We start from the raw sequence: 288358 nt of genomic DNA, 5'->3' as shown, positions 1-288358 counted from the left end.
CAGAATACAGATCTTTTACCTCTTTAGTTAGGTTTATTTCTAAATATCTTATTGTTTTAGTGCAATTGCAAATGGGGTCGATTCCTTGATTTCTTTTTTCCTGCTGCTTTATTATTGGTGCATAGAAATGCAATAGATTTCTGCACATTTTTATATCCTGCAACTTTGCTAAATTTATGTGTTATTTCCGGCAATTTTTGGGTGGAGTCTTTCAGGTTTTCTACATAGAGTATCATGTCATCTGCAAATAGTGAAAGCTTAAAAAAAAAAAAAAACAAAAAACAAATAGTGAAAGCTTAACTTCTTCCTTGCTGATTTGGATGCTTTTTATTTCTTTTTGTTATCTGATTGCTGAGGCTAAGACTTCCAGTACCATGTACTTTCAGAAATAGTAATGGTGAGAGTGGACATCCCTACCTTATTCCTGATCATAGGGAAAAGGCTCTCAGTTTTTCCCCCATTGAGGATAATATTAGCTGTGGGTATTTCACATATGGCTTTTATGATGTTGAGTTATGTCTATCTATCCCTACTTTGTTTAAGGTTTGTATCAAGAAAGGATCCTGTATTTTGCCAAATGCTTTTTCTGCATCTATTGACAGGATCATAGATTCTTATCCTTTCTTTTATTAATGTGATGTATCACATTGATTGATTTGCGAATACTGAACCACCTCTGCAGTGCAGGAATAAATCTCACTTGATTGTGGTGAATAATTCTTTTAATGTATTGTTGAATTCAATTTGCTAGTATCTTTTTTTAAATATTTTTATTTATTAATCATGGGAGACAGAGAGAAAGAGAGAGAGAGAAGGGGGGGGGCACAGAGACAGGAAGAGGGAGAAGCAGACTCCATTCAGGGAGCCTGATGTGGGATTCGACCCCAGGACTCCAGGATCATGCCCTGGGCCAAAGACAGACACTCAACCGCTGAGCCACCAAGATGTCCCAATTTGTTAGTATCTTATTGAGAATTTTTGCATTCATGTTCATCAGGGATATTGGTATGTAATTCTCCTTTTTAGGGTCTTTGATTTTGGAATCAAGGTAATGCTGGCTTCATAGAATAAGTTTGGAATTTTCCTTCCATTTCAACTTTTTGGAACAGTTTGAGAAGAATAGGTATTAACTCTTCTTTAATTGTCTGGTAGAATTCCCCTGGGAAGACATCTGGCCCAGGACTTTTATTTTTTGGGAGATTTTTGATTACTGATTCAATTTCTTTGTTCAGATCTTCTATTTCTTCCTGTTTCAGGTTAAGTAGTTTGTAAGTTTCTAGGAATTTGTCCATTTTTTCCAGATTGCCCAGTTTGTTGGCATATAATTTATCATAGTTTTCTCATAATTGTTTTACATATCTGTGGTGTTGGTTATGATCTCTCCTCTTTCATTCACAATCTTATCTACTTGGATCCTTTCTCTCTTCCTTTTGATAAGTCTGTCTTGGGGGTTTATCAATTTTATTAATTCTTTTGAAGAACTAGTTCTTAGTTTTGTTGATCTGTTCTACTGAGGGTTTTTTGTTATTTATTTCTACTATAATCTGTATCATTTCCCTTCTCCTGCTGGCTTTAGATTTTATTTTCTGTTGTTTTTTTAACTCTTTTAGATGTAAGGTTAGTTTATGTATCTGACACTTTTCTTGCTTCTTGAGTAAGGCCTATATTGCTATATACTTCCCTCTTAGGACTGCCTTTGCTGCATTCCAAAGGTTTTGAACTGTCGTTTTCATTTTCATTTGTTTCCATATATTTTTTACTTTTTCTTTCATTTCCTCCATAACCCATTCATTCTTTAGTAGGATGTTCTTTAACCTCCATGTATTTGAGGTCTTTCCAATTTTTTGTTGTGGTTGACTTCAAGTTTCACAGTGTTGTAATTTGAAAATATGCATGGTCTGATCTCATCCTTTGGTACTTCTTGAGGTCTGACTTGTGACCCTGTATGTGATCTATTTTGGAGAATGTTCCATGTGCACTTGAGAAGAATGTGCAGTCTGCTGCTTTAGAATGAGATGCTCTAAATATATCTGTTAAGTCTATCTAGTCTACTGTGTCATTCAAAGCCATTGTTTCCTTATTGATTTTCTGCCTAAATGATCTGTCCATCGCTGTAAGTGGGGGTGTTAAAGTCCCCTACTATTATTGAATTAGTATCCATGAATTTCTTTCAGTTTATTTTTGACTGATTTATATATTTGGGTGCCCCCAAGTTTGAAGCATGAATATTTACAATTGTTAGATCTTGGTAGATAGACTCTTTTATTATGCTATAAGTCCCTTCTTCATCTCTTATTACAGTCTGTGTTTTAAAAATCCAGTTTAAAAAAAAAGGGGGGGCATCCTGGGTGGCTCAGCGGTTTAGCGCTGTCTTCAGGCATGATCCTGGGGACTCGGGATCGAGTTCCACATCAGGCTCCCTGTGTGGAGCCTGCTTCTCCTTCTGCCTGTGTCTCTGCCTCTGTGTGTGTGTGTGTCTCTCATGAATAAATAAAAAAATATTTTATTTATTTATTCATGAAAGACAGAGAGAGAAAGTAAATAAAGTCTTTTTAAAAATCCAGTTTGTCTAAGTATAGCTACTCTGGCTTTCTTTTAATGTCCATTAGCATGATAAATCATTCTCTATCCCCTCACTTTCAATCTGCAGGTGTCTTTAGGCCTAAAATGAGTCTCCTGTAGGCAGCATATAGATGGATCTTGGTTTCTTTTTATCCATTCTGATACCCTATGTCTTTTGATTGGAGCATTTAGTCCATTTACATGCAAAGTGATTATTATTGAAAGATTTGAACTTAGTGCCATTGTTACTTGTAGAGTTGGTATTTCTGGTGATGTTCTCTGGTCTCTTCTAGTCTTTGTTACTTTTAGTCTTCTTTTCTCCCCTCATAGAGTCTCCCTTAACATTGCTTGCAAAGCTGGTTAGAGGTCATCAACTCCTTTAGTTTTTGTTTGTCTGGGAAACTCTTTATCTCTCTTTCTCTTTGCTATTCTTGTCTGCATATTTTTTGCATTCAGCATGTTGAATATATTAGGCCACTGTCTTCTGGCCTGCTACGTTTCTCTGGACAGATGTGCTGCAAACCTGATCTTTCTCCCCTTGTATGTTAAGGACTTTTTCTCCCTTGTTGCTTTCAGGAATCTTTCCTTGTCTGTATATTTTGTGAATTTTACTATGATATGCTTTGGCAATGGTTGGCTTTTGTTGAATTTAATGGGAGTTCTCTGTGCTCCTTGGATTTTATTCCTATATCCTCTCCCAGATTAAGGAAGTTTTCAGTTATAATTTTCTTGAATAAATCCTCTGCCCATTTTTCTCTCCTTTCATCTTCTGGGACTTTCATGATGTGAATATGATTCCATTTTATTAAGTTGCTAAATTCCCTAGGTCTACCTTTATGATCCATTATCTTTCTTTCCCTCTTCTTTTCAGCTTCATTATTCTCCACAATTTTATCTTCCATATCACTAATTTTTTCCTCTGCTTCATCTATCCTCATTTTTATGACCTCCACTTGGGTTTACATTTTGGTTATAGCATTTTTAATTTTGGCCTGACTAGATTTTAGTTCTTTTATCTCTAAGGGATTCTCTAGTGTCTTTAATGTTTTTTTCAAGGCCAGCTAGTATCTTATAATTGTTTTGAATTCTAGTTCAGACATCTTATTTATATTTGCATTGATTAAATCTCTGGCTATCATTTCCTCCTATCTTTTGGAGTGAATTCAAGGGAAAAGATAAAAAATTAAAGAAATGAAATAAAAATATAAGTAAATAAATAATAAAAATTGAAAAAATTAAAAATAAAATACATAAAGGAACCTAGACACTTGCTGTGTTTTGGTCTTATTGTTATGAGATGCTTGTTAGAAAAAAGGTAGAAAGAAAGAAAAGAAGAGAGGAAAAGTAAACATTAAAAAATAAAACATGATTTCACTCATATGTGGAATTTAAGAAACAAAGCAGGTGAACATAGGAGAAGGGAAGGAAAATAAAATAAGATAAAAACAGAGATGGAGGCAAAACATAAGAGACTTTAACTCTGGGAAACAAACTGAAGTTGCTGGAGGGGAGGTGGGTAGGGGTGGGGTAATTGGATAAGGGGACTTACGGAGAGCACTTGATGTAATGTTACACGCAACTGATGAATCACTGAATTCTACCTCTGAAACTAATAATACACTATATGTTAACTAAATTGAATTTTTAAAAAAATTTTAAGGCTATTCATGAAAAATATGTATATATAAATAAAAAAATTTTAAATGCTATTTCTGTATCCAAACCACAAAACAAAACTGACAAAAACAAAACAAAACAAAAATAAATAAATAACAAACAGAAAACCTTCAAAGGGCTTGGATCCTGTTTCCTCTAGACCTAAAGTTTTCCAGCACTCTATAATCAGCAGTCTTGGTGTGGGTGAGGGGTTTGTGGTATGGTCTTCTGGGGAAGGGATTGGCTGTTGTGGTTCTCAGATGAAATTGCTTTAGTGGAAATGTGCTTGTAGGGGATGGGAGTGAGAAGTGGGTAGCAGCTCCATTCTCCACTTGATGGCACTATTTAGCTCACTGAGGTGGATCAAGCTGGTGGGTACTGGGGAGAAAATGACTTTGCTTCATTCCCTGGACTGCAGAGCAGGAAATGAGCACTACTCTTTAGTGAGCTCTGACAGACACACAATGACCCCTCCTATGTCCCTGGTTTCCCTCAGATCGCAGCTTTCACTCTGTGTCAGAGCTGCCTGCATGCCCAGTGGTGCAGCACTCCTGTTTTATCCCAGGTGCAGCTGTGTTTCAAACCCTACACTTCAGAGACCCCTGAGGCACTGACCCACACTATTCCTCTGGGGGAAGGTGGCCATACAGCCATTAGAAGCTTATGGTAAATTGCAACACACAGCCAGCAATGGAGTTTGTAGCCCTTCACTGGCACCTTTGTTGCTATACTGCTGGGTGGGGCAGCTCAATAGTGCCCACAGAGTCTTTTGCCTGTGAAGAGGCTGTGCTACCCATCTCAAATGCACTCCAAGCAGCAAAATCATTTCTCCCTATGTGACCCTGGGGATCCTCAAGCTATCTATCACTGGGTCTCAGCTCTATTCCCACACCAGAGCAGCACTCAGTTCCCCAGAGGGCAAACCCTGGCTATGTCACAAACCTCTGAAACCTCAGAATCAGCATTCTGCTGTTTATAGAAAACTGGCAGTATTGTAGCCTTTTCCTTTTCCCCCTCAACAGTTTTGAACAATAGTTTCCTTGTACAATCCCTTGAATGTGCTTTTGCTCTTTTTTTTTCTCCATTCTTTTTCTCTCTTCCTTCTCTCAGGCTACACAATCTTCCATCAAAAACCCCTCCCTGGAAAGCACTCACCACTCTTTTCTCCCACTGATCAACTTTGCACAGTCTCTACCTTCCACCAGTTATTTTTCTGGTTTGTGGATGTGCAGCTTTGTTCTCTAATACTTCCAATTGATTTATTGGGTGTTCAGAATGATTTGATATTTATCTAGCTGTGTTTGAGTGAGGAGGCAGGCTTAGGGTCACCCTAATTGTCCACCGTCTTACCTCCCTCCTTCTGTGAGCATGACTTTTCATCTGTGGTCAGGGACCACGGGACCACCAACCAGGTTCACTTCTCCAAATGAATTATTGTGAAGCAAGTTATATTTGTATATGCCTGAATGGTCAAGATTTTAGGCAGGGGAACAATTTGAAGGGAGTTACAATAGTCTAGGTAAAGGTGATATGGTACTGAACTGTAATTGTGGTAGAGAGAAAATAGAAAGATAGAAAATGGGAAAAAATATTTAGGAGGTCTTAGTGATTGATGGATGTGGGTCTGACCATATTGAAATGAAAATTGTAAATAAAATACCTCCTGCTTTTATCTCTTCCTTATTTTATTTTTAAAAAGTTAATATTTCACATGGTCCTGAGTGACTCAGTCAATCAAGTGTCTGACTCTTGATCTCAGCTCAGTCCTTGATCTCAGAGTCATAAGTCAAACCCTATGTTGGGCTCCACACTGGGCATGGAGCCTATGTGGGTAGGTAGGTAGGTAGGTAGGTAGCTAGATAGATAGAAAGGTGAATATTTCACATATGGTAAAATGCAGGTAAAGTGTACAGGTTGATGAATTTTTACATATATATATGTACCCATGCAATCACTACCCAAATCAAAATATACATTTCCCTCACTTTAAAAAATTATTGGGATACCTGGGTAGTTCAGTGGTTTGGCACCGGCCTTCAGCCCAGGGCATGATCCTGGAGTCCTGGGATCGAGTCCCACATCAGGCTTCCTACATGAAGCCTGCTTCTCTCTCTGCCTGTATCTCTGCCTCTTTCTGTGTGTGTTTCTCATGAATAAATGGATAGAATCTTAAAAAAAAAAAAGTCCTTAATGCTTCTCTCCCATCAATGTCATCCAGAGCTAATTACTATGCTCACTTTATCACAAGAGATTAGTTTTGCCTATTTTTGAAATTTTTTTAAATGGAAAATACAGTACAAATTCTTTTATATCCATCTTCCTTCATTAAAAAAAAGTATTTTAGATTCATCGGTGTTTATATATGTATCAGTATTTTAAATAACTGTATAATATTCTGTTGCATAAATATACCACACATTCATACCCATTCCCCTGTTGATAGGCATACTATTTATTTCCAATTTGTACTATGTGTACAAATTAGTAATGTTTGGAACAGTATTGTGCAAATCACTTTGTCATCATATACACCCACTTTTCTTGGATGTATACTTAGGAGTGGAATTTCTGGGTCATAGAGTAACTGTATTTTTTACTTTATTAAAAACTTTCAAATCTTTTTAAAAGGTGGTTGTATAGACTTCCAGTTTCAACTTAGAGATTTAGAAAGCTAGAAAAAGTTTTGCTTCCAGTATTACAACAATAACCATAAAGCTGGACATAATGCAAATAAATGACTTTTCTTGATCCCATTAGGAAATTGAGATTTCAGGGAAAACACTAAATAGAAAACTGGGGAGATATAGCCTCTTACAAGAGGAAATAAGATACAAGCATTTTTTATTTAACCTGGAGCAGAAACCATCGTTACCATATAAACTGATAAGATTCAGCTTCTTTGGGAATTTAATGAATTGTTAAACACTAAATGTGGGCTAGTATGAGAAAGTTAAATCCCTGGGGGCCATAGACAAGAAGGGTTTCACCATCTTTCTTTTCCTCCAATAACTCCACCACATAATCATAGTGAAGACCAGGAAATATTCAAATGTAAAGGAACTGTCTGGGAGAAGACAGTGGGAAGAGCAGCAATTGTTGCCAAAACTTCTTTCAAACTCATTTACTACATTTTTCTTACAGAAGTAAAACTGTAATCTGCAGGGCAAAAACAACAACAAAAAATGTCACCTTAGGGCACTGTAGAGGAACATTGCAGCTGGAGGAGGGGCAGAGACAAAACATTACCCCTTCAGGGTAGGACAGGAATATATGTTAGGCCCAACACCTACAGTTCAGGGAGAGGCAAGGCCACACTCCCAAGACACAGATTCACATTCCCTAAGACTAAGGCTTAACCAGAACATTTGAGAATAGCTCTCTCCTGTTCTCCACCAGCCCACTATCAAATAATAAATAAAACTAATTGTTGATTACCGTTGGATAATCTTCATGAAAACAGATTATCTCTCAGATTTAGTAATGTAAAAGAAAAATCCAAAACCAAGCAAGGATACTAGAGAAATTTGAAACCTGTGGTGCACTGAAGATAACTATAGCAATAACAAACCAAATTCAGCCCAGCTCCTCACTAAATTAATTCAAACTCCTACACTAAAGGCCTAGACGAAGGGAAGACATACTCATCTCCAAGCCCCATCCCCCCCCCACATTTAATTCAATCCCTACTGTTCTATCCAACATTTCCTGTTTCAATAAAAAAGTTACGAAGTATACAAAAAGGTAAGAAAAAGCAATCTAAAAAGACAAAGCAAACCTCAGAATCAGACTCAGATATGACAGAGACATAGAAACTATTGCACAAGGAATTTAAAATTACTGTCATTAGTAGGTTAAGAGATTCAATGGATTAGGTAGACAATGGGCAAGATCAGAGAGGTAATTTCAGCAGAGAGATAAGATCAATAAGAAAAGATCAAATGGAAATGCAGCAGAGAGGGGCACCTGAATGGCTCAGTGGGTTGGGTGTCTATCTTCCACTTGGTGGTGGTCCCAGAATCCTGGGATTGAGCCCACATCTTCCTCCCTATTCAGCAGGGAGCCTGCTTCTCCCTCTCTGTCCACCACTTGTACTCTCTATTGATTAAATAAATAAAATCTAAAAAAAAAAAAAAAAGCCAAAACAAGTGGGGAAAAAAAACAAACAGTGACAGAGTTAAAGGATGGTTCCTCTGGGCTCATCAGGGAACTTGAGAATGCATTAAAGAAATTACTCAAGCCAAAACACAAAGAAAAGTGAGTTAAAAAAACAAAACAACAACAACAAAAAAACCTCCAGAATATCTGAGATCCATTGTACAATACCAAGGATATACATTATTGGAATTCCAGAAGTAGGATTATAAGAAAATGCATTTCAATAAATGTAGAAAAATCATTTGAGAAAATTTAACATCCATTCATGATAAAACTTTCATTAAAGAAGAATGGCTCACAACTTCCTTAACCATTAAAGACAGCTTTTAAAAAACTCTATGCCCAACATCATATTTAATGGTAAAATACTCAATGCCTTCCCCCCTTAAAATCAGGAATAGGCTAGAATATCCACTCTAGGCTATTTCATATTGTTTTAATTCACATTTACCTAATGTTGTTGTATCTTTTCCTAAGTTATTGGCTATTTAGATGTAGTGTTTTGGGAAGTGTTTGTTCATGTCTCCCATTTTTCAGTTGGGTTGTTCATTTGCCTTTGGTGTTTCTGTTATTAACTTATAATTATTTAAAATACATTATGGATATGATGCCTTTATGGGATAAATATGAATATTTTCCCAGTCTTTAGGCTGCTATTTATCTTTAATAGTGTTTTTTGAATAGCAAAAGTTATTAATTTTGATGAACTAGGATTATCATTTTCTCCTTTAAGGTGGGAGTCAAGATTCTTTATTTTTCATGTATGTATTCAATTCAGATATATATGTGTGTGTATATATAAATATAGAGTTGCAATATATAGTTCCTTTTTAAAAAAAAAAAATTTCATTGGGACACCTGGGTGGCTCAGCGGTTCAGTTGAGTGTCTGCCTTCAGCTCAGGGAGTGATCCTGGGATCTGGGATTGAGTCCCACATAGGGCTCCTCCTGGGGAGCCTGCTTCTCCCTCTGCCTATGTCCCTGCCTCTCTCCCTCTGGGTCTGTCATGAATGAATGAATGAATAAATAAATAAATAAACAAACAAACAAACTTAAATAAAATAGAATAAAAAATATTTCTTTACCGTATTGAATAGCTTTGGTAGTTTTATTGAAAATCAATTAACCATATATGATGTGGGTCTATTTCTGGACTCTGTTCTGTCCCATTGATACATTTGTCTTTTCTTGCAATAGTGCCATGCTATTTTAATTACTTAAAATTATACTAACTCTTGAAATATGGAAGTGTAAATTCTCCAGCTTTATTTTTGTTCTTCAAGATTATCTTGGTTAGGGCAGCTCAGATGGCTCAGCGGTTTAGCGCCACCTTCGGCCCAGGGCGTGACCCTGGAGACCTGGGATGGAGTCCTGCATCGGGCTCCCCGTGAGGAGCCTGCTTCTCCCTCTGCCTGTGTCTCTGCCTCTCTTTCTATGTCTCTCATGAATAAATAAATAAAATCTTAAAAAAAAGATTATCTTGATTATTCTTGATCCTTTGAATTTCTATAAAAATTTTAGAATCAGCTTTGAATTTTCTCAAAAAGAATTACTGAAATTTTTATTTGGATTGTATTAATCTATACGATAATTTTTGTTTATAATTCCTCTCAGCAATGTTTTGTGCTTTGCAATGGAAGGATCTTGTAAATCTTCTGTTAAATTTATTCCTATATACTCATTGATAATTTAAGCTATTGCAAATGGTATTATTTTAAATTAAATTTCCAGTGTTTATTGATTACAGAAATGCAATTGATGTTTATATATTGACCTTGCTTCCTGTGATTTTTAAAATATGATTTTGGGGATCCCTGGGTGGCGCAGCGGTTTGGCGCCTGCCTTTGGCCCAGGGCGCGATCCTGGAGACCCGGGATCGAATCCCACATCAGGCTCCCGGTGCATGGAGCCTGCTTCTCCCTCTGCTTATGTCTCTGCCTCTCTCTCTCTCTCTGGGACTATCATAAATAAATAAAAATTAAAAAAATTAATAAAATATGATTTTGTTAATTCCTTTTGATTTTATACAAAGTTATGATATTTGTAAATAAAGGCAGGTGGACATCTTTCTTTCAAATAGTTATATCTTTTACTGTTCTTCTCTTATTGCACTGGTTAGAACCTGTAGTATAATTTCAAGTAGAAATGTAGGAGTAGACATCCTTGTTTTGTTTAATATATTATGCAAAATATGTCACAATTAAAAATGATACTTTGTGTAGGATTTTTGCAGATGCACTTTATCAGATTGAAGAAGTCCTCATTTATTTTGCTTGTTGGATTGTTTTTATTGCAAATGGGTAATGAATTTTGTCAAATATGTTTTGCCTCCTTTATTCTATTAATATGAGGATGGCAATGATTTTTAAATGGAAAATAGGCTATATTCCTGGAATAAACCATATTTGTTCATGGCATATTATCCTTTTTAAGTTCTACTGGATATGATTTAATACTATTTTGTTCAGAATTTTTGTGTCTATATTCATGAAAGATACTAGTTTGCAATTTTCTTTTATTGTAAGAACCATATCATGTTTTGGTGTCAGGATTATGCTGTTATTGTAAATCAAGTTGGAAAGTATTCCTTCTATTCTCTGAAGGGTTTTTGTAATATTGTACTTTTTCTTTCTAAAATGTTTGGTAGAATTCACCATGAAACCATCTGGACTAGAGTCTTCTTTTTGGAGGAATTTTAAATTATGATTAAATTTATTTTAATAGAAATAGTACTATTTAAACTTTGTTTCTTTTTTTAAAGATTTATTTATTTATTCATGAGAGACACAGGTAGAGAGAGAGGCAGAGACATAGGCAGAGGGAGAAGTAGACTTCCAGGAGGAGCCCTATGTGGGAATCGATCCAGATTCCAGGATCATGCCCTGAGCCAAAGGCAGACACTCAACCGCTGAGCCACCCAGGCCTCCCTAAACTTTGTTTCTTCTTATATCAACTTACTTCACACATTTTGAAAAGTTATGCTTTTCAAGAAATTTGTCTAAGGTGTCAAATTCAATGGAATAATGTTGTTACTAATATTTTATTATTTCATTAATGTTTGTAAGATCTATAGTAGTATCCATTTTTTCATTCCTGATTTTTATAATTTGTATTTTCTCTTTTATTTCTTGATCAATCTTACTTGAGATGTATCCATTTCCTTAGCCTTTTCAAAAAACCAAACTTGGCATTATTGATTTCCAGTTAGAGTCTGTTTTCTATTTTATTAACTTCAGGTCTCTATCTTTTAAATATTTTATTTGGGCTTAATTCTATCTTCTATTTTTAACCAACAAGTTAGGAAAACTTCTATTCAATAAGGGTGAAAGTCTAGATATTTTATTTTATTTTTTTTTCTTTTTAAAAAAAGACTTATTTATTTGAGAGAGAGAGTGAGAGTGGGGTGGGGAGGAGCAGAGAGAAAATCTCAAGCTGACTCCCTACTGAGTATGGAGCCTGACATGGGGTTTGATCTCATAATCCTGAGATCATGACCTGAGCTGAAATCAAGAGTTGCACACTTAATCAACTGAGCCGCCCAGGCATCCCTGATTATTTATTTTAAACATTTTTAAATACAGGCATTATTTGCAATGATGTGAATGGAGCTACAAAGTATTATGTTAAGTGAAATAAGTCAGTCAAAGAAAGACAAATACCATATGATCAAACTCATGGAATTTAAGAAAGAATTTAAGAAAGAAAACAGGATGAACATATGGGAAGGGGAAATGAAAGAAGGGAGAGAGGGAAACAAAGCATAAGAGATTTTTAAAGATAGAAAACAAACTGAGAGTTGATGGAGAGAAGTGGGTTGGGGATGGGCTGGATGGCAGATTGATATTAAACAGGGCACTTATTATGAGCACTGGGTGTTGAATATAAGTGACGAATCACTGAATTTTACTCCAGAAGCTAATATTGCACTGTATGTTAACTCCCTAAAATTTAAACTTTAAAAAAGGCATTAAAAGCTATAACTTTCCCCCAAACACTGCATTAGCTGCACGGCCAATTTTTTGATTTGCTGCATTTTCATTGCCATTACATTAAAAATATTTTCTATTTTTCTTTTGGGTTCTTTGACCTATAGTTTGTAGAAGTGTTTGCTCAATTTCAAAATATTTGGGGATTTTCAGATTTCTATTTGTGGTTAATTTCTAATTCAATTCCATCATGGTCAAGAAACATACTCTATATCATTTCAATCTTTTTAAATGTATTGAAACTTGCTTTCTAGCCCAGTATATGGGATACTTTAGTGAATGTTCCTTGTGTATTCAACTAGAATATTTATTCTGAAATTATTGGATATAATGTGCTATAAATGTCAGTTATGTCAAGATGATTAATTGTGCTGTCTAAATATTCTGGATTACTGAATTTTCTGTATATTTATTCTATAATTTTTAATGAAAGAGTAATATTAAAGTCTTCAATTATGACTGTGAACTTGTCTCTTTTGTCAATATTTTGAAGTTCTGTTATTAGATACTTTTATAATTGTTATGTCTTCTTGATGAATGGATCCTTTTATTACTATAAAGGATTCCGGTTTACTTTTGGCAATCTATCTTAAAGCCTACACATCAACTTTTTTTAATGTTTGCTTTTAAATGATATATTTTTTCCCATCCTTTTACTTGGAACATATTCAAGATCTTTTTTTTTTAAATTTTTATTTTTATTTATGATAGTCACAGAGAGAGAGAGAGAGAGAGGCGCAGAGACACAGGCAGAGGGAGAAGCAGGCTCCATGCACCGGGAGCCCGATGTGGGATTCGATCCCGGGTCTCCAGGATCGTGCCCTGGGCCAAAGGCAGGCGCCAAACCGCTGCGCCACACAGGGATCCCCATATTCAAGATCTTATATGTAAAGTATAATTCTTGAAAAGAAGATACAGTTATTTTAAAATCCAGTCTAACAATCTCTGTATTTTTATTGGAATGTTTAGTTCATTTATATTTTCTGGTATTACTAACATGATTAAGTCTAGTATTTTACTATTTGTTTTCCATTTGTCCCATCTGACCCTTTGTGCCTGCTTTTGAATTGAATTTTTATTTGTCCTCTGTCAGTTTTTGGATATGCTTTGTATTATTTTTTAGTGCTTAATCTATGTATTTTATTATACTTTATTTACTTAATATAGTCACCTTGAATTAATATTTTATGATAATGTATAGTGCAAGAACACTACAAAATATTTTACCATTTTCTCACCCAACCTTTTTGTTGCTATTGTTACATATTTCATTTCTATGTTACAAATTCTCCAATGCAATTATTATTTTCTCTTTAAATGGTTAGTCTTTTAAAATTATTTTTTAAATGTTATATTTTCCCAGTAATTTTTAAATTATTTTTTATTATTCCATTTCAGACATGAGCCCTTTTATTTCAATCCTTATTTTAGACATGAAAATATTAAGCAAAGAGAATAAATAACTTACCTAAAGTCTCATAACCAAAGGATTACAGAAGTGAGTTTTGATCCCAAGAAGTCTCACAATTTGACCACTGTAGTAGGGTTATCCATCATTAATGCATTTGGAATAAACTGCAAGGCTATAGTTTGCAAAGGCCTTTCTATAGCCTTGGATGGTGCCCTAGAAATCTTACTAAAGTAAATTTTACTAAAGTAAAATATTTTCTCATAAAAAAAGAAAGCTCCCAAGCAGTGTATTTTAAGATTTGGCAAATATAGATTTCTTCTCAAAGCCATGTAAAATAATATGAACTTCATTTGATAGAGAATGTAGGCCAGTGAAGGACTTTAAGGTAGAGAGAGGCTAGATATATTTTAGGGTTTAGAGAGATCACTGCTTTCAACAGGACAGCATCTGAGAATTTGATTTCCAGTTTAAGTTGATTGAACAGATTTGTAGGGATGCTGTCCTTCAGGTTAACAGAGCAAGGTTGATGATTAAATAATTTGATATTTAATCCAAAGTTTGGAGAGACAAATTTGGGGCATATTTCAAAGCCAATCAAGCAACATATGTCAGTTGGGGTTCTAACAAGATAGCTTTTGCTATAATTGATAACTTATATGAGATAAATAAAAATAAGCTAGGTTTTATCTTTACTTTGGTACTAATGAGGATTACTTATCATATAAAAAGCCAATGTAGGTGCAAGATGTTAAAATTCCCAAAGTGTAAAATTTTCTACTCTAATGATTAAAATAGACTGGCACGATGGACTGATATTCACAGGTCGAGAGAGATATATGGAAGAATAATTAAGATTAAGTAGGCAAAAAAAAAAAAAAAAAAAAAAAGATTAAGTAGGCAAAATGGAAGAGAATTAGGCTAGATTTTCTCACAGAAAGCATAATGAATTCCATAATCACCTTAAAATATAGATTTAATTACTCATTCAACAAATATTTATTGAGTGAGAGCTGTATGCCAGGTTTTCTCTTAGGTTAGGGATAGAAGATGACCAAAACTGAGCCCCTGGCCTCACAGAGCTTATGCTACAAACAGAAGTGAGTAGATCAATAATTTCATGCCAAGGGTAGCATAAGTGCCACAAAAAGAAGTGAAGCAGAGTAAGGGGATAAAAAGTGATGCGACTGCTATTTTATATAGAACTGTCAGAGAAAGTATCCCTGAGGGGGTAACAGTTCAGGAAAAACCTCAATGAAAAAAGGAAATGGAACATGTAAATATCTGGGGGAAAGTTTTCTGGTGAGGAAATAGCAAGTACAAGCCCTTGAGATGGGAAGGTGTTTGGTGTAGTTAAAAACAGAAAGCAGCTCTGTGTAGCTCAAGCTAAGTGGACAAAAGGGAAGAAGAGTGGGAAGTAATATCAGAGAGGCAGTCAGACCTCTCTGATATCAGGCAGGCAGTCACATAGGTTTCTTTAGGCCAAGGTGTGATCTTTAGATTTCATTCTATGACATGGAAAGACATTGGAGGGTTTTGAGTTTAGGAGTAGCATAATTTAGCTTACATTGTAAAAACTCACTCTGGCTGCTGCTATGTGGAGACAGATTAAGTGGGAATGGGGATGGGAAGAAAGCAGAAGTCTGTTGCAGTTGTTGATGCAAGAAAAAGTGGTGGCTGGGACTGGGGTATCAGTAGTGACTATAGTGAAAAGTGATCATATTTATACAATTTGGAAGGCAAAGTCAAAGAAAATATTTTATCTTGAAATATTTTTGTATGTATTAAAAATAATAGCAAACACCTTTCCATACAAGGCATATTACTTATATTACTTCATGCTACTTGTTTTCCCACTTGTATCCTTTATTTTAAATATTTTGTCTTAAAAGTAATTTAAAAACCTGTTTTAAAAATTACACATATTAAACAAATAATACAAATTTATGATGTAAAAAATTTAAAAAGTACAAAAGATTACACAGAAAGACTCAGAGTTCTTCCAATCTTTTCTGGAAGCAACTGCTTTTATCAGTCTCCTGGATAGCTTTCTATGCAATACTTCAGGTTACTTCTTCCAACAACCCTGGTGTAGGCACTATTAACATGAGAATGCAGTCAGCGAACTGGGAAAAAGAGGAATCAGTTGACCTAGCCACCATTTACATCTAGTCAGCAGAAGTGAGATTTGAATCCACCTCTATCTGGCTCAAGATATCTCACCTCCAAGATTGAAAAAGGTACAGAAATCATAGTTCAATGGCTGTGAACCTATCAGAATGGATAACAGAAAGCTAGTTATTGTACCAATTATTTTTTTAGGAAACATGCAGTGTGTAAGCATAAATCTTGGTGTAGTAAAGTTTACTTTAATAAGGTAATAAGATGTCTTTAATGGTAACATACCTAAGTAAATATGATTACCTAATTTCATATTAATCATATCATATCATATCAAAATTTTCATATCTTTTAAACCCTAAAAAGATAAATGATCCAATTGATTAAAGAATCAGTATATTTTAGGGGCACCTGGGTGGCTCAGTGGTTAAGCGTCTGCCTTTGGCTCAGGGAGTGATCCTGGAATCCCCAGGATTGAGTCCCAGGGTCAAGTCCCACATCTGGCTCCCTGCATGAAACCTGCTTCTCCCTCTGCCTGTGTCTCTGCCTCTCTCTCTCTCTCTCTCTCTGTCTATCAGGAATAAATAAATAAAATCTTTAAAAAAAAAAAAGCATCTAACTCTTGATTTCAGTTCAGGTTGTGATCTCACAGTCATGAGATGGAGCCCTGCGATCTCTCTCCCTCTTCCTCTGCCCTTTCTTTCTCTCTAAAATAAATAAGTAAATGTTTAAAAATTAAAAATAAAATTGTGGTAAAATATACACAATATTCATTGTTTTAACCATTTGGGAGTGTACAAATCAGTGACATTAAGTATATTCACAATGTATGTAACCATCCCTTCCATCTATACCCAAAACTTTTCATCATCTTCAACAGAAACTTGAACTTGGAACCCATTAAACAATAACTCCTCCCAATTCCATCCTCTTTTCAGCCTCTGGTAACCTTTACTCTACTTTCTGTCTCTATGAATTTGCCTGTTCTAGGCACATGATATAAAATAAATCACACATTATTTTTCCTTCTGTGTCTGGTTTAGTATAATGTTAGCATAATGTTTTCAAGATCCATTCATGTAGTATACATTAAACTTTTTTCCTTTTTATGGCTGAATAATAGCTCATCATGTGCATATACCACAGTTTTGTTTATCCTATCGTTGGTTGATGAACACTTAGGTTGTTTTTGGCTATGTGAATAATGATGCTATGAACACCAGTATACAAGTATCTGTTCAAGTACTTGCTTTCAATTCTTTTGGATAGGTACCAAGGAATAGAATTGCTGGGTCATATGATAGTCCTGTTTAATTTTTTGAGGAACTGGCAAACTATTTCCCACAGTAGATGCACCATTTTACATTCTTATCAGCAATGCATGAGAGTTCCAAATTTTTCATACCCTCACTAACATATTTTATTTTCCATTTTCTTCAGTATAACCATCCTGATAGGTGAAAAGTGGTACCTCATGCTTTTGATTTGCATTTCCCCAAAACTAATGATATCAAACATTTTTTCATGTTCTTATTGGCCATTTGTATATTGTCTTTGGAGAAATGTCTATTCAAGTCCTTTGCTTATTTTTTAATTGAGGTCTTTTTTTATTACGGTTAAATCGTAGGAGTTCTTTATATATTCTGGATATAAGTCCCTTATCAGATATATGGTTTGTAAATATTTTATTTTATAGGCTGCTTTTTTGCTTTCTCAATAGTGTATTTTGATAACACTTTCTTAATTTTGATGAAGTACATATTATCTATTTTTTTCTTTTGTTACCTGTACTTTTGGTGTCATATCCATAAAATAGTTGCCAAATCCAATAGCATAAAGATTATCTCCAATGTTTTCTCCTAAGAGTTTTATAGTTCTAGCTCTTAAGTTTAGATCTTTGATCCATCTTGAGTTAATTTGTGCCTAGTGTAAGTTAATTTTGTGCACTTCATTCTTTTACATGAAGATACGGTTTTCCTAGAACCATTTGTTGAAAATACTATCCTTTTCCTTATTAAATGTTAATTTTCAACTTTTGTTGAAAATCAATTAACCATATATGTGAGAATTTATTTCTGAGCTCTCCATTCTATTTCATTAATTTATATGTCCATCCTTATGCCAGTACCATACTGTTTTAATTACTATAGTATTGAGTAAGTTTTGGAGTTAGAAAGTATGAGTCCTCCAACTTTATTCTTTTTCATAATTGTTTTGGCTATTCAGGGCCCCTTGCAATCCAATATGAATTTGAAAATTAACTTTTCCATTTTTATGGAAAAAAAGATACTGAAATTTTGATAGACAAGGCATTGAACCTGTACATTACTTTGGATAGTATTAACATCTTAACAATTTAAGTCTTTTTATCCATGAAGTTAGGTACATTTTATTTAGTTATATCTTCTTCAATTTCTTTCAGCAATGCTTTGTAGTTTTTAGTGTACAGAACTTTCATTTCCTCAGTAAAATTTATTGTAAGCATTTATTACATTAGATATTATTGTAAATGGAATTGATTTCTTAACTTCCTTTTTGGATTGTTCATTGCTAATGTATAGAGACATAACTGATTTTTGTCTGTGCAACGTTGCTCACTATGAGCTCTAACAATATTTTTGTGGATTCTTTGACATTTTCTATATATATAGGATCATATCTGTGAATAGAAATAGTTAACTATTTCTTTTCTAATTTTGGAAATTTGCTCCTAATATTTTATCTTAATTCCAGTAGTGTTAATATACAGTGTTATTAGTTTCAGGTGTATAATATAGTAATTCAGCAATTCCATACATCATCCAGGGCTTATCCTGACAAGTGCTCTTAATATTTTAAAGCTATAAATAGAGATCAAGATTTACATAACTGCAACAGCAAAAAAAAAAAAAATCACTACAATTGTATACACTGAAACATAGTACTTGCTCTGATTCAGAGGTGATTGAATTCTTATTTATATCTTTTTACATTAAAAATTGTTTGCAATGAAACTATTTCTTAGAAAAGGTGAAAGGAAAAAATGAGACAAAAAGGACAATGATAGGAAGTAAATATTACTAAGATGGTGGGCTCCCTCTAATGTAGAATTTAGTAGTTTATTGTTGTGATTAGCCAACATTAAAATGTACCTTAAACATTAAACCAACATTTATTTTCACCCACCAGCAGTTATGTAAATCCAAATCCATGGGAGATCCCTGTGCCTGAGCTGGCTGGATTTGCTGAGCAAAAAGTTGTGGTCTCTCTGAAGACTCCTGCACACCTCCATCCACAGCCCAGACCATTCTATATCCAATATTATTTGATATTAGCTTTCAAGTTAACATGCCAATTTGAGGTCCTCTTTGTACATTATCATTATGGCTTTTGTTTTTCTCATTGTTTTGTAGCTATGATACCATTTGAAATGAACAATCAAACAGATGCCACTGAATTCATCTTCTTGGGATTTTCCAACCACCCCAAACTACAGGGCTTGTTTTTCCTGGTTTTCTTGATCATTTACCTGACAACACTCCTGGGAAACATGCTCATAATAACAGCCACTAAAATCAGCCTTGCTCTTCATACTCCAATGTATTATTTCCTCAGCAACCTGAGTTTCTTGGACATCTGCTATACATCCACCACCATCCCAGTCATGCTGATGAACTTCTTCCGCAAAAAGAAAACCATCTCATATGAAGGCTGCTTTTCTCAGACTTTTTTCCTCGTGACATGCACTGGCACTGGATGTGTTTTATTGGTTGCTATGGCTTATGACCATTATGTAGTCATTTGCCACCCCCTTCAATATCCGGTCCTCATGAGTGTGAAGGTCTGTGTTGTGTTTTTTTTTTTTGTGATTGAAATCCATAGCTGTGTGGGCTGGTGAATTCTGTGATACACACCATGCTAGCAGCCACACTCATTCTCTGTGGGCCCAACCAAATCAGCCACTTTCTCTGTGACATCCCATTGCTTCTGGAGCTCTCTTGCTCAGACACCTCTCTCAATGAGTCTGTGCTCCATGTGGTCAAGGCCATCATTGACCTGAGCCCCTGCCTGTTTACTGGAGTGTCCTATGTACTCATCATCTCTGCCATTCTTAGGATTCCCTCTGCTCAGGGCAGGAACAAGGCCTTCTCTACCTGTGTATCCCACCTTACTGTTGTTGTGATCTTTTATGGAACAGCCAATTTCAACTATGACAGAACCAACATGGGGTATAACCTGGACATTGTTATCCTGGTTTTTGTACTTTTCTGTGTTGTGACCTTCATGTTGAACCCCATCATATACAGTCTGGGAAACAAGGAGGCCAAGGGTCCCCTGAGGAAGCTAGCTAGGAAAGGTGGGTCCTCTAATAAGATCGGCAATTAAATAAAGTTTTCCTTCTGGAAAATTTCTTGCTCAATCAAAACATGACCCTTCTAGCTGCAATTATAACAGTGTTCTCTATATAGGATCTTTTGACAACCATAATGCCCCATTTCATAAGGACAAACAGCTACACCTATGCCAAGCATTTCACATACCGTAATCTCAAATGTCCTGTGTTCTCCAATCCACTGACAACTGAGAATATTTTCATAATCCATTATCCCTGAAAAAACCCCACCTGGTACCCACATATTTAAAAAAATCATTCCCCATATTCTCCCAGTTTAGCAGCACTAGACAACCACTAATCTGCTCTCTGTGTCTATGGATATCCCTATGCTGGATGTTTCATATAAATAAAATCATATAGTATGTGCCTTGTATGTTTGGTTTCTTCACTTGGGATGTTTTCAAGGCCCATCCATATTGTACCATGTATTGGTATTTTATTCCTTCTTATTACTAAATGATTTCTATTTTATAGATATGCCACATTTTATTTATCCATTCATCACTTGATAGACATTTTTGTTGTTTTCACATTTTGGCTGTTATGAACATTTATGTACCAGTTTTTAGTGAACATATATTTTTATTTATATAGAGTTTATACCTAGGAATGAAATTGCTGGATCATATGATAATTCTATATTTACCATTTTGAAGAACTGTCAAGTTGTTTTCAAAACAGTGGCACCATTTTACGTACTAAGAGCAGTATATGAAGATTCTAATTTCTTTGCCTCCTCACCAACATGTTATTATATGTTATTTTTATTATACCCATCCTAGTATGTGTGAAATACTATATCAATGTGATTTTGGTTTGCACTTGCCTGATGGATAATGATTCTAAGGTCTCTAATCAGCACCACTTCTGTACTTCTCCTTCATATATGAAAAAACTCATGTTGCTAATGGAGTGTTTGAGCTTTAGACACTTAACTCTTTTTTTAAAAGATTTTATTTATTCATGAGAGACACAAAAAAAGAGAAGCAGAAACAGGCAGAAGGAGAAGCAGTCTCCCTCTGGGGCCCCAGGATCATGACCTGAGCCAAAGGCAGATGCTCAACCATTGAGCCACCCAGGCGTCCCTAGACACTTAACTCTTGACAGGATCCAATGTTTTTATCCTAAATTTTGGTGAAGTAAAATACTACAAGATTTTCAAACTTACAAGTGACCTACAGAGCTGTTTGATGGCTCTGCTTTTTTCTTCTTTAGAACTCCATATCAATAATGTCATGAGCACTGGTAGGACCAGAAATCTGGAGACACAAAGACAAGATGTTGGTGGGGAAGAAAGGAAGCACCATGTCTATGTGAGCAGCCCTAAGAGAGGGTTAGAGCCAACAGAGTAAGTTGTTAATACTGTAGCTCCAATACACATGCACTGGCAGAGCATACAGTATGGAGACATTCAAATCTGAGGAGGAAACTCCCCATGCTGCATGGAATCCAACCCAATAAGCTCACACCCACACTTACCTCTCTTCTTCTTGATGATAATGAGGAGAAGCCAAGTTCCTAGGCTTCTTGCCACTGCTAGCAAGAAATAGAATAGAAATCTAGTACTGAACTTTGCTCATCAATGTCCCCAAAGAGAAAAGAAGCTGCTCATTGCATGCTGGGAAAGATGATTGCCACAATTTTAATGAATCCAAGAGAGAATTAATTGTTCATCACTTCTATACTTTCTTTTCAGGCTGTTGCCCTTGAATTGTGTTTGCACTCTGAGGAATCACAGAACAGCTGCTTAGAGATTACATGAGTATTCTCAAAAGATTAGCCCACAAGCATTTATAAAAGTCCATCCTATAAAAATGAATTCATTGAGAGATCAAATAATTTTCAAATCTTGCATTCCACAATGAGTATACTCAAGGAATCTCCTGGAATGGCATATCCTTCTCATGAGGCATATTAGTTGACAGTCTGTTTGTACCAGAGAGTATCCTTTCCATTCCAGGAACTAGAGTAGAGAGCATCAAGCTCTACTAACAAAGCCAGAAAGCCTGGCTGGCTTTCTTTCTTTAAGTTTTATTTATTTATATGAGAGAGAGAGTGTGTGTGTGTGTGTGCAAGTGAGGGGAAGAGCAGAAGGAGAGGGAGAGGGGAAGTAGACTCCATGCTGAGCACAGAGTCCCTCCCAGGGCTCAATCCCACAACCCTGAGATCATGACCCAGCCAAGACCAAGAACAGGGGGCTCAACTGATTGAGCCACCCAGGCACCACCAGAAAGGCTTTCTGTGAGAGTCAATGGTAAGTAGTTTATTTAGCATCACAAATGAGAAAACTGCCCCGTGTCAGGATACATTTATGTGTTAAGAGCATATTACAAAATGTTGTGCATATATTCATTACCGTTTTGATGGCATTTATGTAATGACATATTTTTAATATTTTTTCCATGCGTATCTCAATTTCTACAATAGTACTTATACAAAGAACCAGAGTAGAATTACTTTAGCAATTACTTACTCCAAAACCTGAGGGGTGCCTAAATTCCTGCATGAAATAAAAAGATTGAAAATTTTGTTCATAGTAAATAATATGGAATGGAATGCAATGTGATAGGCCTCCATTTTTCACAAACAGGACATAAAGGAAAAATTTTCAGGGAGAAAGCATAGAGACATTTTTTACACGACACATTATAATGTGCTAATAGGCACACACAAAATATTTTTTAAATTAATATAATTAAATTTGTATAATACTTCTATTTGGAAACATTCACTAGCTGGACATTCTTTTATTTTTTTAAGATTTTTATTTATTTATTAGAGAGAGAGAGAGAGAGAGAAAGAGTGAGGAGAAGGGGCAAAGGGGGATGGAGAGGGAGAATCTGAGAATCTGAGCTTAGAGCCTGGTGCAAAGCTCAATCCCATGACCCTTAGATCATGACCTGAGCCGAAACTAAGAGTCAGTCACTTAACCAACTGAGCCACCCAGGTGCTGCCACTAGCTGGACATTCTTATCTTTATATTGCAACTAATTGATGTTTGGGAGGTGTACTACAAGCAATTTATTAACTGTAACCTAGCCCTAAAGTTTGTGAATGATTTCCTTTCCCCACAGTCCCTGTGTTAGGAATCTCAAAGATTCAGGGTTATTCCTATAGAATTTCATTCTCACTCATTTGCCTTTGAGAGGATTTATTGACTGGGAAATAAGAGAATTGCTGCTATTTGGTTGGAAACAGCCAACACCACCACAAAGTCTCCACTGAAACTACTTCTTTATGGGAAAGGAGAATGTTAAGATAGGTACAGGCCAAGGGGCCATGGTGCCACATTTAATGTCCCCACAGGCTGTTATTTTTCTCAGATCAGGAAGATGTTTGCATCAAAACTGCTGGACCTAAACGTTCTCCTAAGTTCAGCAGAATTGTCCCTTCTCAATTTCTTTTTTCTCTGTGGACCTGACTAAAGTGCTAGATTTTGTACTTTTCCTGTTCTAATGATTTCAGTCTGGTTTATTAGTGAGTAGATTTTATGTCTCAAGGTTTGGTTCCCCATTTAGCTTTACTAGGCAGGGGGATCAGATGCCACTGGGGGTATCAGGCTTCACGACGGCAAGGTCAAGGACCTCACGTGCACCTGCTGAAAAGGTGATTGGTGAAGCCTAGCCCTTTCCCATTCTGACAATCACATGCATAAAACGAAACTCAAATTTTAACAATGGCTTTATACTGTCCAGAGGATAGGCTAAGGGAAGGATGTGATTTCCTATGAGACCCCTACAGAGCCACCGTCTTCTCAAATCAAAGATTAAATACGTTGGTTAAGAGATGCTGATCTATATCATGTTTAAGGCAGAACTGATGTTGAGAAATCCTAGCCTGGTGAACACCACATGCTCTCATGCTGGGGCCACCCAGGGAGAGGGACAATTGGTGGAAAAGTAGTCAAGAATTTGACTCTTTTTTTTAAGATTTTACTTATTTATTCATGAGAGACAGAGAGAGAGAGGCAGAAACATAGGCAGGAGGGAGAAGCAGGTTCTATGCAGGAAGCCTGATGTGGGGCTGGATCCCCTGACTCCAGGACCATGCCCTGAGCCAAAGGCAGACACTCAACCACTGAGCCACCCAGGTGTCCCAATTCGACTCTTGTTATATGCAGAATTCCAAGAAATTGGTTTGACTGGTGTTGACTTTTGTTTTTTTAGTTTCTTTAATGCTGGTTTGGCTGAATTCTCAGGAAATCCAAAACATATAGATATTTTCCCCTGTTTGGTTTTCTTTCTCTCATTCCATGGAACATCCTCTGCAAAACCGTTAGTTGAAAAGATTATGGCCTTCAAAGTCAGATAGACCTGGGTTAAATTCCATGCTTACTTAAGTAGCTGTGCAAACTTAAGTATCAGTTTCCTCACCTGCAAATCCTAATAAATACTTTCTGGTACACTCATATACAGGAGCTACTATTATATTTGGGATTGTTGTTACCATTATAGGGCTTCCAGGCAACACCATGCAGGGATGGAAAGGAAGCCAGGATTGTTAAGCTGGCTTCTTTATTTGGTCATGATGCATGCAATTTTTTTTTTTTTGATGCATGCCATTTAACAAAGGACTGGAAGGACAAACATCAAAGTGTTAACAGTGGTGCTAAGCAGAGTGTTTTATGAAGGTGAAGATATTTCATTTACTTTTTGTGTACTTTTGACTTATATGAAAGTTTTCAGAGAACATGTACTACTTTTGACAGTAAAAATCCCCTATATTTTGCATTAAAAATGTAATGACATACTCTTTACATTTCCTTGCAATTTCTTACATATCTATAGTTGTTTCAAAGTAAAATTTTTGAAATCTTTAAATAGGATAAATAACATAAAATAAAGGAACTTATATATTATGTGTATATGTAACACAATACTAGAGCCAACTAGTATTGGCTTTCAGTCATGTGAAATGTTTATCATCCTAGAAGATGTCCCTAAATGGTAGAAAGGGATATCCTTAGGGTAGGTTAATATTAAGGAGTACATTGTTATATTGAGTCTGATCCAGCCACACCAAATATGAAATTTTCATGGTTTTTCTCATACTATATTTTCAGATGTACAATGACATTGGTCGAACAATAAAATCTCAGGGCTGAAAGGAACTATTGAAACAATTTGAAAGATCTTCACTTAAGACCTCCTCTCTGCAGGAGATATAGCAACATAACCTTCATTTGAACATCCCCAATGATGAAATCTCCTTACTATCCATTATAAAATGCTTGCTTATCTAGTCTAAGTTCAGTTTGTGAAACAAGAAGTTGGAAGGTTAAAAAACAAAGAAATAATCCATGTAAGACTTTTATATGTACATTTACACATCTCAATTAAGCAGAAATGTGAAGAGATTTCAATTCAAAATGCCAAGTAGAGTACAAAAAAAAAAATGCTTGGAATGAATCAAGTAAGCAGAGTTGTGAGCAGCTACCTGCATCATACGTTAGTGTGGGGAGAGAAGGTTATTCAGTGGTCACAGCTGAGACTTTGGGATAATATTTTGAAGCCTCCGTTCTCTTGTCTGCAAAATGGAGTTAAAAATATTTATAGTTTAAAGTTGCTTTGAGAATTTTGGGGGGTGATCCACAAAGAGTGCCTGACACATAGCATGTGCTCAACAAGAATTAAATAAGAGGCATAGTAATGGGATTTATAAGATGTAAATGGATGTGTGGTTTCAGACAAACATGAGAGGAAGAAAACCTGGAGTAATTCAGGAGAAAGAACCAACTCTGGGCATCTAACCTCCATGCCTTTGGTTCTCTGCTCTCTCTACCTCAAATGCCTATTCTGCTAGAGTCCACAGCAATACCGTGTCTTTATTTTGTTTTCCTTTGAAATTTAGACTTTTCTTGACATCAGTTTTATACTTTGGGCATATAAAATCAATAAATTGGATAGATTTTTAATATTAAAATATATAGTTGCCAAAGAAGGGTTTTTTTTTAGATTTTTAAGTTTTTATTTTAATTCCAGTTAATATACAGTATTATATTAGTTTCAGTCTTTAAAAAAACTTTTTATCTCTACTCCCATTGACATTCTTTTATGTCTACTCCTATAGATGTTCTTTATGGCCCTTCCTAATTTATCAACTACTTATTGAGTATACACTCTATACCAGCCCCAGACTAGTTTTTAGCACAGACCTGAAAAGTACTGATCATGACCCCAGGAGCTCATATTCAAAATGGAATGAAGGGATTGGATCAAGTAATGAGTCTCCTATTCCTAGAGCTGTTCAACCAGAGGTTGTATAACCAAAGATGAGTTTTTAAGAAAATAATTATTTTAAAAGTAAACAAAATATTACAAAGCTTTCTGCCTCATACTACAGTTTATCTTCCCATTAGATTGTAAGTTTGGAGAGGACAAGAATTTTATCTCCTTTGGATTTCTTCATAATACCTAGTCTAGAGCTATATTAAGCCTTATGAAGGAACTAAATTGGTTTGAATTTAAAACTACCCACTACCAAGATAAGACTGTTGGAATACTGAAAGGAATTGAGAATTTCACAGTTTGAAGAATTTTGTAGCTGGAAGGTTCTTGCATATCGAAAAAGGTAGTAATTTGTCTTCCCAACTCCTTTTCCATTAGGAGAGGTAAAGTATAAAGGGCTAAAATGCTAATGCTGGAATGAATTTTTGAGACAGAATGTAGGCTTTTTCTTGGTAAATTTGTTACAAAAGGACTTTTAACCTATTGTTTAGAGGTTAGGGCAGCTCTGACTGTTAGGTGGGAATAGCCTAGACTCTCGGCACTGAAGCTTGGTCCTTGGACCAGTAGCCTGGGCATTATCTAGGACCATGTTGGAAATGCAGGTTATTTACAAGCACATTAAAGTTGGGGAAACCCTGGCCTACACAATGACCTCTGATTATTTCAACTGTTCCCAGGCACCTGTATTACAGGGAATTGTATAATAGAAATCTGGACCAGGTGAAAATAGCTCATATAATCCATAGCAGTGAATTAACTTTGCCACAAGCATGTGAAATAACTTGGATTTTCTTTCAGATACATTTTCCTGTGTATTGATATTATGTATGTGTGTTTGCATGTGTTATTTTAAGTAGATCAGTGATTTACATGAACATTAGATTTAAAAATTTTCATCATGGTTTTGTTTTATTGAAATAAAATATGAATAGATGTTTCCTTTATGTGCTGTAAGGGTTTTCACAACTATACAAGTTGCCCTGATTTAGTTTTTCCCCACTTTGTTTCCTTTGAGCAAATAAATTCCTTAAGGTTAGTCAACAAAACATTTCATTTATTGCCAAAGAAAATTTTTTTTTCTCTTTTAAGACCTCTAGGCTTATTTTTCACAGTTTATATTTATATTTTTAAAAATTATATTTAACTTCAGTACCAACTTTCCATTGAAATTTAAATACTTTAGTTCCTCAAGGGCCTAAGATTTGGAATTTTTAATGAATGTTGTGTTTGCCTTTTACTCATGTGCCTTGAATTATTAGAATAAAAGATAAAATTGCATGAGCTTTGAAGACTATAAAGCACTTTACAAATATATCATTATCAGGTGACAAAGTATCATTTTTAAAAGGAATTATGATTAGAATAAGGAGTTAAGATGGTGTAGGAGTAAGGGATCCTAAGTTCATCTGATCCCTGAATTTAGCTACTTATCATAGTGTTCTGAACACCTGCAAAATCAGTTAGTGATCTGAGAAAGAAATGCTGCAATTCTACAAATAGATGTGAATCAGGTAATATATCGGTGGATACAGGGAGGGGAGGGAGTGAGCTTAAGGAGGCTACTGCAAAATAGTACAAGCAATAGAACATGAAATCAGAACTTTCAGAAGTCTGCTATGGTGGAGAACATCCCTGGCTAGGTGCTCAGATGGCAAAGTGGGGCAGAATCCCAGATGGGACAGCATGGTCTCAGGATTCCTGGGATCACAAAAAAGAACAGGGGTGCCTGAGTGTAGCAGAGCTCCCTGGCATCCCAGCAGTGAAACTAGCTGATAACAGTGAGTCTAAGTGCCTGCTTTCTGCTCTGAGTTGCCATAAATTGCAAACTGCTACACAGACTGGTGACTTCTCTCCAGGCAATGGCCCAGCAAAAAGTAGAAGTGCAGAAAGACCCCACCCTCCATCCCCTAGGAGGAACAGCACTAGTCTGCACTGCAGGAGTCCATAAAGTTTGGAGACTCAAAACTGGGTCACATGCTTGAGATAAAAACCCTTGGTCACAGGCTGGGTGAACACAGAGTTCAGTCAGAAACCAGGGAGACAAAGTTAATTGACTACTTTTCTGTAAGCCCTCACAGAAGGGCTTACTGAAGAGTGGGAAGTGCAAACTTTTAACTGGGGCTAGAGATCGGGGTGCTGCCATTTTCATCCCTTCCATCAGTACTGAAAGCATGTTGAGAGCAAAACAGCACCACATAGTGCAATCTGGAGCTTCTTACACTGAGCCCGGCTGCCTGGCAAGTGAAGCACAATTCCACCAGGGCAAGTACACTTGAAAATCAGTTCAGCAGACCCTTTCCCCAGAGCAGCAGAACCAATTTGGTTAGCACCAAGTTTACCAATCATAGAGAACTGCAAAACTTCAGCTCTTGGGGAAACAGTATGTAGCATTTGTGGGTTTTTACATTATTCTTTAGTATTTCAGTTTTACTTTTTTCAGCTTTTTATTCTTTTTTAATGTTTCCTTTTATATATGTTATATATATATTATTTTTTATTTCCTTTCATTGTATTTTGTGGTATTTTTGTGTATATGTGTGTGTGTGTGTGTGTGTATAACCATATATATATGGTTTTTTTTCTTTCCTATTTTGAGATCTAGTTCTTTTAAGAAACAGACCAAAATACCCTCAGGATCTAGTTTATTGTTTTGTTCTGTTTTACTTCTTATATGATCTTTTCTTATTTTGTTTTGTTTCTGGTTTCTTCTGGTTTGTTTTGCCTGTTCTTTTCTGGTGTTGTTATTTTTGTCTTTTCTTTCTCTTTCTTTTGTTATTTTCTGGATGTAATGATGAGATGGAGAAACTCACTTCAAAAGAAAGAATAGGAGGCAATGCTCACTTCTGGAGATTTAGTCAATAGGAGATAAGTAAGATGTGAGAACTAGAATTCAAAACAATGACTATAAATACTAGCTAGGCTTTAAAAAGCATGGAACACACTAGAAAATCCATCACTGCAGAAATTAAAGAACTAAAGTCTAATCAGGCAAAAATTAAAAGTGCTATTACTGGCATAAAAAAAGGACACTCTAACAGCAAGGATAAATGAGGAAGAGAGAGACCCAGTGATATAGAAGATAAAGTGATGGAAAATAAAGAAGCTGAGAAAAAGAGAGAAAAACAATGACTAGGTTAGATTACAAAGGGAGACTTCAAAAATCAGTGATACCATAAAGTGAAATAATATCCAGATAATAGAGTCCCAGAAGATGAAGAGAGAGACAGAGGGGGAAGAAGGCTTATTTGAACAAATTATAGCTTATAATTATAGCTTATAATTTGTTCTAGAATTAAAATTATAGAACTTCCCTAATGTGGGGAAGGAAACAGGCATTCAAGTCCAGAAGGTACAAAATAGTGAAGCTTGCAACTTTCAGAGATAAAGAGAAAATCCTGAAAGCAGTTCAAGACAGAGATGCTTAACCTATGAAGGTAGAAACATAAGTCTGGCAGCAAACCCATCCACAGAGCCCTGGCAGGCTAGGAAAGACTGGCATAATATTTTCAATGTGCTAAATGGGAAAATATGCAGCCAAGAATACTTTATCCAGCAAGACAGTCATTCAGAACAGAAGGAGAGATAAAGAGTTTCCAAGACAAACAAAAACTAAAGAAATTTGTGATCACTAAGCCAGCTCTGCAAGAAATATTAAAGGGGATCCTTTGAGTAAAAGAGAACCCAAAAGCAGTAAAGATTAGAAAGAAACAGAGACAATATGCAGAAACAGAGACTTTACAGGTAATATAATGGTTCTAAATTCCTATCTTTCGATAATCACCCTGAATGTAAATACATTAAATGCTCCAATCAAAAGATACACAGTATCAGGGCAGCCCCGGTGGCGCAGCCCCGGTGGCGCAGCAGTTTAGTGTGGCCTGCAGCCCGGGGTATGATCCTGGAGACCTGGGATGGAGTCCCACATCGGGTTCCCTGCAGGGAGCCTGCTTCTCCCTCTGCCTGTGTCTCTGTCTCTGTCTCTGTCTCTCTCTCTCTCTCTCTGTGTCTCTCATGAATAAATAAATAAAATCTTAAAAAAAATAAAAAAATAAAATGTGTATGGAGCCAGAAAAAAACCCAAATAGCCAAAGAAATGTTGAAAAAGAAAACTAAACCTGGAGGCATCACAATTCCAAATTCAAGCTATATTACAAAGCTGTAATCATCAAGATAGCATAGTATTGGCACAAAAATTGACACATAGATCAGTGGAACAAAATAAAGATCCCAGAGCTTGACCCTCAACTCTATGGTTAACTAATCTTTGACAAAGTAGGAAAGAATACCCAATTGAAAAAGTTTCTTTAACAGATGGTATTGGGAAAATTAGACAGCCACATGCAGAGGAATGAAACTGAATCACTTTGTTATACCATACATAAAAACAAATTCAAAATGGAAGAAAGACCTACATGTGAAACAGGAAACCATCAAAATCCTAGAGAACACAGGCACCAACCTTTTTGACCTCAGCCATATTACTCAGGCATCAAAAAGAATGAAATTTTGCCACTCGCAATGATATAGATGGAACAAGAGGGTATTATGCTCAGCAAATTAAGTCAATCAGAGAAAGACAAATACCATAGGATTTCACTTATATGTGGATTTTCAAAAACAAAACAGATGAACATAAGGGAGGGGAAAGAAAAATAAAATAAGATGAAAGCAGAGAGGGAGACAAACCATGAAACCTCTTAACTATAGGAAACAAACTGAGGATTGCTGGTGGGGAGGTAGGTTGAGGGATGGGGTAACTGGGTGATTGGCATTAGGGAAGGCACATAATGTAATGAGCACTGGGTGTTATATGCAACAATGAATCACTAAATTCTACCTCTAAAACTAATAATACAGTATATGTTAATTATATTGATTTTAAATAAAGAAGAGTTTTTAAAAATAAAATAAGATAAATAATAATTATGATTATATGAATTAAACTTTTGGTGCCTCTGTTTCTTGATCTACAAAAATGGGTATATTAGGTTGTCTTATTAGTTGTGAGAACCAACTGAGTTAATATTTATTAAAAAAAAACTTAGATAGAATACATATAAAAGGCTAGCCCAAATAGGGATTTAATAAGTAACAAGTTAATTATTATCTAATGTGTGTTTCTAAATCCTGGTTCAAGAAGGTAAAAATGTTGCACCTTTTCAAAGTAACTTGTGTTTTGTTTCATTTTTTTATTGGATAGTTATACTAAACTCAATTTAATCTTAAAAAAAAAACCCACCTTTTAAAAACCTCATTAAGCAAGATTTTTAAAAAGCCAGACAATTTTGGTTTTTAGAACCAGGGTAAGAAAACTTACTCTTAAATGATTTTTCCTATGAAATCTTTCCCACATGCTTGTGGAAAATGAGGTCATTAGTATACAGCAGAGGGTTTGAGATGGAATATTGCTTATTCCTATGTAATAGCATGTAAGCTCTATAGAGGCAAGTGTCTGTATTAAAGTGTAATGCATAAATGGTGCTTATTAATGATGGATTTTTATCATCATGATTATGATATTGATGAGGATAATTGTGTTGATAATTGTTCTAGACTGACAGAATAAGCATCAAGGATTTTTTGTAAAAATGGATTGGATACTACTTCACACCCCACTCTATTTTCCTGGCTTGTAAGAAAATAGTCTAGCCAGTCAGACCAAGGGAAACATTTTACTGTGGTTCTGTTTCCACATAAATACTGTGTATTTATAGTATATCCCATGAATATGTTCCTCAGGGAATGACTTCAAGTAATTAAAAGTCAAATTTTAAGGCCTTTATAGAAAAGCAGCAAGTAATAACTTTAGAAACCATATTATTTAAAATCTCTAAACATTGAAAAATCAGTTATAATTTGGATACCCAGAGACCATACATCAGTTTCTCAGAGTAAACTCTTAGGGAACCATCTTCATAAAGAATTTTATGTCTTTCTATAAATACATCTAGATATCAATTTTTTTAATGCATCAACACTTAAGTTTATTTTTTTCTTTTCACGTTTTTATTTAAATTCCAGTTAGCTAACATACAGTGTAATATTAGTTTCAGGAGTAGAACTTAGTGATTCAACACTTACACACAATACCTGGTGTTCATCACAAGTTCACTCCTTAATCCCCATCACCTATTTAATCTTTCTGCCCACCTCCTCTCCAGTAACCATCTGCTTGTTCTCTATAGTTAAGAGTCTGTTTCTTTGTTTTCCTCTCTTCCTCGCCATGTTCATTTGTTTTGTTTCTTAAATTCCACATATGACTTAGGTCATAAGGTATTTGTCTTTCTCTGACTGACTTATTTCACTTAGCATAATATGCTCTAGCTCCACCCATATCATTGCAAATAAGTCATTCATTTTTATGGCTGAGTAATATTCCAATGTGTGTGTCTCATTTATATATATATATATATATATATATATATATATATATATATATATATATATAGTGGGGGGGTCTCTCTACATATAGACACACATACATAACAGTATCTTCCTTATCCATTCATCAGTCAATGGACATTTGGCATTTGGGCTCTTTCCATAATTTGGCTGCTGTTGATAATGCTGCTATAAATATCAGGGTGCATGTATCCCTTTGAATCAACATTTTTGTATCCTTTGTAAATACCTGGTAGTGCAATTGCTGGGTCATAGGGTAGTTCTATTTTGAACTTTTTGAGGAACCTCCATATTGTTTTCCAGAGTGGCTGCACCAGTTTGCATTCCCATCAAAAGTGTCAGAGCTTTCCCCTTTCTCTGCATCCTCACCAACATCTGTTGTTCCCTTTGTTAATTTTAACCATTCTGACTGGTGTGAGGTGATACCTCATTGTAGTTTTGATCTGTATTTCCCTGAAGATGAATGATGTTGAGTATCTTTTCATGTAGACATCAATCTTTAATAAAAAGATTTCATATCTACCTTTTTGATATCAGGAGTTCAAAAATATGTCACTTTAATGACTTCATCTGTGTAGTTGATAGCAAAAACAGAAAATAAAATACACATAATAACAGAATAAGAACTTTCCAAGAGTACTCATAGATTCCCAACTCAATTCCAATATTGAATTAATGTAAATCAATGCTAATAAGACTTAGGCCAAGGGCACCTGGATGGCTCAGTTGATTAAACCTCCAACTCTTAGTTTCAGCTCAGATCATGATCTCAGAGTCATGAGACTGAGTCCTGCAGAAGGCTCTGTGCTGAGCATGGAGTCCACTTAAAATTTTCTCTCGCCTTCTGCCCCTCCCCCAGCTCATGCTCTCTCTGTCTCTAAAAAAAAAAAAAAAAAAAAGACTCAGGTGGAAGCAATGCCTACAACTAACCTAGACAAAGTAGCAAGTATTTTTTACTCTTTCCTGGATATTTTACAGTCTTCTATTACATTTCTTGTAAGCATCCAGTATCACAAGAGTCCTACTTTGTGCTTTTTTTCTCAATATATCCTCTTTGGTTGATTTTGTGTACACCAGTAGCTTCAAAAACCACCTTCAAGGCAGTGACTTCCAAACCTAAACCTACAGTTCTAGCCTGTTTCTTCTTCTTTTTTTTTTTTTTGTAATAGTTTGGACAATTTTTTTTAATAAATTTATTTTTATTGGTGTTCAATTTACCAACATAGTTCTAGCCTGTTTCTTGAAGACAAATCCTTTATCAACAGCCTGTTGGGATTTCTACATGGATATCCCACAGGTACCTGTCATTCAACATTACTCAAATCTAATCCACTGTCTCCTCTCCTCATACCTGCTATACTTCATTTTTTTCCTGTTTTATTTAATGATCCCTGCCTGCCCAAACTGATTCAGTGTCCTCATCATCCATCAACCTCAAAATGCTTCAGACACGGCTCCTTCTCTATGAACTGTTGCTTCAGGCATTTTCCCCCAAACTCTAAAACTCTGCATCTTTAGTTACACAATATGTCATTTTGCTCTGGTTTTAGTTCTCAGAATACTTTCCTGAACTAAACAAAGGTGTTTTAATCTAAGGCACATGACACCTTAGGGACCATGAGAGTGGGTTTCTCAATTTGCAATTACATAAAGATTCTGTGCATGTGAATATATGCATTTTCTGGAACCACAGATTTTTATCAGTTCCCTAAAGCTGATGCTTCTCTAAAGTGCAGGCTATTACCCTATTTCCAGTCTGTCCTAATATAGAAAGTGGTCTATGGGCCATTACTGATATTCTACCATCATAACTGCACATTCTCACACCAAAGCCTGGCTTCCAGGCAGGCATCTGAGCTCTCTGCTGGCCCATGGCAGGAGAGAGGATATATTCTGAGTTCTCTGTTGTAGGAGCACTAAGTTATTTTTGTTCCCAAGGACCTTGTCCAGAAAGACAGACCTGACACAGCTTTATACAGCCTACACTGTGCCTCAGATGCAGCTGATGCCCTGCTACCTCTTCTGGAATAGCTAATAATATTGAGCTTGAAGTAAAAATCACCAATCTACACAGTGCTTGGCTGGTTCAGCCAGTGGAGCATGAAACTCTTGATCTCAGGATTGTGAGTTTTGGCCCCTCATCAGGGGCAGAGTTTACTTTTAAAAAAAATTACCATGCTACATAGGATTAATCTGTTAGAACTAGGCATCACCCAACTAGATTTGTCCCCATCCACCCCTTGCAACATAGCAAGAATCACTAGAGACAGGAGATACAGCTATAGGTGAGAAGGCTTCTAGAAAACTCTGAATCCAACAGTTTTCCTAACACTAGTAGCAGTGCAGCTCTCAAAGTTCACTACTATCCCAGAGATTTCTGGGTCCTTTATTATGTAGCCACTAGGACAACTCAAATACTCTGAGTTTGTTCTCCTTTGGCTGGGCAGACCAAATGTTGTCTACTTTGCTTGAGATTTCTGCCAATAGTATTGGCCTGGGATGCCAACTTGGATACCCCATTATCCATGGTACAGTATCCTCAGATTAAGTTCCCTCCCCTAGTAAAATATATGTATATGTGCATGCTGATCACATTCATTCTTCAAAGAAAAATATTGCAAATGATATGATTTGTAAAAAGCAATGTGTCCTGAACTGTTATTGTGGTAGAGGAAATGTAGAGAGACAAAAAAATGGAAAAAGTCTTAAGTCTTAGTAACCTAAAAAATATTTAGGTCTGGTTCTGACTAATACTGAGATGAAAATTTTATTGAAAAATTGCTTTTCTCTTTTCCTATCTTATTTTTAAAATTGAATTATAATTCACATTTAGTAAAATGCACAAATCTTAAATCTGTACAGATTGATAAATTTAAATATGTATATAATACATATATACATGTAATACATATATATATTATATATAATATATATATATATCATATGGAACATTTACATCAACCCCAGATAATTCTTTCATGCTACATTTCAGATAATACCACTCCCAATCCACAGAAGTAATCAGAAGTAATTCTCTTTCAATAACATAGTCTGATTTTTCCTATTTTTGAACTTTATTTAAAAGAAACACATATATATTCTTTTGTGTCTGGCTTTGTTCATTCAAAACAATGTTTTTTAGATTCATCAATGTTATTATATGTAATCAGTAATTTGTATATTTTTTTAAATAACTATGTAGCATTCCACTACATGACATATCACAATTTGTTATCCACTTTTCTGTTGATGGGCATACTATTTGAGCTATTATGAAAAAAATATTTTTTGAATAACCTCATAAAAGTCTTTTTGTGAACTATGCATCCATTTTCTTAAGACTATGCCTAGAAGTAGAATTGTTGGGTCACAGAGAAACCACATGTTTAAATTTATTAGAAACTGCCAAATAGTTTTCAAAAGTGGTTATATGGACTTTGAATTTCAGCTTGTAGATTTAATGAGCTGCAAAGCATGTTGCTCCCATCATTATACCAACAACAAAAAACAGGACTTTTCTTGAACCCATTAGGGAACTGAGGTTGCAAGGCAAACAACTAAAACAAAAATCTGGAAAGAGAGGCAACCACAGGAATGCGTGTGTGTGTGTGTGTGTGTGTGTGTGTGTGTTTTAACCTAAGGCGGAAACCACCAAATACCTTGTAAACTGATAAGAAGACTCAGTTTAAAATATTTAATAAATTATTAGAAGCCAAGAATTAGCCTCTACTAAAGACTAGCATAAAAGTGTGAAGTCCCTAAGGGCCATAGAAAGAAGGGTTGCAACCTCTTGCTTTCCCTTCATGAACTCAACCAGGTGCTCACAAGGAAGCATTCTTAGAAAGCTTCCCTAATGATGCTATTTGAGGCCAAGCAGGGGTGAAGGACAAATAATGGGGAAAAGGAATAACAGCAACTGTCAAAACTCCTCCAAGATCTATTTCCTGAATTTTTACTATTGAACAAAAGCTACAGTCTGGATGGGCAAAAGCTATAAAAACTGCCACCTTAGGGTACTGTGGAATCCCATTACAGCTCAGGAAGGGGACAGTGGCAAAAAAAAAAAAATTCTGCTCCTTAGGGGTAGGGAGCAGGAATATATGCTAGATCCAGCTGTACAGCTGGAGGAGGACTTGATCACTTGTGAAGGCCACATCATCAATATCCATGTTCACAGTATCTAAAATTAAGGGTTAACCAGAACCTCAGAGAATAGTTCCTTCTGTTCCCTACCAGCTTACTAACAAGCGTTAAGTAAAAATAACAGTGGAATATAGCTGGGAAATCTTGAAGAAATAGATTATCTCTATAGAATAGGGAAAATGGAAAATACAAAGTTAAGGGAGAAGAACTGTGGGTTCACTAGTCCCTACCCTAAAGACAAAGTATCGTTAGAGTAATTTGAAGCCTGTAGTGCACTCAGGATGGCCATTGGAAAAACAGATTAAAACTCAGTCCAATTAGTTATTAGATTAACCCTCACACTAAAGGTTTAGTATAAGGAAAGGTATGTTTATTTCCAAGCAAATAAATTTATACTTCAGTATTTACTATCCTGTATGTGTCCAGCTTCCAACAAAGTTATAATGCATACAAAAAAATAAGAAAAAATGAATTCTGAAGAGACAATATAAACATCAGAACCAGATCCAGATATGAGAGAGATATTAAAACTGTCAAAGAATTTAAGATAATGATTAATAGGCTAGACTTTTTTTAAAGATTTTATTTATTCACGAGAGACACAGAGAGAGAGAGAGAGGCAGAGACACACACAGGAAGAGGGAGAAGCAGGCTCCATGCAGGGAGCCCAACATGGGACTCGATCCCAGGTCTCCAGGATCATGCCTTGGGCTGAAGGCGGCGCTAAACCATTGGGCCACTAGGGCTGCTCCATAGGCTAGACATTTTAATAGAAAAAGTAAACAAAATACAAGATCAGACAGTTAATTTCAGCAAATAGATGGAAACTATAAGAAAAGATCAAATGGAAATGTGAGAAATAAAAAACATGATAATGAAGATGAAAAATGCCTTTAACAGTTTCATCAGTAGACTTGACACAGCTGAAGAAAAATTGGTGAACTTAAAGATAGGTCAATAGAAATTACCCAAGTCAAAACACAAGGACAAAAAAAAAAGAGAGAGGTTAAAAAAAGGGAAGAAGAATGAAGCATCCAAGAACTATGGCATAATATCAAACTGTTTAACATACACATTATTAGAATCCTAGAAGGAAGAGACAGAACAGAGCAAATATATACATATTTGAGGAAACAATGGCTGAGAATTTTCCAAAATTTATGACAGATTGAGAAGTTCAGAGAACACTAAACAAGATTCATACAAAACAAAACCCTAGGTATATTATATTCAAACTGCTGGAAGTAAAGGCAGAAAGAAAATCTTGAAGGCAGCTAGAAGGGAAAAAAATCCAACTTGACAGAGACCCATGAGTAAAAATTACAGCAGACTTCTCATCAGAAAGTATGCAAGCAAGAAGACAGTAGTGTGGCATTTTTAAGGTGCTTTTAAAAAAATCTATCAATTCAAAAGATATCCTTCAAATATTAAAAGAAATAAACATTTTTTTCAGACAAGCAAAAACTGAGGGGGTGCTTTACCAGCAGACATACTCCAATTGAAATGTTAATGAATGCTCTTCAGGAAAAAGTATTATGGTATAGGTCAGAAACCTGGATCTTCGTTTAAACAAAAAATGATAAGCATTAGAAGTGCATTAAATAAATGTTAATGTATTGGGTTGAGTATTATCTCTCCAAAATTCATGTCTACTGAGAACATCAGAATTTGACCTTATTTGGAAATAGTCTTTGAAGATGAAATTATTTAAATTAATATAAGGTAATACTGGATTGGGTGGGCCATAAATCCCAAGACTGGTGTCCTTACAATAAAAGGAAAGGACACACAAGGATACATATGAAAAAAGTCCATGTAACGAGAAGCAAAGATTAAAGTGAATGCAGGTACAAGTTGAGGAACAGCAAGGATTTCCAGGAGATACAAGAAACTATGAAAGGGCAAAAAAAGATTCTCTCTTAGAGCCTTCAGAGGGATCATAACCCTGCTGATGCCTTGACTTCAAACTTGTAAGCCTCCAGAACTGTGAGTGGATATTTTTGTTTGTTTCAAGTCCCCAGGTTTGTGGTAATTTGTTATGACAGCCATAGAAAACTGATACGGTAAACTAAAATTCACTTTTATTTTAAATTCTCAAAATTGACAGTTTAAACCAAAAATTGCAACAATGTAGTACATGTTCATAGCATATGTAAAAGTAAAATATGTGATGGTAGCAAATAGGAAGAAAGGGAAAAATTAGAAATATAAGGTCTTACAACAACACTGAAGTGGTATATAAAGGTAGACTCATATGCTATATATTTTGTAATTCCTAGGACAACACCTGGAAAAGTTTACTAGAAGGTAAAATAATAAGTATATAAGTGAGATTTAAAAATGAATCATAGGGACGCCTGGGTGGCTCAGCGCTTTGGCGCCTGTTTTCAGTCCAGGGCCTGATCCTGGAGTTCTGGGATTGAGTCCCACGTTGGGCTCCCTGCGTGGAGCCTGCTTCTCCCTCTGCCTGTGTCTCTGCCTCTCTCTCTTTCTGTGTCTCTCATGAATAAATAAATAAAATCTTTTAAAAAATAATAATAAAATAAAATAAAAATGAATCATAAAAAATACTCACTGAATCATACAGAGACAGAAAAAGAAGCAGCAAGTAACAAAGAGTAAATGGAACAAATAGACAACAGCTAGTAAGATGGTAGGTTTCTTTTTTTTTTATAGTTTTTTTTTTTAAGATTTCTATTTATTTATTCATGAGAGACACAGAGAGACAGAGACAGAGACACGGGCAGAGGGAGAAGCAGGCTCCATGCAGGGAGCTGGACATGGGACTCGATCCTGGGTCTCCAGGATCACGACCTGGGCTGAAGGCGGTGCTAAACCGCTGAGCCACCCGGGCTGCCCAAGATGATAGGTTTCAACCAAACATCTCAACAATCACTTCAAATGCGAATGATCTAAACAACAGTTAAAAGGCAGAGATCGTCAGATTGGATTATTTAAAAAGCACTATCCAATTATATATTACCTAAAAGAGATTCATTTTAAATATAAAGAGATAAAAAGTGTTAAAAGTAAAAGGAGAGAAAAAGATATACTATGTAAACACTAATCAAAATAAAATGAGGTGGCTTAAGTAATTTCAGACAAAATGGACTTCAGAAGAAGAAATATTATCAAGTATAAAAGAAATATTACATAATGATAAAGAAATAAAATCTTTGTGTCTGCCTTCAGCTCAGGTCATGACTTGATCCCAAGGGTCCTGGGATTGAGCCCCACACTGGGCTCCTTGCTCAGGGGGGGATGTCTGCTTCTCCCTCTTTGCACTACTCCCTCTGCCCCAAACCCGTGCTTGTGTGCACACTTTCTCTCTCAAAAAAATAATAAAATCTTTGAAAAAAGAAATCAAATCTCCAAGAAGACAACATCTTTAATGTGTATATGCCTGAAGAAGAGCTTCAATTGACAGATATGAAAGGAAAAATAGATGAAAGTACAATTATACTGGGACACTTCATAGCTCCTTTCTCATTAATTGAGAGAACAAGTAGGCAGAATATTAGTAAAGATATAGATGATCTGAACAACTATCAACTAGTTTGAATAATATTTATAAAATACCCACCTCACAAGGCCAGAGTATACAACATACTCTACTCAAGTGTACATGGAACATTTACTAAGAAAGATCATATTCTGAACTATGAAAATTTTTAATTTAAAATAATAAATGTCATATGAGACATATGCTTTGACCATAATGGAATAACACTAACAGAAAGATATTTGGAAAAATCCCTAAATGTTTGTATATTAATCTGTATACTTTGCTTTTTAATATATATTTTTTTATTGGAGTTCGATTTGCCAACATATAGTATAACACCCAGTGCTCATCCCGTCAAGTGCCCCTCTCAGTGCCCGTCACCCAGTCACCGTCACCCAGTCACCCATCCCCCCGCCCACCTCCCCTTCCACCACCCCTAGTTCGTTTCCCAGAGTTAGGAGTCTCTCATGTTCTGTTACCCTCACTGATATTTCCCACTTATTTTCTCTCCTTTCCCCTTTATTCCCTTTCACCATTTTTTTTATATTCTCCAAATGAATGAGACCATATGTTTGTCCTTCTCCCTCGGTGTCCATCGAAAGATGAGTGGATAAAGAAGATGTGGTCTATATATATATATACAATGGAATATTACTCAGCCATTAGAATCCGTATAATTTCAAATAACTCATGGGACAAAAAGAAGGTCTTTTAAAAAAATTATTTATTTATTTATTTATTTATTTATTTATTTATTTATTTATTCAGATAGAGAGAGAGAGAGGCAGAGACACAGGCAGAGGGAGAAGCAGGCTCCACGCAGGGAGCCCGTCGCGGGACTCAATCCCGGGTCCCCAGGACCACACTCCGGACTGCAGGTGGCACCAAACCGCTGCGCCACCGGGGCTGCCCCAAGAAGGTCTTAAAGTAAGTGAAAAAAAATGTTTGAACTAAACAAAAATTAAAACACAGTATATCAAAATTTGTGGGATACAACAGAACTAGGTTTTAGAGGGAAATTTATACCATTTAATACTGACATTAGGAAAGCTTATCTCTAAAAATCTTAACCTAAGCTTCCACCTTGAGAAAGTAGAAAAAAAGAGAGAGTATGTTAAACCCAAAGCAAACAAAAAGAAAGAACAATTAGAGAATAAATCAATGAAATTAGAAGTAAAAAAAAATCAATGGAACTAATAACTATTTTTAAAGAAAGTAATCAAATTGATAAACCAAGACTGACCAAGTAAAAAAAAAAAAAAATAGAAGACATAAATTTCAGTGTCAAGAATAAAAGAGGAGACATCAATACTGGATAATTACAGAATACTATGAGTGACTCTGCTCAGTTCATAAATTCAATAGTATGAAATGCACCACTTTCCTGAAAGAATTCAAAAAATACCAAAACTCACTTGAGATAACCCGAATACTCCTATGTAAGTTAAAGAAATTAAATTTGTAGTTTAAAACCTTTCAGAAAAATGAAATCCAGGCCCACATGATTTCTGTGTTAAATTTGACCAGGACTTTAAGGAAGAAATCATATCAATCCTACATGGTCTGTCCTAGAATATTAAAGAGGAAAGAAACTCCCAAAATACATTTTATAAGACCAGCATTACTTTGATGATTGATAACAAAACTAAAGACATTAGAAAAAAACTATAGACAAAAAAGAAAAAAAAAAAAGACTCCAACCAACCAAAAAACAAAAGGAAAAGAAAAAGAAAATCTATAGATCAGTATCATCCCCAATGAACATAGATGTAAAAATCCCCCCCAAAATATTAGCAAACTGAATCCAGCAATATATGTAAGGATAATATATAAAAATCAACTGAGGTTCATCCCAATGCAAAGGGAAAAAGACTCTCAAGCAGGCTCCTTGCTGAGTGCAGAGGAGTCTGACCCGGCGCTCCATCCCACATCCCTGAGATCATGACATCAGCCAAATCAGGAGTCAGATGCTCAACCACCTGAGCCACCCAGGGGCCCCTGCAATTTCCATTTCTTTTTCAGTCTAGGAGGCAAGAAAGAACAAGCTCTTGGGACAGATAGATGTATGTTGTAATCTTATGTCTGCTGCTTTACTAGATGGAGACAGTGGTTAAATTAGCTGATCTCAGTTCCTTAGTTTCCTCATTGTTTTCTGATATTAATAGAGCCCTTGTGGTTGTTGGAAAAAGTAATATGAGATAATACAAATCATGTGCCAGGCATATAATTAATATGTGCTCAATGCCCTTTACCAGTTTAGAAATTTTATGTCTATTCCTACTTTACTGATAGTTTCTATCATGAATGGAAATTGAATTTTGTCAAATGATTTTTCTGCCTTTATGGAGATTATAATGTATTTCCTTATTTAATCTGTTAATGTGGTAAATGACATTGATTGACCTTTTGAATTTTGAACTAGACTTGCAGTAGAATGGACAATTTGATATAAAATTGGTACTCATATTAATATATTTTCAGAAAATATGTGAAGTTTGAGAGTAAATTTTGGATTACTGAAATTTACCTTACTGAGGTAAACTAAAATTACCTAAGTATATATGATTGGTTAAAATTTCTCATATCTTACAAAACCTAAAATACAAATGTTCTTATTGAGAAAAATGAGATCAATTTATATAAAACAAATAAAATTTTATCCTGAAGAAATCAGAGATGTTCACAGATAATTCTGTATGAAAATTTTCATTCTAGAGTTTATAATAGCAAATGGAATAAAAGAAAACTAATATTCAATCAAAAGGGGGATATTAAATTTATTTTGTATGATAGAGTAAAATATATATGTGGGAATCGGTGCTCCTGATATTTTAAGCCTGTAAGTAGAAATCCTATATATCTTTTCATATATAGGAAAAGAAACTGGAATGGAATGCACCAATTGGTGCATTGGCTATGTATGGTTCTATTCTCTACTTCTTTCTGCATTTTCTTAATTTTTCACAGCTAAATTTTATTACTTAATAAAATGTTTTTTAAAAAAAAGAATTTAATACTGTGAAGCATATAATGTTGGGAGGAAGATTTTGCAGAACCAGATAGAAATGAGCTTACTTTAACACAAGGACTATCAGTTTATTGTAGGTTTTGACCAAAGCTCCATTTATTTTCACACACTAAAAGCCACACAAGTATTTGTGGGAGGTCCCTGGACCTGAACTGGCTGGATTTATTTGTTGAGTAAAAAGTTATGGTCTCTCTGAAGACTTTCCTACACACCTCACTCGACAGCCAGACCATTCTATATCCAATATTATTTGATATTATCTTTCAAGTTAACATGCCAGTATGGGGTCCTCTTTGTACATTATCATTATGGCTTTTGTTTTTCTCATTGTTTTGTAGCTATGACACCATTTGAAATGAACAATCAAACAGATGTCACTGAATTCATCTTCTTGGGGTTTTCCAACCACCCCAAACTACAGGGCTTGTTTTTCCTGGTTTTCTTGATCATTTACCTGACAACACTCCTGGGAAACATGCTCATAATAACAGCCACTAAAATCAGCCTTGCTCTTCATACTCCAATGTATTATTTCCTCAGCAACCTGAGTTTCTTGGACGTCTGCTACACATCCACCACCATCCCAGTCATGCTGGTGAACTTCTTCCACAGAAAGAAAACCATCTCATATGAAGGCTGCCTTTCCCAGATTTTCTTCCTCGTGACATGCACTGGCACTGAATGTGTCTTATTGGCTGCTATGGCTTATGACCGCTATGTAGCAATTTGCCACCCCCTTCAATATCCGGTCCTCATGAGTGTGAAGGTCTGTGTTTTTTTGGTGACTGGGTCCTGGCTATGTGGGCTGGTGAATTCTGTGATACACACAGTGCTGGCAGCCACACTCACTCTCTGTGGGCCCAACCAAATCAGCCACTTTCTCTGTGACATCCCATTGCTCCTGGAGCTCTCTTGCTCAGACACCTCTCTCAATGAGTCTGTGCTCCATGTGGCCAGTGCCACCATTGGCCTGAGCCCCTGTCTGTTTACTGGAGTGTCCTATATACTCATAATTTCTGCCATTCTTAGGATTCCCTCTGCTCAGGGCAGGAACAAGGCCTTCTCTACCTGTGCATCCCACCTTACTGTTGTTGTGATCTTTTATGGAATGGCCAATTTCAACTATGATAAACCCAGAGAGGGTTACTCCTTAGACATAGATATTCTGGTCTCTGTGCTCTTCTGTGTTGTGACCCCCATGTTGAACCCCATCATATACAGTCTGAGAAACAAGGAGGTCAAGGGTGCCCTGAGGAAGTTGACTGGAGGGTATGTGATCCCTGGCAATATTAGTGTCTAGATCAGTGGTCTTCAAACAGATATGAAAAATTTCTAAGATATTTGTAACATACAGAGTTTTAGAGTCTGTATCCAGATGCTCATTTCCTACATACCATTTCCCAAAATTCATCTTTTTCTCCTCTCTTTCCACGAGTACTCTTTTTCTACTTTGCAAAGTCATGATGCATCAGATATTTTGTGTTAGTACTCAGTACCATCTTAATCCTTCTAAGTCCTCTCCACATCCTAAGGCTGAAATCCTGGAAAGATTATTTCTCAGGTTCCCTTGCCAACAGGGTTCCATTTTAAATTCTGCCAATATAAGAGCCATACACAAGAGATTAGGAAGGGAATATAGAAGAAATTGTCTTCTTCTGGATCTGGTAGTAGTGACACACTAGCACTGCAGTGGCAGAAACAGACTTCTAGGGGTCATTAGGTGATGTTTACAATCTCCTGAAACAGCTGTTCCTGAAACATGAGATCACACAAGTATGAAATGACTGTCTCTCTATAGGGAGACTAGAGGCTTCCATGAAGAGGGTAGTATAACCTGCCTTCCCCCTTTTCTGTTTGTCCAGCTTTTCCAACGCTTTTATCACTTATTTCCTGTGTTAAATTCTTCTGGGTTGAAATATCTAGATTAGTTTTTAATTTCCTCCTTGAACACTAGCTGCTACAGCATTTTATATCAGGAGTTATTCTAAGAATGTGACCCTCAAAGTTTAGAAGTCTAGGGGGCACCCAGGTGGCTCAGTTGGTTAAGCATCTGACTCTTGATTTTGGCTCAAGTCATGATCTCGAGGTTGCGGGATCCAGCCCTGCACCAGGCTCTGTACTTGGCATGGAGCCTGCTTTAAGATTGTGTCTGGACGTCCCACTGCCCTCTCTTTAAAAAAAAAAAAAAGATGTAAGTCTGGATTGTATATCTGATCTGATTGAGTTTAAATATTTTGATGACATCATAGCAAGTGGAAAATGGGAATCTAATCATTCATAGTGTGCAATAACAAAATGGCTGCTTAAAATTATAACAGACACTGTCTGAAATAAAATGTCTATTGGAAATCATACTTTGAAATACCAGTTACTACTATAATACTACAATTGACTTTTATGATGGGAATGAAAGCTACAAAATCATTTACTAACTGCTATTACTGATTGCAATGGGAGGTTTATAGGAAGAAGATGACAGGCTCAGGCATTTAAATTTCTCACTCAAGGTAAGGTCAAACAACCAAAAAATCTTTTATCTCTCAAGCCTGGTGAAGCTTAATTCAAAAAAAGAATCTGATTTTCTGGGTTGCATAGTTACAAAGTAAATCGTAAATCCATAATTTCTCCAGGTCTTTTATGTGGCACTTAGGACATTGACTTGGGAATGAGTGGTACTCTGATCATTAGAATGGGGAAAATATAGTGGATTTAGGTAAATCTTAAAACTTTAAACCCCTAAATCTTTGTTAAATTTCCCTGACATCAGAAGTAGCCCCTCCTTCTCTATGGAGAAAATTAACTTTCCCTTAGTTGAAACTCTATAATGACCTCACCTGAGGCAATTGTCTTACAAGTAATGCCAATTCTCTTTAAGATTATCACCTACCATCTTTCATTATCTCTAGACTAGACTCTTAAGGCCCAATTCCTGAAGACCTCAGGCTGATAGCACAGGGTATAACCCAGGAGATTATAATGCTCACACCAAAATAAAATGTCAACATTTTACCATTTTTTATTGGTAAAAGCCTTGAGGATATGTATGACAATGAATTATTAGGGTGCCATTCCAGAGGACAGAACATATTGCTGGATCATTTTGAATATATTCACATGGGTTCATTTCCTAGAAATTTTTGGTTCAGGGTGTTATCTTGAGCAGCTAGAAGGGGCTCTAATAGGTTCTTTGGTTGGTTAACTGAAACCTACACTCAATGATGGACTACATTCAATAAAATTAAGATGCCAGGATATTCCTGACATAATGTAAATCATGGGATCCAAATCTTCAGGGAAATAAAAATGTTCAATTGATTTATTTTACATCACCCTCTTACCCTAGACCCACAAGTACTCAAGGAGGGAAAAGAATACTTTCCCATTACCGAAAACTTCTGCAAAATGCATTGATAAAGGGAGCACCAACATCCTTATAAAGTTTGTAGGGGCTGTCCTCTGCAGCCTGGGAATGACACTAGGAGATGGCATCATTGAAATGGGCTCCCTTATTTCAGTGGGGATAGTGGGATCCTGAAGTGATAGAAGTCATGTGGTTTCACAGAAATCAGAATATTTTAATCTGTAGAGATCTTTGGCAATGGCTAAATGATTACATTATCTCTAGATACAAAATGAATGAGTATCTTACTAAAATATTATCTGTTCAGTATAATAAGAAAAACCCAAGTCCAGTAACTAAAATCATTAATTGAATCATTATAATGGAAAGCTACCCTCACTCAGTTCTCAGACCTTCTGAACCAACAGATTTAATGAGGTTTGAAGGATCTGTGGAATTTGCGCTGCCATATAAAGCCCTTGATGCCCCAGTAGGAGAATTACAGTATCAATCCCCTAGAATATAGAACAAAGCCATGCTCTCTTCTGAAAATAACTCTTATCCCTTTGAAAAATAGCTGCTGGCTGCTATTGGGTAAAAGAGACTGATCATTAGAATGGGATACAATGTAACAATGTGATCTAAACTATTATCTTAGCTATATGTTCTCTGATCCACCAAGTTACAAATGTGGATGAGATAGCCTCATCATCAAGTGGAAGTGATATATATAATATCAGGTTCCAAATACTCCTGAAGGTCCAAATTAATGACATAAGCAAGTGGTTTAGACTTTCAAACGCCTTACCTTACAGTGGCGCCTCCCTCAACACATGGATTTGGGATACTAATCCTTTATCAGATATGTCATTTGCAAATGTCTTTTCCCATTCCATAGATTGCCTTTTAGTTTTGTTGATTGTTTCCTTAGCTGTGCATAAGCTTTTTATCTTGATGAAGTCTGAATAGTTCATTTTTACTTGTTTTCCCCCTTGCCTCCAGAGACATGTCTTGTAAGAAGTTGCTGTGGTCAAGGTCAAAGAAGTTGTTGCTTGTGTTTTCCTCTAGGATTTTGATGGTTTCCTGTCTCATATTTAGATCTTTCATCCATTTTGAATTTATTTTGTGTATGGTATAAGAAAGTAGTTCACTTTTATTCTGCTTCATATTGCCGTCCAGTTTTCCCAACACCGTTTGTCATAGTACTGAAAGTCCTAGCTTCAGCAATCAGACAGCAGAGAGACATTAAAGTCATCCAAATCAGCAAGGAAGAAGTCAAACTTACACTATTTGCAGATGGCATGATACTCTATGTAAAAAACCTGAAAGACTCCACCCAAAAATTTGCTAGAATTTAGTAAAGTTGCAGGATATAAAATCAACATACATAAATCTGTTGTATTCCTATACCTCGATAATGAAGAAGCAAGAAGAGAAATCAAGAAATCAATCCTATTTACAATTATACGAAGAACCACAAGATACCTAGGAATAAATCTAACCAAAGAGGTAAGAGATCTATACTCTGAAAACTATAGAACACTCATGAAAGAAATTGAAGAGGACGCAATGAAATGGAAAAACATTCCATGCTCATGAATTGGAAGAAAAAATATTGTTAAAATGTCTATACTACCCAAAGCAATATACACATTTAATACAATCCCTACCAAATACTCACTAGCATTTTTCACAGAGCTAGAACAAACAATCCTAAAATTTGTATGGAACCACAAAAGATCCAGAATAGCCAAAGCAATCCTGAGACTCATGTGGACATGTGCTACATTCTAAAAGAACTACTTGAGCTTTCTACCTTCTACAGACAGAAACTTGAGGAATATGTGTAGGACCAGAATCTAAGTGTGTGGGATAATGGTGGAAGGAATATAAAATCAGATCAGTCCAAATTTATTGATATGGTCTCAATAAGCAAAGATTCTGCATTTAATGTTGCAGCTTCAGAAATTAGAAAGGGCTCTGTTTGGCCACTTGCTGAAAACATAAACCTTTAAAGGTGACCTACAGTACATGAGTTAGAAATATAAGACCTACCTTGGTTTAATCCCTTTCTTCACAGAAAGGGATTTGAGGGTTTTTAGAGTTTGAAATGTTAAAGTATGTTTGTCATTTAAAACCAGCTTATCCATCCTAGAAGGGTCCAGAAGATATACCTTTCACCATAACTGTAAGAAATAAATTTGTGAGAGAAGCCTCAGCCTCCTTTAAAAGCTCTGTGATTACTCTTCTTTGTAGGCCAGAATGTACAGGAGGAACTGTGGTTATTGAATTGGGAAACCTAAATGCAATGGGAATAATTGGTTCGATCCCGGGGCACTTTACCACCAAAGACAAAGGGCACATGGTTATCATAATGGAGAGAAGAGACAAAGCAGCAATAAGAATAGTTTGATTTGCACAGGGCTAGTTGATCATGGTGGCCCTAGAAGTGAAATAGATAAGCTACTAAATTGTTACTTGGTCTACATAAGGAGAAAATTTCTAGGTCAGGTGGACATAAGCCTAACTTCATAAAAATCAGAGTCATAGCCCCTCAATCAATTCCCAGACCTGAGGCACTATATAGAATCAGAACCTCTTGAAAAAGGGGAGTCCAGTTCTCCTTGAGGAAAAAGACTGGTAATTTATACTATTAATATTTCTCCCAGTTCCCCCCGCCCCAAAGGAACAATGGCATTTTACTAAAGTAGCTATACATTGGGGAAAAGGAAATAATCAGACCTTTCAGGGCCTCTGGCTCTGAACTGATGTTAATTCCAGGAGACCCAACACATTGCTGTGGTCCATCAGAGTATGGAAATCAGGTGATCATTGTGGTTTTAGCTCAGGTTTGTCTTATAGTGGGTCCCCAAGCCCATCCTGTTGTTATTTACCCAGTTCTGAAATTCACAGTTGGAATAGACATATATAGCAACTGTCAGAATTCTCACACTAGTTCCCTGACCTGTGAAGTGAGGGCTATTATGATGGAAAAGACCAAGTGGAAGCCACTAGAACTGTCTATTTACAGAAAAAAATAGTGAAGTAAAAGCAATACTACATTCCTGAAGGGATAGCAGATTAGAGCTCTTGTCAAGGACTCAATGAAGGAGTGGTGATTCCCACCACTCCCCCCATTTAACTTTCCTACTTGGCTTGTGTAGAAGACAGATGGATCTTGGAGAATGACAATGGATTATCATAAGCTTTACCAGGTGGTGATTCTAATTGCAGCTGTTGTACCAGCTGTGGTTTCCTTGCTTGAACAAATTAACACATCCCCTGATACCTGGTATGCTGCTATTGATCTGGCAATGCTTTTTAAAAAAAAAAATCTATTAATAAAGACCACCAGAAGCAGTTTTCGTTCAGCAGGCAAGGCCAGCAATATGCCTTCACTGTCCTACCTCAGAGGTACATCAACTATCTAGCATTGTACCACAACTTAGTGTACAAGGATCTTGATTGCCTTTGCCTTCCACAAAATATCCTGGTCCATTACATTGATGACATTATGCAGATTGGACCTAATGAGCAAGAAGAAACCACTCAAGACTTATTGGTAAGACATTTGTGTGTCAGAGATAAGGAAATAAATCTAACAGAAGCAGAGGCCTTCCACCTCAGTAAAATTTCTAGGAGTCCAATGGTGTGAGACATCTCATAAGATGAAGGATAAATTGTTGTGTCTTGCCCCACCTCTAACAACAACAACAACAACAACAACAAAAAGGCACAAAGTCTGGTAGACCTTTCTGGATTTCAGAGGCAACATATTTCTCATTTGGACATGTTACTCTGGCCCATTAAACCAATTGATCTTAAAAGCTTCTACTTTTGAGTGGGGCCCAAAATAAGAGAAAGCTCTACAACATGTCCAGGCTGTCACTGAAAGCTGCTCTGCCACTTGAGCTATGTAATACAGCAGGTCCAATGGCACTTTAAGTGGCAGCGGCAGATAGGGATGCTGCTCTCTGAAGCCTTTGACAGAACATAACATATATGAGAACTATAGCAACCATGCTTAATTTCTTTCTATTTTGCTCCCTATATGAGCATATATAAGTAGGTATTTTCTCCCTTCCTTTTCTTGCTATTTTTTATAAAGAATGTCAGTGGGCAGCTAATTCAATTATTTAGCCTTTAGTTATAGAATATCTAGAATGAATTGTGACTAAATTAGAAACAAAACTTACCTAGAAAAAAATATGACAGGTGAGACTTTGACACTGAAATCTGAAAAGGAGGGTGAGAGTATCCTTGTGTGGGGGACAATCATTTCATGTTACTCTGAGTCATTAAATTATTGCTTAGAAGTTTAAGTTGGAGTTCAAAGGTGTATGTGAATTATTTACCAAAGGGATAAACTATGCCAGATATGTGACTTGGCACTCAGAATCATCCTCATCATTCTATGCTCTCTTCTGAATTACTGGAGCTAAAAATCTGAAGACTGAACTTCTAAGACTCCCTTGCTACTGGAGTTCTGTTTTAGGTTCAGCCAATGAAAACAGATGACAAACCATAAAGCATAGGGAAGGTAAAAACCTTTTCTTCTGACTCTGGCAGTCAAACGAGATTACAGACTAGCACAGGATCTTGCAGTAGTGATATCAACTATAGACAAACATAGGATCAAATGAGCTCCAGCATGGATGGTAGCAGTTTATTACATTTCCTAACCTCTGGGAGATATTGTTTTCCTTCCTCATGTGCTCCTTCAATGTTTCCAAAATTCATTGAAATGAGTTCTCCATATTAAATGGCTTTCTATTTGATATATCTTCTCTTTCTCTGACTGATATAAAAGAACTACTCTCACCCTTTCTCAATCTTACTATGGTGCATAATCCCCAGGGTGTGGTAACCTCTTTTTTTTAAGATTATATTTTTTAAGTAATCTGTATACTCAACATGGAGTTCAAATTTACAACCCCAAGGTCAAAAGCCGTGGCTCTACTGACTAAATCAGCCTGGTACTCCTGTGATAATCTCTTTAGATCCTAAAAAAATGTAATATTAGACTCAGTGGTAACAATAATTTAAAAATTAAATAATTTAATAAAAATTAAATTAACTTTTTAGGAAGTTAATTATTGAGAGAGACATCTTCATGCATGTAGTGTTTTATTCTCATTCAGTCACATAAGAATGGGTCTTGGGCCTGAAACACCTCCTTATCAAGATATAAAGAGCCCATAGAGCCTAAGCTGGGCTTACCACCTTGTGTGTGAATATTTTTCCCTTCTTCAAACTCAGTGTGTGCTCTTTTGTTAAGCTTAAATGAGTATCTTAATGGCCCTCAGACACACTCCCAGCTTTCAGTGTTATGGACTTCATGGGGAGAGAAAGAGGTCCTACCTCAAGCACTGAGAGAGGTACATGCAGGTAAATTGCCCTGTGTCAGTTATGGAGAAAGTTCCACTGACTATGAGGGATTAATGCTTCCTACTGCTATTGATCTCACTCTGTCTCTTCTCCTAGCACATGTTGCTCCTTCCAGTTTTTTTCCAACACTTTAAAAATGTAGTTCTAGGAGGTGATCCAAGATGGCAGCATAGGAAGACCCTGAACTCACTTCTTCCCACAGACACACAGAATCTACACCTAAATATAGATCAATTCCACATGAAGAAGAACTGAATGCTAATTGAACTGTACCTGCACACCAAAGGATGCAGGAACGACACATAGAAGAGTTGGAGGGACAGGGACATGGTAGCTACAGGAACCCTATTCCTATATGATGACCTGCAGTAGGGAGGGATATCACTGAGAAGGCCTCATAGACTCACTCGCCCTGGGGACAGCAAAAACAAAGAAACACACACATACACAACCAGATATCCACCCTCCCCTCCAAAACAACAACAACAACCCAGCAATTTAAAGACTATAAGTGAAGGAAATCCATTTACCAACCTCAGAGCATTCACCAAACTGTGGCAGAACTGCTGGAACTCTATCAGATTGGAGGTTCTGGCAAATGCCATTCTTTACATTCTTTTTCCACCTTGACAGTATAAACGGGAGCAGGATCCAGGCACTCTAGCCAGCATGCTAGAGCTGCCCCAGCAAGATCCAGGCCCCTAGGCTGCATCAGCTGCAGCCATCAAACCAATGTGGCTCCCCACTCATGCCCACCCCAGTTCCAGCCATCACACCTTGGTGGCTCTGGTACAGTCTGGTCCTCTCTAGGACCCCCAGCCCAAGACCACTTCCAGCTCCAGTGATCTCACCAAGGCAGCTCCAATACAGAATGCCCCAAGATACCCTGGCTCACATCCATTTCCACACCACCTCCAGCCATCCTGCTATGGTGGGTGGCCACAGCATAAAATGCCCCAGTACCCCCACAGCCCACCCCCACTCCAGCTCCAGCCCTTCTGCCAGCCAAACAAACCCACAACTAACATTATACTCTGTGATAAAAAAGCTGAAAACCTTTCCTCAAGATCAGGAACAGGACAAGGATGCCCACTCTCACCACTTTTATTCAACATGGTATTGGATGTTCTAGCCACAGCAACTAGGCAAGAAAAATAAATAAACATTCAAATTGGAAATAAACTGGTAAAACTGTCATATATTCAAATAATATGATGCTATATATAGAAAACCCTAAGATTCCACCAAAAAACTATCAGAACTAATAAATAAATTCAGTAAAGTTGCAGGATACAAAATTAAAATACAGAAATTATTTGCATTTCTATACAGAGTAATAAGCTATTGGAAAGAGAAAGTAAGAAAACTATCCCCTTCACAAATATATCAAAGAAAAAAATATCTAGGAGTAAATTTAACCAAGGAGGTTAAATACCTCAGCCTTGAAAACTAAAAGGCATTGATGAAATAAATTGAGGAAGACACAAATAAATGGAAACATATTTCATAATCATGGATTTGAAGAATTAATTTTGTTAAGATGTACAGATGGCCTAAAGCAATTCTACAGATTCAATGCAATCCCTGTCAAAATACAATGGCACTTTTCATAGAAATAGAACAATAATACTAAAATTTGTATAGAATCACAAAAGATCCCAAATGAAAAAAAAAAGACCCCAAATGGCCAAAACAATTTTGAGAAAGAACAAAGATGGAAGTATCACAATGCCAAATTCCAAACTATCTACAAAGCTATAGTAATCAAAGCAGTATGGTATTGGCACAAAAATAGACACATGGATCAATGGAATAGAAAAAAGAATCCAGGAAAAGCCCATGCACATATGGCCAACTAATCTATGACAAAAAAGGTAAGAATATACAATGAGAAAAAAACAGTCTCTTTAATAAATGGTATTGGGAAAACTGGACAGTTACATGCAAAAAAAGAAGGAAATTGGACCACTATCTTACACGAGATACAAAAATAAATTCAAAATGGATTAAAGACTTGAATGTTAGACCTGTTGCTATCAAACTCCTAGAAAAAAATGTAGGCACAAGCTTTTTTTTTAAATTTTTATTTATTTATGATAGTCACACACACAGAGAGAGAGAGAGAGGCAGAGACACAGGCAGAGGAGAAGCAGGCTCCATGCACCAGGAGCCTGACGTGGGATTCAATCCCAGGTCTCCAGAATCGCACCCTGGGCTAAAGGCAGGCGCTAAACCACTGCGCCACCCAGGGATCCCCAGGCACAAGCTTTTTGACATTGGTCTTAGCAATAGTTTTTTGGACCAGTCTACTCAGGAAACAGTAATAAAAGCTAAAATAAACAAATGGGATTACATAAAACTAAAAAACTTTTACACAGTGAAAGAAATCATCAACAAAACAAAAGGCAACCTATTAAAAGGGAGAAGATACCTGCAAATAATATATTCAATAAGGAGTTAAAATCCAAAATATATGAAGAACTTATACAACATAACATAAAAAATAGTCTGATTAAATATGGGCAGGGGTGTTTGGGTGGCTCGGTTGATTAAATGTCTGACTCTTGATCTCAGGTCAGATCTTGACCTCAGAGTTATGAGTCCATACCCCACATTGGGCTCCATGCTGCACATACAGCCTGCTTAAAAAAATAGGCAGAGACCTTAAATAGATATTTTTCCAAAAAAGACCAATGACTAATAAGTATGTGAAGAGATGCTAATCATCGGGAAGTGCAGATCAAAACCACAATGACATATCATCTCACACCTGTTAGATTGGTTATTATCAGAAAGACAAAAATAACAAGTGTTGGTAAGGATATAGAGGAAAAGGCACCCTTTTACACTGCTGGTGGGAATGTAGATTGGTGCAGCCACTATAGAAAACAATATAGAAGTTCCTAAAAGAAAAAAAATAGAGCTACCATGCAATATAGCAATTTCATTTCTGGGTATTTATCCAAAGAAAACAAAGATACCAATCTGAAGAGATATATACACTCTTGGGTTAGTTGCATCATTTTTTACAATAGCCAAAGATATGGAAGCAACCTAAATGCCCATCAATAGATGAGTGGAACAAGATATGATATACACACATGCACGCGCATACACACATACACTGGAATATTACCTAGCCATGAAAAGAACAAAATCTTACTGTCTGCAAGAACACGGATAGAATTAGGGGGTATATGTCAAGTGAAACAAGTCATACAGAGAAAACAAATCCCTTATAATTTCATTTATAGGTGGAATATAAAGTACAAAACATAATGAATCAGGAGCATGGACATGGGGCAAAATATAGGAGAGGAGGAAGGATTGCTCGAACAAAACACAACAGAAACAGACTTATAGATACAGAAATGTTTTTTAATTTCCTAATATTTTGTGATTTTCCATTTACTTTTTTTGTTATTGATTTCTAGTTTCCTTTCATTGTGATCAGGTATATTTTATGTAATTCCAATAACAACGAGAGAGAGAAACAAATCATAAGAGACTCTTAATGTTAGAGAACATACTGAGGGTTGATGGAAGGAATGGGTCAGAAATGGGCTAAATGAGTGACAGTATTAAGGAGGGCACTTATTATGATGAGCCCTGGGTGTTATATATAAGTGATGAATCACAAAATTCTACTCCTGAAACCAGTATTACGCTATATGTTAACTAACTAGAATTTAAATATAAACTTGAAAAAAATTATTAACACTTATTTTAAGTCCCACTTACATGGTTTATTTTGGCAGAAATCAATGAAATAGAAACCAGACCAATTAAGCCAGGAGTTTGTTCTTTGAAAATATTTTTGTACTCAATGTTTTTTGTGATTTTCTTAGAATTTTTTAGACCCAATAGTAGTACCCTAGGATTTTATGTGCACTCAAAACGAATGTTTATTCTGCAGTTATTGGGTAAAGTGCTTTATAAATATCAATGACATGAAGTTGTTCAAATCTTTAAATAAAATTATTAACTTGTCTATTCTCCTTTCATTCTGTTAATTTTGTTTCCAAAGTAGATATTTTTAAATAAAATTTGTTTTGTTGTATTTTTTAATTGAAGTAAAATTAATATGTAACATTATATTAGTTTCAGGTGTACAACATATTAGTTTGGTATTTGGGATGCCTGAATGTCTCAGTAGGTTGAGTGTCAGACTCTTAATTTGGTTCAGATCACCATCTCAGGGTTGTGAGATTGAGCCATGTGTAGGGCTCCATGCTGGGCATGGAGCCTGCTTAAGATTCTCTCTCACCCTCTCTGTCTGCCCCTCCTCACATCTACCCCCTACACATGTTTCTCTCTCTAAAATAATAATAATTATTAATAATAATAATAATTTGAGGGACGCCTGGGTGGCTCAGCAGTTGAGCATCCGCCTTCGGCTCAGGGCGTGATCCTGGAGTCCCAGGATCAAGTCCCACATCGGGCTCCCTGCATGGAGCCTGCTTCTCCCTCTGCCTGTGTCTCTGCCTCTCTCTTTCTGTGTCTCTCATGAATAAATAAATAAAATCTTTAAAATAATAATAATAAATTGATATTTGTATACATTACAAAGTGATCAACACAGTAAGTCTAGTTGTTATTTGTCACCCTACAATTGACCCCTTTCACCTTCTCCACTCATTCCCATAGTTCTGTTAATTTTGCTTCATGAAGTCTGAAGCTGTAATTAGGTGCATAAACATTTTTTAAGATAATCATCACCAAAATCTCATTTTACCAACATTTTAATCATTCCTAAATGATCCCTAATTTCATTTGTAGTCAGTTCCCATTCCCATCTCCAGCCCCAGGCAACTATTAATTCATTTTCTGTATATATGGATTTGTCTATTCTGGATATTTCACATAAACAAGATCACATAATATGTGGCCTTTTGTATCTGGCTTCTTTCATTTAGCATAATGTTTGTAAGGTTCATATATGCTGTAGCATATGTCAGTAGTTCATTCCTTTTAATAGTAAATAATATTCCATTGTAAAGATAGGCCACATTTTATTTATCCATTAAGCATTTGATGGACATTTGGATTGCTTTCACTTGGAGAATAGTGTGAATAATATTGCTATTAACATTCATGTACAAGTTTTTTCTTGGACATATATTTTCATTTTGGGGGGGGCACATCTCTAGACATGAAATTTCTGGGTCCTTTTGAAGCATTCCCAGGCTGTTGTCCAAAGCAGTTATATCATGGGGCACCTCAGTGGCTCAGTCAGTTAAGTGTCTGACTTCTGCTCAGTTCATGATCTCAGGGTCCTGGGATGGAACTCCGCATCTGACTCCCTGTTCAGTGGAGAGTCTGCTTGACCCTCTGCCACTCCTCTTGCTTATACTCTCTCTCAAAAAAATAAATAAAATCTTTTTTAAAAAAAAAAAGGTAATGAAGCAGCTATTGCATTTTACATTCCCACCAGCAATGCAAGAGGTTCAAATTTCTCCCTATCATCATTAACAGTTATCACTCTTTTTGATTATAGCTATTCTAGTGAGTAAAAAGTGGTTTTGTTTTGCATTTCTCTGATGACTAAAGATGTGCAACATCGTTACTTGTGCTTATTGGTCTTTTGTATATCTTCTTTTGAAGGGTCTACTCAGAAACTTTGCTCATCTTTTAATAAAGTTATTTGACTTTTTATCAATGAGTTGTAAGAGTTCTTTGATACATTCTAAGTACAATTCCTTATTAGATATTTGTTTGCAAATATTTTTCCCATTGTCTTTCACATTCTTTTTTTTTTAAGATTTTGTTTATTTATTTATGAGAGACACAGAGAGAGGCAGAGACATAGACAGAGGGAGAGGTAGGCTCCCTGCAGAGAGCCCAGTGTGGGACTCCATCCCTGGACCGGAATCACTCTATGAACCAAAGACAGATGCTCGACCGCTGAGCCACCCAGGAGCCCCTGTCTTTCACATTCTTGATGATACCTTTGAATCACAAAATGTTTTAATTTAATAAGTCCAATGTCTCAATGTATCTATTTGTGTTTTTTTGCATTGACTTTTGATGTCAAATCCATAAAACTAAAAGGGTCATAAAAATTTATTCCTTTGTTTTTTTTTCTAAGAGTTGTATAGTGTTAGCTCTTACATTTAGGAATATGACCCAAGGGCAGCCCCGGTGGCTCAGCGGTTTGGCGCCGCCTTCAGCCCTGGGCGTGATCCTTGAGACCTGGGATAGAGTCCCACATGGGCTCTGCCCAGGGAGCCTGCTTCTCCCTCTGCCTCTCTCTGTCTGTGTCTCTCATGAATAAGTAAAAATAAAATCTTTTTTTAAAAAAAGGAATATCGGGATCCCTGGGTGGCGCAGCGGTTTAGCACCTGCCTTTGGCCCAGGGCGCGATCCTGGAGACCCGGGATCGAATCCTATGTCGGGCTCCCGGTGCATGGAGCCTGCTTCTCCCTCTGCCTCTCTCTCTCTCTCTCTCTCTCTCTCTCTCTGTGTGACTATCATAAATAAATAAAAATTAAAAAAAAATAAAACTATAAAAAAACAAAAATAAAAAAAGGAATATGACCCAATTTGAGTTAATTTTTGTGTACCTTACTTACAAATCTTAAAAATGATTTTTTTTTATTTCAAGTTTTTATTTAAAGTCAAGTTAGTTAACATATATAGTAAAGTTGATTTCTGGTGTAGAATTTAGTGATTCTTCATTTACATATAACCCCTACTATTCATCACAATAAGTGCCTTTCTTAACACTTATCACCCATTTAGGCCATCCCCTCATCCACCACCTCTCCAGCAACCCTCAGTTTGTTCTCTATAGTTAAGAGTCTGTTTTATGATTTGTCTCCCTCTCTTTTTTTCCTTTCCTCTATGTTCATCTGTTTTGTTCTTTTTTTAAGATTTATTTATTTATTTGAAAGAGAGCGAGCAGGGGAAGGGGCAGAGGGAGAGAATCCTCAAGCAGATTCCCCACCAAGCACAGAGCCCAACATAGGGCTTGATCTCACAACCCATGGGATAATGACCTGGGCTGAAAAGCAAGAGTCAGATGCTCAACCGAATGGGCCAGTCAGGTGCTCCTCAACTCTTTGGTTTCTTAAATTCCACACATGAGTGATATTATATGGAATTTGTCTTTCTCTGACTGACTTATTTCACTTAGCAGAATACACGCTACCTCCATCCACATCATTGCAAATGGCAAGATTTCATACTTTTTGATGGTTTCATATACATACCACATCTTCTTTATCCATGGACTATTGTTGATAATGCAGCTATAAACATTGGGGGGCATGTGACCCTTTGAATTTGTATTTTGGTATCCTTTGGGCAAATACCTAATAGTATAATAGTATAATTGCTCAGTCATAGGGTACTTCTATTTTTAACTTCTTGAGGAACCTCTATACTGTTTTCCAGAGTGGCTGCACTAGTTTCCACTCACCAACAACGCAAGAAGTTTCCCCTTTCTCTGCATCCTTGCCAACATCTATGGTTTCCTGTGTTGTTAACTTTAGCCATTCTGGCAGGTGTGAGCTGGTATCTCATTGTAGTTTTGATCTGTAATTCCCTGATGATGAGTGTTGGTAAGCATCTTTTCATGTGCCTGTTAGCCATCTGTATGTTTTCTTTGGAAAAATGTCTATTTGTCTTCTGACCATTTCTTAACTGGATTATTTGTTTTTTGAGTGTTGAGTTTGATAAGTTCTTTATAGATTTGGGATACTAATCCTTTATCTCATATGTCATTTGCAGATGTCTTCTCCCATTCTGCAGGTTGCCTTTTAGTTTTGTTGTTTCCTTTGCTGTGCATAGCTTTTTATATTGATGAAGTCCTAATAGTTCATTTTTGCTTTCATTTCCCTTGCCTCCAGAGACAGGTCTAGTAAGAAGTTGCTGTGGCCAAGGTCAAAAAGGTTGTTGCTTGTGTTTTCCTCTAGGATTTTGATGGTTTCCTATCTCACATTTAGGTCTTCATCTATTTTGAATTTATTTTGTGTGTGGTGTAAGAAACTGATCCAGTTTCATTCTTCTGCTGTCCAATATTCCCAACACCATTTGTTGAAAAGACTGTCTTTTTTCCATTGGATATTCTTTCTTCTTTGTTGAAGATTAGTTTACCATCTGGTTTTTGGGTCCATTTCTGGGTTTTCTATTTAGTTCCATTGATCTATGTGTCTATCTTTGTGACAGTACACTACTGTCTTGATGACTAGAGCTTTATAATATAGCTTAAGGTCTGGAATCATGACGTCTCCAGCTTTGCGTTTCTTTTTCAAAATCGCTTTGGGATTTGGAGTTTTTTGTGGTTTTATACAACTTTTAGGATTGTTTGTTTTAGCTCTGTGAAAAATGCTGGTTGTATTTGATAGTATTGCATTAAATGTATAAATTGCTTTGGGTAGTATAATATTTTAACAATATTTGTTCTTCCAATCCATGAGCGGGGAATGGTTTTCCATTTCTTTGTGTCATTTTCAATTTCTTTCATAAGTTTTCTAGAGCTTTCAGAGTATAGATCTTTTACCTCTTTGGTTAGGTTTTTGTGGGGAAGGAGCAGAGGAGAAGGGAGAGAGAATCTTAAGCAGGATCCATGACCAATGAGGAGCCTGACCCAGGGCTGATCTCACAACCCTGAGATCATGACCTGAACTGAAATCAAGAGTCAAATGCCCAACCAACTGGTTAGGTTTATTGCTAGGTATCTTATGGTTTTTGGTGCAACTGTAAATAGGATTGATTCCTTGATTTTTCTTTCCACTGCTTCATTATTGGTGTATAGAAATGTAACACATTTCTGTATGTTGATTTAATATCCTGCAACTTTGCTGAACTTGTGTATCAGTTCTAACAATTTTTTGGTAGAGTCTTTCAGGTTTTCTACATAGAATATCATGCTGTCTGCAAAGAGTGAAAATTTGACTTCTTTCTGGCTGATTGGGATGCCTTTTATTTCTTTTTGTGTCTGATTGCTGAGGCTAGGACTTCCAGTCCACTATGTTAAATAACAATAGTGAGATTGGACATCTCTGTCTTGTTCCTGACCTTAGGAGAAAAGCTCTTTCTCCCCATTTCGGGTAATACTAGATGTAGGTCTTTCATATATGGCTTTAATGATGTTGAAGTATATTCCCTCCATCCCTACCTTGTTGAGGGTTTTTATTAAAAAATGGATGCTGTATTTTGTCAAATGCTTTTCCTGCATCTATTGAGAGGAACATATGGTTCTTCTCCCTTCTTTTATTCATGTGGTATATCATGTTGCTTGGTTTAAGAATATTGAACCACCTCTATAGCCCAGGATAAAAATGGTATTCTATAAACAAAACCTATTTGTGAGCTGGAAACTGCCTTACATGTGATCTTTTGAACAACACAAGATTCACTTTGACATTAACTGTGATGCATGGGAATATGTCAAACTATCTTGACACTTTTGTTTTGGGGGCCAAGCAGGTGAGTGGTTCTTAACAAAATCTAGTGGTAGTTGTATGAGTTTTTTTAAAAAAGAGAGAGAGAGACTTTTTCTTCAGGTTCAAACATTAAAAGAACAACAACAAAATCCAGGTGAGCTGCAAAAGTTGAATCCCAAAACAATATTTCTATTTTGGATGGCTGTTGGTTATGCCTAGATTTTATACAATTTGCACACCTCCATTATGACATTTCTGAGGTCTCCTGATACATATCATTCCTCCTCAGTAAGCAGAAATAGCATAAATTATTATTGGTGTCTGCATTTTGACATCTAAATTTGACACTATCAGATGTTTTTGCCTTAGTTTTGTTGCAGTAAAGTATTGTGAGATTATCTAAGCCTACTGCCTTTCTTTTGACCTGGGGGCATAAGTTTGCCCTGAAGAGCTCCTGGGTTTTTTTTTTTTTTCTCATATTCTAGAGGCAGTTGATGTTAGTAGCAACTCACTGGCAATGTCAAGCAGAAGACTGGGGGAGCTATGAACTACAGGGAGCTATAGGGAAGACAGAAGGTGTAGCATTTGGGAAAGCAGTTTCAATCAGAGCATAGGTTGGTACTGAGAAACTGGTGTATTGTTGGAGTCATAGCTTTGAAGGACAAGACACAGGTCAGTCTAGGTTGGTGAGTCAAAAGAAAAGGAAAGGCATGATATGGAGTTTAAGAACAAGGTCTCTGTGCAAGGACTCCAGCTCAAGTGAAGGAAAAAGCGCATCTGTAGAATCTAAGTAAGTGGTTATGATTCTAAAATGCAGACAGAAGAGCAAAACCAGCTACTTACTCAATAAATACAAAAGAGAGTCTTGTTTGCATATATGGCCATAGGAAAAACACGGAAAGTGTTCAGACTGGCCATTAGGGAATCAGTAAGGAAGGGAGTCCAGAAAAGCAGGAAATAGTAACTTGAGATTTAGAACCAAACTGCCAAAGATAGTATAACAAAGATTTGTCTGAGGTTTCTGAGGGGGGCAACTGTGTTTTCTAATTTCTAGTACTCCAGTGCCAAAATTGACCTGATATAAAACAGGTACTCAGTGCATATTGTGGAATGAGTAAATATTCATAATAGGATTAAGTTCCCTGCTCATAAGCTTAGCTTAAACTCTTTAGTGTGGATGTCTAAGGGTTTTAATTTATTTTTAATGTTTTTAAAAATAAACTCTATGCCCAATGCAGGGCTTAAACTCATGACTCTGAGACCAAGAGTTGCGTGCTCTACAACTGAACCAGCCAGGCCCAGGGTGTCTAATGAGTGTTAGATATACACAGTTCTTCAGAAAGAGGGAGGACTCTGCAAATGACTAAAGTTGGAAAACTTGGCCTAGAGGGTGGAATCACTTTGGCCCACTGAAGAGTATTCACTGTCAGTGCCCAGTCAGACACATGGTGGTTAAAATGAAGAAGCAATGCAATAAAGGTTGGAAAGTTAAGGAGTGGCCTACCATGCCAATCTCTCTTCTTGGGGCACAGAAGGAAAACTGCAGGTGTGCTGAAATGGAGAGCTATATCTGCTCACTGGGTACTTAAGATGGCAAAAGAAAAAAAAAGGACTTCTGATCCCGAAAATAACAAATCAGAGGATAATTTGAAACCAGTATTAGGGACACCTGACCCCAGGGGTCGTCTTCTACTCTTCAGGAGTAATTGATTTGAACCACTCAGAAGAACCAGTAAATTCTCAAACTTTTCATGATATCATATTTACATTGTATAAACATCTAGAATGATAATAAAAAGTCATGATTAGTAGAAACCATAAGAGTCATCTCAACAGATCTGACAGTCCAGCCTCTGGAGCCATCTCCAATGATGAGGAGCTCACTACTCCCTAAAAGTTATTAAATATTTGCTCAGATTAAATTAGTGAAATAAGGACTTGAAAAGCAAAAAAGTAATACAACAGCAACAACAAAAACAAACATAAAAATTAAACCTTGGGGTGCCTGATTGGCTCATTTGGTTAAACATCTGACTTTTGATTTCCTCTGGGGTCATGGCCTCAGGGTTGTGAGATGGTACCCTGTGTTGGGCTCTGTGCGCTGGACACAGTCAGCTTGGGATTCTCTCTCTCTCAAATAAATAAGTAAATCTTTAAAAAAATAATAAAATAAAATAAAACAAAAATCAAACCTCTATGCCAACAAATACTTGATTCAATTAAACATGAGGATGATATTATTACAATTCAATAAAAATTTCTCAACTTCTCAATGGTGCTAATCATGCAAAAGATTCATTGGGGAAACTTTTGGATTTACAAGTAAACCAAATAAGTTATGAATGAAAACCTAAGCTACTGACACTAATATGGAAAATTTAACCCCCTTAGATTACTCAACAGAGATTTCATATTTTGACAAAGCAAATTTTTATTTCTTATTTATGGTCTCCAGACGTTTTGGGTTTCACCACTTACATTCAGCGTTAAGAGTTGTTTAATTTTAACTTCAGTATCAAGTTTCCATTGAATTGTAAATATGGGGATCCCTGGGTGGCTCAGCGGTTTAGCACCTGCCTTTGGCCCAGGGGACCTACATCACATCGAGTCCCAAGTCAGGGTCCCTGCATGGAGCCTGCATCTCCCTCTGGCTGTGTCTCTGCCTCTCTCTCTCTGTCTCTCTCTGTCTCTCATGCATAAATAAATAAAATCCTTTTTTTTTAATGAATTGTAAATATGTTAAGATAAAAATAAATAAATAAATAAGTTAAGATCATTAAGGCTTTGAGATTGGAATTTTAATGAAAGCTTTGTCTCTTAATCATGTCTTAAATTCTTATAATAAAGAATAAGAAGTGTACCTTATTTTGCATATATGCTTTGGATACCTCAAAGTACTTTAAAAACATCATTTTATAATCAGTTAATATAAAGTATTATGGCATAATTATAACAACTTAATCCCTTTCTGTCTTGAATTTCACATTTATACAATGAGTACAATAATAGCACTATCTCATAACTTGTGTAAAGATTAAATAACTAATACATGTAAAGCAATTAGAACAAATCCTGGCATCTAGGAAGTGCTCAAAAAGTGTTAAATATTTTTTATAGAATCATATGTATCTACACTCGTAATACAATTTGGAATATCTGGCTTGAATTCAGTCATATGAAAATGTATATTTTCAAATTAATAGCATGGGTTTTACTTGTGGATTTGTTGGTTTATTGAACTCAATCCAAAGATGGCAAGTCATGACAGAGGATAAATACATAGCATTGACCCTGGAATCTGACAGCCTAGGTTTGTTTCCAAACCATGACACCTATTAACTGAGTGAACTTGGGCACCTGATTTATTTATTTGGCATCTCTCTGTGTCTCATTTTTCTCATTTGCGAGAGGGGGTCATTAAAGTATTTATATCATAAGGTTGTTGTGAACCGAATTAATAACTGAATTAATATATGAGGAGTATTTAGAACAATAAGGTGTGTGTGTTTACTACTGCTACTAGGTCTACTGTTCTTTTCCAGGGCCTGTCTACAAGTAAATGAAGTTACATTTCAAGGCATTTAAAATAAGTAGTGTGAACAATTCCAAAAGACAACCAACTTTCACCTTTGAAAATTTATGTTCTTTTTGTTAAACTTGGTTATTCAAGAATTAAGTAGTGTTTCTTGGAGTGCTTTTTTTTCTACAAATATACCCAAAAGAAGTTAGGATATTTAGTTGGGATATCCTATATCATGAGATAAATTAATATACCAGTTCCAAGGTAGGAAGAATTTGAGATTCACCTACAGAGAAGATGAAGACCACAGAAAGCTATGCCCTCATTACAAAGAGATTTGTTGCAAGTACGCACAGATTCCTAACCCATTTTAGATGTGGATTTACTGAAAAAGCAATGCCTGAAACTTGAGGATTTTAGTGCTGGCAGCCACTCTGGAGATTGATGTGAGCATCTTGGAGTCCATTGCAGATCCTTCCTCAACAAATTTTTCTCCCTTTTAAATATGTGAAGACTCCACCCTTAACTTCCTTTTTCTCATTCTAACTACCCTTCCTGGCACATTTCACACATAGCAATGCCTTTAGCTTCCACCTTTATGCCAATGATTCATACTGTTATCTTCAGCCTTTCTCTTGAGTACTAATCCTATGCTTTTAATTGCTGATTGAGAACATTCTCATGGATAACCTAAAGCACCTTAAATTTCCAAAATGATTCCATTATCTTCATTCTATCCATGCATCAGTTAGTGGCATCCCCTTACTGCTGAACTATCCAAATTGATTCAACAAATCCATCCCCACTCATAGGCTCCAGGATACTCAAAAATCACTCCCTCACTGTGAACTATTACTGTGAAGACCTTCTACAGTCTCCAAAACCTCTGTCTTCATAGATAGACCATTTCTTTCAAATATATTTGGATATCTGTCCACCCTCCAGATCTAAGTGAGAAATTTCAAATGCCAGGATCTACTGACCACTAGGAAAAAAATCAATGGATTTTGTGATTTTGAAATTATGTGTAAAATTCCATGAATGTAGGTAACTTCATTTTTCTTAGTCCTTGGATGTCATCTGGTCATTAGAGCACATCATGATCCAGTTAAGGCTGACAACCTCAGGATATTTCCTTCCAAATGTCCTCCACTTCCCAGTCTTCCTTCCTCCCCTTAAAGATGCCTCACTCCTATACCTAAGTCTGGTTTCCATGCAGATCCCTGGATTCTCTGCTGGTCCAGAAAGGGTAGAAAGATATTCTCTGAGGCTCCTGTTGCAGAAGTATTTGGTTTCTTGTTCCCAAAAACCTTGTCCAGAAGGGCCTGACACAATTCCCACAGCCAAGTTTTGTACCACAGAGGCAACTGATTTCCTGTCACCTCACCTAATACCCCCAGAAACAAGCTGGGAGCCTGACAGCAGCCTCCTGGAGTTGCCCCCAGTTACAGGTTGTCCTTGCAACCTGTCAGGAACCTCCAAATATAGAGATGCAGCTGCTAGTCAGTTATTACCCTCAGAGCTCAGAATATAAGTACCCTTTGTTTTTTAGGATTTTATTTATTTATTAATGAGAGACACACAGAAAGAGACAGAGACATAGGCAGAGGGAGAAGCAGGCTCCCTATGGGGAGCCTCATGCGGGACTTGATCCCAGGACTCCAGGATCATGCCCTGAGCTGAAAGCAGACACTCAACCACTGAATCACCCAGGTGTCTCTCTAAGTGCCCTTCTTCCTTCAGTACCTATGCAGCCCTTGGAAATGTTCACCAGTGTTCCAGAAACATTAGGAACCTTATACTGCAGCCATTCTTATATTGGATCCTTCTGAGCCTGTTTATCTTTTACTTCTGCTGTTTATGATTCATGATCTGACCATAAACTAGAGTATCCTTATCCATCATTTAAGTTTATATCTTATCCCTTTGCTTATGGAGAGAAGTGTTCTCCATAGGTTATAGAACAGCCCATGTACACACATCACCATCACATTTACTCACATACTCACACATATGCTCATATATACCACTGTGGTTTTGCAATCTATCTGTGGCCCATGGACCAAGCAAATAGACTCACTGCTCCAAACAAATCATTGACTCTTACTTTTGAAAAAGTCTTCAGTTCTTACGTACATACACATGGACATCCTACTGATCTTTATAAGAAAAATAATGAAGATCAAAGATCTGTTAGGAATCCTTGGTCACCATACAATCATCATCTGGGACCATTACCAGTTCCCATGAGCATAAGCCTCCAAGGCTTTTCTACAGACCGTACCATTCTTTGTGAAATTAGATGCCCAGGATACCTTTTACTTCATCTTCATCTAGGCAATAGACAACCTTTCAGATATGTCTTTATTGGTGTGAGTTTATCATGATGTCCTCTGGGTTCTGCAATAGTCCAACCAATGTTCTTATATGATTAACAATATTTTGAATGACCTTGTGGTAGGGTGTGCTTATAAAACATGCTAATATACCTACATTGACATCCCATGACCTTCAAGCAGCAGTTAATCACCTATTTTGTAACTGCGTCCAATTCAATTGGAAAATAATTAAGAAATTCAAGGTAGAGATTCTGGATACACTGTAATTAGCCATGCAGTATGTGTTTATTCATTTACTATTGCTGCTGTAACAAATTTAGTGCTTTAAAACAACACAATTTATTATCTTCTGGTTCTGAAAGTTAGACATTCTAAAGTCAAGATGTCAACAGAGCCACATTCCTTATAGAGGCTCTAGGGAAGAAATTGTTTCCTTGTCATTTCAGCTTCTATAGACCACATATATCCTTCAACTCACGGATTCTTCCTTCATCTTCAAAGAACAAATGACCCGCAAACAACATGGAGGTTAGGGACAGTGATTCTCCATTTAGTCAAAAATTCACATGTAACTTTTGACTCCTCCAAAATTTAACTAATAGCCTATTGTTGACCAGAAGCTTTACTGATAACATAAAGTCAATTAATACATATTTGGTGTTATATGTATTATATCCTGTGTTCTTACAATAAAGTTAGCTACGGAAAGGAAAATCTTATTAAGAAAATCATAAGGACGAGAACATTAGAGTACCATATTGTAAAAAGTTCTCACATAAGTGGACCATGCAGTTCAAACCTGTGTTGATCAATGGTCAACTGTGAATCATTCTAACCTCTGCTTCCATCATTCCATCTCTTTTCCCTAACTTTGATCCACTTATCTCCCTCTTATAATTTCATGATTACATTGCATGTACCCAAATAATTCAGGATAATCTCTTCATCTCAAAATTCTTAATTTAATCACATCTGCTAGACCCTTTTGTCATATTAGATAACATATCCACAGATTCTGGGGATATGGGACAAAGATGTCTTCTGGGGGCCATTATTCTGTCTGCCATAGTGAACAAAGTGACAGTTTTATTAGGATTTGTTTCCCTTCTTCCTGTTAATAAGTGTGCTAAGTATTCCCTGGGTTCACTAGTTACTACCAGCAGCTCATTCTCTAGTTTACCACACTGAAATCTGCAATACTGACCCCTCTCAGAAGAGATTAAGAGTTTTCTTATAGATAGAGAATGATGTAGTGTTTCAGCATATTTCTCTCTCCCTTGATTAAAGCTTGCTGTCACTATGCATGGCCTCGTTGGTAGCACCACATGTCTTCTGCAGGTGAATGTCAGTCTCCCCTCTGTTTATTTTTTTCAGATTTTAAATGCTAACCCAGTTAAAAGTTCATTATCTTTTATATGTGGGTTCAGTGTGCTGGACATACTGTTTGAGAGCAATAAGTGGGTTGGTCTGGCTGCAGCAAAGTGAGAGAGAGGGACACATATTTATTTATACATTTTATTTTCTACATCTTATTTATACATTTTATTTATGTGTTAAGCAGTTGATAGACATATTTTTCTACTTGTTGATTATTATGCTTCTCTGAACATTTATGTAAAAATTTTTGTGTGGACATAATGTTTTCATTTCTCTAGATATATACATGGAGGAGGATTGCTAGGTCATGTGGTAACTAACTCTGTTTACTCTTTCAAATATTTTTGAAGACTGCCAAAATGTTTTAGAAAACAGCTGTACCAATTTATATTCCCACTAGCAAAGCATGAGGGTTCCAATTTCTTCACATCCTTACCTTATTATCTTTTTGATGGTAACTATTCTAGCAGGTGTGAAGTAGTAGCTCATTGTGGTTTTGTTTTACATTTCTTTGATAGCTAATGATGTTGAGCATCTGTTCATGTACTTATTGGTCATTTGTATATCTTCTTTGGAGAAATGTCAATTCAGATCCTTTTTAAATAGTGTTATCTTTTTATTACAGAGTTGTAAGAGTTCTTCATGTTTTCCAAATATAATTTCCCTAGTCAGATCCATGTTTGCAAATATTTTCCCACATTCTATAGATTGCCTTTAAATTTTTTTTCATTAGTTTCATGTGTATAGGATTGCCTTTTCACTTTCCTGTTGGTTTCCTTTGAAACACAAGTTTTTCTTTTTTTCGTTTTCTTTTTTTAAAATGTACTCATTTTATAGAGAAAAAGATCATGTAAGAATGGGGCAGAGAGGAGCAGAGGAAGATGGAGAGAATTCCAAGCAGATTCCACGCTGAGCAGAACCTGACATGAGGCTGGATCCCATAACTCCAGGATTACCATCCGAGCTGTGACCAAGAGTTGGTCACCCAACCAACTGAGTCACTCAGGTGCCCCAAAACGTTTTCAGTTTTATGAAATCCAAGTAATATCATTTTGTCTTCTATCATATGCTTTTGGTATCATATCTAAGAAAATTTTACCAAACTCAAAGCCACAAAGATTTATTCCTATATTTCATCTAAGTTCTTTACAATTTTTGCTCTTACACATAGATCTATGGTCCATTTTGAGTCAGATTTTTGCATGGTATAAGGTAGGAGTTTAGCTTCATTCTTTTGCATATGGATATTCAATTGTTCCATCAGAATTTGTTGAAAACACTATTCATTCCCTATTAAATTGTCTTTCACTCTTATTGAAAATCAACTGACTGTAAGTAAAAAAGTTTGTTTATAGATTCTTAGTTCTATTTCGTTGATCTATGTATCTCTCCTTACACCAGTATTATACTGCTTTTATTGTATCTTTACAGTAAGTTTTGAAATCAGAAACCATGAGTCCTCCAACTTTGTACTTATTTTTCAACATAATGTTAGCTACTGAGTCCCTCACACTTGCTCACTAAAGATTTTTTTATAAGGGGTGACTGGGTGGCTCAATCACTTAAGCATCAGACTGTTGGTTTTTGGCTTAGGTTATGATCTCATGGTCTTGAAACTGAGCCCCACATCAGGCTCTGCACTCAGTGGGAAGTCCGTTTGAGATTCTTTCTCCCTTTTCTTTTGCTCTATCCCCCATATGTGCTCTCTCTAAATAAATAAATAAATAAATAAATAAATAAATAAATAAATCTTTTTAAAAATATTAGATTATCAATTTCTGCAAAAAAAAATCAGATGCGACTTTAAAAGGAATTACATTGACTCTATAGATCAATTTAGGTTATAATACCATCTTAATAATTTAAATCTTCTGATACATGAATGTGGGATATATTTCCATTGATTTAACCTTCTTTAATATATCTTTCCATGTTTGCAGTTTTCCAAGTGTATATTTGATACTATTTTGTTCTTAGTATAAGCATTTTACATCAATAAATATCCCTCGGTTATTGCTTTTGCCAGATCCTATATATTTCAGTATTTTGTATCTTCCTTTTTATTCATCTCAAGGTATTTTCTAATTGCCCTTGTGATTTCTTCTTTGATTCATTTGTTACTTAGGAGTATGTTGTTTAATTTCCATATATTTGTGAATTTCTCAAGTGTCTTACTGTTATTGATTTCTAATTTTATTATATAGTGATTGGAGAACATATTTTGTATAATTTCAATCCTTTCAAATTTACTGAGATGTGTTCTATGGCCTGGAATATGATCTATCTTGGAGACTGTTCCATGTGTACATGAGAAAAATGTGTATTTTGCTCTTATTGGGTGATATTATGGACTGAACTGTGTGCCCCTAAAGTCCATGCATGAAAGCTATAACCCCCAATTTGAATGTGTTTGAGATAAGGCCTTTAAGAAGATAAAGTTAGATAAGGTCATAAGAATGGGATGCTAACCTGACTGGTGTTCTTATAACAAGAGGAAAAGACATCGGAGTTCTTTTTCTCCATGTGTACACAGAAGAAAAGCCATAAGAGGACATGACAGGAAGGTGGGTTTATACAAGCCAGAAAGAGAGATGCCACCAGAAACCCAGTTCTCTGGCACCTTGATCTTGGACTTCTAGCCTCCAGAACTGTGAGAAAATAGATGTATGTTATTTAAGCCATCCAATCTGTGGTATCTTGTTATGGCAATCCAAGCAGACTAATACAGGTGGAATGTTTTATATATATTTGTTAGATCTTGTTAGTTTACAGTGTTGTTCAAGTCTTTTACTCCCTGGTTGATCTTCTACTTAGTTGTTCTAATTATTATGGAAAGTGGGGTGGTGAAGTTTCCAATGACTACTGTTGAATTATTTATTTCTCTCTTCCATTATCTAACTTCTGTTTTATGTATTTGGGGTTCTGTTATTAGATACATATATGTTGGAACCTCTATTTTAACAATTACTTGGGTCAAAAATCTTAGAGCCAACTTTGACTTTGTTCTTTATATCACATTTGATAGCAAATCCATCAGCAAAGCTTGTCTTCTTTAACATAAATATATATATATTCAGAATCCAACTACATTTTACCACCTCTACTACTACAGTCTAATTCAAGGGATTTTGATATATGAGTATGGAGTTCAGCAAAAGAGGAAAGGAATGAAGATATAGATTTGGAAGTCATCAGTACACCAATGTAAAGGCATAGAAATGAATGAGAAAACATAGGGTGTGAGAGTCCCTAAGAAAATAAAAAGATTTTGATAACTGAGCTCTGTGCAGTCCAATATTTAGGGTTCAAGAAGATGAGAAGTGTCTTAGTCCATTAGGCTGTTATAACAAAATACCACATATTGGGTAGCTTATAAACAACAGAAATTTTTTCATCACAGCTCTGGAGGCTGCAAGTTTCAGATCAGGGTGACAACATGATCAAGTAAGGGCTCTCTCCCAGGTCACAGACTACTCCATATAGACTTACATGGAGGATCTTGTACTAGAGCACTAATCCCATTCATGAGAGTTTCACCTCCCAAAAGCTCCCATAATATTGGGTGTTTAGATTCTGACATGTGAATTTTGGGAGGAACGCATTTAGACCATAGCAAGAAGCTATCAAAAAGACAGAGAAGGATCATTTAAGAGGAGAATCCAGAGTATTGCCTTATAGCCAAAAGAAACTAAACAATTGCTTATGTCAAATAAATCAAGAAAGATAAGTTCTTGGAAATGATGATTGGATTTGGTTACATGGAAGTTATTGGAGACTTGTACAAGGTGGCTGTTTGATGAACTGATAGAAAGAAAAGCTTAATTGACATAGTTTGAAAGATAGTATATGGAAAGAATGTGGAATTAGTGAGTCAGTTTGGATAGTTTTTATCACTCTTTTTAGGGTTTTTGTAAATGGAAGCATAGAGATGTCCTCCCTCTGAGCTCCCTTAATGCTCTAGGAATTTCTCTTTCTCATTGGGCTCATTTCTTACTATATATAACTGTTAATGTGTCTGTCTGATAGTCAACAGAGCAAAGTAGAAAATTCACCTTCATTGCCATGGGACCATTATCACAAATATACATCACAAATACAAGGCAGAGAGGAAACTGTCCATATGGAGGAACACCTAGCCCCATCTAAGAAGCTCAGAAAATGCTTTCAGATGGATGCATTGTCAGAATTCAGTATTAAAAGAAGAGTAACATTTGCCAGTCAAAGTAAAATGGAAGCAAAGGCATTCCAGACAGTGAAAAGCCATGAGCCAAAGAACAAAAGGGTGAAAAGAATTGGTGTTTGAAAGATCCCCATTTGTACTTTGAAGTTGAAAGCATTTTTGGATGGATTATTCTACATGGCCTACTGCTAAGTGCTTTCTAGGTATTATCTGATTTAACTTCACAACAAATTTATGAGGAAACCACTACTATTAAAATTGTCTTTGGGGTACCTGGGTGGCTCAGTGGTTGAGCATCTGCCTTTGGTTCAGGTCATGATCCTGGGGTCCTGGGATCAAGTCCTGCATCAGGCTCCTAACAGGGAGCCTGCTTCTCCCTCTGCCTATGTCTCTGCCTCTTTCTGTATGTCTCTTGTGAATAAATAAATAAAATCTTTTTTAAAAAATAAAATAAAATTGTCCTTATTTTACAGATGAAGAAACTAAGGCAAAAGAAAAGAATCTTTCTAAGGTCACAAAGCTAAAGGATGGAAGAACTGGATTGGCCTGAGTCTTTTCTACCTTAACCACTATGATATCTTGACTTGCATACTGCGTGAAGGTGTTTGAATTCTACAGAGCTATTGTTCTCAAAATTTGGACCCCAGACCAGCAGCAACAACTTCACCAGGTAATTGTTGGTAGTTCACATTCTCAGTCCCTACCCAGATCTACTGGATCAGAAACTAGACAAGAGGCCAGCAATCTGTCTTTAAGAAGTCCTCCAAGTGATTCTGATATGCACTGAAGTTCAAGAACCACTGTTACAGAGAATGAGGAGCCCCTGAAGTACTTCAAGCTGAAAGAAGACAGAATCCATTTTGAGTTGTAGAAAGATCATGGTAGCAAGGCAATAGCATTGTCAGAATGGTTTCCATTTTTTTTATGTTGATAAGACAGAGTTTATAAGTGTTACTCTTCAGTTGCCAAGCAAGGTTACATTAAGAAACTTAATATATTCATTTGTTTCTCCTGTTACTCAGAGAAAGAAGTTTTAGGTATTTTTAACTAACACACATAATGTTCACATGGGGTCAAAACTGAGTAGAATGAACTATGTCAGCTCAGTAGGAGGAAAACAAGGTCCAGTTCAAAGAAGAACAAATAGAATGGTAATGGTGAAACAACTGATATGGAAGGTAATACTTAAAATCCGAACATATGTCACACTTCCTAGTTTAAAGATCAAAATATACATGATGATTGATAATAGCTTTCTTAAAATAAAGGAGGGATACATCAGAAGACTAGACAAGATAGGATTAGATAAAATAGAAAGGAATTAAGCTAGACTTTGCCCAAAAAGATGCACTGGATTCTAGAATCACTTGAAAAAATGTATATTGATTTACTTGTTCATTCTAGCATTTATTCAAGAAAATGTATTGAGCACCTTTCAGTATGCCAGATATCATAGTAGGCATTAAGACTGGAGAGGTGAACAAAATTGGGGAAATCGCCAGGCCTCACAGAATTTATATTCTGGTTGGGAAGATAGAAATTATATATACATCTTATTAAATGTCAGACAATGGTTAGTGTTACAAAGAGAAATAAAAGAGACTAAAGAGACAGCAAGGGGTTCTTTTATAGTTGGAGAGGTTAGAGGACCCCTCCCCAAGGAGATGACATGGAAGGAAGGAAGAAAACAAGACAAAATTGTGCAAATATCTAGGGAAGAAAATTCTAGGCAGAGGCAACAGCAAGTGAGAACATGCTTAGTAGCTTTCTTACAAACCAATGTTATATATGTGTCTTTATTTCATTTTATTTATAATAATCATATGCATCCTTTCATTATTACCATTTTATAAGAGCATCTGAAATATCCTCTTTGCAAAATTTTACTATTTGATACAGTTTTATTATCCATAGTAATCAAGTTGTACTTTAGATTTCTAGATTTATTCATTGTATATAGCCATAACTTTCTAACCTATTGACCAGTGTCTCCATTATTTCCCCTACCTCCCCGACATTCATACCACTGTTCTACCCTCTGCTTCCAGTATTCAACTTTTTAAGATGCCACATATAAGTGATATCATGAAGTTTGTTTGTTTGATGTTTTATTTTCTGTGCCTGGGTTATTTTACTTAACATATTGTCCCCAAAGTTCATCCACATTGTTGCAAAAGACAGTATGGCTTTCTTTTTAAAGACTGAATAAATTTGCATCGTATATAGGAAAAAAGTGGCAACATGTTTGGTGTAGTTGCAAACAACAAGTCTAGTGTGCATGAAGCCAAGAGAGAATAGGAAGAGTGATAAGAATTAATCCCTGAGTACTTAGGGACCAGATCATATGGGCTTCAGAGACCAGGATGTTGGAGGCTTTTTCCTGTGTGTGATGAGAAAGCCCTGGTAGATCGAGCAAAGGACTGAGACAACAGGATCTGTATCTGACTTACAATGGGGTTACACCTCAGTAAGCCCATTGTAAATTGAAAATATCATAAGTCAAAATACATGCAATACACTCAAACTACTGAACATCATAGCTTAGTCTAGCCTACCTCAAGTGTGCTCAAAACATGTGAGCCCACAGTTAGGCAAAGTCATCTAACAAAAAGCCTATTTTATAATAAAGTATTGAAGATCTCCTGTAATTTATTGAATGCTGTACTGAAAGTGAAAAAAAAGAGAATGATTGAATGTGTACAGAATGGTTATAATTGCATTGGTTTCTCACCCTTGTGATCTCTCGTGGACTGGGAGCTATGACTCCCCTGCCCAGCATCATGAGAAAGAATGACACTGCATATCACAGGCCCAGAAAAGATGAAAATTCACAACCTGAAGTACGGTTTCTACTGAATGCCTATTGCTTTCACATTACTGTAAAAGTTGAAAAATCTTAAGTTTAATCATTGTAAGTTGGGGACCATCTGTATAAAGTGTCATTCTGGCTGCTGTAAGGAAAATGGACTAATAGAGGCAAGAGTGGAGACTAGGAGGTTAGTAAGGAGGCTGTTGCACAGTTGAGGGGGCAGGTAATGATAGCCTGGACTAGGGAGTTAGCAGTCTATCTGATGAGAACACATGTGGGAAGCATTTGGAAGATAGTTCTGAAGAGTATATGTATCTTAAGAGATTTTTACATGGACTAATAGACAATCAGATTTGATCCTTCAAAAAAAACCATATGAGGTAGATACTATAATCTTTATCATTTAGACAAATAAACTAGAAAAAGATTACAGAGATTACTTGTCCAGGATCAGAATGGCAAAGCCGGGATTCAAATCTACCTGGTACCAAAGCCTGCTCTTTCCACTGCAGTTCACTAACTCTGAATCTAGAATAGTTACATTGGGAAAGAACCCAATGTTGGCTCTAATTTTTTTTTTTTGGCTCTAAGTTTAAATGAATAAACTAATAGAAAGTTGGTGATCATTTTGATTCCTCCCTTAAGAAATACAAAATATCAGGCTCCCTGCATGGAGCCTGCTTCTCCCTCTACCTGTGTCTCTGCCTCTCTCTCTGTGTGTCTCTCATGAATAAATAAATAAAATCTTAAAAAAAAAAGAAATACAAAATATTTGACAGAGGGGAAATCTTAGTTGAAGAACAGCTTTATCAGTGAGGAAATATATAAAATAAATTATCCTAAAAGTAACATGTTGAATAAAATTTCTGAATACTTATAAACTCTAAAAAGAGAATCAATCTTAGAAAGATAAACTCCATACAAAACAAAAATTCCTCCCCTCCAAAAAATTTCAAGAAATTTGTTATAAAGCACAGAACCAAACATTTATCTTGAAGAAATTAGCAAAGAATCATATACAATTATATAAAAGATGCTTATCATAGTGCTTCTATAATGACAAAATCATGAAAACAACCTAAATGTTCAATAATATGAGATTAATTAAGTACATTTTAATGTATACTTCCACACAATATAATGTTTTGTAGGCATTGGAAATTGTACATTAAAATATATTGAAAGCTATAGAAAATGTTTGTGCTATGACATTAGTAAAAAAAAAAGATACAAAATAGGGTATAAACTAAGAACTCTATTTTGTTAATCTATAGATATATATACAGCCATAAATAGACACAGAAAGAGAATGGATGAGGGGAGAGGGGAAGAGGAAAAGATAATAAAAATAGAAAGAGGGCAGGTGACATGAGGGCACTGGATGTTACACGCAACTGATTGATTATTGAAAACTATATCTGACGGACACCTGGGTGGCTCAGTCATTGAGCATCTGCCTTTGGCTCAGGGCATGATCCCAGGGTCCTGGGTTTGAGTCCCACATCAGGCTCCTTGCAGGGAGCCTGCTTCTCCCTCTGCCTATGTCTCTGCCTCTCTCTCTGTATGTCTCATAAGTAAATTAATAAAATCTTAAAAAAAAACTACATCTGAAACTAATGATATACTATATATTGGCAGATTGGATTTAAATCCAATTCAGTTTAAACTGAAAAGAAAGAGAAAGAAAGAAGGAAGGAAGGAAAGAAAGAAAGAAGAAAGAAAGAAAGAAAGAAAGAAAGAAAGAAAGAAAGAAAGAAAGAAAGAAAAAGAAAGAAAGAGAAGAAAGAAAAAGAAAGAAGGAAAGAAAGGAAGGAAGGAAGGAAGGAAGGAAGGAAAGAAAGAAAGAAAGAAAGAAAGAAAGAAAGAAAGAAAGAAAGAAGAAAGAAAACGAAAAAAGGAGCCTCTGAGTGGCACAGTTGGTGCCATTTGACTATTAGTTTCAGCCCAGGTCATGATCTTGGGGTCTTGAGTTTGAACGCCACATCAGGCTCCAAGCTTAGTGAAGAATCTGCTAAAGTTTCTGTCTCCCTCTCTCTCTGCACCTCCCTACGCTCTCAAATAAGTGAATAAATCTTAAAAAAAAAAGAAAAGAAAAGAAAAGAAAAAATACATTGAAATAAAACTGATTCCATGGGTGGTAAGCATCTTTTTGGTATTATTTTTATCTATAAATACTTATTATTATTCATAATAATAAAAAGACATTTATCTAAATAAATTTAATATAGTGAAGGCAATGGAAGGAGGGAGGTTTTTGCATAGCTAGTGAGAAATGAGCTCACTCTAATGTGGAAATTCATACAGGTTTGAATGAAGTCTGTATTCGTGCTTACCCTCTGGCAGACACAGAGGCTCACACAGGAGGTGCCTGGGCTCCAGCTGGCAAAGTCTGTCTAGTAAGGAGTGGTAACTGTCTCCCTGAAGACAGCCCTGCACGCTTCCTCCACAGTCCAGGATGATTTGCAACCAAAATCATTTGACACAATCCACAAGTTTACAAACCCATTTGGGGGTATTTTATTACAGTTTATTTTTCTCATCGTTTTGTAGCTGTGAAACCACTGGAAATGAATGATCAAATAGATGTTACTTGAATTCATTTTCTTAGGATTTTTCCAACCATTCAAACTACAACGCTTCTTCTTCCTGGTCTTCTTGGTTATTTACCCAGCAACTCTCCTAGGGAACACACTTATAGTTAACAACCACCAGGGTCAGTCCCAACTTCCACACTATAATGAATTTTTCCCTCAGGAACCTGAATTTCTTGAACATGCTACATGTCCACTACCACGTCAATCTGCATTGAACATTCCACATACTTAAGGCCAATATCTGCTTGATCTTCTCTCATTTTCCAGAGATGGATATTTACAAATAAACTAAGAAATCTACCACATGCCCTGCCTGAGAGGCTGTTGAGTGTAAGTACTTTAACCACCCACCTCCTTAGGATTGCTTTATCCATTACCATAACTTTAAAACTTATATGTCTGCAACTCTCAAATTTATATATCTGGTCTCTTGAGCTTGTAACTTACAGACGTGATCGCCTACTGACAGTTCCTTTTAGATGTCTAATAGGCATCATAAACATACTATGTTCAAAATAAAGGTGTTAATTCCCCCTTCCCTTTATATTTCCCTATATTTGTTTTCTACCATCATTCAATTCCCAAATCACACAGAGCAGTCAACATATGACTGAGTCCTGTGTTTCTGAAAACAATCTCATTGACCTTCCCACAAACCAGGGCCTCACTATTACCAGCTCTTACTCACATTCCAGCACTATTCTTTCAGTCATCTTTCTGATTCCACTCTTATTTTGCTGCAATTTGTTTTCTACAAGGTAACTAAAATGATATTTTGAAAATATAAACTAATAATCACATACTCCTCTGTCTTCCCTCAGGAAAAAAAGAACCACTTTCTATGTGTATTTCTCTTAGAATGAAATAAAATATATACTCCTGAGGTTCCTCATCTAATCATGTATGGGTAAGAGGATATGTCATCAGAAATTTTTTAATGTAAAAATATCAGAAATAACCATGTCAGACATTGGACAAAATGTAGTACAGGGATCCCCAAGAAAAAGAAAACAAAGTAGGCCCTACTATTTCAAATCCTCCTGCCAGAAGGTAATTTCCCAACTGCAGTGCAGGAAGGAGAATTCAAACAAAGCCCAGTCTCATGAGTCCATCTCATTCTTTTGAGGAGAAAGAGGAGGGAGGTCAAGAACTCTGGAATTTGTGGAGCAAGATAGTCAAAAGGAGGCAGTTATACAGAGAAAGAATTTCAGAAATTTACATTAGCATCCCCTTGAGTCTTTGAACATCAATTCATGCATGCATAGGGAGAAACTTCATGAAGCTAGGCAAGAATCACCTCTAGGGAAGACTAATTACCAGGCAGATATAAAAAACAGTAAGCCAAATTATTCCCAGGTCTAGATATCATTCTAATTTCCACAATGTGAAGTGTAGAGACATCACTGACACACAAAGCAGTCAGTAGAGATACCAAAAGAGCCATACCTTAGAAGTGTAACTCAATTTGGGGCTCTGGCTAGCCTAGTCAGTAGAGCATGGGACTCTTGATCTCAGGGCTGTGAGTTCAAGCCCCACATTGGGCATGGAGCCTATTTTAAAAAAGAATAAGAAGAAAGAAATGTTAAATTAGCCCTGAAGGCTCCTCTAGACCTGTCTTAAAGACTTTCATGACCTTGAAAGAATCAAATTGATGTGCAACTAAGCTGATAGAAAAAAAATCATTCTTTAAAGAAATGTAACAAAATATAGAACTCAAGAATATAAAATTCATTACTTCTAGCATCCAATTAAAAATTTACCAAATGTAAGATGAAGGAGAAAATACAATTTCAGGACAAAAACAGTATAAACAGATCCAAAAATGACAGAGATGATATACTTAGCAAATAAAGACATTATAGTGGCTACTATAAATATGTTCCATATGTTCAATAATGTAAAAGAAAACATGAACATAATGAAAAGAGCAATGGAAGACACAAAAAAGAACCAGATAAAACTTCTTCTAAAGATAAAAAATACCACCTCTGAAAGAAGATCACTGTGAGACTAATATGAAACTAAAAACTACAGAAGAAAAGATCAGTAAACTTAAAGACATAGCAACAAAAATAATGCAAAATGAAATACAGAAGGGAAAAGGCTGGGAGAAAACCCAAAGCTTTAGTAATTTGTGAGACAATATCAAGTGATCTAATTCACAGGTAACTGGAATCTTTGGAGAAGAGAGAGAAGGGGAACAGAAAAGGTATTTGGAAAAACAATGGCCAGAAATCTCTAAATTTTATTAAATTATCGACCCACACATCAGGGAAACTCAGTGAACTACAGGACACACACATATCACCACTTAAATACATCATGATCAAATTGCTAAAAGAAAACAATTTTGATAGAAAGTTTTGAAAGTGGGCAGCCCAGATGGCTCAGCGATTTAGCCCCTGCCTTTGGCCCAGGGTGTGATCCTGGAGACCGGGGATCGAGTCCCACATCAGGCTCCCTGCATGGAGCCTGCTTCTCCTTCTGCCTGTGTCTCTCCCTCTCTCTCTCTATCTCTCATGGATAAATAAGTAAAATCTTAAAAAAAAGAAAGTTTAAAAAAGGTTTTGAAAGTAACAATAAGAAAAGACACATTACATACAGAGACACAAAGATAGAAATTATCATGGATGCCTTGTCAGAAACTGTGCAAGCCAGAAGACAATAGAATAACATCTTTAAAGTTCTAAAAAAATTGTCCATCAGCAAACCTATATCCACTGAAAGATATTTTTCAAGAATAAAACTGAACATATTTTCACTGAAATTACCACTAGGTTTTCCCAAGAGGGTTACAAGCTCCTGAAAGACAGATCTTCTGTATGCACATAATAAGCCCTCAAAAAATGTTTATTCTTGAACCAAATTACATTTAATTGTTCAATTGATTTTTATGCTTACTATATGCATTATATTCATATATTCATATACATGTATTTCTATTACAGAAGTGTAGATAAAAATAAGTATGATAAATGAAAATTATAATTGCATTTTTATTTATTTTTTTAAAGATTTATTTATTTATTTTGAGAGAGAGAACACACGTGTACAGAGCGAGGGGTAGAAGGGCAGAGGGAGAGGGAGAAGCAGACTCCCCACTGAGCACAGAGCGCCCACAGGACTCAATCTCACGACCCTGAGATCATGACCCCGAGATTATGACCTAAGCTGAAATCAAGGGTCAGATCCAAACCAACTGAGCCACTCATGTGCCCCTTAATTTCACTTTTAAAGAAAAAGCCTCTCTTCACTGTGAGACTAGTTTAAGGAAAAAACTCCTGGGAGAAGCCAAGATGGCGGAAGAGTAGGGCTCCTCAACTCGTCTGGTCCCACAAACTTACCTAGGTAACTTTCAAAACATCCTGAACACCTACAAATTCTAAATGAGATTTAAGAGAGAAAACCCAGAATGCTACAGAGAGAAAAGTGTTTGCTTCTGACAAGGTAGTAAAGTGGAAAAAAAAAAAAAAAGATGGGGAGTGGAGCTGTGGCAAACTGAGCCAAAAGGGGAGCCCCAAGGAGCCAGGTGAAAGCGGAGCCATGGCAAGCTAGACCAAAAGCCCAGACACAGAAAGCCTGGGCACAAAAGCCAAGCCCTGGATAAGCAAGAACTTTATAAATCTGCACCTGAGTCTTCCCTGACTGAAAAGTGCTCAGCAGGGAAATAGGGCAGAATTGCAGGAGGGCAGTGAAGCCTCAATATTCCCAGAGACACAATAAGAGTAGGGTGCCCAGGGGAAAGTTCACAGCAAACCACAGTCGGATCTCCATAAAGAGTTGGAGTATTGCAATCCTCAGAGCATTTGGGAGAAGCCCAATGGTTAAGCCTGCCAGTACTGGAGCTCCCTTTACCCTAGAGCCTGTCAACGGACAGAGGCAGGTGCCCTCTGTTCCCTTAGGGAGAGGCAGACCCTGGGTGGGACAGGACAGGAATAACTTTACTTCCACTGGGCACCCTTCAAATTGTGCAGATCAAGGCAACTGTGCTTGCCCCCAGGAGCATCTAGGCCAGTGTGCACTGAGAGACTGCGGTTTGGTACTTGCAGGAGCTCTTGGTTCCGGAGCTGGAGATCTGGCCACTGCCATTTTTAAAAATTTTCTCTTCTTTTTGCCTTTCACCTGGGATAGGTGTGGCCTGCCAGGGAACAAAGACCTCTCAGCATGAACAGCTCATACTGAGCCTGCACCTGGCAAGGGGCGGGGTATCTCTCTAAAGGCACAGACACCTGAGAATCAGCGCAGCAGACCCCTCCCCCAGAAGAACTGCTGGAAGAACATGGGAAGAGCAAGTTTACTGAGCAAGTGCACTGGAAAGCTCCAGGACTGAGGGACAATAGTATATAGAACTAGAGGTTTTGTTTCTTTTTTTTCATTAGAATTCATTTTTATTTCAGGTTAAAAATTTCCAATATTTTTTCTCTTTTCCTGCCTTACTACAATATTTTACCAACTCTTCATTTTTAAGCTTTTTCCTTTTTGACTTTCATATTTCTACAATGACATGTCTTAGATATATTCTTCACTTTTGGCTTCCCTTCAATGTATTCAATTTAATTTTGCTAGATATATGAATTATGGGTATTTGGTTTTTGTTTTTTCTGTTTTGTTTTGTTTTATAATGTGGAAGTTAGTACCTTCTAACACATGGACCAAAATACACCCAGAACCAAGTGGAACACCGTATTGGTTCATTCTGTGAGATTATATTCTTTCTTCCTTCCCATTCTGCCCCCCTCTTATATCTTGTCTATGTATTTGTGGTCAATGTTGGGTTTTTTATATAAGTGTTGCTAGTTTATATAAATTTGGAATTGAGCATCTTCTAACACAGAGAACAAAATACACTCAGATGGGGATCCCTGGGTGGCGCAGCGGTTTGGCGCCTGCCTTTGGCCCAGGGCGCGATCCTGGAGACCCGGGATCGAATCCCACGTCGGGCTCCCAGTGCATGGAGCCTGCTTCTCCCTCTGCCTGTGTCTCTGCCTCTCTCTCTCTCTCTCTGTGACTATCATAAATAAATAAAGAAAAAATATTAAAAAAAATACACTCAGAAGCAAGAGGATCACCCTCTAGGTCCCCAAAAGGAGACTATATTCTCTCTCCACCACCACTTCCTAATTATCCCCCCTCTTTTTTCTTCTTCTTTGTTTTTTTATTTTTGTTTTTTATTCTTATTATTTTGTTTTAAAATTTGTTTTTCACTTTAGTGGTCCTTTTATTTTGTTCTATTCTTTTTTTTTTCTGGTCTCTGACCTCTTAAGAATCATCTAGGGTGTATTTTACTTAGGTTGTGGTTGATATTTTTTACTCTGCTCACTCACACAGCCACTCTGCACTGGAAAAAATGACTAGAAGGAAGTATTCACCACAAAAGAAATAACCAGAAGCAATACTCTGCCACAGAATTGCTGGATGTGAGCTTAAATACAATGTCAGAAATACAATTCAAAAGTACAATTATAAAGTTACTGGGGGCTATGGAAGAAAAGCATAAAGGACTCTAGAGACTTACTGCAGAATTAAGATCTAATTAGGCTGAAATTTAAAATACTTTAACTGAGATGCAGTCTAAACGGGATGCTCTAACTGCTAGGGTTCTTTAGGTGGAAGAGGGAGTTAGTGACATAGAAGACAAGTTAATGGAAAGGAAGGAAGCTGAGGAAAAAAGAGAAAAAAAAACAATTAAGAGCCCACGAGGAAAGACTTAGGGAAATAAATGATGGCTTGAGAAGGAAGAATATTCATCTTATTGGGATTCCAGAAGAGACTGAGAGGGAAAGAGGATCACAAAGTATATTTGAACAAATCATAGCTGAGAACTTCCCTAATCTCGGGAAGGAAACAGGCATTCAGATCTAAGAGATAAAGAAAAAAAAACCCAAATCAATAAAAACCATTCAACACCTTGACATTTAATAGTGAAACTTGCAAATTTCAAATATAAAGAGAAAATTCGTAAAGCAGCTTGAAACAAGAGATTCTTAATTTATATAGGGAGAAATATCAGATTAACAGCAGACCTCTCCACAGAGACCTGTCAGGCCAGAAAAAGCTAGCATGATAGATATTGGGCACTAAATGAGAAAAAAAATGCAGCCAAAAATACTTTATCCAGCAAGGCTGTCATTCAGAATAGAAGGAGAGATAAAGAGCTTCCAGGGTAGACAGAAACTGAAAGAATATGTGACCCCCAAACCGGCTCTACAAGAAATATTAAGGAGGACCCTGTAAAAAAAAGAGGAAGCCCAAAGAAACAATCCACAAAAACAGGGGCTGTATAGGTAATATTGTGACACTAAATTCATATCTTTCAATAGTAACTCTGAACATGAATGGGCTAAATGATTCCATCAAAAGACGCAGGGTTTTGGACTGAATAAAAAAGCAAGACCCATCTATATGCTGTCTCCAAGAGACTCATTTTAGACCTAAGGACACCTCCAGACTGAAAATGAAGGAGTGGAGAACAATTTACCATTCAAATTGTCCTAAAAATAAAGCTGTAGTAGCAATCCTCATATCAGATAAATTAGGTTTTAAACCAAAGACTGTACTCTGTACTAAGAGATGAAGAGGAACACTATATCATACTTAAAGTGCCTATTCAACAAGAAGACCTAACAATTATAAATATTTATACCCCTAATGTGGGAGCTGCCAAGTAAATAAATCATTTAATAACCAAGGTAAAGAAATAAATAGATAATAACACATTAATAGTAGGAGACTTCAACACAGCACTCTCCACAAAAGACATCTTCTAAACAGAATATCACCAAAGAAACAAGGGCCTTGAATGATACACTGGACAAAATAGATTTCACAGATATATAAAGAACATTCCATCCTAATGCAACTGAATACATTCTTCTCAAGTGCACATGGAACTTTCTCTAGAATAGACCACATGCTGGGTCAAAAATCAGGTCTCAACTGATACCAAAAGATTGGGATTGTCCCTTGCATATTTTCAGGCCACAATGCTTTGAAACTAGAACTCAATCAAAGAAGAAATTTGGAAGAAACTCAAACACATGGAGGTTAACGAGCATCCTACTAAAAGATGAATGGGTCAACCAGGAAATTAGAGAAGAATTAAAAAGATTCATGGACATTAATGAAAATGAAATGCAACCATTCAAAATCTTTGGGATACAGCAAAAGCAGTCCTAAGAGGAAAATACATCGCAATACAAGCCTCCCTCAAAAAAATTGGAAAAAACTCAAATACACAAGCTAACCTCAGACCTAAAGGAATTGGAGAAAGAACAGCAAATAAAGCCTAAACCAAGCAGAAGAGAGATAATAAAGATTAGATCAGAACTCAATGAAATAGAGACACCATGACCAAGTGGGTTTTATCCCTGGGATACAAGGGTAGTTCAACATTCTTAAAACAATCAACATGATAGAGGATATCAATAAGAGAAAAAACAAGAACCATATGATTCTCTTAATAGATGCAGAGAAAGCATTTGACAAAATACAGTATCCATTCCTGATTAAAATTCTTCAAAGTGTAGGGATAGAGGGAAAATTCCTCAATATTATAAAAGCCATTTATGAAAAGCCCACAGTGAATATCATTCTCAATGGAGAAAAACTGAGAGCCTTTCCCCTAACATCAGGAACACAACAGGGATGTCCACTCTCACCACTGTTATTCAACATAGTACTAGAAGTCCTAGCCTCAGCAATCAGACAACAAAAATAAATAAAAGACATTCAAATTGACAAAGAAGTCAAACTCTCCCTCTTCACAGGTGACATGATATTATATATAGAAAACCCAAAAGACTTCACCCCAAGATTGCTAGAACTCATACAGCAATTCAGCAATGTGGCAGGATATAAAATCAATGCACAGAAATCAGTGGCATTTCTGTACACTAATAATGAGACTGCAGAAAGAAAAATTAAGGAATCAAGTCCAATTACAATTGTACCCCAAACCATAAGATACCTAGGAATAAATCTAACCAAAGAGGTAAAGGATCTGTACTCTTAAAAACTACAGAATACTCAGGAAAGAAATTGAAGAAGCTGTAAAGAGATGGAAAAACATTCCATGCTCATGGATTGGAAGAATAAATATTGTGAAAATGTCTATGCTACCCAGAGCAATTTACACGTTCAATGCAATCGCTATCAAAATACAATGGAATGGACTTTCATCACAGAGTTGGAACAAATAATATTGAGATTTGTATGGAGTCAGAAAAGACCTCAAATAGCCAGAGGAATATTGAAAAAGAAAACTGATGCTGGGGGCTTCACAATGCCTGATTTCAAGTTGTACTGCAAAGCTGTGATCATCAAGACAGTACTGGCACAAGAACAGACACATAGATCAATGGAACAGAATAGGGAACCCGGAAATAGACCCTCAACTCTATGGTCAACTCCCCTTCAACAAAGCAGGAAAGACTATCCACTGGGAAAAGAACAGTCTCTTCAATAAATGGTGTTGGGAAAATTGGATAGCCACATGCAGAAGAATGAAACCGGACCTTTCTTTTAGATCATACACAAAGATAAACTCAAAATGACTGAAAGATCTAAGTGTGAGAGAAAACTCCATCAAAATCCTAGAGAACAACACAGGCAACACCCTTTTTGAACTTGTCCACAGTAACTTCTTGCAAGACACATCTATGAAGGCAGGGGAAACAAGAGCAAAAATGAACTATTGGGACAAAAAGGATAAAAAGCTTCTGCACAGCAAAAGAAACAGTCAACAAAACTAAAAGACAACCTACAGAATGAGAGAAGATATTTACAAATGATATATCAGATAAAGGGCTAGTATCCAAGATCTATAATGAACTTATTAGACTTAACACCCAAAAAACAAAAAATCCAATCATGAAATGAGCAGAAGACATGAACAGATATTTCTCCAAAAAAGTCATACACATGGCCAACAAACACATGAAAAAATGGTCCATATCACTTGCCATCAGGGAAATACAAATCAAAACCACAGTGAGATACCACCTCACACCAGTGAGAATGGGGAAAATTAACAAGACGGGAAACAACAAATGTTGGAAAGGATGTGGAGAAAGGGGACCCCTCTTGCACTGTTGGTGGGAATGTGAACTGGTACAGCCACTCTGGAAAACAGTGTGGAGGTTCCTCAGGAAGTTAAAAATAGAGCTACTGGGGATCCTTGGGTGGCTCAGCGATTTCGCACCTGCCTTTGGCCCAGGGCGTGATCCTGGAGTCCCAGGATCGAGTCCCGCATCGGGCTCCCAGCATGGAGCCTGCTTCTCTCTCTCCCTCTGCCTGTCTCTCTCTCTCTCTCATAAATAAAAATAAAAAAATAAATTTAAAATAAAATAGAGCTACCCTATGACCCAGCAATTGTACTACTGGGGATTTACCCCAAAGATACTGATGTAGTGAAATGCTGGGACACCTGCACCCCAATGTTCACAACAGCAATGTCCACAATAGCCAAACTGTGGAAGGAGCCTCGATGTCTATCAACAGATGAATGGTTTAAAGAAGATGTGGTCTATATTACTCAGCTATCAGAAAGGATGAATACCCACCATTTGCTTTGACATGGATAGAACTGGAGGGTATTATGCTGAGTGAAATAAGTCAATCAGAGAAGGACAATAATCATATGGTTTCACTCACACGTGGAATATAAGAAATAGTGGAGGGAAAATGAGTGGGAAAAATTAGAGAGAAAGACAAACCATGAGAGACTCCTAACTCTGGGAAATGAACAAAGGGTTGCAGAAGAGGAGATGGGTGGGGGGATGGGATAACTGTGTGACAGGCACAAAGGAAGGCACTTGATGTGATGAGCATTGGGTGTTATACTATATGTTGATAAACTGAATTCAAATAAAGACAAAACAAAAAAGGAAAAAAAGAAAGAAAAGACCAAGAAAAAGATAACACACATTATATTTGTAAAAATGTGCTCTGTGCTGTAAAATGCTTTAAAAATGATAATGGTATGTTTTCAAATTAATATTTGAAAAAAAAAGAAAAAATACTCCTGAGTATTAATGTGGAAAGCCCTCTGACACAGTTTTTGGAGAACTAGAGAGTCTAAGTTTCTCAGTTTAAATAATAACTTTTACCTGATTTTCTTAGCATTTCTGTGTGTCTAAATTGGTTGATAAACATCTATATCTGTCTGGCAACACATTACAGCTGTACCCTTTTCATTTGAGAACAAAATCTGCACACTTTTAAAGAATGGATTATTTTCTCTAGGATTTACAATAGAATTAGTTTCACTTATCAGCCTATCAGTCTGGTGATCAATAAGCTCACCACCCAATATGTTAGTAAAATAATAAAAAATCTCTATTTTTCTTCCCCACCAAAATTCTTCTCAAGATGGCATCCCCTAGTTACTTACTAAATTAATAATAATCAGAGAGATGCCTAGGTGGCTCAGTTGGTTAAGCATTTGACTCTTGATTTTGGCTCAAGTCATAATCTCAGAGTTGTAGGATCGAGCCCCATGCTGGGCTCCACAGTGGGCATGGAGCCTGCTTGGGATTATTTCTTCCTACTTCTCTCTCCACCCCTCCCCACCAATAATCAGAAATAATTAGTATCTTAAAATAAGATTCTACTTGGCAATAATTATGAAAACTATTTGCTTTTTCTGACTAATGAATGATTATTAAAAGCCCAATTAATATATATGTGAGAATCAAATACCATTTTTAAGACTACTCTCTATATAGCATTATATTAAGTCACATAAATAAGTTATTGGTAATTGAAAAAATAAAAGTGAACAGACAAAAAACGACTAGAAGGATTGATCATCAGCCAGTCTGAACAAGAAATGTTCAAGAAAAATTTTCAAATATAAGGAAACGGATACAAGGCAAAGATTGGATTTCTACATGCAATGGAAATACTGGAAATGGTATCTATAGGAGTAAATATTAAAACAGGGGATCCCTGGGTGGCTCAGCGGTTTGACACCTGCCTTCGGCCCAGGGCATGATCCTGTAGTCCCGGGATCGACTTTTGCATCGGGCTCCTTGCATGGAGCCTGCTTCTCCCTCTGCCTGTGTCTCTGCCTCTCTCTCTCTCTGTGTGTGTTTCTCATGAATGAATAAATAAAATCTTTAAAAAACAATAACAAAAACTTTCTTTGTCATCTTTTTATTTCCTTCAAAGATAATGAACCATTTAGGGCAAAACTATTAACATATTATGGAGTCTATAGCAAACATAGAGATAAAAATCTGTGATGCCAGCAGCCCAAAGGATGGGAAGAGACTACAGAAAGCATCCTGTAAGGCTCAGACATTATTTGTGAAGTAGGATAATAGCATCCTAAGGTAGATTATAAAAAAAAAAGTGTGTTATAAACTCTAGAGCAACTCCTGACAACAACAAAAAACATAGCTAATAAATAGTAGTAATGAAATGGAATTAAAATCTGGGCATATGGTAAGTATATCTTTTTAAGAAACCACCAAACTGTTTTCCAGAGTTAGTTGCTGTAGTCTGCACAACCACTAGCAAAATATGGGCATCCCAGTTGCTCCACATTCTTGCCCATACTTGTTACTGTCAGTATTTTTAACTTTAGCCATTCTATTGGGTATATATTGATATTTCATTATGACTTTAATTTTTGGCTTTCTCAGAGTTCAAGAGATAGAGAATCTTCTCCTGTGCCTGCTGGCATTCATATATCTTCTTTTGTGGAGGGTCTATTTAAATTTTCTGCCCATTTTTATTAGATTTTCATCTTATTAGAGTCACAAGTTTTCTTTTTCTTTAAGATTATTTATTTTATCTTTTTTTAATATTTTATTTATTTATTCATGAGAGACACGGGCAGACGGAGAAGCACACCGCAAGCCAAAGGCAGATACTTAACTGCTGAGCCACCCAGGCATCCCAAGATTTTAGGAAGAGAGAGTGAGGGGAGAGGGGCAGAGGGAGACAGAGAGTCTTCAGTAGACTCCCCACTTAGTGAGGAGCCCAACGTGGGGCTTGATCCCATAACCCTGAGATCATGACCTAAGCTGAAATCAAGTTGCTTAACTCTCTGAGCCACCAAGCACCCTAAGATGTCTTTATACAGGTCACACACATTTTGTCAGATCTATATACTGTGAATATTTTCTCCCAGTGTGTGGCTTGATTTTTCATTTAATTAAGTATTTTATGAAGAGGAGACATTTTAGAGGTTTGGAATTTTGATGAAGTCAATTTTATCATTTTAAATGTTTTTGTCTTATTTAGTGTCTGAACTAGGAAATCTTTGCCTACAACTGATTTACACAGATTATCTATGTATTCCTCTGGAAGTTTTACAACTTTACCATGCTTAGGTCTACAGATAAATTTGAATTAACTCTTGAGTATAGTGTGAGGTAAGAGCTGAGGTTGATTTTTCTCCATATGGATATGGAGAAGCTCAGACACAAAAGAGTGCATTCTGTATGATTGCCTTTATATGAAATTCTAGAAGAGGGAAAGCCAATCACTAATAATAGAAACAAGAAAATGGTTGCCCAGGACTAAGGATGGAGAATATTGGCAAGAATGAGAAAGAAGGGAAGACTTTGGGTACTACAAATTCTTTGTTTGGATCCTAATTGTGGTTACTTGAGGTAACCATATTTGACATTGTTTAGCTCAGTAAATTGTATATTTCAAATGAGTGTATTTTATTATATATATAGTAAATATATATAATATCCTAAGGGCACCTGGCTGGCTCAGTTGGTAGAGCATGAGACTCTTGATCTTGGGGTCATGAGTTCAAGCCCCATATTGGGCCTAGAGCTTACTTAAAATATACATGTATATATTATATCTCCTATATAATACATATTATATACCTCAATATAATAATATATAAACTATATATAACAAACATATCCCTATATATAATATATACTTTACACCAATATATAATGTAATAATATATAAGTAAATTATATATAAGCAAAATATAATAATATATGAGTAAATTATATAATATAATAATATAACCCTGCCTCTCTCTAGCCTTATCTCATACCAACTCTCCACCTAGCTCCATCTTCTCTTTGATCTGCTACTTCAGCCACAAGGGGTCTCCCTTCTTCAACAAAGCATGACCTTTCCTGCCTCCAGGCTTCTGTACTTGCTGTTCCTTTAGCTAGAGTAATAATCCCTAGCTCTTTTGATGTCTGGCTCCTTGTCATTCTTAAGATCTTACCTCAACGGTTCCTTCCCATGCCATTTTAATATAGCCACACCTCACCCTAACACTCCCTTTTTGACTTGGCTTGGCTTTCACAACCTAGTGAAGGCGTGATCTTCCAAATATGACTGAATGTTTTTGAGATTCTGTGTAACAATAATTTTACTTTTTAATTTCAATTAGTATTCCATTGTATAAATATCCCACAATATTTTTATCCATTCACTTTGCTGATAAAAATTTGGGTCATTTCCAGTTGAGTCTATTAGGAACAAAACTGCTATAAACATTTGTGTATAAATACTTTGTGGCCATGTTTTTCATTTCTCTTGCAATACTCCCACTCAGAAGAGAAGGCTATTTGCAAAGTCTTATGTACAGCACACTCTTAATTATTTTATTCTGAACTAAAGCGCTTTAGGTGGGGAAAGATTAATTAGCTTTAAATGATAAACAAATAGTAATATTTAGATATGCAAGAGCTATCCCTCTTGCATAGTGGAGGGGATGGGGAGAAATTTATATATTTAGTCATTTTTCTTAAAAGTATGGTCTCACAATTTTATCTGTTGTATGACAGGATAAACAAGCATTTTAAATGTCACTCTGAAAAGCAGTAGAGTTCCATATGAATATTTACTGAAAAATGAATAAATTATGGTATATTCATACAATGCAATATTAAACAGGATGTGAATAAGCTAGAGTTACATGCAATAACATTGAAAAATATTTCTTTTTAAGAGTTTTTTTTTTATTGAACAGGTTATAGAAGAGATTTAGTCAAAAAGACCAAAGCACATGTCATTATCAGTCTCCTCTGATTCTTCTTTCTTTGCTTCCACTTTCTTCTCCTAGGTGGAAGCAGCCCTGGTGGAGGAAGCAGGACCTCCTGCTGGTGCAGGGCTAGCTGCTGGGGTGGGTCCCCCAACCCCTATGTTGCAGATGGGGCTCCCAATCTTGACATTGGCCAGGGCCATTGCAAACAAGCTGGGCCAGAAAGGTTCAACATTTACACCTGCTGCTTTAAGAAGGGCATTGATCTTATCCTCTGTGACCATCATCTCATCATCATGCCGGATTAGTGTTAAGCAAATGCAGGTAAGCTCCAAGAGGGAGGCCATGGTGTGGGCAAGTGGTGAGCAGGTACTGCTGGGCGTGGTGCTAGTCACTAGATCAAGTGAGGGCCTCACCCCAGTGTGGCTTGAGCTTCCTTGGAAGGACTGAGCACCTTAGCAGCAGCCGAGGAAAAAGAAACATGGATAAATCTTAAATCTTATGAGGAAAATCATCTTATATTTTAGGTTCATCTTATATTTAGTCATCAATGGTATATATGTTTTCTACTTTTCATTAAGGGAGTAGCACATCCATAGGCCCTAACTAAAGAGTAGTCCTGTACAGTGATGACATAGCATGTCAACCCTCCCACCCCCCACATTACACACACATAGTTTGGACAACAGATATATGTCTGCCCTAAAAGCAACCAATCCATAATGAAAATTAAGACATGCAATCCATGCTCAATAAAATTAAAACAAACACATGCAATCTGTGCTCAATGGAGTCCATGCTCATTATGAATGCCAGAGGTAATAACAAATTCTGTCTTCAGGATCTTCTCAGCAAAGGTATATCTAAATGAGGCCCTGAACAAAAACATATGCAAATATGGCTGAGACTAAAAATGAAATTTACTGACTCACATCACTAAACTAGACAAAGGGAAACAAAGTATACTTTAGAATAAGATATATAACCAGGATTAAGTATAACAAGCCTAAATGTGCATGCATTTAATAACAGAACATCAAAAACTGACAAAACTGAATGGAGAAATCAATAGATCCATAACTGTAGTAGAGATGTCAACACCCCTCGCAATCGCTGATAGAACAATTGATGATGGTAGTCTTAAAAACCACTATGCCAAGGACTACACTGACCACCATTTATGAGGCTTTCATGCCCAGTGAATAGACTGGTGATCTAATTCCAAAATTCTTTTTTGGAGTCTGTTTCCTAGGAACATTCTCAATGTTTACTATCTTAGCCATATTCCTCAGTAAACAGATCTGAGACAGGGACCAATGTTGCAGGACCCCACCTGTATTGAGAGTGAGAGAAGTAAGGTGGAGCAGACAAAGAAATGATCCAGTTTTGAGAGAGGACTCAGTTGATCCCATGTGAAGCAGAATAACTCTTAAGAGTAGTCTCAAATTGAGGCAAGGGGCCTTTGTAGCTCCCACATCAAGCAGGCAATGGAAGGGAGATGCCTCCAAGGAGAATGTTACCTTACGCCAGACAGCTTCTTTCAACTGAGAGCAATTCTTAGGTAGGGGCTTTGCTATGAGCCAGTGAGACAGGAGACTCAGTCCTAAAAGGGGATGTGGGCAGTGCAGCATCCCATTTGCTACAAAAGATCTGAAGCTTAGTAATGTTACCTTTGAGATACCTATCAGACATCTGACTGGAGATGTCAAGTAGCCAGTGGAGTATAAGATCTTGGAGCTCAAGAGAAAGGTGTGGGCTAGAGACAAATTTGGAGTCAACAGCATTTAGATGACACTCTAAAACTGTAAAACTAGATGAGATGACCAGGGAAATAAGAAAAGAAGTAGTTCTTGGGGGATGCCTGAGTGGCTCAACAGTTGAGTGTCTGCCTTTGGCTCAGAGCACAATCCTGGAGTCCCGGGATCGAGTCCCACATCAGGCTTCCTACATGGAGGCTGCTTCTCCCTCTGCCTATGTCTCTGCCTCTCTGTGTGTCTCTCGTGAATAAATAAATAAAATTTTTTTAAAAGTCCTTGGTGGGGGGCTCCAGGTGCGCGGGTGCACCTGGCCCTCCAAAAAAAAAAAAAAAAAGTCCTTGGTGCACTTCCAAATGAAGAGGTCTGGAGGAAGTTGAGGAACCAGTCAGTGAGGGAGTAAGAAAGCTAAAAGTCTGTTACCAGGAAGCCAACCACAAGTGTTTCCAGGAGGAAGAAATGACCAATGATGTCAAGTGCTGTAGATATTTCAAGGGAGAGGACTAAGATGTGTCCATTGGATCTAACCATGTGGCAGCCACTGGTGATCTTGACAAGAGCAGTTTGAGTGGCGTAGTGGAGATGAAAGCCTGATTGGTGTCACTTTATGAGAGTATGGGAAGAGAGGAATTGGATGCATTAACAATGAGGCATTTGCTATAAAAGGAAAAAAAGAAATGCAGTGCAACTGAAAGGGGAATAGGGCTAATAAAGGCAAGGGAGAAAGAAATGAAGTTTTTCAAAGATAAGAGAAATGACCGAATGCATATAATGAAAATGACTGGTCACACAGGATAACTGATAATGTGGGAGGAAGAAGGAATAATGCTGAGTGATGGCCTTGAGTGGGATCTGGTGTACAAGTGAGAAAGTTGGTCTAGTTAGGAGTGTAGGTCCTTTAACTGGAGGCAGCATATGTGGGAGTTGGTAAGAGTATTGTGGAATACTTTGATTATTCCAATTTTCTCTGTGACATAGAAAGTACTAGGATTGGCAGAAAGTGCAGACTGAAGAGATGCTAGACATTTGAGGAGAGAAGAGTAAATGGAAGAAAGATGTAGTTTGATAGCTGGGCAGCATTAATGCCCACTTGAGGTCTGTGGTCATTAATTTAAAGGGACAGGGATGAGCATGACTATTTCCTCATTGCAGCTATTCATCCATAAAATGGGAATAAAATCATCGCCTCCCTCCTTGGGTTGTTTGGAGGATTTAAGGAGTCAACATTTTCATACACAGCGTCACTTAAGTGTTCTTATTATCCTATAGGGTACATTGTTATGTACATATCTCAATTTTTATCACAAATGAGTTGACTCATAGAAACTCAAGGTTAAAGATCATTGAGCCCAACCACTCAATTAATACTTGAATTATATCCACATTGCTATTTAACCTTTGCCTGAGCTGCTCAGGGACAGCACATGTGCTATGCAGTCATTTCATCTCTGAACAACTGGGGAAATAAGGAAATCTGCTCTGTAGTAACTTTCACCAATGTCTACTCATTTAGGCCACACAGAAGAAAGTATTCCTGTATATGTGCCTCTCTCTTCTATAAGTGGTCCTGATCAGGTTTGGCCATAGATTGGACAGCAGTCCACATAGCCACCCTGGACACTCAATATGCTCCCAACCTTGCCTTCTTTATTAGCATTCACAGAAAAAAACATTTCTCCTTTTTAATTCTTCTCACCTCCTGGAGCCACATTCCTGTCAAAATTTCTTACTTGGTTATCTTGTTCATCTCCTCAGTGAAAAGTATGTGTGTGATTTGCTTTTCCCTAATCTAGAACAATTCTTCATTACTGTGTTCTGGAGAACTTCATAAGATCTCAGTGGTTATTCCATGAAAAATAGTTTTATGTAGTCAAATAATTTTGGAAAACTGCAGACATAATTAAACACTTTTCTCATGTAGAAGTATGCTAACACATACTATAAATTCCCCGAAGGCAGCTGTAATGCATTTCCTAAACGTATTGGTTAACAAATGCATTTTGTTGTGGTTGCTTCTTTTCTGGGACTAGCACTCCATAGAGCAACCTTTGGGAAGTCTCATCCAGGGAATTTATTTCAAACCTAACTAAAATACCACATATAAAATATTGACTTAGATTACTTTATTGTAAAATTACATAAATATGCACAATCATAAAAATAGGTGTAAACTCCACTGCTTATGCATACAGCTCTCATATAAGCAACTATAAAACCAAATCAATTTACAAATTAAATATAAGCAAACCCAATAAAATTCAAATTGACCACATTAAGTTAATGTAACATGTAGTACTGTTTTGTTTAAGCAAAATCACCAATGCAGAGCTTATTGATAAAAACATAACATCTTATTATTAACTCGGTTTTTCTGACTTTGTGCACGATGGACTTGCATTTGAATCATCATATCATTACTGATGAATTTATTTTTTAGAAGTGGAGCTTATTTAACTCCAGATTTATTCTTGGATGGGTCAATCAATGTAAGGGTGCATCCCTCCCAAATAAAAAACTATAATTTTAAAAAATTCTTTTAAGCAAATTAGTTGTTGCATATTGACTTATTTTCTGCTGTTGAACTGTAATAAGTTAGTTTGAACAAAGCATACAAGGAAAACATTTAAAATATGAGTACCATACAAATGCTGTACTCACTGACATGCACAGATTCTTTCAAGTTTGACGTTTCTATTTTTCTCTGTCACATGGTAGTGATGAAAATTCTCCCAGTCCTTTTACTCTCCTGAACTAGCAGAAAATCTCCGTCTATAGATGATTTGGAGGCATTATCTGGCCTTCACTTGGCAGGAATGTGATCACAAAAAGAAACAAACCCATGCAGAAAAACTAGGGGGCCATGTTCAATTTTTAAGAGAATCATCATAACTCAGAAAATGCTTATATTCATTTTTAAAGATTATTATAAAAGTGGAACAGATCAAGGGAAAATAGAGATTAGGTGCTGCTGAAATGCCTACATTGCTCTTTGCAGAGAAAGTCAGTCCACAGCCTTTCTTCTCAGCAGAAGGATGAAGAAAAACCACTCAGCCAGAGTCTCCAGTTCCAGCTGTTCTCCTCTATGGTTCCTTCTCCTTCCCCACAAACGACAGGAAAGGAGCGATCAGGTATGTTTTGACATTCGTTCACACCAATGTGCTACCTCTCTTGGCAGTTTTAAGACTTTTAATCCATTATTGTGGAAGGAAAGACTTTCCCCTCTCACTAAAGGAAATTCAAATTCAGACTCCCTGGACTGGAGGAGGACACTGGATATGGGGATGGAGAGGACACTTAAGAGTGACTCTTTCCTTACAATATAAGCTATACTTAGGAATGAAATTGAACAGAATACAAACCTAATCTGAAATCTAACTTGCACTCACAGGTTAAGCAGGTGACCTGGAGAAAGCTGCTACTACATTAATCTCCCTCAAGACACCCTCAAGTCCCTTCTTCCCAATGTCCTCCTCTGGACCACAGCTGTCTCTGGCGTGAGGCTCTCTTTGTGTCTGCCTTTCCTCTTTCTGAAGCCTGTCAGTCAAGTCTGTCCCATCCCACCACCTCTTCACCCAGGAAGGGAAAACATGCTCTAGGACCCCATCTGCTGTGAGGATGGGAGGCCCTGGGTTGACATGGAAAAGACATGAATGTAACCTCGCCTCAAGAGAATTCCAAAAGCTGAGAAGTAAGATGCATGCCCTTTGTCTTTTGTGTGTGGCAATAATAAAGATACTAAGATGCTAAAGATTAAAAATACAGAATATGGTCTCCAGGTACACACTGATGTTTTTTTAGCTATAAGAATGGTGAGCAGTGCTGATCAGCTAAATGAAAATATGTCTTGAGGATTTTCCCTGGCTAGTAACGCCACTCATTCAACTGGATTTTCTGATCTGAAGAGCTCTAAATGGCCAATATTCCAACGAAGTCAGACATGGCAGTATTTTTTTCTTTTCTTGAAGAGAAGAAAAAGAAAGAACAACATTACCATAAACTGGGATTAAGAACATACAACTTAAATATTTCATGCAAGACATGTTCCTAACTTCTTTCTGTGTAATGTTCATTGTTTTTCCTTCTCATTTTTACTTTTTTTTTAACTTTTCTTCCTCATGCTTTCAAGAAATATTTATTAAACCCCTTTGACATGATAGGCTCTTTGCTAAGTGTCTCAGAGTTCAAAGATGAAAGACTGGTCTCTCCTCTTAAGGGACTTTCAGTCTAGAGGAGGAAACAAGCAATAAGCTAAATAGCAAGACAGCAAATAATTGCAATATGGGACCATTCCTTTACTTGCTCCAGGCATCTACTTTCCTATTACCTCCATAGAACAAGGCCCACCCTGTCTGCTAAGATTCTATAGTCCTTTCTGCTTAATATTTTGCAGAGAAGGGCATTTAGTGTATATGTTTGTGATAACGAAGATATAGACCTTTATATAAGGGCAACCAATCCACCTATCGATTGCAAGCTCTTTGTACAGGGCTTGTATCTAACTGTCCACTTCATACACCAGGCACTTCACTGGGAAGGACGTGTAGTAATACTCCCCTGCTGCCACCTGGTGCTTTATTTACACTAAGTTGGGCTCACAATAGTGGATAATGCAACTGAAAATCATTTACCACACTCAACTCTAAAATGAAATCCCAGCTCCCCCCCCACACACACACACGGACACACATGAATACACACTCCCCATGCACACATATACACTTGCCCTCATTGCTTCCATCTCTGTTAGCCCAAAGCAGGTTTCTGGGAAAGCGTATTCGACTAAGACTAGAGAATGGCGCTAAGGTGCCATGACTGGAAAATGTTTTTCCTCTGGATGACAAAAATGCCTGCTGTGATGATGAACCCAACTGTAGAGTCAAGAGTTAGTGAAACAAACTTTGGCCATCAGCTTGTCTGTTAACTCTTTGCCAAATATTTTTTAACACTGACTTCACGACAGCCATAAATGAAGTCTCTGGGGGAATCATTGGTGGACAAGATGAGTATATTCTCTGATCTAAAGGGGTAGAAAGTCCTGTTAACTCTTAACAAATAAATAAAATACTATCAGGCATGCATAAAGGCTAGCAAGAACATCAAATATGGGGATGTGACTAAGGTGCTGCTTCAGTGAAGTGGCCAGGGATGGCTGCTCAGAGGTCACATTTGAGATAAAGAGGTAATATTGATGGGGAGAATGGAGTGGCCATACCAAGATCTAGGAGAAGAGAATCGGAGACAAAGAAGCCCACACAGTTCTTTAGAAGAGAAAGACTGTGGTATCTTCGGAACAGGAGAAGGCCAGGGTGGTCAGAGTAACATGAGGCGAGTGATGGGCAAGTGGAGAAAGGCGAGACTGGTGAGAGTGGCAAGGTTAGATTGTGAGATGCTTGCGGGACAGCAAAATAAGGCCTTTAGATTCAATCCTACATGCAAAGGCAGAACTGCTAGATGGGTTTAAGCAAGGGGGTGCTCTGCTCTGCTTTTATGAATGACCATGGAGGATGGATTATAGGGAAAGTGTGGAAGTCTGAGACCAATTAAGAGGCTGTGGCTGTAACCTAGATATAGAGAGGATGATGTGTGTTCCAGCAGACAGTAGAGATGGGAGAAGTGTCAGCTATGAGATATATTTTATAGGTAGAGCCTAAGGGTTTATTGAAATTCTAGATGCAGGGATATGAGTATAAGAAAGGAATCAAAGAGGGCTTTCAGAGTACCTAGGTAGTTGGTGGTACCATTTGCTAAGGTGAAGAAAGCTAAGATGTGGGAATATATTTGTGAGTAGGGAATCGATGGTTCTGTTTGGCCATGTTATGTTTGAAATATCTGTTAGACTTCCAAATGGAGTAGACAGGCAGCTGCTAAATCTGGATCTCAGGGAAAACATCCAGTGCAGATGTGGACATCATCAGCATGCAGGTAGTACATGAGGCCATGTTTGCTCCCCTTATTCTGCTTTAGAGCTTCAAATAATACCCTTACCTAATATCCTCTATCCCAGCTCTCAGAAAATCATGTTTCTATTGGCAAGAATAGCAAAGTGAAAGATTGAATGGGGTGGTAAAATCTGCCATCCTAAAAAAGAAGCAACTCCAGGCACATACATAAGATGTCAGGCTTTGCAAGGGCTCTACTATCGAACCCCTTGTGTTGTTGGTGAGGAGTTCTGTGTGCAGAGAGGTGAAATGACTAGTGATGTCTCATAGCTGGTGTACACAGCAGACCCAGACCTTGAAGATACTTGTGCTTGCTGGCTACCACAGTCCTCTCAGCACTCCCTCTGGCTGCCAAGATGGCCTGATGGTATAGAGTTGGTGGGATGCACACAAGGTCAGGTATATGTACATCCCACAAATGAATGTAAAATGAACATTTTATTTTTTAAAAGATTTTATTTATTCATGAGAGACACAGAGAGAGAGAGAGAGGTACAGACACAGGCAGAGGGAGAAGCAGGCTCCATTCCATGCAGGGAGCCTGACATGGGACTTGATCCCGGGTCTCCAGGACCATACCCTGGGATGAAGGCGGTGCTAAACCGCTGAGCCACCCGGGTTGCCCTAAAATGAACATTTTAATCCATATTTGGGATTTTCATTCTTTATCCTTCAAGAGTGAGAGTTCCAGATATAGCATAGAACAAATAGGACCAAATGTTTTTAAAAATAGCAGTACTCTGGAAACCAGTCTGTTCATCTCTGTCTCTAGGGCTCCTCCAGAGCCCCATCATCTGTCTTGGTCATCAGTGAAGGCCTTAGGGCACCTAGCTGCCAGATGCCCTGGGAGTTCACATCTGCCCTTTGTGAATATGGCAACAGGAAGGTAAGGCGCCACTCTGTGTCCTGCAAAGCACCGCTAGAGGGCTGCAGAGACTAGCAGTGACAGGTACCGCTGGCTGGCCAGTGAGACCCAAACAGGAGAACCAGTCATCATCACCTTGTGGCCCCACACTCCCCCCTTTTAGGTGATGGAAGAAATTGGAATCTCAGAAAGATGAAGGCCACCGACTGGTGAGTGACAATCACAAGTCTATCACAGGTCCTCTGGTTCACAATTCAGTGTGATACAGCAGCAAGTGCATGGGGTTTAGAGCCAAGAATCCCTGGTTTTGCTGTGTTTCATTTTGTGTAGTTGGTCAAATTGCCCAACTTGCCTGAACATCAGTGTCCAGGTCGTATTATGGGTAATAGTGTTCCTGCCATGCCATGTATCATGTTAGGTCAGTAAGGCAGCAGAGTTGAGAGGCCTGCCGCTTACTGAATGTTTGCCAAAACCCCAGGACTTCCCCTCTTCCTGCTGAGGCCCTGGTTCCTCTCTGAGCTAGCTAGCTAGCTCCTATCCTCACGAAGCAACTTTCAGTAATCAACCCAAATGGTCTCGCCTGTTTATAATTCGTTGCTTCATAGTGAAGTATGTAAGCAGCACTACCGAGCACTTAACAAAACATAACAAAACCATAGGATATATATATATGTGTATGTGTGTGTATTTATATATATAAATATAAACATATATACACATATATATATATATACATATACATATACACACACACACACACACACACACACACACACACACACATAATTAGGAGGCTGGAAAAGAGCCTGTCTTCCTTGTCAGTGTCCTAGGATTTGGATCCCAGGATCTTTTCACCCACCCCCAATCAGTGGATGTTTGTTGAATTTGTTCAATGTACCAAGGAGTATGCTGGGGATTGAGAACACTGGGGAGGCCTGTCCTCAACACTAACCACCATTCTTTTTTTTTTTTTTAATATTTTATTTATTTATTCCTGAGAAACACAGAGAGAGAGGCAGAGACACAGGCAGAGGGAGTAGCAGGCTCCATGCAGGGAGCCCAATGCGGGACTCGATTCTGGGACTGTGGGATCACGACCTGGGCTGAAGGCAGAGGCTCAATCGTTGAGGCACCCAGGAGTCCCACTAACCACCATTCTGCTCCAAGCATTGCCTATATCACCTTATTTATCTTAGCTCCTTTCTTCTCAAGACAGTCCTCCAGGTCAGGCCTCCTTGGCTTGATTTTAGAGATGAGGACCAGAGAGGTTAATTAACTTGTCCAAGTCCTACCAGCAAGTAAATGGCAATGCTGGAGTTTAAGCTCAGCTCTGCCTGTGCTTTTGCTGCGCCCCTTTTTATTGAGGTGCTTGCCAAAAATGAGAATGTGGGAAGTGCCATAAAAAGAAGGCCATGCGGAGTCTTGAAGGGAGTGGCTGCTCTGGAGGAAAGCTCAAAGTAGACAGGCCTGGAGGCAGGAAAAAGGAAAGAATTCCTACATACCTATTTGCAGTAAATGTGATGTACTGAAACATGATGTAGTTGGTATATGAGAGAAAGACACACACACACACATGCACGCCCACGTGCACGCACACAAGCATGCCTAGGCTGATTGAATTCTCTAAAAGAATTCTTGCTGGAAGGAAGTAGGAGTCAAAAGCTGAAGTGAAGAAATCCAAAGTTGGAGTCATAACGCCGATGCACTTCACAACCAGCTCACCCAGGAAATTAATTTCACGTTGAGTTGTTCTATTACAAACCCTGACTGAAGTGTGTCCACAAGGTAAACAACGGGAAAGCCTCCAGGAGCTTCCCTAAAGCATGTAACATAGCCAGAGGCTGACCTGACCTAATTGGCAGAAGTAGATCAGAGGCCAGGGAAACCCAGTTCTTTTCCACCGACCACAAGCTTGGCCAGCTGCCACTTAAGGATGCCATCCCAGTGGCCACACACAGCAGCTGCAAGTCTACCCCTACCCTAACCCTCAGAGGTGCTGCTCACGGGCACATCAGTCATTGTGAGCACCTTCTGAACATGAGAGTCCAGATGCTCTTGCAAAGCAGTTCTGGAAATAGCCAGGCACCTGAGTGTAACCTGATACAGGAAACATTCCATCGGATACAAAGCATACTCCTCCAAAAGGCAGGGAGAGGAAGTCATAATTAGAATCATTCATTCATCCAGCAGAACTGAGTCTCCAGCTATGAGCCAAATGTAGTTCTCAACCCTGGCTGGACAGAAGAATCACCTGGGGTCTTTTAAAAATACCAACGACAGGGTTCCACCCAAAACCAATTAAATAAGACTATCTGGGAATGAAGCCCAGGCCTTTGTATTCTTTAAAAGCCCTCTGGATGATTCTTATGTGGTAGAGAACCACTGCATTACATATTATATACAACAAACAACAAAATCACTGATCAGGCCTCAAGGAACTCACAGTTCCACAGAGCCCTACAGTTCGCAATGGGTTTTTTCCTGCAGGTGACCTTGATTGATCTTTACAACCAGCCTGTGTTAAAGTGAAAACCACAGGCCCAAAATGGCATCACTTGGGCCAAGCCAAGTCACCAAACCCCAGATTTAATACCTAACCTAACTGCAGTTCCAACCTTCCCAGAAATGTTAAGCCTTAGCCTGTCAAACAGGAATTTTCTGATAAACACCAGTGAAGTCATCTGTCACAGGGGCCTTCTCCATCTCCTAAAGGAACATGAAGTAATCCACCTAATAAGACCCCTGCCTTTCGCCCTGGGGGAATGTGCCCTTGCCTGGAACAATCTTTTTTTTTTTTTTTTTTGCTTATAACTTTCTTCACTGTCCTTCCTATAAAAAATCTTCCATGTTCTACATCTTGAAGCATCTCTATTTGCTACACAGGATGCTGCCCACTTAATGAATTGTTTAATGAAACCAATTAGATCTTCAAATTTACTCAGTTGGGTTTTGTTTTTTAACGCCTGGGAGGGTGTTGTTATTGCCCATTTTGCAGATGGTGTAGCTGAGGCTAAGAGGGAGCATACATGCCCAATGTCACGCAGCAGGTAAGCACCAGAGTGGGCACAGAAACTGGCTTTTCTGATTCTAAGACTCTTGCTCCATGTCACTGAGCAATGCACAGAGGAATTGGACTTGAGGAGAGGCTCAGTCCATGTTGTAACTACACCATGGCAGGGGTCAAGAACCAAAGGAACACATAGAGGCAAGTATTAGATGGACCTACTTGTCCCAGCAAATGTCCACTAACCAGTTAATGTCCATCAGTGTTCCTATAACTGTGTCTATGTTGATCAACTGCTTGTTTATTTAACCACTTTCATTAAGGACTTTTCTCGGCAACAGAGCCTGTGGCCAGAATAGTAAGTAGATACTTAAAAGATCACCTTGCCAGTCTCAGCGTTGGTCTTAGGATATACTAATGACCCCTAAGAAGAATACAATTTATTGCACAAATTCTTAGGTTGTGAATGGTAGTACCAGCAGTTTTGCTGATTTGCTGGCCATGCATTAATGGTCAGTAGGTGTTTGAGGCGCAGCCTGTGTTAATAGAAAGAGGGAGACAGGTGCAGCATGTGGCTAATCTCAGAGGCTTTGAAATCTAATTCCCTCTCTGGGTGGCGGTTTAGCCTTATAAAACCTTTGCCTCTTTGGGTTACATACACGCAGTTTTGCCTACTCCAGAGTGGGCTATAACATTTCCAAGGTGGCCTCAGAAATACTGAGTCTGGTTTTCTAACGTTCTTTGGGAAGCAGGAATTGCTACTCTTCATGAGCAGATTGACTAGCCCTGTGCAATTTGGCTTGAACTCATCTCTGACCTGCTCTTCCAGCCACTCTTCTTCACTCCTACTGTCCATCACTAATAAAATGCAACCCTCTCATTTTGCAAACAAGAAGACTGCGATCTTGAAAGAGACCTGGTCGGAGCCAAGTGAAGAGTGGTAAAGCTAGGACCAGCCGAGTGTCCAGGCTCCACCCTCATGCTCGGTCAGCACAGAAGCAACCAGGACTGACCAGCATTTGCACGTGTAGATCCCATTCCAAAGTCTAACTAGAGAAACTCCGTTTTCAGCCTCATTTAGACATAATACAGTACTCAACTAGGCTCATTTTATTTATTTCTAATTTTCCTTAAATGCATTTTAAAAAATAATCTCCACACCCAATGCGGGGCACAAACTCACAACCCTGAGATCAAGAGTTGCATGCTCCAAGTGGGCCAGTCAGGCTCCCACTCTACCAGGCTCATTTTAGTGGCCCTTATGCATGGGTTCAACCTTAGGCAACATCACAATGTAAGCAAAGCTTGTCTCACAATCCCTCACCTGTTTCAGGTCAAGAATAAAAAACTTCAATATGCTAATATGTATTACTAATACCTTAATATAGGCAAAACCCATGTTTTTAAAAAAGGATTTCACCTTCTAAGTCAGCTATACTTCAGTGATGATGAAGGAAGGAAGGAAGGGAGGAAGGAAGGAGGGAAGGGAGGGAGGAGGGAGGGAGGGAGGGAGGAAGGAAGGAAAGAAAGAAAGAAAGAAAGAAAGAAAGAAAGAAAGAAAGAAAGAAAGAAAGAAAGAAAGAAAGAAAGAAAGAAGAAAGAAAGAAAAGAAAGAAAGGAAAGAAAGAAAAGATAAGAAAGACCCATTGGGAGAAGAATCCAAAAAAATAAAAGTCTAACAGCCATAGTCTTGGTCTGTGATACCTGTATTCAGACCTTCTTGGCTCCTTCAATAAGCATAAAAGTAACAATAATCAACATACCAGTATGTTCCAGGTGGTATAAAATATGCTTTTATATATATTTAATGTTTTACCCCATGTATAGCAGATCTTACTTTTTCTATAAGCAGATGAGGAAATTCAAATGCAGAGTGGGTAATAGCTTGCACAAGTTCACACAGTGAATAAGTACCTGAGCCAGAGTCAAGTGTGCCTGCTCAAAGACAGGATCTTTGTACCACATACATAAACCACATATATTCCTCCTCTTGAACTGAGGTCTTATATGAACAAGTGTCCAGAAACTGTGGATGTGGCAAGGCCTGCACACAGATTCAAGGATGCACAAGGGAGAAAAGCACCAGCCTCTAAGGGCTGAACATCTTGTAGTTCTCTTCTAATTCCCACCGCCCACCCCCAGCCCCCAACACTCCCATCCTAACCATTCATCTCCTTGTTAGTCATAGACCCTGGAGGGTGTGAGGGAAACACGCAGTTTGAGCACAGCCTGGCCCAACCCGGGAATGGAGCCTGATGCCTGTGACATTCATCAACTGGTTAATTTCAGAAAGGCATCCATTTGCACCAGCTGCTTAAAAAGCTCTCTGCCCTCAGGAGATGCTCAGCCAATCACAGCAAAGGCAGGGAGTTTTTCTGGTAACCATGTTCAACCTGGTGTCTGCTGCTTGTTTGGTTGTATAATTTCACTGGAGCTCAGGAGAGTGGAGAGTACAGTTAAAATGAATGATCTTATTTCCTTTAAATTATTATTCTTATATTTATGGCTTACATCCATCCTTAATGCACATGTGCCCTATTAACCTATGATCATGATGATGATGGTGATGGTAGTGATGAAAATGACTGCTATTGCTCTTTATATGGTGAGAGATGCCTGGCTGTTTCTGACAGATTCTCTCCAGGTGGCTTTATCTCATGTGTGTGTGTTTGGAGGGAGGGAGGAGGCAAAGTCCCCACAGGTCTGGAATCTGCTCCTGAACTCTTGTCAGTTCAGTTTCCAGCCTCAAGTGAGAAATTCCTTTTAGAAGTGATTGATTAACCAGAATGCAAAAACACTCACATAGAGAAGGACAGATTCTTCACCAATCCCCAGAATTAATTCTTAGGTCCCAAAAAGAGATCAAATGCTTTGTGATCACAGATTTGGAATAAAAGGCATGGGATGTCCTCAAGCGTGCAGGTGGGGACTGTGGAGGGCCAGCCCTTCCTCTACAGCTAATATTTATCAAGGTCTCTCATTGTGTCAGGCACTGGACAGGAATGATCTCAAACTCTGCAAGAGACCTAAGAGAAGGGTGCCAGTTATCAACCCCATTTTGCAGGTGGTAAAGCAGAAGTTTGAGAGGTCAGCTTACTCATTCAAGTCCAGGTGCCTCTATCCACAAAGCTAATGCTCAACCACCTGCACAGTCCTCTCTGTAGGGTTAGGACTTCTTAAAGAGCTGACATTTGTTCATCATAGGATCACCTTCTCCCTTGCATAGTACTGGAAACTTCTGATTGATTTTTGCTTACATGTTCCTTTTTACGGTCTCTATGTAAGCCAACTGTCTGGCTGCATTAGATAGTTTATATTTTTGTTTTAAACTCAATGGTAGAGGGGCACCTGGGCAGCTCAGTTGGCTAAGTTGCCTATTCTTGATTTCGGCTCAGGTTATGATCTCAGGGTTGTGGGACTGAGCCCCAGTGGGCTTCGTGCTCAACAGGGAGTCTGTTTGAGATTCTCTCCCTCTACCTCCCTCTGCCCTTTCCCCTGCTCATGTTCTCTCTGTCTCTCACTCTCTAAAATAAACAAATACATCTTTAAAATAAATAAACTCAATGGTAGATTGGAAAATGAATTAAAAATCAGGCAAAAAATATGTATAATATTTTGTAATATTATGTAAAATATGTATAATATACCATCAAAAAGTTGATGGTAGAAGAGTGGAGTTGGGGGATAACATAATATGCAGATGCTGCATTCATTCATTTATTCAACAATAAATCTGTGCTGAATACCTACTGTGTGCCACCAACTGAGTCCTAAGAGCTGACAATAAAAGATGAACAGGACTAGTCTATGCCCTCAAGCTTCCCACAGTATAGCAGAAGCAGGAATGGGAAACATTAATGATTCAATGTTCAGGGTGTTTGGAAACAAAGGAAAATGTATGTCTTGACCTTGCCAAAGTCTCTGGGTAGGGAAAGAGGTCTGGGAAGACTTCATCTATCTTCTATTAACACATTAATAACAGCATAAGATCAGTTGAAGAAGTTCATATTTTAAGTCCATGCTTAGGACAAAGATGTCTTACTATGGCAAGTTTAGCTGATCCTTGAACAGTGCAAGTGTTAAGGATGCTAACCCACTGCACAGTCAAAAACCCACATATAACTCTTGATTCCCTCAAAACTTTACTACTAATAGCCTACTATTGGCCAGATATCTTAAAGGTAACAGTCAATTGACACAAATTTGCATATTACATGTATTATATACTGTATTCCTACAATCAAGTAAGCTAGAAAAACGAAAATGTTATTGAGAAATTAAGGAAGAGGCTTTGTGCAGTGGCAGTATCATAGCCAATGAGGTTTATCCAAGACGCGATTATTGCTAATAGAAATTAAGGAAGAGAAAATACATTTATAGTACTGTACTGCAAAAAGCCTGCATGTAGCTTAACTGACTGGGTGGTTCAGTCAGTTAAGCCTCTGACTCTTGATTTTGGCTCAGGGCATGATTGCAGGGTTGTGAGATACAGTCCCATGTCAGGCTTAGTGCTAGGCATAGACCCTGCTTAACATTCTCTCTGTTCCTCTCTCTGCCCCTCCCCCTTTCTAAAATAATAAATAATAATAATAAATAAAATTAGAAAAAAAGCCCTCATGTAAGTGGATCTGCACAGTTCAAACCCATGCTATTCAAGGACCAACTATATTTAGAAATATTAGCTTAGAATTAAATAATAAGATATGCTGAAGAGGAGTTAAAAATGATAATAAACTGAGGCACCCGGGTGGTATAGTCGATTGAGAGTCCTGCTCTTGGTTTCAGCTCAGGTCATAATCTCTGGGTCCTGGGATCAAGCCCTGCATCGGCTCCACACTCAGCATGGAATCTGCTTGGGATTCTCTCTCTCTCTCTCTCCTCCTCTCCCACTCTCCCCCTCCTTCCAGTGCTGTCTCCTCTCTCAAATGAATAAAGTCTTTATTAAATAATAATAACAAGCTAACAAGTATGAAATCAAGCACTAACCTAAGCTTTTTTTTAAAAAAGAATTTTATTATTTACTTATTCATGACAGACACACGGGGGAGGTGGGGAGCAAAGACACAGGCAGAGGGAGAAGCAGGCTCCATGCAGGGAACCTGATGTGGGACTCACTCCCAAATCTCCAGGATCACTCCCTGGGCTGAAGGCAGAGCTAAACCGCTGAGCCACCCAGGCTGCCCACTAACCTTAGCTCTTTACATGTATTAACTCATTTAGTCCACACTAGAACCCTAAATTCTAGTAAGTATGAATACTATTCCCATATTACAGACTAAAAAACTGAGTCACAGATTGATACAGAAGGCCAGGTGATACTCATTAACTATGATGTATCTGGGTACTAAGATTAGAGCAAGGGGTCAAGAGGAGACATCAAATTTGAATTAGAACAACACTGCCACATATTAGTTCTATAGACTTGGGTCTTCACAGGTAAAGTAAACGGGCAGGTAGATAATTTCTGATTTGTTTTCAGTGTCAAACCCTAAAAATCCTTAACTTTGTTTCTAATGGAATAAAATAAGGAAGGGCAAGAGATGAGAAACAGAGGAAAGCAGACTAAGACCATCAAGGCTTTGGGAGATGCCTCTGGATCTTCTTAAAACCTGTACCCAGAAGGTAACCTAGAACAAAATGAATGTATGAAGGAAAGAACTTGTAGAGGATAAATGAAAAGCTCACTCAGAGATAGAAAAAAAATTACTGTATACAGTATAGCAGAAAAGAAAGTAGAAGCATAGTTCATGACAAATCATCAGTGGGAGGGCAGCCCCGGTGGTGTAGCGGTTTAGTGCCGCCTGCAGCCCAGGTCGTGATCCTGGAGACCCTGGATCGAGCCTCACGTCAGGCTCTCTGCATGGAGCCTCCTTCTCCCTCTGCCTGTGTCTCTGCCTCTCATTCTCTCTCTCTGTCTCTATGAATAAATAAATAAATAATCTTTTTTAAAAAATCGTCAGTGGGAGAGCCAGGGGAACATGACAAGCAGACATGGATGGCCACCCATCACGGTAGGGTTGCAAGATCATCAGTTCTGGCATCAGACTACCTCAAGTTTGAATTCAGGCTCTGCTACTCTGTAGTGTGACCTTGGGCCAGTCCCCCACCCTCCTCTGGGCCTCAGTTTTCCTCATCTATAATATGGGGATAATATTAGTACCTTCCTCACAGAGTTGCTGACCAATAAGCTGAAATAATACACGTGTGGCCCTAGAATGTGGCAACGTGCTCTATGAGTTTAGCCATTGTTATTAATCCCAAACCAGTGGGAGACAGACAAGTAGCATTCCAGTCTTTTCATCATATCTGGCCTGATTATTCCTTGACAGAAGTTGTAGCAGTGGCAAGAGGCCAATGTGAACAGTCGATGAAGAAGATCCCTGACGAATGCTAAAGAACTGAGACTAGCTTTATGGAGAAGCAAACATCAAGGCGTGAGTCATTATATGTATATGTAGGTGCATGAAGGCGCTCCCTCAAAAATGCCAGCAAATTGTACCTCTTCATCTCATTTCAGGGCAGATGAGCTTGCTTCACGTAGGAGGGAAGAATTTCCTGATAAGGGATTAGGTATAGAGTTCTAAGCAAGAAAGGGTACCTATTTCCTACTTTGGGGGGCTTAAAATATAAATACATACATTCTTACCTTGCTGAAGAGGGGGCTTAGCCAAGGCCCAGGGGTGACTGGTAGATGATTCCCTCCAGTTTTTAGACCTAAGAACCTAGCATTGAACCCATTCTAGTGGTTGCTTTGATTCTATTTTTCTCACACTCAATCACCCCTGGAGCTGAGCACTTACTGTGTGCCAAGCATCCTTCAAGGTCCCACATTTCAGTTATATTCCAGACCCCTTCTCCTTGCTGGGCCTTTCTGAAATACAGTTGTGCACATGTGCATTCAGTTCCCATCCAATCTCCATTCTTGTCCATCCTCCAGGAGCTCATTTCTGACACACAAGCACATACTCAAGTCAGCCATAATGTGATGCACTTCCCTCGTGTCGTGTCTGTGCCTAAGGATGGGCTGGTGGAGACAGTGTGATGCAGGTTCAGACACTGAGAGCCTCCCCAGAGTCTGGGTCTCCACATTCACTCCTAGCAAGGAGGGCCCCAGAAATCGTTAGTGCAGTGCACGGACTTCCCTCAATTTCTCAGGTGCTGAGTAATGGGGGTAAATTAAAGAGAAGAATCATATAAATAGACCACTTGAACAAATGATCATATTCACACATAGGAAACACAAGAGCAAATGAGAACAACAGGGGAACCCGGCACTAATGAGACCGGAAGGCTGTTTCAGTTTCTGGGCTCTGCTCTGTGGTGTTTTGAAAGGGCAAAGCGACTCAGTTGCAGGAATGTCCTGGGGGAGAGAATCCCACCAGGACCAGCTATTATTAAGCTGTCATGGAGGAGGTGGGGAAAGGCTGATGTGTGGACTGTTCTGAGAACAACCCAATGCTGGGTCTGATCAGAGATCATCCTCTTAATGCTGCCTGGTTTTTTTTGTTTGTTTTGTTTTGTTTTGTTTTGTTTTGTTTTGTTTTGTTTTGTTGGGTTTTTTTGAGAAATAAATGCCCAGGGTTACCCTGCGTCTTTGCAAACTCCCCAGCAAGCCAGCCCCAGTCTGGGCTTGTGCTTGGGCAGGGGCGAGAAGTGTAATCTGACGCCACCACCTGCTGGCTGGCTGGAGGGCTGGCTGGAGGGCAGTAGGGAAGGAAGGCGGTTGTTTGAGAATCTTTGTAAAGGCTTTGCTTCCTTCCCGTCCCTTCCCTCTCCTCCCACATAATTGCTTATTCCTCTGGCAAAACCCTGATCCTCAGGGCGAAAGTTCTCCACGTATAAAAGAGGGGTGATAACATTTGTTACCCACTTTTTCGATGTCTTGCCAGGTTTCATGTTCTAATAGTTATAAAGCATCTTGAAGTTCAGCAAAAGGTGACCATTTGTAAACACCTTGAACGGTCATTGACAACTGATATTTAGTGAGCAGAGACTCAGGACCAGAACGTGTGCTTGATATTATATGTCATCCCCTTCAGGCTTCACGATGCCTTGGTAAGGAAGGTATTGCTATCTCTACCTTCCTGGCAAAGAAAGAAAAAAAAGCTTAGAAAAATGAAGTAACTTGTATACATTTATAGAAGTAAAAAGAGTCTGGCCCTAAAGTTTTCCCAATATATGGTTCAGCCTTTCCATGTACTTTGGATTGTGTCTCCTTGGACTTTCTGTTCATTTATCCAATGACTATCCACTGTGTGCCAGGTATTCTTCATGTTATGTTTTTGTCTCCTCTATATCTGTGTGTATGTCTGTGTCTGCTTTTCTGTATCTTCCTCTGTCTCTTGGTCACACACACACACACACACACACACACACACACACACCCTGAGCCAGGTGGAAGGCAGCCGGTTATGGGTGGCCAGTAGTTCTGGGCCCTACCCCACAGAGCTCTTCTCCCTGTCCTCCTTCCCCCAATCCTATTCTCATCACACAATTCCCAGAGATGTCAGTACCTGTCCCCTGCTAACAGGGCCCGTTTATGACATGAAGCCAGCAGTTTGGAATCCTGCATCCCTGGGGTGAGCCTTCCTTGGCAAGATATGAAGAAGTTTGTCCATTCATTGTATGCTACAATTCATTTGACAATAAATCGTATATTGCTTTGTGACAGCTCTCCTGTTGTTGCTTTAACAACTGTTTGGGCCTTAGAATCTTCCACATCCTTGTGTCCTGTTCCTAGAAGCAGGAATCATGTCCTGTGTCTATTTCATCAACATCGCTACATATGTTTGACACATGACAGGCATTCAATAAATATTTGTTCGCTTTCTATCCAATTTCCTCCCCTCCTTGGGTCTGCCCGATTACCTCTCTTCCCACTCTCTGTGCTTTCCTGGAGGCTCCTCATCCCCTTCCTTTCTAGGCTTTTCATTCCTTCCCCTCCTCAGGTAACTTGGCATGGAGTCTCATTTACTTGCTAAATCACCTTCTTTGGGTCCCATAGGTGGAAAACAAACCAAATTTGGAATCTCCTGATCTCTAAGTTTTGGTTACTCTAGGATAACAGAGTTTGCTGGCTACACAACCTTGACTAAGCCACCACATAGACTCTTATGGGCATCTATGTCTCCCCATAGTCATTGTCTCTTGTCCTTTCCCCCACTTGGACCATGTAAAGGGACATCCCTTGCAAAAGTCATTAAGGTCCTACCAAAGCTTAATGCAACAGACCATTTTCAGCCTTTTATTTTTACTTCTCAGCGCATTTGTCCTTACTGACCAGTTTTTCATAAACACTTCCCTCAGCTTTGATGACATCACTTTTGTCATACCTTCTGGCTTCTCTGGCTGCTGCTTCCTCTCATTATTATCATTCCTACTCTTATTACACATAATTAACATAATAGCTAGCATTAATTGATGCTTCTATGCACCAGGAGTTTACTAAACTTTCTAGCTACTGTTCTGTAAGGTAAGTACTATTGTTGCCCCAATACAGAGAGAGACAAAGGCTCACAGGGGTGACACACTTGCCCAGAGACAGATGGCCAAAGGTGTCTGATTCCAAAGCTTATTCTCACAAAAGAAACGAGACACTGCTCCATCTCATTTGTAGTTTCTCTTCCCTTCACTTTTAGAGCTCCTTGGAGCTCTGGCATGGGCCTGTCTCTCCTCTCTCTGTCTACCCTCCCTGGACAATCTCACTCACTTGACTTGGTAACCATCCATATAGAAATACTACTACATGCCTACCTTCAGCCCATGCTCTTTCCTGACCTTCAGACCTTTTTCTCCAACTGCCCATGCACAGGACAGTGACATATGAGGTCTCAAACATGACATGTTACCTTTCCCTCAAAACCTATTCTTCTCCCTGAGAGCAAACTCCTTCTCTCAATAAAATCACATGATTATCCATCAATTGCCCAAGTCAGAAAACTTAGTGTCCTCTGTTTTAAATCTTACTCATCTTCCTTATTCACCTTTCTTTCTTTCCAAGGGCCTTTAAGACTTGGTTCCTGCCTCTCTTTCCAGCTGTATTTCTCCTTTAAAAAATTTTTTTATTATTTTTGGGGGTGCCTGGGTGGCTCAATCAGTTGAGCAACCGACTCTCGATTTCAGCTTAGCTCATGATCTTAGAGCCCTGTGTAGGGCTCTATGCTCAGCAGTCTGTTGAAGATGAACTCCCTCTCCCACTCTCTCTGCAACTCCCCTGCTCACACTCTCTCTAAAAAATAAATAAATAAAATCTTTTTAAAAATTAAAAATAAATAAAAATCTTATTATTTTAAGTAATCTCTACACCTAATGTGGGGCTTGAACCCACAACCCTGAGATCAAGAGTTGTACACTCTACCAACTGAACCAGCCAGGCACCCCCAACCATACTTTCTCTGATTCATCCCCATTCTTCACCTAGCTGTGATCACCCTATTGCAGTTTCAAGTTGAGCCAATTACTTCATCACAATTACTTTCCAACTGTTGATGTAGTTCCGTCTGTTGAAGTATCTCGAGGATCCAGCATAGTGCCTTATACATCAAAGGCTCTAAAAATAATATTGAATGAATGAATGAACTGCAAAATAGAGTTAATTATAACTACTTCTCTGTTATATTGGGTAATTGTGAAAATTACATGGAATAGTATTTGCAATTGTACTTTGTAAGCTATGAAATTGTAGAATCCTTGCAACAATAAAAAATTATGCATGGTTGATCTTTTTCAGAATCCCCACCTTCTTTCTGGACCCACCATCTTCTCAATAGTCAAGAAATCATCAAAGTCCTTCTGGGGACTCCAGCTGAGATTAGCCCCAAGCCCTTTACCCATGGAAGTTCCCTTGGATCCAGAGCTGCTGATTTTGCATTCTGCACCATCTCTGTCAGTTCCATCCCGAACATGGTGCAATTGGCAGCTGCTGCCAAAGCCTTATTATACTCACCCCTCCACACCCACAGCTTTACTCCAGCCCAATTCAATTTGGTTCTTTAGGTCGATTCTCCCCACCCTAAGGAGTATTAGTGACTGTCTTGCTAGCATCTCCATTCCCAAACACCCTGGAAGTCCCTCTTGCTTTCATTCTTTCCAGAAACTTTGGGAGGAGGGATATCTTGACCATAGATTCTCCTGGCCATGGAGAAGATGATTTGGAGAGGAATAAAATGCTAATATAGTTTTAAAGCACACCCTTAATGGCTGGATTCAGGGTAGAGAGGTTGGAAGGAATGTGAGAAAAGGGAGAAAGGTAGAAACGAGGGGTAGATGTGAGGGTGAGGAGCTGCTGGGTGGGCAGGAGAGGGACTTAGTCCTTCTTGGGCATCCTCAGGAGGCAACAGTCCATTTCAGCAAAGCAGGTGTCCTCTCTGGCCAGCTGCAGAGGTGGGTGTCCCACTGTCATTTAGTGTTATCCTACTCAGGGCCTATGTTTGATATCTTATGATTTGATTTACAAAGAGATTTATTCAGAATCATTCCTGACCTTAGAGGCCAAAATCAAGGGTAATCTCAGGTGATTTTGTTTTAATCATCACCAGGGGTACATTTTGGGAAGAGTAATCCCTGTATCGTCTGGTGGTTTCAAATGATGAACAACCACAACAGCAACAACCCCACTGGCTCATTCACATAAGATGGTTGTGTAAATGTGCCCTCTTCTCCTGGCACCTTAACACCTGCTCCTTACACATCCTTTGTGACTACTTGAAAACCACCCTGGATGTTCCCTAACCTGAGGTTATATGTATAAACATATGAGGAAAAAGCAGTTAATGTGATCTGCCCTGGACCATCCATGCCAGGAATGGACAAGCTCTTAATTCCATAGGAGACTGTTTTTTTTTTTTTTAAGATTTTATTTATTTATTCATGAAACAGAGAGAGAGAGAGAGAGAGAGAGAGAGAGAGGCAGAGACACAGGCAGAGAGAGAAGCAGGCTCCATGCAGGGAGCCCAATGAGGGACTGGATCCCCCGTCTTCAGGATCACGCCCAGGGCTGAAGGCGGCGCTAAACCCCAGCCACCGGGGCTGCCCTAGAAGACTGTTTATTTGGAAATCTGGAAGCATCTAAATGCTGTGCGTATGTTAAATTTCTTTCTCTTTTGGAGGGGAATTAATCTCTCTAAACTCCAAACAAAGTGCTGATTGGGGTCTCCAAGTGAACAGTCTTCCCCTGTGGCCACCTGCATGCAGGTGCCTTCCCCTCAGCCCCTTATGCCTCTCTTTTGGCATCGCTGTGCAGAACCTCTTTCTGCAACTCAGCCTCATCCTGGCCCAGAAGCAGCACTGCTTGTATGACACTCAGGGTGCTAAGCTTACCTGTGCTTTTCCCTGTTTTTATTGGGCAATTTGGGAAAGTGACAGAACTGTCATAATGTGTATGTTGAAGTCTCTGGGTTTTAAATTCAACAGAGAGAAAAGGAGGGGGCTCATGAGGGTAACAGACACATTTTATCACTTTTCAAGATATTAGTTCTGGAGCCTCAATTTTTTTTCACCCTCCAAAAAAAAATCCCTGCATAACAACTAGATAGAATGATGAGCGGTGACACCTTGGAAGGCAGCCAGTCTCACACTAACAGTATTAGAGAGATAATATAATTTTAGAACTGGAGGGGCCTCAGACCTGATTTAGACCAACGCTCTCATGTTAAGATAAGGACAGTGAGGCCCAGGGAGGTGTTCTGACTTACTCAAGGTCACATGGGGAATTTGATCTAGAAATGGTTCTCTGGCCAGGCGAGACCACTCTATCCAGACTCAGGCAGGGTGAGTTGCAAAGGCAGGGTCCATGCAGAGGGCTGGAGGGAGGTAGTGGGAAAGGAAGGGAGCGAGCAGGGCACTGGAAGAAAAGAAGCCAGGAAGGGTCACAGAGAAAGATATTTTAGAAGCATGATTTCACTTTTTTAAAAGATTTTTTATTTATTTATTCATGAGAGACACAGAGAGAGAGAGAGAGAGAGAGAGGCAGAGGGAGAAGCAGGCTTCATGCAGGGAGCCTGACGTGGGACTTGATCCCAGGACTCTAAGATCACGCCCTGAGCTGAATGTGGCACTAAACCACTGAGCCACCCAGGCTGCCCAGAAGCACAATTCAAATGCAATGGTCAAGCCTGAGACATCTGGGCCTCAGAGGTACCAGAGGGGCCTGGAATGGGCAGAAATCAGACACGGGGAAATTCACTGGGAGTCAAAGCAACCGGAAAAGCAGAGTCAAAGCGGCTGATTTACAAACAGCACAGGGCTCTGCATACAGAAGATGCAGCTGCAAACCCAAGGACAGCATTTAGATTTATGGAGTGTGGATAGGACTTTTGGTCAGCATCAGTCACCTCAGCCCTGTGAATCACAGCCAAATCTAGATGAGTTGTATTATTGACCATGATAATAAGAGGATGAATGGTGGCTATGATTGCCTATACTGCAATCAACCTTTTAAGATGGCTAGAAATTTTAATCTGGCCAACCCTTGGCCCAGATAATGATGTCCCAGAGACACAGCAATAGTCTGAGTAGGAGCAGCTTTAGAGACAAAGGCCACCATGTACAGCCCTATGATGGAGGGGCCCACTTGGTCATGAGTCAGAACCCAGGTTAACACAGACCTTGGTTGGAGAGGTGTGTGTGTGTGTGTGTGTGTGTGTGTGTGTGTGGTGGGGGGAAATGGGGGGAAAGACAGCAAAAGCTGGAGAATGGAGAAAACCGAATTGTCTATTTTCATCTCATGGATTCAGAAGCCGCCAATGATGCAGAACCCAAACGCTAGTGCTACTGATGCTCAAATGACAAACCTCTAAACAATTTCATTGCCAATATATTCAGATTTTTGTCACAAGTCTTGACTAAGTCACTTAACTTTGCTATGTGTCAGGCTAAATCAACACAATCCCAAAAAAACATCTGGATGAAAATGAAATGCCTCTGTCAGTTGTCTGGGTGTTTTGTCTACCTGACATCAAACAGCTGGATTCTTGTAAACATTTGGATGATGCACTGAATTCTTCATTTTTCATTCAGATCACAAAATCATAAACTCTCCAGCTTGGCAGGAACTTAAAGGTCATCTAATCCCTGATATTTGGCGTAGCCTCAAATGACCTGTTTTGTATTATTGTGCAAATCAAACACTGAGATAGGGGTATGTGTTGTGTCTAATTATACATATTGTATCTTATTTAAACACATGTTTATTTTAACATTTGTTCTCCTTGGCTGTTTAATTGAATTGTAAATGAATCACTTACAGAGTAAACTGGATTATTATATGTATGAAAATACAATGAAATCCTGTAATTAGCCCAGACTTGATTTAAGAAAAAAAGCTGCAGGTGCATAAATGTGCATGAACCTTGATGCCACACTCAGCATGAAGCCAAGAGACTGCATGAGTTACCTTCACTCCTGAAGCTACCTGCTTAGCTTGAGAGAGACAGCAGTTTGCAAAGAAGTTTGCTTTATCTCTTTTTTACTTCCTTTCTTACGGCTGCCATTTAATGAGCTTGAACCAGGTGTCTGTCCCTAGACGGAGACTGAAACAGAGTTAGGGCAAAGGACTGTGAAATTCATTAACTCCACAGATCTGTTTTAGCATCTGAATTTTTCTCATCCAGCTGGCCAAGGCTGCAAGCCACCCCACCCTCTCTGCATTCAGAGAATTCCTTTAAAGACATTCACCCGGCGTCTGAGTGGCTCAGTTGGTTAAGCGTCCAACTCTTGGTTTCAGCTCAGGTCATTGTCTCAGGGTCCTGGGGTTCTGGGGTTCTGGGATAGAGCCTGGCATTGGGCTCTGTGCTCAGGGGGGTGCCTGCTTGAGATTCTCTCTCTCTGCCTCTGCCCCTCCACCTTCCTCACAAACACATGCTCTCTCTCTCTCTCAAATCAATAAATAAATCTTTAAAAACTAAAAAAAAAAAAAAAAAAAAAAAAAAAAAAAAAAACAGTTGCCCAAATGCAGCTTCACAGAGAAGATGAGTTAAGGAAGCTTTCTCTCCCATAGATTTGGCTTCTGGTCTCAAGTCTGTATTTCATTTCTCTGACAGTCTGCATGGAGCTTTTCATTTTTCACAAGTGGTTCTTTGAGCCATTGACTCCTTTGTCCTGCTAGGCTCCATAGAAATGGGTACAACCAAATTAAGATATAGGAGCAAATGGGGAACACATTCCAAAACTAAATAATGTGTACACTGAGTTAAAATGATGGTCTGTGGAGAAAACCAAGCCAGAAGGTTCAGCAAAAGGAAGAAAGGATGAAATGAGATCATGAGTCAATGAGGCAGGGAGATAGAAGAAGACTGTTCTGGATGGCAGGAGATGTAGATAAGGTGGTTCTTATATTTGCAGTGATGAAAGCTTCTAATAGGGTGGAGGGAAGGTGAGAGCAAATTAGTCAGGCAGCCAGCTGTGTTTGTGGGTACCCACTGGGCACAGAGCATTCTTAGTGGGGAGGTGGCCAGGCTGTAAGAGACCTTCCTGAGTGAGCTTAAAAACTAGTAGAGGAAACCCCCATAGCAAACAACACTTCTGTGAACTTAAGAGAAACCAGAACCATATTAAATAATAAAGAGAACTACAATCTAAGCAGGCAGTCATACAGCCACATGTTCAAAAAATAACTCAAGCAATCTAGATAGGATAGGTTTAATACATATGTATGTCAGAGTTAACATTTATCGAGTACTTACTATGCAGTAGATATTGTATTAAGCACTTTATATACATCTTATATATGGGAAATGTGGACTAGCCTGGGAAATATAAACATCAAGTAATATGCCTGTTCATTTTGGTATGAAATGAAAGAAATGAAAGGATATAGGGAGGAGGTGTAGGAACAGATTTTGGCATTCCAGGATTTGACATAACTAGCAGTAACTATCAATGAGCAGCCCTTAAAGTGCAAGAAATGGATTAATGTATAATGTGCTCAGATCAGAAAGACTTACATTGGGCAATGATTCTCTCTTAGCTTTGGGGAGAAAATTTCACTGCCCACTGTTTGCATCTCAATACAACTTCACTGTGCTATGTATTTCATTGAATTTAGTCATTCTTCTGAAAGGGTGTTCTACTGCATTTTATGGGGGAGAGTATAAACTATTGTTTTAACTATGAAGACTTGCAAAGACCTTATGACATACACTTCATAAAGGCAAAGGATCTCCTGATTTTACAGAGACGTTGAAGTCCCCTGTTGGCTATGGATAAATTCTCCTATGTCTCTCTGGGGGCTGGCTCTAGGTCTGTACGTGCAGTTCTATTAGAGTTACTGCTGTGACAGCTTTGTCCTTCTTAAGTCTCCTGGGGAGCAACATCTCAGGATCATTCAGGGCTTGGAAATGGGGAACTGTAAAATGTATTTTGGATTGGCCAATCTTTTCTTCAAAAGATACCTGGCCTGGACCTCTGGTTCTCTCTGTGCTGAAAGGACAAGACCTTGAGCTGTTCTGTTCCTTGAATGAGGGTGGCCATGTTCTCTACAAGAGCCTGCTTTCTGCTCTGTAATCTAATGCATGGTCAACTCCTGATAGAATGGCAGCCAATCTGAACGTTGTCAAATAAACTCAACAGAAGTGATGGTTAAATAGGGCAATAATGTTCTTGTAGAGATTTGAACTGATAGACTCCAAAAAAGAATCAGTCAGTACAATGAGAAGCATTGAGAAGATGAATGCAGAAAAGCAGCTGGAAAGAAGGCCTGGTCATGCTTGTGATGAATAGTACAAAGATGAAGGGACCACCTCTGGGATGGGATCCTCCCAGGACCCTATCAGATGTTTCACTCACTGAAAGGTCACTGTTGCCAGATGGTCCTGTGACATGTCTCTCTCCTATTGCCCAGTAAGCTCCCGTAGACTGAGGCAGGCTGAAGGGGTGTCTGTTCCTGGAAAAAAAAAAAAATGCCAAGACTGTCTACTAATTAAAGATCATCCCAACAGTGCTCCTCAAAGTGCAGTCCAAGGACCAGTGGAATCCCCCCACTGTTCCAATGTGCAGGAACCAAGAACAGAAAGTGAGAATAAGCATTTGAAACTTTACTAGGAATTTGACTTTGCTCCAACATCCAGTTTTATGGCTGTTGAATAATAATGATAATAAATTTGAGCTTGCGTTTTATAAGACTAGGGTACATGTCTGGGGCCTCAAAGATGTTTCCCTAGGTCACTTCTAGAGTGAGTAGATTTCACTGCATTTTTCTAGTAATTTATTTTTACTGTATTTTACAAAATTATCACTAGATGAAGGGCTGTAAATTATAAACAAAACAAAACTTAAAAACAAGTCCATAAGTATGGTTTTGTGAAACTCTGATTTTTTTGAATGTCAGTACATGTACACACACACACGTGGTTTTGTAGAAATATACAGCAGTGCAAGGAACCTGGGATCCCCATGTTTGTTTGTAAAATTTGTCTCTGTTTTTTTTCATAAGTATAGGAAAAAACATGCACATCACTGGAAAACTATGTAGTATCTGTAGAAGACCCTTTGCATTATCTGATTTTGATTCTCTGGGATCCGTTTTATAGCTCTCTAAACTAGTAGATAACAGATAGCTTTGCAAAATAATTCCTGTCTATAGATATGCAAATTTTGCCGCTTCAGGTAGAGGTTCAGATGACTCCCATATCCCCGTGGAAGAAGTTTTGCCTCTTTTTGCACATTCATTTCAGTATTCTTGATCTAGAAACAGGTCTGCTCTCTTTGGATTCTCTTTGAACCACTTGTAACATCTGCCTACTTCCCTCATTGACTGAGTTAAATAAAATCTCTAGGAAGGTGCCTGGCTGGCTGAGTGGGTGGAACATGCAACTCATGATCTGAGGGTCGTGATTTCAAGCCCCATATTGGGTGGAGAGACTACTTTAAAACAAAAAGCAATAAGGGATGCCTGGGTCGCAGTTAGTTGAGCGTTTGACCCTTGGTTTTGGCTCAAGTAGTGATCTCAGGGTCGTGATCTCAGAATTGTGAGATGGAGTCCCTTGGGTTCCACACCCAGCTCGGTCTCTGCCCTTCTCACCCGAGCTCTCTCTTAAATAAATAAATAAATCTTTAAAAAATTTTAAAACAAAAAGCAGTAAAGAAAAAATATGCAAAGAAGGCATGAGCATTCTAAATCTGTATGAAAGTCATGAGTCTACCTTTTCTTGAGAATGATCTTTTAACAGAAGTCATGGTAAAACTTTCATGCCACCATCAGACTGTGGTGTTCATTGAGACAGACTGGTGTTCACTCTGGTGAAATGGGACCCCTTGATAGAAAGCAAAGCCTGGGTACCCAACAAGGCTGAGGGGCTTCTGCCTGGGTTCACTTTCTGCAGCTGCCATTATAGGAACTGAAAGGGATTTTGATTGTGAAAGACCTTTGTGAAAGACCAGGAACTGTCAATGAGTTTGATTGCTGCCTCATAATATCCTTCCCATGCCTTATTCCTGTGATATTTTAAAATACACATCCCTTTTATTATATAGTTCAGAAAATGTCAAGATGCAATTGAAGGTAGACTAGGTAAATTAGAAGTATAAGGCTTCAGAGACAGCAAGAATGAACACCAGCCTGAGAATCAAACATCTAGATGTTAACCCAGCATGATCCCTAATTAGCTATATGATCTTAAGCAAGTTACTAACCTCTCTGGGCCTCAGATTCCTTGTCTGTACTTTGACCTAAGGTAATAGCTTGGGGTTTGTGTGTGTGTGTGGGGGGGGGGGGGGGGGGGGGCAGTGTTACTGGAGTAACAACAGTTTTTTTCAAAAGAAAGCTTGTGAACAGTCCCAATTTGCAAAACAATGATGGGCACTCTCTCCAGTTGGGTGTCTGCTTGGTTTCAGCTCCCCACACTATGGCCTGCTCTAATTACAGAGGCACCTCAGACCCCAAGGATTCTGTAATAGCACAGCCTCAGAGACAGGGAACTCAATTGCACTAAAGTTCTTCCTAATGCTATGATGTTACAGTCAATTATTTTGTCTCTGAGTTAAACATATTTTAAAAATCCTTTGCAAAGTGTCCCACCCTTTCCTTCCTTGCCCCACCCCCACCCCCTTGCCGATTTCCAATTTTAGTTCTGACCTTTAGAGTGGTCTCCCATCCTCAGTTCCTGCAACCCTTAGGATCCACCCCATAGCTCTAGTTCAAAACATATCCATTGTATTCTAATAATCTGTTTAATTATATGCTTCCCCCACCAGCCTGTGAGTTCCCTGAGAATACAAGCCATGTCACCTTCATTCTGGGCTACCCCTCTGTTCTCAGTATACACCCCCTGGGTTCTCTCCTCCACCCCAACAGTGACCTCCTGCTCAGAACTCACCCCTAAACCTTAGGCTCACGTGTGCAGCTACCTGCCACACAATTCCACTCATAGGCTATGTTCAAAAGCAACATATCCAGGGGTGCCTGTGTGGCTTAGCCCACTAAGCATCTGCCTCCGGCTCAGGTCATTATCTCAGGGTCCTGGGATGAAGCACTGCATTAGGCTCCCTGCTCAGCGGGGAGTCTGCTTCTCCCTCTCTCTCTCTGCCCTGCTAATGCTTTCTCTGTCTCTTTCTCATGCATGCTGTCTCTCAAAATAAATAAATAATATCTTTAGAAAAAAATAAAAGCAACACACATCCAGAACTGGACAGAGCTTCCATTCAGAATCCTCACCCCATCCTATAGTCCCATCTTGACGAATGGTGCTGCAATCAACCTGCTGCCTAACACAGAAATCCTGGATATCTCTCTTTACTTCCTTGCTACATCCAACCCGTCACATGTCCCTCCGATGCCACCTCCTCTGATTCCTGGCTCCATCTGCCTCTCTCCATTCCCACTGATGCTGCCTTAGTATCCATGACCACAGGGATAATAACAGATAATTTTTTTAAAAGATTTTATTTATTTATTCATGAGTGACACAGAGATAGAGAGGCAGAAACACAGGGAGAGGGAGAAGCACGCTCCATGCAGGGAGCCCGATGTGGGACTCAATCCCGGAACTCCAGGATCACAACCTGGGCCAAAGGCAGGTGCTAAACCACTGAGCCACCCAGGGATCCCAATAACAGATAATTTTGATAGTGCTTTTGGGGTGCCAAGTGTTGAATGTATGTATGCATTTAAAAAGTGAATTAATTAATTAAGTAAACCCTCTTCATTCATTTAGCTCCTTCAATGTTCATGTCTACTTGGTAGGTTAGTGCTGTTAGTAGTTTCATTGGATGGTTAGCAAATTGAAGCCCAGAGAGAATAAATAACTCTCCAGAGCCCAAAAGTATTGGAGCTGGAACTTGAATCCCATTTTCTCAAATGCTAATACTCTAGCCCTTGACCATTTCATGAAAATTGAAATATGGCCTGGTGTTGTGTCTCTACCACCAGTCTTGTCCTTTTAAGTCCTTTCTCCATTCTTCTAGCTCAGGGCATTTTTAAAAATAGAAGTCTTATCATGTATCTTCCACTTAAAACTCTTCATTGTTTTTCCTTTGCCTTGATGTAGTACAAACCTGTTACCAGCTCACCGAGCCCTCCCCAGTTTGGACCACATTAACCTCTCTGGTCTCTTTTCTTGTCACTGTCACCCCTGGTTTCAGTCACATTGAATCATTTGCAGTTTTGAGCACAAATCTCACAGTGTCTTCCATCTGTACCCTCTATACCTCCTTTGGTCTTGTGCCTGGCAAATCCTCTGCCCCACCTCTTTACCCAGCCTGCCCCTAGTCGCACTCCAGTGCTCAGAAGTGTTCACCACTAAGAAGCGCTGTGTGAAGCTCTGTGTGACCCACTCCCATTCCCAGAGCCCCATGGATTTCCGGACACTTGTGCTGTTACTCTACATTGGAAGTGCCTGTTTATTTGTCAGTGTCCTCCACCAAAACAATCTCTCAGAGGGTGAAGACTGCTTCTGATTTATACAGTGTCATACTTCGCTGTAAGTTGGGTTCCTCAGAAGCAGGGGAGGATTCCTGGCAGATGATTTATTGAGGGAGTGCTTTCAGGTGAAACCCATAGGAATGAGGGAAACCGAATAGGGCAAGGGGAAATGTCTAGCCTCAAGTTGGTCCCAGAGGGAGTTCTGGGTCTTGCTGACAGCACAGATTGTCCCACTTGCAGTGAGCAAGAGGGTTAAGCTTTTATCCCTAGCTTTTATCCGCTTGGCTATTGGTTGCTGGCAGCCCCCAGAGAGAGAGTGTGTTTGTGTCAAGGACATAACCTGGGGACAGTGCTTCTCCCCTACAGGTCTCTAGAAAAGGGTGCAGCTGTGAGTCCTTCGTGGCTAGCAGGTGGGTACACCCTCCACATAAGAGGATGTACTTACACACCCCAGCAGCTGGAATGTAGCTGGCCATCTCACACTCAATAAATAACAGAGGAATAAATGACATAACTTTTTCATTCATCTTTTTATTTCTTATTTGTTCCTGGCTTAATGATTTTTCTAGTGAATTAAATCCCCTAATCTTTCCAACCTTGCTTTTATTTAAAGCTCTCCAGTGTTTTTCAACCTTCCCTGAACTCTAACCATTTTACAGGGTTCCCAAACTTGAGTAACTTTAGTTTCTCACTTAATGTGTTTCCTTAAGTACTAGCCAAATACGTGCATGACTATTAATATTTCTACAATTTAATTAGTTGTTAAAGTCCGACTGGTCCCCAGTCAGATTGTACACATTTCTTCAAATCCAGTAGGATTTGTGGGGGGAAGTTTTCTGTCATACTGGCAATTGTGGGAAAATCTAATTTTTTAAAATTTGATTTTTTCAGATGTATCTATTTGAAAAAAAGAGCAAGTGTAGGGGGAAAGGAGCAGAGGGAAAGTGAGAGAGAAACTCAAGCAGACTCCACATTAAGGGCAGAGCCCAATGTAGGGCTCAATCCACAACCTGAGATGAAATCAAGAGTTAGACAACCAACTGTGACACCCAGGTGCCCTGACAAATTTGATTTTTAGACCATTTGTCTAAATGATTTGCTCCAGAATATCTACATATATCTTGCTTGGAGGTCCACCCAAATATATCTGTCAGTTCTCCATAATGTATATATGTGTTATTATGAGTAGGGGCCTTTACCTAGCAGTTAGCTGCTGCCTATTTAAATGGCCTAACATCAACAGCTGCCTCCCTAACTGGGAAGATAGAGAGGCCCTCTGTGGAGGGAAGAAGCTATTCCAACAAGAAGGTTCCCTTCTGCTCAAGAGAGCCAGGGCCCTAACTTTGTTCCTCAAAGACATTTTCTCTCTGGGGGAATTCAGCCCCATCAGACTCAGCCAAAAGTTAAGAACCTTCAAAGTAGAGACTGGCTCTTGTTCATCTTCACATAAAACTAGTAATACTTCACACTGCTTAAATGTACTTTCACATATAGTATCTCATTTGATCCTCACAGAAAGCACTGTGCACAAAGAATTATTGGTCCCATTCTACCCATGAGGAAACTAAGACATCTAGAGGTCAAATGACTCACCTAAGGTCACATAGCTATTAAGTGGTAGGGCCATGACTCAAACCCAGGATTTCTGATGCAAAATGTGATGGTCTTTTCAGGGCACCCGCCCTGCATAATGTGAGGCTGGCATGCCATATGCCCGCATTAGCTGTTTGTTGGGTTGAATTACCTATGGCTTCTATTATTCATGTTTGGGGCTCCCCTTCTTTAGCCTAGATAGCAAGGAGTACATGATGGGCTAGTCTGTGTCGGTTGAAGCATTGGGCCAATGAGGTCAAGGTCATTGGTTCCATTCTCAAAAGACCAGTTACTTCTGTCTCAAGATAGTAGCAAACTTAGTTCTAGGATACAGACCACTCCCCTAATTAGCCATTTGGCAAAATAGTTTGAATAGACAGGGCAAATCCATCTGTACCCTCTATACCCTCATTCTAGGGAGCATGGAAAGGAAATCTTAATATTTTTCTTTTTTCCCAGGAGAATCAGTGGAGTTACCCATAGGAGCCGCTGGGTCAGTATTCAATGACTCGAGTGGATCTAGACCCAAAATGTTTCTGAAGGAGGGGGTAAGCCAGGCTAAAATGAGAACAGGGGAAAAGGAAGAAATGACCAGCTGGGACATCCAGTCCAGCATATGTCAGGCCTTTAATTAGGAGGTCACAGGGTACATTTTCTGCTAGAGATAACTTGAAGATTTTGAGAAGTAGGAAAGTACCATGGATCCACTGGCTAAATTTTAAATCCAGAATCCCAAATAAAACCTTCACCCAAGTTCACATCTTCCATTCCTACAACTTAGCCTATAGTGACAAGAAAGAGCAAACGCTTTCTAACAAATGCTTGAAAACTGCAGAACCGGGATCCCTGGGTGGTGCAGCGGTTTGGTGCCTGCCTTTGGCCCAGGGCGCGATCCTGGAGACCCGGGATCGAATCCCACATTGGGCTCCCGGTGCATGGAACCTGCTTCTCCCTCTGCCTATGTCTCTGCCTCTCTCTCTCTGTGTGTGTGACTATCATAAATAAAAATTAAAAAAAAAAGAAAACTGCAGAACCTTATTGCTAATAACATATATAACCATACGATTTAATGAACACGATTGACAGGCCTGTTGTACATCCACCACTCTACAACGCCCTGGGAGTGGAATGCATGAAGCCTCTGCCCTTAAGTTCTCATCCAAGGAGTAAATTCATGGTAGGGTGTATTGTAGAGCACAGATCAAACAAAAAATAAGTGCTGATTGGTGAACGTGCTCTAGGAGATTAAGGAGAAAATCTGGCTGTGACCAGATTCCTTTGGGAAATCTTCATGGAAGAGGACTGAACAGAACTGAACTTTAAACTTTGTTGGGACCTGATTCTGAAAGCAGAGGGGAGTGGAAAGAGAACTCCTCTTGGGAATCCAGTGCCCCACCTACATTCTTGGGGCCGCTTTGCTATTTCAGCCACTGCTGCGGCAACAGGCCACAGGCAAGCAAAATCTGGCAGCAGTGCAACTTTCAATACACTGGACAGCACTCAGTTTCCCTTCCTGGCATCTCTGCCCTTGCTGCCTGCAGGAACCTGCTCAGCAGATCTGCTACACATGCAAACCTGGAAGTGTGTGGAAGTTAATACCCCACAAACAGCACTTGATCAACAGGGAACAGAAGGAGTGGACTCAATGGGGAACAGCACTGATCAACAGGAAACAGAAGGAAAGGACAGATACTTCCCTTCCACCCTGCAGGCTGCCAAGTCTGAGATGCATTAGACAAGGTTCCTCAGAGGTTCCTAACTAAGATTGAGTTCTGGCTGCCCACAGTGATGATCAGATACATCAAGTCTGCATGGACTGGCTTCTCTTTCTTTGCTGTTTCAATCTTTACAGACCCCCTAAGCACCCAATCCTATTTCTTAGAATCACTTCCCCAAATTAACCACCTGCACACAAACTCTTGTTTTAGAAATAATCTGGACTAAGGTTAAGATTGAGCTTGTTGCTTTTTCTCCACATCCCTGAAAAGTAGCTGTTCCAGAGACAGGAGAAAGTCATGCAACATGACATAGGGATGGAAGTGCCAAATCCCTCTACCAAACCTCCCAGATCCCTGATCTACCCTGTCTTTTGGCTTAGTCCTGCATGATTTCACTTCATTGAGCTCCCTGAGGCTTGAATGATGGAGAACCCCACATCTGTGTGGTACAGGACATTTTACTGAGGTGAAGCGGCCAAACCCTGTGCCCTCCCCACCCCCACCATTGTCCTTGAAAGCTGAACAGGGTTCTTGTATTCCTAGGCCCAGGATCTTGGAAAGAGAGAGAGAGAGCTGAACATCAGCTTAACTTTAGCACCCTCTATGGGACTCTTGTACTTACCTCCCTAAGTCCCCAGGTCTCCACACTTCCCAGGACCCCAGCCCATCCAGGGATTGGCACTTGATCAGGCTTCAGACAGCCAGGCTCCCCAGACCACTCAGCCCCACAGTGCCCTCACCAGAAAGCATGCTCAGAAGGGCCATTAAACTGGCTCACTCTGATCTTGGTTGGCAATAGGCCTGATCCTCTCTGAACATAGACCATGTTAAGTTTTGTGCCTCACAAGCGAAATGTGATAATAAGAACTTGGGGAGGATCTCACAGGAATATGAGTTTGAGAAAATGATCTAGACTGAATGCTGAGAGGAACAGGGTGATTCAACTCAGTGAGGAGGAAGGATGTGCACGGTGCCAGTGGTCCCAGTGACTCAGGCCGACTGACCCAGACCAGAGGAGTGGACCACGAAGGTTTGAATTAGGTGGAGAGGTGGGGGAGGGAAGATTGTCAGGGAGGCAAAAGAGGAGAGGATGACTAAGTAGGGTTTCTGGTAAGATTAACAAGACTAACAAGAGTTAAGATCACTTAAGGATGAATAGAGCAATGTCCAGTGAATAATGGTGGAGGGCTTGTTCTCCTCAACAATATCTCCAGCCCTGAGTGATGCCATCAAGCTAAATTTTATCCATGTGTCTGGAAGGTGCAGGAGAATGATATGGAAAGGAGGGAAGAGAGGACAGCAGGAAAGGCAGAGAAGAAGGAAGAATGGCATCCGGAATTGCTGGTGGTACTCTTCCAGTGTTACCAGTCATCCCTACGAGGGCCTTTGATGTGGAACCTATTCAAGAAAGCAGTATGGGGATCCCTGGGTGGCGCAGCAGTTTGGCTCCTGCCTTTGGCCCAGGGTGCGATCCTGGAGACCCGGGATCGAGTCCCACGTCGGGCTCCCGGTGCATGGAGCCTGCTTCTCCCTCTGCCTGTGACTCTGCCTCTCTCTCTCTCTCTCTCTCTGTGACTATCATAAATAAATAAAAAAAATTAAAAAAAAAAAGGAAGCAGTATGGCCTACGGTTAAGATTACTGGCCTCAGAGTCAAACCTGAGAGTCCCAGCACTGCTTTATATAGGCCAAACAACCCTCAGGCCACATGTACTACCCAGCCACAGTGTCCTCATCTAGAATGGAAAGTCAGTGAGGACCAGGACTTTGCCTTATTCACAGTGATATTCCTGCAAACTCATAGGGCACCTGGCAATACCTAGTTGCCGAATGAGTGAAGAAACCTATGAAGTGGGAATAATGTGAGCACTACTCTGTAGGCAATTAAACATCACAATAACAACATGCTCACTAGAACCAGGCTCCTTTCATCTGAATCCAGACTCAGCCACTTCCCCAATGTAACAGGTCAGTGAAGGTTACTGAATCTCTCTACACCTCTCTGTGCCTCAGTTTCCTTATCTGTAAAATGTAGTAAAAGATAATAACTACATCTACCTCAACTGGTTGTGGTGCAGCTTAAAACAAGTTAATACACATGAAATGTATAAAATAGTGCCTGCTTATGTATTTGTTAGTTATTATCATTGTTACAAGGCTTAATGGATAAAATGTTTGGCATTTTGTGTTTTTATTCTATACCCTCCTGGATGATTCACCTCTCTGATGACAAAATATAATCAGATGTTGCTATTAATATGAAATATTTTAATATGAAAACATTTTAAAGCAGATAGCTCATTATCTGCCACATTGCAAGATCTCCCTACATATTAGGTGTTATGGTTGTTGCTCTTTGCTTTTGTTGTAAGAAAATCATTTTGACCCTACTGGATCTGTAGGCCGATAATAAGGCCAGAGGTTCATCCTCAGGATCAGCTTGGAATGGGAGCAGGCAGTGGCACGCATTAACGGAGGAAAGATCCCCAGGAAAACTGCTGTTGCCATTGAATAGGATGGAGTAGTGGAAACTGAGCTGGTTGTAATGTGTCGCCGCAGGCTAGAGAAACAGCCTGAACAAGAGCAGAACAGGAGAAAAACAGTGATGTGAAGAAGTACAGACACTGAGTAGAACTTGTTGTAATTCACCAGACCAATTTCTTCTTCTGTCCAGTTTGTTACTTCCATTACTAGTCAGAGAGGCTGGTTCAATTCCTCAAGAAGTATTTACGAAATTTGTACTATTTTTTTTTTCCAGCATTGTGATCAGGGTTGTGAGAAATAGAAAAAATAGAAAAGCAGTTATAAGGCAGCCTTGGCTCTTGGGCTTACAATCTCCTGCAGAGACAATACAGTAGACAAAAAAACTAAGATCATTGGGATCCCTGGGTAGCTCAGCAGTTGAGCGTTTGCCTTTGACTCAGGTCCTGATCCCAGGGTTCCAGGATCGAGTCCCGCATCAGACTCCCCATCGGGAGCCTGCTTCTCCCTCTACCTGTCTCTGCCTCTCTCTCTGTCTCTCATGAATAAGTAAATAAAATCTTAAAAACAAAATAAAACAACAACTAAGATCATCTATGAATACATCCCTAAATGGACAAAACAGGTAACTGCTATAATACCTTAAGACAAGGGAGACGTTGATTTATTTTTGTTCATCCTTGCAAACGCTCATTTGCTGACTCGTTTAATAGACATTTACTAAGCAGCCACTGGGCTGAAGGTCATAAAGGATAGGAAGCTACTACATGCCTGCTTTCAAGGAACCTGTACTTTAAAACTGGTAGTGATCTGTTTGAGAGCAGTTCTAATACCACGCAGAACACCGTCATGTTTTAGAGGCTTGCTCAGTGTTAGCATTATCAGATGTGTCTGAGTAGTCCTGTGTGGCTTTCTGAGGATGGTGGAATTTGATTTGATTTGAAGGCTCTGTATAATGCACACATATGGGGGTAGGGGATGGGATGCCAAGAAGGAAACTCGAAGAAGTGGAGATGAACATGGTTTATATTTTGTTGATTCATCGATTCATTGAACAGACTTTATTTTCGGAAATATCCATTATGTGCCTTAAAGAGGAAAAAGAAATTGTTCCTTCCCTCTCAATGTGTAGTCTAATGGGGGAGGCAGACAGCATTTTTTAAAAAGTATATGACTGTATGAGAAGTGTAACAATAGAGGTATGAATAAAGTAGCAGGCAGAAGGCTGTGATGAGGTGAGGTCTCAGTGGGTGACAAGGGAGCCAGGACACTACAGGCACAAGGGACAGGAAATGGAAAGCCTCCTTAGGAAGCACATTGCAGGGCAACCCGGGTGGCTCAGTGGTTTAGTGCCACCGTCAGCCCAGGGCATGATCCTGGAGACCCAGGATTGAGTCCCCATGTCAGTCTCCCTGCATGGAGCCTGCTTCTCCCTCTGCCTGTGTCTCTCCCTCCTTCTCTCTCTCTACCTCTTTCTCTCTCTCTGTGTGTGTGTCTTATGAATAAATAAATAAAATCTTAAAAAAAAAAAAAAGGAAGCACATTGCAGAAGCCAGTGTATAAGGGTAGATGAAGAGTCATGGGAAATCAGGTAGATTGGTAGAGATCATATCATAAGGGCACTTAGAGGACGTGCTATGGAATTTAGGTTTTATTCAGAGGACAGGGCAATTAGTAAAAGTTTTCAGGGGAAATCACCTACCACATTTACATTTTGGAGAGATAATGATAACAGTGTCTTGTACTATTTGGGTGGGGCCAACTGGGGTTTATAAACCTCAGCCTCACAATAACCTTTATCATCTCCAGAGAGATATACAAAGTTGGTCAAGTTCACCCAAGGAGTAAGGAACAGAGGAGGCTTTTCTGTCTTACCCCAATATGCTGCTACCTCTCTGGCTGCAGTGTGGACAGGATGGGAAGGGAAGAGGCAGAGCTGTGGTCAGAATAAAAGATAGTAAGACCAGAGCGAAAGCAGCAGGGTAGACATGTAGAGAAAGAGACAGAGTTCAAAATTATTTAAGAAGTAGGCTTTCCTGGGCACTGAGTGATTAGACTAGACATGGGAAGAAAAGTGGGGAGAGGCTAGGATGACACCCCAGGCTTCTACTACTACAACTGTGTTTCTTGTGGGGTCATCCATGGGGGAGGAGCTATAGGAAGTAAGGGAGGTGGGTATGGAGGTAATGGGTGAGGCAGTTGTGGGACACCCAGTGACGGCCCCAGTGAGTGAGGGATAGACCCAGCAGGAGTCAGGAGCCAGGCAGGGCTGGAGGAAGAGACAAGCAATCTGTCAGACCAGCCAAACGGGCAGGGCCGATTAGACTGTAGAGAGCCCCGATGACAGAATAACATATGGATTCGAGTTTGAAGGCAATAAGGAGTCACTGAGTCCCTTTGATGAGGGAAGCAACATGGTCAGTAACAGCTTTTTAAATGTCAAGCCTCGAACGAAAATATCCAAGAACTAAAATGGAACTTATTTCTATCCTCCATTCTACTCTGTGGTGAAGGTAACGCATCAGGAAGGAACGGTCAGCACCTCCACACTCAGGGTAGTGCATGGGGCTTAGCAAGCACAGGAGAAGGAGCTGGCACTTGGCTGGTGTCCCCCTCCACGTGGTGCCCTTGAGACATTATCCATCATCGTTCCTGAGGTCTGCAGGCCTGCTCTGTGAGGCTCCCAGCCATGTGCACCTCATAAGGACGGTGAGGGCTCTCCTGGTGAAAGGCCAGAGGAGTCCCAGGTCCTCTCTTTGTTTTTCTTATTCCTGGTACCACCTGGTCACTGAAAGGTAAGAGAGGAAAGAAAATGTTGGGCAACGAAATGGAGTAGCGAGTATTGATATCTTGAGATACTATCCTGCCACATAATAAAAATAATATTTTGGGAAAACCAGTTCACAACATTGGACAGGGTATAGTGGAGTGAGGAGAGCCTAGAGGAAACAGGGAGACCGCTTGAGAGGCCACCAAGGCCATGTGGTATTGTATGGACCATATGCAGTTACTCTGGAACAAGATAGGTGAACCATGTGGGTCCACTTATATGCACTGAGGACAGTACAGAGAACTATAAATGGATTTTCTCTTCCTTATGGTGTTTTAAATAACATTGTCTTTTCTCTGGCTTGCTTAACATAAGGGAACTGTGTATAATACATATAACATCCAAAATATGTATTAATCAACTGTCTATGATATCAGCAAGGCTTCTGGCCAACAGTTGGCTTTTTGGGGGAATCAAAAGTTATACTTGGATTTTTGACTATGCAGAGGCTTGGCACCCCTAACCCCCACGTTGTTCCAGGCTCAACTGTAATTTATAATGGACTTTCCCCTCCATTTGATCCTCACAGGGACTCTGTCAGTTGGTCTTATGATCTGTATTTTACAGATAAAACAACAAAGAGAAGTTAAACAGATTAGACAAAACCTCTTGTTAGCTTAAAACCTTGGTCTTGTGTTGAAAACCTTTGAGAGAAAGAACATCCCTTGTGCATTCCCCACCCATGCATATCCCACATCAACTCGCCTCTCTGGGACCATGATGTCTAAACATCAGAGCCTAAAGGCGCATGTGGAGGCTCTATCTTGAGAGAAGATCCCACTGGGAAACAAGGCTGCAAGCCTTAAAGCATTCCTCGGGGCTTTGGAAGGGACTTCCCACAGAGAGCTGCTTCCAGCCTCACACACAGCCTTCTGCGGGGCCCCTATGTAAATTCTCTGTAAGATTCAGTGTACTCTGGGCTCTGACAACCATCCTCTGATCCGTACTGGATGAATCTCGGGTACACACGGTCAGAATCGAAGCAGCAGGTGTGGCTGCCCTGGCGCTTTGAATAGGAACTTGTTCAAATCACGGAGCCTCAATAGGAATAGTTTTTCAAAGGAGTGGTTTATAATTTCTCATCTGCAGCAGGAGTGAGGGGGTGGATTGGGAGGAGGAAGGAGGAAGTGCTGTTGGGGGAGGCAGGCAAAGAGACACCTTCCGGGATCAGAACATCAAAGATCAAAGGAGGCGGGGGGATCCTCACTTCTGGAGATGAGAGGCCTGGGAGAGAATGCCTGAGTAGGTAAAGGAGAGAAATGAGATGTGGCAGGTGGAGCCCTCTAGAGAGAACCAGAAGAGGTTTCTATTTCCCCACAGGAGTCTGGTATTTGGGGCTCCCTGGCCCTGCCCTCAACCTTTGCAGCCACCTCCACTTCTTCCAAGCTACCTACCGCTCCTAATCCCCACCTTTCTGGGCCTTCCTCCCCCACAGCACCCTCTCTTCCTTTCCTTCTATGGTTTATGCATTCCTACCCCATATGTGCACTCACCTGGGTTGCCCTTCCTGGATGACCCCCTACCTTCACTCTCTGTCATTGATCAGAATCAAATTTAAATGCAGAATGCCTTGTAAGTTGGACTTGAATCCAGCCCTGATTCCCCATTACCTACACCATGCTTCTCAGACTCCAGCTTGCATCAGAATCGCCTGGGGTGCAGGGGGAAGCTTTTTAAAACAGAGTGATGGGACCTCCAGTTCCAGATTCAGCAGGTCTAGGATGGGGCCTGAGAATTTACATTGCCAACAAATTCCCAAGTGATGCTGATGCTGTGGTTGAGGACCATTAACCTGTATCATTCATGTGGCCTTAATCATGCACTGCCCTGTATTGATACCTTAATTGAGTGTGTATATCATGCCCCCCAGATGAAACTGAACCATTCAAAGGTAGTGGTAAGTACTTGACTGTGTATCCTACTCCTCACCTTACCCGCCTCGTTGCAGTACCTAGCTGGAGTTTTCTGAGCAGGTACTCAGACCCAATGTAATTTATTAATTGGTATGAAGGGTTAGTCTTGATTTTTAGATAAAATTATGAAATAGTTTGTCCACAGGAGCCTCCCATGTTCCCCTCCTTTCCTTGACCAATTTGTTTCACTCACCCTTCCTCCTCCAGGTTGAACCAGAGCCCCCAAACCATATGACTATCTTACAAACCCCAAAGTTCTATCACCCGTCCCTTGGAGCCTATCAGCAATTTTTAAAAATATTTTATTTATTTATTCATCAGAGAGAGAGAGAGAGAGGTAGAGACACAGGCAGAGGGAGAAGAAGGCTCCCCATAGGGAGCCCGATGTGGGACTCAATCCTGGGATCCCAGGATCACGCCCTGAGCTGAAGGCAGACACTCAACCACTGAGTCACCCAGGCATTCCGGAAATAATAGTTCTTATGCCATGGGGTTCTTGGGAAGTTTTTAAAAAATTTATTTGAGGGCAGCCCGGGTGGCTCAGCGGTTTAGTGCTGCCTTCAGCCCAGGGCCTGATCCTGGAGACCCGGAATTGAGTCCCATGTCAGGCTCCCTGCATGGAGCCTGCTTCTCCCTCTGCCTGTGTCTCTGCCGCTCGCTCTCTCTCTCTGTGTCTCTCATTAATAAATAAATAAAATCTTTTAAAAATACAAAATAAAAAATTTATTTGAGGGACGCCTGAGTGTCTCTCATGAATAAATAAAAGAAATCTTAAAAAAAAAATTATTTGAGAGAGAGAGGGCACATGAAAGTGGTGGGAGGGGCAAAGGGAGAGAGAATCCTCAAGCAGACTCCCTGTGGAGCATGGAAACTGATGTAGGGCTTGATCCCATGACCCTGAGATCAGGCCCTGAGCCAAAATCAAGAGTTAGATGCTTAACCAGATAAGCCACCCAAGCACTCCAGGAAATGTTTTTGAGATTTTATCTATCTATTATCTATCTATCTATCTATCTATCTATCTATCTATCTATCTATCTATCTATCATCTAAGAGAGAATGCATGCACAAGTGTGTGCATGCCTGTGAGCAGGGGAAGGGGCAAAGGGGGAGGCAGGTGGAGAGAGAATCTCCAGCAGACTCCATGCTGAGCAGGGAGCCCCACACAGGGCTCAGTCCCACGACCCTGAGATCATGACCTGAACCAACACCAAAAGTCAGATGCTCAACTGACAGAGCCATCCAGGTGCCCCAGGAATTAAGTAAGATGATATATACCTAAAGCACTGAGCACTATGCTTGGCACATAGTAAGCAGTCAATATAAGGTGGTTCTTTTGATGTTACTATTGTTACTGTTCTGTAAATAAAGTTTGCCATAATTCACATCTCAGAAGTGACCAATATTGATAGCTCTTTACATATTTTTTCGGGTTTCGTTTCTATATCTCTATCTCTATGTCCTTGCCTCTCCCTATATATGATATGGTGCCCAAAATATGTATACTATTTCACATATTTGTTCACATAACAAATATTCTAGATGATTCTCAAAACAGTCCTACAAAGTACATATTAATAATACAATTATAAAATGGGTATTTGATATACCCTCTCTGAAAGTGACATCTTCACATCCCAAATGTTCAAAGGAAATCTCTGGAGGCTGGAATATAGGATATAGGTCAGCAACCTTTTTCTGCAAAGGGCCAGATAGAAATAGTCTAGACTTTGCAGATCATAAGGTTTCTGTTGCAACCACCTAATTCCATGGTTATAGTATGAAAGCAACTATAGATCATATGTGAAAGAAAAAGGGTGACTGTGTTCCTATACAACTTTATTTGTGGAGATCAAAATTTGAATTTCATATAATTTTCATATGCCATGAAATATTCTTCTTCTTTTGATTTTTTCCAACCATTATTTTATTTTATTTTATTTTATTTTATTTTATTTTATTTTATTTTATTTTATTTTATTTTATTTATTTTATGTTAAAGATTTACTTATTTATTTTAGAGAGAGAGAGAGAACATAAGCCAGGAGTGGGGTCAGGCAGAGGGAGAAGAGAGAATCTCAAGCAGACTCTGTGCTGAGTAGGGAGCCTGATGTGGGACTTGATCTCAAGACCCTGAGATCATGACCTGAGTGAAACCAAAAGTCAGATGCTTAACTGACTGAGCCACCCAGGTGCCTCCAACCATTATTTTAAAATGTAAAAACCATTCTTAGATTGTAGACTGTACCACACAAAAATGAGGCAGGTTGAATATGGCCCGTGGGTCATAGGCAGCACACTAGCTTGCCATTCTGGAGTGTAGTGAAAAATCAGAGAATGTAGCGTGGAAGTAATACCTTCACATGCCCTTCCTACCTTCTCAGTAGGAAGTATCTTTTTTTCTGACCAAAATGCATTATCCTACCAAATCTGTTAAATCCTACTCAAGGTTTAGATCACACACTACATCTTCTGTGAAACCTTCCCAAAATTCCTCTGAAGAAAGAAATGCTTGTTTCCTCCCCAGATTCTCTTAACACTTCTTTTATAGTACTACATATATACTTTTCACCTACCAGAATCCCTACTAGGCCTCAAACTCCTTGTGAGTTCGATTTATTTGATGTGCATCCAGAACAAGTACACTGCTTGGCATCTAAGAAGGGTTGAACTGAGTTCCTGAGCTTCAGTCTCTCTTTTGGGGGCAAGAAAGAGAAACCCATTAGCACTAGTCTAGAGGGGAGACATGCAGGGGGTTACTTAGAATCAGGAACTTTTTAAGGAACAAAATTCAGGAAGCCTCCACCAGAGCTAGAACCGTGGTTTAGAAGGCAGACAGCCAAAGACTCTCTCTCTCTCTCTCTCTCTCAGGCCATGTGGACTCTCCTCTCTATCTCTCCAAGTAGGTTGATTTCATTATTATTATTATTATTTTTTTTAACTCAGGATTTCTCTCAGTTCAAGAGCTAAGAGAGATCAACTAGCTTCTGTTAAGTCCTAATTAAATTTCTCAGATAGAGAATGTTACTGGCCAGGGGAACTGGTTGCATAGTATAAACACAAGTGCTAGAGCTTCTCTGAGCAGGTAGCCTGGGGATTATTCTCCATGAATGGAGGGAATGTGTTGGGCAGGTACCTCAAAATGCATGTAGTACCTGGGTGCCTGGCTGGCTTAGTCAGTAGAGCATGTGACTCTTTTTTTTTTTTTTTTTTAAGATTTCATATATTTATTCATGAGAGACACAGAGAGAGGGAGGAGAGAGGCCGAGGGAGAAGCAGGCTCCATGCCGGGAGCCTGACATGGGACTCGATCCCGTGACTCCAGGATCAGGCCCTGGGCTGAAGGCAGCTCTAAACTGCTGAGCCACCAGGGCTGCCTAGAGCATGTGACTCTTGATCTTCAGGGTCATGAGTTCAAGCCCCATGTTGGGCCTACTTAAAAAAAAAAATGCCTATGATCCCTGCTGGCTTTCTTTATCCCAGGATGGCTGGCATTGTGGTTACTGGTAAGCATCTCTCTCTTTTCCTCTATCCAGACAGCACTCTCCTTTAGAACACAGACAGTTGTACTCTGTTTTGGTGGCACCAGTCCAAGCACAGTGTTTTGCACACAACAGGTAATAGCAAATGCTTATTGAATTGAACTGAAAATACCACCTTCTATTTGGTCTTTATTGCATCTTTCAACTTTATGAAAGGTACACATTCCATTGCTAGGCATAGGACGTGGCATAAAAGATAAATTTCCTTTTCCTGGCTTCAGTATTTTTTTTATTGAATTGTCTTTAGCTCAGGTAATTGCATTATTTCCATTCCAGGTTTTCAGAGGTCAAACAACCTCAGGTCCAGATGTACTATGAATGCAACTATAATAGTTTCAGAGCAATTATCTCCTTCCAGCTCTGCAGGGCGGAACAACTCAAACTCAGAAGCCAGGCTAGTAAGAAATCCTTTTATATGTACCCCTCTCAGAGTCAGCCCAAAGTGAACTCACAGCCACTTAGAGCAGAGAATTACGTAGATGTGGCCGGTGGCCCAGGTAGCTGCTGCCCGTGCTGGCTTCTAAGTCGGCCTGGGAGCAGCAGAGTGTTTCAGATCATACCTGAATCCCTCTGCCATGAACCAAGGCCAGGGAAACCCAGTTTCCGAGGTCGATCGGGGAGGCAGCCCTTTCCTAGCTGTCTCCAGAACTGCTGGAGAGTTTCTCTCCAGCGTTATTACAGCTCCTCTGATCTGCTCCCTTGGGGGAGAAGTTGGCTCATTGTTTACCAAAACCCGTTGCTCCCACCGGTAGCTCTGCTGCCTCTTTCAGTTCTCATGAGCTGCAAGCTTCATACAGAAGCAGCTCTCAGGGAAGGCGCATTACAGATTAAGCCCTCGACTTTATGTGCCTTCCTCGCCTGGGCTAACATCAATTCCTCAATCGTTTCTCAGGGCTTTCTAAGCTCCCTTCCACATCCTGCTTAGAGGAGATGGAGATGGGACAAAGTGGCCTTTCTGTCCCACTGATATGCCAGTTGTACTATTATACATATACTTTGTTCCCAAAAGACCCTCTACAACCTGCACAGTTGGGGTGCTTAATAATGCAGATCCAGGCCCATCTTTCCCCCACACGACTGTATTTGGGGGCACATACGTAGGTGCCGTGTCTCCTCGTGACATGCACACGATTTCAAGTTATCATCAGTTAACACACTTATGTGACAATTATAAATATGAATCAAATACATATGAACTTGAGCAAATCTCTATCCTTCACCGCTTAATTAGGATCTACTAAAAGCATTCATAGGTCTTTTGCAACAACCAAAGAGCTTTTTCAGAAAGTTGCCTGGAAAAAAATAAGATGAAAGAACTGCTTAAAAAATGGTGTGTTAAAAAAAAAAATGGTGTTTTAGGATCATGGGGCATTGAATCTGGTGGCTGCTTCCAGAATGGTTATCCTCTCAACCACCCTACATGGAGCCCATTCTTCTGATTTATTGTAGTTTAGTTAGAAGGAAGAAGCTATATTCATTCATTCCATAGGAGAGAGGATTTCTGTTCCTCACTACATGATGATCTGTTTCCACCTGCCATCTCTCCCTGGAGCTCAGTAATGTGAATCTCTTGTTAATATATATTTTCAAACTTAAGTTGTGCTTCCTGATATATTTTGCCTATAAAATTGGAAGTTCTTCACTTTCTGCACCTCTCTTAAAGTTTGTAGGGAAGCATATTACAGTCTGTGGATTACCTATATGCTTTGTTCTTTCTCCTATACTGTACCTGTTGGCCACTTAATGCTCTTCTTTGACCTGAAGCTCAGCTGAGAAGAGAAGATGAAATTTAGACGAATAATTTTTAACTTCTAAAACACAAGTCTAGCGGTATCTGGGTGGTTTAGTCGGTTAAGCATCTGCCTTCGGCTCAGGTCATGATCCCAGGGGCTCCCCGCTCAACAGGGAGTCTGTTTCTCCCTCTGCTCCTCCCTTGTTCATGCATGCTCTCTCTCTCTTTCTCTCTCTCTCTCTCTCTCAAATAAATAAATAAAATCTTAAAAAAAAATACAAACACGAGTCTGCCATAATGCTTTTCTGTGATGCTTGTACTCTACTCTGGATTACTTTGAGGGATCTTTTCAAGTAGTATTTTAAAATAATAACATCATTTCTCTAAGATGTTCTGTATAGAAGATATTTTCCTTGAGTGCTTATGTTTACAGACTAACAGTTCACGTGGGAAGCTAATAAAGGTAAAGCAAATGATGATGCAATTAGTATGTCCTTTCAATTACCTGTGGTTCAGAAAAATCAATGGCAAGATAGACAAATAAAGAAGCAGTAAAGAGCAGGAGTTGTGGGCCAAACAGAACCACACTTGGGCACTTTATATTTATGAGCTGTGTGACCACGGGCAAAGCACTTAATCTCACCTAGTCTGTGAAATGAGAACAAACATAACATCTAACATTTGTTGGTTGCTTTTCATGTGCTGGGCACGGTGCTAATTATGTCACATGCATTCATTATCTCATTTCATCCTCGAAATAATCCCATGAGGAAGGTACTATTAATATCCTCATTTTGCAAATGAAGAAACTGAGACTCAGAAAGGTGAAGTAATTTGTCCAAAATCATAGAGTGATTGTAACTCACTGTAACTCACACCATGCCTATCTGGCTCTAGAGATCAAGTACGTAAGTACTGTGTTGCTGTGGTGGGAACTCTTCTTCTAGGGTAAGTTGTGACAATTAAATGAGATACTGCACATAAAGAACATGCCTGACACAGAGTAGTGCTCTTATTGTTACAGATTTTTTACCCATTACTGGCTAAAATTTGTAGAGTGCTTTACTCTTAATAAAGCCTATTGACACAGTAACTCATTACTTCATGATACCTTGCGAAGTATAAACCATGTGGCTCAGAAAGGTTAAAAGGCTTGGCCAAGGTCATTTAGTTTATAAATACATCACACTGGGACTCATATCTTTTAATTCCAGAATCCAGTAACTTCACTCTGCCTTTTAATCATGGCGGGGTGGGGAGGTGGCAGGGGGCGGGGAGGTAGCTATATTTTTACGTGGTGCAATTTATTTAATTTATTATTGGGAGAAGTGGCTATTTTTAGATCATGTGTTATTTAAAAACCATGTTTTAAATGGAACTTAAGCCCCATAGTGACCCCATAGAAACCTATTGTGAGCATGTGCCAGATGCAGGCAAAGGGAAATGTGGAGGAAGATGAAGCCAGGATCCTTCTTCCTTTATTTTTTTTATTTTTATTATATTTTAAGATTTTATGTTTAAGTAATTGCCACACCCAATGTGGGACTCTGACTTAGAACCTTGAGATCAAGAGTTGCATGCTCTACTGACCAAACCAGCCAGGCGTCCTCATCCTTCATCCTTTAATTCCAGACTTGCCCCCATACAATATTTTTTTAAAGATTTTAAAAATTTATTTATTCATGAGAGACACAGAAAGAGAGGCAGAGACACAGGCAGAGGAAGAAGCAGGTTCCTTGAGGGGAGCCCAATGCAGGACTCGATCCCAGGATCCAGGGATCACACGACCTGAGCTGAAGGCAGATGCTCAACTGCTGAGCCACCCAGGTGTTCCGCCCCAGTACAGTTTTGAAGCTATTTCCCTTTATTATGTCCCTACCTTTTCATAGTTTATGCCATCTCCATAGTTTATGCCATAAGGGGTGCTCCCTTATCTTCTCTTCAGTCCCCACATCAGGCCTGCCTTACATCAAGACTCCTCTCAATTCTAAAACTATCTACTGGCTTCCCCTTTTCACTTCACTCTGTAACCTAAATGATTTTTTTTTTTTGATATGAATTAGGTATTCAGAGGAAAGTAGCTTGATGAAATAATTCACACTAATGTATGAGTGGCTGATTTTCCTTATCCCCTCTAGAGGCGTTTGCTTTTTTAAAAGATTGTTAATATTGCAAGTGTATTTGTCATTGTTGGGAATTCCAGCAGCGAAACAAAATAAAGTGAAAAATAGCTATGACGTGAAAGGTATTTTTGAAGAGATGTGCTATAATTTGAGTAGACCACCCAGGGAGGGTCTTTCTTGCTCTATCCCTTTACGCCATGACCCTCTCCAGCACACATACACACGCACACATCCAAACACACATCTCATCAGCTACCTTGGCTTTTAATCTTTACTCCATCAACTGGACACTTACCAGAATGATAGCATTTTCGTTCTGGTGAGGGTGCTAGGTCTAATGGCATCAGCTCATTTTATAATTAAGGAAACAAAGCTCGGCCAGAAGAGCCTGGTTCACATCCCCATGAGTGGTAGACTGCCACCAGAATCCAGGTCTACCCAAGGATTCAGGGCATCTTCTTCCACTCCACACTTAGCATTCAGAAGTCTCATAAAGTACACCGAGAAACACTCCTGCAGTAACCTCGATCACTTATCTACTTGAATTTTCTTTTCTTCCCTCTTTGGACTTGGCAGGTAGAAGCCCTCAGTGCTGGAGGCGAGAGTCTGACTTGGTGTTCCTCCCAACATGTTCTGACCTGGAGGCTGGGGAAGCGCCTTCCTCTGCCAGGTGGGACTAAGGAGGAATTAGAGACTTGGGGCTATTTGGGGGCCTGGCACAGGCTTCTTCAGTAGCCCCTTGTGGAGATGCCATGTGAAGACACTAGGATTGTTATTGCCCCTCTCTTCTTTCTCTCACTGAACATTTAGATTTTCTCTCTCATGATTGGAAGGGCTCCCTGCTCCCTCCCACCACCACAGAGCTGCAGCAGATGGGTAGGTGGGGGGAGAGCCTGGTCTCTGGAGAGGCAGGCTGCCGGAGGCCCATCTCAGCCAGCGCTTCCTGCCTGAGTGAACTTGGCACTTTAACAGACCTCTGTGTCTCAGCTTCTTCATCCAGAAAATGGGAGCAGTAACAGTTTATACCTTATGGGGTTGTTTACTAGATGGAGGAGCTTAATAAATGTCACCAGCTGTTATCATCATCATTATCATCAACACCTTGTGGGTGTTTTTAGTCCGCTTTTATTTTTTTAATGAAGTGAAGCCTTCCTGGCCTCAGCTGCCTTTCTCCATTGCCCAGCAATCTCTAAATCGTGTGGTTACTAAAGGTTAAGTTGACCCTTCATGCAAGAAGGCCTCATTGTGTATAGTGAATCACCGTCACTTAGAAGTGGTCGGTGAGTCAGCAGTTATTAGGGGGAGGTCAGAAGGTTCCCTGGCTCAAAGTGAGAGGACCCAAACAGCAGCCTTGAGGTATAGAAGGAAAACATCCATTTGTATGGCGAGTGGGGTATTATGGAGAACCGAGCTATGCAGGTCAGAGGACATAAGGCGATGGGTAAATGCTGGGGCTTTGGAATCACACAGATCTGAGTCTGATTTCAGCTCTACCCTCACCTTGCTGTGTGACTTCAGGAAATTTATTTAACCTCTCTGTGCCTCACTTTTTATCATCTGTAAACGGAGATGGTCTTAATAGAAATGACTTCATGGTATAAATGCTTGGGAAAGCGCTAAAAATTAAGTAAATACTCAATCAAAAGTAGTTACTATTCTCACAATCAGCAAGAATTAGAGTCAGGATAGACAGTTTTAGGGATCAGCATAATGGATAAGCAAACCAAGGTGTAAAGGCAGCAGGAACAAAGATGTATCTTTGATGTGGCGACTGTTAGGTCCGACAAGACATTTAGCTAGTATTAAGGGTAAAAAGTCATAATTTATTCCCTGTTGCACCCCTATGAGGGAGTGTTGTGTGTTCACATAATTTGCATTTTGTAGAAGATTCTGAGAAATAGACTCTAAGCTACCTTTCTGCAAGAATACAGGTCTGGTTTAGCTCCAGTGAGGAGTTAAGCTTCCCTTCAGGTCCTGCAGGTGAAGGGGCAACTTCCTGGCCTGGGCAGGGGAGACCTTGTCAGGCTGTGACCCCACAACGTACTAAAAATATGAATGTCACATTATCATCCTGTCCTTCTTGATCTCAGTTGGCCCTCCTGATTTCATGCCATCTGCAAATTTGCACATCCTTTGTGTTCCTTTTTGCTCACATTTTATGCTTTCCTTTGCCATCTCATTCTCCCCCTGCATGTTTCAATCTCTGGGCTTCCATTTTTCTTCTTCTTTTAAAAATGTGGTGGTTTTTTTTCTCTCTCTCTCTCTCTGTCTCTCTTCCCTCCTTTATACCCCCACCTTCCTCCTCTCTCCACACCAATCAAATTCCTGCTTGCTTCATGCCATATTCATTATCCTACCTCATTCCCCCTCATTCCTAGAAAACAGCTCGGTGGAGACTCATTCACCCTCCCCCTGCAACTCGCAGTGCCCACCCTCCATAAATTCCAGCCGCCTGGCAATCAGTAACTTCAGCATCACACTTCACAGCTCTCAGAGTTTACACTACTTGTTACTACTCTCCTTGCTACTGCTCTCTAGGGTTTCTGAAAAAAAAAAAAAAATCCGCTTTAAAAATATCCTGGGTACAAGTTGAACCCACAGTTAAAGTTTACTCGCACATTCACACATTTCATGGATTTATTTTAACTAGTAGCTCAGGTCTCTGCTCAATTATGCAGTGAAGAAAGCCTGGAGCCTGGGGAAACCAGTTTTTCTCTACTCTGGAGAAGAAAGGCACCTAAAGATGCAACAGAAACCCCAGAGCTGGATTCACCTTCTCTCTTATCTCCCAGCTCCCCCCACCTCAAGCTGATGGGATCTTGCAGTTGCGTTTGGGGTCATTTATTTAGCTCTCCCTGGAGCTCAGGCTGCCTCCCCGGGTGCGTATGTGTGCACACGTGTGTGGCCACTGCTGTTTCTCCAAAGGGCTCACCTCTCTTCTGCCATTTTACCAGGACACGGGAGGCTCTCCCGCTCTCCCGCTCGCTCCCTCTCCCTTTCTCTCCCTGCCCCCAGCTCAGCCTAGGCTTTTTCCTGCCTCTTAACTCCACCAGTGCAGCAACTAGCTGAGCTGCTTGGGCGCGCGCGCGCGCGCGTGTGTGTGTGTGTGTGTGTGTGAGAGAGGGAGAGAGAGAGAGAGAGTGTGTGTGTGTGTGTGTGTGTGTGTGTGTGTGTGCGTGTGTCTGCGTGCGCAGCTAGGCCAAGCCTGTGAGCCTGCCTGTCACCGGAGAGTTTTAGTTTGCATTCAGAAGAAAGGAGGAGGGGAGACAAGGGGGGGGGGGAGGGGGAGGGGGAGGAGTGGGGGGGGCGCCGCCGAGAAGGGAGGGAGAATGTCTTGTTTGTGGCTTGTCAGCAATTGCTTGAGACAAGCTTCCATGTGTGAAAGCTACTTGGCATGAATGCCTGGGCCGTACCAAGTGTCACCGCAGCAAGAGGGGGAGGCAGAAGAAAAACAGATCAGACCAGAGCAGACAATAGGCCCCTAAAGTCTTCCCCCTAAGTTGCTTTGATGTTGTCCTAGTGTCTTGATACCAGGAGGCCAGGGATTGCAGGAAAAGGGTCTTTTTTGTCTTCATTCACTTTCCCCCCTCAGTTTGTGACATGATTCTCCAGAATTTCTCCTCATAAAAAAGGTAAGAGCCCTAACAATCCCCTCCTCGGTGGCAGGCTCGCTCGCCCGTGCCTGCAAGTGGGGGTCTCCTGCCTGCGCTGCTCAGGGGGAGCGCCGGGGTCCTGCCGCGGGAGCCGTGGCCCGGCCCCTGGAAGTCCTGCGAGGCGCGCGGGGCTGGGGACGGCCCCTCTTTCCAGGGAACCCCGGGAACACGATCCGTGCCTCCGGGTTGGGGGGGAGAAGGGGTGGATGGAGAGGGGTGGGAGGAGGGTGCGAGGGTGGAGGTGCGAGGGGGAGAAAGAGGGAGCGGGAGAGAAGCCTGGAGGAGAGGGGAGCGGGGCCGAGCCCGGGGCCGAGCACCCGCAGCCTGGAGCCCTCGGAGGCCTCGCCCGCCCGGAGCTGCGGTTCGGAGGCTGAGCCAGGGCTGGCCGGGCTCCGCCGGGCGCCTGCACGGATTGCAGCGAGCTTTGTGTGTGTGAAGGGCTGTGCGCGCGCGCGCGCGCGTGTGTACTTCCCCCGCACTGCCCTGGCGCGCCTCGTGAAGGGGAGGTACCCCAATCCTCATCCCCCCGAGCCCAGACTCCCAGGCAGAGCGGAGAGGCAGGCGAGACGCGAGAGCAAGAGAACTCTGCCGCAACGCAATCCAGAAACTTTTCCAGTCTCGGGGATTTCTCTGCTGATAGATACTGTGAAGGAGTTGTGCGGTGGGGGGCGGACGGGGTGGAAGGGGGTGGAAGGGGGCGAGGGGGGGCGGTGCCTCAGTTTCCCCGTCTGTACAATCCAGAGAGCCGAGTGGGGATGCTGCATGTCTGCCTGGGATTTGGCGAAACAGAACAGATCCTTATGTCTAAAAGGCGTGGAGAAATCTTCAAGCTAGAGATACTGTGGAATCACCAAGTACAAGTGTTATCATTATTCTTGGTCATCATCATCATCATCAAACCATCATTAAAGACACCCCGAGACAAAAAAAAAAACGGGGAACACAGATCAAGTGTCTGAGCATTTCTAAGGAAACAAAAAGCCTTTTTCCACCTGTTGGCTTCTGTCCTTTTCTCTTGTGTCTTTTCGTTAGATTTATTGGCCGATTTGTACAGAGAATGGGGTGGGAGGGGTTGGGTTTTCCCCTTTCCTCCTCCCTTGTACATATTTTTTTTTTTTTAAAGAAGGTCAGTGTAAGATGCTTGAAAGAGAAAATGTGCCTCCTGTTATAGTAGTTTATTCAAGTCCTTGTGTTTTCTGCCGCTGGCAGGGCTTGCAAACACATCTGTAAACTCTACCTTGGAGGTTAAAGATTTTTATTGTGGCTTTTAGAGATTAAATGAGATTTATTTACAATTGCTGTTTATCAGAGAGTAAATATCTTACTGTGTGTGTGAGGGTAAGAATGTGAAGGCTCTTTACTCACTGGTGGTTTTGTGGATAAAACCTTTTGCTTTTTAAAGTGACATCTTGAGAGATGGGAATAGAAGGCTAAAATCAGTGCCTAATACTCTAAATTTTTTTTAAAGAAAAAAATGTCTGCTGATTTTCTTAAACTGTGGATTTCCCCTCTTCTCTTCTTACACGGTGATTGCTTCAAGGCTCTTAGTTGTAGCTCTCTGAATTCTCTGGGGGAATTTCGCTTTCTTACCTAATTCCAGGTTTGCTGTGACTCTGCTAGTTGTCCAAAAAAAATCTGCAAAAGTCTGGGAGGCTGTGCCTCCTTCCATTCTAACTGCAAATGTTCATCAGACTGACTCCCTGTTATAGCTAGAGATTGAAGCAATGGGCCAGCCCTGGTTGAGAATATTTATGTTCTTCCGTTGGAAGCCTGGAGAACCTGACTTCTGGGTATGAGAAAGGATGAAGGCAAGATATTAATTGGCCAGGATCTGGCAAGAAGCACCCTCCACACACACACATAATGTTTTGTTGGAATAGAACTGAACTTCATATTTTAAAACTTAATTTTTTTCCCCCACTTTGTAAGCAGAAGATCTTACCATGGTTTGTCTCTGACAAGGTTTCAGGTTCTGGATGTCTTCCTAAAATGTTAGAATTTCAGAAGTGCAAGGAAAAGAAAGGTTATTCATCAAGTTTTAAATGAGGACACCAAAGCCCCAGAAAGACCAGCAGTGATCTGAGGGGCTCAGTGCAGCTGTGGTAACATCCAGACCACACCCTGGGGTGTGAGTACTCCGAGGGTTGTCATGCCAGCACCCTTACCTGGCTTCCACACTACATCTTGTACAGCCTAGCACTTGGGCCTGCCAAAAAGACAGGCACCTTTTGAAATCTGCTTGTTGTGCTGGACTATGTAGCTGTACATTCAGCCCTGCTTGTGACACATGGAGCAAACATGGCAGCCACGTGTCACAGCATGAGTTCGTGTGAACTCATGTATTCACTTGCTTATTCAAGTGATGTTTTAGGGGCTATTAACTATGCACCCACCACCTTGCTGGGCACTGAGGACATAGGAAAGAACAAGGCAGACGTGCCCTTGCTCTCAGGGAGTGTAGCATCTTGGTGGTGTAATCAACATTAACCACATAGTTAAATTAGTAATAATAGTAACGATAATTTACACTGAACAGCATGCGGATACTATAATAGGACAGAGGGGCAGCCCCGGTGGCGGTGGCGCGGCGGTTTAGCGCCGCCTGCAGCCCACCGCGAGATCCTGGAGACCCTGGATCTAGTCCCACGTCGGGCTCCCTGCATGGAGCCTGCTTCTCCCTCTGCCTGTGTCTCTGCCTCTCTCTCTCTCGCTCTGTATCTCTCATGAGTAAATAAAACAAAATCTTTAAAAAATATATATATAATAGGACAGAACATAAAGTTGTATAAGTGATTGTCCTAAATTTGTAACTAGGTGTAAGCTCACTGTCCTTTCCTCTTAGCACATTGCTGTCCCAGCCAACACCCATTCCCCTAGAGGCATTCCTACTCACCTAGAGGCCCAGTGTTTCTAAAGACAGTAAACAGCCTCCCCCCCCCCCCCACCTTCTTCACACAAGGCAACGGAGACACAAATAGTAACTATTAACCCTTTACACTTGTACTATTAAATAATTCCACATACCTTGTAAGGTGGCTTCTGGAGCAGTCATCTGGGTGATTCACATTAGCTCTAGCCTTGGCACATTGTGAAACTCTAATGGGTATTGGAAGAGAGTGGTTCGTGAGGCTCTTGTCTCATTTCACTTACTCCTTAGTTTCTCCAGTTGTTACTAAACACTTAGCTGCAGGAAACTCCACCATTATCACTGTCATCTTGAAATTCCAAAGACAATAGTGTAGTAAAGGGCTTTTCCCATTTCTCCTAACAAGGACACATTATCTATAAAGGGGGAAAAAAAATTACAGCCTCTTAATCTTACCACAGTCCCATTTTGTTTGGGTTGTTAAAATCTTACTGGTTTGATCTACCAAAGTAGGAGCATCCTCCATCCCCATTTTGGTCTTGGATGGAGAGAAGGTATGGTGGAAATGCTGGGAGTTTCCATGCTGGTTGATTTGTGTTCATGCTTGTATCATCATTTTCTACATTGTGTGTTTCCCTAGTACTCAAAGGAGAATTGTCTTCAGTGGTGTCAAGCTATCTTTTTTTTTTTTTTTTCTAGACTAATTTAGTAGTTTAAAGGGAAGACAGACATGCCCACCTACACAGAAATCATAGGTTTGGTGCCTATACTTTGGGAACCTACACAGGTCATGTGGTTAAATCGTGTGATGAGCAAAATAAGAGTCATTTCTATGTACCCAACGTTGTTACTCAGTGCAGTAGCGGCCCACATTGTAGCAACAGCCCTACCCAGAGCTTGCCATAGTCATCTGCATTTGGCACCTGTGGCCACTGCCTTCTCCTGTGAGCTGTATGACTTCATTTGCAAGTATTTGATCATTTCCGACACACTCTGCCCAACCCCCAATGTGTTACTCACTGGGGCGCTGCCTCTGGGGGAGGCAATCTGAGTCGGCTTCTTCTTCAGAAGAGCAATCCGAAGAGAGGAGTGATCCAGGAGTGATCCGAGTGGGGGAAGCTAAGATGTGGATAAAACAAGGATCTGGTGGAGGGAGAAATTGAACCAGCTGGGGAGCCAGACAGCAGCAATCAGGTCATCTTTAACTCTGGGGGAATAAAAATGAAGACTGATCACCTTTTAAAAGGTGCATTGTGTGGATTCTGTGTGTAAATAAAAGTGGAAGAGCCCCTAGTCCTGTTGAAGGTAAAACCAACACAACATGTAGAACATCCCCCAAACTTCTTGGTTACAAATACGACTTTTGCATGTAGGTCTAGTGAAAGGAATTGTGTGTGTGTATGTGAATGTGTGTGTTTCCCCCCAAGAGACATAAATATAAGATGTAAAATGGAAATTTTCTCCATTTCTTTTAAGCCTTGACATTTTAATGCACTTTAAAATATCTGCTCAGTCCTCTCTTATAATAGCCCTGTGAATTAAGTAATATCGTTATCCTTCTGTTATATTTGAGTAAGATTATGTGACTCACCCAAGGACTCACGAGAAAATAAGGGGCAGGATGGCTTGATATTCTAGCCAAATTTATTCTTTTCTTTAAACACTTAGGATTTAGAGTGTCAATCAAAAAAAGAAGGGTCCCCAATTCTAGTTTAATCATTACATGTTTTTTACAAGTGCATTGGACAGCTTCTGGTTTTGGTTTTGCCCTTCTATGACCTAGGTCTCCCTATTCTGCACCTCTGGACCTCTTTCAGAATGAGGGGCTGAGCTACATCATTTCTGTTTCCTTCCTGTAATTCCGCATTTCTCTAACTCTATGAATAGAATGTTCCATGGATCTGGTCTTTTGGTCACCTTATACAAAGCCCAGTTCAAGAAACTGTGGTTCCCAGAGGGGAGATGTTGTAAGTTTATGTATGTAGGGGATTCATTCTTATATATCTGAACTATGTTGGCATTTTGAAGTGAAAAGCACAATAGGCAAAAGTGGGATTTTAATTTATGGATTGGAAAGAATTGGCCAGTCAGCACATAGGCACATGTGCAAGGAGACTAAAGAACCATTTTCAAAAGAATAGGCTGTTTTGAATGCACATCTTCCTGTATAATAAGTATGAATTGGAAATGGATGGGCCCTGGGTACATCTCTTAGCTTCACTGTTCTTACTGCTTTCTCACAGAAACTGAGTTCCTTTTTGTACTGTGCTTACAGATTGTTTTGAGGGTGCAAGGGACCAGTTTAAGCAACTGTAGTGCTGATGATACATGCTATGTGTTAAGCACTATGCTTTGGGGAATGACAGGGCTACTGATCATCTTTATGATATGCAACTCCTGAAGGATGTTGCTGAAGACTTGCTGATATGATGTGATATATATATATATATATATATATATATATATATATATATATATATATATAATGTATATATACCTTTAGATGTGAATGATAAACTGCTTCTGAAATGTGGCCAAAAGTGAGACAGGCAGGGTAGAGAGTGAATGATGTTTTTATTAATCATGTTTGTATGAGTAGTTCCAGACGCTATTCACTTAAAACTGGTTAAGTCTTTGGAAAGATATAATTTAAAAATTTGGTAGCTCTTTATGTAATTTTCTGAATTCAGAGTAAGATCTTCTACCATGTTTTACGAATATCATCTTGCTTGTAGCAAGGAAGACTGGTTCAAGGCTGCTTTGGGGATTAGTAAACCACTGTCATTCTGAATTGGTCTTATTTCTGTCTGCAAAAAAAAATGTAACATATAGTTAGTTTATAACTGGTGGAGGGAATTTGGAAGACTATAAATAATAATTTTTTGACTTATACTCTTCCTATATTCCTGGTTGCTTAAAATTCCTAACATTGGATATCTTGCTTAACTTCATAAAATCCTAAGAAGTAACTACATAAGAGAACTATATTACTGACTTTATAGATGGGAATATATGAACAGGCTTGTGAAATGATATACCAGCAAGCATTTTTTGAACATAAGAACATACTCTATAGAAATATGTGAAATGTGGTTATTAATTAACATCAAACTTATAGGAAAAGAAAAGCATATTCTATGTATTATTGTTGCTAATCTAACTTTTAATGATCTCAGTAATTATCAAAAATATTTTTATGTTGTGTGTTAACTACACTGGAATTAAATCAAAAACTTTTTTTTTAAGTATTTTTATGTTAGTCACTTAAAGGTTCAAAATGCGATTAATCAAAAGCTTTGAGGAGCTCTCAGTAATTTCCATGAAAATCATAATTGTTCTTTTCCTTAAAAAATGAATACGCACACTCAAAATTAATAGTAATGGCAGTTGAAAGAAGCCAAGCCATCATTTGCTCAGAAAAGAAACTTGGGAAGCCTGAGGTCACTTTATTTTGTCTAATACTGGATACATTGTACCTTCTGTTACCTTGGGGCTTGTGTGGTTAGTGTATGATTGAAGAGAAAAATTTTGCTTAAGGTATATGAATAAGGGACTTTTTGAATGTGGGTCAAGGGCATACCTGCCTTTTCTAAAGATGCCTGGATGGGTGGTTTAATGTACATTTGTACATGTACATTAAAAGTCCATGATATACTGGGATATTTAAGTCAACCATAGTCTAAAGAATGCAGGGTTTTAATAACTGTGCTAGTGCCCGGGCTTCTACCTTTGCCTGGACATCCCTCTGCCTCATTTGTTCCAAGCCAAATCCTACCGCTCCTTCGAGACTTATCCTGGGTATTTCTTCTGGGAAGCTTCCTAGACCCCATCTCTGTTTCACCACCTCTTGGGCTGGGTGAATGCTAATGTGGCCCTTACCACACTGCACTGGAATCAGCCACCTCGTGCTGTGGGCTGTAGCTCCTTCTGAGTTTGGGACTGTCTTTAGTTTTCGTACCCCTACTGCCTAGCAGAGGATGAAATAAGAGCAGGTGGTCACTAATTGCTGTCAAGTGAATACATGGTACACATTGAAATGTAGCTTATTAAGAAATTTAGCTAAATACAAAAAGAAAGACATGTAAAAATCTTAAACTACACAACCTTATGTCCCTTCTTATAAAAGGAAATTTTTTTTTTCTCAAAGATTTTATTTATTTATTCATGAAAGACACACAGAGGGAGGCAGAGGCACAGGCAGAGGGAGAAGCAGGCTCCCTGTGGGGAGGCCCAGGTGGGACTCAATCCCAGGACCCCAGGATCACACCCTGAGCCAAACAAAGGCAGACACTCAACTGCTGAGCCACCCAGGTGCCCCCAAAAAGGAAATTTTTAAAGATATTCACCCTTCTCCCCCTTTGCAAAGACTAAATTCATAATAAAGTACTTTGAATATCCCTGAATCTTTCCTTTTCTTATGCTCAGCTTTTCTCCCCTAAAACTTGTTAGTTTCTCATTCTTGGGCCTTGTGGTTCCCATAAGCTAAGAGTTTACTTTTTAGGTCAAAGGATCATAGGTGATAAATGAGTGGTGAAGTTTGCATTGATATTTAGGTAGGAGCTGGATGGAAGTTTTTTCTATCTCAGAAATGAAAAATAAAGAGATCTTTGAAGAAGTCTGGATAATCAGAGGATAGTAAGGTGAATGCCTGACTTCCAGGAGTCCGCAGCTGTGACCCACCAGAAACAAAGAAGGGGACAGTACAATTAACCTTTATTTTCTAAAGAAGGTTTTAAGTGCTGAACCCTCTGGAAAAGGCCTTCTGGTCACAGAGAACTGACTCACTGTAGTTTCCTCGAGGAAAGGGGGGATTCACTGTGAGTGTGCTTACAAATGGGACCTGAAGTTAGAACTGGAAGTTTTCAGGTCTGGAGGTAGCTCTAGGGGCAACCTCTTCTATATCAAACCTTTCCTCTCACAATGTGTTGCTTTACTTGGGCTCCTTTTGCTACGTGCTGGTTTGGTCTTCTAGCTGGACTTTGAGTAACCTCTCTCAATCTCATAACTTTTGCTTACACCTGCCATTACTTCCTTGACTTGCCAAGACTGCCACATCCAGAACCCTATCTTCTCCACCCTCTTTCCCTTGTTTCTTCTTCATGTCTTCTTTCCTTACATTCTTTCAATTGTACTTTTTCCTGATAATTGCTTCATTCTCTCAGATTTTTCTAATCCAGATACCTGAGAAAGAATCCAGTAACCCAACTCATTTTTTCATTGCCTTCTTCTAGGTCCCTAACCAGCTTTGCCCAAGGGTCAGACATGCACCTCTAGCCCAGAGGGCTGTGGGTGGGGCAAGGGGTTGTTACTTGGTATAAAACTTTCTTTTAGTAAGAACTATGGAAGGGCCATCTTCCCCTTCGTGTAGGCGGTGACAATATATTTGATATATCTAATATATCTATTACGGAAATATAAGAAATTAAGGATAATCAGATTATTAAAAATTAAACTGTTTCATAGTTGACAGTTAGTAGAACAGAGATAAGAAGACTGTGGGAACAAATAGCAAATTTATAACCAGGAAAGAAATTGGGAGAGGGAAATGTGTTAGAGTTAGTTATTAGATGAGTGACATAATTTCATGCATTTATTAGAAAGCAGGAGTGTGTGAATATTGAAAGTGAGACTATATTGACTCAGGTTCCAGAGGCTGTTTTAAAAAGCAAGCATAATCCCGAAACTGGAGGCCAGGATGGGGATAAACAGGAATACTAAGCTTCTTAGGGAGCCTCTGCCCATTCTTTTTTTTTTTTTTTTTAAAGAGTTATTTATTCATGAGAGACCCAGAGAGAAAGGCAGAGACGTAGGCAGAGGGAGAAGCAGGCTCCCTGCGGGGAGCCCGATGTGGGACTCGATCCTGGATCCTGGATCCTGGGATCAGGCCCTGAGCCCGAAGGCAGATGCTCAACCGCTGAGCCACCCAGGTGTCCCTCTGCCCATTCTTCTTGCCTGTGTTTTCTTTCTCTGCTTCCTATTCTGCTCTTGATCCCTCTTATGTTAGCTTCTGGAGCAATCTGTCATGAACTAGTGATATGACCTTGGGCTGGTTATTTATTCTCTCTGAAACTCAATTTACTCATCTGTAAAATAGGGATAATGATTATTATTTCAATAGCTTAGTATAAGAATTAAATTAGATGGCATAATATATTTAAAGTGACTGGTACACATTACCTAGGATGTAATAGGTGCTCAGTCAATTGTAGCAATTATTCTAGCACACAGGAAGGAAGGAAACATTGCCTGAACAATGTGTTAGGTAATATTTTGCTTGTTATATCATTTATTTCATGTGAGAATCCTGAAGGACTTGTACTGTTATTTCTACTTTAGGAACAAGGCTACAATTTTAGTACTTAATTGAATCTTTGCTATGTGCAAAGCACTGAGTTGAACCCTTTCATGTGTTGTCTTATTTAAGCCAAGTTAGAGGCTATTTATGTTTTTCATCTCCTGGTTGAGGAAATTGAGGTCTAGAGAATTTAACTTGCCCAAAGCCGTATAACTAGGAAGAGACAATGAGAACTTGCATATAACTCCACCTGAACTGAGGTCCAGCTCACTCCAGAGTTTTCCAAAGTCACGTAATGGATGAATGTGAATATGACTGAATCAAGATTCAGGTCTTGGGTGGGGCAGTGCTTTTGCAGTTCACTGACTGACAGACAGATGAGTAGTAGGAAGACATACACACTTCTGCTGCATCTGAATCTGAATGCTGTGATTAGACAGACAAGGGCAAATTTTGGAAGGAGGACAAAGGAAAAAAATTTTAATAATTAAAATATGTCAAAATAGGGTCTCTCAGACCTGATGAAATGATTTAACCAGCATGTGTTGAATGTCTACTGTGTGTCAGGCAATAAAAAATGACCTTGGCATGGTGGGATGCAAGGCAAGTAAGGCTGAATTCCTACCTGTAAGGTGGTTTCATTCTGGTGGAAAGAGATAGGAGACTTGCACAACTAATAAAGCATATAGCAATGGATCAGAGAACTGTGGTAGTCAAGAGAGAGAACAGTTACTTTTTAAGGGACTGGTGATTGAAGGAACTGAGGAAGGGGCACCTGTGGCTAAGTAGTTGAGTGTCTGCCTTTGGGTCCCAGATCAAGTCCTGCATTGGGCTCCCTGCTCAGCACAGAGCCTACTTCTCCCTTTGTCTGTGTCTCTGCCTCTCTCATGAATAAATAAATAACATCTTAAAAAAAAAAAAGATGGAACCGGGGAAGGCTTCATTCAGGAGACAATATTTGCAATGGTCTTCGAGGTGACAAATACAGAAGTACCAGAAACCTTCTACAGTTTCTACAGTTTCCTTCTTCTTTGTATGAAGTAGCTGATTATTGTGGTAACATATAGACAGTAGTGTTTTCCAAGGTTCTTTGACCAAATGTGGAGAAATATCTATTCTTATTAATGATAAGCATATATTTCCATTTTCTGGTCTGCGGTTACCTGTGTCTCTATTGAAGGAGCCAGAAAATGGAATCCTGTTTTCTATACATTCTAGGTTGAAGATCTATAATCATCCAGCAGTCCAACAAGAAGCTAACAAATCCCTCAAGTGGCCAAATGCCCCAGTATCAGCTTTTGGGTGTATTGTGTGGTGTTAAGTAGTACTAAGGTACTGGCAAGTGGGTCATTCCATCCATTTAAAATTTGGATTGGAGACTTTAGTCTGTGGTTGGGAGTTCCCAATTTTTCTTGCATGCAATACCAGGTTTTCTGGAAAAAAATTTTTTTTTTTTTTTTTGGATACAGTCTCAATTTAAAACATTCTGCCTTGTCTTCATAAGTATATTCCTGATTGGTAACCTATGTGTTCTGTTATTTAAGGTTGATAATTAAATTGAGTTTCCATGGCCTGAGCCTGTTTAAAGACTCCTGTAGACATCTTCTGCTTGCAGGTTTTGTCCACTTGAATGAGAATGTATGTACTCATCTTTGCAGTGTAAGGTAGAAACCTAGCCAAGAGCCTTTGTTTTGGTTTGGTTCTTTGCGTGATGTCTCCTTTTTTCTAAACTCTGTTGATGGACATTATATTCATCCTTCCTTCAAGGCCTGGCTCAAATGTCACTTTTCTTACAGTCTTTCTCAATTCCTAGAGCCTAAGGACTGCCTCCATCCCCAAAGAGTCCATATTATCTTGTTCTTTTTTTGATGTGATCATAATAGCTACACATGTTTAATAGCACAAATCCCTTAATAAGTGATAAACAAGAGGGCAGAGATGTAGGCTCCATTTACCTATAGATCCCTCTAAACACCCAACATAGCCCTTGCCCTACAAGTGGTTGGTGCTCAAAGATGTTTACTAAAATGAACTGAATTGAAGTTTGGGTTTTGTTGGACTGGCTTTGGGTATGGTAACATTGAAGTTTGAGCTCCAGTTCCTTTTTGGAAAAGGATGCTTAAAAAAAGGCTTTTAACTGATTTTAGAATGAAAGAAACTGTGTAGTATAAACAGTAATTGTAACTATTATTAATAAACATCATTAAAATAGCATGAACTGATAGAAGTACTTCCATGCTTGCTTTTGCTGGCAGTGTGGGCAGGCCTGACAAACTAACTGGTCTTTTCCATCTGTAATATCTATGATTCTTTGAAATTTTATGTAGACAAGTGCAAGCTAATGTACACTGGAAGGAACAATTGAAACAGCTCATACTCACTGATGGGCTCTGAATTACTCTACTTGTAAGTGCTCAGGAAAAAGATCTCAGATTCATTGTGGATTGCTCAATGGAGACATCTGCTTGCTGTGCAGAGGCAGCCAGAAGAATGAATGAGATATAATAGGCTGTATTAACTTTGAGAATGGGATAAAGAATGATGCAGAAAATAATATAGTGCACATAATTTGGCATTGACTATTTCTGTAATTACAATAAAACATTTTAATGATATACATTGATGTTATGACTTCACCTTAGAATCAGAATTCGGCATTGGGTCCTTTCAAAGAAAACAAAGCAGAAATACAAAGGATCCAGAGAAAAACAACAGACTGTCTCCAAGACATGCAAAGGATTTGCCTATAATGAGAAACTGAAAAGACAAGGAGGTTTTAATTTGGATAAGGGGGGGACGACGACATTGTATAAATTTATTTAAAATTAATGGAAGTTTCAGAAAATTGCTAGAGCTAGCTTCAGATTATCCTCGGTAATGGAGGTCAGAGATGGGCAGGATAATTGAAATCCCTGATAATCTCCAACCCTCATTTTAGCTATTAGTGGCAGCATCCTGTCCTATGAAAAGTTTTAATAAATGAACAAATACAAGACATTGCAACACAGGATTTGTGAACTAAATGACCCAGGAGAAAGGCTGCCAGTTGTGTTGAGAAGCTCACAATTTGGAATTAGGTGACCATGGGTCTAGTCCCTATTCTTTGTCCAATCTTGAGTGATACACTTGACTTCTATGAGACCCAGTTCCCTCATCTGTAAGATAGAGATAACAGTAATATTTATTTTATGGTTTTATTGAGAGAACCAAATGAGCTCATTGGAAGTGGTAGGTGAGTTGTGATATTTGATACTGAGGGCTGGTTGTTAAGAGTACCTACTTTCCCATTTGGTTTGCTGGTCTCAAGGGCAGACATGGCTCCTGGCACCTGGAAGATTACATCACACCTTCCCTTCTCTTGAACTTTCTACGGTTTATGTTCATGGTAGGAGATTTTTAAAAGATCCTTCATCTCCAGGATCTTCCACAGACTGTCCTACTTCCTTGCTCCCAGAAAGCCTTAAGATAATTTTGCCATGTTTTTATTAACACATGATCATTTAAAAGTCATCTCCTGTAATTTTCACAGCAGCCCTTTGAGATGTAGACTACAGTTGTCTTCATCTTCTAGAAGCGGACACTGAGGCACAGACAACTTGCTTAAGGACATATAGTGATGGCTGATAGAGTTAGACCTGCATTTTCTTGCCTCTGGATGGATTGACGTATTCTAGAAAACTGACTTATGTGACTATACTGATCCCTTCCCTGGGGAGTGACTGGCCTTTCTTAATTCCCAAGGAACTTGTACTCTACCCTTTGCACACAATTCAGGACTCATGTCCTCCATAGAGCCTGTCCTAAGCCCTCTGTTACCCTGGAAGAAGTCATCTTGTCTGCCTCAGCACCCTGTATTGTAACTTTTAACATACTTTATGTTAACAGTAGAAATCCTTGTACCTTATGCAATTAATAGTTGCTAATTAAAAAAAAAACTAGTTGGAGATTTAGTTGAACAAGGAGTTAAAGCAGGAATCATATAAACTATGGAATCATTCTTTAAGCTTTTATTTCAACTTAAAACATCCCTCAAGTTTTTGATGTAAGGCCAAGGCCTCCCTTGTCTTTTGAGTTTCAAGTCTCCCATTAGAGCCCTGCATCCTATTTCTCATATAAGCCACTCCTCCAAGGCTTTTGCAATCATTTTGTCTTGGTTTCTTTTAAAGTGGAGCAAGATCTTAAAGACATTCTGTGAGGCATTCAGATTTTTCCAGGTTTTTTATGATGTTACAGGTGGCTCTCCCACACACAAATCGACAGCATGTGTTTTTAGTAACTCACCTTAATGTGCCTTTCCCAGACATTCACTTTAGATCTTGTAGAAACAACTTCTCTCTTTTTTATTCACATTCCTTCCTTTAAGTAAGTTTAATTAAATTGTGTAATACCAATGATTATGGTTTTGGGGAACAAACAATGAGTTTAGGGAAAAAAAACATGCTGACTTCTGGTGAACAGACAGCTCTGCTGTGGCAATAGCAGAGTGCAGGCATTCTAGAGGAGCCTACTACTGGCTATGATCATCCCACATTGTGGGCCTTATGTCTTTACATTTGCAGAGGGAATGGAGGCCATAGATTAATTAGTTTAGTGTCCATCACTTAAGAGAGCTTCTGCTCAGGATGGCTTCTGTTCCATGTCTAGCCTAGAAGATGAATTTCTTGAAGGCCTAGCATTCATCTTTCTAGCTAGTCTTAGAATCTAGCACAGGGGTGGCTATATAGTGAGCCCTCAATAAATGTCAGCTAATTGGCCAACTAGCCATACCAACAGAACAAAACTCAACTTTGCCACTGAACATCTGCTGCTATGAGTACTAAGCAGCAATCAACTGTCCAGAAGTTGGGAGAAAGAGGGAAGTAGGGAGAAAGGAAGAGCCAGCAAGTGAATTTCTAATATTAATATAAGGTAAGACAATGTGTACCATTAAATAGTTAACCTAAGGCGGCTATAAAGAATTGGATTTTTGTGTCATATGTAATTAACCTGGGTAACTCAATAACACAAAATAACATTGAGACAAGCATGCTTAATAACATTTTATAAAAGACAAGATATGTTCTTACGTGAGGAAAAATCCACAGTTAACATCACAGTATCTGACTACAAAAAGCCTCTCTGGTGATTATGTTCAGGGCCAGCCAGGTCATAAAAAAAATTTCCTCTACTGACATACAGTTGGAGTGTGGAGTTTATTATATGCTTCTTGTGACAAAGTAAAGCATCTTGAATTGAGCACCAGAAAAGGAAAGAAGGCAGGTCTGAAGAGTATTGAAGTTGACAGAGACATTCTGTGGTAGGTGATTGGTTTGGAAAATGGTGGAGACTGCTGGTGATGACAGGGATGTCCTCTTTCCTAAGATAAAGTAGGCAAAACATTTAGCCTTGTGCTTAATAAATGTTGGAACCAAAATAGACTTAGGAAGCAAAGTCGGAAAATCATAGCAAGTTTGTATGACCATAGAAAATAGTATGATAAAGAAAAATATATGTGTGTGTGTGAATACATATATGAAACTATTTGTAAAAGCATATAGAATGTATGTCTGTGTAGAACAGAGATAATGCTTCATTTGAGCATTATTTTCACAATGAGTATGAACCTTCTCATTAATTTTCCATTGTGAGAATCTGTAGACCAGTTCCGATTATTAATTCTTAAGGACCTCCCTGTTTCTCAAGAGGTTGTGAAGCCATTGTCTAGCAAAGGAAGAAGGGAATTAACATGGCATTGAGCGCTCATTGTGTGCCAGGCATTATGCTAAGTGTTTAATGTATGTTATCATATGCCTTTGAATATAAGTTGTCATTGATTTGTGTAAGGTCCACATTACTTTATGTGCAACTATGAAAGAAAAAAAACACTCTCAATTAAACTATGGCACACCACCACCGTTAAAATGGATCTTGATTTCCTAGCTATTAAAATGTGAAGAATATCCATCTTAGAATCAACGTGATATGGTATCTCATTTAATCCTCCCAACAACCCTTGAAGTAAGTATTAATACTGCCAGATGAAGAAAGTGAGACTCAGAGAAGTCAAGCAGTTTGCGTCAAGGCAAACTGAGGCAAGTGTCAGAGCTGGAATTTGACCCAAATTAGTGTCTGAGCTGGAATTTGACCCAAATTAGTGTCTCCAAATTCAATCCCTTTCTTTTTTTTTTTTTTTTTAAGATTTTATGTATTTATTCTTGAGACACACACACACACACACAGAGGCAGAGACACCAGCAGAGGGAGAAGCAGGCTCCATGCAGGGAGCCCGACGTGGGACTTCATCCCAGGTCTCTAGGATCAGGCCCTGGGCTGAAGGCGGCGCTAAACCGCTGAGCCACCTGGGCTGCCCCCAGTCCCTTTCTCATAGTCTTGTGCTGCTGATTGAAATCAGTGCTTGCCCCCAAACTCAGAGATTTTTTAAAATAAAAAATAGAAACATTGTATTCTAAAAACATTTACCTTTGGACTTATCTCCCAAAGATGTTTCCCCGGGGGAAGACTGTGAGTGACACTGGGATCCATGATGGCCATGGATTTCTAAGGGTAGAAGGAAAATTTGAGTTCCCCTGGCTAGTCTCCCATCTGATGTTTGAACCCCCGATGATAACACTGCCCCAAGGGGCCACATGGCCTCTGAGAATCAACAGCAGGACAATCACTGGATTACTTGGACAGCTCAGTGCACCTGTTGTGAGCGCTGCTTTCATCTGCTTCCTAGTACTGGTTCTATCCTGGAAATATATAGAGTTGGCCTCACTGTCTTAACCCCTTGTGGCCCTTCCCATATTTGAAACAGCTATAAGGGACCCTGTAAGTCTTCTTTACTCCAAGTTGAACATTCCGAGTTCTTTACAGGACACAGTCTAGAAATTTTTCTCTCTGGCCATCATACTGAATGCATCCCAGTTTCTCTATGTTCCTTTTACAGAGATGCATTCAGAATTGATCATTTTGCTCCACAGGAATGAGAATGATCATCTCCCTTGCTTTTCGTACCTCTCTTGGTATGACCTGCAAGTACATCTGACTTTTCCAGCACCTCATCAGAGAAATGTAAGCTCTCTCTTCCCTGCTCTTTCTCCTTCCTTACTTTCCTCTCCTCCTCTTCCTTTTTTTTCCTTCCTTTTTTTTTTAAACACATGCTGTTATGTAGGCAACCTGGAGTTTGTAATTTATATGTTGGACTTAAGTTGTTCTGCTTTCATCACTTTGAAAGTTCATTTTGTTAGAATTGACATTTTGAGGATTTTTTTTTTTTTTACTTTGGCTTTTTGTTTGTTTTCATTTCATGGTCATGACTCCCACTTTTATAACATCCATAAACAAAAACATTTAAAAATGTTTTCTATAGTTTTAACTAAATCACTGCTGTACGAATTGAGCATGACAGGGCCAAAGACAGAGTCCTTTGGGAAGTCATAGGAAATCTTTTTTTTTTTTTTTAAGATTTTATTTATTTATTCATAGACACAGAGAGAGAGAGGCAGAGACACAGGCAGAGGGAGAAGCAGGCTCCACGCAGGAAGCCCGATGTGGGACTCCATCCCAGGTCTCCAGGATCACACCCCAGGCTGCAGGCGGCGCCAAACCACTGCGCCACCGGGGCTGCCCAGTCATAGGAAATCTTAAGATTTTTTATTTTATTTTATTCATGATAGACATAGAGAGAGAGAGGGAGGCAGAGACACAGGCAGAGGGATAAGCAGGCTCCATGCTGGGAGCCCGACGCGAGACTCGATCCCGGGACTCCAGGATTGCGCCCTGGGCCAAAGGCAGGCGCTAAACCGCTGAGCCACCCAGGGATTCCCTATAGGAAATCTTTTAGTTGTTGAGTTACCAAGCCACAAGCCATGACCTTTTATCATTGTGCCCCCCATATGTCTCTATCTAGTCTGGAAGAATATCAGGTGTTTCACATGCACCATCACACATAACCCGGGTGGTTACATGCTCCTCTTTTATAGCTGGGCAAACTGAGGCTCACTGGTGAGGGAGCTTGCCTGGGATTGCCTGTTTGCTAGGAGTAGACTGGGATTTGCACACAGGATTTCCTATCCCATCTGCTCTGTGTGGCTGTACCCATTGTGAATTACTTTGCTGAGATCCAGAGATGCAAATATTACCTCATTTTCCTTAGTTACAGGAGAGCATTTCTGACCTCAAAGAGCAAAATATTATAGTAGAAATGCATTCTCTTCCTCCTTTTCCTGGAGAACCGCAGGCAAGAGTGTGGATACTTCACTCCTCCCTAGGGATAGGACTTAAGACCATCGCCTTCCCTTTGACCTCTCTTAGAGTAGATGTAAAAATAATGTTTGAAAAGGACTTCTTGGATCTTCTGGGCAATTTGAGTAGTTGAGTTCTGAAGGTGAGGAACTAGGCACAAAGAAAACAGATTTTTAAGATGCTGGTAAAAAGTTGTTTACTTAAACTCTTGGTAATAAAGTCACACACACACACACACACACACACACACACACACACACACACAAAACCAGAGTTAGAGAGCCTTGCTTTTTAGGACATGCTACAAAGAGTTCATATTTTATAATAAATTACTATGAAGTTTAGGGACGCCTGGGTGGCTCAGTGGTTGAGCATCTGCCTTCTGCTCAGAGGGTGATCCCCGGGTCCTGGGATTGAGTCCCATGTCAGGCTCCCCACAGGGAGCCTGCTTCTCCCTCTGCCGGTGTCTCTGCCTTTCTCTCTGTCTCTCATGAATAAATAAATAAAAATAAAATATTTAAAAAATTACTATGAAGTTTAGAAAGGACAGAAAAACAACATAAATGATACAGGGAACTACTGCTGCTCAAACCACAACTGGTATCTAGCTTGTTGGTAGGCAAGAAAGTGTGTTTGGCATAGTTAGGATCCATGAGGGGCAGAAGCCCAGGGGGAAGTAAGCCATCCTGAGGAAGTATCAGCTTGCCACATTTCTCTCTCATTGAGGGACTGATCTTTGGTGTATCCCTGAATCTTCTAGGAGGAGTCCTGTTAAATATTAAGTAATGAAAACAGGTACCATTGCTTCATGAGAGCTTCATGATTCTCAGCTATAATTAATAACAGATGGTTTGCAATGAAACAATGCACTAACAGTATGTATAGCTTAAAAAACAAGGACCAGGCACCTGGGGGGGCTCAATCGGTTAAGTGTCTTCCTTCAGCTAAGGTCATGATCCCAGGGGCCTGGGATCAAGTCCCTGCATGGGGCTCCTTGCTCAGTGGGGAGTCTGCTTCTCCATTTCTCTTTCCCTCTGCCTTTCCCCCTGCTCGTGCTCACTCTCTCAAATAAATAAAATCTTAAAAAAAAATCAGGGATGCTTGGCTGGCTCAATAAGTTAGGCACCTGCATTCAGCCAAGATCATGATCCCAGAGTCCCAGGATGGAGCCCTACACAGGCTGCCTGCTAGGCCCTCTGCCCCTCATTCTCATTCTCATGGTCATTCTGTCTCTCACACTCTCCCAAATAAATAAATAAAGTCCAAAAAAGAAAAAAAAAGAAAATATTTTTAAAAACAAAACAAAATAAAAAGGACAGCTAGTTATCCCCTTTCATAAAGAGAGTCAAGGTCAGTGCATGAAACAAAAGATAGTAGTGAGGAAATGTTGCCTATTTGCTTCCCCAGCAAATGTACCCATTTCCTACATTAATAGAGGCCTTTTCTCTGTGAGGAAGTTCATTTAGTATCTTTCTTCCAAAACAGAGTCACTTAAGATAAATGAACTTACAACACAATTGATTGAGGTAAACCCCAACACACTAATTCAGTCTTTCTGGAATACTAATATACTCCAGTGAAGAATTAGGGAATTAGATGAAACTTTTATCTCTTTTTCTGCAAAGGAACTGCTCAACTCAAAATTAATTGCTAAGGGAAATGGTTCTACATTATTTCCCATAAACCTACCTTGGGGACTGAAGGACTGTGGGTAGTGGGGAACCCCAGACATGGAATCTATGTCCTAGGGCACTGCTAACACAGTGCATAATTTTCAGCAACTCCCAAGTGACTTTTTCTGACATCCATTCCATGTAAAACAATGGAAACCTATTTCCATGCTTATTTGTGTTTCCCGGGAGCCCTTAGATGCCATGGTGAAGATGAAAGGACTAGACCCTTTTTCTTACTCCCTTTAATGATTATTCATAATTTTCTAAAATCATTTCATGGAGCAATGCTGCCTGAAGATGAATTTTAGGTCTATTTGTCTATTTATTCATTTGGTCATTCATTCATTCCACAAATATTTATTAACTACATCTTAGCAGAGATCTAGGGACTAACGAGCATAAAAAATGAGTAAGCTTCAGTCATCATCCTCAAGGAACTAAACATTTAGTAGAGGAGTAAGACACGTATGCAGATAGCTGTATATAAGAACAATATAATAAATGCTTTAAAAAGGTTCAGATAAAATCCCATGGGAGGTTCACATCCAGTCAGAAAGAATAGGGAAAGCATCGTGAAGATGATATCATTCGACTCCAGGGATAGAGCGGTTACAGGATCTCAACAGAGGCAACTGGAGGAAGCATCCGTTCAGACCCAGGAAACCACACAAACAAAAGCAAGGCATGTTCTGAGAAGAGCAAGTAGACCAGTTTGGCCAAAGCATAGGAGGGAATTGTGGAGAGAGGCACAGTTCAGGATATATGCTGGGGGATCTCAAACACTGGGTTAGAGAATTACATTTTAGTTTCATGGGCAGTGGGAAGCCATTGAAAGTTCTCAAGCAGAGAAGTGATGTAGGCAGATCTTTAGTTTGGGAAGATTTATTTGCTGTGGTATGTGAGGTGCGTTGCATGCAAGGAGAGTCCAGAAGACTAAGGAGAGCTACTGAAGTATTTCTGGTGCAAAGGGCTGAGGACTGAGATTAGGATGATGGCAGTGGAAATGCAAACGGAGGTTGAGCTTCAGAAACACTAGAGGCAGTTTGGCAACAGATTGAATAGGGGTGGAGACACACACACACACACACACACACACACCAGCTGGCAAAATGGCGACACTCCTAAGAGAAACTGGGAGCATGCACTTGCACACTTTCACTGACGTGTTGGAGCAAGGGGATGGTAGGATTAGGAGTAATCTTTTTAAAAGGCAGCTCAGATCTCCTTGCTCCCCTGCTGATAATATCCAAATGGCCCTCCACTGTATTTAGAATAAAATCCAAACTCCTTGCCACAGCCCAGTGTAAGTTCCATGTGAACTGGCTCCTGAGCTGCTCCAACCTTATCTCTTGGCACTCTCCTCTGCTTCCATTGGCCACCTTGCCATCCCTCAGATGCACCAAGTTCATTTCTGCCTCAGGGCCTTTGCTTTTACTGTGCCCTCTGCCCACAACACTCTGCCCTCAGATCCTCACCTGACTGGCCCTTTCTTGGCAGTCAGGTCTCAGCTTAAATGTCATCTCCTCATAGAGGCCTTTCCTACCCAATCAATTATCATGCCCTTTGCCTACAGCCACCCTTTATCACATCATCCTGCTTTTTATTCTTCACAGCACTTCCCATAATCTGAAGTGATCTTATTTATTTGTTCCCTTTGTGTATGTCTGTTCCGTTCTACCAAAAGCAAGCTCTAAGAGTGTGTCTTGTTCACAACTGTAGTCTGACTATTAGAACCACGTAAAACACATATGAGGTGTTTCATGAGTAGTTGTCAAGCAAATAAATGAATGAGTGAATGCGAATTCTTTTGGGAGGAATGTTAGCTTTTTATGCAGGTGTCACATTCAGGTAGAGATGGGCAACAAGGACTTGGGTATGTGGGGTTAAAGGCTGAGAGAGGGCAATGTATTACATTTGTCTTACAGGAGATGAAAAGTCAGGACAAGTCACTTGCTGGGCATTTTGAGGAAAGGTATCTTTTCACTGCTTCTGCCTCAATCACCGATTTTTTTTTAAGATTTTATTTTTATTTATTCATGAGAGACACAGAGAGGCAGAGACATAGTCAGAGGAAGAAGCAGGCTCCCTGCAGGGATCCTGATGCAGGACTCAATCCCAGGACCCCAGGATCATGCCCTGAGCCGAAGGCAGCTGTTCGACCAGTGAGCCACCCAGGCATCCCTCGATCACTGATCTTAACTTCTAGTCTCCAACTTAACCTACAATGTTCCAATGAGTGTCTTTTGTCCTCCAGGACTGTCTACTTGGCAGACTTAAGCAAAAATGCTACCTTGTCTGAAGTAGTTTTTTAAATTCCTGCTTCAGAATTGCTCACAGAGTCTGCAGCACCTTAATAATATTGTGAAATATTAATAAGTACTATTCACTAAGCACTTGTGCCAGGCACTATACTAAGTATTTTCAGAAATTGTCTCACCAAATCCACCTCAAAACCTTATAAAGTAGGTAAAAAGATTCCCCAGTTTTGTGGTGAGAAACTGAGACCCAGAAACATTAAATCCCGTGAGCAATGTCAGATCTGAGGTTCCAGTGCTGTCTGAGGGACTCTGAAGCCTGCATGCTTAACTGCTGGTCAGTGTCTGTGGTGAGAGAGAGAGCTTGTGGGAGTGAGGGAAGGGGGTGGGAATCTTTCTTTCTTCAACATGAATGTGACTTTGGGAAACATCCAGGAGCTGTAGAACAGAATCCTGGTTATGCCACTTGATAGATGTGTGATCTCAGATGGGAAACTTTCTCAGTAATAAAATGCTGCTGCAAATGCTCCTCATAGAATTGTGTTGCCAGCTATAATCTGTAAAATGCCTGGCACACAGTGGGACTTCATTTTGCACTCCTTTCTTTTTTTTTTTTTTTAAAGATTTTTTTTTTATTTATTCATGATATACAGAGAGAGAGAGAGAGACAGAGAGAGAGAGGCAGACGGAGAAGCAGGCTCCATGCAGGAAGCCTGATGTGGGACTCGATCCCAGGTCTCCAGGATCACACCCTGGGCCAAAGGCAGGCGCTAAACTGCTGAGCCACCCAGGGATCCCCCGCACTCCTTTCTTTTATCAGAGAACTAACTCTTGATTCGTTCAGGGTTTGATCATCTAGTTGGTGGAAGAGCGAGTCCCTTGCTTTTTCCTCAACTTTCTTATTCTTATCCTGTTATATAATTTGTTTCCACTTCTGTGATGAAGTTGGGCAAGAGGAAGAATTGGAGGTTGTACTGTGTGAGAAAGGAACTAGAGGAAATGCAGTCTGAAGTGATTGCTTCAGATTTCTACTTCATTTTTGTTTCAAGCCTGTGATCTGGGGCAAGCACCCAGGTCTCAATTTCCTCATCTGTAAAATGAAATAATATTACTTGTCTTCTACATCGCAGGGTTGTTGTGAGGATCAAATTATAGCCTGAAAGAAATTTGGAGAACATAAAGTTATATACAATTGTAAGGTGTTCTTATCATTGCCATCATTACAAAATGAGAGTCCATCCTTCTTTTTAGAAGTTCTGAAGCAATAATAGTGCTCTGTTTGTAAATTGCCCAAATTAAACTCGTGCCTTTCTTTATTCTTCAATTGAAACAATTCCCAAACTACTCCCTTAATCTTTTATCTTACTTAAAGTTCTGGCTTAAAATGAGGTTGATATCTGCCCTATTCCATCCATATGGTAGCCAATATCTACATGTGATCATTCATATTTAAATTAATTAAAATTAAGTGAAATTTAAAATTCAGTACTTCAGGGGCACCTGGGTGGCTCAGTCAGTTAAGCATCTGCCTTCAGTTCTGGTCATGATCCCAGAGACCTGGGATTGAGCCTGAGCCCGCCTGGGGCTCCCTGCTCAGTGGGAAGTCTATTTCTCCTCCTGCCCCTGCCTTTCCCCTTGCTTGTGCTCTCTCTTGTTTTCTCACTGTCTCTGTCTCAAGTAAATAAATGAAATCTTAAAAATAAGTTAAAAAATAAAATTCAGTTTTTCAACTGCACTGGCCTCATTTCAAGTACTCAGTAGCTATATGTAGCTAATGGCCACCATATTGGACAGTGCAAATAGAGAACATTTCCATTTTGCAGGAAGTTCTAATGCACAGCACCATGGCTGATTTTTCCCTGACTTCCATTTTTCCATGCTTTCTCTTAATGCTATAGGCATGATGAAACCAAGCTAGCTGTTCTTCAGATGAGGACCTTGAAACCCAATGTACTTGCCAATGCCTATATGATAGAATATCAAGAATTATAAGAATGTTTGCATCATCTATTCCAACTTCCTAATTTTACATATGAGAAAATTTAAGCCCAAAGAGAGTGAGATCACTTGCTTGAACCCATACAACTCTTTAATGGATTTCCACTGCTTTTCTCACAGTGGAACTGTGGACTCAAGAGTAATAGAGTAGGCTGATATTCCTTTTGCAGGGCTGCTAATACCATCCATCTCAGCAGAAAATATGCCTGAAACAGAATTTACAAGTAGCTTGCTATTGTGATTTGGCATCCTTTTCCTGCCTGGCCAAGTGTTGCAGGTGAGCCCCCACTCTGTCATTGTGAAGGTGTGTTGGAACACACGTCCATTGTGAAGGTGTGTTGGAAGCGAACACGTCCTTCCATGCTGCCTCTAAGTTACAAGTGTCCTAGAAAATGGTTGCTTTGAGAACCAGAGTATTCCATGTTTCCATAATTTGAATAAATTTCCCAGATCAGCTCAAATTCCCTGAGATTGGCTTCACTTCATCTTTGCACTTATTTAAATCATGAAATATTGATCTTTAAGCAAACTGCTAGGGAATTTAGAATGGGGATGATTATTTCCCAGAGGTATATGCAATATAGATGTAAAATGCTAAACAGCATGTGGTACATAGTAGGTGACCAATAGATGTTTGATTCCATCCCTCCAGCTTCGCCTATTTCCACTCCCATCCTCACCCCAGCAACCAGCCCTTTCCTAGGTAACTGACACAACACTTGCAATCCCCAAGTTGCTAGAACTTCAAACTACTGTTTTTCAAAAATCTTATCCCCTCTGATTAATCTTCAGTGAGCACCTACAATCAAGGGCCCAGTGTATTCACAGTTTGTAAAGGTATGGGGGGGAGCATATATTTTTTAAATTTACCATCAAGACAAAGGATCTGGTTGGTTTCAAGCATTTCTAGAGACAACAGGGTGCATTTGAAGTAGGAAGTGTGCCAGAAATTTCGCACTGTGTGGTTGCTCTATCCTTCCATATATGTATGTGGATTAAGTAGCATCATCAGTAAGTTTAGGAGGAGAATTCTACTCTAGGCCTGCTTTTCACAATCATAGATAGCTTATTTCCAAAATATTCTAATTGTATTGACATTTCACACATTGATGTATGCCTAAGGGAAATCCAGGAGGGAAAAACAAAATGGAACCCATTCATTTATTTTTGAGTCAAGTAAAAGCAAAGAGAAAATACTTCATTTTTAAACACCAGATATGCTCAACAATTAATGATACAACAATCAATATTTTCTTAAAGCATCGAACTTGGAGTATAACTGACCCTCAGTTGGGAATAAAGCCTAACTCTGTTAGAGGGAAATATGGGTGGAAACAATGAGACCATAAGAAGTGAAAGCCTAAATCCGTTCTCCTCCTAGGACTCCCACCTCCACTCCAATGTCAGGAACCTATCTCTCCTTCCTCCCAATGCTGAGATCTACTTTGAAGGTGGCATTGCTAGTGACCCAGCAGGTCCGACTGCCTTTCCACTCTGCTACTGGCTATCTATCTCAAATTGTGCTACGTTTCAGCTCTAATACTTGTACTTTCAAATTGCATGCAAACTGCTCCGCCATTCGCTTGCACACACAAACACCAGCAAAATCCTTGACAAAGCAAGCTGCATTCTCTTAAGAATGGAAGCCCTAGCATATCAAGCGTTAGATATGCTAATGATCCCACCTACCTCTGTAGCCAAAGCCTTATCTTTTTAGAACCCAAACTTTTGTCTCATCCCAAGAGAGTTGTAGTCATGTTGCTTTTCCCCAACATGGCTCTGTCATAGGATTGAAATGTCTTAGGGCAAAACTGTGGTCAAATGATCTCATAAGAGATGTAATTCCACAGCTCTGAAAGACTTTAAAACCTGACAGAGCAAATTCTTCGTTACAAATGCCCTATTGACCCACACAACACAGAATGCTGGACTTTGTGGCACTGGGAAGTTTCAGAGTTGTGACAAGCCACAAAATACCATTTGGTCCAACTTCTAACAATGCTTAAATGCCTTTTCTCATTAAATTTCTTACCTGGGCAATGCTGAACCAGAAAGATTGTTGAGGGGAAAAAAGCAAAACCAAACAAGATTCTTAGTCATTTCACATGGATCCAAAGAGAACAAATATTAATAGTTTGTGATTTCTTATACTCCTACCTGAGGGAGAGGCTTGTACTTTTTTTTTTTTTTTTTCAAATATAGAAAGGGCTCAGATGGAAAAGGAGGGCAAATTCAAGAGACTTGTTAGCAGTCTCTTATCTGCAACCCTCTTTCCCACAGATCTTCCCAGAAGATACGGTAAAGACATTAATTAGACTTGAGGACATCTTTGAAGAAAGACCTCCTTCTGTCTAGGCCCAGAGCAGAGGGCAGTCCAAGAAAAGAGGCATTTCTTTATGTGTATTATTGTATATGTGCTTACGTCTTCCTCATGGCTTTCTTTCTTTTATTTTTAATTTTTGTTTCTTTATTTTTAAGTAATCTCTACACCCATCGTGTGGCTTGAACTCACAACCCTGAGATGAAGAGTTGCACGCTCTACCGACTGAGCCAGCAAGGTGCTGCACCCATCGCATGGCTTTCTTCTTCAACTGTCTCATCTCCCTCACCATTCTCATCATTCATTTATTTATCCAGTCATTCCCTGAGTACCCACCACTGACTGTGTCAGGTGCTAAGGATTCCTCTCTAGAAATCATAAAATAAATGCCTTCCCTTCTGGCAGTGTACTGTGTTGTATAGCAATGAATAAACAGTCCAGTCTAAAGTGGCAAAAATTATTAATAGGAGCCTAGAGGAGGGAACGTGACTACTGGGCAGCTGGAGGAAGCAAGGGAAGGAGAAAAGTCTTATTATTTTTTTTAAGATTTTATTCATTCGTTTGTGAGAGATGCACAGAGAAAGGCAGAGACATAGGCAGAGCAAGAAGCAGACTCCTCTTGGTGAGCCTGATGTGGGACTCAATCCCAGGACCACAGGATCACAACCTGAGCCAAAGGCAGATGCTCAACCACTGAGCCCCCTAGGCACCCCTGGAGAAAACTCTTAGATGGAGCTTTACAGGTCTAGAAGAATCTTTTGGGTGAACAACTGGGGAAGAGAGGTAAGCAGAGGAAAGGCACCTCGTAGGAGGGAACAGAAAGTTCAAGGTCATGGAACCATTTGAGAACCAAGTCTTCATAGTGAATAATGATTTAGCTAAAAAAAAAGTAGTGAGTGAGAGAAGTAGAGAGGTGATATCAGAGATGCCACAGTCAGGGAGAGAACCAGAAGAGGCCTTGGGGAGCTGACAGTGCAAATCCTGCAGACTCAGGCAAGGTATAGGCTGGCAAGTGCTTCTTCCATTTGACAGTTTGAAGCCATTTGTGACCTAGGTGGAAGCAGCTGATCTGAAGTAGGAAAGGTGGGAGATTTGCATCCTCATCTTCTTTGGGGCAGGGGTTGTGTTTTCAAGTTCTTACTATTTAGACGCTCCACCTTTTGCTTCTCTTCGTCATCCTATTCCTTTGCCCATCCCTGCTCCTTCATACACCATTATTGATTGATTGCTATCCTAAATTCCAAACACAGTTTCAACTACCCATAGACATCTCTCTCTTTTTTTTTTTTTTTTTCCCATAGACATCTCAACCTTGATCTTCCACCTTGAGCAAAATAAAACACATTCACTTTCATCTAAAAAGCCTGAGTCTCCTCCGGTATTCCTTTTCCTAGTTAACTCATACCACCTTTCATCCAGTACCTGAAGCCAGAAACCTTGGACTCACTGAATTCTTTCCCTCACCTTCTACACCCAAATGGTCATGAGGATCTATTGACTTCACCTCAAAAATGTCTTCAAATTTAGCATTTTCTTTCTCCACCTGGTACCATGTATGTACTTCTTTTAGGATTTATTTCATTCCATCATAGTTTTGTGTATGTACATACTTCCCCCTTTAAATCCTGAGATCCTTGGGTGCCTGGGTGGCTCAGCATTTGAGTGTCTGCCTTTGATGCAGGTCGTGATCCCAGGGTCTGTGGATCGAGTGCTACATGAGGCTCCCCTCAGGGAGCTTGCTTCTCCCTCTGCCTATGTTTCTGCCTCTCTCTGTGTCTCTCATGAATAAATAAAATCTTAAAAAAAATAAATCCTGAGATCCTTGATAATAAGGTTGTTTTCCTTTATTTAATCTTATGCCTCTGCCCCTAGTACAGTGCCTGGCACCCGGCTGATGCTCAACGCATATAAGCATCACTGAATGAATGAATGAACAAGATCTTTCCAGATGTGACATTTGCCTTCCTGTCTAGAAGCTTATGGAACCATTTTTGTGTCTGTGGTTCTGACCTTTCTGCTCTCTGGTCTGCCTGCCAACCTACCTCCTTCACTTTAGCTCTAGTTGGATGACACATGATTTTGAGGAAGAACAGATGCATGAAACCAACCAGTTATGAATTTGCCCCTCTCCACTTCTCCAACAGAGGTAAACATTTCTCAGATAAGAAAAATGATAGATAATCCAGTCTTTAGGGGTGGAGATGTGGATAATTACCAGAGTAATCATTCCTTCATTGCAGGACTACTAATTTCTGAAAGCTATGTCTCATTCAGAATAGGAACCAGTGTCAGTGGAACAAATGAATAAATGAATGAGCAAAAGTTTGAATGCAGAAGAGAAATGTGAATCAGACATCCAACTTCAAAATTTTTTTAAAGATTGGTTGATTTTGAAAGAGAGAGTGAGTGGTGGGGAGGAGCAGAGGAAGAGGGAAAGAGAGAACCTCAAGCAGACTCAACATGGGGGGCTCGATCTCACAACCCTGAGATCATGACCTGAGCTGAAATCAAGAGTTGGATGCTTAACCAACTGAGCCACCCATGTGCACACCCTAGACTTCCAACTTTGAAGAAGAACCGCTTTCATACCTCCAGGAAAGATTAGCTTTAAGGAAGAACCATTTTAAATTTGAGCATTATGGTGAAGTTCTTGCTAGAGACAGTGTAGCCTTTCAGCCCCCCAGTTGTGCCATCATATTCTTTTTTTAACAGATACTTGACATGATAGTGGATAATAGTTTCAGGACAAGCATATTCCATAAAGGGGATTGGGTATTGTGTATACACTGTGTATTGGCATACACAGTCCCGAATTGGCCCCATTTGGGGTTTGTCCTGGCCGATGGGGTACAAGGACAGGACATAGACTCCCTAACAACTGCCTCAGGTGACTTCCTGGTACCTCTGTCCTTTGCAGGAGTCAGTCTTGGATTTCTCAGAGTCTCCTATTCATGGGGCCATTTCTGATGCTTACAAATGGGAGGCCTTGTTTTTTGGCAGCTTCATTGACTTTTCCCCACTAAAGCAACAAATGTAAAATGTTTTTGTTTTTCTTTTGCCTGAGAGGAGGAAAGCTGGTATGTTTTCTCAGGCAACTATCCCAACATGCTGTCTTCAGAGGAGCGTGGTTGTGTAAACTTTCTGGGCCACAATTTTCTCATTTGTCACGTGAAAGTGGTTGGTTGACTTACCCACATTCTTCCTTAGATTGCTATGCTATGATTTGGGGGTTCATAATATTTCCCTCAGCACTCTCACCTCTCGGTCTGACATGCCCTAGCAGCACAGGAAACTGAGTTATCTCAGCTGTGTTACGGAAACAAAACTGATATATTGAGACTCTGTATTAACACAAAAGACAAAATGAGAACCAGGAGAATGGCACAATGATCCTTCTTATAAAAGGTTTCTTCATTTTGTGAAAACATTTATTTATTCATTAATATATGTATTCATTTTTCATCCTCTTAAGTTAATTGCTTGTTAGGTTTTTTTTCATTGTTGTTGTTGTTGTTTTATGTAAGCTCCACACCCAACATGAGGCTCAATCCTGACATCAGTCACAATCCTGACATTAGTAGTCGGATCCTGACATCAGTAGTCGGATGCTCCATTGCCTCAACCAGCCAGGTGCCCCATGCACCTGTTAGTTTCTAAGGCCTGTGCTAAGAGGCTGCTTCCTGCTCTGTTTCAGGATTCCTCATAAGTTGCTCCTCTAATATGTCACACTGGGGTTCCCTGGGACCAAGGACCCTTCCCTGAGTCCCTCACTTGTTAGGTCTGCCCATGCTCTGAGTCATGGTAAGGAACTCTGAGCTATGGTAAGGAACCATGGTAAGGAACCATGATGTAACACATGAGGAAGGAACTCTTAGCTCCTATAGGTGTTCATCCATATAAATCCATCTCCAGCAAAGGATGGAGGCAGGGAATACCACAGGTGTGTTATTTGCAGCTTAGGTACAAAGCTCTTGGGCCATCCTGCCCGATGAGCCACCAGAAACAGTCCCTGGCAGAGGCAGATTGGTACTCCATCTCAGGGAAGCTGCCAGCGCATCTCCTATCCACCACCCTGTATACATGGGGCCCACCCAGGTGCCCCTGCATCACAAACGTTACTAAGCATATCCCACAACTAGAGACAATTACTGGGTGAGAGGTAATAACTCACTGTTATGTGACATCTGCAGTGTGCGATCAGTTGTGGTGCTCGTTATCTCCTTACCACTCTGAGGTGAAGAGGATTGCTCATATTATCCCCATTTTATGTAGGAAGAAAGTGAGGCTGCTGGTCCGAGACTTCAGTGTTTTGATTCCAAATCCAGTATTCCTTCTTTCTCCTTGTGCTTTCTGACTGGCCATCACTGACACTCCCACCCTGCAGGCGAGGGACCAACTTGACACCTCCCCTACGCAGAGTATTTTAGGCAGGCAAGGGTGGTTCAGGATTTGTCAGTCTCTCAAGAATTAGCTGCAGACAGAGATCCTCTTTCCATCAATGCCAGGCCTCTGGGTTGGGAGGAGCTCAGTGATCTGGACATTGGGGCAGGGTTCATCCCCAGCCCCACCCCGGGTGACACTGAGGTCCCTGGTTCCTCCTTCACAGGTAAAAAAGCACCCTTTTCCCTGTGTCCACTCCCATTTTCCCCCCAGAGAGACCCTGGAGTGATGGGAATCAGAGCCAGGGACTGCCTTGCCCATAGGGTAAGGCTGTAGGAATCCTCTAGACAGGAGTAGAAAAAGAGTCCAAGCTGCAGCAGGTTACCTTCTGAGAACATGTCACAGGTGGAATGCTCCAAAGGCAAGAGACCTTCACATATCTGAAGAGGTGTACAAACTTCCTTAGTTTTGCCCCTAGGTGCCTGCACTGAAACTCAGTACTCTATTCATTGGCTTAGTAGACATTTATTAAACATCTACTTTATCCTAGGCCCTATTCTAAGTACTAGAGATGAAACCACACAAGACAAGGCGGTCTTCCTAGAGTTCACATTCCAGTGGGGCATAGGCCAGAGGCTAGATTGAGACCAGACTTTTGCTGCAAAGGCTCCTAAGAGTCAGGTGACAGATGTGTTTCCATCCTAGCTTTTTCTAGCATCAATAGAAATCATTTCCAGGATAGGCTGTAGCTCAGATGGCTCAGGAAATTCTTGACCTGAGCTGACCATAGATGACCAGCCAGTATTGCTTTGTGATCTCATTAACACTTCTCTAGAAGGAAAGGTGTACAGGTTGAAGATTTCAGTCCTCTGTAATACTTAAGAACAGAGGTTTGGGCTTTGTCTATTGGTTTTTGTTTTCCCCGAAAGAGCATTCCAGCAAAGAATATCTGTGTTGTGTATATGTACCCACATATTTGTGGAGTCTTTTATTAGACTGTATAGATAAGAGAGGACCAGAGAAGCCCTAGAATGTTTTTCTCAGAGAAAAAAAAAAAAAAAACCAAGTGCTAGAGCCCAGAGAAGATAATATAAAGATTTTCCACAAATAGGTTGAAGTTAGTTCCATTGTTGTGAAAAGAGTTAAAATATATAATTCTGATAGGGAAATGTTTGTCACAATATAGGAATTCTAAGGCAGGTAGTTTAATGAATATAAGTTTGTCAGGGTGTTGGTGTCAGGGGGCATCTTATTCTCCCTAGGATGAAGCATATATTAGACATGCAATAGAGGGTGCCTGACTGGCTCATTTGATAGAACACGCGACTCTGGATCTCCGGGTCATGAGTTCAAGCCCCACCTTGGGTGTGGGGCCTACTTAAAAAAAAAAAAAGAGAGAGAGAAAAGATTCACTCTTTGTAGGGGCACCTGGCTGGCTCAATTGGTAGAACGTGTGACTCTTTATCTTGGGGTTGTAAGTTCAAGCTCCACATTGGGTGTAGAGATTGCTTGATAAAATCTTAAAAAGAATAAAAGACCTCTTAGTTGAGGGTTGCTAGGTAAGAACAAGGTTGAGGCATTCACCCACAGGACAGAACCAGAGGTTCTTAGCCAGAAAGGACCCTGGAGATGTCAAGTGGAAGGGAGAATAAGGCAATTCAATGTAATATATATTAAGAGGGTAGGCTATGGAATGAGTCCTGGGTTCAGTTCCTGACCTTGCCCTTTTATAACAGTGAGGGTTTTTGTTTTTTTCGGTTTTGGAAAATTATTTATTTCAATCTGTTTCTTCATCTCTAAAATTGGGGAATATTACTTAAAGGTTATGTCCAAAAATTCATGTAACCTGGCTCAGTACTAGAGTGAATGGCATTTTCCAGGCGGGAGAAGTGACTTGCTCAAGTCACACAGCTAGTTAGACAAACTGGAAAATAATGAGGATCCCCAACTTCCTGTCATGCGCTTTCTTCTACTACCACCGCACCAGGCCAGAAAAGAGAAGCAGGACAGGTAAAATGTAGGCTTAGTTGAGAAGTGAGTATTATGGTGCCTTGAAGACATAAAAAGAAGTCCCTGTTACTTACTGAGGGCAGCTATGTGTCAACCACTATCCTGCATTCCAGATAATTCTTACTAATCTTCACAGAGACACTACACAGCACTGTTATTATCCCTGTGCTAGGGATGCAGCTCTGAATTGTAGGTGTAATAAATAATCTCCCCAAACCCAGATCTGTCTGACCAACCTCCAAACCTGTGACTTACTCTTAGCCATAAAGGCTGTGGTAGGAATACCGAGATGCAGGAAACAAGTCAAGGTGAGCGGGCTCTGCGAGGCTGCTGAGGGATCCCCCGCTTCCTGCTGTCACTGCTTTTGGTGGCTGCCCTTCTTGAGATTGTGATTGTCATTTGTGGAAAGACACGGTGGATTTGAGTGGACACTGTTTTTACATTATATGTTCAACTGTGTAGGAGAATCTGTGTAGACAAATGAAGATCCTGCTGCCATCTGGGACCAGAATTCCAGGGGAACAAGCCGGCTGTGCACCTTGATGGCAGGGGATGGCATTTTATTTCCAGTGTGAAATGCCAAATAGTCCAGGAATGATAAAATCACCCTCGTTTTTCTTATGAACTCCTAGAAGTCATCTTTGTTGGTATAAATGAGATCATTTAGCCTAATTAGTTCCAAGCTTAATTAGCAGTAATTATCCCAACATGGGAGTAATATCCAAGCAGGAAGTGCCGAGTCCTCGATTAGATAGATCTCTAATTGGTGTTACAATATTGTAATTAAAGCGTGTTTGTACGCCTCTGCCGCAGCACGCGATTTGTTTCATGTCTGATTAAACAGGGAGACCCAGCAGCCTTTGAGGGGGCCAGGATTTCAGATCTGACTTATAGAACATGTTAACCCTGTGACAAAAAATATGGGGGGGCGGTGGGGAGGATTGCCTTCATGGTCATGGTGAGTGTGCAGCCTTGAGCCTTCCTGCTCAAGGCTGTGTGCTTGATCTACTCACCCCTACTGCTGCCACGCAGCGTGTGTGGAGGAACTGGAGCATTTAGCACAAGGGCCGTTTTGTAAGCTTCACACTTTTGAGGCTGCCTCATAGGTTACCCGGAAGAGACTCTCCAAAACAACCAGGCAATAATAGCTATCATTTATTGAGCATTTACTATGTGCCAGATACGGCACTAAATGCTTTCAATATCAAAATTTATTCAGTCTTCAGAGAAAACCTCTGAGATTACTAATCCCTGTTTTACATACAAAAGCCTGAAGGTGAGGGAGTTGCTTCAGCAAGCTAACTGCAAGGCCACCCTCCCAGGTCCCATCTCAACCATCAGTCTCCCTCCAGAAGGTCACCTCTGACCCTGAGACCAGGTACCCTCCCCCCCAGAACTCCTCCTAGTTTCCCCTCTATAGCTGTATTATAGTTTTATGCTCCATCCGCCCCTGCTCTATGCCCAATACTCCAAACCTAGCGAAGAGCCAGCAGAGGACAGGTGTGTAACAAACAGGCGTTAAATACATTGGCAGAATAATAAGCCGGGTGATCAGAACTCAGCTCTGTGTGCTGTTTAAAATCCCAAAGTTAAGTTTCTAGGTAGTACACATACAGTGAACATGTATTTTGGTGAGGGATAGAAGAATATATTTTCTTTCTTTTTTCTTTAAGATTTTATTTATTTATTTGAGAGACAGGGTAAGCAAGCGAGAGACAGAGAGAGAGAGAGAGAGAGCACGCGAGCGCATGAGCAAGGAGAGGGGCAGAGAGAGAGGGAGAAGCAGACTCCATGCTGACTGGGAAGCCAGAGGTGGGGCTTGATCCTAGGACCCCAAGATTATGCCCTGAACTGAAATCAGACACTTAAGTGCCACCCAGGTACCCTGAGAATGGATTCTTTCCTCTCATTTCAAAGTGCTTTCTTACAATTTTGCAATAGATCCCTTAACCATTCACCATATTAATCTATTCAATGCTTCATCTTATATTACAATGTAGAGATTTTTGTCTATATTCAAAAAATTAATAATTAGATCTAATAAGCACAAGAGAATTTGAGTAAATAGAATTTATGTGTATTTGGGACACCTGGGTGGCTCAGTGGTTGAGCATCTGCCTTCGGCTCAGGTCGTGATCTTGGGGTCCTGGGATTGAGTCCCATATCGGGCTCCCCGCAGGGAGCCTACTTCTCCCCCTGCCTATCTCTTCCTCTCTGTGTCTCTCATGAATAAATAAAATATTTTTAAAAAATAATTTATGTGCATTTATACATCATTGGATTCTGCAAATTTTTAAAGATGTGATTAGCATTTTCAGAATCTGAAATTTAGTGGTTCCCAGCTATGGTTTTGGTGCATCTCAAGAATGTCTGGTTATTTCAAATTGTGATCAAAATTCTCAGAAATTATTATTTAATTCTGTATAATTAATATACAGTGTTATATTAGTACAATATAGTGATTCAACAATTCTATGCATTACTCAGTGCTCACCACAACAAATGAACTTCTTAATCCCCATCACCTATTTCATCCATCCCCCTACCCATCTCCCCTCTGGTAAACTATCAGTTTGTTCTCTATGGTTAAGTCTGTTTTTTGTTTTGTTTTGTTTTGGTCTCTTTTTTCTTCATTTGTTTTGGTTCTTATATTACATATATGACTAAATCATATGGTATTTGTCTTTCTCTGACTTAATTCACTTAGCATTATGCTCTCTAGCTCCATCTATGTCATTGCAAATGGCAAAATTTTATTCTTTTTTATGACTGGATAATATTCCATTGTATATATACACTACATCTTCTTTATCCATTCATCTATTGATGGACACTTGGGTTGCATCCATTCATCTATTGATGGACACTTGGGTTGCATCCATATCTTGGTTAGTGTAAATAATACTGCAATAAACATAGGGGTGCATTTTCTTTTTGAATTAGTGTTTTCATATTCTTTAGGTGAATACCCAGGAGTGGAATTACTGGATCATATGGTAATTCTATTTTTTATTTCTGAGGAATCTCCATACTGTTTTCCACAGCAGCTGCACCAATTTACATTCCCACCAACAGTACATGAGGTTTCCTTTTTCTCCACATCCTCACCAACACTTGTCACTTCTTATGTTTTTGATTTTAGCCATTCTGACAGGTATGAGGTGATATTTCATTATGGTTTTAACTTGCATTTCTCAAAATTCTCAGAATAAAACAAAATTAACTTTGCTGCTGGGGTGCCTGGCTGGTTCAGTTGTAAGAGCATGAAACTATTGATCTGAGGGTCATGTGTTCAAGCCCCATGTTGTGGGCATAGAGCTTACTAAAAATAAATAAACAAACAAAAGATAGATAGATAGATAAATAAATAAAAAATAGACCCTATGGTGCAACTTTTGAACTCTGCTGGATGTTTAAAAGAAAATATGACACATGATGAATAGTGGAGGAATAAGAAGCAGGTTAGATCAGTATGGAGCCAACACCTTTAAAACTTCGGAAATCAACTATTTAATCTTGGTCACTGCTAAAACATTTAGGAGATAAGAAGCTCAAAAAGAATATTTGTTTATTTTTTAAACTTTTTTGTTTCTATTTTTTTTAGAGAGAGATTATAAGCAGGGGGTGCGGGGAGCGGGGAGGGGCAGAGGGAGAGGGAGAGAGAATCTCATACAAGCTATCTGCTGAGCATGGAACCTGACTCGAGGCTGGATCTTAGAACTCTGAGATTATGACCTGAGCTGAAATAAGAGTCAGTTGCTTAACCGACTGAGCCACCCAGGCACTCCAAGAATATTTGTTTATTCATTGAAAATCTTTTAAACATATTTTTTGCAAATGAGTAGATGCTACACGAAGTATAAAATTCACAAAGTGTGTAAATACCATCCCTCAGCCACTTTAGAACAACCAGTTTTGCATATACCTTTCTAGAAATATTCTATGTATATGCAAATATATTATTGTTTTGAAAGACATTATTTCTTCCCTTTTTTTTCTTTTTTAGATTTTATTTGACAGAGACAGAGCACAAGTTAGGGGGAGCAGCAGGCAGAGGGAGAAGCAGGCTCCTTGCTGAGCAGAGAGCCCAATGTGGGGCACTGAAGGCAGACACTTAACTGACTGAGCCACTCAGGTGTCCAAAAGGCATTATTTCTTGACCAAACACTATAGCACACACTGAATCATAACAGTGAATCAGCTCACTTCATAGTCTAGGCAGAAACAGGAAGGGAGAATGAGAAATTCAGTGCGTAGAAACCTGAAGCGCAAAGCTCTGTCAGTCTATTTTTTAACAAAGCTATTACTAAACACTGGGATGATATTTTGAAATTCGAATGGTACTAATGGTACTGGTACTAATGGATGAGAAATGCTGCTTGATTTATGACAATAATGACATCATCAAGGGTGAGTCCTGAATCTTCCTGGCTTTTTCTGTTCTCTTAGGATGAGGTTTCCCCGGGGCTGTTTACTTAGTACCAGCAAAATGAGGCAGAGGGAATGGGTTCCAGTCACTGTTAGCAATTTAACTTACTGCTGGTCTCTGTCACTAAAGGAGTTAGGGGAGAAAGTGAGAATGAATTCATGCAAATTTTGCACCTCGAAAGAGAAAAGTTTCTTTATATAAAGATCATCACCATTACATTATTCATTACATTATTTTGTATGGACAGGACTAGGTGTGTATCTTGGAGGACTATTTTAGTGTCAGAATAATCCACTAAGCTTCCTGCAGTATTGCACTAATAGTTGGGAACTTTTTTCACTTTTGAATTACCAGAAATGATCTGACCATGATACTAAAATAATTGGATTTGCATTTATACAAGTAACAGGCGAATGAGGTTAAAATTGTTGGGGTATGAGTATCTTATGATGCCCAAGGAATATCTGGCCAAGGTCATCATCAGCTTACTATAGTTTATATTTAGAATTTATTGAGACCTACACATGCTAGGCTTTGAGGAAACCTGGTGCCCCGGGAACTAATAAATAGTCTTAAGTTATTTATCATCTCATTTTGTGTATCAAAGACTTGCCTAGAATCCCTGTGGCTTTCACCAAGGGCTCACCTTGGATGGAGATAGACTCTGATGCTTCTTTTCTGGCTGTGGAAGTCTCTCTTGACTCTGAGTAGACTACATTCTCTTCTGAAATGCTGTGGAATGTTCTGGAAACATCATCTAGGACCACAGTCTAACCTTTGGTCTTTATTTTAAATACTCTCCTCCATGGCACCTGTAAACGCATTTATAGTTTGTGTCCCAATTTTTGGCTTAGAGAATATAGCCACTAGAGCTGGAACAAAGTGGCTCTAATTTGGGACCTGACTTTTTTGCCTTCCTTAGTGGAAAAGTAACTTTTTGCCTTGTTTCGCTGGACCTTGATCTTTTCGTTTGTAATAGGATGTTGGGCCAGTCTCTAGGGTACCTTTTGTCTTTGGGATTTGACCATTATGAGCTTTGGGACAGTGTTTCCAAAGTTTTTTGTTTGTGTGTGTACATTTAATGTTTTCATGATATCAAGCTCTGAATGAATATGGCTATAAACAATATGACAAATTAAGACATTAGATCTATAAGGACAAACTCCAAATATTTTTGAGGTAAGAATTAATTGATTGTTCCCTTTTACTCAGCTTAAATCTAGAAAACCTTCCTCCTCTGTGATGCTTCAATAAATTTTGAGTTCTCCTTCTCAAGGTATATCCATTCCTGGTTCCCGGCGGGTTTTTCTCTGCCTTCACAATATTTCCAAGAGTCTGCTTTTCTCCTCCCCCTGGCTCATAACTGTGACTTACTTCAGTTATTCCCCTTCTACCATTAATAAACTTAGTAGTACTGCTCGTCCAGGGCGGAGACCGTGAGATACTATTATTCATCTTATTGGGCTTCCTCTCTCTGTGTCGAGTGCTTTGTACGTATTGGGCTTTTTGAAATGGTTGTTGATGGAACTGAACTTCTGACAATTCCTACCCAATCACACCCTTCAGAACTTCTTCCAAAGAAACCTTTCCGGACTAACTCAATTCAGACTTTGCCTTCCCTTTATTTGTATGTCATGATACATATGTACATGTGGCTTTTATCATATGAACTTGTGCAGTTATTTGCCCTAGTTCTTCCTTTTGGGACACAAGTGAAATATGAGAGAAAGGTCCTCAGTCTTGGAGTTAGAAAAATTGGGTTTTGCTTCTGCGGACTTACTAGATGCGTAGCCATGGACAGTCACTCAGCCTCCCCAAGTCTCAGTGCTGGTGTTGTTTCTGTTTAACCTAAAAGAGGGAGAGAGGGAAAGGATGAGGATGGATCTAATGATTCTCGCCTTAGGACCCTGATTTTTGGCATAGTGGCTCCCTAACAAGATGATAAACTTCTCAAGGGCAAAGATTTTCCTTTTTCTACAATTTGGAATAGCTAACACTGCTTGACAAAGATGGTACTTAGTAAATTCTTCCATAGAAAATGACTGTTATTCTACCCCTTCAGGCAAGAAAGTTAAGTCCACGAGTGCCCGTGACCTGAGGCAGCTCTTGGATCCACTCTAGAAAATGCTGTTCTGGACTCGGCCATGAGCAGCTAAGACCAGCACACCATGTTAGTCGTGAAGTGGAGGGGTATACCTCACAGCTTTGCCTTTTTAAGTAAATGTGTTTATGGTTTGTGCTGCTTTCCTCAGTAAGATCATTTCCTTACAAGTAATGAGAGCTGTGTGTGATATGGTTGAAATCCTGTCCCTCGGCTGAGATGGAGAAGTCACGTGATGCTGAGTGGGGCCCATTATCCCAACGGCACTCACAGGAATGCTAAGTCTGGCAAATATTAACTCGGGAACCACAGCAGCAGTGAGGAGACAGCTGTCTGCCCACCTTCCTGAACCTACCATTTTGGGGGTATTTTCTGATTTTCCTTTCTGTGGCTTGGGCATTGCATTTATTTCCCCTTTCATTCATTTTCTTTCTCTCCAAAAAGACAAAAACAAAAATAAAACACACACACAAAAAAACTAAACCAAAACAAGATTATATTTCCTCCATTTGTTTCCAACTGGAAACCCTGACGTTCTCATTCATTTTGGAGCAGGAAGCTTTTCCTCTTTTGCCTAAGTGATGTACAGTACACTTATTCATCCTCTCTGCCTCCAAGCTGCAAGCCTGGGCATTGGAAGAACTCTGGAGTCTTCCAGAGGTCTCCTGGAACAGGGTCCCATGCAGGCTGCTATAGAATGGATGGGTTGTGAGAGCAGCTCAAAACCATTCCTATGTGCTGGAGACGCTTTCCTCGGAGGAGGAGAAGCATATGCTCTTTATCCATATGGCAGAGAAGGGAGTGACATATTAGGTGGGAGAAAGCTAACACACATCTGAATGGATGTAAAGAAACAACTTATAGCAAAAAGGGAGGAGTTGTGGTTTAGGCTAAAACCACAAAGGAAGTGAAGGACGTTACCACCTTCCTCTTTGTGGGTAGAAGATTCTCCTTTGGCTCATCTCATGGGCTCTCTGAGACTGAGTCTTCCTACAGGAATATGTTTATTGCTCCTGCTCTTCTAGAAAAGCACCGTGAGCAATGGTTTATGGTCCTAGAGAGTTTGGGCTTGATTTTTAAAGCATCAACATGCCTTAAAGCACCCCCATTTTCAAACCTGTTGTCCCAAACATGCTTCCCTTACTTTAACTAGAAGAGCAAAGAATTAAAGATCTCTGGGAAATGAACAGAAGAAAATATATATATATATATATATATATATATATATATATATATATATGTATTTATGTAGTTGTGTTGTCTTAATAGCAACCATTTATTGAGGACATATTATTGCTAGGTATTTTCCTTATATTATCTCTGAACTTCCAAAAGTTCTGAGAGATGTTTTATTATTCTCATTTTTAGAGGTGAGAACATTGAGGCCAAGAAAAATAAACTTAAGCTATGATCTTGAACCTTGAACTCCAGTGTGTTTGATGGTAACATTTGTGCTCTACCCTGCCTCTTCTTAAAATCTGATTTTAGTATTTCAGCCACTGATACTGGAAGCTTGGAAGTAAGATTTGAGACCTGCCTCTGCCCCTTATTACTTAGATGACCCTGGGCAAATTATTGAATCCCTCCAGGCCTTATCTGGTTATGTCTTAATGGATATGACAACTGCTTAGGTTGGGAAAAGTCCTCCTTATTGGCCTCTTCTTACACTTAACTGAAGCAACCAATATAAAGGTGTAGCAAATCGATCGGCATACAGTAAACTCCTCAGAGGATAGCCATACACTAATTGTATACCCGTCAGGTTCTAGACCAATCTGTGAAATGGTTGAAGTGTGCTTGAGGGAAACATCCTCTCTTTAAACTACTCTAACTCCTCTCTGTCTCTCTCTAGCAAAAAAATGCTTCCAGGTGTAAATGGCTATGCAATACATGGGAAGAGAGAAGTCATACCTCCTCCACACTAGAACAAAAGAAGCAAGCCTTGGTTGTAGAATTCTAATTTTGTCCTAAAACTTGAGGCAAAAGCTGTTTTGTGGTTTATTGTTTGGGGGAAGGTGGGGGTGTTGGAGGTTAGGAACAAGAAGCCATCTGTGCCCCCCCTCACCCCCAGCCCCACTGCGCACAAGGACCCAAGGCAGCCTTTTCATCTCGTACTTCTTTTTCTGGATATGTTCAGTGTAGGGGCAGTTGTAGATTCCAGGTCTCAGCTGCTTTTGATCAGAACTTTTTTTCCCCCTCCTGTGGTGATTTTGCATGAATTTTAGACCCTGGCGACTTTCAGTTGCCTGGGTCTGGTTTTCATTGCAGATTTTGTCAAGATTTTACATTTAGGTTGCATTTGAAAGGCTTTTTTTTTTTTTCCTTCTCTCACTATTCTGTGTGAACTTAAGGTTTGGGACTTTTTCCACCAGTTTATTTTATTTTAAATATAATATTAGTGTACTTTCTTTTTAAAAAGATTTTATTTTTAAGTAGTCTCTACACTCAAGGCGGGGCTCGAACTCACAACCCCAAGATCAAGAGTCACATGCTCCACCAACTGAGCCAGCCAGGCGCCCCAGTGTATTTTCTTAATTACAAAAGTAATAACTATTCACTGTAAAGAATTAGAACAAAAGAATAAAGAAAAATGTAATCACCCGCAAACCCAGCATCCAAGACTCTATTCACATTTAATGCATTTCCTTCATTCTTTCCTCTATGCGTATACATGTTCCTATGTAAATTGTATTACATGTTTTGCAAAACTAGGAAATAGACATTTTGTCTTGTTTTTTTTTACCTAACTTTATATTGTGAGCATTTTTTGTATGTCATATATGTTTTTTCCAAAAGATTTATAGCTGCATAATATTTCACTGTATGAATGTATCAGATGTACTTAAACCATCCCCACTCTGCTCAATGTTGAGAAGTTCTTTGTATAAATTTCCGAGTTTCCCCATTTCCTTTTTCCTTATAAATTATTCCTAGGGAGTGAATTATTAGGGCAATTGGGGAAAAGAATATGTGCTTTTTTTATTTAAAGAAGTATTCGTACCTGCTTATTATAATACCAACCTGTGCATAGCCTTTACAAAGTTTCTTGATAAAAAAACAAAACAAAACAAAACAAAACAACAACAACAAAAAAACCCCACAAAGTTTCTTGATATATAGTGTCAAGTTGATTTCCAGAAATGTTGCTCTAGGACAGGGAAAACTATACCCATGGGCCAAATCTGTCCCATGACATGTTTTTGAATGATTACTAATGGTGATTTTTACACATTTACATGGTTGGGAAAAATCAGAAGAACAATATTTTATAACACGTTAAAATCATATGGAATTCACATTTAAGTTTGCACAAAGAACGCATTTTGGGGACACAGTCATATTCTCTCAGGTACATGTTGTCCGTGGCTGCTTTCACCCCACAGTGGCAGAGCTGAATACTTGCAACAGAGATTACCCTTTACAGAAATAGTTTGCGGAAACAGTTTGCTGACCCCTGCTTTTCCTATGTCCTCCTACGAACTACCAATGGGATTTTCTTACTCTTTGTTAATCTGAACAAGTCAACAAATACTTAGAAAGTCAGTAACCATATGCCAGGCCATCACAGAAAATACAATTGCTGTTTCTTCGATTACTAGTTAGAATGAATGTTTTCACAAATTCAAGTGATTTTTTTCTATCAATTTTCTGGGTGTGTGTGTTAAATGGTAAATTTCAAAATGTTAAAAATTGCAATGTCAAATTTCAACCCAGGCGTTTTTTTCCTATTGCTTTATCTGAGTTTTTTCTATACTAATAAGAGTAATTTCTTTTCAGTCATATTTGTTAAAATCCTATTTGTTGGAAATACTTTGTTTCCATTAGGTCATTGGTCTTCTAGTTTTATGATTTTTTTTTCACACGCAGAATTTTACATTTTTACGTAGTTAAATCCACCAAATTATTTATTTATTTTTCCTTTGGTTTTATTCTAAGAATATCTTTCCCTGTCCACAAGGTCAGATAAATATTCATCTATATTTTCTTCTAGATTTTTTTAATTGATTCATTTTTATATTCATCTCTTTAATCTCTCTGATTTATTATACGATGTGAAATGAGGATCTTAAATTTTTTCCAAACAGTAAACAATTAATTATGCCAACAGTATTTCTTGAGTAATCCTCCCTTTTCCTTACTTATCTGTGGTGCCACCTTTACTAAATTCTAATGTTTCCTGGGATGTGTTCCTGGCCTACATTCCAGTTCTCCATGTGTGTGTATGTATATGTTTTGTTGTTGATTTCTTATGGATGTCCAAATCACTGACAAGGTCCGTACGGTAGACAGATTTTAGTTGGACTTTGGCATTATATTTTTTTCTTTCTCTGGTGTGTTATTCCTTTAACGATGGTAAATTTCAGTAGCATCACCCCTCTCATGGTCAATTTGTCAGGAAAGCAGCATAAGCTTATCTCCTAAAAGTAAACAAATGGTAAGAAACCTTCCTACCAAACGAGAGGTAAAGGCCAGAGCCAGGCCCCACACACATGTGACCCATGAACCGTAGTACTTATTCATAACCACTCCAGGTGACAAAGGCTTTAGCTTTTGTAACCTAGGAGGTTGGAGGTTTTCTACCTGAATAGTATCAACTGGCATAAAAAGAGCAAATCTCTGGAAGGGGTTCCCAGAAGAGCTGTTACATGATGCATAGTCCCTAACCTTCTGTTAACGGCTCACCCCAACCCGACCTTGGTTCGCAGTGGAGTTATTTCATTTACCAGGTGTGAAAATTGGATTTTACCACAGAGGAGGGGAATTATTACCTATCAGGTCTGCTCTTTAGGGGAGCAGAGATTGGTGTGGGATTTATTAAGAGATGTGCTATGCATGGAACATACCATTAGAGATGTGTTACTTTACAATGGATTTGCAATCTTTGTCATTTTAGGAGTGCTGTTTTTTTTTCTTTTACTTTTTCTGCCTGACAGCCTTCTTTCCCTTGTAGATTGCACGCATCCTACCTAGGACCTGAATATTTTATATGGCACCATTCTGCCAAGAGAGGGACCTCAAGGGTGTGACAAAGAGTGCAGCATAGGGGGATGGTGGGTACTGCCTGCAGTTTGGGTGCTATTAGTCACACATAGATACTTAGAATGGGAGGTGGGATGATAAAATAATTTTCTGCAGTCTGGCTCAGGCTCTCCGTTTGATGGAGGTATTAGGGTCACTCAGACTCTCTAATAAGGGAATTCTTGAAAATCAAGAATTTAGATCTAATTACCTTCCTATTAGAAGCTACAGACAGCCTCGAAGCTGGTACCTGGTTAGCCACATCTGTTTTTGAAAAAAGACACCTTGTTTACTATCATGGTGGAGGAGGCGGCTGGATTTATTATTATTTAGCATTTCTAGCACACTTTGTTCTTGCTGAGTGTCTTAAACTTACTTATGTATGTATATTGGTTGCTCTCCAGCACTCCCATGAGATGAGTGGGTGATAAGTTTTATTATCACCTGCTCTTCCAAAGAGGAAACGGTAGCTCCTGAGAAGAGCAGGGACTGGCCTGGGTTTACAGCTCAGAGCTCCTGTCACCTTGTTGGGGTTCCCTCCACAAACCGGTGAGGAAGGCCGGCCCCGCAGCCTTCTTCTGCCCCGGCCCAGTCTTGGCGGGCCACCTGTGTCTCCTCCTATATTCCACTAACCACAGTGTGCCCTCACTCAAACTAAAAATCAACAGTGTTCTCAGCCTGTGACTGTGCCAGAGCTTTCCATCGAAACACACAGCCTTCCTCACGCAGGCGCCTCTCTCCCCTGCTTTTCTGGTAAAGGTCCTGCTGTTTTCCTCATTGCCCAGCTCCAATCTCTGGAGTCCTGCGTGACTCAGCCCCTCCACCCACTTCAGTTGCCCAGTGAGCCATGTAGGTTCTGTCACCAAACGTCTTTACATTTGCCCCTTCCCTCCTCTTCCCTGCGCCGCTGTCGCCGTGATCATCGCCACTGCGATGATTCAGGCCCTCGTGACTCCCCACCTGGACCCCTGTAATAGCCCTTTCCTGCGTCCCCACACTTTCCATCCTCAACCCTTCATTCCCCGAAAGCTTCTTCAAGCGCCGTCGGCTCGGCAAATACCTTTCTCCCCTCGGGGTCCATTCTCCGCAGCGCCGCAAGGCCTCCAAGGGGAGCGCAGATTCTTAGCCCGCCTTCCCGTTTGGCCTTTTCTCCGGCTCAGCCCCTCAACGATTCTCTGGCGCCTCAAGACCACCTGGGGCGTTTGGAGGACAGGCTCCAGCCCCGGTGCGTGGGCTCGAGGGCGAGGGACCCGCGCGGCGACCACAGCGCCCCGCCCCGCCCCCTCCAGCCAGGTGTGCGCCGCGCGCCGCCTCCCTGCACCTGGCACCGCGGCCGCGCGGTCCCTACCCCGCCCTGCGCGACCCGCCCCGCTGGCGGTGTCCCCGCAGCCCCAAAACGCTCCCCCCCCGCCCCATCTCCATCTCCACCTGTTGACGTTTAATGGTTTAATGGCCCAGCTCAAATAGGAAGGCCTTCCTCCATGAAGACTTTGCCTGGTTGCTCCAAAGGAATGGGGTACAGATTCCTCCGCGTTAAATTTAAGATCCTTTCGCAGTACAACTCGGTTTTACAATTGCAGACCCGTCTCCTCCCAGGTGCCTCGGCTACCCCGAGACTCTCACTTCGGATGCGTCCCCAGAGCAGGCCCTCCACCCTCACCTCTGCCAGGAATGCCCCTCCCCTCTCCCTTCCCCCATCCTATCTTTTTAAAACTTTTCCTACTAGGCTCAGCTCCTGTGTCACTTCCTCCGTACCACGTTCATCACAACCCGCAGTCTTTCTAGACCCTCCCCTGCCCCCACTGACGCCCCCTCCTCTGGGCTTCGCGGGCCCCGGGTACCTAACGGAGCTCTCAGCCGCCTAGCTTGCTTGATGCTTTACCTGCTGAACGCAACCCTAGGCAGTGAACTTGGCCAGCGCTGGATTCTGAGGTTCATACTCAGTCAATCCTGGAAAGTGCTTGGAGTCTCTTTCCTCCAGGCCATCTCTTCCCCTGGACGCGCTTTGCTCCTCGCACTTCTCTGGGGCCATTTCTCTTCTCCTGTCTTTTCTGCACTTGTTTTATTCCTTCCACTAGATTGCAAACACCCTTGAGAGAAGAAACCTTGGAGGATTTCACTCCCTATCCCTGAGCCTGGTTTCTTACCCGTGGCAGGAGCTCAATAAATGTTTGTTTAATTGAATTGTAGGGTGTTGTGCTCAGCTAGCTGCTAAACAATCCCATTTAAGGGGTTAACTAATAACACTCGGAGAAGTTCTTCTCCTTTGGGGACATTTGCATTTTAATGGGAATCTTAAAAACCCAGAGGAAATGTTGGCTAATGGTGGGATTGCCTGCTTTGTAGGGAAGCTCATTTTTGGTGGTTCTGGATAGAGACTGGGGTGAGTTTTTCCAGTCCTGGAATTTTTCGACTTTTTTGTGACATGGACCTGCCTTGGGCTGTCTGGTGAAGCCGATGGATGGAATTATGACTTTAAAAAATACATAGCCTTACAAAAAAGAGTTATACTGAAATATGATCAAAATATCAAAAGCATCAAATCTGTGGTGTACTAATATATATGCTTCTTTATTAGAACATTAATAAAAGTTCTACTGGCAGATTTAATAACTACCATAATGTTGCATCATCAGTGATGAGTATAAGCAATATTTGGGATATCTGCTACAACGGTAAAGTGATAACAAAAATATCTGTGATTCTTATCAGTGAAAAAGTCCTAGATGGCTCATGCCACCTTGATCTATTGCCTATGTTTGTATTTGAAGGCAATGATAAATTTGAGTTAGAAGTTAGTGAAAGTAAATGTATCTTTTTTCCTCTATCCAAAATCCAGCCTTAGGCTCCAGGTGAACCTGGGATTAAGAGTCTGCTTAGCTGCCCCTCATAGTGTGATGTGAGTGGGGTGGTCTTGAAGTTGGGGGTCAATGTTCCCAATCCTGGGCTTCTTTCTCTATACCCTGCTGTCTCTACCCTGAGCTCCCAGATTCTTTTTTTTTTTTTCTCCCACTTTATTTCACAACCAAGGACAGTGGTCTAAATTTGTTTCATTTTCACCGGAGATGTGAAAGGAGAAACAAAAAAGGGCTGTCAGGCCTTTGGGGAAGGAGAGGATCTTTATACCCTAGCCTAGAAGGATCCCTCCCCAAAGTTCTCAGCCTGGGAGGGGGCAGAGGAGGATGGGTCACTAGGTTCTGAGTTGAGAAAGCAGTTGCCAAGTTTACCTGAGACTCTGCTGGCTCCTTCTAAATTCAGAAGTCGATATGGAGGCCAAAAAGCCTGATTCTAGGGTTGGTCCAGCATAATATCCACCCTTTTTGGTGGTTAGTGACTAAATGAAATGTCATTGCTCTCAAAACACCACACTCCCTAATGCTGATGTTATTTCTAATTCAGGTGAAAGTATTTGTGCAGTTCTCTTTTTAGCATCAAAATACAGAGAATACATTCAGTCCATTTCCACTTATCCTTGTGTATTTTAGTCACTTAGAGGCAATTTTCCCCCACATAGACTGACCGTGCTGTTTGCCATGCCTTGGGGCACATACCTCTGCGCTCGGTGGTACGAGCTTAGAGAATATAAGTGAATTTTAATATTAGTGGGACGAGTTGTTACCAAGGTGAACATCATTATTAGCCACCGCAGTTTTCCCTGCCCCTGGTGGTAGTGACACCAAAGGTTTTATTCTTGACATCTTCCTTTTATCTTGTGTGCCTTTTTCCTCCGTGAACTAATTCATTTATATTGCTTCAGCTATTTTTTAAAAATTTTATTTATTTATTCATGAGAGACATAGAGAGAGAGGCAGAGACATAGGCAGAGGGAGAAGCAGGCTCCCTGCAGGAAGCCCAATGTGACACTGTCCTGGACTGGGATCACCCCCTGAGGTGCTCAACCACTGAGTCACCCAGGCATCTCTATTGCTTTGGCTTTTACCTCTGCACCTGGCAGGACATCTCCACTTCAGTGTCCAGTTGTCACCTATAATTCTAAAACAACTCTTTTTTCTTTCACAAGCTAGCTTCACTTTAGGTAAAAAATAAAAAGCTTTATTGAGATATGATTTATGCACCATAAGTTCCCCCATGTTAAGTGTATAATTCAATGACTTTTGTTGTGAATTTAGTGTTGCACAACCAACACCAAAATCCAGTTTTCAAATATCTGCTTCACCCCAGAAAGATCCCTCATGCCTGTTTGCTGCTGATCCCCATTCCTGACCCCACTAATCTGCTTTCCATCTCTATAGGTTTGCCTTTTCTGGACATTGCATATAAATGAAATGATGCCATATACAGTCTTGTGCATCTGGCTTCTTTCACTTTGCACAGTGATTTTGAGGTGCATCCATGTTATAGTGTGTATCAGTACTTCATTCCTTCTTATTGCTGAGGAATACCACACCAAGTTTTATTTACCCATTCATCAGTTGATGTACATTTGGATTATTTTCACTTGTTGGCTGTTAGGAATAATGCTGCGATAGAACATTTGCATATAAGTCTGTGTGGGCCTGTTTTTATTTCTTAGGTAGACACCTCAGAGTGGAATTGCTGGGTCATATGGTAAAATGTTTAACTTATTAGGAAACTACTGAATTGTTCTCGAAGGTAGATGTACCATTTTACATTTCCACCAGCAACACTCGATGTCATCTGTCTTTTCTACCATAGTCATCCCCAGTTGGCATATAGTATGTCTCCCTGTGGACCAGTGTCATTTTTAAACCACTCTTGTTTCTGACCACAATGCCCACCACCACTTCCACCCATTTTAGGCTTGAAACCAAACTTCAGCTTTTCTTTCTTCCTCTTATGTTCACATGCTTCAGAAGTGAGCTGCTACAGCCTTCCCCAGACGGCACCTAGATGTGCCACCTCTTCACTGTCCCCTAAGTTACTCTGTCTGGGTCTGCATCACCTCACACCTACATTTCTGCAGCCTTCCAGCTGCTCTTCTTGCCTTCCTGGAGCTGCAGAGAGATTGTTAGAGGGCATGCATGGATGTGGAAACTTGGGAGCTGTGCTCCTGTCCAGGAATCACATTCCTTGAATGAGTTCTGCAACTTATCTGAGGCCAACCTCTTTCATTAAATTTTTTAACCTCTGTGAGCCACAGTATCTTCATGTGCAAGGTAAGAATGATAACAGAGCCTATCTTACAAGATTGCTGTAAGTCAACCATACAATCCACGTGAGGCCAGATGTATGGGGAGCATTTGGTGCTGCCTAATATTATTTTAGTGATTATTGTGACTGTTATTATTCATTATGATCGATGTTGGAGGTATCTTATGAAACTCTCACATGGTTATCCTACAAGGATCAGATGTGGCTGTGAATATGAAAATACTTTGAAGAATGCCATACAAATTGCAGCAGTGTTATTTTTACCCAGTTTTTCCCTTGCCCAAGGAGAGAGGCAGTGTGAAATAGCAGCAAGAACACAGGCTTTGCTGCCAGCCTTGTGTTCAGTTCTGGACTGTGCTGTTTAATAGCTGTGAGGCTTGGCCAAGTCATTCAATGTCTCCATTTTGATTGTCTCATCTGTAAAGTGGGTATAACTCTAAATCAAGTTCTGGATGATCCTGTAAAGAAGACTGCCTGTTCCACAAGCAGTGTTTGGTAAACTATGATTTTTGGTGTTGTTTTTTTTTAACCTCACAGTATATCATTCTTGCATACTTTCTTTAAATTATATTCTTTGTGGGACACCTGGATGGCTCAGGCAGTTAAGTGTCTGACTCTTGGTTTCAGCTCAGGTCATGATCTCAGAGTCAGGAGACCGAGCCCCACATTGGGTTCAGTGCAGAATCTGTTTGGGATTCCTTTTTACCTCTTCCTCTGCCCCTCCTCACGCTCTCTCTTTCTCTCTCTCTAAAATCAATAAATCTTTAAAAAATAAATTATATTCTATGTAATGAATTCCTACCCTATTTATTCAATTGTATTTTGCCACTGCATCCCAATACTTGCACTAAGAGAGGCTGTACTGTAGAAAGCTAAGAGCTTTCAACTCAGAATGACTTGGATTTTCGTCGTAGCGCCCACTTAGCCACATGATTTTAGAACAGTGACTTCTCTCTCAAAGTCCCTGGTCCCTTGGGACGCCTGGGTGGCTCAGTGGTTGAGCATCTGCCTTTGGTTCAGGTCGTGATCCTGGATCCTGGGATCAAGTCCCACATCAAGTTTCTGCAAGGAGCCTGCTTCTCCCTCTGCCTATGCCTATGTCTCTGCCTCTCTCTGTGTGTCTCCCGTGAATAAATAAATAAAATCTTAAAAAAAAAAGTCTCTAGCCCCTCAACTGTAAAATGGGAACAACAGTTCATACTTTGTGGGGTCATTGTGTGTATTAAGTGAGATGATATGACTATAGTCCTTAGAATATTGCTTGGCACATGCAAATACCAAATGCTCAGTAAAGGACAGCTCTCATGATGCTTGTTCTCATCATTACTATTATTGTTTTCTGTCCACACATGCTGTTCTCCTTTGAGTCTCTTGCTTGGCCCCTGGGACACCATCCCCTCCTAGAACCACTCAAATCCTATTCTTCAAGGCCCAGTTCAACTTCTGATGCTGCAAGTGATTGCTCCAGACTCTACTCATTGCTTTTTTCTTTTTTTTCTGGAAGTCCAGAGTTTGTCTCATGTCTGTCATATCTGTAATAAAATTTAGAAATCAATCGTTATTAAACTTTTTGTGTTTTCTCAACTGGGCTGTGAGATTTCTGACAAGGACTATTTCTTCACCCCCCCCCTTTTTTTTTAAAGATTTTATTTATTTATTCATGAGAGACACAGAGAGAGGCACAGACACAGGCAGAGGCAGAGGGAGAAGCAGGCTCCATGCAGGGAGCCCGACGTGGGACTCAATTCCAGGTCTCCAGGAAAACACCCTGGGCTGAAGGCGGCACTAAACCACTGAGCCACTCGGCTGCCCTTTCTTCACCTTTTAAAAAATATTTATTTTGGAGGGAGGGAGAGGGAATTTTGGAGGGAGGGAGAGGGAGAGAGAGTGAGAGAGCACGTGCACAAGTTGGGGAGGGGCCGAGGGTGGAGAGAGAGAATCTCAAGCAGACGCCCTGCTGCACACAGAGAGAGCCCAGAGCCCCAGTCGTGGTGCTCATCTTAGGATCCTGAGATCATGACCTGAACCTAAATCAAGAGTTGGACGCTTAGCCGACTGAGCCCCTCAGGCACCCCTATTTGTTCAGCTTCTAATGAAATTGTCACTCTACTTAATTTGGCACTATGACACATATTAAGTGCTTATTCATTTTTCATTAATAAATAATAACTAAGAAAGCAAACATGTAAAAGTCATTACGAAATCTTAAAGCTAGGGATTTCTTGACTACTTGTGTAGTCTCCTTCATTGACATGATTCAACATTGATCCTGAGTGAAATTATTTATTCTGAAACACAGCACAGAGTAGAGAAAGGGGCAGTGGATGGAGAGTCCCCAAATCAAGGTCAGTACTGTTTGTTAAGTTAGTAAAGCATGTCTTTACTGACACAAATGACCTTGTTTTTGTTTTCTTCATTACTTCTTGGCATCTCTCTCCAACCCAACCCTTCTTCCAGTCCCAGAGGACCTACTGCCCTCAGAAAACCTGGCTTCAATTCCTGGGGAAGGTTGTCCATGCTTCAGAATTAGCCTTTTCTTTCTTCCCCACAATATTTCCTCAGTACAGTTAATAGTTAAGGATGATAGATGTCTGGCCAGATGATTATTAAAATAAAACAGGGCTAACCCTTTGTTGTGTTACCCTTCTCAGTGCTCCTAAAATCTCTGCCTAAAGCCAATCCCATTGTGGATAATCCAGAGATGATGAAATATATTAATAACTAACATTTATTGGTTAGGCACTTACTATGTGCGAGGCATTAGTCCTACGTGTTGACATGTAGTTGCTCATTTATTCCTCATGCTACCCTGTGAGGAAAATATTATCGATGTTCCACTTTATAAAGTAAAAGACTAAACCCTAGAGAGGTCAAATAATTTTTCTAAGATCACACAGCCATCTGATGGCAGAGCTGGGATTCAAAGCCAGGAGATCTGATTGAGGGCCCTAGAAATGACTCTGTTGAATCTTGAGTCTCCCCTTATAAGCATTCTAGGAAATCAGAAGAGCCAACTTCATGAGAAAAACCTAGATGTCATCATCATAGCTGTCATCATCATGACAGCAGGCAAAGGTTGTGCCACTGTGTGCAGGGCGCTGCAGAGAATGCTGAGAAGACAAAGGCGTCTGGCCCCACTGCAGGTCTGGATCAACACGACCCCAGACTCCTTCATGTTGCCTCAAATGCCTCCACTTACATGAAGCAGTTGCTGCTCATCTCACTCAACCCCCTCTAAAATGTATCTCCTCTGATTGCCATTTTACTTTTTGCCTCTGCTCTGCCACTTATTTATTACTTTCTATCTTGTATTGTGGTTATTTATATACATTGTCACACAGCTGAGCCTTTGCACATTGCTGAGTCTTTTGCCTGACTGACTCCTATGCATTCTTTGAGATTCTGCTCAGGTCTCGTTGAGTTCCCTGACTCCCCTGTCTGGATTAGATGTCTTTCTTCTGTGTGCCCCCAAACACCTGGTATTTATCCATTTCATAGCATTTATTATAATTGATTATAAATGTTCACTTGTCAGTATTCTTACCTAGCTTGATCTCAGGTCCCAAAATGAGGGGACTTGTCTTACACTTATTTGAATCTTTGGTACCTTGCATGATACCTGGCACTTACTGAATTCCCCTTTCCCCAGCACATCTTTTTTTTTTTTTTTTTTAAATGAATGAAGCCTCTGTATAAGTCTGATTAGATTTTGAAGACAAAGTTGGATACTTTGGGTACTTGATTCATTTTTTGTACTTCCTCCAAGATGTCCTGCACTTAGTAGGTGCTCAATAAATATAGCAACTACTAAGTGACTGCAAAATGCAGAGAAGTGTACAATTTTGTTCTCAAGATAGAGGGCAAGACTAGGAACCACCTTAAGACTACTTTTTTCTTCTTTTTGAAATTACTTTGCTAGTAAATTGCAGTCCAATATGCAATCAAACCCAGGTCCAGGTGATTCTAAAGCCAATATTGTTCCTGTTTAACCACACTGTTGATCTTAGGGTAGAGGGGGTCCTATAATATATTATAAACAGGTCTTTTAGGAAGGTCTGTCTGGAGAAGGAGCATGGAGAATTGGCTGATTCAGGGAGAGGCTGGAGGCAGGAATGACCATTTAGAAGCTATTACAACAGTCCCAGGTTGGGACCAGAAAACAAGAAGTTGATTGAAGGAGAAATTTGTGGATGCAGGTGACTGAGAAGAGATTTAGAAGAGATAAATAGATGGAGGATTTTGAAGTGAGGATTATGCCAAAGTTTTGAACCTAAGCTACACTTAGTGTGGTGGTCATTTCACTATATATATATATATATATATATACACACACACACATCAAATCATTACATTGCATACCTTAAACTTATACAATGTTATATATCCATTATATATCAATAAAATTGGGGTGTGTGTAGGGACACAAAACCAGAATATCATTGAAATTCAAAATATAAGAGATTCAGAAAGGAAATGATATTCATTGGATGCTTTGGGCAATTAGGTTTGGCCATGTTGAAGAGAGAATTCTTGCAGAATGGTTGGGTGATTTACAGAGGAGGAAAAGGATTTGTGATAATGTAGGTTACCCTTTGGATAAATTGAGAATAAAAAAAAAGGGAGAAAAGAGTATTGGAATAAGAAAGATTTTACAAAGGGTAAATAAATGGAAGACATTACCAAACAAAAAACCCCTTTAGAGGTGAGGTGAGATGACAAGATAGGTCTTGCAATGTAGAAGGCATAGTGGATAGAATTTGGAATAATTGTTGTGGGAAATGATATAGGAGGTTATGAGGATACACAAAGGGGTTGCCAAGTAAATAGTAACGAAGTTCAGTTGAATTTTCATCACCTGAATTTTGGTCGGGGCCTACTTTCTTGGGTTTTGTGGTTTTTTCTAGTAACAACGTCTGGCAGCCCAGGAGGGAAAACAAAAATGTGGGTTGATTTCTTCCTTACATATCATCATTAGGAATTGCCACTACTGGAATGATGGGTGGCCAAGGATTCCAACAGGGCATTGGAACAAATGAAAGCAGCTGGACACAAACCACGGAGGTGAATCAGGCAGCAGTAGTTGGATAGCAGTACCAGAGAAGCTGGCGGAGAGGATGACTGTGGGAAGTAGGAGGCATCCTCTATGAAAGGTAGAACCCAGAAAAAAAGAAAATAGGTGGATCTGAAGGGCGGCATTCTGAGAGAAATGTCTGGAAGAAGAAAATGACATGAAACGTAGAAATACCCAGAATTATTGTTGGGAGCAAAGTGAAGAGTAAAATGAAATAGTAAATTAGTGGGATTTGAAGAGGAAAGGGGGCATGAGACTATGAGGACAGGTGTGAAGAACTGGCATGAAGATGAAGGGGGTTTGGGGAGAAGTGGTTGGAGCACACGGAACACCCCCGTTGCTTCTGCTTAAGCCATGATGGGCTCCTGGAGAGGAGGATCAGCATTTATACATCAATGATTTAGGGCTCAGGAACTAGCAGGCTGAAAGTCACAAAGCTTGACTTTGAGAAGGCAGACAATGAGGATGGGAGACACAATCATTCAGGTTTGAGTGTGAAAACAAAAGGGAAACAGGGATGGGAACTTTTTAAGGAATCTGAGGGTCAAGTCACAGATCCCAGCCAAGCATTCACAGAGAGGGTGCCTGTAATTCCCAGATTGTTGGCAGCAGACTTGTGGTGACACAGAAGGAGACCCATACTCACATCAAAGTGCCAGTGGCCCCAGGAGGAGCTGCCAGAAGGAAGGCAGTGGGGAACATTGATTTCTCCCTTACAAAGAGACACGCAGCCCTAAATTTTCCCGGTAGGGATAAAGCTGGAAGACTCCCCACTGACTTAAATGGACTGGTGAAAGCTGGGGTAGGGCGATTTGTTTCTTTTTCATGGGCACCCTAACAAAGAAATGGTTTCTTGGCTATTTTCTTACAGCATTGGGCAATAGGACTGTGAAGGTCAAGACGCCCTTCCATCCTAACCCTTCACTGTCAGTCACAAATGACTCTCTTGGTGGTATTCCTTTGGGGTTGAAACTTGCCCACGTTGGTTTGGACAATGACGTAGTTGAATTGGTAAGGAACAGTATAAGCAGCAGGAAATTATGGACAAACCGAGGGCTTTAACCAAGGCAAGAATTCGGTGGGGGCCTCTTACAGCCCTAGCACCAACTGGCTCAACCTGTTTGATTCTTACTTTCTTCATCAAGAGGGTAGAACTTCATGGGCTTTGCTGCAGTGATAAATATTAGTGGGAATGAACAAACCACGGGAGTTAGAACCAGGCTGAAGAGTGTTGGACTTAAATTCTACTCCCTAAAAATGGACATAATCTCTGCAAGTCATTAAACCTCTGTGTCTTAGAATTCTCCTCTGTAAAATAGGATGGGGTTTCTTCCAACCCTAAAATTTTGGGGTAAATTTATCAAGAGCTGAGGAAACAAACATTTTGAAAGCAGAATTTACAGGCAAAAAAGACTGGAGGCAAACTTAAATAAAAGATTCTGAGATTAGCTGAAGAACCAAGAAGCCAAATTTATACCATCCGTGTTTGCATCACAGTAAGTACTTCTCATCAGCATGAGAAGCCAATTTCAAAACGGAAAAAAAATCAAGCCCAGGTCTCTTTGGCGTCAAAAGCCTTTATTTTTAACAATGTTACCATTTGGATCAAAAAATGATTTCTCCTAGAATTTCTAGAGTAGCAGAAACAGTTTGAAGCGTTTATTTACAGGATGCTTTTAAAAATGATTTCATCATTATCCATTAGTATTTACGTGTAGACAGCATGCTAGAGCTCTATACAGCAAAAGAGAATTCTTTCTCAAGTGAGATGGAAATGAATGGAAGTTAGAAAATTCAGAAGACAAAAATTCTAGTAAAATAAACTATTTGATAAAATAAATAATATTTTGAAATGCAATTCTATCCCATGTGCAAATGTTGCTAAATTTACATTACTACGGAGACTCTAACCTTTAGGTTTCATGACTTCTAGCACACTTTATTCTTAATATTATTCCCCCTTTACCCTAGTGTTGCATGTTTAGTATTCATTTACGCTTTTCTTCTGTTCAGTAAATAATTTTGAATTTTGACACATATCATGGAGGGTGTAAAGCCTAGTAAAATGGTTAAGACGTTTTAGTATGTGTATTGTTATAAGGAGCTTGTCTTTGAGGTTTCCGAGTAGAAGTGATGTGGTCTGGAACACTCCACTCAGGAGCTTATTTTGGTAGTGGTTTTCTCTTATAGGTACGCTCTGTAAATCCTTTCTTTCCACCCACAACTGCAATCCCAAATGTTTCTTGCATATTTCTGCGTTTAGCTGTCTTTCCCTATGTGCATACCTTACTTTTTCCCTCTGCTTTCTTTTACAGAGGTTCTCCCCTATCACCAAAACTTGACAAAAAGCATTTTAATTATTTCCCGTTTGGAATCCTTCAGCCAATCTTGGGCTTATATTGTTTAATGCGTACTATCATGTTTTTTTTTTTCTTTATTTCAATCACCGGTCATAATGTAAGACAGAGAAAACATCTTGCTATGAAAAAAAAAAAAAAAAAACGTTTTGCACGGGATCTAGGCTGCGGAGACATAATATAGAAACTTACATGGTCACTCAAGAATTTTAAATGTTTTGGAAAGCTTTATCGCTCAGGGTTCTCCTGCACCATCCTTTACAAGCTGCACCATTAGTTAAAAGATTGCCCCTTGGGCAAAGGTTTCCTATTTTATAGACAGGGAAACTGATACAGCATGAAGTAAATCCTGGTTAAAACTATGGGGGGCAGAAGCAAAAGCAGAAGAAAACTTCTCTACTTCTCTTGGCCGTGTCGCCTGTGTCTTCAGGGGGAATACGCAGCTCATCATAACCTAGGCAGTCTCCACTTAACTGACTCAGAAGGGCTGTGGGGCCAGTGCACGTAGTTGCAGAAACCTCTTAGATCGAGCCTCTCCAAAGCACAAACACAGAGACGTAATAACAGTGTGTTCTGGGGAGGACCGTCAGTAGACAGGTCTGTAATAACAGTTGGTCACGGCAGCAACAAGGGCCACTAAGATAGAACAGGAGTAGCCAGAACCTGAGCCTTCCTCAGCAGCATGCGTGCACCAGGATGCCGTCATTTTTCCTTCCGAGGAAAAGTGCAACCTAAGGGGTTACCTTCTCACGTCCCCGGGGACCGGGCCGGGGTGCCTGGGTTTCGAGCTCTCTCTCCAAAGCACAGGCCTTCCGAAGCCATTCGAGGATCTGGACCGGAGGTCCTCTAGGGCACTGGGTAGCGGTGCGTGAGCGGGGCTGGGCTGGGCCCGACGGGGAGGGAGAGACCCTGCGACAGCCACCGCGTCCGCAGGACCCCGGCGAGGGCGGAGACGAGGGCACCCCCGAGAGGGGCCTGCTCCCTTTGGGGGTGGGGGGGGGAGAGAAGCCGGCAACCGTGAGCGCGGTGCACGGATCGGGCGGTGTAGACAGGGGGCCGGGGAGGGTACGGGGAAGGCCGATGGCGTCCTGGGACTGTGCGGAGGTTGCCTGGAAGACTGAGCACTAGGCCGGCAGCAGGGCAGCGGGAAAGTGAGGGAAAGACCCCTTCCTTCCTTTGGCAGCTTCCAATTCTTTCCTGTCAAAGATGGCCAAATTCCACGCTGCCCTGCCCCCCCCCCCCGCGTTTTCTGCAGGTCCCCTTGGGTTGCTCCCCCGTGCTGCGGCAGCGGTTGGGGGGGGTCCGGGTGCCTCGAGGACGGTGCGGGGAGCAAGAGGCCCGCCCCGGCCGCGTCTCCCACCCCGCCGGCCCTCCGGGAGGTTTAGTTGGGAAAGGGGCTCTGCCGCTTTAAGGCGGGGAGTGGGCGTCCCCTCCGGCCGGGTGACGGACCGGGGCGGGGACCCGGTGGGCGTCTCCATGCAAAGCAGGAGGTCGTGCCGGCGCTGGGCGGCCCCGGAGGAACGCGCTCGGGGGCGGGGCGAGCCCGGGGTGGGCGGGGCGCGGGGCGCGGGGCGGGGCCTCCCCGGGAAGGCCGGGCGGGGCGGGGCGGGGCGGGGCGGGGCGGGGCGGGGGCGGAGGAGGCGGCCGGTCGGTACCACTGCGCGCGGCCCGGGAGGGGGACGCGGGACCTTCCCGGGGCGGGGGGCGGGGGGCGGGGCGGGCCCGGCGCCGAGGCGGGGAGGGGCAGGCCCGGTGCCCCGGCCGGGCGGGACGCCGGGGCCGAGGAGGGGGCCCTTCTCGGCTCGCGTCCGAGGCGGGGCCGGCGGGACCTTCCGTGGCGCGGTGCGGCTGGGGGAGGGCCGAGGGGAGGGGAAGGGGCGGGCCCGGAGGGGGGAGCCGGAAAGGGGGAGGCGCCGGCGGACAATGGAGCCTATGTGTGCCTGCGGGAGTGGGACGGCGCCGCCGCCGCCGCCGCCGCCGGGGGGAGACGCTGCGCCGCCGCTGCCGCTGGCCCCGGCCCCGGCCCCCCGGGGCTGAGAGCCGCGCGGACCGGAGCCGCCTCCCCGGCCCCGCTGCCGTCCCCTCCCCCACTCCCGCCCGGGGGTAAGTGCACCTCGCGGGGAGGGGAGGGGGGAGGGGGAGGGGGAGGGGCAGGGCCGGAGCCGGGGGCGGGGGGCCCGGGGCCGCGTCCGCGTGTTTTGAGCCGGCTTGGGGGTAGGGTGGCCGCGGCCGCCGGGAGCCGGGGTGGGGGGGAGGGGAGGCAAGGGGCGGGGGTCGAGGTTGCGGATGTGAGTGCGCGGAGTCTGGAGAGACCTGTGGGGGAGGAGGGGGCGTCCTCTCCGAGCGGTGGGAAGCGACCGCGGCGTCTCCGGATTTTTTAGAGGTTGTTTCCCAAGCGGTGCCTGGGAGGCTGCAGGAGGAGATGGGACGGTCCCAGGGTCCGGGGATGAAGGGGCTTTGGCGGGGCGAGACCGAGAGCTAAATAGGGGGATTCGGGTCGAGTTTGGTGGGGTCTGTGAAGACCTCGGAGGCGGAGAGAGAGCCAGAGGGGACTTTGCAGGCCAGTGACTTGTTGAAGGGTGAGGGGAAGTGAAAGCTAAGAAGGGTGTCTGAGTAGTAAAGGGCTCCAGGAGGTGAGGTGGTGATGTCTAGGTCACTGAGTCATTGTGGGGGTCGTGGACACACCAGTGATTTCCAAAGTGGAACCCTAGTCATTGACCTCTGAAAGTTGCAAAGACTATTAAGATGTCACTGGTTCGTGTTGGGGGAGCCTGGTGAAATGGAGATATCCTAAGGAAAACAACAGCAGGGTTGGTTAGGTTCGGAGGGAAGGGCTAGAGGCCTGTAATATTGTCGCTGGGGGCCTTACCTGAAGGCTCCCAAGCCTGAAGGAGGAGGCCTCGATCTGTCCTCCAGGGGCCCCGGTCGGTGCTAGAGAGGAGGGACTGAGAGCCAAAATCACAGTGCAGTAGGGGACTGAGAAAGTTAGTAGACAAGGCAGAGAGATGGACATAAAGTATCCCTTGATGGAGAGAGCCTCTAAGGTGGGATGGAACTGGAGTGAAGTTAGGCAAACACGGATGGATCCCGGTCAGTGACTGTACGGCAGTGACTTTAGTGGGAAAGTGATATGGTGGCTGTGTAGAGAGATACATTTTGGTCGGTGATGTGTGGTGGATTACCGGCATTTGAAATATTCAGGAATTAAGTGTTTGTTCTTAGACCAGAGATTTGGACTCTCCTGCACAGAGCACAAAATTATGAATCGGAAGTAGCAGGTGGGAAGGATGAATAGTAAAAGAGTTGAGAAATGGGGTTTGGGAGAGCAAAAGGATATGGTGGGTAACAGTCATATGTGGGTTAAGACCCTTTGACTCTCCATGGAGACTGCATTGTGATTGTCCTGTTGATTATGGTTTTGTCTTGATACTAGTGATTTGGGAAATTTTAGCAAGGAGTTGATGTTACTGTGAATAATGTTTTTGGTCCTCAGTACAATTTTAAGAAGTTAGTTAGTCCTTAGTAACTATTGAGAAAAGACCCAAGCTATTGAAGACAGAGATGACTTAATGAAAGCAGAAGTTAGTTAGATGACATAAGGATGCTTTGAAGAATGAGGATTCCAATAACTGGTGGTTTGAAAAAGAAGAGAAAACTTAAGGCACAGTTGGGGCAGAGGTGACATTTCGTAGTTTTAGGACCTTGGATCTAATGGTATTAAAACCATTGTAGTATTATTTTGTAATAGGCGTTGAACATAAGATGATCACAGTTCCACAAGATACAGTAGGTAGATAAGGAGGTCATGGACTGAAAAATGAAGGAACAATTCCACACCGTTCTCTTCTTAGAAGGCAACTAACTTGTATGTAACGTGGCTTTTGAGCTCAGGACCCCTGACCTAGATTTTTAGATGACTAGCATAGGTGGAAAAAGTACTATGTACATTGGAATTTATTCTATGGGATATTAGCCCCATAGCCTTCAGAAGTGTCTGCTTTTGTGAATCAAAAGAAAATGCTCTCTGGCTTATGGTGGGGGGTTGGGGGGACATGCAGAGGTTTCACAAACTTTATAATCAACTGAATATTTGATCATGGTAATTTGGTATAGTGGAGCCTTGAACTTGGAATCAGGAAACTGGCTCTCCCATTGATTTATGTGACTTTGAATCAGTCTTTCATATTTATTCTCCAGTCTTCCCATTTATGAAGTGGTGATACCACTGCTGTGACCACTCATAATACGTTGCAGCATTTAACAAGTAAATGCCTATCTACAAAGTGCTTTGAACACTTCTGAGAATGAGGGATTATGTAGCCCAACATTTTTCTCACTTCTGAAAGACTACTCTCTCTCAGGAGCAGACCAAATTCAGCTTTTGTAACAATTATGGCAGCACCGTTGATCAAGGAACAAAAACGAGTATCTTATGCGTCTGTCTTGTTCTATCACCTCGGCTTTGGTTTTCTACTAATTTTGAAAGGTGATACCTCTTCCCTATTTAGTAGGAAGGTAGTGATAGTGATGACAATTGTAGAATGTAAGAAAAGGTCCCCATGGGAAAGTAGGAATACATGTGCTGTGAATGCTCACCTAGGCTGGTGCCCACCTAGGCTGATGCCCACCCGAAATTTAAGAGACCTTGGACATATTATTTGGCTTCCTGGTCGCTTAATTTTCTTCCAACTATGAAGTAATATTGGAATAAATTACTTGTCTACCTTGGTGACTATGATGTTAGAGTCTATAGGAGGTCACCTGGGTGGCTCAGTCGGTTAAGCATCTGCCTTTGGTTCAGGTTATGATTCAGGTTATGATGGTCAGGGAAGGAACCACATGTCAGGCTCCCTGCTCAGCGGGGAGTCTGCTTCTCCCTATGCCTCTCCCCTTGTTCCTGCACTCTCTGTCTCTGTCTCTGTCTCTCTCTCTCTCATGCTCTCTCTCTCAAATGAATAAAATCTTAAAGGAATCTCTAGGAACTTTATTTGTTCTCGAACAACTTTCTTTGTTCTTAACTTCCTCTGTCCTACATACCCCTTTGGCAAACTAACGAAGTGTAGGACGACTTTTGAGAATTGTGTTTTTAAAATGCGTAAAAGAGAACATGTAGACTTACAAGTGACATGGAAACAGTTATAAAAATGTTAAGCGATTATGATACAGTAATTTATCTGCTTCCTTCTAACACATTAAATAACAGAATGTAGCTGCAGGTCTAACCATATTGTAATTTTGAAGTAGGGATGACTGTAAATATTGTGTTGAGATCTCTGCAACAAGTGTAATGTGACATGAAAGTGTCCTGTGGTTTGTCTTGGAGACAGTCACAGGATTGCTAATACTATCACTGGTTGTTACCTTCCTCTACAATTGAAGGCAGTGCTAGCTTCTGCTAGAGGTGAGTGAGGGTGAATGAAGATGGAAGTTTTCCCCAGTAAGTTCACAGCTGTCACTAAGTCTCTCCACAGACTCCATGTGAGGCAGTGGATCCCACGTTAAGACCTCCTGCTCAAGACCAACTGATTTTTGAAAGTTAAATTATCTTATGGCCACTTGTACCTTAGGCTTTGCAGTATTTTTTCAGCATGTCCATCACGCTAAACACAAGGGCATAAAGAAGATATGAAATAAAAGTTCATTTTGCAACCTTTTGATGACTGTTCTTGGCTGTGGAGCAAGTTAAAAATAATGATTAGCATGAGGCTTAGTGTCTGGTGGTTTTGCCTTTCTAAACAGCCTTGGCTTCAATGGGATGGATTTGGGCTACACTGCTCTATCTTCTTGCATTTTGTTGAGTTTTAGTGGTTTTGCCTTCCTTCCCCATTTTTCACCTAATTATTTTCTTACTGCTCCTTCTAAATACTGTTTTGGCCACAGAGCACCGGGGAATGGGTAGTTTTCTTTGCAATTGGTGTGAATTGGGGTATGAACTTCTCTATTCTTCTCATCCCTGTAGGACTGAATGTGGGGCTAGCTGGTGTCACTCTACTTTGACCTAATAACTCCCTTCTGTTTGGGAGGCAGAGATCATTCTTGGAAAGTTCTTCTGTGTCTCAATGTAGAAGAGAGAGCAGATTGGACATCCTGAAAGGTAAAAGAACCTGATGATGAGCATATGACTCCTGTGATTCAATCTGGAGTATGTCGGATGTTTGTTTCTGTTTCTGTAGGGTCTCTTGTAAGTTAAAATCATATTTGTTAATTGCTATAGCAGTTGCAAAGGCAAAAGTCATCAAATTAAATGCAAGTCAAAACCATAAACATGGTTACCTTCTACTTTCTATAAGCAGGGACTTCCGTAGTAGTTCACCTCGTGGGAAAGGCAGGTGGTGAGAAATTAAACAGGTATTTAGCATGTCTTCATTGGTTTGTGTAAATGTGAGGCAAGGGTAGCAAAAGTTATGCTCCAAGCTCATTATAACCCCTGGATCGCCCAGCGTTTCTTGAGTTTCTCCCGGATGTTGGGTGCTGAGATGATGACCCTTTCCTCAAAGGGCTCTCTGTCTACACATAACAGGGATACAGTTTTTTAAGTGTCATAATAGCATTGTGACTATAATGCTGTAGGGCCCCAGAGTACGTTCCTAGGGACAGTTGGGAATCAAGGAGAATTTCACAGAGAAGGAACATTTGTGCTGAAATCTTACTTTGGGGGGTGCCTGGGTGGTTCAGCAGTTGAATATCTGCCTTGGGCTCAGGTCGTGATCCCAGGGTCCTGGGATCGAGTCCTACATTGGGCTCCCCATAGGGAGCCTGCTTCTCCTTCTGCTTATGTCTCTACCCCACTCTCTGTGTCTCTCATGAATAAATAAACAAGATCTTAAAATTTTTTTTTTACTTTGGATAGCCATTATTTTAAATGATAGAAATTCATTTTTGAATGCTTTTGTCAAGACTCTTTAGTTTGATATAAGTTACTTGGTTGCCTAAAGACTTGTTAGCCCCAAGGACAATAGAGGCATTTCAACCCTTGCGTGTGAAAACATCCTTTAGTATTTTGTAGAGACCCGGGCTTTCTGTGCATGCACATGCTCGTCGTACAGTTTTCTTTTCTCCACATGTTGGGGAAAGGTTGGTTCTTTCTCTTGTGTACTTTTGCTGAGAGGAAGCCTGTTAGGAGTTGGCATGCCAGAAGTTAAGAATGAGCTCGGTTTGGAATCCTGTGGCCTTTTAGTTCTACATTCTAAGTTTGATACTCTGCCTTTTATGGAGTAGTGGTCATAGCATAGAAATGAACTTTGTTAAACATGACATCGTTGCAATAAACTTCTTAGAGCAGGAAAGTGGGAAAGGATGATTGGAGCAATTGAAATTGGACTCATAGAAGTGATTCTGAGCCTAGTCAGATTAATTGTGAATTTATTTACAACTTTGTGGCAACCATATAGAGTTTCCTTTTAAAGATTCCAAAATAATTTGGCTTTAGGACAATCTGGAACTTGGTTCTTCCTTGCAATTTCAAAACTATACAATCTGAGCAAAGGGGGTCAGTGATATCATTCTGTTTTACAAGGACCAGTGTTAGAATTTGTCCCGCTTGACCAGTAGCTTGTTTTATTGACTTATCCAGCCCCGTTCAACATAGCGTTTTGCACACAGTAGGTACTGAATCACAGGAAATCATCTGGTCAGGTTGTTCGGCCCCAAGTTCTCCCCAAAGCATGTGAAAATACATTTCCTTGCTGAGTGCTTGCTGTGTGGGGTTATGGTTGCGGGTAGGGAGGACTGCAACTGAGTTCACCCTGTGAATTCAACAGCACATCTGCACTTTTGTCTCTTTTTCCTTCCCAGTCAGCTCCAGTTCTCTGTACTAATGAAGAATGGGCAGAAGCAAATGTGTGAGGGGTTTTTTTTCCTACTAAATGCCCAGAAATTTAAAAAGTAGAAACATTGATTTTCTTTGCCCTTCGTATTTCCCAGTCTCTGAAAGTAAAACATTTTGTTGGGGAGGAGGGAAAGTCACAAGGGCCTCGAGATGTCTCCAGATTGGATGATACACTCATTAAAAATTGGAAGTTGATTCCCTTTACATGGGGATGACAACTGCTTCTTAATCTAGCATTCTAGAATACATAGGAAATCTGTTCTTTCCTTAAGCTATTCAGTAACAAGACATATAGTTGATTTTTTAAAAATCCATTTATAAGTTTTTTTTCCTTATCCTCATGCAGGTGAGGGCACCTTTGAGAAAGGGGTTCCTGGACTCCTCCCACTCCTCACCTCCAGGATGAGCACTGCAGTATCGTGACCCTTGGGGTTTTGGTGAGTAGCTTGACAGATAGTAGCATTAGGGAACCTGGCTGGTTTAGAAAGATGATCTTGGGGAAAAGCTTCAACTTTTATTCAAGAGAGATTTTTTGAGCAAATTCCCTGTGCCAGGTGCTACAGTAATACTGGGAAGACAGGGCTGACCAAACCACTCTTGGTCCCCGCCTCGCCTTTCTGAAGCAGAAATTCTGAAGCCAAGATTCCATTCATTTGGCAAAAATATTCAAACTCAATATGGAGGGTTGAGGTGAGGGAGGGACTTGTCCTGAAAACTCCTGTGTTTGCTGCATGAACACGTGGGTGGGTGGAGGTGCCATTTTCTATGGTGTGGAGGACCGAAGGACAAATACTTTGGGGAGTATTTGTCTGGAGATGAAGAACTCCCCTCCCATCTTGTTTAAGTTTGAGACTTCTAGGGAGATGTCAAGGCGGCATCTGCGTGTGCGGGTCTGTCTGCAGGGCAGAAGCTGAGCTGGGAATGGGAATTGGAAGTTGTTGGCTTGGAGAGAGCATATGGGATGAGAAGAGAAGAGGTTCCAGGATTGAGTCCTGAGGACCTCTGAGTCGTGGAGCTTGAGTAGACAAGGGGCTGGCACAGGGGCCAGACAGAGTGACTTGGCGACGCGGGAGGACATCTAGGAAAGTGCAGCACCATGGAAATAAAGAGAGGAGTGTTCAAGAAGGAAGCCATTGGCCAGCAGACTAAGAGATGGAGTAAGGTGAGGTTAGAACAGTGGCCAGTGGTGACTTTAACCAATAGTGGTTTCTGTGATTTGGGTAGGGATTTGGGGGTGGAAGTTGGTTTATTTTTTTTTTTTTTTTTATTTTTTGGAAGTTGGTTTAAAACGGTGAAAGGGTGAATGGCAAGGAAGGAAGTGAAGACCATGTGTCTTGTTAACCCTGTGGAGAAACCTGGCTCTGAAAGGGAAGAATAACATGCTAGGGCTGGACTTTGTTTTCCTGTAATTTTGGGTTTGTTTTTATTTTTTCAATGCTGGAAGAGACTACCACATGTCTGAGTGGTGATTGGAAATACGCAGGAGTAGCAGGGAAAGCCAAAGGACAGAGTGAGAGCTCTCAGAAAGCTGGAAGGGATGGGACCTAGACCACACGTGGTAGGCTGACCTTTGAGGAAAACTGGACTGTTTTTTCTAGTTCAGGAATAGAGAAGAAGGAGAGGATAGGTACTCTGAAAATAGGTTGGCACATTTGGTGGTGAGCATGTCACATCCTGCCTGGTGACTTCTTGTTAAGTCCTGGGCAAGACCATGCATTGAGAAAGGGGAGGAAAGGCAGGAAGGGGACAGTTGGAGATGAATAAGATATGAAATAACATTCAGCGAGATGAGCCAGTGTGCTGGCTAGAGAGTAGTAGTCATCATAGTCATAGTTAACCCGCATGTTCATGCTCTGCTGCCGAGCACTATATTTTGTGCACTGGCTCCCCTTGTCCACCAAGTCCCATCCTGAAAGGTGCCAGAGTGATGACGAGCACAGCCAGGGCGCCTGGCCCAGTGCCAGCTCTCCCACTTACTGGGGTATGGCTAACTCAGGTGTGATCCACCTTGTGCTCCGGCAAACAGCTAAATACTTCTGAGGCCCAGTTTCCTCATCTCTCGAGTGGGGAGAGTGGCATTATGGTCTGTGAGTTTAGTATGCACAGACAGTGCTTAAAAGAGTGCCTGACACCTACTTCGGAAGAATGTTAAGTAAGATCTAAGAAGAAAAGGGAGAAACGTTGAATAAGTAGATCTTAAAGTTAGGAGATTTCGTTATGTGGGAGGAAAAAATCTCTCTGTGGCTGTAATGAAGCATCTTCTGTGGAACAGCTTTTCCAACCTTTCAGGTAAACAGGTGAGTACCACCCTGCAAATGGAGGAGCCAAAGAGCCTAATTCTAATCTTTGGGAATATATGATAAGACACTCGGTGGATTTTTTTTTTTTTTTTTTCTCAGCCAAGGCTAAGGCAAGGGTGACTTAGTTCAGCAACTCCCCTGGATCTTGGGTTGAAAACCCTGCATCTTGTTCCCTGTCATCACTGAGTCCACATGCTTGTTTCAGCCTTCCGTGCTCTCTCTCCACCCATAAAGTTATGATGAAGAGGTGGCTTCGAGGAAGAGCAGAGTCAGGGAGAGCCAATGGCAAAACCTCAGAAAGCCACACACACCAGTCATATGCACTCTGTCCATTCATCTGTAAAATGCCTGTTGCTCCAGGTTGAGCAACTTTCGAGAATAAGAAACTGTCTGTAGGAGTACTTTGAAATACAAGTGTTATATGCTCACAGTATTATTAGAAATAATCATTGCTCCTGACTCTTCAGAAATGCCTGGCAGATTGAGGTGATTTGGTATTTGTAATAGGTTTTGAGTTCCTTTGGAAAAAGAGTGCAACACAAATGCCAGGTGTTTCCGTTCTGGGAGAAGCTTGAGTAAGTCACAGAGGGTCCAAACACATCTTAGTACATCATGCTGAGTATTAGAGACAAGCCAAAGAACTTTTTTTTTTTTTTTTTTTTTTTTTTTGCCAAAGAACTTTAAAACAGGATTCTTGTCTTCAAAGAACATAGTCTTCATAGGGAGATGAAGCATAACACATAGGACTATTCAGTATGCCATATGATCGAGTGCTCGAATGTGTGATGCAGACAGAAAGTACCAGAAGTTCTAGAAGGGGACTATCTAGGTGGTAACTGCTTTTCTGTTCCTGATATAAATGTTTTCTGATAGCTTTGTCCATGCAAGATTCATTTGCTACTTCTATTTTACCGGTGTTTGCTGATGTTTGGTGAGAGGTCACAAAATTGTGTATGATCACGTCTGTCAAATTTGACAACTGCAATCAATTTTATAGTTTAAACTGGAGAAAAAAAAAAAAAAGCTGAAGGTGGTGGGGGATGAAAATACAACCTTAAGTATAATCAAGACCAAAATGTTTTTTAGGATGTTTTCTCCTAAGGTCGGCATAGAAACATTCTGTAACATTTTATTCTAGTTCTTTTCCCTGACTTCATTTAAAAAGAAAAAAATGCAATCGTGTGTACCAAGAACCTCCACCAATTCCTTTCAGCGGCTCAGGTTAAATAGCTGGGACTATTGCACTTTCCAAATGAAAAAATGGACATTTCACACTTGGCAGTGATCCTGCTCAATGCCAAAACCTGGACTAGAACTACTCTCCTTTGTCCAGTCCTGGAGCCTCTCAAGGTGCCTATATATAAGCTGGAACACCTGAGCTGCTTCTAATTCCCTTTGGTTCTTCAGGCACTAACTAATCCTGCATCTGGCATCTTCTTCCTTCAGCCCCATACCCTAGCAGCAAGATCACAGGAGGAGAGGAGGGAGTTGAGGAGACTGTGGTCACCAGAAAACTCTATTGGGAACTTCCCTGGAAGGAGCAGTGACTGAAATTGTACCTTGGTTTTCCCTGAACTAGTCTAGGCCTCCTTAAGTAAAGGGCTTTCTCATTTGTTCTCTGGCTAGGTTTGGGAGTATTTTCTTGACCTTTATGCGTCGAATTAGCCTTGCAAATTGGCTCAAAAAATATCTTAGCTTTCGAAGCTGTTCTTTTACCTTCAGCATTATGGATCATTCCCATGCTTACCCATGCCTGTGGTCCCTGTCATTAAACAGTGAGAGCTCAAGACACATCCTTGGCATAATTTAATAGAAAGATCATGGAAGTCAGGGGGCAGAACTGATTGTATTTGGTATTGGCTCGATAGCTGGTTTCAGGAGTACCTCTTCCAATGTCTCTCCATCCTGAGGCCCTGAGAATGTAAACACAGATTAATTTGTTTCATGGTTGGGAATCGGGATGGGTTTGTTACATTTCAGTGCCATCGTTTCCCATCGGAGGTGAAACACCAGACAGTTGCTTTGGATTTGGAGTAGTACCCTTTGGTTGCAAAGCATCGTTTTGAAAAAAGAAAAACTCAAGTTTTTGACGGGTTTGTATTTGAAAGTAGAGAAATGTAAGGGAGAATATGTGCCTGAAGATAAAATGTTTTTCTCATGTGCTTACAAACGCCTGGTACATGATACTTGGTGGGAGGCTCAAGTGCTTGGCAGAAAATCTTGTCACTCTTCAGCTGCCTGAGTGCCAGAGCATGAACATCGCTGCTCCCTTAACCCTGTTGGAAGCTGAGGAGTGATCTATCTGCCACATCCTCGAGTTGGCTAGTGCTTTAACTTTGATCCTGTTGTAAGGGTGTTTTGTGTCTTTTGTGTTTTTGCTCCCAACCCTTTTTGGGTGGCCTTTTCCCGTAGTGTGCCCTGGAGATGCGAGATTTTCCTTTGGCAGCAGGAGGCACACACCCAGAGAATGCTGGAGCTGCAAGGGGAAAGGACCCACTTCCACAGCAGAGAAAAACAAAGAGGAAAAAGGCATACAGGTGGCCAGCGCTAAGGGACGCACCCAACAAGCAGCGGGCCGCTACCACTGCCCTGAGCAGCTGCTTCTGTTGCTGCCCGAGAGGAACTCGGTGAGCCCATCCCTGTTTGTGACTGCAAGCTCAGGATTTCAATCAATGCATTCCAGTAACCCTAAAGTGAGGAACTCCCCGTCAGGAAACACACAGAGGTAAGGGCTGGGGCCTACCCAGCTGCCCCTTGGGGATTGTCATAGGTGGACCTCGAACTGTCACTGAGGGAACAGTGTGTTCAAGCGGAAGCAAGTGAACCCAAGTGGGGAAAGGAAGAGAAAACAGAGAAGTAAATAGTGTTAGAATAGTAAACGGGCCACAGTGCAATCAGACTTTCTGTTAGAGTTTTCTATTGTTATTCTTTTGCCAGCTGTTCTTTGACTGTGCTTCTTTACCACCACCTCCCTCCCAAAGCACAGAGGAAAGGACCTTAGAGCCCACCCAATACGATGTACTAAACCAAGGCCTGGGATGGTGACAAGGCCTTAGGTCTTAGGACGAAAGGACCAGCCCCTAGTCCCCCGCTGTGAAGTGTTTTCCTGTGTTCCACAGTACTTAAATTGATATGTGTTTTTTAAAGATTTTGTTTATTCATGAGAGACACCGAGAAAGAGAGGCAGAGACATAGGCAGAGGGAGAAGCAAGCTCCCTGCAGGGAGAGCCCAATGCGGGACTCAACCCAGAACTCCAGGATCATGCCCTGAACCAACGGCAGACGCTCAGCCACCCAGGTGCCCCTATTTTTAAAGAGAAACAGAGGGAGAGAAAGCATGAGCAGGGGGAGGGGCAGAGGGAGAAGCAGACTCTCTGCTGAGCAGGGAGCCCAACTTGGGGCCTGATCCCAGGACCTCAGGATCATGACCTGAGCTGAAGACAGACACTTAACTGACTGAGCCACCCAGGTGCCCCCAAATTGATATTTTTTAAAGAATTTTTTCCTCATCCTGTGGGGTTCCAGTTAGTGTATGTGCTCTGGTGCACAATACTGCTTGTTGGAGGGATTCACATCCGACAGGGTTTCCCTAACCCTCCACTCACCAGCGGGTTTCCTCTCATGCTCTCTGGGTCCTGCCCGTATTTTCCAGCAGGGAAGCTAGGCTCCCGTTGTTACAGTTGTTCCCTGTCATCAGCCGGGGTGGGTAGTGTTTTGATCTTAACGATGCCTGTTTGTTTACTCTGAGCTAGTCTTAGTGTGAGAGTGAGTTCTCTATGTACATAGAGACCATTGTCCTTTACTGACAGAAGCCCTAGAGATGGGTCCCCACGTGACTGTAGGATTCCCGAGCCCAGGCAGGCCTGATCCTCCTCTCTGTCAGCTCCAAGATGAGAGCAGGGCTCGAAGGATCAAGGAAGTGACTGAGGTGAAAGGTGGGGTGGTCCCTCAGTCCTTTGCATCTCCTTGACCTACTCTAGGAACTGCTTCTCCCTGATTTGGGCAGACCAGCTGGATCCGGCGTCTGATCTCCCTTTGTTATTTGTCTCTTTTAGTAGCCCTAAGTCAAAGCAGGAGGTGATGGTCCGTCCTCCTACAGTGATGTCCCCATCTGGAAACCCCCAGCTGGATTCCAAATTCTCCAATCAGGGTAAACAGGGGGGCTCAGCCAGCCAATCCCAGCCATCCCCCTGTGACTCCAGGAGTGGGGGCCATACCCCTAAAGCACTCCCCGGCCCAGGTGGGAGCATGGGGCTGAAGAATGGGGCTGGAAATGGTGCCAAGGGCAAGGGGAAAAGGGAGCGAAGTATTTCCGCCGACTCCTTTGATCAGAGAGATCCTGGGACTCCAAACGATGACTCTGACATTAAAGGTATGTCTATAAGATCTTTGAGACTCAGAGGGAAGTAGCTATTCCCGAGGGAAGGCCTCTGACATTGGTGGATGCTGGAGAGCCTCAGAGCAGCCGAGTGGGGAGAGTAGGTACCAGGTTCAGGAGTTGTCGCAGCTTGTTAGGGTGGAACTGCTTCCTCTTGTTTTCCCACTCCCTGAAGAATGGTCTGGGACTGCCTCGTGGAAGAGTTCTTGCCCTTCAGGATGCACATGTTCCGGGGGTGATGGCAGGATGTCTCTCAGTCCTCACCACGTTCTTGGGGATGTTTCTGGCTTCTGTGCTGTTTCTCCTTCAGTCTCGAGCTCCCGTTTGTCTATGCCAGGGGCCTACACTGGAGCAGTTTTCCCGGCATCTCTTATTCTCCTCTGTCAGTTGAACTCTGTGAGACTGGGGTTCTCTCTGGTTACCACTTTGCCACTAGGCATGAGAGGAAGCCCTGGCAGTAGTGTGGGTCTGTCACAGCTGATTCCCGTGTGGCAGAAACGAGAGGTGACATGTAGTAGAAACGGGGGAGGCACCAAAATAGAGCTAGGCAGGAGGAATATGGGGCCAACGGCTGTGGCTTCAGTTGTTTTCCCTCCTAGTTGAAAACCAGAAACCTTAACTATGGCCAGAGTGTGAAGTCGCATTCCAGGGGTGGAAGTTTGACACCCCCCCCCACTCCTTCCTGCCAGCCCACATTAGAAGTAAGAACGTGGGTGATTGCTCCCCCATCTTTCCTTCCATCCTCAGGTATTTGTGGGAGGCCTGCCATGAGCGCCAGCACTATGCTGTGCGGTAGGGGACCATGGTCACAAGATACAGCTGCCATCCCCAAGAATTTGAGTGAACCCGGACTGCAGATCATTAAACAATTATGATAAAATGTGATAAATGCTGAAATAAGAGGATTTGGGGGCTGTGGTTTCAACTCACTGGGGCATCTAGTCCAAGAGGTTCCAAAAAGGTTTCCAGGAAGGAGGGACACTTGTGCTAATGTCTGAAGGGTGCGTAATAGACAAGTAAGGAGGTGGAGGGAAAGGGTGCTTAGTGCTTAGTAATTTTGTCATTTGGGGAGAAGCGTTTTGGAATTTTTATGAGTTGAAGAGGTTTTCTCTTAGCAAGGTGCTTCCTCCTTAAAATTCTCAAGGTGGGTTTGTGTTGTGGTGCTGTAAATGCTGGCAGAAGCAGCTTTTTCCTTTCTCTGACACCACTCTTCTCATTCTTTTAGAATGTAATTCTGCTGACCACATAAAGTCCCAGGATTCCCAGCACACACCACACTCGATGACCCCATCCAATGCTCCAGCCCCCAGGTCTTCCACCCCCTCCCATGGCCAGACTACTGCCCCAGAGCCCACACCTGCTCAGAAGACTCCCGCCAAAGTGGTGTATGTGTTTTCTACTGAGATGGCCAATAAGTAAGTTCACAGCTGGGTCTTGCTGTTGGCAGGGCTTGTGTGTTTGGACGCCTGAGTTCTTATTCCCACTGAAGGTTAATCCTTTTTTCCCCCACATGTGTTATATCACTTGAAGTTAACAGTACAGAAAGGGGTAAAATAAAATAAAATACAAAACCTCCTGACCCTCTCTCCCCAGAGGCAACCACTGATGATACTTCTTTGGCTTTCCTTCCAGAAGGTTTTTGTGCTTGTAAGATACAGATCTTTTTCAAACATAAAAGAGATTGATTACACAGTAGCATCTAATTTAGCATTCTCTTTTAAATAACACAAGTAATACTTGTGTCTGTCTTAGAATGATTAGAAAATATAAATAACTAAAAAGAGAAATATGTCTGGAATAGAGATAACTACTGTGAATGTTTTGGCACCTATGTTTCTGATGGATGGGTCAGCAGATTTTTTTTGCTTACTTAATTTATACAAAATGTGAATGTACCCTACATACAGACAGAGTGAATTTCCACAGCCTTAGTTTATTATTATGTGTTGAGAGAGTTCACGTTTGCTTTTCATGTTGGGGTTTTGAACTAGGATTCTATAAAACACCTACCACAGTGTATTGGTTGGAAGGAGAAAATCTTGGGGTTTTTTAATGCCTCTTTTGAGATTTTGCTAATAGCTATCATTAGATTCCAGAAGTCTGATGCTAAATGATAGACACAAATAATGAAAATTTGTGTTTCTTGATTCTTACTCAACATTTCTGATGGCTCTCTACACAGAACCACCTTCCTTTCTGCTCTTACAAGTTCACTCTGGGGTTAAAGTGTTTTTGCAATTACAGGTAGTGGAGTAGAAGCAAATCCTAGTGTGTGCATCTCTCTTGTCTCTGCAGAGCCGCAGAAGCTGTGTTGAAAGGCCAGGTTGAAACTATCGTCTCTTTCCACATCCAGAACATCTCTAACAGCAAGACAGAACGAAGCACAGCCCCTCTGGTAGGCCATTTTGGAAGTGGAGTGTGGTTTAAAGGCTCTCCAGTGCCCATAAAGGTGGGAGGTAGTCTCGATGGTGTAAGCTGCATCCCGGGCATTTGACCTACTTGTGGTATTATGTGGTTTCAGGCAGATCATGCCGTACTGGCCTTTCCTTTAGCAAGCAGGTAAACTGAGGGATTACTAGGAGAGAAGGACACAGGATAAAACAGGAGGTATATGAGGAGATGTCCGATTTCTTTCATGTAGCCATCCCTGGGAAAATCTGAATTCAAACCGTGTGTACAGGGCAGGTTTTTAACAGCTAACAAATGCTCTTGAGTTAGTTGCAGAGCAGAAGAGGAATGACTCAAGCCTCCGTACTGGAGTACATGCTGCTAATCTGCTAATTAGAGTCTCAGTGACTTTCAAAATGATTCTTCCTTACTTCAAAGTGAGAGGACCATTAAATACTTTTAATTGCTTGATATTTCCAAAATTCCAATAAATATTATTGTGTCTCCTGTCTGGAACTTAAGTACCTACCATAAGCCACGTTAGAAAAAACGTGCAGTGGTTGCTTGAATCCATGTAGCGTTCCACATGGAACCACAAGTTGTTTCTGTGATTGGCATTGTCAGGGCATCCTGCCAAATGCTGCTGGGACACTAAGAGGTTCAAGACACAGACCTTGCTTTCAGGAAGCATAAAATCTAGTACTAGTACTGGGTGTAGTCTTTGATGTGGGAAAAGTTAAGTGACAATAAATGAGTCAAATGACAAGTCAAGATAAAACAGTGACATTTTTGTCTTTGTCGTGGATCAACAAAGTTCCTCTCCATTGACATAGCAGAGCTTGGGTTTTCCTAGACTTAGAAAAGGCATTTCACATTCTTCGTATACCTCTGCTATTCAAGAAGGGAGGAGGATGGACGTACATGATATTTAAAATGTGTATATATCTTAGTTTATGCTTAAATATTTTATACACATGTATACATAATATTTAAAACTTTTATCATCCCAGGATGCACAGGGTACATTGTAATGCCAGCCAGTATTTCATTGACTTGGCAGCAGATCTTATTAGGGTTTGCATCTCTACCTTCTCTGGTGCTGAAATGAGTCAGAAGTGGTGTTAAGGATGGAATTGGGAATAATCCAACGACCGTTGCTCCAAATCTCAAATCAAAAGGGTGGCACTAAACTACTACTTCTATCCTGGTCACATGACACGAAGTCGGTGCCCATCCCAAACTAACCGACCAATCGAACCTGGCCAACAAAACCAAACCTAAAATGGCACCAGGAGGAAAAGGAAAGTGACCTCCACACTACAGTACGGGAGTCAGGGACATGGGAGACATGTTGAGCATGTGGAGTCATGCAGGTTCAGCCAGCCTTCCCACCCCAGTCTCTGTGTGCAGACATATGTGCACGGGTACCTGTGAATGAAACATTTATATACATATTCACAGAACAGAACACGTGAAGATAGTCTTTGTGTTTATGCAACACAGACTGTTCGATGCAGAGATACACATGATTCGTGTACAGATTTGCACACAGGAAAGCCTTCCAGAAAGCAAGTGGGGAGGTAAGGAAGAGCCTCAGGGGTTTGGAAATACAGACAGGATTAAGTGAGCAAGTAGGAACAAAGGAACACCCAAAGGAGGGTACATGCGGCTAGCTGGAGGCTGGCGAAAGATCCCCGAGATGGGGTTTGTAGGCTGGGCCCCTCTGTGCTTCTGCAGTACCCCCGACTTGGGCACCGCCAGCAGTGCCAGAGTTTAGACCCAGGGTACGCGTCCTTCTTCCGCACGCAGACAGCATCCGTGTCCCCGCAGGTGCATGTGCTTTCACCCAGGACTTAGTGTAGCGTCGGTACTTAATAAATAATAATGAGGCTGTCATCTGACCTATAAAAAGGGCAGTCTGCTGTCTATTGGAAAGAACAGATCAAGAGACACCGTGGGCTAGATAGCCTCAGATTTCCCCACAGACGCTTCCTGCTTACGGATTATCTTACTACAGTTAATGTACAAGTTCTTATCGAATATGGAATCAGTGATCACAAACTGAAAACAGAAACCAGAGCTATCAGGCCCCCTGGAAACTCAAGGAGAGGAGTACTGTGCTAGTCACCATGTCAGAGAAGACTCTCACTGGAACGGCGTAGCCTTCCCTGCTTCCTCTGGCTGCTAGAGTACAGAGCTGTCAGTGACAAGTATATTCCCTTGCAGCTGAAAACATCAGACCTCTTGACTGACAATGAGGAGCCTATATACCTAGTTGTACTTTCGGGGAAAAGAAGGGTGTTAGGTACAGCCTCCCACATACCAAGAAACTAATCTCTCTTTGAATCAGAAATACACAGTAGACATGTGATATCAAACCTGTTCCTCGAAATAGATACTCAAATATATTCACTTTGGCAGAGTGGCTCTCCCCTGGCATGCTTATAAAGTTATTGAAACATAATCTTCAGCAAGGGAAAGACGATGCCATTTGACAGGAAAGTGGAAGAAAAAAATCAGAACGTCTCCATGTCCAGACTGGGGTTGTACATGGGCAGTTTCTGCAGCAAATGTCAGAGTAGATTTATGTGAACTGGGACAAATCCTTTATAACATGTTTTGCTTTTTTAATTGCCTTTCCATACCATTTACCAATGATTTTTAAAATCTTGTTTATCTTCAGAACACACAGATATCTGCCCTTCGGAATGATCCGAAAACCCTCCCACAACAGCCCCCAGCTCCAGCCAGCCAGGACCAGAATTCTTCCCAGAATACCAGACTGCAGCCGACTCCACCCATTCCGGCACCAGCACCCAAGCCTGCTGCACCCCCACGTCCCCTGGACCGGGATAGTCCTGGTGTAGAAAACAAACTGATCCCTTCTGTAGGCAGTCCTGCCAGCTCTACTCCACTGCCCCCAGACGGTACCGGGCCAAACTCGACACCCAATAACCGAGCAGTGACCCCTGTGTCCCAAGGGAGCAATAGCTCTTCAGCAGATCCCAAAGCCCCTCCGCCTCCTCCAGTGTCCAGTGGAGAGCCCCCCACGCTGGGAGAGAACCCCGACGGGCTGTCTCAGGAGCAGCTGGAGCACCGGGAGCGCTCCTTACAAACGCTCCGAGACATCCAACGGATGCTTTTCCCCGATGAGAAAGAATTCACAGGAGGACAAAGTGGGGGACCCCAGCAGAACACTGGGGTATTAGATGGACCTCAGAAAAAACCAGAAGGGCCAATACAGGCCATGATGGCTCAATCCCAAAGCCTAGGGAAGGGACCTGGGCCCCGGACAGATGTGGGAGCTCCATTTGGCCCTCAAGGACATAGAGATGTGCCCTTTTCTCCAGATGAAATGGTTCCACCTTCCATGAACTCCCAGTCTGGGCCCATGGGACCTGACCACTTGGACCATATGACCCCCGAGCAGATAGCTTGGCTGAAACTGCAGCAGGAGTTCTATGAGGAAAAGAGGAGGAAGCAGGAGCAAGTGGTCGTGCAGCAGTGCTCCCTCCAGGACATGATGGTCCATCAGCATGGGCCTCGGGGCGTGGTCCGAGGGCCTCCTCCTCCATATCAGATGGCCCCAAGCGAAGGCTGGGGGCCAGGGGGCGCGGAGCCCTTTGCCGATGGGATCAACATGCCCCACTCTCTGCCCCCAAGGGGCATGGCTCCCCATCCCAACATGCCAGGGAGCCAGATGCGCCTCCCTGGATTTGCAGGAATGATAAACTCAGAAATGGAGGGGCCGAATGTCCCCAACCCAGCATCTAGACCAGGTCTTTCTGGAGTCAGTTGGCCAGACGATGTGCCAAAAATCACAGATGGTCGAAACTTCCCACCTGGCCAGGGTGTCTTCAGTGGTCCAGGCCGAGGGGAACGCTTCCCAAACCCCCAAGGATTGTCCGAAGAGATGTTTCAACAGCAGCTGGCAGAGAAGCAGCTGGGTCTCCCCCCGGGGATGAGCATGGAAAGCAGCAGGCCCAGCATGGAGATGAATAGAATGATCCCAGGCTCCCAGCGACACATGGAGCCTGGGAGTAATCCCATTTTCCCTCGAATACCCGTTGAGGGCCCTCTGAGTCCCTCCAGGGGTGACTTTCCGAAAGGAATGCCCCCACAGATGGGCCCTGGTCGGGAACTTGAGTTTGGGATGGTTCCTAGTGGGATGAAGGGAGATGTCAGTCTAAACGTCAGCATGGGATCCAACCCTCAGATGATACCTCAGAAGATGAGAGAGGCTGGGGCAGGCCCTGAGGAGATGATGAAATTACGCCCAGGTGGCGCAGACCTGCTGCCCACTCAGCAGAAGATGGTGCCCCTGCCATTTGGTGAGCACCCCCAGCAAGAGTACGGCATGGGCCCTAGACCATTCCTTCCCATGTCTCAGGGTCCAGGCAGCAACAGTGGCTTGCGGAATCTCAGAGAACCACTTGGGCCCGACCAAAGGACTAACAGCCGGCTCAGTCATATGCCACCACTACCTCTCAACCCTTCCAGTAACCCCACTAGCCTCAACACAGCTCCTCCAGTTCAGCGTGGCCTGGGGCGGAAGCCCTTGGATATATCTGTGGCAGGCAGCCAGGTACATTCCCCAGGCATTAACCCTCTGAAATCTCCCACGATGCGCCAAGTCCAGTCACCAATGCTGGGCTCACCCTCGGGGAACCTCAAGTCCCCCCAGACTCCATCGCAGCTGGCAGGCATGCTGGCGGGCCCAGCTGCTGCTGCTTCCATTAAGTCCCCCCCTGTCTTGGGGTCTGCTGCTGCTTCGCCTGTTCACCTCAAGTCTCCATCACTTCCTGCCCCGTCACCTGGATGGACCTCCTCTCCAAAACCTCCCCTTCAGAGTCCCGGGATCCCTCCAAACCATAAAGCACCCCTCACCATGGCCTCCCCAGCCATGCTGGGCAGTGTAGAGTCAGGTCAGTATGCTTGCGTCCTCACAGCAGTTGCACCTTGTAGCCGGAGATTGCAAAAGCCTCATTTATGTACTTTAAGAAAACTGGTGTCCTAATTTGATTATGCAACCGGAGGAGGTGGCCTTTGCCGAGACGGACGTATCCGAGGCCAGGTGCGTGATTGGTGCTTCCGCGGGGTTACGCACTAAGTATCCAATCCTGGCAGAGACACACAGCTCTTAGTGCAGAATGTGTTTGTCAGGTAGGACTGTTCAGAGGAAGAGGGAGAATGGGACACGTGTCACTCCACAGAATAATTTACATTTGCACAGTGCACGTGGGTTGGTGAAGTAAAATGCCTCGGACAGTGGGTAAATATGACTTCTTTCAATACTAGACCTGCCCACTTGAAGGGGGCTGCCCTCGTGTCCACAGGCCCTGAGTATAATCGTAAGCAGAAAGGGGAGGCTGTTGAAAGACTTTAGTGGTTCTCATAAATACATGCTGACCACAGAGACAGTTACCCAAAACCTTCTCCTTGGTAGACTGCTGTTTTCAGAGATCAGCTGCAATTTCTCAGCATTTTCTTCCTGGGGGAAGCTCTGGCTAATGATGGTGGTTTTGTGAATGGGGCCGGAGGTGGTCAGTGGAAGATGAGCGTCGAGGTATAAATACTAGGTCCATGTGGTCTCTGCTTGAGAAAAACTAGACTCAGAATAAGATCGAGGATGTATCCCAGCCAGCTGAAGCGTCTCTCTCCCAGTTGGGTAGCGGATCACAAGAGCAGGACAGTAGAACCAGCCTCCTCAGAACTGCTCAGTGCCGACGTTGTGGTTGTGGAAATTAATCAAGAGCGTGTGTATAGGGTGACGCAGTTAGCACCTGGGGTTGAGTCGCTGGGCCGGCTCCACGGCGTCCTAAATACCTGAGTGGAATTCTGAATCATGATCGGCAAGGGAGAGATCTGCTTATTTTGCATTCTTTTCAGTGAAATAGTTGTCCCTACACCATGCCCTTCCCAAGCTTGAGGTTCTGTCTCTACTGCATTCTTGGTGTGTCTTCATGTCTTCTGGTGCATTGCATCCCTGTCACACTGGTCACCCCTCTGCACACACACACAGCTTGACCAGAAGACTGATGATTTGTGTTCTGGGTCTAATAACACTGTCCTGTTCATCCATCTCATTCTTGGCCTTGCTAGTTCATAATCATAGGCCTGATAGCCTTTAAGAGGAATCTAATTTCCTGCCCATTCTTGTTTTATTTTGCTTTCTTGTAGGCGGCCCCCCACCCCCCACAGCCAGCCAGTCTGCCTCCGTGAACATCCCTGGAAGTCTTCCCTCTAGTACACCTTACACCATGCCTCCAGAGCCAACCCTTTCCCAGAACCCGCTGTCTATTATGATGTCTCGAATGTCCAAGTTTGCAATGCCCAGTTCTACCCCTTTATACCACGACGCCATCAAGACTGTGGCCAGCTCCGATGACGACTCCCCTCCAGCACGTTCTCCCAACTTGCCATCAATGAATAATATGCCAGGTAAGAAATCAGGAAGCTAGGATACTGAGCGAGTGTTAGACAAAAGAGAGAATTCTCGCATGCTTTTCAGCCGGCTGCAGACCCCCAATGGATGGAAGCGGCACACGCTGGGAAGTACCGTCAATAGAATCAAGTGTCTTAACTAGAGGAAGAGAACGTGAACAATTTTGTATTCATTTGATTCAATGTGTTTGTTAGAAAGCAGGTTTCCTTAGGATTCTTACAGTTTCCTCAAAGAAGTTCTGATGCTTCTGTGTACCTGGATGGGTACTTTTTTCCCTTTTGAGGGGGTGGGAGGGCAGTGGGGGTCCTCCTGGAGAAATACTGAGAGGTGTTTCTTTTTAACATGCAGATCGGAGTGTCTTTAATTCTCAAGTGTTTTTCTGGAAGGGCCGCCTCCAACCACTAAGCAGCCACAGGATTTCAGACAGGGCACAGCCTGTTTCCTAGCACCATCCTCACCATACCTGGTGGTTATTCTGTAGAGACACCAACTACTTAAATGGCTTAGGGACTATAGTAGAACCGGCATGTTGCCTTCTTTCTGATTCTTGGATTTGTAGGGCTAATCCTCTCTGTCCAAAGAGGACCGTTCCTAAGTGATTCAGACAAATTCGTTTCATCTATGTTCCATGCCTCCCATGAAGAAGGCTGAATTGATTTGCTTATATTAATTTGTGACTTTTCACACAGACTTTCTTCCTGGCTATTTTCTACATACCCTTACGTTGTAAGGTTTACAACATATGTAGTCTGAGTTTAAGACTCAGAATATATCCTCTTGTAGGGCTGTTGGCCTGTACGCTCCAAAATGTATTTTAATCTCGCTGAGGGCAGGGATTTCGTGTTGTATGTTTTCCCAGCAGAGCCCCTTGCACATTTGATACACAATGATCTTGTTGTTGTTAATTGGGTTTATGATAGTTTTTCTAAAGCTGCTCTTGGTTAAGGTGATTCCTTTGATATCTTTATTTTTCTAGGAATGGGCATTAATACACAGAATCCTCGAATTTCAGGTCCAAACCCTGTGGTTCCGATGCCAACCCTCAGCCCAATGGGAATGACCCAGCCACTTTCTCACTCCAATCAGATGCCCTCTCCGAATGCCATGGGACCCAACATACCTCCTCACGGGGTCCCGATGGGGCCCGGCTTGATGTCACACAATCCTATCATGGGCCACGGGTCCCAGGAGCCTCCAATGGTACCTCAAGGACGGATGGGTTTCCCCCAGGGCTTCCCTCCAGTACAGTCTCCTCCACAGCAGGTTCCGTTCCCTCACAATGGCCCCAGCGGGGGGCAGGGCAACTTCCCAGGAGGCATGGGTTTCCCAGGGGAAGGCCCCCTCGGTCGCCCCAGCACCCTGCCCCAGAGTTCAGCAGATGCAGCACTTTGCAAGCCTGGAGGCCCCGGGGGTCCCGACTCCTTCGCTGTCCTGGGGAACAGCATGCCTTCGGTGTTTACAGACCCAGATCTGCAGGAGGTCATCCGACCCGGAGCCACTGGAATACCGGAGTTTGATCTGTCTCGCATTATTCCATCTGAGAAGCCCAGCCAGACACTGCAGTATTTCCCTCGAGGGGAAGTCCCAGGCCGTAAACAGCCCCAGGGCCCCGGACCTGGGTTTTCGCACATGCAGGGGATGATGGGTGAACAAGCACCCAGAATGGGACTGGCGTTACCTGGCATGGGAGGTCCAGGGCCAGTGGGAACTCCGGATATCCCCCTCGGGACAGCCCCATCCATGCCAGGCCACAACCCAATGAGACCACCAGCCTTTCTCCAGCAAGGCATGATGGGACCGCACCATCGGATGATGTCACCAGCACAATCTACAATGCCTGGCCAGCCCACCCTGATGAGCAACCCAGCTGCTGCCGTGGGCATGATTCCTGGCAAGGATCGGGGGCCTGCTGGGCTCTACACCCACCCTGGGCCCGTGGGCTCTCCAGGCATGATGATGTCCATGCAGGGCATGATGGGACCCCAACAGAACATCATGATCCCCCCACAGATGAGGCCCCGGGGCATGGCCGCTGACGTGGGCATGGGTGGATTTAGCCAAGGACCTGGCAACCCAGGAAACATGATGTTTTAAGCTGCTAAGATTGGATGTGCCGATCCTTGTCAAGATGAGATTCCAGGTCCTGCGAGCTGCTTTGAGGGAGTTCCAGGAACACCGTTGGTCATGCAATAGGAGAACAGAGACCCGAGGGCTGCTTTGGGGGAGGGGGGAACTTGAGAATGTATGGATTTACCTGAAAACAAATGATTCATTTAATCAACAGGTGTGTTTTTTTTAAGATTTATTTTTTAAAAATTATTTTTGTGGACTTGGGTATCCTGTGATGGCACCTACTTTTGGGAATCTGTAGCTGTGCTTTGAGAATTGCCATCGGTCATGTGTTGCACCGTTCTCTGTATGTTTACGTCCTTTGGACTGGCTTCTCCCAGGATTCTTTTCTGGTTTTGTTTTTTGCTTTGGGCTTTATTTTTTTGTGTACTGTACTATATTGTAAAAGGGATTTTAGCAGAGACTTTAGTCTTTGGGACAAGAGGAGAACAGGAATGCTGGGCTGTTTACTTTAGGTGGAGAATCCATCTTCAGACCTTTGGACTATTTTCTTTCAACTCCAGTGTATAGAAAAAAAAAAAAAACCAAACTACGACCTCAGAGCAGAGTATTAATGAAAAGCACAAAAAAAGGAACTAAGTTCAGCGAGGGGTGGGGGGAGGGGGGAGATTTTTCTTTTTAAAAATAATGAAACTTAGGACGTTTGTTTTTCAGTTCGAGTGCTCTCCGCACTTGTCTGTCTCTCCCAGTCTGCAAACCCACCTTCACATTTTTCTCTCTTCCCTCCCTCTCCCTCTCCCCTTGGTTGAGTGTTTCCTTCCCCCCACAGCCTGCCCGCCACCGAGGACGACCTCTGCTTTCCTCTTCTTTCCCTTTGGCAGCTGCAATACCCGGTGTTTCTTGGGGGAAGTAAATCTAAGGAAGCCTCGCCTTCCAGGCCAGGTGTCGCCCAGGCCCGGCTCCGGCTCCGGCTCCGGCTCCGGGAGGGAAAGGCCTGTGTTTGGGATGCTCGGTGGGCTGCTTTTCCCTTCTCTTCCCCAACACGCCCTCCCTTCCCCACCTTGTTTTCTGTTCTCCTTTTATTAGGAATTCCCAAGTGAATTTTATCAATGTGGGAGTGGAACAGATGCTAAAAGCTATCCAGGATTTTGTTTTTGTTTTTAATTTTGTGGTTCCTCCCTTCCCTCCCCTCCCATGCGTAAAACGTTCTGTGTAACCTCCATTAAATTTGGTACAAAACCACTCACCAGAGCTGTGGTGTCAGAAAAATAAAATATATTGTTTCTTACAAAATTGAATAGCCTTTTGTGTTCATTTCAGTTCCGGTCTGCTTAGTGCTGGGCATGGTAGCTGCCACACGACCCGAGGAACACAGTGGCTTTGCGTCCCAGCAGGTGGATGAAGGTGAGGGGAAGCCTGCCCAAGTGCCTGCCTAGGTGGAGCATCTTCTCTGGGTGGTTGAGTAAGAACCACTCGAAGATTTGTCCCGGGACCAGTCCTGTCTCTGTTGTGAAGCCTAGTGGTGGGCAGAAGAGCAACCCTGGCCCCCGGCGCTGAAATTTACCTCTCGGGGTAATGAATGGTCTCTACCAGGAATTTCTGGGAGAGCCAGTTAAATGGTGTGAAGCAATTCAGGCCAAGGGTATATTTTCACTCATTTGCAGAAGCTCTGAAGTGTCCCTGAATCTTGCTAAGGTAAAACATGACCACTGTGCCTGTGAGTCGGGGTTTTCCCCAGCCCGTGGGGGTGTCCCCTGCCTCGCTGCCTGCCGGCGTCCCCACTGTGGCCCCATTCAGTCTGGGCACGGCTCATCGCCCACCACTCGTGCCCTCGTTGGGCAGTGTGCATCCTGCAGGCCATGCGTGTCTCTCTGCACTTGAATTTGCCCTGGTGTGTGTATTGCTTCACGTCCTAGGTGGTTTTGGCTGAGTGACTGGGCGTCTGGGTGTGAGTTTGTTCACAGGTGAGAGAAGAAGGGAGGAGCAGCAGGTGCAGAGTCATCTGCAGACAAACTGGTACAAATTGGGCTCTGCTGGCGCTCTACAGTCGGAGTCCTTCCTGTGCCTGTGACGGTTTCTGCGATAGGTGTGTTTGAGAGCCAATTTCTCTTCCACTGTTGGCTGCCCTGTCATCTCAGAAACACAAGAGCCCCAGGCAACAAAAGTGAGATGACTGCGGCGGCACCTCCCCCACCAGTCACCTCCACGTGTGCTCCTGCTAACCTTGGAGGGCCTAAACGGTATGTGGTGTAATCATCTCCTTTGCAGAGGAGAAAGCTGAGCTCAAGTTTAAGAATTCAGGCACAATCGGATCTATTCAGATGGCCCTGTGTGGTGAACATTTTATGTTAGGAGAGTAAAATGAGTGTTTTGTTCCATAAATTTAGCCGTCTTCCTCGGTTCTCATTCCTCAGTTCTCTGGCTTCGAAGTTTATGGAAGTGAGCAGGGAAACATCTAAGCACGGGGAACGTGAGATGCGAGCCCCAACCAAGGAAGGTTGGGCCCTGGCATCTGTCCACTGGACTGGCTTCTGGGTGGCCCTGCTCCCGGCTGCACCTGACAGTGCTGTGGTCCCTGTTCAACTGGCCCTCGGAGGGAGCCCAGAGCCAGCTGGAGCGGCCCGGTGGCCCCTGCTGGGAAAAGCTGGGGATGTGGCGCTGCTCGCTCGGCCCCCTGCTGGACAGCATGCAGCAGTGCGAATGAGCTGTCCACTGCCCTGAAGTGGAGTTTTGAAGAGACCCCTTCATAAATCATTCATTTACGTTGTCAGCAGATACCAACAACATTTCATCATGATGATATCTGATAAACTGAGTTCGTTTGGGGTTTAAACAGAACAGTTTCTAATTTACTAAGAATGATGTGAAAATCACATTTGAGAGGCTTGATACTCCCATGTCGAGAACTAATTTTTAAAAATTAGCAAAAGGTTGATAAAGATATTTCTTGTTAACATAACCCTGTGAAAGCCCAGCCAGTCTCCCCCAAATTGGGGGACTGAGTGAAGGAAATGCAATAATGATGTGTTTACTTCATTTCAGGGGTTAAGTGGTGGGGTGTGGGTGAACTAAAAGAGTTTGTGTTGTTTTTCCTAAAGCAAAGTGAAATAAAATAAATTTTGAGAAAATCTGTACTTCTAAATGAAAATAAATTACTGTAGGGGTCTTATGAGGGGTGAGGCGTGAGAAAATAGAAATTCTAAAACAAATTTTTACAGATTTTAAAGCTACTCTTAGAAAAAAAATTGAAAAAAAAAAAAAAAGGGATCCCTGGGTGGCGCAGTGGTTTGGCGCCTGCCTTTGGCCCAGGGCGCAATCCTGGAGACCTGGGATCGAATCCCACGTCGGGCTCCCGGTGCATGGAGCCTGCTTCTCCCTCTGCCTGTGTCTCTGCCTCTCTCTCTTTCTCTCTCTGTGACTATCATAATAAAATAAAATAAAATAATAAAATAAAAGAAAATAAATAAAATAAAATAAATTGATCCAAAATTTTTCCCAGCCTCCCTACTCTCCTGCTGTCACCAGGGCCAGCTTCCATGGCTACATGTGACCTGTGTAGCTGCCCTGGGCTGAGGCTTGGGCTGCTGAAGTTCTCAATAATCTGGACAGGGGAGCCTACATTTCCATTTTTCACACCCCCTCCCTCCCAGGTCATGTAGCCAGCTCTGGCTATGGTAAACTAGAGAAATCACAGCACCTCCACAGCGGTACTGGGCTCTTGGCCTCACTCTTCTTCCTTCTCCCCAGTGGCAGGGGGGTACCCCAGGTAGGGTGGTGGTTGTGTTCCGTTTAAATGGTCTCTAGTCATTTCCTTTTCCTTTTCTGAGAACTTTCAAAGTGCTGAAAGGACAGGGAAGCTGTATTCAACACAAGGACTCACTTCCTCAGCAACTACCACCTAGGGAGCACCTACTGTGTGTCTGGAACTGTGCTGAGGCTGGGATGAGGAAACAGGTGCATGAATTGATCATGACAGTGCAGTCCGGTCGTTGCTGTGGTGATGGCTCAAAGGGCCGAAGGCCAGAAAGGAAGGTGCCACGAAGCCTCAACAGGAAGATGATTTTTCCTGGGTGGAAGGCAGGTGGCAGGCATTTAAACAGAGGAAGTGGGCGCAGTAAAGGCACAGTAAAGGCCAGGAAACTGGAAGGGTACTATAAAGGAGGTGGGGTAATAAATGAGCAGAGGGAGGGAGGTCACAGGGAGCTGGGTGTGGCCCCCCTAGGAGCCTGAAATTCATCAACGTTTTAAGGGAGGGATTTGAGTGATCATCTTGGCAGTCCAGCAGGAGTGTACTGTGGTGTGGGAGACAGGCTGGGGGTGGGAGGGAGAATGCAGGAAAGTCACTGGCAAAATCCTTCAGCTCACAAACTCATCTCTTTTGCTTTAAAAAACATTAAATTGAGTTGTATTTTCTGTGCTGTTTAAAGAACTTGAGCCTTACCGTCACATTCTTTTCTCCAACCCAGACCAGTAATTGTTCAAAGTCACCAAGTCACAGCATCTTAATTTGGTGGTAAAATTCTCACAACACCTCTATAGCAAACAGTTTGTAAAGCACAGAAAACAGTCTGTGGCCAAACATTTTATGTTGGAGGGAGTTAAATAATAAACTAAGTTAAAAAGAAGGTATGCTATGAGGACCAGAGGAATAAAAATGATCTCTCTCTTTAACATGGCTCTTTATCTGGTTTACTGTAATAGGCGTGATCTGTTTTCTGCTTACAGGTGTCCACACTCTTAACTTTCTGGCTCAGTGCTCAGTTGTGCTTGGCAACCGGTGCTGCTAGAGGAAGAAGGTGAGTATATGATCACAGAGAAGATAAAGAGAAGATTCAGAAATTATTTCCTTACACATATTTAAAGCATGGAACAATGCAGCTATTTCACCAAACACAAAAGAACTCAATTTCTCCTTGCAAAATACTCCCTCAGAGCCCAAAGCAATTATAAAGGACCCCGAGATTCCAAAGAACAGCTTGAAAAAATTCAGCCCCAGCAAAGTGCAGGTCTTCGCTGTGGTGGGGAGACAGGGACAGGACAGGACTGGGATGGTGCTCGGCTCTGGGAAGTTTGGTTCTTCCTACCGTACAGCACAGCGTGCTCACAGCTCCAGGCTGGCCACCCACTTCCTTTCCCCAGTGTCTGGAGCTAGAGTTGAGGACAGAAGGAAGTTACAAATCTCAATGTTATTCAGTGTCTACTTAGTTAATGGTCAGGATGGATTGATGTTTTTAAGAATCTTTTTTTTTTTTTTTTTTTTTTTTTTTGCTGCAGCCCGAGTTCTTTCTGTTAAAGACCCCTGGGAACTTGTGTTTATTTCTCATCTTTACCAAGCTTCACGAAGGTTTCTTTCCCCACTTCTCATACAGAAACCTTCTGTGTGCTTCTTTCCCTGGAGACTCCTGCCCATCCTCACACATCGATCTGATCCAAGCACGAGTGTTCTGCTCTCAGTGGTGCTGTAAGAGCTCTGGAGCACAGACTTCTGGCTTCTTGGTTCTTAGTGTCAAATGCAGCCGAGCAGAGCCTAGCACCTTGCTAGAGACTGAGACATCACCACTGCCTTCAATCCAAATGTATTTGGTTACAGGGAATCATGGATTACTGTGATTTATTTTGTTCTCCAACTGCAAAAGTTCTCCCAGGCTCTGGTGAAGTTCTTTATTCTAGCTGTCAGTACTTGTGCTATTAAGAATTTTTACACACACACACAGATTTATTTATACAAGTGTATATGCACCTTTGATTATACTAAGGTATGTAAATAATTAAATGCCAGTTTTGAAATGTCAACATGCTGCCGTGAAGATTAGTTTGTTTTTTCCTTGTTGATGAAGCTGAAGAATCCCTAGAATTCTCTTCATCCTTGTTCTTAGTGCCTGCAGGAAAGGCATTTAAAATATAATCATTGCTACCTAAAAGTGTAATAATACCAGTAAGGAAATACAGGGATCATATCCATAGAAAGAACCAGGCATCACTTGGCCCAGGAAAGAAAGGATCTATAGCACTGTGTAATGGAGTTCATGGTCTCAGCAAGGACCTTTATAAAAAGTCTTACTACCACTTAATCAAGAAGCGCTGAGCATCTACTTCATATCCTGCACTGTGCTGGGCTTAGGGGAATCTAAGGAAGGTATGTATGGTAGCTGCCTGCAAGGAATGTACATACATTTTAGTGAGAAGATACATGGTAGCAATGAGTATGGAGTGTGACCATTCTCTGCATCACCATATTCCATGTTCACATTACACGCTGACTTAATTACTGAATTTGCCAATAAAGACAGACTAGGGCCACATAGAATGAAGTTACTGGTCTTGTGATTATACCTCCGATCCCCTTCCTGCATTACTAATCTCTCCCCTTGCTTTCAGTCATTCCCATCATCATGCAAACAGGCCCTTGACTTGGTCCCAGGCCTTTTGCCTATTCTTCTAAGTCATCCAGTCATCATCTGGCTGCTAATAGCTCTAGGATTTCTATCTCACTCTCTGCCTTTTTGTAGGACGTCTAGATTTTCAGTCAACTGGCACCATAACACTGCTTTGTGAGATTCTTGCAGGCACTTCGAACTTACCTTCTGAATTTCCCCCACATCAAATCTCCATAAATGTTATAGGTCCAACCACCTGCTTCTCAGATCAGACACAGGCAGTCAGTCATTCATAATTCTTTACTCCTCACGTAAAATCATCAGCAAACCCTTTTATGTCTATTTCCAAATATATCTTAAATCCATCTACTTCTCTCCATTCCAGTTCAAGTTACCATCTTTCACCTGATCTATTACATTCATTTCTTTTTTTTCTTAACTTTTTATTTATTTATTCATCTAAGCAATCTCTACACCCAACATGGGGCTCAAACTTACAACCCTGAGATCAAGAGTTGCATGCTCTTCCAACTGAGCCAGCCAGGCGCCCCTACCCCCCACATTTATTTTTTTCCCCACATTCATTTCTTAACTTCTACTTCCACTCTTGCTGTTCTTCAGTCTACTCTCCACACAGTAGCCAGAGTGATCTTAAAAAGTTGAGTTTATATACATCAGTACCTTCCTTAAAGATCTTTAATGGCTTCCCAATACAATTCTAAGATCCTTCACATGGCTTACCAAGCACCCCGGCACCTCTCCAGTTTCACTCCATGCCCTTTCTATCCTTATTCACTATGCTCCAGACAAACCATTCTAAGTCCAGTATCTCCAGTGTGCCAAGTTCTTCCTCTTGTTTCTGGAATCACATACTGGTTCCTTGGGCTAGCATGCTCTTGACTCTAGCTCTTCCTAGTGGCTGACGCCTTCACCTCTTTAGGTCCCAGCTTGTTACCTCCTCAGAAAGGTCTTTTCTGATTATCCATCAAAACACCCACCCATCCCCAACACACACACACACACACACACACACACACATCATTTTGTATCACAACATCCTATTTTTGTTCCTAACAGCATTGTTTATTCTATCTCACCCACTCCATGAAGTCAAGAAATGGATTTTTCTTATCACATATTCACCAGCATCTAGCACAGTGCTTACATTCTAAGAGGAATCAGTAAATATTTCTTAAATGAATGAGAGAAATGAAGGACCCATGTGAATTTGGGTGGCCAGGAAAGATTTCATGGTGGTTGTGATACATGAGGCAGTCCCTATAATAAAGCTGGGGGTGGAGGACCCAAATAACACAAATGATGGAATGGACGTAGGGAAGAACAGGGGAAGATGATCAGACCAGTTGACACTAAAGGAACAGCTGCACCAAAATAGTCTTTTGAGTAATAGAATGAAATTGAAAAGAAAGAGAAGGAAGAATGGCCCCAAAAGCCAAGAAATCTCATCTTGATGTGGGAAGCTGTAGAAACCACTTTTTGGTGTAATCGGGGAAATTACATGATAAGATAATTACTGTATAAAATGGGTTTGACAGGGGCATGCAGAATGGATTGAAGCAGGGAACAGCCCAAAAGCTGGGAAAGCTGACTGGTGGCATGCAAAAGTCCTCCAGTGGAGGAGGACAAGGAGGTGAGGCTGCTGGCAAAGGAGAGTGAAAGGTGGAGCCAAGAGAGCTGTGAGGGAAGAACTCCCAAGATTTCATCAGATACTGGGGGGAAAAAAGAAGGAGGAGTCAAGATGCCAAGATTTTGAGACAAAGAAACTGAAAGAAAGAATCATGCACAGTGTTGGAAAGGACAAACCCTCTGCTCTGCAGTAGTCCCGGCAGGTGGGCCATCCAGTAACAGGAGGCCATGCTATTGAATGTCATTGGTTCCAATATTTAGAACCACAATGAATCAAGCTTCTTTTAGCTTTTTGTCCATCACAATTTCACCCTTATGAGTAAATACAAAACAAGGACAGTCCTTAGTTCATATGCCAGCCTTTCAGATATTTGAAAACAGCTATTAGGTCCCTCCTAATTTTCTTCTTTCCTGGCTAGTCCCCTTCCTAGCCCATCAAACAATACCCACGAAGTCCCAAGTTTTGAGTTCCCTAACAGCTCCCATAGTTCTATTCTTTTTTTTACAGTTTATAACCTTCTTGAATGTACACTGCTAAGAACTAAAGACAGTATTTGGTGCCCTCGTACTCTCTGATCAACATAGAGCACAGTGAGACAATTGCCTCCTTTTATCTAAACACAGTTCTTCTAAAAGGACAAAGTTTACCTCCCTGCCTCCCGACCCTCCCCCTCCCCCGCTGCTCTTACTATGGGATTACTTTGGAATTTTAGGAAATGAAAACCCCAAGATCTTTTGCATGTAAAACAAGTTATTACTCCTAATTCCATATATTTTTTGCTTATTTTTTTATCTTGAATCCAGAATTTTACAGTTAATTCCTCTTTAATTTCAATGCTAATTTTGACCTATCATTCCAGAATCCTAAAGTCCTTAAAAACCTGTTCTAACATCCTTTGCATTGGTTCTGATTTTTGTATCAAGTATGTTAAGACTTTCATCCAAGTGATGAAAGGTCCCAGAATAAAATCCTGAAGTTCACAACTATAGCTACATTTTTTAAATCCATTTGTTTTTATTGTGGTAAAAAATAAAAAAATACATAACAAAATTTACCACTTTACTAAGTGTATAGTTCTGCAGTATTAAGTACATCATTCTCATGCAGCCATCACCACCATCCATCTCCAGGACTCTTTTCATCTTGCAAAACTGAAACTCAATACCCAATAAACAATCATTTCCCATTTTCCCCTTCATCCAGCCCTGGCAACCACCATTCTATTCTCTGTCTCTATGATTTTGACTACTCTAAGTACCTCATATAGGTGGAAACATATGGTGTTTGCTTTTTATGACTGGCTCATTTCATTTAGCATAATGTCCTCAAGGTTCATCCACATGGTAGCATGTGTCAGAGTTTCCTTCCTCTTTCAGGCTATATAATACTCCACTACATGTATTTAGCATTTTATTGATCCATTCCTTTGTCTATGGACACTTAGGTTACTTCTATCTTTTGCTATGGTGAATCATGTACACATGTGTGTACAAATATCTGTTTGAGTCCCTGCCTTTACTTCTTTTCTCTTTAACTATTTTTCCCCTAAACTTATTTTAACTTCTTTTCAAATCTTTTTACTTCTTTAACTACAGAGGTGAAATTGCTGGATCATACGGCAATTCAAAGCTTAAATTTTTGAGGAACTGCCAATACAGTATCCCACAGTGGCTATATACCATTTTACATTCCCAACAGGAATGTGCAAGGGTTCTACTTTTTCTACATCCTTATCAATATTTGTTATTTTCTGGGTTTTTAATTTTTATTTTTTAGATTCTATTTATTTATTCATGAGAGACACAGAGTGGCAGAGACATAGGCAGAGGGAGAAGCAGGCTCCCCGATTGGGAGTCTGATGAGGGACTCAATCCTGGGACCCTGGGATCATGACTTGAGCCAAAGGCAGATGTTCAACCACTGAGCCACCCAGGTGTCCCTTAATTTTTATTTCTTTTTTCTTTCTTTCTTTCTTTTTTTTTTTTAAAGATTTTATTTACTTATTCATGGCAGACACAGAGGGAGAGGCAGAGACACAAGGCAGAGGGAGAAGCAGGGTCCATGCAGGGAGCCTGACATGGGACTCGATCCTGGGTCTCCAGGATCACACCCTGGTCTGAAGGCAGCACTAAACTGTCGAGCCGGGCTGCCCCTTAATTTTTATTTCTTAAAAGATTTTAAGTAATCTCTATATCCAACATGGGGCTCAAACTTAAAACTCTGAGATCAAGGGTTGCATGCTCTACTGATTGAGCCAGCCAGGTACCCCTGGGTTTTTTAAATAATAGCCATCCTAATGAGTGTGAAGTGGTATCTCATTGTAGTTTTGATTTGCATTTCGTGATGACTAGTGGTGTTAATCATCTTTTCATGTGCTAAGGGACTATTTGTATATCTTTAGAGAAATGTCTATTTAAGTCCTTTGCCCATTTTTGAATTTTATTTGTGTGTGTGCATGTGTTTGTGCATTGAATGGTAGGAGCTCTTTATATATTCTAGAAGCAATCCTTTATCAGAAATATGATTTATAAAAATTTTCTTTCATTCCGTGGACTGCCTTTTTACTCTACTGGTAGTGTCCTTTGATATATAAACGTTTTAAAATTTTAATGAAGTTTACCTTGTCTATTTTTTCTTTTCTTGCCTGTGCTTTTGGTGCTGTATCCAAGAAATCACTGCCAAATCCAATGTCATGAAGGTTTTCTTCTAAGAGTTTTAGTTAGAGCTAACCTTAGACTGACATCAATTCAGTAATTTATTAATTTTTAAATGTACTTTTGCAATCACTTATAAGCCTATTACCACCCGGCTCACATTTTACATCTACTTATTAAGTAACTGATTCTTTTATTTTTTTAGTCAGAACGTACAAAACTAGGAACTATGGATACAGCAGCAAAATAGGCATGATTGTATCCTGTCCTCATCAAGTTCATAGTCTGCTAAAAAAGTCAGACATTGAACAAGTCATTACAAACACAGGTATGGCATGACTGAGGAAAAGGAAGTTGCCGACATGAAGACTAAAAAACATTACCTGGAAAGGTTTTTATCAAATTTCTTGGGAATATTTGATTTATTGGTCTGTTAACCAAACAGAAAAGAGATAGTTTCACTAACTATGATTCCTAATGCTGATTACTGCTTTCTTTCCTAAGTGCTCACAGACTTTTACTTATTTAAGAGTCCACTCTAGATGCTACTGGGGACAAAGAGCCCTTGATCTTCAGACTCTGGAGTCTCTCATTTTATGGATTTTGAAACACTAGGACCACATTTGCCTTTGTATTTTGGTTCTCTGAAACTAAAAATCCAAAAGTATCTTAACTTTTCCTAGACTGTTCTCTGAAGTAACATCTAGAACTTCTTTTGCTATCTCACAGCATTATGCATCTGTATATGAAGATCTGAACTCATTTCTTTTTACTTCACCAAATGATTTATTCCCTTTTCCCATATTTGGAAATCCCTTATGATCCCTCAGACAGTTCCTTCTAGAGCAAGCTTCCTCCTTTCCCCCAGCCAGCCCCAGTGGTTCACCTTTACATGCTCTGGGACTAGGACAGGAGGTAAGACATGTGACTGTTTCTTCACTGGGAAGGATCTGAACTCATTAAAAACAACCTGGCACTACGTAGTCACCTACGCTTTCATCCATCCCAACAATGTTTGGCCCTTTTGGCTTGAAGATTGGTTCCATTCCTAGGAAAGACTTATTAGGGAGGAGAGAAGGATCTGGAGTTAAATGGTTTCTTTTGTTGTTCCTCTATTAAATCCTTTTCCCCAGATACTGGGCCTATTTTTTACTTCTTATTTTCTCAGAATGTAGCTTAGAGGCCTTTAGCTTTCCCCCCTGCCATACCTCATCCAAGCCTCTGGTATCATGGGTAAAAATTGGGGAAGTTGGGAGCCAGTGTTCTTTGGGGTTGAGGAAGTGCTAAGTATGAAGGGATGATGTAGCATCTATGTGCAGACAACTGGACATAAGGGCAGGGAGGGTGAGAGGTTTGGAAAAGCTATGGAAATATGAATTCCTCCACATGGAGATGAGTGTGGATTATTTCTCCATGGAAGTAAGAGAAGAGAACCAAACGGAGGGCAAAGAACTAAGTCATGAAGGACTGGCACAGTCAAAAGTGGGGGAAGAAGTTCCAGCAAAAGAAACTGAAATTTATAGTATAAGAAGAAACCCTAGAAATGACCCTAGCCCACCTCTCTCATGTAACTGATGGGGAAATGGTTGTCCAGATAAAGAATCAATCACTGAAGTAGCTACAAAAGTATAGAGTTACCCCTGAGGGGGTGAAAGAGTGGCTTTTAAGAAATAGGAGGTGATCCACAAGGCCAAATGCTACTGAGGAATCAAGAAAGGTGAGAACACTAAGAATGGTTCTCAAAATTGATCAACTGATGCTGTGGTCTCCTGGAGGGCATTTCTGGTAAAGAAATGGAAGGCAGATGACCAGGGAAAAGGGTCTGAGTATAAAAGAGACTGGGGGCCATGGAATTATACACACTCAGTAGGTTTGGCAGTACTAGTCAAGAGAAATAGGATGATAGGTAGAAGGAAAACAGAAATAAAGTTTAAGATCATGGAAATATTATTTTAAGAGAGGAAGAGAAGAACCAATTGAATGGCAGGGACTGAGGATTCAAGAGAACTCATGCCATCCTTGGCAGAAAGATCACAAGAAGGAGGTAAAGAATCAGAGCATGGTGGAGGTAAGCTTTGGAGAAAGGAAAATACCAAAAGGAAGGAGGCAAGCAAAAGGAAAGCAACACTCCAGAGGACAGATGTGGGGATGTGGACAGAGATCAAGCTGACCCTGAGGTCAAAGGTGGGAGTCTGAGTCCTGCCTCTGCCTCCTACTCAATTATTGACTCTGATCTCTCTGAGCCACCTGCTTTAAATTTCAGTGTCACAGAGTTTTTGGGAGATGGATATCAGATAACATATGTGCATATGCCTAGCACAAGCTGAGTTATCAGAGCATTTTTGAGATTTACCTCAGGCTTGCAATGCAGAGATCTGAAATGGCTGTTCTATTGAGTAAATTCGAAAGCTTCACAGATGTGCTGGCTGGGCTGTTAGAAGATTCTAGCCGGAGCTGGGAACTGTTTCTTCTTTCAGAAGGGAGACCCACAGAGCCTTCTTGTTGCTCTCCTGGCACTGAAAGTTCACACAGAAAAGCCTTGGAGAAAGCTGCACCAGAGAGGAAATTCTAAGATGGGATGATGGTAGCAGCAGGACTAAAGTATTCCCTGGCACATCCAAGCCCAACTGGCCCAACATGATGGATTTTTTTAAAGGGTTACAGTGAGGTCACCAGATTCTCAGGCGCTTCCCTCTTCCTTCTTTAAAGTTCAGAATCATCAAATTAGGGGACCAAACCCCATCCCTGACCACATAAAAAGAAAAATGAGGCCTGCCTCTGACTCAGACTTTTCATAAAGAATGAAAGATGCTGTGCAATCAGAGCCATAGATTCTCAGGGTGGGTGGAGACTTTAAAAGCCACTTATTCCAGCTCCTGGATGGTGTATGACCCTTTACAACACTCTAGCTAAATGCCAGTGTAAGCTCAAAATCCTCCGTGACAGGATTCTTCTAAAGTAGCCCAATTCATCTATGGCCAACTTGGATTATTTCACAGATTTTCCTTATATGAACCTAAAGTCTGTATGTCCCTATAGCCTACACACTGGTCTGAATGTGGTCTTCAGCCCCTTTGATCCCTCCTCCTTGATGGTCCTTCTCCAGTTGGCATGTTTGCTTATTTCTGCTAGCAAATCTGGCTCCCACATCTGAGCACAGTTCTCTGGGTGTGCTCTGAGCTGTGCGGGATGGAACAGGACCATCACCTCCTTCATTCCAGGTACCACAGCACATTTAGAATTTTGAGAAACACATCATACTATTGATTCACACTGAACAACCTTATTGTGGGCAATTGATTTTGAAATCAAGAACTTTGTATTTATTCCTAGTAAGTTTTATCTCATAATATTTGGCCCAGGATAAAAAAAAAAGATATTGGCATGGACATATCAAATATATCCATCATTTATTCACTCATTCATTCAGCCATTCAATAAGCTATTCTTCCTGGTTTTATGTCTTTAGTAAGTATATCCAGCCTGCACCCTCTGGTTATTCAGTTGTATTTTTTCCTCAAACTATTAAATAATATGTCCAAATGGGCAGAGGCCTAGAGGCCTACCAGACAACACAAAACACTTCTCTGAAAAAAGATTGACTACTGAATTGGTTACTTTATTAATTTAGCAAATACATTCAATAAATATGTATTGATGCCCTACTATGTGCCAGGTCATGATCTATGTGCTGAAGAAACGTCCAGCAGTGAACAAGCCAGACAAGGTTCCTGGTGATTATAGGGGGGGGAGACATAGCATAATAAAAATAAAAACAAAAAATAATAATGGCTGACATTTATTGAGCATTTCCTATGTGCCAGGCATTGTTCTAAACACTGTACATGTTTACTCTTCACAAGGTCTTGTGAGGTAAATACTATCATTATTCCCATTTTCTAGATTAAGAGTCCTGAGACACAGAGGAGTTAAGTCACTTGCTCAAGATCACACAGATCCTAAAAGATGGAGCATCAACCTAGGCAGTCTGGCTGTAGAGCCTGTGTTAGCCACCGGGCTTCTGTTGTACCTCTACAAAAGTAAATGCTAAATTAAACATACACATAAACGCGTAAGGAAATATTCCACCTGAGAGAGAGTCATGTTTAAGCTGAGGTCTAGATGACAAGCAGGAGTCAATATCACAAGAATTGAGGGGAGAACAAGAGGCAGGGCATGAGGCTGAGGGGTGAGCAAGGGTCCTGTCATGTGGGGTTAGGTAATACCAGGGATTCAACTAGTTATGAATATACATAACTGTTTCAGTATTCAACCTACACATACCCATCTTGCCCACAAATATACAGTGAATGATACCTTACCCCTACTCTGTGATACAGGACCCTTCTTCTGGCCAGTTCCCTTCCAGCTGTCACCATCAGTGTAGCACAGCAAGATGCACTCTGGATGCACAATCAGGACCCAGAATCCATTACAGTTCCTCCATGCTATGTGACCTTGGCCAAGTCACAGCCTCTCTGATCCTTCAGTTTCTGGGGATTTTTCCCATTGCTCATTCCCAGAGTAGAACCACTAAGGTACTGAGCATTTGGGGATACTTCAACTTAGGGAGCAATCACTTATCCTTTCCCCTTCCTGAGCTCTTCCGTCCTCATCTCCATAGGGCCCAGGTAAGCTGTATCTAACTTTATGCATCTGGCTTCAGTTACTAACCACTCCAGGGACTGCTCTCTCATCTCCCAGAAGCCCTGCTGGTTTGACCCCATCAAGTTCTACTTACCCAAGTGTTATACAACCCTCCCCTTAATTACACACTCAATCAGTTCCTTCCGAGCTCAGCAATTTGTGGTCTCTGGGCATCCCCGGGCTGCTTTCCTGGATGTAGCTCCCAGGCTGGGCCTTGGCAAGCCTCTGAAGTGCCGACTCGGTTTCTAAGGCCATGGTGCCCAGAGCTGAAAGCCTTGCTGCTATTTCACACTCTATTTCCTTCCAAATTAATTCTCTGATGAATACTGTCCTTTGCAGTGATTCAATGCAGGCCATTTCCTTACATCTCTCCTTTACCTTTGAGACTTTTAATCTCTCTTGAATCCAGATTTTCCTCTGCGGAAAGCCTGCCTCAGAGAAAAATGCCCTGCTTTCCCAACCAATATATACAGCCCCACCACCACTGGCCCCAATCTCACAGCATTCATCCTTTACTGGCTAAGCTAGGCTATATCTTTGATTTTTTTTTTAAGATTTATTTATTTATTCATAGAGACACACACAGAGAGAGAGGCAGAGACAGACAGAGGGAGAAGCAGGCTCCATGCAGAGAGCCTGATATGGGACTCGATCCAGGGTCTCCAGGATCACGCCCTGGGCTGCAGGCGGTGCTAAACCGCTGCGCCACCAGGGCTGCCCTATATCTTTGATTTCAAAGCACATACCTGCCTTCTCTAAAATACTTGGCAGCACAAGGAGTGACTCAAACTTCTGGACATATGGGGAGCTGCTGAATTCTAGTTTAAGGCCCAAACACATGAAGATGCAGATTCTAAGTTTGCACTTGAGCAGCTACCATGTTCCGGATCTTTCATATAGTAATTTTGCTTTCACTCTCTACCACTTGCCCCCTCCCACTCACAGAGAGCATCCTCCTTCTCAACATACAAATGAAGAGAGGCTCTGAGTTGTCCAAGGTCACAGGGCATAGGAAAGGGGTAAGACTGGAATCTAAATCCCTGACTCTTTACTCCAAGGTAGATGCTTCTACCATCCCATAAGTGGCTGAAACTCCCCTAAAATAGTCACTAGGATCTTATCACCAATGGCACAGTATCCAGGACTGGATGCCCATGCCTTAGGAACCCTCAGAAGAACACTCAGAACACTGCCTGAGGAACACTCAGAAGACGTTTTTTGAGCAATAATACAAGCAATGCCCTACATTTGTATAGCACATTTCTCTTCACGTTATTAAGTGTATGACATACCTAATCTGTGAGAACCCTGGGATGATTCTGTGAAGGAGACACTATATTACAGTATCATTTCACAAATGAGGATATACTGCTTGTTAAATAGCAAGTTAACAGATTTACCCAAAATCACACAGATGGTACATAAGGAAGTAGGACTTGAACTCACAGCCTGTGACTCCAAGACCAGTGCTCTCTCAAGTTCTGGCACTAGTTTGGATCTTTACTTCCAAAATGGGAGTTTTGGGACATTCTACTCACCCCCCTACACACCACCCCGCACTCCAAGTCCAACCTTCAGGGAAGCTTACATTTCAAAAGCCAGGTAGAGAAAAAGCAGTCCTGGGAAGACTAGTTGTGTATTGAGGATAGTGCTTTTCAGCTCTCTCTCTCCCCACCTTTACTTAGACAGGAACCAGGTTCCTAGAAGCTGGCAGTGTGGACTGGGAGGGTCAGGACTGTGAGGCCAGTTCCCTCGGCCACCAGGAGGTAGGGATTGAACAGAGCAGAGCCCTCTTCCTAAAGAACTCCCCAGCCAGGCAAAGGAACTCAAGACTTTCTCTTAGCAACTCCAGGGTACACAGGGAACCTCAGCTTTAGCCCCAAGGTTGAAGAATGATACTTCCCTGGCATATAGTAAACAAAATAGTTGCTCTTAACTCCTCCCATCATCCTTTGCAGATAGATGGACAGCACCCAAAAGGATTCCAGCTGAGGAGAAGGGGTGCCAGGTACCACTTGCAAAGACCTGAGTTGCTTACAATAAATACAAACAGGTCAGCATGCCAGGTCCCAGTGCACTGAGGACTGGGGATGAGGTGAGATGGGGACTCTGTCTTCCTCCTTCTCTGCAGGTGGGCCCTTCAGAGTTTTGAACACCTTATGTCCTTTTGAACCGTCTACATGAAACTATTAGAGAGGTCTCAGCACATAAGAGTGACTGGCCTTGTCTAATGACAGTTATTTCATCTCAGTGCCTGCCAGAGCCAAGAGCTCTGTGAGTAAGATAAGCCATGTGGCCCCAGGGAGGATCTGTCAGGTGAATTCCTGTTGAAGTCAATCTACCCAAGCAAGCCTGGGTATGTGGGAGAAGAGTGACCACTCTACTCTATCTTGGGAGGCCCTAACTTTGGCCATCCAAGGAGAGACCCATGCTGCAAATCCTTTTAACCTTACAGCAGACATTAAGAGAAAAGACTCAAGGCCAAGGGCAGGTTAGGAGTTTATTTTATTTTTTTTAAAGATTTTATTTATTTATTCATGATAGACACACACACACACAGAGAGAGAGAGAGAGAGAGAGAGAGGCAGAGGGAGAAGCAGGCTCCATGCAGGGAGCCCGATGTGGGACTCGATCCCAGGTCTCCAGGATCACGCCCTGGGCCAAAGACAGGCGCTTAAACCGCTGAGCCACCCAGGCTGTCCAGGTTAGGAGTTTATGAAGTGCTTTTCACATCCATTCTCAGGAAGATTGTCAAGTAGGCAAATATTAACATCCCTGTTTAATAGTTGGGGAAACACAAGTTCAGAGAAGTTAAGTGACTTGCCCACTGCCACATAACTGGTGAGCAAGGGAGCCAAGGTCCCTCTGTACACACAGGCACACTCCCCCCGGTAAGGGATAATAGAGGAAGCACTTTTGCAGTGAGGGGAGCTAAAAAGCACACTCCCAAAGCTTCCTACAAGGTGAAGAACCTGTCACAGCTCAGAATCTAGAGGGGAGAAATAGCAAAAAGACTTTGAAGGCCCTTACATTTACTCAATTAATTCTCACAAAAACCCTAATTAGTAGGTATAATCATTTCCACTTGACATGAAAGGAAAAACCGACTCAGAAAACCCTGTCCAGGGGTCACAAAGAGGCACATAGTATTGCCAGAATTTGAACCCCCAGAAGCTGGCTTGTTTTCCCTTACTCCATGGTTCCTCCTGGTGGTGAGTGGGGAAGAGTGCACAGAAGCCACCTTTGTACCAAGCAAAGGGAGTTCAGAATCCATTCAATAAATCTTTGCTCAAGTCCACTTTGTGCCAAATCTTGTACTTGGCTCTAGGAACACAATAATGAACAAGACAGATGGCCCTCTACTGAGAGACAAGTAGAAACATGAGAGGTATCTCAATGAGCAGGGATTAGGTGGGCAAAGGGTGTGTCAGGGGATAGTGAATATGTACTGAAGTCCAGAGACCAGAGGAGTGGGATTTCCTTTTTCTAAAACAGTTCAGTTTGGCTGGAACGGGGCAGGGTGGGGGTGTGGGGATGGGTAATGTGTGCTATGTGAGGGGGTGTGAGGGATGAGGCTGGACAGGTAAGCTGGGGAAAGGTCTAAAAGAGAAACAAAAGGCAAGAAGGGATAGGACTCATTAGGAAGTCACTTAGTAACCCAAGAGGATAATTATGGGCCCCAGGATAGTAGTGACAGAAGGGATGTGTTCATTTATTCAACAAATGTTTGAGTGCTAGCATGTGTTAGGCACTATTGGTGTTAGAGGCATATCAGTCTGTCTTTATGGAGTTTGCATTCTATCAAGAAAAAAAAGCACATCAAACATTGATAAATACTATGGTCAGAGAAAAAAAAACACAGGATTAGGTTGATTGGTTGATTAGGGCTGCCATAACAAAATACTACAGAGCTAGTTGCTTAAACCACAGAAATGTATTTCCTCACAGTTCTGGAGGCTATAAGTCCCAGATCATGGTATCAACAGGATTGGTTTCTTATGAGGCCTCTCTCCTGTGCTTATGGATAGCCACCTTCTCCCTGTGTCTTCACATGGTCTCCCTCTGTGTCGGTGTCCTAATTACCCCTCTCATGAGGATCCTTATAAGTCACTGGATTAGGGCCCACTTATATGACCTCTTTTTACCTTAGTTCTCTTTAAAAGCCCTATCTCCACACATAGTCACATTGAGGTACTGGGAGTTATGACTTCAACATATGAATTTTGAAGGGACATAATTCAGCCTGCAACACAAAGTGACAGAATGTAACTAAGGCTGGAGGTAGAGGGAAGAGAAAGGCCTCAAATATTTTACGTAGGATAATATGGGGAGGGCCTCTCTGAGATGGAACTGATCTGAGGTGAGGACATGATGCAGGGCTATGTGGCATGAGAACAGCCAGATGGCTATTGCAGCTGGAGGATGAGGATGTCATAAAGCCTTGATGACTGGCTCTTTGAGGTGGGAAGCTGGGGTGAATTCTGAGCAGAAGAGTGACATGATCCAACCACATTTTAAAAGCACCTATGCTGAGAAGTTGGGGGAGAAGGAAGAGCAGAAATAGTAAGAGATGATGCTAAGACTAAGTAGCAATGGAAATCTTGAGAGGTGGTCAGCTCTGGATACAGTTTGAAGAGGGACACAATAGGATTTACTGATGCATTAGATGAAGGATATGAGAAACAAGGGGGAGGCAAGGGTAATTCCCAAGTTCTTAGCCCAAGCAACTGAAGGAAGGGTGGTGCCATCTACTTAGATAGGGAAGCCTGTGGGAGAAGTATGTTTGAAGAGGCAGGAGAATTAAGAGTTTATCGTGGACAATGGGAAGTTAATATAAATTAAATATATTAAATATCCACGTAGAAATGTTAAGTAGACAGTTGAAAATGACATGAGAATTCAAGGGAAAAGTCCAGGTTGAAGGTATAAATTTAGGAGGCATTATGTAAAAATATTTTAAACTATGGAACTACTTGCAGGAAAGAATATCCAATGGAAAAAAGTCAGACTCTTCAACAAATGATGTTGGGAAAACTGGATACCAACATGCAGAATGAAACTGGACCACTTTCTTATACCATACACAAAGATAAATTCAAAAGAGATCAAAGACCTAAATGTGAGACAGGAAACCATCAAAATCCTAGAGGAGGACACAGGCAGCAACCTCTTTGACCTCAGCCATAGCAACTTCTTACAAGACATGTCACGGGAAGTAAGGGAAACAAAAGCGAAAATGAACTCTTGGGACTTCAAGATAAAATTTTCTGCACAGCAAAGGAAACAATCAACAAAACTAAAAGGCAACCTACAGAATAGGAAAAGATACCTGCAAGTGACATATCTGATAAAGGGTTAGTATTCCCAAACCTATAAAGAACTTCTCAAATTCAACACCCAAAAAACAAATAATCCAGTTAGGAAATGGGCAGAAGACATGATTAGACACTTTTCTAAGGACATCCAGATGGCTAAGAGACACATGAAAAGATGTTCAACACCACTCATCACCAGGGAAATACAAATCAAAACGATGAGATACCACCTCATGCCAGTTAGAATGGCTAAAATTAACAACACAAGAAACGACAGGTATTGGTGAGCATGCAGATAAAGGGGAACCCCTCTTGCACTGTTGGTGTGAATGCAAGCTGGTGTAGCCACTCTGGAAAACAGTATGGAGGTTCCTCAAAAAGTTAAAAACAGAACTACCCTACAACCCAGAAGTTGTACTACTAGGTATTTACCCAAAGGATGTAAAAACACAGATTCAAAGAGGTATATGCACCCTGATGTTTATAGCCACATTATCAATAATAGCCAAACTATGGAGAGATCCCAAACATCCATCAACCAATGAATGGATAAAGAAGATCTAGTATATATACACAATGGAATATTACTTAGCCATCAAAAATGAAATCTTGCCATTTGCAATGATATGGATAGAACTAGAATGTATTATGCTAAGTGAAGTCAGTCAGAGAAAGAAAAATACCATGTGATCTCACTCATGTGGAATTCAAGAAAGAAAACAGATGAACATATGGGAAAGGGGAAAAGAAAAAAGGAAAGAGGGAAACAAACTATAATAAACTCTTTACGAATAAAGAACAGAGAGTTGATGGAGGCAGGTGAGGGATGGGCTAGATGAGTGATGGGTATTAAGGAGGGCACTTGTAATGAGCACTGGGTGTTGCGTGTAAGTGATGAACCACTGAAACCTACTCTAGAAACCATTGCACTGTATGTTCACTAACTAAAATTTAAGTAAAAATAAATAAAAAATAAAAAACAAATGAACACATAAAAAGCAGAACCAGACCTATAAAAAAATAAACTATGAAACTGCTTGAGATCATGTAGGGGGCTGTGCATAGGAGAAAATGTAGAGAAAAGATCCAAGGACTGAGCCCTGAGATACTCCAACACTCAGAAATTAGGAAAATGTAGATTCAGCAAAAATTAAGAAGTTGAGAAGTTGGAGGAAAACCAAGAGAGTATTTGTCATGGAAGCCAAATGAAGAAAATATTCCACGACTACTGATGAGAAGCTAAGACTGGAAATTGGCTGTTGGATTTAGCACTCAGAGGTCACTGATGATGTTGACAAAAGCTGTTTCCATGGAGTGGTGGGGTGAATACTTAATCATAGTTGGTTCAAGAGAGAAAGGGAAGAGAAGAATCAGAGATGGCAAGTGTAAACAACTCCTTTCAGAAGTTTTGCTGTAAAGGGGGAGGTAGCATAATAGTTCAAAGATGTGGGAAAAAATTTCAAGACAGGAGATTTTATGGCATATTTGTATGCTAATGGGAATAATTAGGGTAGGAAGATGAGAGTAACAATTCAGAAAAAAGATAATTGTAGGAGTCTCAGTGTAGAGCTGGAGGTTGGTCTTGGATAGGAGCATGGATGGTTCATTCTTAGTAAGAGGAAGGAAGGAAGGTCTTATAGGTGAAGAGAGTTGGCGGTAGTCGGGGGCCGGGATATAGGATTCTCTTCCATTGCTTTTACTTTCTTAGTGAAAGTAGAAATATAGTAATTAGTAGAGTGAGGATGGGGAGGGACAGTGGTAGTCAAATGAAAAGATGTGGATAGACTGAAACAGTAAACAGGAGAGACTTATAGAACTTAACTGATTAGACATGGAAAACGTGGGAGGAAAAAGACAAGGATGGATTTCTGGTTTGACACCTAAGTGGATGGTGGAGTGTCTTTCATTCAGATACAGAAGGCTGAGGGAGGAGGTCTGAGAGGAGAGGGGGGTTTGATTCTGACACAGAAAATTCTGTGCCTCTGGGACATCCAAGTGGTCATGAGTGTCTGAAGCTCAGATGAAAAAACCTCAGCCAGAAAAGTAGGTCTGGGAGTTGTCAACATAAAGACGGTTAGAAGTGGACAAGTTTTTTGACTGCTATTTTCCCGAAGAGGTAAAGACATTGGTGGTTTAAGATCAGTGCAAGTTTGAAAGAGATTCTGGGGAAGAATAAGAAAATTGATAAGGAATAGGAAATAGGGAGACCATCTGGTACCCCTGGGGCCTGGTAAAGGTGGAGTTCATATTCTGAGAGTGATTCCAGCCCTCCACTGCAGAGCCCTCATCCTTGCTCCTGGAGCTACAGCCACCAGAAGCCGAGTGTCTGTCCTGCATCTTCCAGGTGGGTCTCCACAGCAGGGCTCCATCTCCTGAGCAGCAAGGTCCCCTGACCTTCAAGCTTACTTTCTACCTACACATAACACCCTTTCCCCCTTACTTAACTGGTTAATTCCTATTCACCTTTCCTACCCAAATCAAGATGGAACCTCCCTAGAAGCCTTTCTAAACTGCTCCCCCCAAGTCCCTGCCAGCTGGGGCTGGGGGATTTCTTCTCTGTACTCAGATAGCCCCTGATACGCCTTATCATACAGTGAAACATACTGCATTTTCATCACTGACTTACCTGCCTCTCCCACTAGGCTGAAACAACTTGAGGACAGACCCTGTTCACTTTTATAATGCTCACTACTTAGTAGGTGCTCAATATATGTTTGCAAAATGAAGACAGGAGAAAATAACTCAAGTCCCAAACCAACATTTCCGCAGGGTCATAATGTCCCCAGCATACATCATGGCAGAGGCGTCTGGCCATAGAAATCAAGCCACAAATAGGAAATACTTCTTTGGCTTCAACATAACACCTCTCTTCCTTTCAAGAAGAGACTTCGTAAACCTACTAGAAAGAAATAATACCCTTGCTAAAATACATTAACCCTTGTTCCTACCTTCCCCAAATATGACACACAGAGGCAGTGTGTATAGGCATTTATTGAAAAACCAACACCTTCTGTTTGTATAAATCAGTCACTCTCAGTTTCCATCACCTGTACTTGAGAGCAGAGTGTGTGGTATTTTTCTGGGCTCAAGGTGTAAACTGACAAGGTGTTTAAGAACTTGTCCAGTGGACAGAGCCGGTCAGGACAACCTTTTGGCACCTGCTCCTGTGGAAGAGACAAAACTCAGCAGAGCCACTAAGGACCCTGGCCTGCTATTTTCTCCCATGCCCAAAGATCTGAGAGGCTTTGACCCAACGGTGTGTGCATGCACACATATAACAGCCAAGGAGGCCCCACTACCCAGTCAGCTTCTAGAGTAGGAGCACCACGCCCTGCTTGGTCACGCAAGTACTGCTTGTTGAATTGACTGGGGAGACACAGTCACATTATACCCCAAGCTGGAAGGGCGAAAGGTCTAATCGCTAAGGAGCGCTCTAGCATCTGCCCTGGGCAGCAACTTGCTGAAGCAGCCAAAGCACCCACAGCTCTGAAAGCGTACACTGCCTCCCAAAGACATCATCATTAATTTTCAAAACAGGCCTCCCGGTCAGGATATTACATCCTGGCAGAGACACTCAGGGGAAGAGGAAGGTGGTCCCGTTCTTAGGAGTCTGTAGCAGATGTGTGAGAAGGCCCAGGTCCTAGCCTGCCACCTATTTCCAGTTCTGCCTCATCTCTGGGTCACAGCTATGAGTCATTCCATTGGATCCAGAGAGCTGACCGTACCAAGGAGACTCCATTGAGCCTGAGGAGGGAGGCTTGGTGCTAAGACCGGAGAGAGGGGCTGGAGGGGCCTAGCTACCACCCAGTTGCACCTCACAGGTCTTACCTCCCCACGGTAATAGAGCTGCACAAACCACTCCTTAGATTCCTGGTGCTGATAGAGTTCCATGGTCAGATCAACAGCAAATGGGGGCCATTTGTGGTCAAAAATCCCCAGGGTGATTAAGAGAGGCATGAGGGTCACATCATGAGCAGCATAGAGGTACAGCTTTCTGCAAGGAGAAAACAGTCCTCCACAGTCCTTTACCTCAGGACTCTGGAGGCCAGGATGCTGTCTGCCTCCTTTAAGTAAAAAACAACACTTGCCTCAAAACCAGGTAACATCTAGAAGTCAGTTAGCCTGGTATAAAACTTCTTTGATGCAGATGGTGGGGAGAAACCTTATTCCCACCCCCATGTTTTCATGAGGAGGGATCCCCACCAGAGCAGCTCTCTTGGGCCCTTCCTGCCCACCTGCTTGCCCGCCCACCCACCTACTTGCTCCTCCCCGGGTGAGCTTTATTTTTATTTTTTTAAGATTTTTTTTTTATTTATTTATTCATGATAGTCACAGAGAGAGAGAGAGGCAGAGACACAGGCAGAGGGAGAAGCAGGCTCCATGCACCGGGAGCCCGATGTGGGATTCGATCCCGGGTCTCCAGGATCGCGCCCTGGGCCAAAGGCAGGCGCCAAACCGCTGCGCCACCCAGGGATCCCCGGGGTGAGCTTTAAAGTAGAAACTGAGCATGTGTGGCTTGGCCCTACCTCTCTTCTCTCCTTGGGAGCCGCCTGTCTGTGGCAAATGTTCTTCCTACTTACAGCTGTGTGATGCGTTTAGCGAACACACTCTCCTCCTTGTTAGCGAGGCTTGTAGTTTGAGGGAACTAAGCTCATTTTGAAGGCATATTAATAAGCTTGTTCGGCCTTCAACACATTCTCCAAATGGCTTTAATCGTAAGAAAGGTGCCATTTTAATCTATATCTGCTTGTCCCTTGTATCTATCTCTTAGGAAAGATCAAGGATTTTATGTGTTGACTCCTAAGCTAGAAGACTAGCATTGCATCCTATAGTATTCGACAGATAAAAAGTCAAGGGGGGCAAGGTAGGAAGGGCCGGTTAGAAATGTATTGTCATTGCAGGTGCTGTGAAGTATAGGGAAGGGCACTGGCATATCTGCTATTATAAATCTGGCCCAAAGTTCTTGAATGTTCCTATTACCTCACTGACCCATACTATTCTGGTGCTTGTGAGTTTCTAGCTATTTTACGGTCTCTCTCTCTCTAAAGAAGGCAGCCTACAAGAGTGCTTCTCCAATAGTAGGGTGCATACAAATCCCCTGAGGATCTTGTTAAAATGCAGATTCTAATTCAGTAAGTCAGAATCTAACAAGCTCCCAGGCAGCAGTGAAGCTGTTCATCTGCAGACCACACTGCTCAGCCAAGTGCCTAGGACATACAACATTCTAACTCTGTGCCTCTTAACTAGGACATACAACATTCTAACTCTGTGCCTCTTCCAGGCACTACAAAAGTGGTGATGGAAGTTCAGAAGCTAATTCCAACATTTAAAAATGCCTAGTGGATATCATACCCTTCTAAACACTCAGTGAAGGTGTTCAAACTTAACAACCTATTAAGCTGTTATATCAGTGTGACATCATAATCAGCTACTCTTTCACATGTGTTCAATCAGTAAAAAAAGAAAGAAAGAAAGAGAAAGGAAGGAAGGAAGGAAGGAAGGAAGGAAGGAAGGAAGGAAGGAAGGAAGGAAGGAAGGAAGAAAGAAAGAAAGAAAGAAAGAAAGAAAGAAAGAAAGAAAGAAAGAAAGAAAGAAAGAAAGAAAGAAAGAAAGAAAGAAAGAAAGAAAGAAAGAAAGAAAGAAATTTAGAGTTCTTTCTTGCTAACATAAAAATTTCAAATTTCAAACCATGGTGGGATGGGTGCAGCAGGAAGAAAGGTAACGATGTTGTAAACATCTTTAGGACTCATGACATCTTCAACACCTACCTTCAGGGACTGACAACCTGGTCCTTGCCCCTCCAAAACCTGGGTCCCCCCTCCTTGCAGCCAGAGGCCCCCCTGTCCTCAGCTGCACAAAGCAGGATTACTGTGGCAGGTACCTGGTCTTGTCTGGGGGAGTGGCAGGATCCACGACTTTCAGCAGGTTGCTCTCCAGGATGTGGAGGAACGGGCCTACTGCCATCTGAAGGCTTTCCCTATGGCGAGTAAACAACATTGAAGCAACCAGTGGGCACCAGCACTCAGGAATGCAAGTTGGTTCTGCCCTAAGGACCTCCTGAGCTGAGAAGACAAGTAAAGCCTGAGGGACAGAGACAGGCAGGAAGGGGAGAAATGGCGCCATCTTCAGTTTGAGTGTTCCCTGTGCACGAAGACTTCCAACAATACAAGCACCAGGATATGGACCTCGTATGAAAACAACTGCGATGGAAGTGGTAACCAGGATAAATCATGAAGAACTAGTCCTTCAGGTATAAAAGAAGAAAGCTGGGAAGGACAGGGTGTAAGTGGTTTCCAAGAATTCCAGAAGGCCCTTAGAAAAGTGATCAGAATAAATAGCATCCTAATCCATGCTTCCCAGAGGCCAATTCTCCCTCTTTGGAGTTTAGACCATAGGACATGTCTTATCTATTTGGTATTACACAAAGTCCAGCAGTAGTGTGCACAGGGTTGGTGCAGTGGCTCCGTCACTTTCTTTTTTTTAAGATTTTATTTATTTATTCATGAGAGACACAGAGAGAGAGAGAGAGGCAGAGACACAGGCAGAGGGAGAAGCAGGCTCCATGCAAGGAGCCTGATGTGGGACTCGATCCAAGGTCTCCAGGATCACGGCGGCGCTAAACTGCTGAGCCACCAGGGCTGCCCATCTCCACCACTTTCACCCTCAGGTTTGCCACCTTATCATCACAAGGTGGTTATCGCAACCCCAAAGCCTGTCATCTCACAGTGGTAAACAAAGCAGGCAGCTGTGCCAATAAGTGGCAAAAAGGCTTGGTTTTGGTGCCTCTTACCTTTTATCAAAGAGGAGGAAAAGCCTCTTCCAGAATTCCCACAGCCCAATCACGGACTAATGGGAATGCGGTTGTCCTGATTGGCTTAGGCCAATCTTCTTTCGTGGTGACAGGGTAAATAAATGACCGCCTTTATAAATCAAGGAATGTTGAAGCAATGGGTGAGGAGTAGGCAACCAATACCGTATGCAACATATACTTTCCAGAAGAATGTACACAGGCCAAGCCAAGCTGGATGGCACTGTGAGGTCATCTAATTTGTTCTTGAAGAAACATCAGTTTTATGAAAGCAGGGCTAATTTAAATAGAAAGAAGAATCAGATCTTATTTAAAATGCTTTACACTGGGAGAAAATAAACTCTGGCCATTTTCCAAATCCAACCCACTTGCCTATTTTGTAAATAAAGTGTTATTGGAATATAGCTGTGCCCATTTGTTTGCATATCATCTATGGCGGCTCTCATGCTACGTGGTCAGAGATGAGTAGCCGCAACAGATAATGCATGGGCTGCGAAGCCTAAAATATTTACCAAATGTGTGTGTGTGTAGGGGAGGGCAGTGACAATTTAGGCTGGTGGGGACACTTCAGGAACAGATGGGGGTAAGGTGGTAAGTCATAGTCAGTGGTGGCAAGGTGTATGGCATGGCTGGAGCCTTCTGGATGCACTGACTCTGAGTGGGAGAAAAGCAGCCAGAGGTTCTTACTCTTATGTAACAGGCCCTGAAAATTCTTGAAATATTAGCCACTTTTTTTCCCCACTCATCTCCCCAGGACTGATCCTCTATTACCCAGCTCCTCCTCTACCAAGTTACCTATTCTCAGTGCAAGCCAAATGTTCTTAATCTATCAAAGAAAGGTGTTTTCTTTTAAATTTGGTAAGAGAGAAACTCTCCATTCTGGTAGACAAGAAACAGGCCTTCTAAAAACAGATCCCAGGAACGCAAAAAACACTCAGGGCTGATAGGTGATCTGGCCTAAGTCTTGGCTCTGCCTTGCTCGCCAAGCCTAGGTGAGACAACCCACATCACTCAAGTCCAGTTTCTTCAGCTCTCAATCCAGGACGTGGACACTGTCAGGGATAATGACATCCCCCTCATAGCGAGAATAGGAAAATGACTTGTAAGTTGTAAACTAATGAACAAAGTGGGCAGTCATCATTTTTCTGTTAGCTGTCCCCACCCAAACACCCAAACCCTTTGAAACTTAAAGTAAAAGGGGGAAAAGTCAGTGATTATGAGAAACTCAGTGGTGAGTGGTGGCTCCTGGTTTTGTATAACAGTGAATGGAAGCACCCAGGTCACCAGTCCCAGCTCCAGAAGTGTAAGGACTTAAAGCTGAATCCATTCAATAGGCCAGCAGAACATGGTGATTTCTACCTCAGCATATATAGAGACCCAGCTGGCAGGTGTGAACAGGCCTGGTGAACTCTCTTCCCCACATACTGGGAGGCCTGGCCAAGCATGACTTGATGCCAGCAGCTGAAAGAGACTCCTCACCTGTCTTCCCCTTGGATAACATACAAGGCTGTGTCCACAGCTCTCTGCTCAATCATCCGTGCAAACCTCTTCAGTGTGGGGCAGCTCAGGAGGCTGTGCACCTGAAAGGACCACAGGGACAGTTTTACAAAGAAATGCTTCTCATTCACTGAGTTTGGCAGCTGATCAGCTTCCACAGAGCTTTCGGGAGCCTGTCTTCTCCTGGGGAGGGGTCTTAACAGCTCAAAAACCTATCCCCAAGGCCCTTCTGAAGCAATTCTTAGAGATCTGAAGGCCCAAGGAAAGAAAGAAAGCTGTTTTTCCTTCCTTTCTGATGGCTCCTTACCTACTTCAAAATGAAAAACATTTGAATTTTTTAAAACCATAAAAAATAAGTAAATAAAATACAGAGTGCAGAATTCATAAATTTCTACATGACTTTCATTTTCCCCAAATGGATTTCTAAAAAGTATGCCACGTAAATACTTTATATAAACCCTCATCTTATAACCTTACACCTATTTTACCCATAAGCATGGGGCATTTCTGCCTTCTGGGGACACTGTCATCCTGACAAGAGAGGGAAGGAGGATCCAGGTTATACTACACCTTTAGGAGTCTAGCTTTTGAATCTAGAGAAGGCTTTCCCATTGTGTGGTCTTCAGTATTTATTAGATAAAAGATTCTATGGCTAAATAAGTTTGGGGAAAATAGATTTAAAGATTGACCAGCTTCCTTTACATCTTAGATTCTTTAATACGCTGCTGTGCACATAGACTCTCCAAAAAGTGATATAATGGGGATTCTAAACTTTTAGACAATCCTTCCCTACACATCACCCACCCAGCCCCTGCCTGCTCATAGTATACACACTTATATCACAGGTATTCTGGAGAGCACACCTCAAGAAATTCTGATCTACAGTTAAATATCCATGCGCCTAACGAAGTGAGGAGTCTTCCCTGATTGTGCCCTATTACTCAGTTCCCACACCCATTCCACCTGCAAGTCCTACCACAGTTGCCTCCACGCACTCCCCTCCACCTGGTTCTAACTCAGGAGCCAGCCTGTCCAGGTGCCTATCCCCAGATCCCCCACCCCCAGGGCTGGAGGATAGTCATCCAACCTGCTCGGCAGCCACATTGTCAAGTAGGCTGAAGAAGTCCACTCCATCATTACTGGTGATGCCCATCCCTTCCTTGACCTTTTGCAAATCCTCTGAGATTCCTGGCTGCAAAGAGGCAGCCTTCCTCCGTCCTCTGCCAAAAAATAAAAAGTAATCCCATATATTGTAAAGTATATCTCATTCATCATTTGGGATTTTATTTATTGCTCAATAACAAGACATTGGGATTAGTTGGTATTATTCCCATCTTACACGAGTCAATTGGGGTTCTATGAGTTCAAATGACTTATGAAAGTAAGTTAGCAGGTACCAGGGCTAGAATAAAAGCCTGGATTTCCAAATTCCACTCTAACATTTTCTTCTATTATACCAAGAACAATACAACCATGGCCTAGGTCTGCTTGAAAACAACATTCTCTCTCTTCTGTGGAACACAGTCTTCACACAGCCCTGAAACATCTGAACACTATAAAGCGTCAACAGCTTAAGCCAATCTATTCTATAGGGCAGCAAATTAGTAAGAGAAGGAAAATCTGTGTCTTCTGCTTGCCCACCTGGATTTGCAGTTCAACCGCTGGCTTAATCATCTTTTACTTAACCTGTCAGTGTCTTCATCTGCCTCTTCTGAGAGCCCACAATGGTCAAGATGACAATGGTTTATAAAGGCAAACTCCACTCAGGCTGTACATACCATCTCTCCAGCCCAGCACGTGGCTATTCTTAAGCTTGCTGTACCTTCACTATGAGTTTGTCACTGTGAACAAGAGCTTCTTCATTTCCTGGACAGCAATGTCAGGCCTTACTGTAAAGCAATCCTTCCCGCCCCTTATCCACCAACATGGTAAGCCTAGGCAGGCCCTGCGTTCAGGCAGAGTCTGCCAGCAAAAGTGGTAAAAGGCTGTCTGTTCCCCACTGATGAGCAAGAACCCAGGACAATTACCTGGTTCTTTCCTGCAGGTTCCAGCAGTTTTGGTAATTGGGGTATAAGACTTCTGAGCTTGCTTCATCAGTGTGGATGATGATGGGTCCTGGAAGGAAGGTGAAAGCACAGGCAAAAGAGACTTCAGCTTGTTCTTCCCAGCATCTACCCATTCTCTTCTTCTCTGGTCTGCTTCAGGGAACAGATCATCAGGGTTATTCCTTAAGGACAATAACTGCCATCAATATGCCCTGGCCTTGCCAACAGCCAACAGAAGGTCTTCTATGGTCTGAGAAATGGAGAAAGCAAGTAGCAGCCTTGTTCTATCTGGCACAACCCCTCCTATTGGGCCATCTATAGACTAGAGCAGGCACAGACTTGGATCAGACCAGCACTTCCCTGACCCATTCCAAAAGATTCCTGAATAAAGGCACTAGCAGCACTTGTGCATTATAACAAAGAATGGGCTGTCCCTGACTCTATCAGAACTAGGTGACTTTCTTGCTTTTCAAAGTCCCATCCTATAGACCAAAATGGTGACTTAGCACATGGCAATCTAAGAAAAGTGACTACAAGGTCACAAATCCTGTCAGCCCCACAGCCTTGCCCAAAAGGGAAGTCAGGTTTCTAGGTGAACTGCCAAGAACCACACATGTTAGACTACAAACAATGTTTCTTATATAGTTGATCCTTGAACAACAGGGGTTAGGGTCACTGATCCCTACCCCTTACAGTCGAAAATCCATATATAACTTTCGATTCCCCAAAAACTTAACTACTAATAGCCTACTGTTGACTGGGAGCCTTACTAGTAACATAAATAGCTGATTAATCCAGATTTTGTATGTTATATGTAGTACATTACTGTATTCTTACAATCAGGTAAGCTAGAGAAAAAAATATGATTAAGAAAATCTTAAGGAAGAGAAAAATACATTTATACTTCTGTACTGTACTTATAAAAAAAATCATGTGTAAGTGTACCCATGCAGTTCAAACCCTTGTTGTTCAAAGATCAGTTGTATACTTCACAGTAGCTCGCTACTGCTCAGAGCTCACAAGTATCTTTATCCTCTTTCATCAATACCCAGAGAAGGTGCTCTTATACCTTCCCATGCTTTGCCCTGTGCCAGACAGGTACATAGTGAAGGTTACAGACTGGTAGCCTCCCTTTCTACATAACTCAAGCCTGACCTTCTCTGATAGCAAAAGAAAGAGCCTCTTCAGCAGCTCTCTGGAATTCACTGAGGTCAATATGTGAGGTGATTAGATGAATTTTTTTTTTTTAATTAGATGAATCTAAGCCCCAAAGAGCTAGTATTCTCAAACAAATTATTCATAGTCAAAACTCCAGTAGCATATGGTAACTTTACTAAATTCAGACACCACTTTGTTGATCAAATAATCAGGGGCTCTCTCCAAATATATGTCCTCTGAGCGACAGAGCATAAAGGTGAAGAGTGTAGATTCTGGAACCAGACTGCCAGACTTTGAATCCCTGTTTCACCATTTACCAGCTTTGTGTCCCTGGGACTCTCTGTGCCTTAATCCTCTTATTTGTAAATTAGGGATAATATTACTTACATCATAGGGTTATTACAAGAATTAAACAAGTTAGTATATACAAAACTATTAGAAAAAGGTTTGGTACATGGTCAAATTAGAGTCCCAGGATATTTGGGTCCAGTGTCTAGTGATGATAAACCACTTCCCTCTCTGCTGGGAACAGGAGGCAGTCTCGGTCTGAGACCTGCCCATAGGTCAGGCTGTCTCCAAGAAACAGCTTTCCTATTCCAATTGTACTTTTGGTGTTTCTGAGGAGAGGGCATTTGCCTCTTAAAAGCTGGGCAAGTAAGAGTTTTCAGAGGCCAGGCACTGTGGACAATTCCAAAGCTCAGGGGCTCCTAGGAAGTAAGAGGAAGCCCATTCTGTTTGCTTTATGTTACTTAGATACATGCTGTTTGTGTTCACTAGCCAACTGTAGCTGGAATTAGCAGCTGTACCCAAGCCGGAGTGGGGTAAGGCCAACCTCCTCTGGCCTGGAGGTTTCTATTATCTTACATAGTTTATTTTTCTAAAGGCTGATGAAAATCTTGTATCTATTTGAGATACTGCTAAAGAAGCTAAGCAAGCACCTTTGCCTTATGGCACCATTTTAGTATTTTGATATTGGTGAGGTCATGTTGACATGAAACTCAGACTGGCAATTAAATGTAAATTTGCATCAAGTACAAATGACAAAATGCAGCTCCATTTGATAGTCAAAGGGCCTCAGTACATGAGGTCCATGAGGGAAAATAACAAATGTGGTCCCTTGGTGGTGAAAGGTTGGGTACCACTAGCTGTGATCATTCACTAGTTGAACATGTCAAAACCCAAACACAACAGACTTTCTCAATGAGGAAAGGCTGAACAGAATACTATTAATACCATCTGGGTCATGCTGTGGATTATCATCACCACCAGAGCAACAGTAGTAAGCTGGGGTCCCAGCAAAGTGTCCCTCCTGCCCTCCTTCCTTTTCAAGCAGTGTCTTACCTAAGCAAAAAGTCCCCATATGTTTCACAAGACCTGACTAGGGTTGCCTCATGCAGCCTATGTAGCAGCTTACGGGGAGAAGTCAGGAGCCAGAGGCACATCAGTATGGCTGATGCGTCACTGCAGATGTGTGGGTCAGAGTGGTAAGGCAGCAGAAGGCCAGGCAACAGAGGACTCATGAGGATAGGTACACCACAGAAACCATGTACGTAGGAGAGGAGAAACCAAAGGAATGGGCACCAACAAAGAGGGCAAGGAGGGCTTTGGAAATAAGAAAGCTCCTCTGGGATAGGGGCTAACTTCTAGACTCCAAATTCAAACCTTCTTTCTGACATTGGAAAAGCCCAGCCAGCAAACACCGGGTAGACTCCAGATTCCGATATATATTAGTGGAACGGACACTGGAAAAAAAAAAGGTAGAGACATTCATAAAAGGACATTCATATACTACTTTATCCTACAGAGTAGCTGAGAGGCTTTAAAGATCACATAAGGGGAGCTACGGGGGTGGGAAGAATCTCTGTGGGATGGCTGCCCCAGGGAAGGGACCTGAAAGCCAATGAATGTCACCTCCATTGACCACATGTTCACAGGATCCTATTATACAAGGGTAACGGCCCCGAACTATGTTGGGTGAGAATGGGAATCATCTGGGGGGGGTCAGTACAGGTTTCTTAATGCTTAAGACCTTCAAGTGGGTGCAGCATCCCTTTTTTGAGTGACTCACAAGACTTCCAGTGGATTGAAGGTTGGCGAAAGAAAGGGGATGTCCTCCACATAGTTCTTCCTCAGCCTCTCTCCTAGGGCAAACATCTGCTGCATGCCCACATTAGTGAGCTGTCCAGCAAACATGCCCCCCTAATATGGGGCAGAGAGATAGAGAAGAATGAAAATACCTCATAGCCTGCTAAACTCAGCCCAGAGAAAACCATGGAAACGTCACAGTGAGCTTCCCAGAGGAGGGAAGCATTGCTCACCTTCAGTTTGGTCTCACGGTATTGAGAGTCGAAAGGAGAATGCGGTTTTGGGCCACCAGCTAGATTGGTGATGGTGTAATCAAACTGAGTATGGGGTGGGACCTCTAATAGCTGGAGATTCCACTCTGCCTGTTGTGACCACAAAAAACAACACATTGTTTAGAAGTTTCTTGAAACTTACAGCAGTAATATCCAGCAGCACTTGGAAGACATAGCTGGAACCACAGACACTAGCTAGACCCACAAGTTTCGCACAAGGAAAAAAGCTAACTCTAGAAAAGACCGTAATTTAGTACTCCAGGGATCCTTAGCCCAAGTCCTATTACTGCTCCACTAGTCCTCACTGTTAAGATGTTGCTCTGGCACTGAGCCCAGACTCCAATAAAGGAGAGAAATGGCCGGAATGCCTGGCATGCAAATACTTGGTAAATGAATGAATGAATGAACAAATGAATGAATATAATATAATGTCAATGAGCATACATTTGTAAGAATTCCTTAGGAATCAACCTGCAGGTTTCTATGCATCCTGCCCTCAAGGGCTCTACTTAACATCCCCTGTAACTACCACCTATTTCCCTTCCTCTCACCCAGTTTCTCAAGCAATTGGTTGCCCCCTAAGAAACCTTCACTTCTTCACCATCTTCCTTCTCTCCTTAAGAGAGATCTGGCTCCTGCTCCACTGTACTGTAATGGTTTCAAAATATCACAAGTAGCCATATGTCTCAGAGCTCCAACTGCCCATGAAACTCTTACACTCATTGAGTCAGATGTGATGACTTCAATTTTAAAAACAAGTCTTTTCTTCTTTCCATATACCAGCTCCTCTTCCCAACATATTATGTGTCATTCGCAATGATACCACAGTTATCCTAGGCTCCAAAACTCAAACCTCACTCTTCACCCACTGCTCCACCAGTCTTGCACTAAACTCTATTGATCGCTGTCTAGAAAAAAAAGTCACTCCCAAAAGTCTTTTATCTCACTGTCACAGTGTAAAATCTTATTACACAGATTATCTTCCCCCTCCACCCCCATGAATCCTACTAAGTCATTTTCATCATATCAATAGCTTTTTTTTTTTAAGATTTTTTTAAAGAGTTATTTATTCATGAGAGACACACAGAGAGAGGCAGAGACACAGGCAGAGGGAGAAGCAGGCTCCCTGCAAGGAGCCCGATGTTGGACTCAATCCTGAATCCCAGGATCACGACCTGAGCCAAAGGCAGACACTCAACTGCCAAAGGCAGACACTCAACTGCTGAGCCACCCTTGGTGTCCCTGTCCCAGTTCCTCAATAGTTTTTTCCTAATGTTTCAAGCGATAAGCACTTGGCATTCCAGGACTTCTCTACCTTGGCTCAGCCCCTGTTCCCAGCTATACTGTCACTATGCCTCTTTCCTCCCCTCCCCAGACCAGATCATGCCCACTACTTCCTCTGCATCTTCTTTTAGCTTGCTTCTCCCTTGCTTGTAGGGACTCCTATCCCTACTGTCCATCCATTTTCTCTTCAAGGTCCAGTGATAGCTCAAGTCTTACTTTTCATCAGTGACTACTCCAGCTTTTAGTGGATTGTCTTCTTACCTGAATTCCTACAGCACTTAAAATCATAAGAACCATATTTAAGTCAATTCCTAACTACTTTGTTTTGTTTTAAAACTAACATTTGAAAACTTCCCTATGTCATGCATCATTATATTTATCTTGGTCTCTCCCAGAAATTCCCAGGAGAGCAGCACTGGGAATGTCAGGTTCCTTTCACACAAAGGAAACCCCGATTCTTTCAAAAGGCTTTGTCTCACTCCCACCTGTAGCCAATCCCCCAAACCTGAACCTCTTCCCCCAGGGGTGCTACAGCAACTGATATCAGAAGACTAGGTGTTCAGAGCACAGACCTTCTTCCCAGTGTCTTTTAATCCCAGTTCCTTCTTTCAGAGTTCTGACTCTATAACCTCCCTGCATAAATCCTTCAATGACTCACAAATACATGATGGCCCTTGCCTCCCCCCTGCCCCTACTTCAGCATTTCTTCCCTGTCCTACACACTTAGTCTCTAGCCATATAAGTTTGTTTCCTATATAGCACCGTCCTCACACTTCCTGGTCTTTCAACCTCATGTTTCTTCTACCTGGGATTTTCTTTCTCCTTTCATCTGGAAGGATTTCTGCTCATTCCACAAGACAGCTTAAATGTTCCCAGAAGCTGTGACCATGGGCCCATGCCCTCAGCCTCAGTGGCTCTTTTGGTAGCCTTTACCAAACGGTATTAGAAGAGCTCCATTACAAGTCCGCCCTGCTCAGCAGTCCTGCTCTGAGAACAGACTGGGTTGTCTATTTACCCCTGCATTTTCAAGCCCCAGCAAAGAGCTTGGCACACAGTAGGTACAATTAACAGTTCCAACAATTTGCCAGACCTTTGTGGAAGATACAAAGATGGAAAGAATATGACCCTGCCTTTTCTGGATTTTTAAGTTAGTAGAGACAGCAAGCTAGACAAGCCTAAAGATAACTGTTCAGGAGAAGCACACCACTTCTAATGCTAACAGACAAATTCCTCCCAAGGGTCCTCATAAAGAGGATAGAGTAATATAATGAACATCTTTTCAGTAGTCACAGCAATGAGTTCTATGGGATTGTTTCTCGTAGTTTCCTCAACACAGAATGATGACATCTCACCAAAGCACATTTCTGTGAAGATAATACTATACTAGGATTGATATGCTACATTCCAGAGGTAAAAGAAAAAATCTACATAAAAATAACAAAACCTTTCTGGGTGTAGATTTTAGAATAAAGCAATGGGCAGCGGTTGGGGTGGTGGTGGTACTCAGTTAGTTAAGCATCTGCCTTTGGCTCAGGTCTTGATGGCAGAGTTTGGAGATAGACCCCCATGTCGGGTTCCCTGCTTAGTGGGGAATCTACTTCTCCCTCTCCTCCTCCCCCTGCTTATGTGTGCTCTCTCTCTCTCACACAAATAGATAAAATCTTTAGAATAAAGCAATGGTTTTAAACCTTGGCTGTAGACTGGCATCACATAAAAGTTTTTTTGTTTTGTTTTTTTTAAGATTTTATTTATTTATTCATGAGAGACACACACAGAGAGAGAAGCAGAGACAGACGCAGGCTCCACGCAGGATGCCTGACATGGGATTCGATCCCAGGTCTCTAGGATCACGCCCTGGGCTGAAGGCGGCACTAAACCGCTGCCCCTGAAAAAAAGTTTTTTAAAGAAACTGATGCCTGGCCCCATCCTGAGCTCGTCATATCTGGATATCCTGGGGTTGGTTCACTGTTTAAATGCTATCTAGTCCAGATAATCCTAACGCTTTACCAGAGAGGCTGTTGCCATGTATGGATGCTCTAGTCCAATTAAATCAGAATTTCCAGGAGGGAGACCGAGCATTAGTATTTTTTAAAACTCCACTGAATCCAATGTCCTGCCAAGAACGAGCAGTTAAGAACGCTGCTCCAGAGGAATGGATGGACTTAGACATATCCTTCATGCACTGCTTCCTGAATACTGCTTCTCTTAGCTGAGCTTTGGGTATTAAGTAACAATGAGACTGACAATATGATTCCCAGCTTGCCTACATTATCAAATAAAAAGGAACCCAAATCCCTTAATCAATAGTGTAGCTAAGCTGGACTTTGTTTTATAAAAACGGAAGAACCTGCCTGAGTTGGAGGCCATCTTGCCTAGAGGTGAACTGAAGGAAATCTGAAAGCAAGGACACATTTATCTTGTGAATGTGGACTTGGATCTAATCTAATGATCAGAAAAAATAACCAATCAAGTTCCAAAGCTTTATTTCTCAAGCACAGCTAAACGAAGACAATTCAACAGCCATTCAAGTCTAAAAAAAACAACTCCATAAAAGATCTAACTTTCTGGGTGCCTGGGTGGCTCAGTCAGTTATAAGTTAAGTGTTTGCCTTGAGTTCAGGTCAGGATCCCAGGATCCTGGAATCAAGTCCTGAGTTGGGCTCCCTGCTCAGCAGGGAGTCTGCTTCTCCCTCAGCCACTCACCCCCTATTTGTGCTCTCATTCACTCTCTCAAATGAAAAATTAAAAAATCTTTTTTAAAAAATCTACTTTTAAACAATGCTACTTTCTGAAGATCTGTGAGATAACTGAATGAAATGACTTGTCACTTTTGTTCATCTATAAACCAGTCACAAGTCTGTATACATCTACCAAAGGCAATTTTAGTTTTAGAATTGTTGCCAGGAAATCCCTTCTGACTACAGTTAATAGCAGAACCAGGAAGATCAGAAAAGCCCAATAACAACTTCTATCAAAGTGGATCTTGAAAAGAAAACCTTAGAGAAAATATCCAGAAACAAGTTACAGGAAGCTGATGACACCCGCTCACAGCCTAAATTGAAAGAGAGCTGGTTCCACCCCTGGTTTTGTTTTGTTTAAAGATTTTATTTATTTATTCATGAGAGACACAGAGAGAGAGAGAGAGGCAGAGACACAGGCAGAGGGAGAAGCAGGCTCCATGCCGGGAGCCCGACGTGGAACTTAATCCCGGGTCTCCAGGATCACACCCTGGACCGAAGGCAGGCGCCAAACCACTGAGCCACTCAGGGATCCCCCATCCACCCCAGGTTTTTATGCACACAACTTTATATGAGATAATCAAAGATTATCTAATGCATTTGCCTGAAGTCTGAGAATGTGAGGAGGCAGGAGAGGTAACATGCCTTCTCTAATTGCAAAGCAAGGACGTGGACTTCACATGCTTCTTATTTTGAGGCTACATAGAAGACTAATGATGATGGCGTTCTCCTGAGCTACAAACTGCCTCTTCCAACATAAAGGCAGAAGGTACCCTTCACACACACACTGACTCAGGATAAAGTCCTAAAAGAATCTAAATGTTTCTCAGCCCCTTAAGGGAGGATATATACTGTACAAACTAGGTCCAAGCCTAGACATTCAGACTTTTATTCTCTTGCTACCACTGATAGCTTTGTCTTTAACATGAGTCTTCTACCCTTATATGTTATTTTCCAGATTTTCTGTAACAAGAATAAATGGAGGAGAGTGAGTGCACATGAGATGTGTTAAGTACAAAAATCATAAGGAAAATTTAGTGACGTAATACAAAAAGGCAGAGTAAGAGATTGAAAAAGCATCAAAAAGAAAGGAAGGGGGGATCCCTGGGTGGCGCAGCGGTTTGGCGCCTGCCTTTGGCCCAGGGCGCGATCCTGGAGACCCGGGATCGAATCCCACGTTGGGCTCCCGGTGCATGGAGCCTGCTTCTCCCTCTGCCTGTGTCTCTGCTTCTCTCTCTCTCTGTGACTATCATAAATAAATAAAAATTTTAAAAAAGTTTAAAAAAGAAAAAAGAAGACATGTATTTAAAAAAAAAAAGAAGAAAAAAAAAGAAAGGAAGGAAGGGAGCCCAGGGAAGGAGGAAAGGAGGGAAGAAGAAAAAAAAAAGAAAGAAATTCCAATACCAAATAGAAAGTGGTATAAACATTCAGAAAGGCTAACTAGAAATCTGGTAATAGAATTAAGTGCCTGCCAAAATGTATTTATTTATGTGGGAAGTGCTTTAAAAGTTTGAGTTCATGTAAAAAAACAAAACAAAACAAAAGTTTGAGTTCATGCGTGGGCAGCTTTAAAAAGTAGATTTTCAGTTGTAGGGTGTGAGGACACAACTCTAAGGGTTTCTGGAAAGCCAACTATGATCATGAAGAGTATGATAAATATCAGGTTTGGACATCCGTTGAACATGCTCCAACATTAAGCTGGAGGATCAATAATGCAAAAGCAGTCCACAGTTAAGTGTGACAGCTAGGGGCCTGAGGATTTCAGATTGCCTCTTTATCCTCATTGGGAAGCCAGTTCTTCAATTACAGGCCTGCCTGCTGTCAAAGGTCAGAGACCTTCACTGCTTCTCCCCAAAAATCAAATCCAGGAAGGTTAATCACTTAAAAAAATTAATTATTTGTGCTTTAGTCATAATTATCCTCACAATACCAGTTAGATCTTGAGACACAGCCACAAGACTAGCCAATTTAAAAAAAAAAATCCCTTCCACAAAAGTTTTAGACACCCAAAATAGTAAAGGAGAGCCCCAAGATACAGCACTTAATTGTAACAACAACAACAACAAAGCCTTCCATTTGGATCCCAAATGGTCCAAAATGGCAAACCCTGAGCAAAAGCTCCTGTAAAATCTGTTCCCAAAGATGTTGAGCTCTGTTAGCCACTGTGATCCCAGTTACGGTGGTTCCTGCAACTCTCCACAACCTTCAAAACCATCACACAGAAATGCACTGCACTTCTGTTCTCAAGTTCACCCCCAATACCTGTTAAAATGCAGAATCTCCAGCCGACCTCACACCTGCTGAATTAGAATCCTCATTTTAACCAGATCCCCGGGGCGATTTAACTAACAAGCACCCTAAGCAGCGCAGTGCTGCCAGCTGTGCTACACCACATCCAGGAGGGGCACAACTGGAAGGTCCTCGAGGAGGAAGGGGACCTCGGGGATCCCAGGCCAGGACCTCTGCTCAGAGCTGGGGGCGGAACTGGCTAAGGCAGTTTTCCCTTGGTCTGGACCCAGCGGGAACCCAGCTCAGTGAGAGCAAAACTCCAAAGGTGAGAGGTCGGTCGACCGCACGGACCCCCGCCGCAGCAGCCCCCGCCCAGGCCGACCTCTCACCTGCTGCTTCTGCGGGAGCGGCTTGAGGGGGCTCCGCGCCCCGTGTCGGAACACTACTTGCACCATTTTCAGCTCCAGCTGACTCCGGTCGACAGGCTGCCGACCGTCAGGCCCCCGCGGCTCGGCCCGGGCCACCCGCCGCCGGTGGGCGCAGTAAGCCAGCGCGGCGAGGACGCCCACCGGGACCCACGTGCGCGCGCTGAAGACCCCGGCGATCATGCCCGCAGCCCGCGCGGCCCTCCGGGGTGAGGCTGCACAAGGCGAATACACACTCTCCGCCCGCTGCGGGGCTCAGCGGCCGCCTCCAAGGTCCCGGGGACCCGCGGGCGCGCACATCCAGCGACTGCTGCGCCTCCCGGCCCCAGAGGGAGCCCCCAAGCGGGAGCCGAGCGGGAGAAGCGGAGGCGGGAGCAGCGAAGACTCCCTGGGAGTTTTGACTCGGGTCGGGGTTGGCAGCTCCCGCTCTGCTCCTTATCTTTCGCCCTCCAGGGAACCGTAAACTGGGACTCCAAGTTCGGCCTCCAGGGCTGGGAAGGCACGGGAACCAGCCCTGAGTTCCTCGACGGCACGCACACCACTAGATTCCACTTTCTCGTCAGCAAGCTCCCACAGACCTCTTCACCCATCCGAGGACTGTCCCAAGTGGATCCGCGCATAGGAGCCTGGGAAAACGAGTCCCGAGGTGTCGCCTGCTTGGAAGGTCTACGTTTTGAGAACTACAACTCCCATAAGGCTGCGGGCGGCGGGCCCTGGGCTGGAGGAATTCACTCGCACGGGACCTTGGACCTCGCTCTCAGTCCCAGCGGGTGCAAGTCTCCAGGACTGGGTGCCCAGTGTAATATAGGAGCAAATGCGCGAGTCTTCCTGGCCGATGGGGTAGGAAGAGGGAAGGCTGGGATAGATTTGGGGGGCAGAGGGGAGTAATTTAAGGAGTGTAAGAGATTTCCTTGAAGTCCTGGAATCGACGGTCGCTGAAACTAAGAGCCCAGACGCCTATTTACTGAGTGATTACCATTTGCGAAGGGCGGCACTAGGCATTTCATATTCAATCTTCACCTACTCTACCCCTTCTAATTTTAAAGAGGGCTGAATTGTCGCAAACATGTAGAACTTTAAGCTCACTGATGTGTTTACTCACATCCATAGTATTTCTTGTGGGAAAATCCGGGTCTTGCCTGTGGGTTTCCCAATGACTAAACACCTTAATTGACATCTAGTAGCCACCTGCTGGTCTGGTTTCCCTTGCATATAGGGTTCCCCAAGCCTGTGTTCCAGATCTTTGCAACAGGACACAAAGGAACCAGCTGTGTTTATGGGAAGGCAAAGGTCAAGTTGAGAGGAGGGACATTTGGGAGAAGAGTCAGAATATATGCCCTCTAAGCCAGTTCTTAATTCCTTCTAAATTCTAGTCCTGGATCAAACTGGACCAAATGCGAAGAACAACATAATTATGGAGTATGACTCCTGGCCTGGATCTAAACTTGTTCACCAAGCTAGACTGTTATGAGTACCCTACTATGGGGAAATGGTCATTTTGGAACATTGCACATTGTCCCAGTTTTCCCACTGGCCTAGCCCATGGATGGACTCACTCTTCAGAGTCTTATTGTGCATCCTGATGTGATTATAAACCAAAGACTGTTTTTCTATAGCCTAAAGAAGGCATCAGGAGTGCCAGACAACACTGCTTCAGAAACCATGTAATGACATGTAATCCCAGTGGTTGGAGAGAGCAGTTCTCAATAGTTCAGCAAAAAATATGGTGCAACTTTTGTGCAGAAAGACCTTGGGCCCTGAGCACTGGATGTTTTAGCACATTGGAGCAGCTTTAAGGTGATGTAACATTGGCATCTGGGTGCCAATATCTTTGAGAGTAATTGACAGGCCACCCTAGAACACACCATGCACTCTGGCAGCCTCAGCATAGATTTGTCTCAAGCATTCTGAGCAGCACCTTTGACCTGCATGAGCAATAGCAGGGCCTCATCTGGACAGGACACACATGTGTGGTTGGGGTCACTCTGTTGGGGATGTCTCAGCAACAGATCTCTGTAGGAAGCCAGAGCAGATAAGGTTGGAAAAGGGATAGATTCCATGTGGTAGTTGAGAGTATCGTCAGCACATATAAGACAACCCTTGGGGAGTCCTATAAATATTTAGTATGTGATGTATGGTGGTGCTGGTAGTGGTAGTAAACTGCAGTTGAAAGAAAAGGATAGAAATCCTGAAATCATTCTCTGGGGATGGCCCCAGCAGAGGAGGGACGAGGTGGACAAATTGAATGACTGTTGTGCTCTGGGTTTTACCATCAGGCAGGGATAACTTGGAAAGCCAACCTCCTCTCACCAAATTGTGTGCAGAGGGATTTACTATGATGCCAAAGTTTGGTTTTAATCATGAGATTAGATAAGAAACAACCACATTCACTGTTTTATCTGCAATAGTAAGCACAGTGCCTGGCTTATGGTAAGTACTACATGAATACTTGCTGAATAAAATTATAGGATGTATCACAGGAATGTTGTTGAGGACCTTGTCCATTTCATCACTTATTGCCCCTTATATAAATTTCCTCCTGAGAAACTTCTTTAAGAGCAATATGTTAGCATTAGAACAAGCATTAAAAAAATATGAAGATTCATTTTCCTTCATTTTTGCCTTTGTTGACAGGAAGCTTGGAGCCTAATTTCAAACTTAACTACGGCAAATATTTAGGACCTAATGGCCAGTATAACTGGGGTCTTTCCTTCCAAGGTATCATCCTGGATTGGAAGAGAGCAAAACTAGGGAAAGGACAATTAGGAGGCTATTGCAGCATTCTGAGTATTAGTTAACAGGAGAGCGAGGGAGGAAGGAGTCAAGGATGACCCTTAAATTCCTGGCTTGGGCAGCTTGCAGAGAGGATGCCATTTACCTGGAAGGAAGTTGAGTGGCAGTTACCAAGGTAATTTTGAATATATATGTTATGAGGTATCTTTGAGGCATCTAAGTAGAAATGCATTCTACACAATTGATCATGTGGCTCTGTATCTCAGAATAAGTTGGACCAGAAATGTATATATGGGACTCTTCTGCACATAGTGATTAATTGAAACAGGCATGGATAAGTTTCATGGGGTGAGTGGGGAGAGATGGGGGGGAGCAAGAGAGGGCTAGGACAGGACTCTAGGAACACTATTTAAGGAACAGGCAGAGAGGAAAAAGCCTGAGAAGGAGAATGGGAAGGAGCACAGAGATGGGAAAAAAGAGTTAGATACAAAGGAAGCCAAGACAAGAAATGTTCCAAAGAAGAAAATGGACAACAGTGTCAAATGGAACTGGGGGGTCAAATAACATATGGACTGAGTATCTCCATTGGACTTAACAACAAAGTAATTCTGGGTCATTTTAATGAGAGTAGTTTCAGGGAAATTGTGGGGTAGGAACTAAGCAGAAGTCGGCAGCAAATGGGCAATCAGTATAGACATCTTCAAGAAGCTTAGCTAAGAAGAGGTGAACGAGTATAGTAGCTGGAGGTGTTTGGTTCATGAAATTAAGGGAGAATTGTCTGGAAGATGGGAGAAGTGCATACAGTCGACCCTTGAACAACATAGGTGTGCACTTATACATGGATTTTTTTTCAGTAAATACAGTACTATAAATGTGTTTTCTCTTCTTCATGATTTTCCTAATAACATTTTCTTTTTTCTAGCTTACTTGACTGTAAGAATATGGTACATAATACACATGATGTACAAAATGTATGTTAATTGACTGCTTGTGTTATCAGTAATGCTCCTGGCCAATAGGAGGCTATTGAGATTAAGTTTTGGGGGACTCAAAAAAGTTATATATGGATTTTTGACTGCGGGTGCTGGGAGAGAGGGGTTGGTGCTCCTAAACCCATGTTGTCCAAGGGTAAACTGTATATATATTTAAATGTTGACAGAAAGAAGGCTCTAGATAAGGAATGGTTAAAAATATAAGAGACAGGATAATAGATCAAGTGAAGTGCTTAGGAGGGAAAAACAAACTCAGATGTCATAGGTAGCCTCAGAAGGATTGAAAGTACATATTTTCCATGTTGACAGGAGGGAAAGTAGAAAGACCAGGTATTTATAGTATGGGAATCAGAGGGGTTTTCTTTTTCTTTGATGGTTTCTTTTTTCTGCAAAATCAGTATGTGTGTGGGAAGGGTGCTGGGCCTAATGCTTTTGAGGATTTGAGGACTATGGGGAAGTGATCAACCATAGGAGCGCCTGAGTGGCTCAGCTGGTTAAGTGTCTCCTTTCAGTTCAGGTCATGATCTCAGGGTCCTGGCATTCAGCACCCCCCCCCAACCCCCCGCCAATCCCTGCTCAGTGAGGAATCTGCTTCTCCCTTTGCTCACTCCCCCTCACTCATGTGCATGCTCTCTCTCCCAAATACATAAAACTTTTAAAAAAATCAGCCATAGACAGAAGGGTTATGTCTTCCATTAAAGGTCACCTCCTTTATTAAGATAGGAAAGAAGGAGGTAAAGATACACTTCGAGGCAGGAAAGATTGAGAGTTTCACCTCCAACAAATTATTTACCGCAATGATCTCTCCAACAAGCTTGGAAAAGAGAAAAACCATCAGTAGTAGTAGTAGTAATAATAATAATAATAATAATAATGTCAATTATATATTAATTATAAATGTATAATTATATAATTAGAAGTGTATAATTTCCTTGAATATCATTTAGAACTCTTCCTGTTGCATGTGGCAGAAAACTTGATTCAAGCTGCTTTAAGAGAAAAGAAAGAAAAAAAGGAATTGATTAGTCCACGTTATGGAAAACTTCAGAACTGCCTCAGGCTTAGCTGGTAGAAGCGCAGATAACATTAGTTTCTAATTTAAAAATGGGCAGATGACGTGAATAGACATTTTTCAAAGAAGACATACAGATGGTTTCTGGTTTCTTTTGCAGCCTCCAATTCATCTCTCACTCTGTTGCTTTTCTCCTCACACTGTCTGGTTATTCCCAGGCTGCCCATGGGTGGCACAGTGGCCCTGGCAGTTTCATGCTTCCCCACTCAGCTAACTGGAAACAATGAGTTTTTCTCCCTTTGTGCAATGGCCTCTGAGCCATTTTCCAGATTTGGAACACATGGTTAATTTCTGGCCATCCCTGGAGTTGAAGGGGAAGTCAAACCCACCCAAACCATGTGAGCCATGAGGGCTTCAAGCAGTTCTTCAAAAGAGACTCAGTGTTGGTAGCAAAGGGAGAGTGGATGATGAGGGGACATACATATGCCTTCCATGCCTTTCTCTGATCTTTCCTCCTCTCATTAATCAACCCCCTGCGCATGTTGCCAGAGGCTCTCAGTGAAGTGTACCTCTGTACATCTTTGTCATTTCCTTGTTTAAACATGTTTATTGGCTCCCCATTGCCCGCAGAATGATTCACAGTATCAGTATTCCATGGTCCACTACTCTAGTGTCCGTGGTATTTTATAGTCCTGGAATACTGGTATTTCTATTGGTGTCATACCTTCATTTTGGAGTTTATAAAAAAAAATTAATCATTTGTGTCTTAAGACATACCAGAGATAAACTTCATTAAAATTTTGAGTCAAAATATGGGTGAGCTTATTTAGAAAGCTGTCTTCTATACTTCATCAAGCTTCAAGCAAAAGAAGAAAGTAGCAACTACCAAAGCAAAGCTTCTAGTACAGAAATAATTCTTGTCTATTACAAAAACCTTCCAACAAATGGAATATGAACAGAGCCCTATTGGTATCAATATGGTGTCTGCATTAAAATCTCTATTTATATAAGACAAGATAGGAAGTGAAGACAAATGAGGAATACTTTTTTAAAAAGATTCATTTGTTTTGAGAGAAAGAGAGAGAGCAAGCACATGTGTGCTGGAGGAGGGGAAGAGGGAGAAACAGAAGAGCCTGCTGAATCGTGAGCCCCATGCAGGGCCTCAATCTCAGGACCCTGAGATCATGACCTGAGTTGAAATCAAGAGTCAGATGCTTAACTGACTGAGCTACCCAAGTGTCCTGAAAAATGTTTTTTATGAAGATATATATATATATGGCTTGTTATAAAAAAAAAACATGTTGTTTCTGCAGAGAAACAAACATTGCCCACCCCCTTAAATTTCCCCAGAATTATTACGCAGGAGATAGGACTGTTCGAAGATAATGGGCTAGAGAAAAATATTTAAGAACAACTTACAATTATCTCCTTATCGTTCCCTTAACTGGTGTAAATTCAGAAGGAAACTTTCAGCAACTGAAAAGGTTTTCACTATTTAATGGTGACATCATCCAAAGCCTAAGATCACTTTAAAAAAATCATTTTTAATCCCAATTAACCTTTCTTTATGGAGTACTTACTTTTTATTACATTTAAATTTTTTATTACATTATTTTTATTACATTTACAACATTTTATTTTTATATTAGAATATGTTTAATAAATATTTAGTATATTTATATTTTACTTATGATTATGAATTTTTGTATTTGAAATGTATTACTTTGTTTTACTGATCTCAAGTACTTAAAATTCATTATGTAAAATAAATACCCAAATAACACTGAAATTTTACTTTAGTATTTATTTTATTTTATTTTAAGATTTTGTTTATTTTTATTTATGAGAGACACAGAGAGAGAGGAAGAGACATAAGCAGAGGGAGAAGCAGGCTCTCTGTGGGTAGCCTGATGCAGAACTCGAACCCAGAACCCCAGGATCACGACCTGAGCAGAAGGCAGACGCTCAACCACTGAGCGACCAGGTGTCCCTATTTATTTTTATTTTTTTTAGATTTTTTGAAAGTAATCTCTACACCCCATGTGGGGCTCATACTCACAACCCTGAGATCAAGAGTCCCAGGCTCTATGGACTGAGCCAGCCAGGCACCCCTTTACTTTGTATTTAAATGACTCTCTAATTTGGCACTGGAGGTCCTTCCGATCAGCCCCTTGTCTATATTTATAGCATCCTTCATACCTTCCCCATCCATGGGATAGACGTGCTTATCTATGTCTCCTTTTCCAAAGAAAGCTTGGATCTGGCTACCTCTATTCTTTTACTGGAGGCTCCTTCTCCTGTTTCTGCCTATAACATTTTCATTGAACAAGCCCAACTGGTAGAATGGAATCTTAAAGCAAATTCATTTTTGACCCCCACTGTATCTTTACATCTGCACCAAGGATTCCATCTCTTCCTCACCCCTAGAAAAGACAAAGCTTGTCTCTCAGAGGTAATAAGTACTAAGTCAATTTTAAACTCACAAAATAAAATGGCAATCAGGAATTAAAATGACAGTCCCAGAGAAGAATTAGAACTTGAACCTTGAAATTTCTCCCCACCTCCAGCTTGGGCTGACTATAGGCTAAAAGTCTGATATTTGAAGGTGGGGTCTCTTTCCTCCTCTCAAGTTCCTTCTTCTCTTCTTCCATCTTACCTGTTTCTGACCCCTTCAGGGTTTGGAGTTTGGGTGGTGGGGGCATCAGTAAAGGGGAATTAGGGAAGGGAATTAGCACGATTCTTGGTTGATCAGTACTGTCAAAATGATCAAACTGGTGCTGTCTGGACTTTGCAGCTGGTTCAAGCTGATTGCTCTTTTAGGGACTTCATGGGTTCCCAAGAGACCTTCCCTTTCCCCATGCTTCTGCAGCCCAAGGTATGGAGCAGCAGTTCACCTCCAGCTTGCTTCTGCTGAGGCCCCGACCCCTGTGGGAGGTCATTTTGAGCAGAGGCTAAGCAATACCACACTGACTCCCATTCCCTCCAGGACCTTCCCTGGTCCCCTGGAAGGAAGCACTGTTTGCCCAGGTGGACTCTGGGAGTGCAGCTGCTTCCCCACACCTCAGCCCTCTGGATTGATGTTTCTCAAGTGCATGCCAGGTGGCAGTCCTTTGTGCCTCAAACTGCCAGAGACTCTCATTAAGCTCTGCAGGTGGTTCCATCAAAGTCCTGCCCTTTGATTTGAGGTAAAGAGCAGATCTCTCTCTCTCTCTCTCTCTCCTTCTTCACCCTTGGGGTAGAATTCTTCACACCTAGTAGTTCTCTCCAAGGAAATCTTTTTTTCAAAAGGCTTACTCTTTCCAATTCAGTGGCCCTCTATGCCATCAGTGTGGGTGACAATTTAAGAGTTACCTGCCTCTCTTCCCCCACTTTTTGTCACCTACCTTGAAAGTGTTTGTAGTTTGGTCCAACACATAGCTCTGGTATGTGCCTCAGCAGAGGCTTTCATTTTCACATCTTGCTACGTCCCTAAAGCTCACTTTCATGCCTCTACCTCAACAAAATCTTCACCATCACCCCCAAGGTAGTCAGTTTTTACTTCACTAAACTGTTAGGCATGGATCTTCATCCCATTCACATGGCACTTATTTTCTACTTTGTATCGTAGATACAGGCATATTTTGGATATATTGCAAGTTTAGTTCCAGACCCCCTGCAGTAAAGCGAGTCAAATGAATTTTGGGGTTTCCTAGGACATACAAGAGTTATGTTCACACTATACTGTAGTATGTGAAGTGCTCAATGTAAAGCTCAAAGTGCTTTTAAAATATACATACTTTAAAAATGTTGCTAAAAAATGCTAACTATCATCTGGGCTTTCAGCAAGTTGCGATCTTTTTTGCTGGTGGAGGGTCTTGCCTCATTGTTATGGCTGCTGACTGACTGGGGTTGGTTGCTGAAGGCTGTGTGGCTGTAGCAATTTCTTAAAAATAAGACAACAATGAAGTTTGCTGCTTGATTTATCTTTCTTTCACAAACAATTTCTCCGTAGTATGCGATGCTGTTTAATAGCATTTTACCCACAGTAGGACTTCTTTCAGAATTGGAGTCAATCCTCTCAAACCCTACTACTGTTTTGTGAATGAAGTTTATGTGATATTCTAAATCCTCTGTTGTCATTTCAGCAGTCTTCACAACATCTTCACCAGGAGTAGACTCCATACCAAGAAATCACTTTCTTTGCTCGTCCTAAGAAACAATTCCCCACCCTTTCAAATTTGATCATGAGATTACAGCAATTCAGCACATCTTCAGCCTCCACTTCTAATTCTCATTCTCTTGCTACTTCTAGCAGTGAAATACCTGTAGTTACTTCTTCCCCTGAAGTCTTGAACCCCTCAAAGTCATCCTGGAGGGTTGGAATCAACTTCTTCCAAATTCCTGTTAATGTTGACATTTTGACCTCTTACCATGTTCTTATCTGGGATGACGAATTTTCCAGAAGGTTCTCCATTGACTTTGCCCAGCTCCATCAGAGGAATCACAATCTATGGCAGCAATAGCCTTATGAAATGTATTTCTTAAATAATAAGGCTCAAAAGTTGAAATTATTCTTGACCCATGGGCTATAGAATGGATGCTGTGTTAGCAGGCATGAAAACAATGTTAATCTTATTATACATCTCCATTGAAGCCCTTGGACACCCAGGTGCATTGTTAATGAGCAGTAATATTTTCAAAAGGAATCTTTTTTTCTGAGCAGTAGGTCTTAACAGTGGGCTTAAAATACCATGTTGTAAACAGATGTGCTGTCAGCCTGACTTTGTTTTCCCATTATCAGAGCTCGGGCAGAGTAGATTTATCATAGTTCTTAAGGGCTCTAGGATTTTCAGATTGGTAAATGAGCATCAGTTTCAACTGTAAGTCACCAGCTGTATTAGCTTCTAACAAGAAAGTCAGCTTGTCATTTCAGGCTTTGAAGTCAGGCATTGATTCTCCTCTCTAGTTATCAAAGTCCTAAATGGCATCTTCTTCTAATATAAGGCTATTGTTTAGTGCAGCCACCTCTGTTAATTATCTTAGCTAGATCTTCTGGATAACCTGCTGCAGCTTCTACATCAGCACTTGCTGCTTCATCTTATACTTTTATGTTATGGAGATGGCTTCTTTCCTGAAACCTCATGAACCAACCTCCACTAGCTTCAAACTCTTCTTTTATAGCTTTCTCACCTCTCTCAGCCTTCACAGAATTGAAGAGAATTAGGGCTTCGCTCTGAATCAGGTTTTGGCTTTCAATGTCTTCCTTACTAAACTTAATCATTTATAGTTTTTTATTTAAAGTGAGAGACATGGGGGCAGCCCAGGTGGCTCAGCGGTTTAGTGCCGCCTTCAGTCCACGGCGTGATCCTGGAGACCTGGGATGGAGTCTCACGTCAGGCTCCCTGTATGGAGCCTGCCTCTCCCTCTGCCTGTGTCTCTGCTTCTCTCTGTGTGTGTGTCTCTCATGAATAAATAAATAAAATCTTTAAAAAAATAAATAAAAATAAAAAAAATAAAGTGAGAGACATGTGATTCTTCCTTTCACTTGAACACTGATAGGCCATTGTGGGGTTATTAATTGGCCTAATTTCAATATTGTTGTGTCTTAAGGAATAGCAAGGCCTGAGGAGAAGAAGAAAGATGGGATGAATGCTCAGTGGGTGGAGAAGTCAGAACACACACAATGTTTATAGATTAAGTTTGCCGTCTTATATGAGTATGGTTCATTATGCCCCAAAACAATTACAATAGTAACATCTGAGATCACTGACCATGGATCACCATAACAAATATAACAATAATGGAAAAGTTTGAAATATTTACAAGAATTACCAAAATGTGAGACAGAGAAACGAAGCAAATGCTGTTGGAAAAATAACACTGATAGACTTACTTGATGCAGGGTTGCCACAAACTTTCAACTTGTAAAAAACACAATATCTGTGAAACACAGTAAAATGAAGTGTGCCTATATTTATGTATGCTTATTTCCGCCAGTAATTTGTAAGTTCCTTAAACGTGGAGACCAGGCATCTTTCATTTTTATATCACTAAAGTCTTACCCATAATGTTTGGATAATATTTATATATCCAACCAATAGATTGCTCAATATTGCTTGCACTACAAAGTTTTGGAAAGCAGGCAATATCTTCCATTCAACCTATGTTTATTGAATATGTGTTGACTTTCAAGCCCTGTGTCCTGTCTAGGAGGAACTCACAAGCATCAGAGGAGGCTGGTATATTACAAAAAATTACATGACTCCCCAACAAAGGTCTGATATAAAGGCTGTGCACAGGAAGGAGAGGTTAACTCTAACTAGAAGGCTTGGAGACATCTTCATAGTTGGAACTATCTGAAAATTTTTTTAAAAATTATTTATTTATTTATTCATGAAAGACACACAGAGAGAGGCAGAGACATAGGAAGAGGGAGAAGCAGGCTCCCTGCAGGGAGCCTGATGTGGGACTCGATGCTGGCACTCCGGGATCACGCCCTGAGCCCAAGGCAGCTGCTCAACTGCTGAGCCTGATAATATTTTTTTTAATTGAGCTATAACTTATATATCATAAAATTCACCCTTTTAAAGTATACAATTCAGTGATTTTTAGTATGTTTGCAAAATTGTGCGACCATCACCACTAATTCCTGACCATATTCATTACTCCCAAAGGAAACCTCAAACTCATTAGCAGTCACTCTCCATTCCTCTCTTCCCCTAGCCCCTTGCAACCATTAATCTACTTTCTCTGTGGATTAGCCAATTATAGAAATTTCATATAAATGGAATCATCTAATTTGTAGCCTTTTGTGTCTGGCTTATTTCACCTATCTGTAATGTCCTCAAGGTTAATTCACATTGTAGCACGTATCAGAATTCCCTTCCCTTTTAAGCCAAATAATATTCCATTTGTGAAAATACCACTTCATCCATCAATAGGTTATTTCCACTTTTTGGCTATCATTAATAATACTGATACAAACATGGGTGCACAAATATCTGTTCAAGTCTCTGTTTTCAGTTCTTTTGGGTAGATACCCAGAGTGGAATTGCTGGATCATATGGTAATTCTATGTTTAACTTTTTTGAGGAATTACCATAATATTTTCTAAGCCATTTTATATTCCCACCAGCAATTCACAAGTAATCCAACTCCTACACATCCTTGCCAACACTTATTTTCTGTTTTTTCTTTTTTTTTTTAATTTTTATTTATTTATGATAGTCACAGAGAGAGAGAGAGAGAGAGAGAGAGAGAGAGAGGCAGAGACACAGGAAGAGGGAGAAGCAGGCTCCATGCACCAGGAGCCCGATGTGGGATTCGATCCCAGGTCTCCAGGATCGCGCCCTGGGCCAAAGGCAGGCGCTAAACCGCTGCGCCACCCAGGGATCCCTGTTTTTCTTTTTGTTTAATTATAATAACCATCTTAATGAGTGTGAAGTAGTATTTCATTGTGGTTTTGGATTACATTTCCTCAATGACTAGTGACGTTGAGCATCTGTTCATGTGCTTATTGGCCACTTGCAAATATTCTTTGGAAAAGAATATATACAAGTCAAAAAGTTCATTTTTGAATTCTATTGTTTGGGAATTTTTTTTTAATATTTTATTTATTTATTCATAAGAGACACAGAGAGAGAGAAGCAGGCCCTACGCAGGGGGCCCAACACGGGACTCGATCCCAGGTCTCCAGGATCACACCCTAGGCCAAAGGCGGTGCTAAACCGCTGAGCCACCGGGGCTGCCTGGGAATTTTATTTTATTTTTTTGTTGAATCATAAGAGTTCTTTTATACTATGGATATCAGTGCCTTACTAGATATGTGATATGTAAATATTTTCTCCCATTCTGTGGGTTGTCTTTTCACTCTGTTTTTTTTTTTTTGTTTTGTTTTTTTTTTTTTTTTTTTCACTCTGTTTTGATACACAAAAGTCTTAAATTTCGATGAGGTTCCAATTTATTTTTTTCTTTTATTACCTGTGCTTTTGATGTTACATATGGTAATCACTTTTGAAATGCCACTGTGTTTGGAAGAACAGTGCATTGTAAGTCATTAGAATATGTGTGCATAAATGTGTTGGTCATTTTCTAGCCTTAGCCAGTTGTAGAAGAAAGAGAGGGAGCTACCTGAAGGAAAGTCTGGGGTAGGATGTTACAATGAGTGAAGGGATTTTTGTCAATATTAGAGCAATGCTGTCTGACAGGAACAAGGGGAGAGTTGCTGGCGGGAGAGAGAGATGTGTTAAGAAAAGGAAGCGCTAATGTTACTTCATTCACAAATTGGACCAATCTTAGATGAAATGGCCTTATTGAAGTAGGGAAAGCAAATGTCATGAAAAACCTGTACAGTGCTTGTACTAATATTCCTCACAGTCATCTCCTTGGCTCTGTGAACTAGGGAAGCATGCCTTATGTGAAAGCATTATAAAAATACTATAGAAGATGGTATTGTTATTAACTTTTGTTTAATAATTAAGCATGTAAAATGGGAAGGTAAGAATTTGGACCAAGGAGGGAAGTAGTAGATACAGAAATGCACTATCTAGGTCTCCCTTCCAGGAAAGACTTACTGCCCAGTTGCAGGGAGTGTTATCAAAAGGAGCCTCCAGCTGTTAGGTCCTTCTCATTCTGCTTCAGCTACAGAAGCTACTCTTCACCTGAGGTCATGACCTTCTGCACGCAGCCTACACTTAGTGACCGAGAAAGGTCAGGCCATTTTGACCCAATGTGGAACCATCATGTGGGCAGTGCTTGCTCTAACGCTCCTTTAGTGGGGTGGCAAAAGTCTCCTCAGGTCTGTACTGCAATTTAACTTCTTTTAGGCCTCCTTCCTCTCCCTTCCTTGCCCAAGCATTGATCCCTGATAAATATCTTCTAACTGAACTGCAACTCAACATCTGCTTCTGAAGAACCCAAACTGTGATGAATGTTAGTAATGATCTAACCTGGACTCTATTTTTTAAGTAACAGAGGCATTTTTTACAAATTCAAAATTATCCTCATTTCTTATAGAATGAGGCAAATGTGTAAATAGGGAGAAAAAAATCACTTATAATGTTGTCTGCCATCTTTGGAACCATTTCGCATCATGTTAAGTAACTATTCTAACATTTGGGTTAACATCATAATTTACTTATGCCTGTTTAAGCATTATTAGTTTCTTCTTTTATTTTTAAGTTTTTCCTCAGCATGAATAATGCTAGAATGAATGTCTTTGTGCATAAAAGTTTTTATGTGTTCTGAATTGTTTTCTTAGTATACATTCCCAGGATTACTGAGTTAAAAGGTGTGCCATTTTAAAGGGTCTTGTTGGATAATTTTACAAAGAGTTGAGCCAGCTTTTACCATTATCAACAGTGTACGATAGAGCAATGGGATGCCGATTTCAGTGCATTTTCCCTATCATTTCATAGATGAGATAATTATTGGTTAAATAGTCATTTGTGACAGTGTGGACTCTCCTGAATCTTAGATTAAATTGGTTCTCTTTTGGGCAGCCCGGGTGGCTCAGCAGTTTAGTGCCACCTTTGGCCCAGGGCCTGATCCTGGAGACCCGGGATCGAGTCCCACATTGGGCTCCCTGCATGGAGCCTGCTTCTCCCTCTTCCTGTGTCTCTGCCTCTCTCTGTGTCTCTCATGAATAAATAAATAAAATATTTAAAAATAAATAAATACATAAATTGGTTCTCTTTTGCCCAAATGTCTATAAAACCCCAAAGTGTAAAGCAGTTCTTCTCATCAGCTTACCAGTGTTCTTAATTCTCAGGCATGAAATGCTAATCCTCAGAGGATCCTTTTGTGGTGAAAGAGGTATAGATGTGATGGTAAATGTGTAGAAATTCCTCCCTGGGGACCAATTAGAGACAAATCACAGAGGGTGTGGCCTTGAAAAGTATTAGCTAAGCAGAGACTGCAGTGGTGGGCAGGCACCCCTAAACTAGGTGGGCCCCTTGTTTCCATCACAGTGCCATGTGCATATGATAGCAATGGACCCAAAACAAAAGAAAATTTGGGACACCCACACAGTGGTGTTATTTCACTTTACAAAATAGTGATATTCTGTAGCACTGCTCCATAGCCTTCTCTTTTTTACTTAATATATCATAAATTCTCCATGTCATTAAATATGTCTATACGTGATTTAAATAGTTTGTATTAGGCTAAATAAAATATGTAGGTTCTGAAATAGTAGTATTTTCATTTTAAAGATGAAGAAACTGATGTGCAGAAAGTTTTACAAACTTGTACAGGTCCCACAACTAGTAAGTGGAGGAACTCCCACTGAACTGTAGTCACATCCAATTCCAAACCCACGATTTTTCATTATACTGTGTTAACCCTCTAGGCATAAAAAATTAAGCCCAATACCAACCCTATTCTTTTGATTATCTGGCAGAAGCTCTGCAGAGTGGGGTGTCTCTATAAGCAAGCAGAGAGGTAGAAATGCAGCCCCAACCACCATCCCCCGAAATTTTTCTATTCCTTTGGAGTTAATAAGCTTAGAGCAATTTAAATTCAGTTCAGTCACTTAACTATTAGGCCCTGGGAACACACAATAAACAGGGATTCCAGTTTGTTTGTTTGTTTGTTTATTATTTATTTTTTATTTATTTTTAAAGATTTTATTTATTCATGAGAGACACAGAGAGAGAGAAAGGCAGAAACACAGGCAGAGGGAGAAGCAGGCTCCATACAGGGAGCCTGACGTGGGACTCAATCCCGGGTCTCCAGGATCATGCCTTGGGCGGAAGGCAGTGCCAAACCGCTGAGCCACCCAGGCTGCTGCCGGGAAGCCAGTTTAAACAGCTTTGTCTGCCTCAACACATTTCAAAAGCGAGGGCAAAGGGGAAACAAGTTAGGGCCTGGCACTCTGTGTGCCTACCACACACTCCCTTCCCAACCAGAGAACACTGCTGGTTCCTCCCATGTGTATGCTCTGCTTCTGCCAGAGACATGGGGCCTAATAATAGTGGAACACATTTGCTCATATGTTAGATTCTTCTTGACACCCAAAGGAAGCCTTTCTCTGGTGTTTAGTGATGAAGATATCCCATCATATACTGATGTTGTCTGAGACCCCAGTTCAGATAGGATGGAGAATTTGCCTCTCAGAGAAGGTGGCTCTGATTTCCACTAGAGGGCACTTGATGCTGGTTCTGGGCAAAGTGCCATTCCTGGGGGAATTGGAAGTCCTTCTGTGATCACTGGCTGTCAGATTCACAAAAAACTCCTGGTGCTTGGTTTGTTTGTTCTAGAGAATGATTGGAGAGGGTTTCCTTGGCCAGCTAGGAGAGGAGGAGAGAGTGGTGGGAGCATTCCCTACTGACTTGGCTCTCCTTAACACCCCACCCCCCACCCCAGCCCCGCCTTGCCTCCAGGACCTGTCCTTCAGGGCAGCAGGCCCTCCAGAGAGTGGAGGCAAAAGGGTATCACCTGCCTTCAAGAGCAATAACAACAACAACAACAAAAAAAAAAACAACAAAAAGAGCAATAACTGTGCACAATGCCATTTGGAGCCTGCGGTGTTTGGAGGAGTAGATTAACCATGGAGGGGTTGTGAGAACTCCCAGTTCAGAACACAAAAGAAGGAAGAACAGAACATTGAGATGCAAAGATTTATGAGGGAGAAAGATTCACTAAGGAAAGGAAATTGGAAACCAAGGAAGCAGAATATTCAAAAGACAGCCATGCACCATGCATAACAATGAAGTTTCCATGACTCCCTTTGGCTCAGGCCAGTTTCCTTAATAATTTATATAGCAACTCTTCTCTGCCAACAGGTGTGTGTGGGGGCTTTGCAAATGTTTCCTCATTGCTCCTTTCTCTGTCTCTGAGAGGAAGTTCAGGGTGTCCAGAAGGCTTTCCTTTGGGTATCCAGATGGAGAAACAGGCTCTGCGTGCCTGCCATTTGCATAAGGTAACAGAGTGAGACAATGGCAGCTCTGGGACCAGCAGGCAGACTTCCTCATCAGTGCCATATGGACAGCTCCGACGTCCCTCAGGCACCTCAAGAGAATGGGATGGGGCTGAGGAACCCAGGCAAATGTCAGTAGATGAGTGGACTTTGAAATGAAGGTACATACTCAGACTGCACTGGATTCCTTTGCAAAATGATGCCATTGAGACCTCATCTCTGGTTGGGTCTTGTTCAGTTGATTTCTGATATACTGAGTACTCATGGCATGCTCTCTCTACTACCATTCCCCTAGTCCAGTCTCATTCCTCTCCATACCTGGACTTGCAACTAGTTTTCCCTACCTTCACCCTCTCCTTGCAGTTGGAACTGTGCACACTGCTGCCAGAAACATCTTCCCCAAATACCATTTCTACCATGTATGTCCCTCCTCAGATAGAAAACCTCCTAAGGTGGAACTTGTAAGCAAGGCATATCAGTCCTGGAGGTATGCTTTGTTTGACTATGTGATGTTTTAAAAGATATTGAATTTTTTTCCAACATTGAACAGGGAGGATTTTAGATAAAAATCCAAATTAAGCTTTGGGGAAAACCTGCATTTCCACACTGCAGTTGACTGAAGCAGGATAGGATAGTATCACTGCCCTCAGATAGGGCATGTGTTCTCCAGTTCATTTCTGTCCCTACCACTCCCCTATGTACACATCTCCCCAGCTTTACTGCTGAAGGTGACCTGTCTGGATCCTGTAGACTGGATTTATGATTTTTGTTCTATGGGAAATCCTGACTCAGAACAGAGAGTTACCAAAGGGGTTTCCAGCTTCAGGGTCCTCATGCCCAGTGATGATAATTCCATGTCTGGCTTTAAAAGAAAACACACACACACTACAAGTGGATATTGCTTCTTAGCCAGGCAGTGGCACTAAGGATAGAAAGGAGAGGTTATTTATTTATTTATTTATTTATTTATTTATTTATTCATGAGAGACACGGAGAGAGAGGCAAAGACATAGGCAGAGGGAGAAGCAGGCTCCTTGCAGGAAGCCTGATGCGGGACTTGATCCCCAGACCCGGGATCTCTCCCTGAGCTGAAAGTAGATGCTCAACTGCTGAGCTACCCAGGTATCCCAGGAGGGGGTCAGTTATAAAGAGGAATTATTGAACTGTATTGTAAAAGCAATACAGTTTAGTAATTTGATTATGGGGAGTGAGGGAGAAAAAGAAGACATGGATGTCTCCAAGATTTCTGACTCAATAACTAGGTAGATTGTGGTGACATTTACTAAGAAGGGAGCCCTTGAAGAGGAGCCGGCTTGGGAGTACCACCAGAGGGAGAGATGCATTAAACAATTGGATCTCTGACTCTCCTGCTCAGGGGTGATATCTGGGCTGAAAATAAAGTTTTCAGAGTCATCAGCTCTGAGGTGGTTGAGGAATCCATGAGAGTGAACACATGATCCAGGCAGGGGATACAGTCTGAGAATAGGCCCAAGGTCAGAATATTAGGGAACACCAGGCAGAGGAAGAGTCAGCAGGAAACTGAGAAGAGAGTCTTCTTCTCATAGTGGCATGGCAATTATTAGGAAAAGCTGGAGTCTCAGAAGCCCAGAGAGAAGAGAACTTCTGAAAGGTTATGGGAAGAAGTCACTGTTTTGTTTTCAGAAAGCAATAGTTGGAGGGGTGGAGGCAGGAGGCTTATTGCTGTGAGTTCACACATAAGTGGGAAAAGAGTGGAAATGTAGACACCAACTATTCTTTTGATAAGTTAGGGAGAAGGAAAGAAGATAAAACGTAGTTCAGAAAAACTGCAGAATTGGAGAGGGTGTTCTTTTTTTTTCTTCACGTGGAAGAAGTGTGAGCATTTTGACATGTTGCAGATGGCAGTGAGGAAGGAGAGGATGACTTTAAGGGGTGGGAAGTAAACGTGAAGCAGAGCCCAGGACAGTACAGGTGGGATACAGAGCACATGGCCAGTTTGAGAGTGGAGAAGGGGACCATTCTCACCTGCTAGGTCTAGGGAAAAGAGGAGAAGAAGGTCGCCAGTGAAGAGGTGGAAAGTGGGAATTCAGGTTTGATTGCTTCAAATGTCTTTGAGGTTGGAGGAGAAGTAGGTAGCTGAAGGAGAGGATTGGGGTGTGGAATCTGTGGCATGGAGAGTGCTGTTCTTTGGGAGCTCTATCTGAGCCCCAGAGGTAGTGGCTGCTCCTTATATCTGCTCTTCTTGTATTCTTTAGAGTTTCCTTTACTTCTTTAAAAAATTGTTTTGGCCATTTTAAGTGTACAATTCAATAATTCTTAGTGCATTTACAGAGCTGTACAGCCAGAGTCACAATGAAATTTTATCAACATTTCCATCACCCCATAAAAATCCCTCATACCCATTTTTAGCCAATCCTCATTCTCTCCCCAGCCCTAGGCAACCACTAATCTACTTTCAGTCTCTTTGGATTTTTCGGTTCTGGAAATTTCATAGAAATGGAATCATACAATATGTGGTCTTCTGTGTCTTGTTTCTTTCACTTAG

General features: G+C 41.2%; 4 protein-coding genes, 2 long non-coding RNA genes, 1 other non-coding gene and 2 pseudogenes across 12 annotated transcripts; 4 read left to right on the top strand and 5 right to left on the bottom strand.

Moving 5' to 3' along the window:
- The first annotated feature begins 43907 nt into the window (after nt 1-43907).
- LOC140601889 (olfactory receptor 5V1-like) lies at nt 43908-44867 on the top strand. Its single transcript, XM_072771334.1, has one exon. The coding sequence runs from the start codon at nt 43908-43910 to the stop codon at nt 44865-44867; it is 960 nt and encodes a 319-aa protein (XP_072627435.1).
- Nucleotides 44868-92287: 47420 nt separating this feature from the next.
- LOC140600631 (large ribosomal subunit protein P1 pseudogene) lies at nt 92288-92921 on the bottom strand (annotated as a pseudogene).
- A 15406-nt stretch (nt 92922-108327) lies between these two features.
- Nucleotides 108328-108399, top strand: LOC140602043 (U4 spliceosomal RNA; annotated as a pseudogene).
- A 23294-nt stretch (nt 108400-131693) lies between these two features.
- LOC140601031 (uncharacterized) lies at nt 131694-191352 on the bottom strand. Of its 3 annotated transcripts, XR_012004088.1 has the most exons (9): nt 191111-191352; nt 184711-184778; nt 183577-183742; nt 163763-164015; nt 162099-162176; nt 150365-150551; nt 149503-149574; nt 148421-148462; nt 131694-133473 (listed from the first exon to the last, which is right to left on the bottom strand). It is a non-coding gene; the product is annotated as an uncharacterized lncRNA (long non-coding RNA). The 3 variants fall into 3 exon arrangements; XR_012004089.1 differs by lacking the exons at nt 163763-164015; nt 183577-183742; XR_012004087.1 differs by lacking the exons at nt 162099-162176; nt 163763-164015; nt 183577-183742.
- Nucleotides 191353-196390: 5038 nt separating this feature from the next.
- Nucleotides 196391-209119, bottom strand: LOC140601030 (uncharacterized). The gene is made up of 3 exons (XR_012004086.1): nt 208885-209119; nt 208174-208281; nt 196391-196715 (listed from the first exon to the last, which is right to left on the bottom strand). It is a non-coding gene; the product is annotated as an uncharacterized lncRNA (long non-coding RNA).
- Nucleotides 209120-215163: 6044 nt separating this feature from the next.
- On the top strand, nt 215164-215370 carry LOC140601029 (uncharacterized). The gene has a single exon (XM_072769484.1). It carries the CDS (start codon nt 215164-215166, stop codon nt 215368-215370), a length of 207 nt encoding a protein of 68 aa, XP_072625585.1.
- On the top strand, nt 215330-229313 carry BCL9 (BCL9 transcription coactivator). Of its 4 annotated transcripts, none has more exons than XM_072769481.1 (7): nt 215330-215464; nt 216795-216889; nt 218343-218532; nt 219413-219512; nt 222189-224430; nt 225686-225946; nt 226927-229313. In XM_072769481.1, exons 1-7 carry the CDS (start codon nt 215412-215414, stop codon nt 228042-228044), a joined length of 4059 nt encoding a protein of 1352 aa, XP_072625582.1. In that variant the 5' UTR covers nt 215330-215411; the 3' UTR covers nt 228045-229313. The 4 variants fall into 4 exon arrangements, with proteins under 4 accessions (XP_072625582.1, XP_072625583.1, XP_072625580.1 ...); XM_072769482.1 differs by having other exon boundaries at nt 216795-217111; nt 227413-229313; XM_072769479.1 differs by having other exon boundaries at nt 216795-217111; nt 226963-229313.
- Nucleotides 229314-239520: 10207 nt separating this feature from the next.
- Nucleotides 239521-239644, bottom strand: LOC140601982 (small nucleolar RNA SNORD22). The gene has a single exon (XR_012005039.1). It is a non-coding gene; the product is annotated as a small nucleolar RNA SNORD22 (small nucleolar RNA).
- Nucleotides 239645-251634: 11990 nt separating this feature from the next.
- Nucleotides 251635-269820, bottom strand: ACP6 (acid phosphatase 6, lysophosphatidic). The gene is made up of 10 exons (XM_072769483.1): nt 269166-269820; nt 262488-262616; nt 262238-262368; nt 261832-261911; nt 258994-259081; nt 258054-258186; nt 256949-257049; nt 254543-254638; nt 252490-252655; nt 251635-251825 (listed from the first exon to the last, which is right to left on the bottom strand). Exons 1-10 carry the CDS (start codon nt 269382-269384, stop codon nt 251685-251687), a joined length of 1284 nt encoding a protein of 427 aa, XP_072625584.1. The 5' UTR covers nt 269385-269820; the 3' UTR covers nt 251635-251684.
- Nucleotides 269821-288358: the final 18538 nt, after the last annotated feature.

The sequence above is a fragment of the Canis lupus genome, chromosome 12 (genome assembly GCF_048164855.1).
Source record: "Canis lupus baileyi chromosome 12, mCanLup2.hap1, whole genome shotgun sequence".
Taxonomy (NCBI): domain Eukaryota; kingdom Metazoa; phylum Chordata; class Mammalia; order Carnivora; family Canidae; genus Canis; species Canis lupus.
The sequence above is the reverse complement of the archived record's forward strand: the minus strand, read 5'-3'. Positions and strand labels throughout refer to the sequence as shown.

What these genes read in the sequence shown, in the direction of transcription:
- ACP6 (XM_072769483.1), bottom strand. Translation starts at nt 269,384, where the DNA reads ATGATCGCCGGGGTCTTCAGCGCGCGCACGTGGGTCCCGGTGGGCGTC. An exon ending in TTTCCAATGTCAGAAAGAAG is followed by an intron (nt 259,082 to 261,831) that starts GTTTGAATTTGG and finishes CCTTCCTTCCAG; the next exon opens with GACCCATCATCATCCACACT. An exon ending in AGCTCTATTACCGTGGGGAG is followed by an intron (nt 251,826 to 252,489) that starts GTAAGACCTGTG and finishes TCTCTTCCACAG; the next exon opens with GAGCAGGTGCCAAAAGGTTG.
- BCL9 (XM_072769478.1), top strand. Translation starts at nt 215,412, where the DNA reads ATGCATTCCAGTAACCCTAAAGTGAGGAACTCCCCGTCAGGAAACACA. An exon ending in TCTACTGAGATGGCCAATAA is followed by an intron (nt 218,533 to 219,412) that starts GTAAGTTCACAG and finishes TTGTCTCTGCAG; the next exon opens with AGCCGCAGAAGCTGTGTTGA. An exon ending in GCTGGGCAGTGTAGAGTCAG is followed by an intron (nt 224,431 to 225,685) that starts GTCAGTATGCTT and finishes GCTTTCTTGTAG; the next exon opens with GCGGCCCCCCACCCCCCACA.
- LOC140601889 (XM_072771334.1), top strand. Translation starts at nt 43,908, where the DNA reads ATGACACCATTTGAAATGAACAATCAAACAGATGTCACTGAATTCATC.
- LOC140601029 (XM_072769484.1), top strand. Translation starts at nt 215,164, where the DNA reads ATGCGAGATTTTCCTTTGGCAGCAGGAGGCACACACCCAGAGAATGCT.